Genomic DNA, 265,430 nt, shown 5'->3' with positions numbered 1-265,430 from the left:
TATTAGAATAGAGCCATGCCCATTCCTCTGTATGTCAAGCAACTTTCAGGCTATAGCAGTGAATGCAAGTAGTTAAAACAGCTTCCTTTATTCTCTTGAACTGAGCTTGCAATTAAATCGAGGTTAGGAAACACAAAAGTAGCCTGTGCTAGACTGCAACTCAAAATATTACCAAGACTTGGACTCTTTTTCTTTAAAGCTCACCAGGCTTTAGCACCCTGTAAGATTATTGTAAAATCTTTAAGGAAATAATTGCATGAACTGTCAAACAGTGGGTATTAAACTGTTTACTCTATCTCTCTTTTTTATAGAGAGGATTTCATATTTATATATGCAAATTTATGTAAATATGCATGTATATGTAAATATATGTATATATAATTTTTAAAATTATGGCAAGGAAGCCATCTTGTTATCTTGCTAGGCTCTTGGGGCACAGATGGCTGGATTGTGTACATCACAATGGCTGAAGCACATAGTTCAGTCATGTTATTTATTTATACGATAGTTAAAAAAATGTATGCAACAAATTAAGCTTTAGAGATGTTTGGAAGTAACTTTAGTTCTGGAGTGATGCTTCTCCCCATTGTTAAAAAAATTATTCTTACACTTGTTAAAACTATAAGGAAAGCCTTACTGAGGGCGATTGCTGCAGGTGTCAAGACTATTGCAGTAGGGGAGAAAGATTAGACTCAACTACAGATACAACAAAGACAGCTGGAGATGTAAGCTGAAAAGCAGAGTGAGAGGGGTCAGTGGATAGAAAATTATTAAGAGGGGACATCAAGGGTGGGATTGATTCTTGCTAAACTAATTTCACAGGATTCTTGCAGAGGAGGCCAGTGTGGTCGTACATCCAAGGAGAGGGATGAGGAATTTGATTAGATATCAAGGGTGGTCAGATAGAAAGGGTGGGAGGGCCTCTCCAAACTGACCTAGCAGGATTCTTACTAAAACTGGACTTGGCTGGCCAAAGACAGGGCCCAGGCAGGCAGCGTACCTGAGAGGAGGACTCACAGATGCCTAAAATTTGGTCAAACAGAGTCTTTGTCGCTATCTATTCTCCCCTGTTTTCCTTTATTCCTTAACTTAGTCAGCCTTCGTGAAATATCTAGATTTTCCTCCCATGTCAAGAATCTTCAAATAATTCTCAAGTCCTCCTTCTCCTTCTTTGCCTTTCCCTTCCCTCCCTGTTTTCCCCCATGCCTTTAACAATCGTGAAGTCTGATGATTCCTACTGCCAAATCTCTCTCATCTTCCCATTGCTCTTTGCTGCCATTTCCATTGCATTAATTTAGGCTTTAATCCTTAAGACACAATCTTATCCAGACTGGTTTTCTGGGCTATAACTGACCTCCAGCCCAGAGCCATTCTCTTCTATTCTTTCTAAAGTACAAATCCAATCCTGTGTTGTCCCTGATTAAAAAGTCTTTGCTCTCACTTCATCTCCACAGAATAAAATGTAGGGCATGGTTGGCTGCCACCCCGCCACCCTTCCAGCCTTAACTTCATCACAGGCCCCTTGCTCTTTACCCTTTTTTCTGTTAACTAGTAAGGTTTGGCTTATAATACCTGTTCAAAGACTGTCTAGTCTCTCTATTTTTCAAGCAAAACTTAACGTTGTAGCCAAAATAAATGTAGACATGTTGCTGGGAAGTATTTCTCCAAATCACTCCAATGAGGGATATGCCAGGAAATAATTCTAGAACAGTAGGTACTGTGGTAGGCAGAATAATGGTCTCTTAAAAAATGCTTATGCCCTTAACCTGTGAATATGTTATGTTCCCCAAACACAATAAACTTCTCCAAATACCTTGTGCCTTTTTGTACTTCAGTGCCTTTGTTTATGCCTCCTTCAAAACCAGAAACGCCTACAAAACCTAAACATACTATTACCATACAATCCAGCAATCTCATTCCTTGGTATTTATCCAAAGGTGTTCAAAACTTATATCCACAGAAAGACCACACACAAAGGATTATCGGGCTTATGGCAGTTTTATCCATTATTGTCAAAACTTAGCAACTGCCAAGATGTCTGTCCTTCAATAGGTAAATGAACAAGTAACTGTGATACACCCAAACAATGGAATATTAGTCAGTGATAAAAAGAAGTGAGCTTCAAGCCATGGAAAGATGTGGAGGAACCTGCTTATTACTAAGTGAAAGAAGCTGATCTGAAAAGACTACATACTGTATGATTCCAACCATGACATCCTGGAAAAGGCAAAACTATGGAGGCAGTAAAAAGACCTCCATGGTTGCTAAGGGTTAGGATTGGAGGGGAAAAGGAGTGAATAAGCAGAGCCCAAAGGATTTTTAGAACAATGAACATACTCTCTATGATGCTATGATGGTGATCACATGTTATCATACATTTGTCCAAACCCACAGAACGTGCAACACCAACAGTGAACCCAAACTATGGACTTGGGGTTATTACGATGTGTCAATGTAGATTCATTAATTGTAACAAATGTACCACTCTGGCAGATGTGGATAATGGGAAAGGCCATGCATATATAGGGAAGAGGGGATAAGGGAAATCTCTGTATCCTCCAGTCAATTTTTCTGTGAATCTAAAACTTCCCTAAAAAAATTAAGTCTTCAAAAATTTCAAAAGAAAAGCCAGAAAAGGCTTATCTTACTGCTTCATAGAGTAGATCATTCCTTCCATTTGTGCTTGCTTCTCCTAGAGCCCTTGGCTGCCCAGCACTGTATTCATTCATTTATATGCCTATGAGTTTCCTGTAGGCGGGAAGTATAACAAATGGATTTATATCTGTATCCTCTGGATCTAGCATAGATACCTAGCAAATAGTAGACTTTCTAAAATTCTGTATTATTGAGGTGCCTAGGTGCTCTGTAGGTTAAGCCTTTGCCTTCAGCTCCAGTCATGATCCCGGGGTCCTGATCGAGCCCTGAACTGGGCTCTTTGCTCAGTGGGGAGGCTGCTTCTCTCTTTCCCTCTGCCTGACTCTCTGCCTACTTGTGATCTCTGTCAAATAAATAAGTAAAATCTTAAAAATAAATAAATAAAATAAAATCCTGTATTATTGAATTGATTTTTAATTTTAATCAACTTACTAGCTAAAAATTTTTGAAAATCAGTGATTCTTTTTTTGTTGGAAAAACTTTTAAAAGAGAATTTCAATTACTTTTTTTTCATTTTTTAAAATTTAATTTCTTTTCAGTGTAACAGAATTCATTTTGTTTATGCACCACACCTAGTGCTCCATGCAATATGTGCCCTCCATAATACCCACCACCAGGCTCCCCCAACCTCCCGCCTCCCCCTTCAAAACCCTCAGATTGTTTTTCAGCTTCCATAGTCTCTCATGGTTCACCTCCCCTTCCAATTTCCCTCAACTCCCTTTTCCTCTCCATCTCCCCATGTCCTCCATGTTATTTCTTATGCTCCACAAATAAGTGAAACCATATCATAATTGACTCTCTCTACTTGACTTATTTCACTCAGCATAATCTCTTTCAATTACTTTTCAAAAATGTTTGTTTAAAAATTTTATTTGAATTTAAATTACTTTCAAACAAAATCAATTCAGTTATGTGCAAAATAGGAGATTATCTTGTGTTTTTAATAGGAGACTACTAATATTTAATAGGCTTCAGGAAAACCTCATACTTGGAATAACACAAAATACAGTAATTGTGCAACCCCATTTTCCTTTGCTGCTAGATAAAATAGACAGCTGCATTGCTCCTGTATCATCGATTGCCTGTTTTCATTCTACTTATAAGATTTACTGATTGTCTATCTTAGATCTTTCCCTCCTGTAAACCCATAGTCAAACTTTTTTCTATTAACTAGTAAGGTTTGGTTCATAATACCTTTTCAAAGAATGTCTAGTTTCTTTACTGTTCAAACAAAACTTAATACTGTAGCCAAAATAAATGTAGACATATTGCTGTGAGGTATTTCTCCAAATCACCTCAGAAGAATAGGTACTGTGTAGTCAGAATAATGGCTTCTTAAAGAATCCTCATGGCCTTAACCTGTGAGTATATTATGTTACATGCCAGAAGCGATATGAAGAGGATACAGATTTTAAGAAAAGGATATTATCTCGGATTATCCCAATCTAATCACACATTCCCCTGAAAGTGGAAAACTTTCTCAGGTTGAAAGCAGTAGAGATTTGGCAAAAGAAAAATTGGAGAGATTCATGGGTCGTAGGAGTGGCAGGAAGAAGTGGGGACAATTTAACAAGGAGTACAGATGGCCTTAAGGAGCTAAGAGATGTTCTTGGCTGGCAGCCAATGAGGAACCAGGACCTCAGCCCTCTAGCTGCAAGGCACTGAATTATGCTAAAAGCTAAATTACCTTAAAAAAAAAAAAAAAAAGATCTTATTTGTTTGAGAGAGTGTGGTGGGGAAGTGGCCAAAAGAGAGGGAGAGGGAAAAGCAGGCTCCCTGCTGAGGGCAGAGCCCCATGGCAATCCCAGGACCCCAAGACCATGATTTGAGCTAAAACCAAGAGCTGGACACTCAATCACTCAATTGCTCAATGAACTGAACCCCCCAGGTGCCCTGTAAAAACTAAATTACCTTTAAAAGTGTGTTCTCCTCCAGAGCCACCAGATAGATGCTGACATCCTGGTTTTCACCACATGAGACCTGGAGCAGAGGTAACAGCTAACCCTATAGACCTGGACTTCTGATCTACAGATTGTGACGTAATAAATTTGAATTGTTTTACGTCACTAAATGTGTGGTATTTTGCTTCAGCAACAGTAGGAATTAATACAATTGCCTTTCTATTGTTTGAATTCACAAAAGCAACCTCAACTCCCAGAGAAGTCACAATTGACTTCTCTGTTTTGATTCTTAGCATATAGGCCTTAGCAAGGAGGCATTTAGTAGGTACTCAGTAATATTGGATGGGTGCATCTTGAGTAAATTAGATTCACTGCCTCAATTATTTACGGCATGTTTGGTAAAAGCTTGAAGAACCTTCACAGAACTCATGGAGTAAGTTTCGGTAATTATACTACTAATGTGGAAAGAATTCTAATAGAGATATGCACCCGGTATTAGAAGAGCTCAGGGCAGAGAAACCTAGCCCAGCCTGTGGGGTTAGGAAAGGCTCACTTGGGGAGAAGACGTCTGAGCCGAGTCTTAAGAGATTTGTTAGCAAGGCAGATGGTAGTAGTGAGTGGTAAAGGTGTGGAGACAAGGGAGAGGGTTCACAGAGAGCAGACATGGTGGTCAAAGGTGATAAAATAAGAATCCACATAGTCATTGAGTGCTCACCAGGGCTCGTGAAGGGACCTGCCCTCTGTTCCCTGTTGCTGGTCCTGGAAACGGGATGCAACCGTTAGGTGAGCACGGAGACCAAACTTGGCCTTGGTCATCTAGGCAATCAGAATCATTGTCAGATGTTAGCAAAAGAGTAATACGGTCAAATTAAAGTTTTGGCTTCGTGTGTGTGTGTGTGTGTGTGTGTGTGTGTGTTTTGAGAGGGGGCGTGGGGGGGTGGAGAGAGAGAGAGAGAATCTCAAGCACACTCCCAGGCTCGATCTCATGACTCTGAGATCAAGACCCTGAGATAGTCACCTGAGCCAAAATCAAGAGTCAGATGTTCCACTGACTGAGCCACCCAGGTGCCCCTGGTCAAATTTAAGTTTGAAGTAGATTCATTTTGGTATTGTGAGAAGGCAAAATGTGAAGAAGATGAGGAGCCCTGTTACCTTGTGTTGTTTTCCTGTTTAATCTATTAATGAAATCATCCTTTCTTCACCCCGCCTCCCAAATTGCCTTGAAGAATTTGCCTATCTATGTATGCAGTGAAGACCTCTTTATCAAGCTTGAACCAGTTTATCCAACCTCTTGCTGGGACGTTCCCAGAGTAGCTAAATCAGCCGTATGAAGTAATTTCCTGAGTGAAGAAAGATAGTAGTATTCAGAGACAAGTTGTATCACAGATTTTAGCATGAAAGTAATAACACAAAATTAAAATCTTAAGGACATATATAATTACAATTTTAAAAAAGATTTATTTATTTATTTTAGAGAGAGAGAAAAAGAACATGAGGATGAGTGAGAGGGGTAGAGGGAAAAGAAAGAATCTTAAGCAGACTCTCTGCTGAGTGCATAACCGGACACAGGACTCGATCCCATGACAATAAGACCATGACCCGAGCCAATGTCAAGAGCCTGACGCTCCATCAACTGAGTCACCCACTCATCTCCATAATTATTATAATTTTTTTAAAGATTTTATTTATTTATTTGGCAGAGATCACAAGTAGGCAGAGAGGCAGGCAGAGAGAGAGGGGAAGCAGGCTCCCCGCTAAGCATGGAGCCCACTGTGGGGCTTGATCCCAGGACCCTGGGATCATGACATGAGCTGAAGGCAGAGACTTTAACCTACTGAGCCACCCAGGCACCCCATATAATTATTTTTTTTAATAATTACATTTTTAAACTTGGTTTTGAACATAGGTTACATTTGACCTTTTACCTAATGCTTTTGTAGATTATTCCCTGTGTTAATACTTATTTGTAGGATAGTGGGTTTTACTGCCAATGTTTTGTAGCCAAGTATCAGTATTTGTGTTCTGCAATTCAGTATTAATGTAGGGTTGGAGTGCTAGCCTTACCGTTGAATGGTTGTGAAACTTTGAGCAAATAACCTGTGCAAACTTCCCTTTCTCATCAGTAAAAAGTTCTTGGAATCCCAGTTCAGTCATCTAAAGGCACTGTGATCTGTGGCCAGGGGCTGAGGTACTTTGACTGGACAGCATGGTCAGGCACCCTCAAACTCAACAGTGCCCTAGGGTGTCGGATCTTTCAAGACAACGGCAGCCCTCACAGAACCACAGAATTTGTCTGGGAGAAAAGTTTATCCCAGAAGCAGAGGAATACAGGGAAGAAAAGGAAAGAGCTGGGGTCACACAGCAGGCGCAGAAGCTCTGGTTGGAAGGTTGAATGAGTCAGTACCCAGATGGGAGAGAGCATATAGTTCTTTTCCTTCAGTATTCTTTAGGGTCTCTGAAATTTTGTCAGGGAGGTTGGTCAGGGACTGATACTGTCCAGGAAGTACAGTACTTGCGGTAAGCAAGGACTTTGAAGTCAGGTAGCCTTAGCTCATTCCAGTTCTAACTTAGTTCTAACCTACTTGAACAAATTACCTTTTTGTAAATCTTTTGGTAAATATTTATTTATTTATTTTTGACGTGGGAGATGGGAGTTGCAGAGAGAAGGTCTTAAGCAGACTCCCCACTGAGCATGGAGCCTGAAGTAGAGCCCAATCCCACAGCCCCAAGATCAAGATCTGAGCTGAAAACAAGAGTTAGAAGCTCAACCAACTGATCTACCCAGCTGTCCCAAATTACCCACCTTTAAGTCTTAATCCCAATGCTTGAAAAATGCTTTCTTCTGTTTACAAGGAACTTTTCAAGGGTGCTTGAGTCCAGTGTGAGATAGCATGTCAGTTTTCAAAAGGCATCAATACTTGCTTGTATCATATTATAAAATCCTTTTAAGTATGGACTTCAGAGATATATGAACTTTATTGTTTTGTATCTCATGACATCTCTATTTCTTTCTTTTTTCTTAGGTTTTATTTATTTATTTGACAGACAGAGATCACAAGTAGGCAGAGAGGCACACAGGGAGAGAGGAGGAAGCAGGCTCCCCACCAAACAGAGAGCCCGATGCGGGGCCTGATCCCAGGACTCTGGGATCATGACCTGAGCCAAAGGCAGAGGCTTTAACCCACTGAGCCACCCAGGTGCCCCTATTTCTTTATTTTTTAAAAAGATTTTCTTTATTTATTAGAGAGAGAGAGGGAGAGGGAAAGAGAGAGAAAGAGCACAAGCAGGAGGAGGGACAGTAGGACAAGCAGACTCCCCACTAAGTATGGAGCGGATGCAGGGCTCAATCCCAGGACCCCTGAGATCATGACCTGAGCTGAAGGTAGATGCTTAACGGACTGAACCACCCAGATGCCCCTTTCATGATCTCTTTAAATCTTACTTATCTCATTTAAAAAAAGTGGGTCAAATAATACTGATCTTATTGGGTTTTACAGAGGTATAAATGACATAATACATGTGAAATACCTAGTATCTTAAAAAAAAATTTATTGTACACTTTTTATGACCTGATCATTGTGTATTTTTGAATATACATTGGTCAGTAAATGAGATGTGGTTCCCAGCCCGTGTGAACTGAGCAATTCAGTAGTATGCATGTAAAATTTACTAAGTAAATTTTGTTAATATTATTAGCATATTAATACCAAATTAATGAGGCTGAAAAGGAGTGTATAGAATTCTAGATATTATCTGAAACAAGAGGCAGCCTGAACCAACGTAGTAGAATGCTTAATTCCATTCAGTAAAAATGACATTTATGAGGGGTGTGTGGGTGGCTCAGTCAGATAAGCATCCAACTCTTGAGTTCAGCTTAAGTCATGATCTCAGGGTTGGGAGAGTGAGCCCCACCTTGGGTTCCACACTGAGCATGGAGCTTCCTTTAGATTCTCTCTTTCCTTCTTCCTCTGCCCCTCCCCCTATTTGCATGTGCACCCATAGGCACAGGGGTGTGCACTCTCTCTCTCAAAAAAAATTTTTTTTAAATGACTTTTGTGAGTACTGACTATTTGCAAAAAAGGGAGATAGGTGCAATTCTTGCCTTCAAAATGTTTGTAAACTTATAGAAGAGGCAGATCTCTGAATTTGCTGCAAAACAAGGAAGAATGAAATATGTTATATAACAAAAGAACTGACAAAATTATGTGACAGTTCAGAGGAGGCAGTGACTGATTCCAGAAAGGTGATAGGGATAGGGCCATCAGGTTTAGCAAAATAAATATTGCAGGTGACATACTTATACCAAAAAAAAAAAAATTGTTGTCTATCTGAAACTCAAATTTAACTACGAATTCTATATTTTAGAGAATGTGTTGAAGGCCAAAGGTTTAGGTGATGAGATAGAAAATAAAGTTCCAAATGTTATAAAAAGCTAAATCATGAGCAACCTTAAATGGCTAGCCTAGGAATTTGCTCCTTTTGATGATGGTTATTTATACTGGGATATAATTCTGGTGAAATAGAAATGTAACATTTCATTCCATTTTTGAGTATTTAGGTTAGGAATATAATGTGACTGGAATAACCAAAAACCCCATAGAGAGGGCCAGGTAGGAGGGCCGCTCTGGAAAGAGGTCCCAAGTGTTTACTGGGGAAGAATGGGACCTGAACAGAAGCTGAGAGTGACTTCAGATTAAACAAACAAACAAGCAAACCAATTGTTAATTAATTCAGATTAAATAATCAATGAAAATCTTCTTCTCAAGGTGTTTTCAGCTCGAACAGCTTGAGAAGGAATAGTCCTGTCGAAAAGAAATGGGAAATGAGTTCTCTCCAGGAATATTACCAAAGGCTTAGCCATGTGAGTCACAGTCTTAAGAGTGGGCAAAGCAAGCTCCTATGCAAATTGAAGTAGTCAGAAACCCCGATGCACCTTCCAAGTCCCCAAAGATCAGGAAGTGAAACAATTCAAGGGAATCACAATGCGTGAGTCAAGAGAGCATGGCATCTCAACAAGGAAGCCCCAATGCTAGAGCTTCCTGATTTTTTTCAGCCGAAAATGTACAAGGCTGGGAATTTGGCAGCATGGGAGAAGGAGGGGCCTCGAAAGCTAACGTGCCAACCACCACAAATCGAATTAATGATTTTAAGTTAATTAAACTATAGGAAAAAAAATTCCTCAACTGAAGTAAAATGGTACTCAAAATGTGAAGTATAATATGGAAAGAGATGGGGTGGTGGGCGGGCTATCCCAACAATTACCTGATGGAAACCATATAAGGATATTGGGGTTAGAGAAGGTTTGGAGGAAAGGGAACTCTTGTGAATCGCTGATGGGAATTTAAACTGGTGCAGTCACTGTGGGAAACTGTATGGAGTTTCCCCTAAATTAAAAATATAACTACTATTTGATCTAACAATTCCATTTCTGTATATTTACCCAAAAAAGACAAAAACACTACTAAATGATGTATATACCCATGTTCATTGCAGCATTCATCATTTACTATGGTCAGGATAAGGAAGTAAGTGGCCATCTGTAGATGACTAGATAAAGCAAATGTGGTTATTTGCATACAATGAAATTTTGCCATTTGCAGCAACATGGCTCAACCCTGGGGCCATTACACTAAGTGAAATAAGGCTGAGAAAGACAAATACTGTATCATCTCACTTACATTTGGAAGCTTAAAACGAAACCAAAAACAACCCAGCAAAAATAGTCCCTAGATAGTAAGAAGAGATCCACGGTTGCCAGAGGCGAGGGGTGGAGGACAGGGGAAATCGGTGAAGGGAGTCAAAAGGTACAAACTTCCAGTTACAAAATAAATTAGGTCATGGGGATGTAATGTACAGCGTGACAAGTATAGTTAATAATACTGCATTGCATATTCGAAAGTTGCTAAGGCAGTAGATTTTAAAATTATAAAGATTATAAAATTTAAGATTATAAAATAATTTTATAACAAAAAGAGAAAAGAGAGAAAGCAATCCATTCAATCTTGGAAAAGGGGAATTTATAGTGTAATGGCTACCTCTGGAGAACAATTAAAAACAAAGGAATAATGTCAGTTCTCAGATCATCTCATTCTATCTGCAAAGAGATTCTTGAGGTGAGGGCTTGGTGTTCAGTACCGGCAAACTCCAGCCCGAACTCTATCTCCGTCCGATAAAGAAAAATTTGGTTTTCCAGTTGGGGTGGATAGAGTCTCATGGCTGCTGTTGGTTGGAATAAACAGAGATTGAATCTCACAGAGAAGGTTGAGTTGTGAGATAGAGCTAGATTCAAAACAGTTTTTTTCATTCAGTTTTTTTTTTCTTCTTATGTAAAATATTCCCTAAGTGCTTAAGTGAGCATTCTCACACAAAGGACAAAAAATCCTAAAGTTAGGATACGTATATTCAGTGTTTTAAAAGACGTCTATGTTATAATCTTAGGGGATTAAAATTCTTTAAATATTACCTTCCCCCACCAGAACTGTTAGAATAAGGCATTAACCTCGGTGATTATCCTAAATTGGTTTTCAGAAGCCAAAGTCAATCTGACCTGCTCAGGAACAGGTCCCAAGCAGATGCTGCTGGAGATGACCCCATCTGACCCACTCTTCCCCCTCCATGGAAGATGTCACTGGAGAAGCCATCAGTGGGTAGTCTCTGCTCCTAGAATGACGTGCTGGGAGTCGCTAAGCATTCTACAGCTGTTAAATTGCCACCGTGAGACATCCTTAGGAAAGTGGCAACAAAATCTGCAACTGCTAATTCCCTAACCAGTTTATAATCCTAAATCATTCACCAAGACCTTGAAGTGGCAGCTAGGATGCCCGGTTTGACCCAGAACACCCAGAGGTGAATCCCACCCAGATACTGGAGGCAGCACCCGGGTCTTGGACCTCTCTCAACTCTGGGCATCTGTATTCTTGGTCCCTCTCCTCATGACTCTCTGTGTGTTTGTGTGTGTGGCTCCTACCATTCTGTCACATTCTCTTCCAGATGGAACATAACTTTCTTCTACCGAGACATGGGGTTTAAAACTAGAAGGGTGGAGACAGACCATCCCACATCCCTCCCCTCCATTTCACAGATAAGAGATGGAGGCCCAGGTGGGCCATTCTGTCCCTCTCCCTTATTCCTCCTGAGGAAGGTGACCCAAGCCAGCATTTCTGACCATCTTTAGGTGCCAAGCAAACTGAAGATCATCAAACCCATACACTTAATTTTTTAAAGTTATGTTCTAGGGTAGCTATTGTCTCAAATAATGAAACCAAAAGGGGCATACAAAGGTCTTGGATGGTTGACAGTCATACACGCTAGTCTTCAAACATGTATAAATGTGTACTTTGTGCAGGCAGAGTGTTCTCTACATTTGATAAAAGGATGAATGATTTGAAGTACAGCAAGAAAGACTGAGATTAGACATTAAGAACGAGCTCTAGGGGGCACCTGGGTGACTCAGTGTGTTAAAGCCTCTGCCTTTGGCTTGGGTCATGGTCCCAGGGTCCTGGGATCGAGCGTGGCATCAGGCTCTCTGCTCAGCAGGGAGCCTGCTTCCTCCTCTCTCTCTGCCTGCCTCTCTGCCTACTTGTGATCTCTGTCTGTTAAATAAATAATAAAATCTTAAAAAAAAAAAAAAAAAGAACGCGCTCTAATGAGGGCAGAGAGATAGTTACGCTGGCTCTCCTTTCACATGCTCAACATTGACTCATACAACACCGTGCTCCATCCCTTGGATTTGTTTTTGTTCCAGGTCTTTGTGCATTGTGTCCTTTGCACCTGTGGATCTGTCTGCCTGGAGTGCTTTTCCCTCTTCTACACATCAGACTGCTTCTTATGTTCAATTCTCAGCACTGATGCTACCTCTTTAAGAAAGCTGTGCATGACTGCCACAGCGATAGGCAAATTCTCGGGGACTATCTAACATCCTGTTTGAATTCTTTGCATGTGACTTCCCATCAGATCTTTTTATTCCTTAATTGGGCATCATGGGTTTATTGTCTTCCAGGATACTCTGCCTCCAGCACCACAGTATACTCAGCTAGCTTTGGCCCTTTAGATCGAACACGCCATCCTGACAGGTGTTTCAAAGTCTTGGTCAATGATTGTTAACAGGCATGAGAATTCAGATTTGCTGATTTATTTACCATTTCCCTAAAGATGTGTTTCACCAGACCCTAACTAGATGGTTTATGGTTACTTCCCAGTGCCCAGAACAGTGTCTTGTATATTACACATTGAATGAATTCAACATTTGTGGAATGTATAAATGACATGATCTTCTAAGAGTGGCTAGAAAGAATCCTCCTTTTGAAGATAATTGTTTAATCATCTTGACTTCATTTTTACAAGATTTCCATTTATCCAAGATTTTGCTGGAATTGACCTAAAAGGGGCTCTTTTGAATCCACGTAGATCATTTCACAGGAGAAGAAACTGAGGCCAGAGAGACAGCTGAGTTGAGCCCACACAGATACCCTAACCCAGAGACCCCATTTCCTGACCTTTCTTGACCTACTCTGCCGCCCTGCTGACCATCACCAAGGCCAGTACAACTGGAGTTTCCCATATATTCCAAGGGTCTTGTCTCTTTTGAGGTGACGGTGTCACTGAACACTTTGGAAGCACCCTAGAACATGAAGATATTCAATCGAGAATGAGGAAACATTTTGTTCAATATAAACTTGTTCCATAATCTTCTTTCTAACTTCAGATCTCCAGATGCTTTGTATGAATCATCTCTTGTGTCTTAGGGTGCCAATCTGATTCCACTGGAGAAAAAGCCAGTTACCTCTTCAGAGGTTATTAATACTCTGGTTCAATTTTTTTTTCCCTCTGCTTTATTCTGCTTTTTTATGAAACAAAGATATCATTTCCTCAGAGCACAGAAAAGGAACTGGAGGTTGTACCACCAAAGAATGAGATACAATACAGGTCAAGAGGTTAAACTCAACTGATTTCTGACATGATAATTATCTGAGTGTCCCAACATCTAGAGGTCGTTTCAGTTAGGATGTGGTTAACAATCCATTTGAATAATATGTCAAGGAGGACTTGGTAAAAATTCACAGAAAGAAATTTCTTCAGGTATAATAAGGCCCAGAAGCTGCACGAAGATATGCACACATGTTTGTCACTGTAATGCTTTAAAAATGAGTCTTCCAAGGGCAATGCTTCTCAGATGTTATTGTGCTTATGAATCACCTGGAGATCTTGGTAAGAGGCAGTTTCTATTCAACAGGTCTGGGGTGGGACTTGAGACTCCGCTTTTTTAACTGGCACCCAGGTGATGCACTGGCTGCTGGTCCACGGGCCACATTTCATGTAGGAAGACTCTATACTGCATTGTCCAATGTGGTAGCCATCTGCCACATGTGGTTATTTTAATTAAATTAAATTAAACTTAGACGTTCACTTCCTCAGTCACATTTCAAGTGCTTAATGACGGAAAGTTCTATTGCACAGATACACTAAAGAAAGCACAACTTATTAAATAATGCCTAGTCCCGTGATCTCACCTCCTCTCTTTCCTAGATAGCTTCCAGCTTTTAGGGGAAGAATAGCAAGCATTGGTTGGATAAGCGGGTATGAGTGACCAGGGAGAAGGGTGCTTAAGGAATCCAAGGAATAAAGGTATTTCAAAAAAGGTGTGGTCAACAGGGCCAAATGTTGCCAAGAGGACAGGTAAGCTAAGGTTCAAAAATAGTGCATTGATGATGAAGTTGCAGGGAGTGTAAGAGAGCACTGGTTGGTGGAATACAGGATCAGAGGAGGGTTTGTTATTATTATTATTTTTTAGATTTATTTAATTAAGAGAGTGAGCATGAGCAGGAGGGGCAGTGGAAGAGGGAGAGAGAGACTCTCCAGCCAATTCCGCACTGAGCATGGAGCCCGATGCAGGGCTGGATGTCACAACTCTGAAATCATGACATCAAGAGTGGGATGCCTCAGCCACTGAGTCACCCAGGCATGCCCAGGTGAGGGCTTTTAAAGATGAAGACTCTGCTTACTTCAGATTGATAGAATTTGAAAATTCCTATCTTGGGCCACAAAGGACTGGCCATGGAGATATATCAGTTTTGGATTTTCAAGTCAAAATCGCTCTTGTGTTGACCTGGTTCGTGCTTTAACTATTCCAAGAACTCAAATAGATGCCATTAGCCATCAAAGATTTCAGAATCTCCAAGTCTGCGGAGCGCATCTCGAGCCTTCCTGGAGACCTCATGTTTCCTTCTAGCTAAGTAAAAAAATAGTGATTTTTGTCTATTTTTCAATGACTACAGAACCTATCTCTCCTCACTCTTTTGCAGGCTCTAGTTAGAATGAGGAGCAATTTCACAAATCACTTTTTACTCAAAATTTCACCAGACCCTTAGCAAAAAACTTTTCTTAAGGAGAAGCCAAGCCCTAAGGGATTCTGCTGATCAAAATCTGACACCTTGTTCAGAGTGTGAAAAGCTGTTTTATTAGATGCCCATGCCAACCTCTTTCTCAAGGAAAGAAAACTTCTTGATATTACAGTAATTACCCTGTTATTAGTACATTTTAAAAAGAGCACAAAAGCTTATAGAAGTCGGTGGTGGGCAAAGCTGAGTACATTTTGCCTATGGTACATACAGGACAAAAGCCCATTCGAGAAGGCTGGGTTGTTACCACAGCAGAGCACAGACAAGGCTTAATTTCCCTGGGGCCGGGCAATACTTCCAGTACTGCCTTCTGGATGGCTCGGCATTGCTAACAGACTACTGTGTTACTGCATTATGTGGAGGCGAGGGGAGTGGGCATGGTCCTTGAATTGGACACCTGGGGCAAGCTAGACAACCGGGATTTAGACTCAGATTGGCAGCATGCAATTCTGGGCAAGCAACAGAATCGTTGATTCCCTTTATTTTTAAAATGGGCAGCATGTAATTTTTTTCCCTTTCCTAAAAAGGTTTTTTTGTTTGTTTGCTTTTTGTTTTTTGAGAGGAGCACAATGCAAAACTGACACCTCCATCAAAAGCACCTTGAGTTCTGAAGATAGGCGTGCACACTCCCAGCATCTTCTAAGTTTACAGCTTGTATTTTTCTTTTAAGGAATAAAAACTGTCTGAGTTTCTTATGATTAACCAATTGATTTCAGTCATGTGGACATGGGCTCAATGGGGACTTAGGGATCGTCTTCATTAATGTCGGTTTAGTTATGGGCCCTGGGGAGAAAGTTTGAGCCCCGAAAGGTGAAGCTGAGGGAATGCACTCCACCCTAGGGGCTTGCCTCATGGGGGCGGCTGGGCAGGCCAAGGGCATGCTCCAAGGAAGTGACAGATTCTGACAGGTTCAACCTGCTGTGAAGGTCAAAGAGGCAGAAGGAATTCCAGGTGGTGGCTGTGACCCTAATCCAAATAGCCAGAGGCAGCGAAGCCCATATCATGTTGGTTCATGAATGGGCCCAGTGAGAAGGAGGCAGAGAGTAAGGCCAAGCTTTCAACTTCAACCCACATCAGAGTCACCGGGACAGGTTATTAACAGGGTGCTTCAGGCTCCTGTGAGACGAAGCACCCACACCTTCAGCCAGCCGTTGGGTTATCCTGGTACAATCGTTCAGAGGATGATTCACCCTATCGTTTCACCCTAAGGGTGGTGAAAGCAGGCCTTATCCTTTCAGGTATTGGTAGCCCACAGAAGGGCTAGAGACTCCCTTAGGGTCATATTGCTAGAAAGGAAGCTAATGTTCTCAAGAAGAAACTGTACCAGCTCACATTCTCAGGGAGCGACCACAGACAGGCAGGTAGGAAATGTCTAACTCAGGGGGTAGTCAAGCATGTTTACCGCATACACATTGACAAAGCTTCCTGTCACACTTCCTGCCCTGATTATGGTATGAGAGATATGATCTTAAAGGCAGGGCTTATCCAATTCCGGGATGTGGGGATACGGCACATCTAGACTAGTTTCACTATGTGTCAGTAGCCCTGGCCCCCATGTCCAGGTGTGGGCACGAATGTCTGATTAGAGTGCTAGGTCATGTGACCGAGCCCTGGCTATCAGTGCATGGAGGGAGAGGGTCTGGCCACTTATCTATTACAGTGGGAGCCTGGCCCAGCTTCCCATCAAAGGTCTATTATCAGGAAATTCCATTACTTCTGAGTAATTTAAGTTATATACAAAACATAGAACTCAGAGTTAAACAATCCTATCGGAGGAATTAGTTGCTTCTCCTTCAGAGGCAGTGAGGTGTTGTAGAAAGAGCATGAATTTAGGATGAACTTAGGTGTTGGATATCATACATGGATACACGTGCACGGACACACACACACGCACACACACACACTGGGGAACAAGAGTTGTTCAGCTACAACTGGTCCTCCCTGACCTTATGGAATCTCAAGAGTCAGTTAGAGGTAGAGAAAAGAAATTTTAAAAATCAATTAGACTTTCAAGATCTGAAATAAAGAAAAAGGCACAGTATTTCTCTAGATGCTGAAATGATATCTTCCTTGTTTCTCTGTAAATGGATTTATCTGGCCCCTAAAATCTGTTCTGGCCAGGAAATAATTAGCCATTTAATTTTCCTTTCTTATCCCCAAGTTCTACCCCAAACTGGAACTGTGGTGAGCTCAAAGGTTTTAGACACAAAATCAGATCCCCATGCTTCTCTGGTTTGCATTCCTACCCATCCAGGGCCAAACACAGATGGGGATTGAGTCTCAGCTCTAACACAGAGGCGAGGCTCAGTGTCCTCAGGTTCCCCTCACTTGTCAACAAAAGAGGCCATACTAGATCTGTGTTGCCTAGCCTATATCATACTGCAGAGCAGTAGGATATCGCCATTCTCTGCAGCCCTTAGTATACCCTCGGCTTCAGAATGATGGGATATTAACAACTAACTCTGGGGAGGTAAGACAGATGTGGGTGGGGCCTTACTGCTAGCGGGTGAGCACACGCGGCCTGGTCAGGAAATGATGTAAAACAAGATGATGTTTAGGCAGAGTGACCTACTTTACTCCCTAGAGAGATTGAAGAAGAGCTACTCCACCTTCCTTATTTCTCCCAAGAAGGAGAAATAGCCTTTGTTCTCAACTGTTGGGTTGGTACCATGACTGCCCCTCTCCCTGGGGAACTTCTTCGTACCATGGTCTTGCTCATTTATCCCCCAGTGCCCCAGCTGGAGCCTTTCCCTCTAGGATTCCTCCTTTTATTTCCCTTGAACATTGTCCTCTGCTGTCAGACATGTGAGGTCTACCCGATTCTCCCCCAGATGGAACTGTGGGGTTGCAGGGGTGATTTCTCAATTCAGGGTCAAGCATCTTCAAGACAATCAGATCCTTTCACCTCAAAGAGTAACCACCTCTTAGCACAGCCCCTATCTCTGTCCTGCACCTGGACCTATGTCCCTACAGCCCTCCTTCTCTCATCCTGGCTTGAGATCATCCAAGTCCTATCTGTCCTGCCACATCCCTTCCATGGCACCCACAGCGCAAGGGAGAGGCAAACCTGGAAAGACCCAAGTAGGACGGAACCAGACAGGGAGACAGGTCAAGGCAATAAAACTATGATTTTCCATGCACCTCAGTACTCAGCAAAAGCAGACTAGAGCAGCAGGTTGGCATGAGTGGCATGGGGCCCACTCAGGCTAAAATGGGCTTAAAACTACATAAGAAGTAATGTATTAATTATGGGAGGTAAAGTGCTCCAAATTGCAAAGACTTGCATATATATATATATGTATATTGTTTGAATGCTGCAAACAATACGATAATGGTTTTTAATCCTCAGTTGTGATGTGGGAATGCCAGCTATGATATATATATGGCGCCCACATCACAGCTGGCATTCCCACATCACAACTGAGGATTAAAAACCATTATCGTATTGTTTGCAGCATTCAGACTATGATGACAAAGCCCCTCATACTCACATGGTTGGAAATACTGATTTTATTCTGGAGTCCCACACCAGGTCATTTAAAGAATCTCAAGAGTCACTTATAATTTCTGTATTAAGTCAGTCCTCCTCCGTGCATGCCTGCTGCTGCCACCTGTCCCGAGAGCACAGAACCAGCTGTCCCCATCACGGCTGACCTCTACCACTGCTGATTTCTGGAAGCACGGACAGGTGCCGGGCTCGGCAGGTATGCTGTGCTGGCTGAGATCCATCGCGTGATAAACCTCCTGGACCAGACAGCTCCAAGGCCGGGCTCTTCGAGGCTGAGATATCACCATGGTAACCAAGGGCCCGGCTTCCTTGGAAATAGGGCTCTCTAGCGATCCTGTTTCTGGTGCTGTCCAGTGCTGTTTACAGCTGCTGATTCTGCAATGTTTCCCTTGGCTCTCTAATATACACCCTGTCAGGTGTCACGCAGCAAAAAACATGGTAGACAAAGACAACTACCTCCAGCCTTTAGATGCCAGCTCTCTGAGTTTGTACACAGGCATCATCTTCCCATAAAAAGAAACAGTAACAGGGGCACCTGGGTAGCTCAATGGTTTAAAGCCTCTGCCTACAGCTCAGGTCATGGTCACAGGGTCCTGGGATCAAGCCCCACATTGGGCTCTCTGCTCAGCAGGGAGCCTGTTTCCCTTCCTCTCTCTCTGCCTGCCTTTCTGCCTACTTGTGATCTCTGTCAAATAAATAAATAAAATCTTAAAAAAAAAAGAAAAAGTAACAGTAACAGAAACGGGGTCTGCCTCTGGAGAGGGGTGCAGTCCAAGCCTTGAATCATGTCTCGATTCAGTACTCCTCGGACAATCTTTTGGCTCTGGTGTGACAGCCAGATCACCCCCAGCTGTCCGGATCACCCTGGACAATGCGTTTGCTCTTTGGGTTTCCTGTTGGCCTTTTATGATAGCTGGTTTCATTGGTGACCACTCTTTGGAGTGAATGTGTTCACTCCAAATGTGTTCACTCCTTGAATGTGTTTTCTTTAACAGCTTCAATCCTCAAAGAGATATTTGTGTTCCATTTACCTTCCTCCCCGAAAGCTCTTTGGCTGCTAGGGAAAAAAAAAGTTTAAATTGATGTATGAGGGATACCTTTCACCTATCTTCACAGATCAGAATTTTGAAGTTCTGGGCCTTGGCTGAACCACAGAAGTGTGACACATTTCTTTCGGAACAGTGAGTACTTGACCTACATCACTAGAAGGGGTCACTGAGAGCACAAGGGTCTGTATCAGTAAGCACAGATGACTACAGTCCTCCATCCCACAAAAATAAAAAATCTGGTTCTCCTAAGCCCTAGGGAGAATGCTACTCTGGAAATGTGAGGTTTTCCACATGTGTTTAGGTTCTCCCTAGCATGATGCTTACTCTGTGTGCTCCCACAGACTCCCTCGGACATGATGAGGGAGCAGAAGACTAGCCAAGGACAAGGCAGAGACTGGCACCCTACACCCCCATCCCCCTGACATGCGTGACATTCCTCAGGCCCTCTGGCTGCCCTAATGGTTACTTTACAGAGATCTCTGTCCTGGAGGACAGGAGTGTCCCTCAGTTTACAGATGTTCTAGTGATTTACAATCACCTGACTTCCAGAAGAGTCCCAGCTGACTTCATATTGGTCCCTCATTAGGAAAAAACAAACAAACAAAAAACCCCACAGCTTGGCTTGACAATAACCAGGCCTCTAGTGTCCTGATAGTCTTTTTTTTTTAATTTAATTTTTTATTTTTTATAAACATATATTTTTATCCTCAGGGGTACAGGTCTGTGAATCGCCAGGTTTACACACTTCACAGCACTCACCAAAGCACATACCCTCCCCAATGTCCATAACCCTACCCCCCTTCTCCCAACTCTGATAGTCTTCTTTACCATATGTCAGCCCTTCTGAACACCTCCTTTGTCCGCATCTCCCCAACTCCTGAGTATATAATTAGCCAGTCCTCAGGATCATGGGGCAGCAGGTCTTCCTGCCCACGGGTCCTGTTCGCCTGCTTTAATAAACCACCATTTTGCACTAAAGATGTCTCAAAAATTCCTTCTTGGTCATAGGCTCCAGACCTCACTTGGCGTTTTAAAACTTCATCAAACAGGAGAGCAAAGTGTCAAGTTATAGCTATAGCAGAAGAAATGTCTCCCACCCTGCAGGCTCCCTGAGCTTTCCCAACACATTTCACTGGCTCTCAACCACCGAAGACTTTTGCGTGCCAACTTTGGTTTCATTATTTGAGAAAATAGCTATGCTAGAACATAAATTTTAAAAATTAAGTGCATGGGTTTGATGATCTTCAGTTTGCTTGGCACCTAAAGATGGTCAGAAATGCTGGCTTGGGTCACTTTCCTCAGGGGGGAAAAGGGAGAGGGACAGAATGGCCCACTCAAGCCTCTGTCTCTTGTCTGTGAAATGGAGGGGAGGGATGTAGGATGGTCTGTCTCACCCTTTTGATTTTAAATCCCACGTCTCCTCGGAAGAAAGTTATGTTGCATCCTGGACAGAACGAGACAGAAGGAGCCACCCACACGAACACACAGAGAGACATGAGTAAAGGGACCAAGAAGACAGGTGCCCAGAGTTGGGACAGGTCCAAGTCCCGGGTGCTGCCTTCAGTATCCGGGTGGGCTTCGCCTCTGGGTGTTCTGGGTCAAACGGGGCATCCTAGCTGGCACTTCAAGGTCTTGGTGAATGATTTAGGATTATAAACTGGTTAGGGAATTAGCAGTTGCAGATTTTGTTGCCACTCTCCTAAGGATGTCTCACAGTGGCAATTTAACACTATAGAATGCTAAGTGACTCCCAGCACATCCTTCCAGGAGTAGAGACTACCCACTGATGGCCTTCTCCAGTGACATCTTCCATGGAGGAGAAGAGTGGGTCAGAGGGTGTCATCTCCAGCAGCATCTGCTTCAGACCTGCTCCTGAGCAGATTGACTTTGGTGCTTCTGAAAACCAACTTAGGATAATCACCAAAGTTAATGCCTTATTCTAATGGTTATTTGGGGGCAAAGAACTACATCTGAAGAAGAATTTTAACTTTCTAGGGCTTTTAAATGTACTTTTAAGGTTCATAACCAAAATAAGATTCTAGATATCTTAGAAAAGATGGGCATTGAAGCCCTGGATTGTTAATGGGTCTCCCAGAAATGATCTCAAGTTCACCACAGTACCTTGTGGTGTAGTGGACATGAGGGCTTGAAATGAGGTTATGTTCGTCAACCTTATCTACTCCCCAACTGGCCCTACTGCCTGTGGTAACTTTTTAAACTCTCTGAATAGTGGTGGCTTCATTGGTTAATGAAGACAGCTGTTTGTACTCTTCTGGACTTGGTGATTTCTAAGCTCTCCTATTATGGTGTTGTTATATATTTTTTTGAAAATCTGGGCACCACCGAAGGAAAATGAGCTGAATTCTTATTGGGAAAAATATGGACTGCACAGTGCTGAAAATACAATATACACACATTTTAGTACCTTGCAATCCTTACATTATCCATGTGAGCAATACATTTTTGTGCTGGCCATAGTCCCAAATTACACCTGAATTTATTTTTTTGTGCAACTCTTGGTCACACCTCCCTCATTTCTTGGTTAGTCCTTTGTAGACAAAAAACTCCTAAATATAGCATGGTTTCTATGGGAACATGCTTTATTCTGTGGATTCTAGGAACACATTTTATCTGAAAAACGAGGTCTGCCAGATCGAACCAAGTTTAGAAATTAGAGTTTGTAATTTTGAAGGAGAGAAATTTTAAAACTGGTTGGTTCCATGTGAAACTTTTCCAGCTGAGTTGAGTTGGTATAAATTTACTTTTGAAAATAAGAGTTAGAAATCTCATCTTCTACTGAAAGATTTTTTTTTTGTTGTTGTTCTAAATAATTAAACATATGGTTCCATTACTTTAGATTCTTTTGTCTTTTATCTCTGGCCACAAGCGCTGTTGGATGACCATGTAGCAGATAGCATGGGTGGGGACAACATTCACTTTTCCAAAGTCAGTGAGAATTTTATCAGTTACCTAAATGTAGGCAGACAGGAACTTGCTATACAGGTGATTGAGTTTTTATCCTTTTGAATTCCTGTAGCTGAACAGTAATGTGATTCGGGGCTGGATTTGCCAGCCACTGGAAGTCATGTTGGTCTCTTGCATCTTCATATGTCCTAAACCCAATGCTTCCTTAAAAATATGTTTTGAGATTTTAGCACAGCTAAAGATGACTATGAAGGTCAAAAGTGAGGTTGATGTGAGGAAAGGAAATGCTTTCGAGAAAAATGACATGAACCCTCTTGTGGAAATTACAGCACAGAGGTTTGGGCTTCAAAAGAACCATATCTCTGAATACAGTTGCTGAGGGAAGGGAGTCTGTGAAAACTGAAATACAGAGCTATATTTTGAGCACACTGTTGAAGATATGAATGTGTCTGATAGAGTGCTCCTCTAGGTCATTCTTATTTATTTATTTATTTGACAGAGAGAGAGAAGACATTGAGAGAGAGCACACAAGAGTGGGAGTGGAGGGAGAAGCAGGCTCCCACCTGGCAGGAAGCCGGACGCAGGGCTCCATCCCAGGACCCTGGGATCACGACCTGAGCTAAAGGCCGAGGCTTAACGACTGAGCTACCCAGGCACCCCTCCTCTAGGTTATTCTTATATTCTTCATGTAAAACATGTGGGCTAAAACATACAAGTATGATAAGAGGCAGCTTTTGAAAAAAAGAAAACCATGGAAGTTTTTCAGGTTACTAAGGAAAATTTCTGCAATAATGACAGTAAAAATGAAAGTCTTGATGTATAAGAATGCTCTTTTATATGTTTAACCACGAGCTGTGGAGACCAACATCCGTTTGTGGCCCTTAGGAGGTTTATCTGGGTCCTCCATCTTGACTGTTCAACTTCGGAAGCCTTCAGTCTGAAGTGCGTTCGTCATTCATAGCTCACCCCAAGATTTCTCTTGACGCTTGTCATTGCTGGAGTCTTGATTCCAGCCACAAGTTCTTGTTGCCTGCCCTGATGTGGATGACCCATAAATAAGCAGCGGGCCCTGAGTCTTCCAGCAGAACCAAATCCTAAGAGGAAAAAAGATCGCGTAAGTAGTCTGGGGAGTCGTTTGTTTCTGCCTAGAAAACAAGCAGAGAAATACCTAGAAATTACAGGCTATTGAAGGATAATGTTTGGTGTGGAGGTGGGGGCTGTGGCCTTAAGTCTTAAAGCGGGGGGGCGGGGGGCTAGAAACAGTAGAACATAGTCCCCATGCATTTAAATATTTTTAGGACAATACTGAGAAGTGGGATTTTGCTTTTGTGAAATATCCTTGTGTATGTTTCGGAAGGAGAAGAGGCATTGGTACTTTGATGCCCTATTCTGTGTCAGGGAATCTGTTAGGTTCTTTACAGAAAAGAACCATGTAACTTCTTACAAAATATGTGTTCTCATTCCTATATTTATAGCTAAAGAGACAGCTTTAGAGCTTAGCATTTGTCCCACAATTAGGCTGCTGGTGAGTGGAAGGGTACATTGTTTCCAAATGTCATAAAGGTGTGTGCATTGAAACTGTGCAACTGACAAATAATTTAGATTTTCATTGCTTTAAAATAATTTGAAATTTGAATCTTGTCTTCTTAGACTTGGGGATTACCAAAATTTTAAACTAAATTGGTATCATATTTGTTCATAAGTTATATGAAACTCTTCTGTTTCACACAAAAATCACATAAGCATTATAGAATTTATTTTATTAAAATTTTTTTTAAAGATTCTATTTATTTATTTGGGAAAGAGAGAGGGAGCAAGAGAGAGCATGAGTGGGCAGAGGGAGAGAGTGAGGTAGAAGCAGACTCCCCACTGAGCAGGGATCCCAATGCAGGGCTTGATCCTAGGACCCCCGAAGCATGACCTGAGCCAAAGGCAGACACCCAGCCACTGAGTCATGCATGTGCCCCAGCATTATATATTTTAAATATGTACTTTGTGAAAGTGCATATTCTAGTACATAAAATTTGATAATCACATTTTTTTTAAAAGATTTTATTTATTCATCAGAGAGAGAGAGGGAGAGAGAGCGGGCACAGGCAGACAGAATGGCAGGCAGAGTCAGAGGGAGAAGCAGGCTCCCCGCCGAGCAAGGAGCCCGATGTGGGACTCGATCCCAGGACGCTGGGATCATGACCTGAGCCGAAGGCAGCCGCTTAACCAACTGAGCCACCCAGGCGTCCCGATAATCACATTTTTGAGTTGTAATAAAATCTTATTTAAATATGCCAGGTCCAATATAATGTTTCACAAACAAAAAAATTAGTTATTCCCTCTGAGGAGATGCTGGAGTAGCAGAGGAAAAATTCCAAAATATCTTAGACATTTGCTGTGGAATAGCTTCTCCCTCAGATACCAACGTTCAAACTGCTTCTGGCCAGGTTGGTGGTAGATAACATGAGAAAAAGGGACAGATTCTTCCGGACAGGGATGACTGACCTGTTGATGTCTGAGTCCCACACTGTCCAATCAAAGGTTTGAAAAAGTTTTTTATTTTTTATTGTCGGATATTCATAAATATCCGACATTCATAATATTCGTAAATACTTACTGGTGCCATAAGAGTTTTATGTGACTAAGTGTATATCTGCCTAGGTATATAAAGTAAGGAGAAAAGGGGTAAATGTCTTTTTGTTTCTGATGTTTCACGTTAAGTATCATAACTTTTTTTTTTTAAAGTTTTATTTATTTATCTGACAGAGAGAGATCACAAGCAGATGGAGAGGCAGGCAGAGAGGGAGATAGAGGGAAGCAGGCTCCCTGCTGAGCAGAGAGCCCGATGCGGGACTCGATCCCAGGATCCCGAGATCATGACCTGAGCCGAAGGCAGCGGCTTAACCCACTGAGCCACCCAGGCGCCCTAAGTATCATAACTTTTACATGGCTTTTCTTGCTGTTGTTACCGAGCTATTTCAAGTGCACGAGCTCATTTAACTTTCCAATAACTGCTTCATGTAGACAGTAGGACCTCTCGCATTTCATAGCTCGAGCTCCGTGGAGCCAGGTGACTCACACACACTCCCACAGAGACCCAGTGACAGATCTGGCACTCGTTTGCAGGACGGCAGATTGCTACGCAGTCACTGCTCCTTACACATCCAGCCTGAAAAACTTACATGAAACTTAAACATGGGCACCTGAGTGGCTCAGTCGATTAAGCATGTACCTTCAGCTCAGGTCATGATCCAAGGGTCCTGCGGTTGAGCCCTGCATTGGGCTCCCTGCTCGTAGGGAGACTGCTTCTCCCTCTCCTGACTCTCTCTTGCTCTCTCTCTCAAATAAATAAATAAAATCTTAAAAAAAAAACAAACAAAAACAAAAAACAAAACTAAACAGAACTCACCCACCCACCAACCCCAACTTTCCACGGAAATGTAAAGTACTAGTCTAAGATTCAGTGTTAGCAAGAAGAAGAGTGCAGGATATAGTGTGGGCTGCTCCCTGCTCAGAAGCTATTCATAGGAAATATTATATATTTATTTAAAGTAGGCTCTATGCCCATCATGAGTCTTAAGCTCACGTTGCCAAGGATGAGAGTCACATGCTCTGTGGACTGAACCAACCGGGTACCCCTAGTAGAAAACATTTTAAAATGTCTGATGCATCTTCTTACAATAATTGCACACAATTTATATGATCTTCTCTATGTTATCTCAAATTAGATTTCTAACAATAGAAAAAATGACCTTTGTAGATCTGAGATGAGTGTGACCTGCGTGTATGCTGACTCTGCCTTTATTTAAAATTTTATTTTATTCATCATGAATTTTTCGCATTAATTTTAATCTTTTTAAAAAATTGCATTAAAATACCATTGATTTTGATTACTGAGTTTTTGGCCTTTCCTTAAATTTTATGCTACAGCCTAACATGTCCCATGCTAATTTCAGCCCTGGCATGTGAGCTTAATAGAATGACTGGGTCTACAGTTATGAATTTTATACTCAAACGGACTTATTTCTGTGATTTTGCTTCACTTTTTTTTCTTTAATGTTTGGGTAGTTAAGGGGAGTCCCTGACAATATTTATTGGGTCTACAGCTTGAGGTTTATAAACAGTTGGCTAGGATTGTAAAACTCAATATTATTAAAGTTAGTTGCTGTATAGTTTCCATATATCTGTTATAATTTTGTGAAACTTTTGATTTAGGAGTTTACGGTCTTCTAAGCATTTTGTGGTGATACATGGAGCCCAACAATATGACCACCCTGCCAAACGCCTCAAACACAGAGCAAGGCCACTGCAAGGGACACTGCAGGATGATTCTGATAACAGTCTACAGCATGGTTTTGCTTGGAGGTACCACGGGGACAGTACTGATGTCACGTATGATGTGCAAAAGGAAGAGCCAATCCATGATTGCCATGATCATTCTCAATATCATAGTGCTACACTCAGTCCTCCTGGTCAGCCTCCCGTTCCGCCTCAGCTATTATATCTTAGGGGTCTGGGAGTTCGGATCCTTTCTCTGCCGACTGGTCAGCAGCATAATATACGGTCATATGTACTTCACCTTTGTTTTCTATGTGGTCATTGTCATACTCCGATTGCTCATCTATTTTAAGAAACTCCAAATGCAAAAGTTGCAAAAATACCACATGGTAGTATTAAGCATTGTTATTTGGACCACAGGCAGCCTTGTTTTTTGGCCAATATTACTTTTACAATATGGCATACATCCAAGCTACTCAGAAAAACCACGGTGCTTTGAGTTCTACAAAGATCTCAACCGGGGGGATCTCATTATCTTGAACTACTCCATGATTGTCATTATGATCTCAACAGTTGTTATACTCTTTCTGATAGAGATGGGCGTCATTGTTCAACTGATAAAAGCTCTCTGGCCTGACATGTGGGCACATCAAGACTATAGAGCTCAAATCAAGAGCTTCTTCTTCCTCCTAGTAATAGTGGTCTGTTTTATACCCCACCACGTATTCCGGGTACATTTTATTCAAAATTACTCAGAGATAGACAATTCTGAGTTAGTTCTTTATAATGAAATTTTTGTTGCTTTGACTACGGTCTGTTGCCTGGATATGGTGTGTTTCATAGGGGGGGTTATCCATTAAATACTCCTTGTCCCTCACTTTGTAATTGTTTTTTTTTTTTACCATTGTGACAACACAGTTTCAAATGAACGACTGCTACCATGATTTCAAAATTTTTCAAATTCTCAGCTCTTGATTGTCACCGGAATTATTTTTCCATGAAAAGGTAATGAAGACCAATTGTCCCCCTCTTCTTGGGTGATCTGTTTTCCGTGAACTGTATATTCACTTGCCATAGCACTACCCAAGTTGACCCTAAACGTCCTTTCCAGACTCAACTCAAACTCTTTTTCATGCAGTATTTACTCCTGCTGAGCACAACCACGGGCCTTTCCTACTCAACAGTCCAGCCTGTTCTCTTTGCCTTTGCTATTGCTGGGCTTTGATCTTAAAATGTTCTTTCCCTCCTTTTCCAAACTATCTCTTCTTTAAGGTCTAGAGAATTTGAAGACATGGACTCTAGAGGCTTAACTTATTCAACTTATGCTCAACCTGAGCCTCTTGAAAATGACCTAAGTGCCTCTTGAAAATGACCAGTAGTCAGCGAAGATATGGCAGCTGGCCGTAGTATTTGGAGGAAAGAACTAAGTTTAGTAGTCAATAGACTTGACTATTGGAAGGAAACACTTCCAGGATTGCTGGAGCATTAATATGGTTTGATTCTGACTAAGACTTTGTAGGTACTCAGGAAATAGAGAATGCCTCCCAGATCGACGTTTCTAGACATGGATCCATTAAGCAGGAAAAGAAATTGGAAAAGGTGGAAAACAGCTGGTCTTAGTCAAAGCGTGCTATACTAGACTACATTAGACTCTATTAGAGCCCAAACTTTTGAGAGTGTGGAACTGTTTTTAAGCTTATCCAAGGCACCCTATCTGAACAAGTAATATTACATAATGAAAATCAACTCTGGTATCAGTTAAATGCAGTAGAAATAACCAAGACAAGGAACCTGGATTGAGATAAATAGAATCCAAGTTGGTTGTCTTGGTTATTTCTGATAATAGAATGTATCAAATTATTTTTGATCAATAGAATCGTAGTTGTTTGTCCTGGTTATTTTTATTGTGTTAGTTGATACTTACCTGACATAGAAATTGACATGCCCTTATTCTTTGCTTATAATAATGCTACCTTTGATATTAAATTTTAATGAATCAAATAACCAAACCCTTACTGGCTAACAAGACAGCATAGTTAATACAAAAGAATTTGAGAATCATCCACACATGTGGATTCAAAGGCTTTTGATAACTATGGAATCATGGATGAAGTATTTATAATCTCTGAGCCCCAGTATCCTATGTTACAGGGTTTGGGTAAAGGTAAAACAAGATAGAAGCATGTGTTAAGTTGTGTTACAGTGCCAGGCATGTGATCCTCAGGATAACATTACTTATTTTCCAAATCCAGTGACACATTTTACAAATAATTTTAAAATAGACTCAAAATGTTGATTCATGTAAAAATAGACTTTAGAGGCTCAGATGCTATTCATCAATGCTAACCTCATGCTTTATGTAATTAAATAGATGCTTAATGGATCCTTATTCTTATTTTTGCCTATAAAAACTTATTATTATTCTATTATTCTATAATTATTGATAACACTTAAAATACTATAGAAGAACCATTTTATAAACCTGCTTATAAAACAGGAACATGCTAAATAGCACTGCACTTCAATTACATGTAATCACTTTTTAAGGGGATATGATATGTCCTGAGTAACTTCAAGATTGTGATTGATTGTGTAACTTAAGGATGTAGTCATTGCTTGCTTATCACTTTGTTGGGTTCCATGATTTCCTTTTAATATTGTGGGCAGCGGAGCTAAGAAAGCCTCTGGTGAGCTCTGCCTGATATTCCTGCCCCTGTGCAATCTCCCCTTTTACTTATGACTTCTTATGAATGAAATAGGGCAGAACAATGAGGTATCATTTCCAGTGTTAGGTTATAAAAGGACTATGGCTTCCATCTAGGGCATCCTTTCTCTCCTTTGTGCTGTGTCTCGGATTGCTTCACCCTGGAGGAAACCATCTGCCATGTCATGGGGCAGCACAAGTGGCAAAGAGTCAATACCTTCTAAGAACCACGTGAGTGAGCTTGGCAGTGGATCTCCTGAGACCTGCCAGTAGACATGCAGCTCAGAAGCAAATCCCCTCTCATTTGAGTCTTGAGGTGATGGCAGCCCTGGCTGGCATTGAGTGCAGCCTCACTGAGAGACCCTGAACCTGAACCACTCGGCTAATCTACTCCTAGATTCCTACCGTGAAACAATGAGACAATGAATGCTGTCTTCACCTAGTAAGTTTCAGAATAATGTATTACACAGCAATAGGTAACAAATACAGTAAGCGAGTTATTTACACCTGTGGAATGCTGCCACATAAGGTACTTGTGTCTGAGATTTACATCCACTTGTTAGTTCCTGCCTGTTCCAGGTGTTCATGATAACAAGAAATATCATTGCCTGTTTTTTGAGTCAATATGAACTGGTTCTGATATTGTATAAGGTTTGCTTCTACCCCTAAAGAATAGATGATATTACATGGAAGTACATTGGAATGGTTTTAGGGTGAAGACTGCAAAGGGGACAGCTGGGGAGTGGGTAGGAATTTCTCTTTGTTAGTCATACTGATGTATGGATTACGGGCGCTCTGAGTGTGGTTCCTAGATCCCCACCTGCAGGAGCACTATCTGGGACCTTATTAAAAATGCAAATTCTTGAGCTCTCCCTGTGACCTACTCATTCAGAAATTGTGGAGGTGGAACCCAGTGATTATGAGTTTTAACGAGCCCTCTAGGTGATTCTGATGTGAGCTAAAGTGTAAGAATCTCTGCCTTAGATACACTTGATAGATTAAAAATGGACACAAATTCTTTGGCACGGATCCCACTGCGAGATGGAATCTCTTTCCCTTCCCCTTCCCTGGGAGTGGAATTTGTGACTGCACCAACCAACAGAACAGAGGAGAAAGGACCCTGCCATTTCCAGAAGTGGGCCTTAAGAAACTGGAAACCTTCATTTCCCCTCCCTTGGAATCCTTGCTCTTAGAGCCTGAACTGTCATGGAAGAAGTTTGACTTCCCTGCTGAGGAGAACACATGGAGATGTCTGCGATGGACGGCTGGAGATGAAGGGGAGATGAGCTCAGAGAAGCCCAGCCTTCCACCCAAAGCACCAGGCATGGGAATGAAACTGCTGGGGCTCACCAGACCACCCCGCTGCCGTGGGGCTGCCGCCACGTGATCCCAGTCCCCTTCAGCTGGTGCGGAGAAATTGCCCACTCAGTCTTGCCTGAATTCCTGATCCACACAACTGAGAGATACAATGAAATGATTGTGTTAACCATATTAAAAAATGAAAAAGAAACAGGTGAAGTTGAATTGAATATGATTTATGTGACCCATTCTATCCCAAATATTATCATTTAAAGAAACAATCAATATAAAAATTATTAATGAGTTTTTTTTCATTCTTCTATTCCTATTAAGCTCTTCAGAATCTGGTGTGTATTTGAGGCTTGTTCTGAGCAGCTGCATTTCAGTGGTCACACATGGCTCGTGGTCAATATATTGGACAGCACAGATCGGCATCACCCAGAGATCATTTGGAGATGTACCTGAGGATCCTTTTCTTACAGGAGACCGGCCTTGTGTCTCTCTGAAATTCACTTTCCTCCCATGTGAAACAGGAATAATGCAACCTACTTCAGAATATAAAAATTAAATGGTATTGTAAGAGTGCAGATAGCAGTGCACAGCAAGTACAAATTGTCTGTCTGTTTCTCCATATAGACACTATTGGTTCTGTTTCTGCAGAGAACCCTAATGCCTGTGTGAAGCAAGATATCCTGCTATCACTAGCTTTTGTTTATAGGAAAATGTCATGTATGTTTGTATTAAGCAACTTAGGATTGCTCCAGCTCACAGATTTAAGGGCCTGGAAGGAAGCCTTCCTCTTGCAAATCCACACACAGGACCATTAGTGCAGCCACCACATGGGTCTGCCCTGTCCTTCCTCTCTTACTCATGCTCCTAGTTGGCAAAATCTTCTCTCCACAAAGTGGTACAAGATCTCCAGTGTCCATACCCAGATTCTCCTGTTCTTCCAGTGTTTACAGCCATCAAAACACAAGAACTCTGCTGGGCTCCAAGTCCATGGCTGGACAGAATGAATGGTCTCCAGTTCTACCTAGGTCCAGAGTCCCTAAAACTGTCTTTCATCCTTCTGTTACCTCTGGCTTTCATTCCATGTCTGGAATTTTTTAAGTCTCTGGATAAACATCCCTATCTGTCCCTGATCTTTTCCCAACCCTATATGGAGTTCTCTGCCTGGCCCTGCTCTGAGCACCAGGAATCCGGCCCTGATGCACGGTACTTTGGGTTTTCTTGTTCCTGGGCTCCTGGTTGGATCTGACCACTGGGAGTTACCTGCAGGAGAGTTGGTCCAGAGGGAGGAATGAGGGTGAGGCCTGATTCTCTGCTCCTTTCCCACGTTGTTATCATACATCTAGCAGGGCCTGTAGCTCCAGGCTTCAGCTTCTACTTCATGGCCCTGCTCTCCCTGCATTCCATGGAGAATTCCAAGGTCTTTTCTTCCCTTTGTCCCTCCAGGCCTGGACTTGATGCTGCAATCTCTGTTTACATCAGTATCCCTTGTTGGCTCCCTCATTTCTGCTCACAGAAACCTACCTTCATTAATGCCTTTTTTTCAGTTTCTCCATCTGAGTTGCGTTCTGCTTCCTGCAGAGAGGTGGCTGATTCCTTAAGAACTCAAATCCGTTCCTGAAGGTGGAGTGGAAAGGGGAATTCCCATTTTCTGCATTTGCCTCGGTTTCCCCAATTCAAACGTCCTCTTCCCGTCTCACGAAAGGAAAGATTTCACAAATATCAACAAATTCAAATAAATAACGAGGTGGGGTGCGGAGGCAGAGACGCTGACAGAAATATTATCAGGGTAAAAGAGTAAACGTGGCCTTGGATGCATCCATAGGGAGGACTTGCCACCTCTTCCCCATTTCCCTGTGAGAAGGTCAGAGGCTTTAGCTTCAGGCAAGACAACTTCACGCCACAGCACCGAAGAATCCAGCAAGAAGTTCTGATGTGACTCTTATTGCCCTCCATTCTGGATTTTGAAGAGAACTGAAAACAAAACCAAACCAACAACAACAAAAAATAATTTTATAAATGCACACGTGTCTTGAAACTGCCTTTTGAGTTTCTGGGTTTCCACTTAATTTTCCGCTGGACTATTTCAGGTGGAAATGTCAAGTAGATTGCAGGAGGAAAAAAATGGTACCCCCTTAAGAAGAAATGATGCAGGGCTATACTTTGAGGTCAATATCATGCACCTGTGCCAGGGGGATGATTTTTTTTTTTAACTTTGTTGCATTTGATTTAGGGCACTAGCATCTATTCATTATAACAGTGATAGGGATTTTTGTGGAAAGGTATAGGTTTTAGATAGATAATGCCCACACAGCAGTACTAAATGGAATATTTTAGAGTTTTATCTCTACATGACAATAGATAACAATTATTAAGTACTCCCCTGCTGGAGACTGTTCTAAGCCTTACATCTACTTTAAATCATTGAATCCTCAGAAAGTGATTAAATAGGTTCTGTTATTATCTCCAGGGAAGACACTAGACTATGAAGAGGATAAGAAACTTGCCCAAGGTCACAAAGACCCCCACTACCCAATTCTGCCTCCTCACAGGGATTTCACAAAAAATATGTGTGCTGGGGGGCAGTCAGAAAAGCCTTCATATAATAAGCATTATATATTCACAAATTACTGATCACACAGAGCAAGGGTGATCCTGCTATTATGACTCAAGGACTTTTGCCCTGTAACTTATTACCTGGGGGGTCACTCATTCTGTGGATCTTAATAATCCTGACTTAACAGTCAATAGTGGTGAGACTCATTAGATTTCTCCTTCCACTGTGTCATCCTAGAATCCCTGAACTCATGATCTTCCCTCCAGATCTAATAGTTCTTTTTTCCACCCTCATGTGAAAAACATCATTCACTCAGCCAAATCTGAAGCTTCAGAGTTTTCTGTGGATTCTCCTCCTTGAAAGAGTGCCTTCTTGGGGCACCTGGGTGGCTCAGTGGGTTAAGCCGCTGCCTTCGGCTCAGGTCATGATCTCAGGGTCCTAAGATCGAGTCCCGCATCGGGCTCTCTGCTGGGCAGGGAGCCTGCTTCTCTCTCTTTCTGCCTGCCTCTCCATCTGCTTGTGATTTCTCTCTGTCAAATAAATAAATAAAAAAAAAATCTTTAAAAAGAAAAAAAAAAGAGTGCCTTCTTAAGTTCTATTGACACTAAGCCCAAGATATCCCAAGCGAGTCTCTTTTGCCCTAGGCATGTTCTCTGCCTTCTTGTAGCATGTTCTCTGCCTTCTTGTAGGGCTAACCCCATCCTCCCCTATTGCTATAATAGCTTTCTATCTTATTATCTCTCATTTCACTACCCCAAACACATTTAATCCAATAGTCACACTGATGTCACAGCGGATTTTTTTTTTTTTAAGAATCAAAATCTTTTAATGTCATCCATCTGTTGTAAATCTTCCCATTTTAAACGTTGATAAGTTTCCCACTGTTTTCCCATAAAGCCCACACCCTTGATCAAGCTGTGAGATCTTCTGTACACTTCGTAAATGAGGCTTGAGCTCCTCCTGTGGCAGAGATTTTGGCATTATAATGAAGTAAAAGTAGTTGTGTGGCATCCTAGAAATCACTCTACCTTCATTGGGTGCTGGCCTGAGTCAGGAGTTCAGCTCAAACCGGTCTGAGCGGGCTGGGTAGGCTGGAGGTCTCAGTTGTTATCTCTGGAAGGGATTTTGCTTTCCATTTGGCTGCGTTAAGAGCTAAGCTGGAAAGAAGAGCTCAGGGAACAATGTGGGACAAAGGTCAGTGAGAGCACGCAAGTATGCAGTAAAGGTCAGGTCCGGGGAGCTGGGCAAGGTTGACTGGATAAAAATACAGCTTATGGATATAGACTTTTGAATGCTAACAGTTTTAAACCACAGGGAATCTCCAAGATACTTGTGTTGAGTCCCCAGTGTTGGATCCCCCAATAATGGGTCTGTGATTAAAGGAGTGAGACTGATACAAAGTGAAGGTCAAGCAAAGCTTTATTTCTCACCAAAGCATCAAGAATCAAACTGACCGGCCGGGGCTACGCCTCTTACAGAGAGCGCGACCCCTCCCTGCTTCACAGACTAACTTTTTTTTTTTTTTTATATTTTATTTATTTATTTGACAGAGAGAGAGATCACAAGTAGGCAGAGAGGCAGGCAGAGAGAGAGAGAGGAGGAAGCAGGCTCCCTGCTGAGCAGAGAGCCCGATGCGGGACTCGATCCCAGGACCCTGAGATCATGACCTGAGCCGAAGGCAGCGGCTTAACCCACTGAGCCACCCAGGCGCCCCACAAAGACTAACTTTTATAGAGCAAAGGCCATGTGCTTGGGCCTGGCCACACACAGGTGGCAAATGAGATTATAACACCGCCGAGAAAGGGGCACAGTCATGCTAGGTCACACATAGGTGACCAACTGAATTACAATTTACCCTATAGTACACATTTGAACTAGCCTATCACCTTGGTGAGAATTGGCCCCCCAAAAGGCTGGGCCCACACTCCTTGGTAGCTAGGGAGACAGTATGCACGCTTTACTGTTTGGACGTCTCCACCTGGCCTGACTCTTCCCCGCATTCGGGCTGTTATCTCCACCTGACCTGACCTACCCTTGTATTTGGGCTTCGTTACCTGGGACTGGTTTCGCAGACTTGGTTTTAAATAAGTTCCCCTGGGCGGGGGGGGGGGGGGGGGGGAGGGGGGCAGGCTCAATTTACGTTTTACTGCCTAAACGACAAAATGGCTCTTCAACCAAGGTGGGGCCGCTCTGGCTAAATAGGCCCTTATATTTGTAATAAAAATAATTAAAGTCACTAAAAGCATAAGATATTTTAATAACTTCGTAAAAGAGAGGAAAACAGGATACAGAAACATGGTCGTATTTCTTTTGCTCATGCTGGAAGGAGTGCCAGACCTCTCATCTGAGCCTCATTCCCTTCTGTGCCCTCCCATCTCTTCAAGTTTTATTTCTCTATTTCTTCAATCTTTGCTCTCCTGACTTTGAAAAATCACCCTTTCAATACAGTGTAGCCAACTCTCTTCCACTTTATTGAAAGGTAGTTAAAACCAGCCCACAGTCTTTGGCAACGTCCCTTCTCTTCATCTTTAGGTTTCTGGAAAGAGCTGTTGATTCTCTTTGCCTCCACTTTCTGTCTTGACATTCTCTCTTCCAGCAACTTTCCCCAGAAGACTCCACTGAAAACATTCTCATGACATCAACATTGACTTCTTTGCTGTTTAGTCGACATAAGCAACATTTAATTTGACCTTTGTTTGTTTTATTTGACCACTTTGCAGCATTTGGCAATATTGACAATTGCTGGCTTTCCATCATCTCATCCTTTGATTTCTGTGACATCACCTGCTTTTGGTTCTTTTCCCATTTTGGCTATTCCTTCTCAGTTTCCTTCATTAGCTTCAATTTCTCTGTTCCTAAATGTTGACGTTCCTAGTGCACCCTCTTGGGGCCTCACTTTCTCAAATGCCATACTTTCCTGGGCCATTCAACTCTACTCTTCTGTCCTTTAAATATGCCAGTTATCTGAAAATCTCTATCTCCTGCCCAGTTATTCTGCAGATATCTTGATTTTCTATCTAGTGGTCTCCAATGTGTTATGCACACCTTCCCTGAGGTGTGCAAAATACTCTGTAAGCTTCCAAGAAGTGATATTGCTGATTGTGTTTCTTTTCTAATCTGAGAAATGAGGATATTATGCTTTGTTATTATTTATATATTCATTATCAGCAGTGTCCTTGTTATGGAACTTGGACTGGATCCTGGCAGAAGAACCAAGTGGCACTTGGAGACCTTGGAGGATGGGAGGTTTATTTAACACCGGTGGGCTCAGAGGAGAATGATTTCCAAAGGTCTGAGCCCCAAGCACAAGCACAAGCAGGGAGGGTAAATTATACCTTTCTACTTCTGTGTACTTGGCACGAGCAGGAAATGTGGTAGGAAAGAAGAACCCGGAAGGGCTTTGAGACAGGGACTGTAATTCCCTTGCTGGTTTGGTCTGCCATCTTAGGGTACAGTTTTCCCCTTATCATCCTCATTGGCTTCTTTGTCCTCTCATTTCAGTGTTGTACAGTATATGCTTTGTCTCTAGGTTTCAACCACCCACCTATATGCAAAGGCACTGGATCTCAAGTTCCGTTCAGTGTTTCTTATAGGGAGCCGGTCACACATGGGCACGTTCCAGCTCTGTGTGGCCATTGATTCCCCTCTCACCTTTCACCTTTAACTCCTGAGTTTTAGCAAATCCTAAATCCAATTAGTATTCCTGAATGATGATGACAGGCTCGCATGTCCACTCTAAAACCACTCATGGACCCATAGTTGCAGAATATCATTTATACTTACTACATATACTCTGTAGTGTTGGCCAAGAAGTCACTACGATGCTCCAAGAAGCTTGGGAAACAGCATGTCATCAATCCAGACCAGCTGAGATTAGTCCATTCTATACGTGTCACATTACACCCAAGCTGTTAATTTTATTAAAATAATAATAAAAAATCATGATCATAAAATAGGAGAATCTTTGCAATAAAGAGTACCTATGAAAATATTTTTCCCACATAGACTTTCAGTGGTTATCTCACGGGAAATCTAATTTTTATTTTGCAAAAAGAAAGTGTTTCAAATTTGAGGACATGTGCTCATCAGTATTTTGCTATCTAACATATATTTTAAAGCATAATCAACATTATCTGTTTGTTCATGATTACAATGCTATTTTAGAACAGTCAGAAAATTACTGCTTTTTGAAACAACTCATGGTAAGGAGATAAAACTGTATGAAAACCGGTATTTAGGCATATTTTTGTATTTAACATGATTTTAATGGTGAACATGGCCAAGCATTTATTCATGTTTGGAATCTGGCAAGTCGTGAATGAATTGCATGTATGAATCGGCTATGAATGCTAGACCCCGGCAAAAATCAGTGAAAACATTCTGTAAAAATCTATTGGCTTTGCGGAATTTGCAACAGAATATTGTATGCTTTATAATTATTCGTTACTTGTCACACATTGTTCTTATTTATGCCAGTAAAATTTATCATGATTCGTAGTAATTTCCAAGAGAGCTAGTTGTTAACATCTACCAGCACACCAGTGATTATGTCTGTTGTCATAGGAGAGCTTCTGTCAACCTGCAGGTGGCAAACGCACCCGTAGCATAGGGGGCTGTCCGGCACTGAGCAGAGAGGTACAGGGGCTCCGGGCAGCGGACTCCCCCACCCCTCCCACCCCTGCCACCCACCCCCCATCCCCTATCCCTCCCAGCCCCATCCCCCAACCCTCCCTCACCTACCCCTCCCCCTCCTCGTGCAGCAGGACTCAAGCTCTTAGTGGTCCTAGACTTGCGCCCTGGGGGAGCTTCGAGGCACCGCCCCCACGGGGGAGGGCCAGGCTCGTGGCGTGGGTGGGGTGGCCGTGGACGTTGGCCTCTCCTCCTGATGTCCGTTCCAGTGTCCTTTTTCTGCCTCTTTCCCGGGACCAGCGTGGACCGACGTCCAGACCGTTAGATTTTTACCTGCTCTGCGCCCAGGTACTCGGACCTCTTGGATCCGTGCTCACAAAGGCCGCAGGCCTCATCCAGGGGCTGGTTTGGATTCCCGGGGGCCTCTTCCCTCTCGTTCTTGTAGACGTCGGGGTGTAGCTTGGAGGAGCACCTGTTGTATGTTAAGCTTGTTGGAGAATCCAGCACCTTTACCCGGGATGGATTTGGTTTTGTCGTCCCGAATAACTCCTTTATTTTGTGCTAGTCCCGCTGTCACGTGCGCGGGCCGCCACACTGAGCGCCCCCGAACCCCCGGAGTGGGCCGTTAGGGCCTCACTGACTTAACTCTGCGGATCGTTCTGATGTGCTTGCTCAAGACCACCCTAGCGTCTTGTTCTACTCATGAAACCTCCGTGGAGAGGGACCCGAGGAGAATCCACGGGCTGGTCACAGACAACACGTGCAAATGAAAATAGACAGAACACCCCGTGAAACTTGAGGAAAAGAAAACTTTGTAAGGAACTGTACCTTGCAACTTTCTTACCTTGCTTACCTTACATTCTTACCTCTTACTGGGAAAGGAAGATAACAGGGCAGAGCCCCCTGAGGAATCCCTCGGCGACCTGGGCTCCTCTCTCCCTAGAAATGGGGACAGTGTATATTCTGATACCTTCAAAAGAAAATTTCTGTGGGGCATTAAGATGCTGCTTGAATGCGTAGGGAATAACATCATTTAAATTTCCTCTTAAACGTTTTCTACCTGTCTTCCCTTTTTCCCATGACAGGGGATAAATGGCGGGCAAAAAGCGAGAGGTCCAGTTACAGGTGAGCATGACCTAGCAACAGTCTTTACTAGGGGCGTTGGTGCTTGAAGATCCCTTGACAGCGGTCTCCTTTTTGTAGGCAGTCGTCAATACTCAAAGCCTGTGGGATGAGATGTTGCAGAACAAAGGCCTAACAGGTACTGGGGTTCTCCTGGTTGTCCGGCCATTTGGGAACCTCAAGCCTACCCTGCCCCCAAATCTATTGGCTTTGTGGAATTTGCACCTCCCCACTGAGAGTGTAGAAACCTGCTTCATCTGCCGCGTGCAGCGTTGGGATGAGCTGCTATTCCAGATTCTTTGACTCTGTTTTTTCATAAATATTATCATCTTCTAGTGATCGACGTTTACCAAGCCTGGTGTGGACCTTGCAAAGCAATGCAAACTTTATTCAGAAAATTGAAAAATGAGCTGAATGAAGACGAACTTCTGCATTTTGCTGTAGTAAGGATTTCATTTCCAGTAAACGGTTATTTTCCTGATACTTCCAAGTATTTAAATATTGTCTTTAAGGATTGTCTTATTTTAAACAACCTGCCAACTCTTCAAACATGGACAATATTTACTTGGCAGTTTTACTGTATGTCTAGTTCTACCAGATCTGAGAACCATCACGATTTTTATCCTGTCTCCCACCGTGTTGAGGTTGTTTACTATGATTGCGAACATCAGAAAGTATACATATGGATGCCTGTCTGTTGATCTGTTTTTTTTTTTGTTTTGTTTTGTTTTTTCAGCTTGACTGTTTGTTCAGTGTATGTCTTTTAGAATCTGGGCTATAAATGCCGTTTACTGGATAGCATTGGGAGGGTCTCTGGGCACTTAACCCAGTTACCAGTTTTCCAGTGGTAGTGATTTTCCCTTCCCTTGTCACCAAGATGTGACGAGGGATTAAAATGTTACGGCTAAACTTACTGGGCTTCGTTGTATTGATTATTCAATTTGTCCACATCAGTTTACCACCTGCTTAGAGCTTTGATATCTGATACAGTGGCCACTAGATGAAAACGGCTTTTGAGCACTTGAGATGTGGCTGGTGCCACTGAGGAACTGAATTTTTAACTTTAATTTATTTAAATTTAAATTTAAAAACTGATAACCAATTCAGGAATTATAAAACTTTTTAAGTTGTTTGGGACAACTTGGTATGTGCATCTACTTTTTTGGACTATACTTTTTTTTTTTTTAAAGATTTTATTTATTTATTTGACAGACAGAGATCACAAGTAGGCAGAGAAACAGGCAGAGAGAGAGGGAGGGGGAAGCAGGCTCCCTGCTGAGCAGAGAGCCCTACTCAGGGCTTGATCCCAGAACCCTGAGATCATGCCCTGAGCTGAAGGCAGAGGCTTAACCCACCGAGCCACCCAGGTGCCCTTACATTCTTTATAGGACTACTTTTCCTTAGTTCATGGTTACGTTAAGCAGCCTAAGGCTTAGAAAACTCACCTCATTGTTTTTTCTCTGCAAGAGAAAAGGTGGTTATATACAGTTGTTAAATCTTTTTTTTTCTTTTTTAAAGATTTTATGTATTTGTCAGAGAGAGAGAGTGAGTGCACAGGCAGGGGAAGCAGCAGGCAGAGGGAGAAGCAGGTTCCCTGTGGAGCAAAGAGCCTATGTAGCATTCAGTTCCGGGGCTCTGGGATCAGGACCTGAGCTGAAGACAGTCACTTAACCTACTAAGCCACCCAGGCGTCCCTACAATTGTTTAATCTTTTTATCCAGAGGTTGACTTTGTCTTCTGAAGTAAGAGTGTTTCAGTTTTTGAAAGGGCGACCATCTGTAACAGCCTGCTTCATTCTGAGCCACCGGAATGGATCTGGAATATGATTTGAGACTTGATCCTTGGCAGGGAGGATAAATGGAGTTCAGAGGACACAGAATGGGGCCTAATGGAGATTGCCAGATCCAGTAGACACAGGGTTGGTACAGAAGTTGAGAAACCATATCAGGAGGCTCTAACAGTTGGCAAATGGATTGAGAATCAAGGTAGAAAATTCTTTTGAGTCCTGGCAGCTGGCATAAGGGCACTTCGTCTGGGAGTGGCAGGAGTGCAAGTTCATGGGCTAGGAGCCATGGGAAAACACCAGTGTCTAAAAGGGAAATGAGGTCAGTGGGGAGAAACCAACAAAAAGGTAGGCTCCCTGCACCCCTGTCAAGCTACCTGGAAGGGAACATGGGCATAGGAAGGTAAGGCAAGCAGTCCTTAGAGACTGAGGTGTAACTTGATGCTGTGTTCCCTAGTGCTTTAGAGGCATTAAATCCCTCTTTGTAAACCTGGATAACATGTGCAGGCCAGGCACTGCTGTGGTGCTGGAGGGTGGGTGTGGAAGGGGAATTAGAGCGCATGATGTGTGGATACCCTACTCAGCTCACCTCAGAGCTGTGTGACGATGTAGGTCTTAACGTTGCTCTCTCCCAGCCCAGTGACTTCCAACTGTCCTCGCAGTAGTACCCCAGGGGGACAGAATTCCTCAGTCGACTCCACAAGGAATCTTTTCTGTTACTATAGCCATCCCCCTGGGAAGTGCTAGTAAGTTCTTCCCAAAATCTGTTCATATTACTCTCCATAATACTAGCATCTGTTGAATTTAAGAACAAAGAATTTTGTGCCTGCCTGAATGGTTTCTCTGGTCATGTTTGACTGCACTCAACAATAGCACATTCGTATAAATTGATGCTGTTTTTTTGCTGTGGCCTGCCCGTAAAGGATGATAAAAATGCATTTAATCTCAAAACCTCCATTGGGAGCAGCCTATGAGGTTGAAATCACCCTAGGCCAAGTGGCCAGTACAATTTTTTTGTTGTTACGTGCCCTTTTTAAAAGACTTGGAGACTTGTTTTTTTTTTTTTAAAGATTTTATTTATTTATTTGACAGAGATCACAAGTAGGCAGAGAGGAAGGCAGAAAAAGAGAGAAAGAAAAGCAGGCTTCCCACTGAGCAAAGAGCCCGATGCGGGGCTCGATCCCAGGACCCTGGAATCATGACCTGAGCTGAAGGCAGAGGCAGAGGCTTTAACCCACTGAGCCACCCAGGCACCCCCTTGAAGACTTGAATTAACATTGTACCGATACATATAAAATTTCAGTGAATATTCTTTATTGAAGTTCTTGTATAATATTATTAAGTGCTCTAATTGTTAATAATTTACTATAATATAAACATTGTAATGATTATGCCTACACTACTTTTAAATATATACTTTAACTTATGTCCTTAAATATTATAGATTAGTACCTTTCCCCTCCTTTCTTTTTTTCCCCTAAACTATGGAAGCTTGAAAAAAAAAAGAAAAAAAAAAGGCATCCAATGGCTTTTAGAATCCAATGTGCATAAAAAAGAGAGAGAGAGATTATAACACAGCTCCTCTGGCTGACAGGGCTGAAAGACCTTCTCTTGGCTTCCTTACAGTGGTTACCTCCAGAAAACCCAGTTTGAAAACAATTGCCTTAGGTTGCAAAATCTGTCTCTTAGAGAAGACCCTACCAAGTAATCTCTTTCTGACAGCTGGCCCAAAGGATGCTATATTAATGTTGAGGAATACACTATTATTAAGTATATAATTTTTTATAATAAGTGTAGGACAACTTGATATTTGTTTTTTTTCCCCAAGTTCTTATTTAAATTCTAGTTAGTTGGGGGTCCTGTGTGGCTCAGTCAATTGTCACTATCTCAGGGTCCTAGGATCGAGCCCCGCATTGGGCTCTCCACTCAGCAGGGAGTCTGCTTCTCCCTCTCTCTCAAATAAATAATATCTTAAAAAAAAAGAAAAGAAATTTTAGTTAGTTAACCTAAGTGTAATATATAGTTTCAGGTGTAGGATTTACTGATTCATCACCTTTCTAGCTCATCCCCCTGCCATGAACCCTCCAGCAACCCTCAGTTTGTTCTCTATAGTTGAGTCTGTTTTATGGTTTGCCTCTCTCTCCTTTTCCCTCCTATGTTCATTTGTTTTATTTCTTAAATTCCACATACAAGTGAAATCATATGGTATTTGTCTTTCTCTGGCTGACTTCCTTTGCTTAGCATGATACTGTCTTGCCGTGGGGTGCCTGGGTGGCTCAGTTTGTTAAGCACCTGATTCTTGATTTCACAGGTCATGATCTCAGGGTCATGAGATCCAGCCAGATTTGGACTCTGCTCTCAGTGGGGGTTTGCTTGAAATTCTCTCTCTCCTTTGTCCCCTCTCCCCTTCATTGCTCTCTCTCTCTCTGTCTGTCAAATAAATAAATAAATCTTAAAAAAATACTCTCTACTTCCAGCCATGATGTTGTACATGGCAAGATTTCACTTTTTTTAAGAAAAGACTTTTAGAGAAAGAGCACAAACAAGGGGGGGTAGGAGGGGGCAGAGGGAGAAGGAGTAGAAGACCCCGCATGAGCAAGGAGCCCAATGCAGGGCTTGATCCCAGGACTCTGGGATCATGACCTGAACCAAAGGTCAGATGCTTAACCAACTGAGCCATCCAGGCACCCCAGGATTTCATTTTTTTATGGCCTAGTAATATTCCATTGTGTATAACTTCTTTATCCATTTATTGGTTGATGGACATTTGGCTCTTTCCAGAATTTGGCTATTGTTGATAATGCTGCTGTAAACTTTGGGGTGCATGCATACCTTCAGATCAGTATTTTTGTATCCTTTGGGTGAGTACCTATTAGTACATTGCTAAATTGTAGGGGAATTTAATTCTAGTTTTAAGTTCTTAGGAACCTCCGTGCTGTTTTCCAGAGTGGCTTCCCAATCTGCATTCCCACCAACAGTGTAAGAAGGTTCTTTTTCTCCACATCCTCATCAACATCTGTTTTTTTCTATGTTGTCAATTTCAGCCATTCATGAGGTGATAGCTCATTGTGGTTTTGATTTTTATTTCCCTGATGATGGTGATGTTGAGCTTCTTTTCATGTGTCTGTTGGCCCATTTGTAGGTTTTCTTTGGAGAAACATCAGTTCATGTCTTCTGTGCATGTCTTTACCACATTATATATTTTTTTAAATGTTGAGTTTGACAAGTTCTTTATAGATTTTGGATACTAGCCCTTTAACAGATATGTCAATTGTAAATATCTTCTCCCATTTCGTAGGTTACCTTTTAGTTTTGATGATTGTTTCCTTTGCTATACATAAGCTTTTTTTCTTGATGTAGTCCCAATATTTCATTTTTGCTTTTGTTTCTCTTGTCCCTGGAGATGTATAAGAAGATGCTATAGCCAATGTCAAAGAGGTCGCTGCCTGTGTTCTTCTCTGTGATTTTGATGATTTCCTGTCTTTCATCCATTTTGAATTTATTTTTGTGTATGATGTAAGAAAGTGGTCCAGTCTCATTCTTTTGTGTGCTGCTGTCCAGTTCTCCCAACACCATTTGTCTTTTTTCCTTCAGATATTCTTTCCTACTTTGTTGAAGATTATTTGACCATGGAGTTGTGGGTCAGTTTCTGGGTTTTCTATTCTGTTCCATTGATCTATTTGTTTGTTTTTGTGCATGTACCATACTGTCTTGATCACTACAGCTTTGAAAGTAAAGTCTGGAATTGTGATGCCTCCAGCTTTGCTTTTCTTTTTCAAGCTTGCTGTGGTTGTCTGGGGTCTTTTGTTGTGATTCCATACAAATTTTAGGATTGTTTATTTTAGCTGTGTGAAGAATGCTGGTGATATTTCATTGAAATTGCATTAAATGTATAGATTGCTTTGGGTGGTATAGACATTTTAATAATATTTGTTTTTCCAATCCACGGGCATGGGATGTTGTTCCATTTCTTTGTGTCACCTTTAATTTCTTTCATAAGTGTTCTGTAGTTTTCAGAGTAGTATCTTTTACCTCTTTGGTTAGGTTTATTCCTAGGTATGTTATGTTTTTTGGTGCAATTAAAATAGGATCGATTCCTTGATTTCACTTTTCTGGTGCTTCATTTTTGGTGTATAGAAATGCAACAGATTTTTGTACGTTGGCTTTGTATTCTGCGACTTAACTGAATTTGTGCATCAGTTCTAGCAATTTTTTGGTGGTGTCTTTGGGGCTTTTTACTAAGAGTATCATGTCATCTGTGAATTATGAAAGTGACTTATTTCTTGCCAATTTGGATGACTTTTATTTCTTTTTTTGTCTGATTGCAAAGTTAGGACTTCCAATGCCATGTTAAATAACAGTGGTGAGAGTGGACATCCCTGTGTTGTTCTTGACCTAGAGGAAAAGCTTTCAGGTTTTCCCCGTTGAGGATATTAGCTGTGGGGTTGTTTTGTTAACGGCTTTCATGATTTTTAAGAAGATTTTATTTATTTATTTGAGAGAGAGAGTGAGAGAGCAAGAAAGAACAGGGAGCCCACTGTGAGGCTCAGTCCCAGGACCCGAGAATCATGACTTGAGCAAAAGGCAGGTGATTAACCAGCTGAGCCACCCAGGTACCCCAGTGTCATAGAGAAAAATCATAAATTTTAATAGGCCTTTTTTCCTACTTTGTTGAGTTTTTTTTTTTTTTTAAATCAAGAATCAAATGGTTTGCCAGGTGCTTTTTCTTTCTTTTTTTTTTTTTTAAATTTATTTATTTTCAGAAAAACAGTATTCATTATTTTTTCACCACACCCAGTGCTCCATGCAATCTGTGCCCTCTATAATACCCACCACCTGGTACCCCAACCTCCCACACCCCCACCACTTCAAACCCCTCAGATTGTTTTTCAGAGTCCATAGTCTCTCATGATTCACCTCCCCTTCCAATTTCCCCCAACTCCCTTCTCCTCTCTCACACCCCTTGACCTCCATGATATTTGTTATGCTCCACAAAGAAGTGAAACCATATGATAATTGACTCTCTCTGCTTGACTTATTTCACTCAGCATAATCTCTTCCAGTCCCGTCCATGTTGCTAAAAAAGTTGGGTATTCATCCTTTCTGATGGAGGCATAATATTCCATAGTGAATGTGGACCACATCTTCCTTATCCATTTGTCCGTTGAAAGGCATCTTGCTTCTTTCCATAGTTTGGCGACCGTGGCCATTGCTGCTATAAACATTGGGGTACAGATGGCCCTTCTTTTCATGACATCTGTATCTTTGGGGTAAATACCAAGGAGTGCAATTGCAGGGTCATAGGGAAGTTCTATTTTTAATTTCTTGCGGAATCTCCACACTGTTCTCCAAAAGAGAACTGCACCAACTTGCATTCCCACCAACAGTGTAAGAGGGTTCCCCTTTCTCCACATACCCTCCAACACATGTTGTTTCCTGTTTTGTTAATTTTGGCCATTCTAACTGGTGTAAGGTGATATCTCAATGTGGTTTTAATTTGAATCTCCCTGAGGGCTAATGATGATGAGCATTTTTTCATGTGTCTGATAGCCATTTGTATTTCTTGATTGGAGGAGTGTCTGTTCATATCTTCTGCCCATTTTTTGATGTGTTTGTCTGTTTCGTGTGGGTTGAGTTTGAGGAGTTCATTATAGATCCTGGATATCAACCTTTTGTCTGTACTGTCATTTGCAAATATCTTCTCCCATTCCGTGGGTTGCCTCTTTGTTTTTTTGACTGTTTCCTTTGCTGTGCAGAAGCTTTTAATTTTGATGAAGTCCCAAAAGTTTAGTTTAGCTTTAGTTTCCTTTGCCTTTGGAGACGAATCTTGAAAGAAGTTGCTGTGGCTGATATCGAAGAGATTACTGCCTATGTTCTCCTCTAGGATTCTGATGGATTCCTATCTCACGTTGAGGTCTTTTATCCATTTTGAGTTGATCTTTGTGTACGGTGTAAGAGAATGGTTGAGTTTCGTTCTTCTACATATAGCTGTCCAGTTTTCCCAGCACCATTTATTGAAGAGACTGTCTTTTTTCCACTGTATATTTTTTCCTGTTTTGTCGAAGGTTAATTGACCATAGAGTTGAGGGTCCATATCAGGGCTCTCTACTCTGTTCCACTGGTCTATGTGTCTGTTTTTATGCCAGTACCATGCTGTCTTGGTGATCACAGCTTTGTAATAAAGTTTGAAATCAGGTAAGGTGATGCCTCCAGCTTTATTTTTGTTTTTCAACATTTCCTTAGCGATTCGGGGTCTCTTCTGATTCCATACAAATTTTAGGATTATTTGCTCCAGCTCTTTGAAGAATGCTGGTGGAATTTTGATCGGAATGGCATTAAAAGTATAGATTGTTCTAGGCAGTATAGACATTTTAACAATGTTTATTCTTCTGATCCAAGAGCATGGAATGGTCTTCCATCTTTTTGTGTCTTCTTCAATTTCTTTCATGAGTGTTCTGTAGTTCCTTGAGTACAGATCCTTTACCTCTTTGGTTAGGTTTATTCCCAGGTATCTTATGGTTCTTGGTGCTATAGCAAATGGAATCGATTCTCTAATTTCCCTTTCTGTATTTTCATTGTTAGTGTATAAGAAAGCCACTGATTTCTGCACATTGACTTTGTATCCTGCCACGTTGCTGAATTGCTGTATGAGTTCTAGTAGTTTGGGGGTGGAGTTTTTGGGTTTTCCATATAAAGAATCATGTCATCTGCAAAGAGAGAGAGTTTGACTTCTTCATTACCAGTTTGGATACCTTTTATTTCTCTTTGTTGTCTGATTGCTGTTGCTAGGACTTCTTTTTTTTTTTTTTTCTTTTTTTTTTTCCAATTTATTTATTTTCAGAAAAACAGTATTCATTATTTTTTCACCACACCCAGTGCTCCATGCAAGCCGTGCCCTCTATAATACCCACCACCTGGTACCCCAACCTCCCACCCCCCCGCCTTCTAATACTATGTTGAACAAGAGTACAACTATGTTGTACTATGTGAAAGTGGGCATCCTTGTCTTGTTCCTGATCTCAATGGGAAGGCTGCAAGCTTTTTCTCATTGAGGATGATATTTGCTGTGGGTCTTTCATAGATAGATTTGATGAGGTTCAGGAATGTTCCCTCTATCCCTATACTTTGAAGTGTTTTAATCTTCATCTATTGAGAGAATCTTATGGTTCTTTTCCTTTATTTTATTAAAGAAACATGGTATATCATGTTGATTGATTTGTGAATATTGAACCATCCTTGCAACCCAGGAATAAATCCCATTTGATCATGGTATTCTTTTCAAGTGCTATTAGATTCAATTTGCTAAGATTTTGTTCAGATTTTTTGCATACATGTTCATAAGGGATATTGGCCTGAGTTCCCCTTTTTAGTGGGGTCTTTGTCTGGTTTTGGAATCATGGTAATGGTGGCCTCAAAGAATGATTTTGGAAGCTTTCCTTTCACTTCTGTTTTTTGGAATAGTTTGGGAAGAATAGTATTAACTCTTCTTTAAATGTTTGGTAGAATACCCCCCCTGTGAAGATGTCTGGCTCTGAACTTTTGTTTGTTGGGAGATTTTTGATTACTGATTCAATTTCTTTGCTGTTTATGGGTCTGGTCTGTTCAAGTTTTCTATTTCTTCCTGTTTTAGTTTTGATAGTTTGTATGTTTCTAGGAATTTATTCATTTCTTTCAGGTTGCCCAATTTTTTGGCATATAATTTTTCATAATATTCTCTTATTGTTTGTATTTCTGTGGTGGGGGTTGTGATTTCTCCTCTTTCATAATTTTGTTTATTTGAGTCCTTTCTCTTTTATTTTTTGGTGAATCTGGCTGGGGTTTATCAATTTTATTAATTTTTTCAAAGAACTAGCTCCAGGTTTCGTTGATCTATCCTACTGGTCCTTTGTTTGTTTCTATATCATTTATTTCTGCTCTATTCTTTATTATTTCCTTTCTTCTGCTGACTATCGGCTTCATTTCTTACTCTTTTTCTTGCTTCTTTAGGTGTAAAGTTGGGTTGTGTATTTGAGATTTTTCTTGCTTCGTGAGGTAGTCTGTAGTGCTATATATTTCCTTTTAATAACCTCTTTTGCTACATCCCAAAGGTTTTGGACCATCACATTTTCATTTTCATTTGCTTCCATGTATTTTTTAATTTCTTCTTTAATTTCGTGGGTAAGCAATTCATTTTATAGTAGGATGATCTTAAACCTGCATGTATTTGTCATCTTTCCAAATTTTTTCTTGGGCTTGACTTCTAGTTTCATAGTGTTGTGGTCAGAAAATATGTATTGTATGATCTCAGTCATTTTGCACTTGCTGAGGCCTGATTTGTGACCTGGTATATGATCCGTTCAGGAGAATGTCCCATGTGCATAAGAAAGAAATGTGTATTCTGCTGTTTTAGGATGAAACGTTTTGAATATATCTGTGAAGTCCATCTGGTCCAGTGTGTCATTCAAAGCCCTTGTTTTCTTGTTGATCTTCTGCTTAGATGATCTATCTATTGCTGTGAGCGGGGTGTTAAAGTCCCCTACTGTTAATTGTATTATTATCAATGTGTTTCTTTACTTTGGTTATTAACTGATTGGTAGAATTGGCTGCTCCCAAATTAGAAGCATGAATATTTATAATTGTTAGATCTTACTGTTGGATAGACCCCTTTATTATACTATAGTGTCTACTCCTTTATTATGCTATAGTGTCCTTCTTCATTTCTTATTACAGTCTTTGGTTTAAAATCTAATTTCTCTGATAGAAGTATTGCTACTCTGGCTTTCTTTTGACTTCCATTAGCATGACAGATATTTCTCCTTCTCCTCACTTTATATCTGCAGGTGTCTTTAGGTCTAAAATGAGTCTCTTGTTTTTTATCCATTCTAACACCCTATTGTTTTTGATTGGAATATTGAATTCATTTTCATTCAGGGTAATTATTAATAGATATGAATTTAGTGTCATTTTATTATTTTTTTGTCCTTGTTTCTGGAGATTTCCTGTATTCCTTTCTAGTCTTTGTTGCTTTTGGTCTTTCTTCCCTACTCAAAGAGTCCCCTTTAATATTTTTTGCAGGACTGATTTAGCAATCATGAACTCCTTTTGTTTTCATTTGTATGGGAAACTCTCCTTCTATTCTGATTGATAATCTTGCTGGATAGTACATTCTTGGCTGCAGATTTTTCTCATTCAGTACATTGTGTATATCATGCCACTTTATTTTGGCCTGACAAATTTCTGTGGATAGGTCTGCTGTTAACTTTTTTTTTGTCTTCCCTTATAAGTTAGGGACTTCTTTTGTCTTGTTGCTTTTATGATTTTTTTCTTTTTTTTTTTTTTTTTTTTTTAAAGATTTTATTTATTTATTTGAGAGAGACAGTGAGAGAGAGCATGAGCGAGGAGAAGGTCAGAGAGCGAAGCAGACTCCCCATGGAGCTGGGAGCCTGATGTGGGACTCGATCCCGGGACTCCAGGATCACGCCCTGAGCCGAAGGCAGTCGTCCAACCAACTGCGCCACCCAGGCGTCCCTATGATTTTTTTCTTAATATTTTGCAGATCGAAATACAATATGTCTGGCATTGGCCTATTTTTATTGATTTTGATGGGAATTCTCTGTGCCTCCTGGGTCAGTAAGTCTGTATCCATCCCCAGATTATGGATGTTTTCAGCTATTATTCCTCAAATAAACCTTCTGCTCCCTTCTGTCTTCTTCTGGGACTCCTTTGGTATGAATGTTATTATTTTTCATGGCGTCACGGGATCATGCTTCCACGATCCAAGATTTTTCTTTCCCTCTTTTGATCAGCTTCATTATTCTCCATAATTCTATCCTCTGTACCATTTATTCATTCCTCTGCTTCTTCTATCCTTGTGGTCATTATATCCAGTCAGTTTTGAATTTCAGTTCTTGGGTTTGTCATTTTGGGCTGATAGGTTTTAAGCTCTCTTATCTCTGTGGTAAGGGACTCCCTGATAGGTTCTGTGCTTTTCTGAAGGCCAGCTAGTATCCTTATGATTGTTGCTTTAAATTGTGGGTCAGGCATATTGCTTATACCTGTTTCAATTAGATCCCTAGCTGTGACCTTTTCTTTTTCTTTCTTTTGGGATAAATTCCTCTGTCTTGACATTTTGTCTAGGTTTCTGCCTTTGGTGTGTTAGAAAAGCTCATTTTGTTTCCAGCCCCTACAAGTAATGGCTTTATGAAGAAGGGGTCCATACAGTGTTCAGGACTGGTGCAGTGGGGAGTGTTTGGATCTTGGTCAGAGTGTGGTGAGTTTTAACTAGGTGTGCTATGGTCTGCTTGTTAAGAGACCTGAGGCTCCACTGGAACTGAAGCTTTGCAGAATCTGTGGTCAGTAGTTGTGTGTGTGTGTGTGTGTGTGTGTATTGGGGGGGTTGTGCTAGTCTTCTGGGGGAGGGACCTGCTGCCCTTGTTCTCAGGTGCACTTGCTCAAGAAAGCAGTAGCAGCAGAATGTAGGGGGTAGGGCTGGGTGTAAGCAATTTAGGCAGCCAGTGTTAGCACAGCTGTTTACTGATGATGGGTTATGCTGAGAGACAGGGAAACTAGCCAGCTCCTTTGTCCCTGAGGAGGAGAGTTCATGCTTACTGCTGTCAGGGTAGCCCTCCCAGAAGAGAAATAATTTCCACCATGTGTCCTGGGTGTTTTTCAAATCACTGCTTACACTGTGTCTGGGTTGCTTGCCCGCTTGGACCAGTGCAGTGCACTTTGGGTTCTATCCCAGCCAGGCTGGCTGCGGTGTTTTTTTTTGTTTTTAATTTATTTATTTTCAGAAAAACAGTATTCATTATTTTTTCACCACACCCAGTGCTCCATGCAAGCCGTGCCCTCTAAAATACCCACCACCTGGTACCCCAACCTCGCACCCCCCCGCCACTTCAAACCCCTCAGATTGTTTTTCAGAGTCCACAAGTTTTAAAACTCCAAACTTTAGGGTCATGGTGTGGTGGGGACCTGCACTGGTCTTCTGGGGGAGGGTCTTGCCACATTGGATTGATGGTTTGACCCAGAAGGGCTCACAAGCTTGGGGCCTGGGGCAAAGCACACAGAAGAGCCAGTGTCCACATTAGCTGCCCTCAGCAGATGTCTCTGCACCATGTTGATGGGCGGGGGAGGGAAATGGTGCCTGCTGGTTCTTTTGGCCCAGGATAGGCAATGCCCAGGATAGGCAATACTCCAAGAAGGGGTATCTGTCTCTCCTGGTATGTCTCAGGTGATCCGTAAATCATGCTTTGGGTCCCAGGGTGACCTGCCTCCCTTCTCTACAGGAAAACTGCAGCGTCCTCGGGCTCTATTCCAACCACAGCACGGACCTCTAAAACTCTAGTCTTTGAGCCCTCCTGGTTGTAAAACTCAAAAAAATCAGCCTTTCTCATTTCCCAGCCAGTGGTTTTGGGGAAGTGTTCTACCTATGTGACCCCCTGTGTGCTCCTCTGTCTTTTTCTCTCCTCTGTCCAAGACCAAGACCCTTTGCAGCACCTGCTATCATTTTTTCCCCCAGATCACATCTCTGCACCTCCTACTTTCTGCAGTGTAGCCTCTCTTTCTCTTTAGTTGTGCAGTTTGTTCTGTCAGTCCTCAGCTGGATTTCGTGGGTATGGAGGATGACTTGATATTTATCGGCTGTGTTCAAGGGGTGAGGCAAACCTAGGGACTGCCTACTACCTACCATCTTAGCTCCCACCAGGACAATTTGAAATTTGTGAGAAAAATTTAAGAAAATTGCAAACATTAAAAAAAAAAGGCCTTAAAATTTGACAGACAGTTCATTCAAGATGCATGCAAGATAAGCTCCTTTTTTATTTTATTTTTTTTCCTTTGGAGCTTACTTTCTCTCAAATTTTTATAGAAGTATGGCCCCATGACTAATGCAGAAGGAAGGTGGCATGCAAAGGGGAATATGAAACATCATAGATCTGATCACAAGAGGTGAGATGGGGGGCGCCTTGCCTGGGTGGCTCAGTTGGCTAAGTGTCCAGCTCTTGATCTCAGCTCAGGTCTTGATCTCAGGGTTGTGAGTTCAAGCCCCATGTTGGGCTCCATGCTCAGCACGGAGCCTACTTAAAGAAAAAACGAAGTGAGAGGCCCATATGATGGTGGTAATACTGATACTGAAAGGGACAATGGAGTTCCCAAGAGAAGGGCAGTTAAAGTTCCATGTGGAGCAGGAGAGGATATACAGCAGGAGGGAGCAAGACAGTTCTTGGAGAAGGGAAACTTGATCTGGGTTGGAAAAGGAAGGACAAGAGCAGATAAGGAGGGGGGAAAGTGTGGAAAACCAGAAGTAGCTAAGTTTAGTTCCAGGTTTGGGTACCGCAAAGGTGAACAGTAAGAAGTAAGTTTGAGGCCAAATGATGCATGGCCTGAATCTCCAGTGTATGCAATTATAACATATTCAGAAAATGGTGTAGTAAACATAAAAATAAAAATTTTATGTGATCTGCATTTTTTCAGCATAGTGTATCTAGTGACTTGGATATAGTTTCCTCTATTATTATATGAAATTTTTATACTTTTTTCAGGCAGAAGCTGACAACATTGTGACTTTGCAGCCATTTAGAGATAAATGTGAACCTGTTTTTCTCTTCAGTGTTGTAAGTATAATATTTATCACCTCAAATATGTGATCAGATTCTAATTTACAGTTAAATAGCAAGTAGCATTGTAAAATTACCATGGAACTATTTTCTGATTGTAGTAATCATAGATTTCTTTGCCTTATCTTTGCTTGTCTGTTTTTTAAAATTTAATTTCTTTTCAGTGTAATGGAATTCATTTTTTTTGGTACCACACCCAGTGCTCCATACAATACGTGCCCTCCTTAATACCCACCACCTGGCTCCCCCAACCTCCCACACCCCCGCCCCTTCAAAACCCTCAGATTGTTTTTCAGAGTCCATAGACTCTCATAGTTCATTTCCACCTTCCAATTTCCCTCAACTCCCTTCTCCTCTCCATCTCCCCATGTCCTCTGTGTTATTTGTTATGCTGCACAAATAAGTGAAACCATAAGATAATTGTCTATTAATATATTTCATAACTTGTTCTCTAGGAGCATGCAGTGGGTTGAGGAGGTTAGACAATCATGCACTGAACTGATCAGAGAAAATAAAAATGAAATGGTATTTAGCTTTTCTGAGGAAATAATCAGAGATTTGTGTGATGAGTTGTTATTTACGGGAGTAAAAAATTGGAAATTTCTTTACTACTCAGTAGCAGAGAATTGGTTCTAAGTATTCATGCATGCTAATACAAGGACATAGCTGTCTGATTACTATTAGTAATATATGTTCCTCCTGTCTCCGCATGTACAAATGTGTAGAAAGAAGAGAGAAAGAGCAATTCCCAGATTATCAGTAGTAGCTTTCTGTATATGGGGAAAGGATATAGAAGTTAAGTTTTTTTCTTGGTACTTTTTTTATATTTTTCCCAAATTCTGTGATGAATACACAACCTTCATAATCAGGAAGACATAACAAGTGCTATTTCCAGAAGGAGAGTATTTACAGTTCAAAGCTATGTGAGTGTAGCTGCTCTATAGAGCTAGAGAGTTGGGTATAGTAAGGAAAGGCTTCCCAGACAGGGCTTGGGCTCTTCTTTTACTATTGGATACTTGGATTATTATTTTTTTGTATTGGAAATCATTATTTTATTTTATTTAAAAAATTTTTTAAGATTTATTTATCTCTTTGTCGGAGAGAGAGAGAACACAAGTAGGGGGAGCATCAGGGAGCCCAAGGTGAGACTCAGTCCCAGGACCCCAAGATCATGACCCTAGCCATAGGCAGATGCTTAACTGACTGAGCCTCCCAGGCATCCCCAGAAATCATTATTTTAAAAACACTTCTTGGATAGAACGTTTTGCTTCTATGGAATAATGATTTTGCAACAATTTCAAGGAATTGAATTACTGGGTTCATTGAGTTTTGAAAATTGCATTTCAGATTTTGCTCTAAGTTGGACATGTAGAATTTGGTGATTTAGGTGAGGGGTCATCCAGCTCTTTTGATAAAGGGCCAGATAGTATTTTCAACTTTGGCAAAATATAGTCTCTGTGCTGGGTCATTGTTTTCTCACCCTTGGCCTAGACATAGTGTAGGGAACCAGAGTGAGTAACATGCAAAAGTAGGCTTGGTGGGCTAATATTAGGAACAGTGAGGAGACTAGTAGCCTTTAGGAGTGTGGGACAGGAAGAGAGATGGGGCAGGGGGACTGTCATGTAGAGTCTGGAGCTCTGGGACCACCACCCTGCCCACTTGGGGGGAGCTCTGATCAGGAGACCATACCCACCCTCCTTAACAGGCCCATCCAGTCCGCATTGTCTTATCGGCAGTCCGTGCCTGGACTGTAAGTCCTCCCTCCCTTTCAGCCCTGTATAGCTAGCTCATCCTTCTCATGCTCAGAATATTTTTTTTCTGGCCAGTTCTCCCAGTTCTCTACCACCTTGCAAAGCCTTTCACTGTGTTACTTCTGTAATTGAGATGAGCGATTAGCACACTTTCTAAGATCTTTCATTATGGCTTTTAGCCTTTACTCCATTTCGTTGACTTTGGTTAAGTGTCCTTACTTAGAATATACTTCTTTGGAGCCCAGAGTAATGACTGTTTACTCAGATTGTGTGTCTCAAGGCCAGGAGTAGAATTATATTCCCTTTATTTCTTCTTCTTCAATAACTTTTCCCCCCGCTAATTAGAGGTCTTTTCCTTGCTAACTTAGCTATTTAGCTAAACCTCCTTCTCTCCCCCACCTCATCCCTATCATTTACTGGTCTTTAGATCAGTCCTATCGATGACTGAGGACTTTGGCATGAGGACTCAAACCCCTTTGAAAAACCCTGTCCTGCCATCCTCCCGGGGACCCTGGCAACCCACCCACATCCTGGCCTCTCAATCCTGACCTCTGCTGCCAATGAACATTTCTCCAGGGCAGCTTTCAGCCAGTTGCTCACGCAGTCATGCTCCATATCCACAGTCATTCATCTAAGAATCTCCGTCTGTGCCCACAAAGCCACCAGCAAGCCCATTGCTTGTTTACATGGATATTCCCACAGTGGCTCTTCGTATTGCTCAGCTCACATAGCTGACGACAAATTCATCCAGCAAGTTTCAGCAGGAAGGGCTTTTTCAAGGGATATTAGAAAGTCTCCAAAACTGTTGGAAGGTTCCTTCTGGTGGGAAATGGTAAGTAGATTGCAGTATTTATTAAAACCTTTCTCAACTGGATCCTTCTCATTGCCCTTTGAAGGTGATGATCTATTTCCAGTTAAAAAAATAATGCTTAAAAATTTTTTTTAATTTATTTCTTTTCAGTGTTCCAGAACTCATTGTTCATGCACCACACCCAATGATCCACGCAATATGTGCCCTCCTTAATACCCACCACCAGGCTCACCCAACCTCCCACACCCCTCCCCTCCAAAACCCTCTGTTTGTTTCTCAAAGTCTCTTGTGGTTCGTCTCCTCCTCCAATGTACCCCAACTGACTTCTCTACATTTCCCATGTCCTCCATGTTATTCCTAAGGAATAATGCTTTTTTTGGATGACTCTCTCCAAGTACCACCAGCTCTCTCCTTTGTCTCACAGCTAAATTTCACAGAAGAGTTTGAATATTTATTTTTACTCCATTTTTTCCACATCCCATTAATGCCTCAACCCATTCCATCTGCCTTCTGTCCAATTTTTCAAGCAGATTTGCTGTTGCTAGTGTACCCAATTACCAGCCTATTATTACATAAATGGCCACTTTTAGGCCCATCATACTATTCCTCTCAAGTGTATTGCATGTGGTGGCCATGCCCTAGGAGGGTGTGAAACATTGGTTACTTTTGACTTTGTTACTTGGTGTCCCTTTTGCCTACCAAGGTGTTATTCCCCTCCATCTCCTTTGCAGGTTTACCTTTCTTTATCCAGCCCTTAAATATTTATCTTATCATGCTATACATGCTCCCTAGAAAATTTCTTCCACACAGTTTCAGTTGTCACCACCTACATATCAAGAACTCTAAGTTTATCTCTTCAGCTAATTCCTATACTTTGAGCTCCAGACTTCTATATCCAACTGATGCTTTGACTTCCCCTCTGTTGTCTGAAGGGCCCTTCATAAAGGATTGGTCCAATACCAGACCCTCCCCACTCGGCCCTGCCAGGAAATGTGGTCTTCTAGGTGTCACCACATTGGGTGATTAATATCTTAATTTATCCACTTTCTTGACAGAAACAGAAAACTCAGCCTAGTGACATCTTTGTACATCACACCCAATCCACTCCAGACCTCAACTTGTCAATTTCACCACCCAAGTCTTTCTCATACTCATCTGTGTCTTTCCATTCTTTCTGTCTCCATCACCAGTGCCACAGACTGAGCAACCATCTCTCACCATCATCTCTAGAATAACCCCTAATGTGTATACAAGTATCTTCTCCCCTCTAACTCTTTCTAAACATGGTAGGTGAAATGATCATTATTTATTTTTTAAAAAGTATTTTTATTTATTTATTTGAGAGAATGAGAGAGGGAGCATGAAAAGGGGAAGGGTCAGAGGGAAAAGCAGACTCCCCGTGGAGCGGCGAGCCCGACGTGGAACTCCATCTCGGGATTCCAAGATCATGACCTGAGCCCAAGGCAGTTGCTTAACTAACTGAGCCATTCAGGTGCCCTGAAATGATCTTTGACAATTAACAGTTCAAATTGTGGTCACTGGCTCTGTTTAAACATGCTTAAGGCTTCCCACTGCACTTAGGTTAAAAGCTGTGTGATTCCGAGACCCACAAGCCTCTGCATGGTCTGGATCCCTCTCGCAATTAGGCTTCACCTCATACCATGCATCCCCTCACTTTCTTGGCTGATCTTCTCATTTGCCATATTCCCTTCTGGCCTCAGGACTGTTGCATCTCTATTCCTTTTGCCTGGAATGTTCTTTCTTCTCCATTTTGCCTTGTTATCCCTTACCCATCCTATATGTTTTAACTGAAGAATCCCTTCTTGGTATTGATAAGCAACTTTGCTGATCTCCTTGACCAGGACACATTCTTGTAGATGCTCTCAGTGCTTTGTACTTGGTGGTACTTGTCAAGGTTGTTATATTACATATGTTTATCTGTGTTTTTTTTTTTTTGTTCTTTTTGGTAATTTAATTACACCACATACCAGGATTGCTGTTCCATACCATCATGCCTGGAACAGTGCCAGTAAAAAGGTTTTTGTGAATATGTGTTGAAAGATGGACAAAAGGGGCCATAGTGTAAAAAATAATTAGGGAAGGTAATATTGGGTGGCCTGTACAGAACCATCAAACATAATGCAGGGATGCTTTGCCTTTGGTTGTAGGAGAACAGATATTGTGGAGGGAGAATCCAAAGAGCTGGGTTTTTCAAATCAAGACTCTATTTCCCATCACTAAGACTTTATTTTTAAATGGCTAATTAGCTAATAGCTAATTCTAATAGCTAGAAAGGATTGGTGGGGTGTGGGGCCGGGTGGGATGACTTCATCAAGTTGAATACCAGACTTTTCCTAAAAATGGAAGTTTCCTTCATGCTTTCTTTTCCTGTATAGAATGGCAAAATTATTGCAAAGATCCATGGTGCAAATGCACCACTTGTTAATCAAAAAATTGTTAACTTGGTCGAAGAGGAGAAGAAAATTGCAGCAGGTGAAATGATTCGACCTCAGGTAATACTTCACAGTTTTATTCTTTAAAAAGTGCATTACATATTTTTTGTTGTATTTTCCCAAGTTTTATAACCATCTAGGTGTCTGAATGATACAGACTTTCTGGGAGGTATTTTGGAAATATGAATCAAAAGCCTTAAAAAACTCCTGTATCCTTTGACTGAACAATAACACTCCAATAATTTTCCTAACAAAGATAATAAGACAAATATAGAAAAGAGCCCTTATATCACAGTAGTCTGTTATTAAAATTTTGGTATCAGTCTAAATGTTGAGCCACCCCCAGGTGCCATGGTGTCTCAGTTGGTTAAGCATCTGTTTTCAGTTCAGGTCATGATCTCAGAGATTTGGAATCAGCCAGAGAGCCTGCTTCTCCCTCTCCCTTTGCCCCTCTTCCCTGCTCGCGTGCTCGCTCTCTCTTGCTCTCTCTCAAATAAAACAATAAATGTCCAGCATTGCTGAGCAAGTTCCATAAGATGTCTATAATTTTTGTCGTAAATTATACAAATCCATGCAGTGGAATATTATTTAGTGTGTTCTGGCTCAGGACTTACTGTTATGGAAAGAGGACCACGATCGATTGACAAATGAAAACAAGACATCACTTTGCTAGGACACTTAGAATAAGACACTGGGTGTGGTGAAAAAATAATGAATACTGTTTTTCTGAAAATAAATAAATTGAAAAAATTAAAAAAAAAGAAATTAGAGAAGGGAAGGAAATGGAGGAAGAGATAGCAACGTAGAAGTCCTATGCGAATTAGAGTCCCAGGAGAGAGGGGTGTCTTCTGTGTTTCCTATGGTGATAAACAAAAATGGAGGTAAGGGTCCTAACCAAATTAGACCTCAGATTCCAATATATCAAATATAAGAGATTATTATTACTTGAGTATGTTTAAAAAAATTTAAGAACATGACTTAGGGAATGAAATTAAAGAGGATACAGGGGAAGAATGTACAGTGGTTGCAAGGACAATTTCCTGTAATTTTCTTTGCTTCAATTTTTGTTGCTTTTCCAATGTCTGTAAGATAATTTCACATTCTTCATCAAGATAACCCAAACCCTTCATACATAAGTCCTTGTCCTTCCTTTCCAACATTATCTCTCCCCCCTCCCCTTTATTTTCCTCTTTCCAGTCATAGAAGAATATGCTTGTTCTGTCCTTTAGGTCTCTGCATTAACTGTCTTCTTTCTGGAACCCCCTCTCCACCCATGCCCCCAAGTTGGAAGCACATCAAGCAGACCTGATGTGACTGCTCAAATGTTACCTTCTTTATGAGGTCATTTTCCCAAGAGGTGTTGTTCCAGCACACTCTCTGCTTTAGGTTCCCACAGACCCTTGAGAATCGCCCTATCATAGCAATTGCATTGTTTTGTCATCATCTATTTTGGTAAATCTTCCCAACATATTTTGAATTCTTTAAAGACTGAAATTGTGCATCATTTATGTTATGTTTCCAGTTCAAAGACATTGCCTGGCACATAGTAGACGACTAATCTTTAAATAAGTTGGATGAATGGATCAGTTTCCAGGGACTGGAGGACTAATTTGAATCTGGATAGTAAAGAATAGAATGCTATTTTCATCTAAATGTGGCTCAGAACTTTTTTCTTTATTTCCCTAGCTTTTCTGAGGTATAACTGAAAAATAAAATTATAAGATATTTCAAGAAAAAAAAAGAAAAAAAATCCTGTGTGGGAAGTTTATCATTTATGTAATGGAAGGTAAACTATTTAAAAATTAAGAAAGAAGCTACAAAGCATGTGGAGGTATGAACATAATAGTATTAGAAAGGAAGCCACAGAGGAAAGTGATCAGAAATACAGGCAGATAAGGAAGAGCTACCGGTGTTGGGGAAATGAACACGCCTGAGCTCGTGTATATGCTCATATGCACACACAATACATCCATGCATGCCAAACCGACCACAAGAGCAAAAAGGGAAAGTATGAACTTAAAAAGTGGAAAGTAGAGACAAGAAAAATAGAAAGAAGAAGGTACAGGTTCAAGGTTGTATTAAGTATTTGCTATAAAAAGTTTCAGTTTAAGGAAAGGATTAAAAAAATTGATAAACAGACTTAGGAATTTTGGGTTAGCTCTTTGCATAAGAAATGTATACCATTTTCTCATATCATATACATAAATTACAGAGTTGGATATGAAGAAACAAGCATGAAAGTATTAGAAGAAAGTACTGGTGAACGTTTGTATTGCCGTAGATTGAGGAAGGCATTGTAACCATAACACAAGAGATATCAAAAAAGGAAAAATTGATAGATTTGATATTTAAGACCTTGAAGTGCACCCTAAAATGTAAGAGGAAAACAGCAAACTGGGAAAAATTCTTGTACTCTATGTCAATGTGCTAATACCCATACCATGCACAAAGTGAGTGAGTTGAGTGTTAAGAAAAAAATGAACTTTTGGGGAATTTACACTTATAATAGTGATTTTTCATATCCAAAGACATTTTACTTTGCTTTTCAGGTTTTCTTATTTGTCAGGGAATCTTCTCCCTTCCCTTTTCTTTGTCTGTGTCTCCCTCTCACTGCTGCACCCCTCACCCCATTCCCACTTGTTTGTGAAAACTGTAATAACTAGGAATTACTGAGGAGCTGCTGCTTGCCAAGATTTTAAAAGAGATATCCTCATTTAATTTAGACAGAAATCTTTCCTTCGTAGTTATATTGAGATATAACTGACAAATAACATTGTATTAATTGAAAGTATATGACATAATGATTTAATATCTGTCTATACTGTGAAATGATTACTGAGTTTAACATGTGTCACCTTCCCTAGTAAACAGTTTTTTTTTTTGTTGTTGTTGTGATGAAGACTTTCAAGATCTACTCCCTTAGCAACTTTCAAGTATACCATACAGTATTATTAGGTATAGTCACCATGCTGTGTGTTATACTGTCAGAACTTACTTACCTTATAACTAGAGGTTTATACCTTTGGGCACCTTCACCCAGCTCCTCCACTTCCCACCCTCTACCTCTGGTAACTGCCATTCTGTTCTTTGTGTTTATGAGTTTAGGGTTTTGTTTTTTTTTTAGATTTTACATATTAGTGAGATCGTATAGTACTTGTCTTTCTCTGTCTGACTGGTCTCATTTAGCATAGTGCTCTCTAGGTCCGTAAATAGTAGGATTTCCTCCTTTGTTATGTCTGAGTAATATTTCATTGCATACATATGCCACGTTGTCTTTATCCATTCATCCATTGATGGACATTTACGTTTTCTGCATATTTTGGCTATTGTGAATAATCCTACAGGGAACATGGGTATGCACATAACTTTTTTTTTTTTTTTTTGAGAGAAAGAAACAGGAGAGGGGCAGAGGGAGAGAGAGAATCCCAAGCAGTCTCCAACCACAACTGCCTGGAGCTCGTGTGGGGCTCTATCCCACGACCCTGAGATCATTACCTGAGCTGAAATCAAGAGCAGGACGCCCAGCAACTGAGCCATCTGGACACACACACACATAACTCTTTGAGATAGTGATTTCATAGTTGATCATAGTAGTCTCTTAAGATCCTTTGTATTTCATGTGGTATCTTTTTAAAAGTCTCCTCTTGCATATCTTTTTCTTTTAATTAATTAATTAATTTTAAAGATTTTATTTTTTTGACAGAGATCGCAATTAGGCAGAGAGACAGAAGGGAGAGAGGGGGAAGCGGGCTCCCTGCCGAGCAGAGAGTCTGATGCAGTGCTCTATCCCAGGACTCTGAGATCATGACCTGAGCCAAAGGCAGGGGCTTAACCTACTGAGACACCCAGGCACCCCTGCCTCTTGCATTTCTAATTTTATTTATTTGAGTCCTCTTTTTTTCTTCACAGTCTAGCTAAATGATATTTTATTTAAAAAAAAAACAGATTTCAGTTTCATCGAGTTTTCTATTATCTATGTAGTATCCATTTTATTTATTTCTCCTCTGAATTCTGTTATTACTTTCATCTATTAACTTTGACTCCATTAGGTCTCGTTTTTTAGCTTCTTAAAATGAAAAGTTAGGTTGCATATTTGAAATATATATTTTTTCTTAATGTAAGCATTTATCACTATAAACTTCCTTCTAGAACTCTTGTTGCACTTTGACAGCTTTGGTATGTAGTATTTCCATTTTCATTTGTCTCAGGTACTTTCAGATTTCTCTTTTGATTTCTTCTTTGACCCATTGGTTGTTCAGCAGCCTGTTTAATCTTCACAGATTTGTGAATTTTCCAGGTTTCTTCTTATAGTTGGTTTCTAGTTTCATACTGTTGTGGTGGAAAACGATGCTTGATATGGCCTAACATGTGGTCTGTCCTGGAGAATGTTCCATGTGCACTTGAGAAGAATGTGTCTTCTGCTGCTTTTGGTTGGAATGTTTTGTAAATGTTAAGTCCACCTGGTCTAACATATAGCTTAAATCCATTGTTTTCTTATTGATTTTTCTGTATGGGTGGTTTATCCAAATGTAACTGGTTGCACTGAACCCAACAACTGAACCCCTCTGATGGCCGCTGTAGTCAGGCTGTAAGGGATGTGTCCTTTGGGAGCACCCACAAAGGCTGGGGTAGGTTGCCAGATGTGTGCTCAAGCCATCTTCACATGGGCATCACCCACCTTCTGCAGGGCAAGAGGGAAGATGCCAAGATCATGCCTGGTACCTGTCTTCCTCCCTGGTCGGAGAGGATCTGTGTTCATTTATGAGCTTGCCTCTCAGCCTACAGCTTTTAAGAGTTTCAAATAGGCTTCTTTCAGAGAAAACTGGGCGTCAGTGAGCTGTCTGTGCACCGAGTCCTGATGGGATAGCCGCAGCCTGTCCTTATCAGCCTGTTAAGAACTGTTTTGTTTACTGTCGCCTTTTGGGACTCATGGACACAAACTGTATTTGGCTTTCAGAGGTAGGGATTTGGGGGACCTAGCTCTCAAATGGAAGTCTTGAAATTTGGCCCATAATAGGGTGAGTCTAAACCCAACTGTGTGTCACTGTGGTGTTGGTGAAGTTGATGGTGAAGTTGTGTCTGAAACCCTTCTACTCTCCTACCCGTTTCAATATGGGTCCCCCCGCCCCCCATTTGCCTGACATGTTGGAGTTTCTTAGCCTTTCTCTGGATTTCTTTCAGGGGAAAATTTTTTTTATATAGAGCTGTAGATTTGGTGTGTTTATGGGAGGAAGTTAAGTTCAGCCTTTTATATTACCATCTTGAATGGGAATCTCAAGAAATCTTATGAGAGATGGGGCACCTGGGGGCTCAGTTGTTAAGCATCTGCCTGTGGCTCAGGTCATGAACCCAGGGTCCAGGGATCAAGCTCCGCACTGAGCCCTGTATCTGGCTGCCCACTCGGTGGGAGGCCTGCTTCTCCCTGTCCATTCCCCTTGCTTGTGTTCCCTCTCTTGCTGTTTCTCTCTGTCAAATAAATAAATAAAATCTTTAAAAACCCCCAAATCTTATGAGATAGTTACAAATAATAAGACAGGGATTTAAAAATGTTAAGTCATTTTCCCAAAAACAGACAGCTGGTAGGTGTTGAAACTAGAATTTGATATCAGACAGAGTAACTCCTAAATATATACACTTTTTTAATTGGCATACATGTTTTATTCATAATACCCTCATCAATTTAATCTCTGCATCATCTTTTTTTATTCCTAAGATAATTTATTTGTGCCTACTTCTCTTTTTCTTTTAAAAATTTTTAATTTTTAAATTTTTTATAAGCATATATTTTTATCCCCAGGGGTACATGTCTGTGAATCGCCAGGTTTACACACTTCACAGCACTCACCAAAGCACATACCCTCCCCAATGTCCATAACCCCACCCCCCTTCTCCCAAGCCTCCTCTCCCCAGCAACCCTCAGTTTGTTTTGTGAGATTAAGAGTCACTTATGGTTTGTCTCCCTCCCTATCCCATCTTGTTTCATGGATTCTTCTCCTACCCACTTAAGCCCCCATGTTGCATCACCACTTCCTCATACAGGGAGATCATATGATAGTTGTCTTTCTCTGCTTGACTTATTTCACTAAGTATGATACGCTCAGTTCCATCCACGTTGTCGCAAATGGCAAGATTTCATTTCTTTTGATGGCTGCATAGTATGCCATTGTGTATATATACCACTTCTTTATCCATTCATCTGTTGGTGGACATCTAGGTTCTTTCGATAGTTTGGCTATTGTGGACATTGCTGCTATAAACATCCGGGTGCACGTCCCCCTTTGGATCACTACGTTTGTATCTTTAGGGTAAATACCCAGTAGTGCAATTGCTGGGTCATAGGGCAGTTCTATTTTCAACATTTTGAGGAACCTCCATGCTGTTTTCCAGAGTGGTTGCACCAGCTTGCATTCTCACCAACAGTGTAGGAGGGTTCCCCTTTCTCCACATCCTCGCCAGCATCTGTCATTTCCTGACTTGTTGATTTTAGCCATTCTGACTGGTGTGAGGTGATATCTCCTTGAGGTTTTGATTTGTATTTCCCTGATGCCGAGTGATATGGAGCACTTTTTCATGTGTCTGTTGGCCATCTGGATGTCTTCTTTGCAGAAACGTCTGTTCATGTCCTCTGCCCATTTCTTGATTGGATTATTTGTTCTTTGGGTGTTGAGTTTGTTAAGTTCTTTATAGATTTTGGACACTAGTCCTTTATCTGATATGTCGTTTGCAAATATCTTCTCTCATTCTGTCAGTTGTCTTTTGGTTTTTGTTAACTATTTCCTTTGCTGTGCAAAAGATTTTGATCCTGATAAAATCCCAATAGTTCATTTTTGCCCTTGTTTCCCTTGCCTTTGGCGATGTTCCTAGGAAGATGTTGCTGTGGCTGAGGTCGAAGAGGTTGCTGCCTGTGTTCTCCTCAAGGATTTTGATGGATTCCTTTCTCACATTGAGGTCCTTTATCCATTTTGAGTCTATTTTTGTTTGTGGTGTAAGGAAATGGTCCAATTTCGTTTTTCTGCATGTGGCTGTCCAATTATCCCAACACCACTTTTTAAAAAAGGTTTTATTTATTTATTTGACAGAGAGAGATCACAAGTAGGCAGAGAGGCAGGCAGAGAGAGAGAGAGGAGGAAGCAGGCTCCCTGCTGAGCAGAGAGCCCGATGCGGTACTCGATCCCAGGACCCTGAGATCATGACCTGAGCCGAAGGCAGCGGCTTAACCCACTGAGCACCCAGGCGCCCCTATCCCAACACCATTTATTGAAGAGGCTGTCTTTTTTCCATTGAACATTCTTTCCTGCTTTGTCAAAGATTAGTTGACCATAGAGTTGAGGGTCTGTTTCTGGGCTCTCTATTCTGTTCCATTGATCTATGTGTCTGTTTTTGTGCCAGTACCATGCTGTTTTGATGATGACAGCTTTGTAATAGAGCTTGAAGTACGGAATTGTGATGCCACCAACTTTGGCTTTCTTTTTCAATATTCATTTGGCTATTTGAGGTCTTTTCTGGTTCCATATGAATTTTAGAATTATTTGTTCCATTTCTTTGAAAAAGATGGATGGTACTTTGATAGGAATTGCATTAAATGTGTAGATTGCTTTAGGTAGCATAGACATTTTCACAATATTTAGTCTTCCAATCCAGGAGCATGGAACATTTTTCCATTTCTTTGTGTCTTCCTCAATTTCTTTCATGAGTACTTTATAGTTTTCTGAGTATAGATTCTTACCCTCTTTGGTTAGATTTATTCCTAGGTATCTTACAGTTTGGGGTGCAATTGTAAATGGGATTGACTCCTTAATTTCTCTTTCTTCTGTCTTGTTGTTGGTGTAGAGAAATGCAACTGATTTCTGTGCATTGATTTTATATCCTGACACTTTACTGAATTCCTGTACAAGTTCTAGCAGTTTTGGAGTGGAGTCTTTTGGGTTTTCCACATATAGTATCATATCATCTATGAAGAGTGATAGTTTGACTACTTCTTTGCCGATTTGGATGCCTTTAATTTCCTTTTGTTGTCTGATTGCTGAGGCTAGAACTTCTAGTACTATGTTGAATAACAGTGGTGATAATGGACATCCCTGCTGTGTTCCTGACCTTAGCGGAAAAGCTTTCAGTTTTTCTCCATTGAGAATGATATTTGCGATGGGTTTTTCATAGATGGCTTTGATGATATTGAGGTATGTGCCCTCTATCCCTACACTTTGAAGAGTTTTGATCAGGAAGGGATGCTGTACTTTGTCAAATGCTTTTTCAGCATCTATTGAGAGTATCATATGGTTCTTGTTCTTTCTTTTATTGATGTGTTGTATCACATTGATTGATTTGCGGGATGTTGAACCAACCTTGCAGCCCTGGAATAAATCCTCACTTGGTCGTAGTGAATAATCCTTTTAATGTACTGTTGAATCCTATTGGCTAGTATTTTGGTGAGAATTTTCGCATCTGTGTTCATCCAGGATATTGGTCTCTAGCTCTCTATTTTGATGGGATCCCTGTCTGGTTTTGGGATCAAGGTGATGCTGGCCTCATAAAATGAGTTTGGAAGTTTTCCTTCCATTTCTATTTTTGGAACAGTTTCAGGAGACTAGGAATTAGTTCTTCTTTAAATGTTTGGTAGAATTCCCCCGGGAAGCCGTCAGGCCCTGGGCTTTTGTTTGTTTGGAGATTTTTAATGACTGTTTCAATCTCCTTACTCATTATGGGTCTGTTCAGGCTTTCTATTTTTTCCTGATTCAGTTGTGGTAGTTTATATGTTTCTAGGAATGCATCCATTTCTTCCAGATTGTCAAATTTGTTGGCATAGAGTTGCTCATAGTATGTTCTTATAATAGTTTGTATTTCTTTGGTGTTAGTTGTGATCTCTCCTCTTTCATTCATGATTTTATTTATTTGGGTCCTTTCTCTTTTCTTTTTGATAAGTCTGGCCAGGGGTTTATCAGTTTTATTAATTCTTTCAAAGAACCAGCTCCTAGTTTCGTTGATTTGTTCTATTGTTTTTTTGGTTTCTATTTCATTGATTTCTGCTTTGATCTTTATGATTTCTCTCTCCTGCTGGGCTTAGGGTTTCTTTCTTGTTCTTTATCCAGCTCCTTTAGGTATAGGGTTAGGTTGTGTACCTGAGACCTTTCTTGTTTCTTGAGAAAGGCTTGTACCGCTATGTATTTTCCTCTCAGGACTGCCTTTGTTGTGTCCCACAGATTTTAACCGTTGTATTTTCATTATCATTTGTTTCCATGATTTTTTTCAATTTTTCTTTAATTTCCTGGTTGACCCATTCATTCTTTAGAAAGATGCTGTTTAGTCTCCATGTTTTGGGGTTCTTTCCAAACTTCCTTTTGTGATTGAGTTCTAGCTTCAGAGCATTGTGGTCTGAAAATATGCAGGGAATGATTCCAATCTTTTGATACTAGTTGAGTCCTGATTTAGGACCGAGGATGTGATCTATTCTGGAGAATGTTCCATGTGCACTAGAGAAGAATGTGTAGTCTGTTGCTTTGGGATGAAATGTTCTGAATATATCTGTGATGTCCATCTCATACAGTGTGTCATTTAAGGCCTTTATTTCCTTGTTGATCTTTTACTTGGGTGATCTGTCCATTACAGTGAGGGGAGTGTTAAAGTCCCCTACTATTATTGTATTATTGTTGATGTGTTTCTTTGATTTTGTTATTAATTGGTTTATTATAGTTGGCTGCTCCCACGTTGGGGGCATAGACATTTAAAATTGTTAGATCTTCTTGTTGGGCAGACCCTTTGAGTATGATATAGTGTCCTTCCTCATCACTTATTATAGTCTTTGGCTTAACATCTAATTGATCTGATCTAAGGATTGCCACTTCTGCTTTCTTCTGATGTCCATTAGCATGGTAAATTCTTTTCCAGCCCCTCACTTTAAATCTGGAGGTGTCTTCAGGCTTAAAATGAGTTTTTTGTAGGCAACATATAGATGGGTTTTGTTTTTTTATCCATTCTGATACCCTGTGTCTTTTGATTGGGGCATTTAGCCCATTAACATTCAGGGTAACTATTGAGAGATATGAATTTAGTGCCATTGTATTGCCTGTAAGGTGACTGTTACTGTATATTGTCTCTGTTCCTTTCTGATCTACCACTTGTAGGCTCTCTCTTTGCTTAGAGGACCCCTTTCAATATTTCCTGTAGAGCTGGTTTGGTGTTTGCAAATTCTTTCAGTTTTTGTTTGTCCTGGAAGCTTTTAATCTCTCCTATTTTCAATGATAGCCTAGCTGGATATAGTATTCTTGGCTGCATGTTTTTCTCATTTAGTGCTCTGAATATGTCATGCCAGCTCTTTCTGGCCTGCCAGGTCTCTGTGGATAAGTCTGCTGCCAACTTAATATTTTTACCATTGTATGTTACAGACTTCTTTTCCCGGGCTGCTTTCAGGATTTTCTCTTTGTCACTAAGACTTGTAAATTTTACTATTAGGTGACGGGGTAGGGGCCTATTCTTATTGATTTTGAGGGGTGTTCTCTGAACCTCCTGAATTTTGATGCTTGTTCTCTTTGCCATATTGGGGAAATTCTCCCCAATAATTCTCTCCAGTATACCTTCTGCTCCCCTCTCTCTTTCTTCTTCTTCTGGAATCCCAATTATTCTAATGTTGTTTCATCTTATGGTGTCACTTATCTCTCGAATTCTCCCCTCATGGTCCAGTAGTTGTTTGTCCCTCTTTTGCTCAGATTCTTTATTCTCTGTCAATTGGTCTTTTATATCACTAATTCTTTCTTCAGCCTCATTTATCCTAGCAGTGAGTGCCTCCATTTTTGATTGCACCTCATTAATAGCTTTTTTGATTTCAACTTGGTTAGATTTTAGTTCTTTTATTTCTCCAGAAAGGGCTTTTATATCTCCTGTGAGGGTTTCTCTAATATCTTCCATGCCTTTTTCGAGCCTGGCTAGAACCTTGAGAATTGTCATTCTGAACTCTAGATCTGACATATTACCAACGTCTGTATTGATTAGGTCCCTAGCCTTCGGTACTGCCTCTTGTTGTTTTTTTTTTTTTGGTGAATGTTTCTGCCTTGTCATTTTGTCCAGCTAAGAGTATATGAAGGAGCAACTAAAATACTAAAAGGGTGGCAACAACCCCAGGGAAATATGCTTTAACCAAATCAGAAGAGATCCCAAATAGTGAGGGGGGAGAAAGGGGATAAAAAGAAGTTCAGAAAGAAAGGAAAAAGAAAAAAAAAAGAAAAGAATTAAAAAAAGAAAACGAATAAAGATAAGTATAAAATATTTATATATATATATATTAGATAAACTAGTTAAAAAAACATTAAAAAAGAAAAGGGTAAAAGTTAAAAAAATTTAGCAGAAGAAGAGAAAAAAAATGAAAAAGAAAATAATTAAAAATTAACGGCAGAACTGAAACAATTCATGGAAACCAATGAGAATGAAGACACTTCGGTCCAAAACCTATGGGATACAGCAAAGGCGGTCCTAAGGGGAAAATATATAGCCATCCAAGCCTTGCTCAAAAAAATGGAAAAATCCAGAACACACCAGCTGTCTCTACACCTTAAAGATCTGGAGAATCAACAACAAATCAAACCAACCCCACACATAAGAAGGGAAATCATCAAGATTAGAGCTGAGATCAATGAGGGAGAAACCAGAGATACAGTAGAACGTATCAATGAAACTAGAAGCTGGTTTTTAGAAAGAATCAATAAGATCGATAAGCCACTGGCCACACTAATCCGAAAGAAAAGAGAGAAATCCCAAATTCATAAAATTATGAATGAAAAGGGAGAGATCACAACTAACGCCAGGAAGTAGAAACAATCATCAGAAGTTATTACGAACAGTTATATGCCAATAAGCTTAGCAACCTAGATGATATGGATGTATTCCTGGAAAAATATAAACTACCAACATTGAACCAGGAAGAAATCGACAACCTGAATAGACCGATATCTAATAACGAGATTGAATCAGTGATCAAAAACCTCCCAAAAAACAAGAGCCCAGGACCTGACGGATTCCCTGGGGAATTCTACCAAACCTTGCAAGAAGAAATAACACCTATTCTCCTGAAGCTGTTTCAAAAAATTGAAGCAGAAGGAAAACTTCCAGACTCTTTCTATGAAGCCAGCATTACCCTGATCCCCAAAGCAGGCAAGGACCATACCAAAAAGGAGAATTTCAGACCAATATCACTGATGAATATGGATGCTAAGATTCTCAACAAGATCCTAGCCAACAGGATCCAACAACACATTAAAAAGATTATCCACCATGATCAGGTGGGATTCATCCCAGGGCTACAAGGATGGTTCAACATTCGTAAATCAATCAATGTGATACAACAAATTAATATGAGAAGAGAGAAGAACCACATGGTCCTCTCAATTGATGCAGAAAAAGCATTTGACAAAATCCAACATCCGTTCCTGATTAAAACGCTTCAAAGTATAGGGATAGAGGGAACATTCCTGAACCTCATCAAATCTATCTATGAAAGACCCACAGCAAATATCATCCTCAATGGGAAAAAGCTTGCAGCCTTCCCGTTGAGATCAGGAACAAGACAAGGATGCCCACTTTCACCACTCTTGTTCAACATAGTATTAGAAGTCCTAGCAACAGCAATCAGACAACAGAGAGAAATAAAAGGTATCCAAATAGGCAATGAAGAAGTCAAACTCTCTCTCTTCGCAGATGACATGATTCTTTATATGGAAAACCCAAAAGACTCCACCCCCAAACTACTAGAACTCATACAGCAATTCAGCAGCGTGGCAGGATACAAAGTCAATGTGCAGAAATCAGTGGCTTTCTTGTACACTAACAATGAAAATACAGAAAGGGAAATTAGAGAATCGATTCCATTTACTATAGCACCAAGAACCATAAGATACCTGGGAATAAACCTAACTAAAGAGGTAAAGGATCTATACTTGAGGAACTATAGAACACTCATGAAAGAAACTGAAGAAGACACAAAAAGATGGAAGACCATTCCATGCTCTTGGATCGGAAGAATAAACATTGTTAAAATGTCTCTACTGCCTAGAGCAATCTATACTTTTAATGCCATTCCGATCAAAATTCCACCGGCATTCTTCAAAGAGCTGGAGCAAATAATCCTAAAATTTGTATGGAATCAGAAGAGACTCCGAATCGCTAAGGAAATGTTGAAAAACAAAAATAAAGCTGGCGGCATCACCTTACCTGATTTCAAGCTTTATTACAAAGCTGTGATCACCAAGACAGCATGGTACTGGCATAAAAACAGACACATAGACCAGTGGAACAGAGTAGAGAGCCCTGATATGGACCCTCAACTCTATGGTCAATTAATCTTCGACAAAACAGGAAAAAATATACAGTGGAAAAAAGAGAGTCTCTTCAATAAATGGTGCTGGGAAAACTGGACAGCTATATGTAGAAGAATGAAACTCGACCATTCTCTTACACCGTACACAAAGATCAACTCAAAATGGATAAAAGACCTCAACGTGAGACAGGAATCTATCAGAATCTTAGAGGAGAACATAGGCAGTAATCTCTTCGATATCAGCCACAGCAACTTCTTTCAAGATTCGTCTCCAAAGGCAAAGGAAACAAAAGCGAAAATAAACTTCTGGGACTTCATCAAAATCAAAAGCTTCTGCACAGCAAAGGAAACAGTCAAAAAAACAAAGAGGCAACCCACGGAATGGGAGAAGATATTTGCAAATGACAGTACAGACAAAAGGTTGATATCCAGGATCTATAATGAACTCCTCAAACTCAACCCACACGAAACAGACAAACACATCAAAAAATGGGCAGAAGATATGAACAGACACTCCTCCAATCAAGAAATACAAATGGCTATCAGACACATGAAAAAATGCTCATCATCATTAGCCCTCAGGGAGATTCAAATTAAAACCACATTGAGATATCACCTTACAGCAGTTAGAATGGCCAAAATTAACAAAACAGGAAACAACATGTGTTGGAGAGGATGTGGAGAAAGGGGAACCCTCTTACACTGTTGGTGGGAATGCAAGTTGGTGCAGCCTCTTTGGAGAACAGTGTGGAGATTCCTCAAGAAATTAAAAATAGAGCTTCCCTACGACCCTGCAATTGCACTCCTGGGTATTTACCCCAAAGATACAGATGTCGTGAAAAGAAGGGCCATCTGTACCCCAATGTTTATAGCAGCAATGGCCACAGTCGCCAAACTATGGAAAGAACCAAGATGCCCTTCAACGGATGAATGGATAAGGAAGATGTGGTCCATATACACTATGGAGTATTATGCCTCCATCAGAAAGGACGAATATCCAACTTTTGTAGCAACATGGACGGGACTGGAAGAGATTATGCTGAGTGAAATCAGTCAAGCAGAAAGAGTCAATTATCATATGCTTTCACTCATTTGTGGAGCATAACCAATAGCATGGAGGACAAGGGGCGTTAGAGAGTAGTAGGGAATTTGGGTAAATTGGAAGGGGAGGTGAACCATGAGAGACTATGGACTCTGAAAATCAGTCTGAGGGGTTTGAAGTGGCGGGGGGGTGGGAGGTTGGGGTACCAGGTGGTGGGTATTATAGAGGGCACAGCTTGCATGGAGCACTGGGTGTGGTGAAAAAATAATGAATACTGTTTTTCTGAAAATAAATAAATTGGGAAAAAAAAATTAACTGCAAGACTAAAGAATCACAGGGAGAATGCCATGAGTTCTGTGCTTTGCTTTCTCCTCCTCTGGAATTCTGCTGCTCTCTTTGGTATTGAAACTGCACTCCTTGGTAGGTGAACTTGGTCTTGGCTGGATTTCTTGTTGATCTCATGGCGGAGGGGCTTGTTGTAGTGATTCTCAAGTGTCAGAATTGCACCGCCCTTACCAGGGCCGGGCTGAGTAATCCGCTCGGGTTTGCTTTCAGGAGCTTTTGTTCCCTGAGCGCTTTCCGTAGAGTTCCAGAGGATGGGAATACAAATGGCGGCCTCCTGGTCTCCAGCCTGGAGGAGCGGAGAGCCTGGGGCCCCACTGCTCAGTGCGCTCTCGGAGAACAGCGCCCAGTAACTCCTGTCTGCCTGACCTTCGGCTGTGCTCCGAGCTCACCGAGCCTGCAACTGGTTCAAGGTAACTCGGAGCTGGGAGCTCACTGTCGGCTCTGTCTCTGTAGCTGGCTTCCCTGTTCCAATACCCGCAAGCTCTGCGACACTCAGACACCCCCGATCCTTCTGTGACCCTGCGGGACCTGAGGCCATGCTGACCTTGTGTGGGCTCTCCTGGTTTAACCTCTGGAGCCATGTCCCTCAGCGGAAAAGACTTTTAAAAGTCCTGATTTTGTGCTCCGTTGCTCCGCCGCTTCCCGGGAGCCCCGGGGTCTATCTTCCCGTCGCTTTGGATTCACTTCTTCGCCAGTCCTACCTTTCAGAAAGTGGTTGTTTTTCTGTTTCTAGAATTGCTGTTCTTCTTCTCTTCGAGCTGCCGATGGATTTGCAGGTGTTTTCAATCTTTAGATAAGCTCTCTAGCTGATCTCCTGCTACCTGAAGTAGTCTCAGCCTGCTACCTCTCCGCCATCTTGACTCCGCCTCCCTAAATATGTACTCTTAATTGCTATAGTCTATGTACCTTTCTCTGTGTATACTCTGTTCACTGGTTATGTTGTTGTTCTGATTGTTCTTACAGAATGATATCCTGTTTTAATTAATAACAATTGAATGTAAGAAATATATTAATATGTTTATTTTATATTATTCCACTTTGTTGAATGCTTCTGCTGTTTAACTTTCTTATTTAATTGACTGGTCTTGCACAGCCCTGTCTGATAGTAAAAAAAAATGCAACTCATGTTGTGAGTCACATACATAATTTAAAATATTCTACTAATCACATTAAAAGCAACAAAGAAAAAAGGAAATTATTATTATTTTTTTCTTTTCAAATATTTATTTAAATTCTAGTTAGTTAACATATAATGTAATATTGATTTCAGGAGTAGAATTCAATGATTCATCATTTACATACAACACGCAGGGCACATCACGACAAGTGCCCTTCTTAATGCCCATCACCCATCTAGCCCATCCCCCACACACCTCCCTCCATCAACCCTGTTTGTTTTCTATCGTTGAGAGTCTCTTATGGCTTGCTTTCCCTCTCTCCCTTTTTTAGAAAAAAAGTGAAATTAATTTTTTAATCCTATATATTAAAAAGATTCCCATTTAAATGTGTACTCAATATAAAAAATAAGGTATGCTGGAATCACTTTTTCTTTCTTTCTTTTTTTTTAAGATTTTTATTTATTTATTTGACAGATCACAAGTAAGCAGAGAGGCAGGCAGAGAGAGAGGGGGAAGCAGGTTCCCCACTGAGCAGAGACCCCAATGCGGGGCTCGATCCCAGGACCCTGGGATCATGACCTGAGCCGAAGGCAGAGGCTTTAACCCACTGAGCCACCAAGGTGCCCCTGCAATCAGTTTTTCATACTAAATCTTCGGAATGTACTGTGGAGCTATCGCTTATGGCACTTCTTAATTTGGACTAAGTTCATTTTCAAGTGCTGAAATGGCCTTATGTGGTTAGTGGCGACTCTATCGGACAGCACATGTCAAGAAAATATAAAGTCAGATCAATTTGAAGTTATAGCTGGTGTAATTATCTTATTCCTGATTATAATAAGAAGGAGAGCTTCCAGTATAGTCCTTTGTATACATTTGGAGGTCTTTACTTCATTGAGACTCTGAAATTATGCATTCTCTTGCCAAAAAATGTATATATGTAAATATATAAACCTTTCAGATAGTTAAAACAGAATCACAGAAGCACTTTAAGGGTTTCTCAAGAAATTAAGGAACTCCCATCCCTATCCTTCCCAGTGTTTTACTTTATAGTAGAAAATTGGTTATTGTTTTGAGCAAGACAGTTTTTTAAAAGTTAAGGAGGTATTTTTCTGTTTCCAGTTTACTAAGGGAAATGGTCAGGATCGGATCTTGAAACTCATCGTATGCCCTTTTGATCTTTAACATGATAATTATGTATCTGTTGCTTTCTTTCTATTTATTTATTTATTTGAGAGAGAGAGCATGCAGGGGAGGGGCAAAGAAGAGGGAGAGAGAGAATTTCAAGCAGACTCCCCACTGAGCATTGAGCCCAATACGGGCTTGATCCCATGACCCTGAGATCATGACATGAGCCAAAACCCAGAGTTGGATGCTCAGCGAACTGAGCCACCCAGGAGCCTCTAACTTATTGCTTTGTTATTACTCTCTGCTTCTTTCTTATTTTATTCCTTGTGCTCTTTCTAAGTTTTAAGGTTTTTGTTTTTTTTTTTAAGATTTTATTTATTTATTTGACAAATGGAGATCACAAGTAAGCAGAGAGGCAGGCAGAAAGAGAGAGGGAAGCAGGCTCCCTGCTGAGCAGAGAGCCCAATGCAGGGCTCAATCCCAGGACCCTGGGATCATGACCTGGGCCGAAGGCAGAGGCCTTAATCCACTGAGCCACCCAGGCGCTCCTAGGTTTTTGGTTTTTAATCAGTTTCCATATGTATTATTTCTGATTATTTATTATTATCTCTTACCATCCTAATCATTTTAAACATTCCTTTTTTTTTAATTTCAGTGGAAAGATGGGGAAAAGTAGTGTTAGATATATGTGGGCACATTTCCACTTTTCCCTTTATCCCTTGGATTATAAATATTTATTAGAACAAAATTTCTAAAAACTCTTTTCCTATCATATTAAAATGTAACTTCTATTTGCATTTCTCTTCCACAGTATCATGAAATTCTGTTTGTAGACCCAGATGAAGATGATGGTGGGGAAGCACCCAGTGAAAGTGTTGGTAAGTAAAGTTCCTGCAGGGTAGCGGCAAAGGATTTGCACCCAGGAATATCCAGTAGAGCACTAGTTGTAGGACCAGAAAAGCTGGTGACTGCAATGTTATTGTTATGGTACTGTCAGGATAATACTAGACTCTGTTATTAACAAGCAAACCTTTTGCTCCCCTTGCCTTCCCTTTGGTCTCTGTGCCTGCAGCCTTCAGAGGTTACCCAGGACCAGGGATTCCTGTCTCCTGTGACTAATGAGAAAGCAGCCTCCTCTTATTTCATCCTTCATCTTCTAAAAACTTGTGAAAATAATTTCTTCCTCAATGACCCACATGCCAGTTTACTTTACAGTTAAAAACTTTTCTCCTGGATTGTCTGCGTAGATGTGTGAGTGTGTATTCATACTTCGGAGGGAGCAGAGAAGGTGTCCTCAGTGGGCTGTCATGCACTAAAAGCTCATCTTAAGAATGTGTAGATAGGGACGCCTGGGTGCCTTAGTGGGTTAAGCCTCTGCCTTCAGCTCAGGCCATGATCTCAGGGTCCTGAGATGGAGCCCCGCTTGGGGCTCTCTGCTTGGCAGGAAGCCAGCTTTCCCCTCTTTCTCCACCTGCCTTTCTTCTTACTTGTTCTCTCTCTCTCTCTGTGTCAAACAAACAAATAAATAAATCTTTAAAAAAAAAGAATGCTTAGATAAATGTAGATAAATCTGTAGATGGTGAAATCCATCAGTCTGTTAAGTTTGCTTGTGTTGAAACTCCACTCATCAGTGATACTATGATTTTAATGCATGTGAATTATATTAAAATAACTAGTGCCCACCTAACTCTTTTTTTTTTTTTTTTTTGCCTTGGGACCACCAATTTTTGTGAATGTTTCTCCTGCATGCAAATACAGGAACTGCACTTTGATTCTAAGGAGAACCTTTGGTAGTTGGAGTGCCATAATAACAACAAAGCTGTCAATGAAAAAAACCTCACTGGACATTAATAATTTACATTTCTAATTGCCAAATCCTTCATTTATGCCAAGACTTTATGCCAAGAAAATGAAATTCTCTTTTTTTTCCGCAGATCAACTCTACTATATTGCTATTATCAAACCTGACGCTGTGATTGGTAGAAAATCTCAAGAGATTAAACAAAAAGTAAGTGATATTTCCCCACAATACTTTAAATTAATTGCAACATAACAACGTCTGGACTGTCAGTTTGGAGACAAACTTATCATTTAGGGTGAAATGGAACATAACAAATTTCTGGTGCTAGGTACCTCCCAAGGCTTGGAATGTTTTGTCTTGACAAAAGTCAGACCTACTCAAGTATCTTCATTTAAAGAACTCTGCTTTACCAGCGTCTAATATAAATGATAAAAATTACAGTTCTTATATTGGATTATAACAAGTGTTCTTCCTGCTTAGTTATTAATGATGGAAACTTGTTATAAGTTTACACTGGCTTGTTTTGTTTTCTGTATGTTGTGACAAACGTATGGTCCTTTTTAAATACGTGGTAGAGTAAGGAAGCATTTAATGTTTTGGTTTGCTTTAGAGCTAAAATAAATTTTTGTAAGAGGAAAACTGAATTCTACTCCAAAGATCCGCAGACTTTTCCTAGAAAGGGCCAGAGAGTAACTGTTTTCAGATTTATGGGGCCTGTGATCTCTGTCACCACTGCTGAACTGTCATCACATTGAGAAAGCAATGTAGGTAGTACGTAAATGAATGGGTGTGGCCACGCTCCAATAAATTTTATTTCCAAAGGCAGGTGGTGGGCCAGATGTTGACTGCAAGCTGTACTTTGCTGACTCTTTAACAATGACTTTGTGTTGACACAGCAACAGTAAATTGAAATTTGGAAAGATTGTTGTCTGGAGAATAGAGAAGTTCACCTAGGGAGCTACCAGGAGGGGTTGGCCATCCCTTGATGAAATTCCCATCATGCACTCCTTCTTTAGCTACAGCAGCACGATCACTGATTAACCTATGAGAAAGTTGTTGGTTCATGGTCATGGGTTGTATGGTCTCTACTTTTTGTGCATTGATTTAATAATATCACTTTCTAAGGATAGCCCTTTTCTTCCAGATTTTGGTGTGTATGTGTGGGGGCATCAAACTGCACCCCCACCCCCTATGGATTACTTATACTTTATAAACTTTAAAAAAGTAGTATCACATAACCATGGTTTACTGTTCCTTATTCGAGTACATTTTGATTAGCTAGGACAATAAAGCTTTTCAAAGTTATATAGTTCTTTCAGTTGGGGCAATTCTATTAAGCATAAGTTCATCTGCAACTGCCCCTCAGAACAATATATTACTTAAAATATAACCCATGGGAAACTTTACTAGTTACCAAGCACATTTAGATATGGCCATAAGAAAAACACATACTGGCAACAGGCCTCTGGGGGAGAGGACGATACAGGGCCTTGAAGCTGAGCAGCTGGGAATACCCGCCCACTCAGGGCGGACTCTGCCTGCTACAATTTTCTGTTATCTCCCTTTTCCTCCCGGAGAGCACCACTGGCTAATTAGATAAGTCCTTTAAATGTGCTTGTTCCACTATAAACTTTATACTGCTTGTAGAGACATATTTTGCCCTCCTTCTTGTTTATCTACAAGGCCTATGACCAATGTTTGGCTTTCTTCAGCTCTTCTGTGGGTTACTGACTGTTTCTATCTAATAAAAGTGAGACTGAGGAGTTGTTCGGGGCAACAGTCTTCTACTGTTGTCCCCTGCTCCCTTTCTCTTGCAGCTGACTTGTTTGTGCCTCATTCTTCTCCCTTGCGTCAACAGAAGGTGACATTCATCTTAATATTTTTGTTTTGACATAGAAAATAACATTTCAGAGATGTCAATTATGAGTATCTTCTGAATATCTCACCTCTCTGGAATACGACAATGGGCTAACAGCCAAGACAAAAAAATGAGAATATTTTGAATTGAAAAAAATCAACACACTGCATATTTAAATTACAGTAAAGGAAAGCTTATCAAGTTTAAATATTGATTGTTTGGGTTTTACTTTCTGTTGTCAGATACTAAGTAGTATAAAAACACATGATTTGAGTATTTGGAATTTTTTTTTAAATTTTTTATTTCTTTTCAGCATAACAGTATTCATTGTTTTGTACCACACCCAGTGCTCCATGCAATCCGTGCCCTCCCTAATACCCACCACCTGGTTTCCCCAACCTTCCACCCCCACCCCCCCGCCGCTTCAAACCCCTCAGATTTTGTTTTTCAGAGTCCATAGTCTCTCATGGTTCACCTCCCTTTCCAATTTACCCAAATTCCCTTCTCCTCTCTAACGCCCCTTGTCCTCCATGCTATTTGTTTTGCTCCACAAATAAGTGAAATTATATGATAATTGACTCTCTCTGCTTGACTTATTTCACTCAGCATAATCTCTTCCAGTCTTGTCCATGTTGCTACAAAAGTTGGGTATTCATCCTTTCTGATGGAGGCATAACACTCCATAGTGTATATGGACCACATCTTCAAATTAGACTGTCAGGAGAGGGTTCAGAAGGATGTACGTTGTGCTCTGCCATATCAGAAGACTAATGGAAACCAGTACAGTGTTTAGTTTCATAACAGAAGCAGGAGGCACCTGGTGCTGGATATGCCCATCAAACTGTAATTACTGAGTTGCTTTGAACCTGGATTATACTTCCATTACATTATTTAGTACCTCAGTAGACTTGGCTTATTTGCTTCAAACTTCTCCTTGTTACATTTTATTGTACTTGACACGCAAACTGGATTTGTCTTTAAGTTTTTTGTTTTTTTAAGACAGAACATAGCTAAATCTTAAATTCTGGCCTTTCCCATAGTTTGGATAGTGTTTTTTTTTTGCGATAAAGTGTAAAATATACTAGATTATGAGCAACAGCCTCAACAAAGGAAAGCCTTTTAAGAACTAATGTTAAAAAAAAAAGAACTAATGTTAAGCCAGTTTTGAAGGTTGATGGTTAAAAAGCACTTATAAACATGTGTCTTTGTGACTGATTTAGAAAGTATGGTATCTTCCCTTGGAATTTACTTAGTTCTTTCATGTTTTGGGGCAAGTCCCTTAATGGAAATACTGCAGAGTCTCTGGTTTGAGCTTTGAAAACTTATAGACCAGGAGGCATGACGATGACCTTCTTCGTTTACGTAGTTTTGAGCCTCTTCAGACCTAGTGCCCAATGGGTCGTGCTGAAGTCATTACCTGAAATGTGTTCAAATCTGGGTGGTTTGTTAAACACAGGGAAGAAATGTCCTTGCCTTGTCTTACATGTGCTCCCTGCTGTGCCTGGATCCGGCTCTCTCTGTGAAGATCATCAAGGCAGGCTTTGTCATAGAAATGGAGGATAAGAGATTGCTCACTGAACAGCAAGTGAGGGACTTCTATCATCGGATAGCAGACCAGGTAAGGAAATTAGACACAAACGAAGAGAAGCTGCTGTGTTTTCAAGCGCAGCCGCAGAGCAAGAGCGAATGGTCTGACTGGTCTTTGTTGGAGTGAAGCCCTGTTCGGCTTACGGACTCTCAGATTCCCTGCATCAGCTTCTGGAAGTGAACATCCAGGCCTCTCCTATAGATTTTTATCCCCGGCTGAAAGCTCCTTCTCATAACCCTCACAAGGCAAAAAGGATGAAGGGCCTTCATCCTTGCATTACCTAAAGGCCCATGTCCCAAGTTCTGTTCTTTTCTGCCTCAGGGAGCATAAGAAAGGAGTGCTTTATATTGGAAAGGGCAGCGGTTTGGGGGTCAGAAGACAGAGTTTCTGAAAATCTCCTGCCCAGTCTGGTAGCCATCAGTTACGCATGGCCATTTGAATTTGAATTCACTAAAATCAAATCAAGTAAAACAAGATTGAGAGTTTTTGGTTGCACTGGCCATGTTTCAGGGGCTCAGTAGCTGCACGTGGCTACATGTGTTGGAGAGCCCAGAGGAGCACATTTTTCATCAGAGAAAGTTCTAGTGAACAGCACTGTGTCAGCTGGCTGTGAGACTCAGGCGGCCTCTGTTGGCCCCAGGAAAAGGTCGGACCCTCTGGCTCAGCATCATGTGGGAACTTTTGAGTCAATCCACTTTCAAAGCCCTCTCCTCAACTTCCATGGTCCTGAACTCTGGGATTGGGCTTCTCAGTTCGGTGTTTTAACAGACCTGTCCAAACCTGACAGAAGATTTGGAAGCATCCTGAAGATTAAGAATGGTTATTAGACCATCCGTAAGGTCAGTCCCCGTGAGCTCTGAATTTCCATTCTTCCAATGTGCGACTGTTCACTGGGGGCTGATAGAGCGAACATTCCCTTGCTTCGTGGTTGGGAAGGGGACGATGTTGCTTGGGTTGGGGAATGGCTGCCTTTTTAGTCTTCTTTCTCAGAAGCCTGAAGTAAGCAGTTTATCTTCTTATTTTGTAGCCTGACTTTGAAGAGTTTGTCCTTTTTATGACCAGCGGTCTGAGCCATATTCTAGTTGTATCTCAAGGAAATGAAGAACAGCCCACCCTGGGAGAAACTGGGCCCAATCCCAAGACCGAAGATGAAGAAATAAATGAAGATCACCCTGCTGTGGTCATACCTCCAGGGATGAAGAAGAAGAGGGACAGGTAGCTCAAGACTAGGAAACCTACCAGTAGACATGGGGTTAGTAGGTAATGAAGAGTAATATCCAAATGTCCCAAAATCTAAGAACGCACTTTTGAAAAATATTTTATTTACTAAAGAGAGAAAGAGAGATCACAGAGGGAGGAGGAGAAGCAGCCTCCCACTGAGCAGGGAGCCGGATGCGGGATTCGATCCCAGGCTGCTGGGATCATGACCTGAGCTGAAAGCAGACCCTTAACCAACTGAGCGCCCCCCTCAGGCACTCCCAAGAACACACATTTTTATGTTAGATGCACAAGTGTTTCTTCCTGTTGATCTAAAAAACCATACATACAGCAAAGCTGAGATTTCCCTGAAAATTTATGTCAAGAGGATTAGAAAGGGAAAAATGTGTCCTATTTGTCTTTCTAAAGATGGACACACCAGTCTGGCCTCCCAGCCTGGGGCCCTCCAGTAGATTGAGACCATGTGTCATTCCTGCCAGGTCTCTCTCCTCTCCCATCTCCCCACATTGACTCCCACCTGCCTTGTGTCCTACTAATGACATTGGAGGTACGCTCTCCCCTTTTTTACTTAAGGCAGTTAATGGTTATAAATTGCTAAGAACCAAATGGTTGCATATTTTCACTAATGGGCTTTTAAATATTTGAAAATGAATGTAAGGACTAGACATAGTGCTGGTTTCATGCACTGCCATTGTGTCTTTTATTCCTCGGAAGACTCAGAAAGTCCAGTTTACCACAGAAGTCATCAGGGCTATGCCTGAAATGAAGGTGGATGAGTAGGAACCTGAGAGGAGCGGAGTCTTGAGAGTCCATCATGTGTCTCTTCCCGATGAACGGTGCATCTTCACTGGGTTTTCTGTCAGGCATCACCAGAACTTTCCTTGTGGTCTTATTAATGTGTGTAGTGGCTTTTCTTGAGTAGCTATATCTGCTGGTTCCTACTGGTGTCATATGTTTTAGGTAGCAGAGTGACCCTACAGTCATTGGTTCCAGGTTGTAAGTGGGATTGAAGGCCTTATACGTCAACTGCCAACACAGGGCTTCGTGAACAGTAGTACTTCTTTTTACAATCTTAAGGGGGAATGATAGTCAGTGGTCAGAGGGAAGGTTTAGGTGGGGAGCGTCACACTCAAAAAGGTACCAGACTTCATACCGGAACTTTTGAGCTCTCAAAAATATGTTCTGTGAAGCATTCATTGAGGCAGCTCACGTAAGAGAAGTCAGCATCCCGCTGGTGCCGATGTTCAGTGAGTCTTCATCACATCCGCCCTTGAAAAGCAGTTGTCTCTGGTTGTTGAATACCGACATAATAACATGAACAGTTAGGCCATTGGCAGGGTGGGTGTGGAGTGAGATGTGTTAATATTGCTTTGGAAAAGTCTGCAGTATTTTTTTTCTGAACTTAGAATTAGAGGCTCCATTTCCCTTTGGCCCATGTTTTTCCTGAGCAGTGGCCCCAGGCAGGCAGCATGGAGCAGTGGGGAGTGTGTTTGTCTGGGAGTCTGTTTGTACAGCTCGTGTTCTGGAAGCAGAGTGTAACATGTGTCAAGCACTCCTACTGTCCTCTATTAAGTAAGCTCAGAACCCAAAGGATCAAGGACAAGAATTCTCACGAGTGATTTACATATCTGTTCACTTTCTTTCTTTGTTGCTACCCCTCCACTATCTCAGAGCCTCCTCACTTTCCTCCCTGGGTGGTGGTAGGGCTGGTCCGTGAGGAGAAAGGAAATTAAAAGCAGGGCAATTAGAGTGGGAGGGGTAGGTGGCTCCTTCTGTGAACAGGAGCAGAGCTCCCCTTCTTGGTCAGGGTGGTCGTCCCCGCAGAGAAAAACTCACATGTGAGCCCACAAGGTCTGGGAAAACTTTCTGTACATCAGCAGTAGCCCACGGGACTCAGTGGCTGGCCGGCAGGAGGACCCAGGGAGACGGGGCACAGGCAGCCATAGTTTTCATCCGGATCCCAAATTTGTCCATGATGACTTTTGATCCCAGTCTGTTATCTGTTTGCTTGTTTGTCTCCTTATCAGGCTGTGTATTAAGAACTCAGAGGTCAGTCTTTTTTCTTTGCTTTCCAGTGATTCTACAGAAGAGGAAGGTGTGGTTCTACTAGCTATTTGTTGGGAGTCAGAAAAGTGGTTACTAGAAATCTTCACTCACTCACTCATTCAGTCATTCATTCTTTATGCATCCTTCTGTTTACTTAATATTTATTAAATCCTACTATGTGCCAAGTCCTGGGGATACAAAGATGGGAGGAAATGAAATGATCTCTAAAGTTCCTTTCAGCTCCGAATCTTTGTGACTTAGTGAAGATGTCAGTGCCTACCCCCTATAATTTATTGTGTTTCTTTCTCCATACAAAGTGTATATTCTATTCTTGGTAACCAATTTATCTCTATACATGTCATAACTGTAGAGAGCAAGTTTTTCTTTTATAAAACTCTCATTTAGATTGACGATAATAGATACAATTCCTAAAATAATCTTTAAAAGTATTTCTGGGTTCAGAGCAGTCTGAATTGTATACCTTTACTTTCTACTCCCATCTCCAGAAATTTCTTGCCTTTCTAGCATCAAAGAGAACCTGTGTTCATAAGCATCTGGCCCTAGGTGAGACCTGGAGTTCTGTTGGTTCAGAACTAAGGAGAAGGGGAGGGCAGTGTGGTGCTTTCTCCACTGACTGGGAAGTGTCTGAGCTCTATCACTGGGGATAAGAACCTGGGGATAACCAACAAACAGACTTGTAATTCCTCAAGGCCACATCGATACTGGACTACACTGGGCCATCCTGAACTACCCCCTACTGAAAGCCCAAGATGGAGCTGAGCAGAATTACAATAATTGCCTGCCTTTGAGGACCAGCTCTATAAGGGCTCTTACCATTTGTTCCCACAGGGGAGTGACACCCTGCTTGCTTGTAGCCTAGAGGCCATTTTTGTCTTTCAGCTATAGGGTTTCCAATGCCTCATATACCAAAACCCAGATGTCAGCCCCAATAAACCAACCAAAGCAAATGGCTGTCCACCTGAGGGAGCCTAGCAGCCAGAGAAAGGAAGATCTACACAAAAATCAAACATAAGCCCAGTGAGAAAGAACTGCTAGGGCTGGAAAAATCTTTAAGTAAAATAATAGTACTAGTACTACTGCTGCTACTACTAATAACATAAAACTAATAGTATATGACTACTACTAATAATAATGCTTGAGATGGAAGTGCTACATACATATAAAAAGAGACTTTCAAATTTGAAACATAAAATAGTGATTTGAACTCTAAATTCAGTGGAGAATTAGACAGAGTGATAGTCGTTTGAGACTTGATTTTAATGACTTGGAAAATCAAATGAAAGAAATAGCTTAAAATACAGAAAAGAGACAGACTTCATGAGAGCAAGAGAAAGCAATGTGGAGAATATACTGGGAAAAACCCATGTGCTAGTAAGAGAAATTCCATACAGAGAAGAAAGAATAGATGAACAAGCTATAATTTGACAAAGAATAGGGGGAAAAATTCCCTGAAATGAAGAAATAAATGCATCTGCCAATTGAAAGGGCTTATGGTCACTCAGCCTGGACTGATGCATGAAAACAGACAGAGGGATATCCTGGGAAAAAGCACTGAATGCCATTTCCAGAGAGAAAGAACAGGCAGTGATGTGCTCAGTGTGTCTGAAACCCCAAGCAGGTAGTTTTCTTAACACCCCTCTCCTCTATATGATAATATTATTTTTAGGGCTAATTATTGAACAAGGAAAATAGTGATGGCCAGGAAAGAAAACATAAATGTTGAAAATTGTCCTTTGTGAAACATATAAGCAAAAAAAGAAAAAAAAAAGAGAATATTCTAATACCAAAAATGAAACAAATAATAGGCCAATACTGTTTACTTCTTAGAAAGGAAAAAAGCATTCACACTTATATACGTATCAGTCTATCACAATAATAAGGTGCAAATTTTGTCTGTAAGCCTTAAATTTTGAAGATTTGTCAATGGCTTTCTCAAAATTGATCTTTGCTATATATTCATGTTAAATAGAGATGCATAGAATTACTGTTTCACAATAAACTCCAGAAATTGCATTCTGCCAATAGCTTTGTTGTTTTAGTATTGATTCTTACATGCGGAGTATAAGCTAGAGTACACTGTTTATTAAAGATAAGGAATAAAATATGCCAACTTGAAGCCTACACATATATTATTAAAATTTAACGCTAACCACAGGAATTATTTAGACAAAATTTTTTTCAAGGAGGAGTAAATTTATCACTAAAGTTGTTTAGAATCACTGGTGATGCTAAAAAACAGCCCAATTTTTAGTTTAAAATTGGGTTAACATTTGTTAGAGGCAGTGCATCCCCCAGTGACTTGCACTTGGTTCCCTTCCACCAACTGCATAGTTGGCAGCAACTGAGAACAAGTTTCTTACAAGGAAAAATTCTTCCACTGGCATGGGACTTGTCATCAGACCACTAAGAGAAACAGCATACATCCTGCATCCTAATGAAGCCTCCTAATGAATCCTCTACCTGGAGAGGCAAAGGAAGATATGCTCAAGGACATGCTTAGGAATATATGGCCTGAAAAATATTTGAAAGAAGACTTGACCAAACAAAAAATGAAAAGAGACACTTCAGCATGAGGGAGAAGAGGGAAGGGAAATGGTTCTTCTCAGAGTGGAGAGAAGAGAGCTGAAATGAAGAAGTGACACAGGATTTTAAAGTTCTTTTTCAAGTTTAGAGAAGTGGGGATGGGTAGGATGATAGAGCTGAGAAATAGTGTGCCAGAACATTAAGAAATATTTGGAACACATGTTTTTGGTTACAGAAACTGCTAAAAGATGGTGAACATCGGTGCCACAGATAAGTATAATAGAACTTGTACGTTAACAAGGGGAACACATGGAATGGATAGCAACTTGCTCAGACAGCAAAATAAGGGAAAGAAAAAAAGAAAAAAGCACAATTTAAAATAAATAGTGTATATATAAAGTCATATGGAAGGAGGGTAGTTAAGTATATGGCTATTATACTAAATATGAAAAGGTTAATTATCCCATTAAATACAGAGTGGTCTATAAGTGGTCTATTAAGGTTAAGGTTAAAAAAAGGTACATCAAAAAACATCATACTAACAATGGATCATCAATGGGTACTAAAACCATTGCATGAAAAATATATACAGTTTCAAATAGTGTTCTCACAGATTTCTTTTTATTTACAAGGTGGACACTTTAGCTTTCCAGAGGAGCAGAGAGGAAGATACCACTCTAACCACATTAATACCGTCAACAATGGGAAAAACTTAAATTGTGTACATCATATTGTGGTGTATGAAGGATACAACATCACTTATATAATACTCCTGCCAAAGATTTTATACCCTGTTATTAATAGGAAACTACCGGTCTGTCTAATTGTTTGAAACCATCCTAAATGAGGAAAACTCTGCAAAACAGCTAAGCTGGACTTTACAAAATGTCAGTATCATGGAAGATGAAAAGGCTGAGGCCTTGACAGAGATTCAAGGAGACTAGGGAGCTAGGACAATTACAGGCAATGTATGGTCCAGGATTAGGAAGTATTACTATTGGGGCGCCTGGGTGGCTCAGTGGGTTAAGCCGCTGCCTTCGGCTCAGGTCATGATCTCAGGGTCCCGGGATCGAGTCCCACATCGGGCTCTCTGCTCAGCGGGGAGCCTGCTTCCCCTCCCCCTCTCTCTTTGCCTGCCTCTCTGCCTGCTTGTGATCTGTCTCTGTCAAATAAATAAATAAAATCTTAAAAAAAAAAAAAGGAAGTATTACTATTGATGGGACATGCTGTCAGGTTGGTGAAATTTGAATATGAACTATTTATGTGATAATAGTTTTGTATCAATGTGAACTTTCCTGAAATATTTAGGAGGGTGAATGTTTAAAATATCTGCAGCCTGTTCTTAAATGGTTCAGTCAACTTACACACAACACACACACACACAGGACAGGAGAGGGAGTGAGAGGGACAGAGAAAAGAAATGTGGCAAAATGTTAACAGTTGGTGAACCTAGAGTTCATTATCCTTGTCTTGCAACCTTCCTGTCAATGGAATTATTTTCAAAATAAAAAGTTTCAAAAACTGCACTCATCTATATTCTGTTCAGAAGAAACACACAAAAGAAATAAAATAAAAATAAAGGGATGGCCAAAAAAAAAAAAAAAAACAGGCAAAATAAAGTACTAGAATTGAAAACACCAAAAGTACTAAATGGGGCTGCCTGAGTGGTGCAGTTGGTTGAGCATCTGACTCTTGGCTTCAGCTCAGGTCGTGATCTCAGGGTCATGGGATCGAGCCCCATGTAGGGCTTCATGCTCAGTGTGGAGTGTGCTTGAGATCCTCTTCCTCTGCCCTTGCTTCCCTTGCCTTTGGCAATGTTCCTAGGAAGAAGTTGCTGCGGCTGAGGTCGAGGAGGTTGCTGTCTGTGTTCTCCTCAAGGATTTTGATGGATTCCTTGAGAGAGAGAATCTTAAACAGGCTCCATATCCAGCCCAGAGCCTGAGGCAGGGCTCTATCTCATAACTCTGAGCTCATGATCTGAGCCAAAATCAAGAGTCAGGTGCTTAGCCAATTGAGCCCACCCAGTGCCCCAAGAAAAACATTTGAATCTGCATTTTATGTTGGTCTTCTTTATCCTCCCATGAAGTCAAGCATACATGATTTCATGTAATTGATTTTTGGATTGGTTCAACAAAAAGTTAGATATGTATTGTCTGATTTGACAGAAAAATACAACTTATCTTTCTATGACATTCAGTTTTTGTTTATTAAATCACAAAATATTTGTGAACTTATCACCAGTTTTAACTTTTTGGCATGGTTATTAAGCTTTACCTTACAGTAATCTTAAATTATATTTTGGATTTCCACAGCTTACAAGAATATCTGGAAAGACAACATATATCTCAGTTTTGTGATGTTGAAGAGACTGTAACTAATGTTAACCATTTCATTGATGTGTTCTTCCCTGATTTTAAAAACATGAAAAATCTCAAATTAGAAAAGATCCTGGCATTACTTCGGCCAGCTCTCTTTCAAGAAAAGAAAGGTAAGAAATAAATATAAATACACCCTAGTATAATTATATTAAAAGATACTATTTTAAAATTTAACATTGAAGAAAAACACCTGTTTCTTCATGTATGAAATTCAGAAGATTAAAATGAGGGGTGCCTGGCTCACTCAGTCAGTGGAGCATGTGACTATTGGTCTTAGGGTCATGAGTTTAAACCCCAGTTTGGGAGCAGAGCTTACTTAAAAAAAATGAGCACATAAAGTTCCTGGCATCTAAAGGGTGCTAGTTATTTTTAACCTTTTCCCTAGTTACTTTTAATCTTTCTGCTATGTTCACATAGCAGACATACAGACCATAAGTTCACATTATAGATGGTATATGGAAATACAATTGATATGTGTATATTGACCTTATATTCTTTGACTTGCTGAGCTCAGTTCTAGAAGCTTTGCTGTAGTTCCTTGGGAATTTCTATGCAGACCAAGGTTTCTCAATTTCATACCTACTTACATTTGGGGCTAGATAATTTTTTGTTGAAAGAGGTTATATCTGGGGCACTTGGGTGACTCAGTCAGTTAGGTGACCTACTCTTGATTTTGGCTCAGGTCATGACCTTAGGGTTTTGATACTGAGCCCTGCCTTGGGATCTGTGCTGGGCGTGGAGCCTGCTTAAGGTTCTCTCTCTCCTTCTCTTGCTGCCCCTACCCCCTCTAAAAAAAAGAGGCAGTGTCCTGTTGCATTGTAAAATGTTTGTAACATTCTCGGCCTTTATTCATGACGTCTTCCACACCCCCAGTGTGATGACCAAAAATATCTCCAGACATTGTCAGTTGCTTCCTTGCAAGACAGAATGTCAGGCTGAGAGCCGGTGATGTGAGCAGTAAGTATCACCTTCAAATTGAGAGAGTTTTTCCTCTTTCTTTTGAATTGGTATGCCTTTTATTTCTTCTGCTTGCCTCATTGAACAGGCTAGAACATCCTCTATGATGCTGACAACGAGAAGTGATGAGCTTGCTTTGTTCTTGACTTTATAGCAAAAGAATTCAGTCTTTTCCCATTGAATACAATATTAGCTCTATAGACCTTTATTTAAATTTTTAAAAATCTGATCTATCTTTAGGTTGGGGAGTTTTTTTTTAAAATCATAAATAGGAATTGTATTTTCTCAACTTTTTTTTCTGTATCTAAAGATAACGATAATGTTTTACTTTCTTGAGTTTGGTAATATAGCAGTTGCTTTGATTTTTTAATATTGGACCAGTCTTACTTCCTCCAGATAAGTCACATTTGGTTTTATATTGTTCTTTTTACATATATCTGGGTTTGATTTTTTACTGTTTTGTTGCCTTTTGTGTCTATATTCATGAGAAATATTTGTTCTTTTCTTTTCATATCTTTATCTGGTTTTGGTGTCAGGGTAATGTAGGCCTCATCAAATGAGATGAGAAGTAGGTACTCCTATTTCTCTGAAGAAAGAGTGTGTCCATATTCCATCTTTCTTAAATGTTTATTAGAATCTACCAGTGAAACTATCTCGGCTTAGAGTTTTCTTCTTTGGAATGTTTTAGTTTTGTATTTTTTGCCTTCTTAAATCTTCTAAAATATGGATATATTTTTTAAGTGAATAGACCATATTTTAGAACAGTTTTACAGAAAAATTAAGGAGGATAGTGGTTTCCATATGTCTGTCCCCTCCACAATAGTTTCTCCTATTACCATATTATGGCGATATACTTTTATAATTAATGAACCAATATTAAAATGTTATTAACTAAAGTTCATAGTTTATAGCAATGTTGGCTCTTTGTTTTGTACATTTTATGGGTTTTAACAAATGCATAATGTTGTGCATCCCCTTTACAGTATCATACAGAATAGAATCACTGCCCTAAAAATCCCCTGTGCTTCCCCTGTTCATCCCTCTTTTCCTTCTTCCTAACTCTTGGCAATCACTGATCTTTTTGCTGTCTCTATAATTTGCTTTTTCTAGAATGTCATATAGTTGGAATCATAGAGTATGCAGCTTTCAGACTAATTTCTTTCACTTAATTATTATCAATTGATAATATTTTAAGCATTTAAGGTTTCTCCCTGTCTTTTGTTGATATTTTCTTGATGGCTCATTTTCTTTTATCACTGAATAATTTTCCCATTATATGAATGCACTTAGGCATGTCTGGTTACCTATTGAAAGGTATCTTGGTGGCTTATAGTTATTAGCTACTATGAATAAAGATGCTATCGGCATTCATATGCTATGTGTGTGTGTGTGTGTACATGTTTTCAACTCAATTGGCTAAATACCTAGGAGCATGATTACCAGATCTTATGGTTAAACCATGTTTAGCTTTGTAAGAAACTGCCAAAATGCCTTTCAAAGTGGTTGTATCATTTCCCATTCCAAACAGCAATGAATGAAAATTCCTGTTGCTCCACATTCTTTTTTTTTCCCAATTTATTTAGTTTCAGAAAAACAGTATTCATTATTTTTTCACCACACCCAGTGCTCCATGCAAGCCATGCCCTCTATAATACCCACCACCTGGTACCCCAACCTCCCACCCCCCCGCCACTTCAAACCCCTCAGACTGTAAGATTTTATTTATTTATTTGACAGAGAGAGAGATCACAAGTAGGCAGAGAGGCAGGCAGAAAGAGAGGAGGAAGCAGGCTCCCTGCTGAGCAGAGAGCCCAATGCAGGGCTCAATCCCAGGACCCTGGGATCATGACCTGAGCCTAAGGCAGAGGCTTAACCCACTGAGCCACCCAGGCGTCCCTGTTGCTCCACATTCTTGTCAACATTTGGTATTTTAGATATATTTTCCTGTTCTAATAGGTATATAATGTTATCTCATTGTTTTAATTTACAAGTCCTTAATGACATGATGCTGAGCATTATTTCATATGCTAACTTGCCATCTGTACATCTTCTTTGGTGAGGTGTGTTTTCAGTTCTTACACCCATCTCTCCTTTTTTTTTTTTTTTTTTTTTAAGATTTTTTGTTTATTTGACGAAGAGCAAGAGAGGACAAGCGGGGGAGCAGCAGGCAGAGGGAGAGGGAGAAGCAGGCTCTCTGAAGCAGGCTCTCTGCTCAGGGCTCAATTCCAGGACCCTAGGATCAAGACCCGAGCTAAAGGCAGATGCTTAACTCAGTGAGCCACCCAGTCTCCCCTTTTTGCCCATATCTTAATTGAGTTGTATGTCCACTTATTGTTGAGTTATAAGAGTTCTTTGTAAATGTTGAATATAATTCTTTATGTACATACAATAATATATAATCCTTTATATAAATATAATATAAAATATTTATACAAATAGTTTTCCAGATTTTGGGCTCTGCTTTTTTTTTTAGCAGTATTTTTCACATCAAAGTTTTCATTTATTTATCTATTTTAAAGATTTTATTTATTTGACAGAGACACAGCAAGAGCGAGCACACAAGCAGGGAGAGTGGGAGAGGGAGAATCAGGCTTCCTGCTGAGGAGGGAGCCAATGTAGGGCTCCAGCCTAGACCCTGGGCTTATGACTTGAGCCCAACGCAGATGCTTAATTGACTGAGCCATCCAGGTGTCCCAGAAAAGTTTTTATTTTTAATATAGTCCAATTTACCAGTTTTTTGTTTCAGATTCTTCTTTTAGTGTTGTACCTAAAAAATAATTTCCAAACCCAAGGTCACCTAGATTCTCTCCTTTGTTAATTTCTAGAAAGTTAATGATTTTGTGTTTTAAATTTAGGCCCATAATCCAATTGGGCTAATTTTTGTGAAAGGTGTAAGGTCTGTCTAGAGTTTTTTTTTTTTTTTTTTTTTTAGTTTCCTGGATGTTAGTGTCTGTTTTTCACTAGTTCCACGCTGTCTTGAGTACTATATCTTTATATAGTAAGGTAGTATCCATCCTCCAACATGGTTCTTCTCCTTCAATATTGAGTTGATTATTTTGGGTCTTTTGCCTTTCTGTAGAAACTTTAGAATCAGTAGAACTGACATATTAACAATATTGAGCCTTCCTATCCATGAATAATGAATAATGCCTATGTCTACATTTATTTAGATCTCTGATCCCTTTCACCAGTTTTGTAATTTTATCTATCTATCTATTTATCTATCTATCATCTTAGCTTCTATTTAAATTCCAGTTAGTCTGGGCACCTGGGTGACTCAGTGGTTTAGGCCTCTGCCTTCGGCTTGGGTCGTGATCCCAGGGTCCTGGGATCGAGCCCCGCATCAGGCTCTCTGCTCAGCGGGAAACCTGCTCCACCTCCCTCCTCTGTCTGCCACTCTGCCTACTTGTACTCTCTGTCTGTCAAATAAATAAATAAAATCTTAAAAGAAAATTCCAGTTAGTTAACATACAGTGTAATATCAGTTTCAGGTATACAATATAGTGAATATACAATATAGTGAATCAACACTTCCATACAACACCTGGTGCTCATCAGCACTTGCACACTCCTTAATCTCCATCACCCATTGGACCCATCCTCCTATTCCCCATACCTCTGGTAACCATCAGTCTGTTCTCTACAATTAAGAGCTTGTTTCTTGGTTTGCCTCTCTTTCCCCCACCATGTACATCTGTTTTGTTTCTTAAATTCTGCATATGAGTGAGATCATATGGTATTTGTCTTTCTCTGACTGACTGTTCCTTATTTAGACCCTATACAGATTTTGTTGGATTTCTACTGATATAGTTCATTTTTTGTGTGCTCATGTAAATGGTGTTGTTTTAAATTTCAAATTTGTGTCCATTGCTGGTATAGAGGAAAATAATTGACTTCTGTATATTAATTTTAACCTGAAACTTTGCTACAGTGGTCTCTTATTGTTTTCAGGAGTTTCATTGTTATTTTTTTTTGGAATTTGCCCCATAGATATTGATGTCACTAGAAAACAAAGACAGTTTTATTTTCTCCTTCCAAATCTATATACTCTTTTATTTCCTTTTATCATGTTATTTCACTAGCTCGGTTTTCCAGGATGATGTCACATGTCAAACTGCCTTCTTTCCAGTCTTGGAGACAAGCATCTAGTTTCTCTCCATTAAGTATGATGTTAGCAATAGGATTTTTGTACATGTTCTTTAATAAATTGAGGAACCCTCTATTCCTAGTTTGCTGAGAGTTTTAATCATGAATTGTTGTTGAAGGGGCACCTGGGTGACTCAGTTGGTTAAGTGTCTGCCTTCTATTCAGGTCATAATCCCAGGGTCCTGGAATTGAGCCTCATGCTGGGTTCCTTGCTCAGCCCGAAGTCTGAGTTTCTCCCTCTCCCTCTTCTTCTCCCCCTGTTTGTGCTCTCTCTCTGTTAAATAAATAAGTAAGTAAGTAAATAAATAAATAAAATATTAAAAAAAAAGAATGGTTGTTAGCGTTGTCCTATGCTTTTTCTGTATCTATGATAGAATCGTATGATTTTTCTTCTTTAGCATATTAATATGCAAGTTATGTTCATTGGTTTTCAAAATCTGAACCAGTCTTGTATGCCTGGAAAAAATTCTGCTTTGCTGTAGTGTATACTTTTTTTTAATACATTATTATATTTGATAGATAATATTTTATTGAGATTTTTTTCCCCATAGTTCATGAGACTTATCTTATGTGATGGCTAGTATGTGTTTCTACTCCCCACCCTTTTCCAGGACTCATAAGAATACTTGAAGTATGCAGCAGACACATTCTAGCTAATCCATTTGCTAGTACTCTTACTACCAAGTCACTAGAAAAGAACATCCCACCAACAAGAAGTAATAACCATTAAATCCATAGATGGTATATGAGAATTAAAATTGCCTGTCTTCAGTATGAGTTGGTAGGTGGCTGTTGCCTCATTCATGCTGGGTACAGATATCAGATGAGTTTGCATCTGGGGCCTAACTGGCCTCTATCGGATATTATCTCAGGCAGTTCTCCTGGCTCTTTCATGTGCCCGGAAGCCTCAAAAGAGTGGCTCACCTCCAAACAACTCTGTCATGTAAGGCAAATCCTCAGACCAGAGCTTCCTTGGAAATCAGACCCTTGCACCTTTTATTCATTGTTTTTATCTCCTCTGGGACTGGTGTAGTCATCTTCTCTCAGTTTGCATCTAGCTTGTCAGAATCATTTCCATTGTTGCTTAAAGTCTCTCGTTTCCAATGAGCACAGAATATCTTTTCAAAAATCCATTCTGACAATCTTTATCTTCTAATTGCTATGTTTACACCATTTACATTAAATGTCATTTTAGTACATTCTGTTTTCTCTTTCCTGCTATCTTTTGGAATTTAAATACTCTTTAAGTGTACCATTTTAATTTACCCATTGGCTTCTTAAATATATGTATTTTGTCCGTTTCTTTTAGTGGCTGTACTTTGGGATAAAATATATGATGTGCATAACTTTAAAACCATTTAGAGTTAATATTTTGCCACTTCCCCATACAGCCCCACATATCCTTTTCCCCTTTGCCCTATGCAGTGTAGTCACTGGTCTATTAAATCTACATGTATTGAGTACTCCTGCAGACTATACTGTAATTTTTTGCTTTTCAACAGTGATGAATTTTTAAAAAAAACTTAAGAGGAGGAAAACATTTTATTATATTCACCCGGATTTACTATTCACCCAGATTTATTTACTGTTCTATTCCTTTCTGGAGTTCCAAGTTTCCCTCTGATACCATTTCCCTTCCACCCAAAGAACTTTTGTACTTTTTTAAGAGCAGGTCTGCCAGCAACAAAGTCAGTTTGTTTTCTTTCATCAAAGGATGTCCTTATTTTCATTCCTGAAGGATATTTGTACTGATACAGAATTCTGGTTTGCCAGGTTTATTCCTTTAACACTTTAAAAATGTTGGGCCACTACCTTCTGGCTTTATTGGTACCTAATGAAAAATCCAGCATCATTCAAAGCGTTTTTTTACCTGATATGTAATGTACATTTTTATTTGTTTATTTATTTGGGGGGTTGCTTTCAAGATGTTTTTCTTATCTTTGGTTTTTAGCAAATTTATTATTATTTGTATAAGTACACTTAAAAAAAAAGATTTACTTATTTATTTGAGAGAGAGCAAGATAAAGCATGAGTGAGAGGGGCAGAGGAAGAGGGAGAGAAAATCTCAAGCAGACTCCACATTGAGTGTGGAGCCCAAAGTGGGACATGATCCCAGGATCCCAAGATCACAACCCAAGTGGAAACCAGGAGTGGAATGCTCAGCCAGCTGCGCCACCGACGTGTCCCTGAGTATACTTTTCTTTGAGCTTATCTTTGATTTTGGGGTTCCTTAAACTTCTTGAATCTATAAATTTATATTTTTCACCAAATTTGAGAAATTTTCCACCATTATTTCTTTAAGTTATTTTTTCTGTGACAACTCTTTCTCTAGTCCATCTGGGATCTCAAAGGTATAAGTATTAGATATTTGACATTGTCTCAGAGGTTCCTGAGGCTTTGGATACTTCTAAATTTGTTTTCTATGTGTAATTCTAATTGGATCATTTCGGTTGTGTTAGTTTTAAAACTGAATTCTGTGACTTCCTTGTTGGCATTCAGCCCATCCAGTGAATATTTTATTTTGGTTATGTAATGTTTTTTCAGTTTTACACACCTTGTATGTGTATGATTCCTGTGTAATAGAAGTTGGAAATAACATCATAAGTCATAGTTTGGTATGTGAAGAATATTATTCACCTTAAAATCTAATAAGCTATTTTTGAAAACTTCTAAATTTCAAATAAGGATGAAATGCATAATAGTACATTCTGTATGGTATGCATAGCCAGTAATCTATCAATTTACCACTTGTTATGTGGCTTTTTATTTAGAGGATGTTTTGAAGATTATTGAAGATGAAGGCTTTAAAATACTGTTGCAAAGGCAAATTGTATTATCAAAGGAGGAAGCACAAACACTGTGCAAGGAATATGAAAATGAAGATTATTTTGGAAAGCTTATAGAAAAAATGACCAGGTAAAGTAGATTTTCAGGTTTAGAAGGCACAGTCTGATTTAGTTTTTAATCATTTAGGTCTTCTTTTGAAGACCTAATGCCGTGTGGTAACTGCCATGGTCAAGTTGCCACACTTCTCAGTTCTGTAAACATGCGCTGAATCTACTTCTTGGCCAGTCTCACTCCTATCTTAATTCTCTGTTCAACTGTCCATCTTCTCTCATCCTCCTGGGACATTACTGGAGCAATGGAAAGGCCTGGGTGAGTTCCTGGGGTCCACTGAGTTGAATGCCAGAAATCCAAGTCGTGTAACATTAGATCCAAGTGGAGAACATATGGACTCTCAAGGGTTTTGGTAATGCTGAAGATCACTAGTCCCAGGGGAAGACTGAGGGGCTAGAAATCTGTCAGGTTTTTTAGAAGAGTAAGTGAAATAGCTGTGACAGAAATCTAGCAAGGGTGTATAAATCAGCAGGAATCTGGGAATAAAATAGGAACTGATTTATCAGAATAAAGGCCCTTCTCTTCCTTTCCTTAAACTACTTCCATCCTTTTATAAGGTGTTTAAAACACTCAAGAATACACCAATGGAAATTCATCTTAGACTTGATAAAAGGATTATCTTGACATGTTTTTGTCTATTTAACAAAACTACTTGTATTATCTATATATAATTAGCTACTGAGCCATACTTTTGGTCTTTTTTTTTGTTTTTTCTGACAGCGGTCCATCTCTAGCCCTTGTTTTAGTAAGAGATCATGGTTTACAACACTGGAAAGAGTTAATTGGACCAAGTAGTGTTCAAAAAGCCAAAGAATCTGTTCCAGAGAGGTAGGATTCATATCATGGGTCCCAAACTTTTTTCATGGGAGATGTTTTAATTTCTTTTTGGATGTGGGTACAGGAACCACAGCTCTAGTCTGAGGACGGCTCTCAGGAGGAGGAGGTCCTTTCCTTCCACACATGCTTTTCCCCCAATAATCATGTCCAACAGCACCACAGAGGGGCAGCTTGTAGTTCTCTCTATTGAGCAAAGGTAACTTCTGGTGATACCTTTGCTGTGCAAATCCTGCACCCCTAGCAATCACAGGCTCCAGGGGTCTTGGGCTACAAGGTTCTTCAAGTCAGACATACGAGAACCATCAAGGGTCAAGTGGGAAGGTCAGATTGGATAAGGCAAAAAGGAAATCTGGGAATGCATCCGCAAAAGCAATGAGGTAAGAATGGGGTCGCAGGATAGAAAGCCAAGTTACCAGTGAAGTCAGTTTATGATCAGGAAAGCACCTTATTCACTATGGCTGGATTCTGTGGGTTGGCAGTTCAGGACTATGCGTAAAGGGCAGAAAATGAAATAAGCGGAGAGTATATCCTCTACTGAAATTTATGTGGATGAAGAGACGGTGGGTGGGGGGGGAAGGGCTACTGAAAAAAACATCAAGGAACAACTGATTTAGGAGATTTTATGTATTCATCTATTGTAGAGGAAGCAGAACCAGGATAAACTGCCTAGCCCAGGGGCCCATGGGTGGCTCAGCTGGTTAAGCGTCTGGCTCTTGGTTTCTGTTCAGGTCCTGATCTCAGGCTCATGGGATCGAGCCCTACACAGCGCTCTGGCTCAGGGGGGATTCTGCCTGAGATTCTCTGTTTCCCTCTCCCTCTAACCCTCCTCCTACTCACACACTTTCTAAATACCTAAAATCTTGGAAAAAAAGAATATGCCCTAATGCAACATGTCCAGTATCAGCCTCACTCCTGCCCCTTTACACGTGGCCGTCCTGTGGGCGCTCCAAGACTCTTAGCTCTCCACTCATCCTGATGGAGGGCTCCTTTGCAGTGTCTCAGTGTTTGTCATTTGGGTTCGTTGGTATAGCGTCAGGTGCCATCTCTAGTGCTTGGTAATATTTAGTGATGAAGGAAGGGATAGGAGTATTTACTGACAACTTAATATGCACCATGTATTTCAAATGCATCATCTGATTACATCCTCAAAATCTCCTTCCAAAGCAGTTTTATTATCTTATTCTGACATAGCTAAAGCACAGAGAAGTTAATTTCCCAGTGCAGTAAGCATCCTACAGTCTGTGCTTTTCCCCTGTACCAGGGTACAGTTCCTTCTTTCGAGTTATCTGTCGATAGTTACATCATAATTATTTCACTGTTTATATTCTTCCTAATGGCTGTGAAGCTACCTTGTGAGGAAGGAGTACGCGCCAAGCCACTCTGTAATTATTGCTTCTACACAGTGTCCAGATCAGGAATGACCTGTTTCATAACTTTTGGACAATTTATACAGTGTTCTGTTGTCTTAGATTATACTACATTATGTTACACTCTAACAGTGCTTACCTTGACTTCTTTTTCAAAGTTTATGCGCACGATTTGCAATGGAAGGTTTGCCCATCAACCAGTTGTATGGAAGTGATTCATTAGAAGCGGCCGAGAGGGAAATACAGTATTTCTTTCCTCCTCAAAGCACTTTAGCACTGCTTAAACCTCATTTAACACAGGAACAAAGAGGTAAATATTTAGAAATAAAAATTAATGTGTACGTTTCCTTCAGATTTTGTGAAAACTTTCAAACTATGGAAAAGCTAGAAGAATAATTCAACAAATGTCCATATCAGTCTAGATTTAACAATGAACTTTTGTCATATTTGTTCTCTCGCCCTACTTCCCTCTTCCTTCTCTCTGTCTCTCTTATAATCAAAATGAAATTGAATTTTGTTGAAGTCCTTTTCAGAGCTGATGGAGATGACAATGGTTTTCTCCATTGGTATTTTAGTAGGAAAAATCATGTTCAGTTGGTTGGACGACTCCTTCGGCTCAGGTCGTGGTCCTGGAGTCCCGGGATCGAGTCCCGCATCGGGCTCCCAGCTCCATGGGGAGTCTGCTTCGCTCTCTGACCTTCTCCTCGCTCATGCTCTCTCTCACTGTCTCTCTCTCTCAAATAAATAAATAAAATCTTTAAAAAAAATCATGTTCATGATATTTCTAATATCAAGCCGTTCTTCCATTCTTTTATAAACTTCACTTAGTCCTGAGGTATTTATTTATTTTATTTTATTTTTTTTCAGCGTTCCAAAATTCATTGTTTGTGCACCATACCCAGCACTCCATGCAGTATGTGCCCTCCTTAATACCCACCACCAGGCTCACCCAGCCCACCACAACCCTCCCCTCCAAAACCCTCAGTTTGTTTCTCAGAGTCCACAATCTCTCATGATTTGTCTCTCCCTCCAATTTCCCCTTTCCCCCAACTCCCTTCTCTCTCAATCTCCCCATGTCCTCCATGTTATTCCTTATGCTCCACAAATAAGTGAAACCATATGATAATTGACTCTCTGCTTGACTTATTTCACTCAGTATAATCTCCTCCAGTCCCGTCCATGCTGATACTAAAGTTGGGTATTCATCCTTTCTGATGGAGGCATAATACTCCATAGTGTATATGGACCACATCTTCCTTATCCTGAGGTATTTTTTAAATGTGCTTTTAGATTCTATTTGCTTGTATTTTATTTAGGATTTTTCGCATTGGGACAGTGAGATTGGTCTGTTCTTTTCATTTTTTGTGCACGGTTTAGATAACAGTGTAATATTTCATAAAAAAATGTGCATGTCTCATTTGCGGTACTCTGGAGGAGTTTAAGAAGCAGTGGGATTGGTATTTGAAGATTTGGTAGAGTTTTCCTGTGAAAACATCTGGGCCTGTTGCCTTTTTTTTGTGGGATAATTTTTTGACCACTTCTCTGTGGAGAAAGTCTTCTATGGAAATTGATCTATTAAAAACCTTTTACCTCCACTGTGGTTAATTAGAGTTAATTTTGCTAAGTTGTATTTTCCTAGGAAATTATACATTTTGTCTGTATAGAGTTCATGGTCTCTTATTATCATGTTTAATTTCTTCATTCAGTGGTTATTTCTACCCTGCTATTTCTTCATTTGTTGTCTTTCAAACAAACAGAATTTGATTTATTAGTTTTATTTTCTGTTTTCAAACTTATTGCTTTCGTTTGTTTTTTAAAAGTTTTGCCTTTGAGTCTCTAATAGTTTTTAAAGTGTTCTTCTTCTAGCTTTTAATTTTTAAAATTATTTATTTATTTATTTATTTTATTTTATTTATTTTTTATTTTTTTTTTCTCCCAATTTATTTATTTTCAGAAAAATAGTATTCATTATTTTTTCACCACACCCAGCGCTCCATGCAAGCTGTGCCCTCTATAATACCCACCACCTGGTACCCCAACCTCCCACCCCCCCCGCTACTTCAAACCCCTCAGACTGTTTTTCAGAGTCCATAGTCTCTCATGGTTCACCTCCCCTTCCAATTTACCAAAATTCCCTACTCCTCTCTAATGCCCCTTGTCCTCATTGCTATTGGTTATGCTCCACAAATGAGTGAAACCATATGATAATTGACTCTCTCTGCTTGACTGATTTCACTCAGCATAATCTCTTCCAGTCCCGTCCATGTTGCTACAAAAGTTGGATATTCGTCCTTTCTGATGGAGGCATAATACTCCATAGTGTATATGGACCTCATCTTCCTTATCCATTCATCCGTTGAAGGGCATCTTGGTTCTTTCCATAGTTTGGCGACTGTGGCCATTGCTGTTATAAACATTGGGGTACAGATGGCCCTTCTTTTCACGACATCTGTATCTTTGGGGTAAATACCCAGGAGTGCAATTGCAGGGTCGTAGGGAAGCTCTATTTTTAATTTCTTGAGGAATCTCCACACTGTTCTCCAAAGAGGCTGCACCAACTTGCATTCCCACCAACAGTGTAAGAGGGTTCCCCTTTCTCCACATCCTCTCCAACACATGTTGTTTCCTGTTTTGTTAATTTTGGCCATTCTAACTGCTGTAAGGTGATATCTCAATGTGGTTTTAATTTGAATCTCCCTGAGGGCTAATGATGATGAGCATTTTTTCATGTGTCTGATAGCCATTTGTATTTCTTGATTGGAGGAGTGTCTGTTCATATCTTCTGCCCATTTTTTGATGTGTTTGTCTGTTTCGTGTGGGTTGAGTTTGAGGAGTTCATTATAGATCCTGGATATCAACCTTTTGTCTGTACTGTCATTTGCAAATATCTTCTCCCATTCCGTGGGTTGCCTCTTTGTTTTTTTGACTGTTTCCTTTGCTGTGCAGAAGCTTTTGATTTTGATGAAGTCCCAGAAGTTTATTTTCGCTTTTGTTTCCTTTGCCTTTGGAGACGAATCTTGAAAGAAGTTGCTGTGGCTGATATCGAAGAGATTACTGCCTATGTTCTCCTCTAAGATTCTGATAGATTCCTGTCTCACGTTGAGGTCTTTTATCCATTTTGAGTTGATCTTTGTGTACGGTGTAAGAGAATGGTCGAGTTTCATTCTTCTACATATAGCTGTCCAGTTTTCCCAGCACCATTTATTGAAGAGACTCTCTTTTTTCCACTGTATATTTTTTCCTGTTTTGTCGAAGATTAATTGACCATAGAGTTGAGGGTCCATATCAGGGCTCTCTACTCTGTTCCACTGGTCTATGTGTCTGTTTTTATGCCAGTACCATGCTGTCTTGGTGATCACAGCTTTGTAATAAAGCTTGAAATCAGGTAAGGTGATGCCGCCAGCTTTATTTTTGTTTTTCAACATTTCCTTAGCGATTCGGGGTCTCTTCTGATTCCATACAAATTTTAGGATTATTTGCTCCAGCTCTTTGAAGAATGCCGGTGGAATTTTGATCGGAATGGCATTAAAAGTATAGATTGCTCTAGGCAGTAGAGACATTTTAACAATGTTTATTCTTCCGATCCAAGAGCATGGAATGGTCTTCCATCTTTTTGTGTCTTCTTCAATTTCTTTCATGAGTGTTCTATAGTTCCTCAAGTATAGATCCTTTACCTCTTTAGTTAGGTTTATTCCCAGGTATCTTATGGTTCTTGGTGCTATAGTAAATGGAATCGATTCTCTAATTTCCCTTTCTGTATTTTCATTGTTAGTGTATAAGAAAGCCACTGATTTCTGCACATTGACTTTGTATCCTGCCACGCTGCTGAATTGCTGTATGAGTTCTAGTAGTTTGGGGGTGGAGTCTTTTGGGTTTTCCATATAAAGAATCATGTCATCTGCGAAGAGAGAGAGTTTGACTTCTTCATTACCAATTTGGATACCTTTTATTTCTCTCTGTTGTCTGATTGCTGTTGCTAGGACTTCTAATACTATGTTGAATAAGAGTGGTGAAAGTGGGCATCCTTGTCTTGTTCCTGATCCCAACGGGAAGGCTGCAAGCTTTTTCCCATTGAGGATGATATTTGCTGTGGGTCTTTCATAGATAGATTTGATGAGGTTCAGGAATGTTCCCTCTATCCCTATACTTTGAAGCGTTTTAATCAGGAACGGATGTTGGATTTTGTCAAATGCTTTTTCTGCATCAATTGAGAGGACCATGTGGTTCTTCTCTCTTCTCATATTAATTTGTTGTATCACATTGATTGATTTACGAATGTTGAACCATCCTTGTAGCCCTGGGATGAATCCCACCTGATCATGGTGGATAATCTTTTTAATGTGTTGTTGGATCCTGTTGGCTAGGATCTTGTTGAGAATCTTAGCATCCATATTCATCAGTGATATTGGTCTGAAATTCTCCTTTTTGGTATGGTCCTTGCCTGCTTTGGGGATCAGGGTAATGCTGGCTTCATAGAAAGAGTCTGGAAGTTTTCCTTCTGCTTCAATTTTTTGAAACAGCTTCAGGAGAATAGGTGTTATTTCTTCTTGCAAGGTTTGGTAGAATTCCCCAGGGAATCCGTCAGGTCCTGGGCTCTTGTTTTTTGGGAGGTTTTTAATCACTGATTCAATCTCGTTATTAGATATCGGTCTATTCAGGTTGTCGATTTCTTCCTGGTTCAATTTTGGTAGTTTATATTATTCCAGGAATGCATCCATTTCATCTAGGTTGCTAAGCTTATTGGCATATAACTGTTCGTAATAACTTCTGATGATTGTTTCTACTTCCTTGGTGTTAGTTGTGATCTCTCCCTTTTCATTCATAATTTTATGAATTTGGGATTTCTCTCTTTTCTTTTGGATTAGTGTAGCCAGTGGCTTATCGATCTTATTGATTCTTTCAAAAAACCAGCTTCTAGTTTCATTGATACGTTCTACTGTATCTCTGGTTTCTCCCTCATTGATCTCAGCTCTAATCTTGATGATTTCCCTTCTTATGTGTGGAGTTGGTTTGAAGTGTTGTTGATCCTCCAGTTCTTTAAGGTGTAGAGACAGCTGGTGTGTTCTGGATTTTTCCATTTTTTTGAGCAAGGCTTGGATGGCTATATATTTTCCCCTTAGGACCGCCTTTGCTGTATCCCATAGGTTTTGGACCGAAGTGTCTTAATTCTCATCGGTTTCCATGAATTGTTTCAGTTCTTCTTTGATCTCCTGGTTGATCCAAGCATTCTTGAGCAAGGTGGTCTTTAGCTTCCAGGTGTTTGAGTTCCTTTGGAACTTTTCCTTGTGATTGAGCTCCAGTTTCAAAGCATTGTGATCTGACAATATGCAGGGAATAATCTCAGTCTTTTGGTATCGGCTGAGTCCTGATTTGTGACCCAGTATGTGGTCTATTCTGGAGAAGGTTCCGTGTGCACTTGAGAAGAATGAGTATTCTGCTGTTTTAGGGTGGAATGTTCTGTATATATCTATGAGGTCCATCTGGTCCAATGTGTCATTCAATGCTCTTGTTTCTTTATTGATTTTCTGCTTCGATGATCTGTCTAATTCTGAAAGAGGTGTGTTAAGATCACCTACGATTAGTGTATTCATATCAATATGACTCTTTATCTTGATTAACAGTTTTCTTAAGTAATTGGCTGCTCCCATATTGGGAGCATAGATATTTACAATTGTTAGATCATCTTGGTGGATAGTCCCTTTAAGGATTATGTAGTGTCCTTCTGTATCTCTGAGTACAGTCTTTAGTTTGAAGTCTAATTTATCTGATATGAGAATCGCTACCCCAGCCTTCTTTTGAGTCCCATTGGCATGAAAGATGCTTCTCCATCCCTTTACTTTCAGTCTGCGTGTATCTTTAGGTTCAAAATGGGTCTCTTGTAGACAGCATATGGATGGGTCCTGTCGTTTTATCCAATCTGCAACCCTGTGCCTTTTTATGGGTGCATTTAGGCCATTCACATTGAGAGTGATTATTGATAGATACGTTTTTATTGACATCGAGTTACCTTTGAAGTCTTTCTTTCTGTAGACTGTCTCTATATTTCTGTTCAATGCTATTCTTTGGATTTTTCCTCTTTTATAGCACCCCTCTTAATATTTCCTGCAGTATTGGCTTGGTGGTTGCATAGTCTTTTAAGCCTTGCCGGTCTTGGAAACTCTTTATCTCTCCATCCATTTTGAATGTCAGTCTTGCTGGATAAAGTATTCTTGGCTGCATGTTCTTCTCATTTAGTGCCCTGAATATATCTTGCCAGCCTCTTCTGGCTTGCCAGGTCTCTGTGGACAGGTCTGACGTTATTCTGATGGGCTTCCCTCTGTAAGTAAGGAGCCTCTTTGCCCTGGCAGCTTTCAAGAGATTATACCTACAATTATAATTCCTCAATTTGACTATCAGGTGTCGTGATGTTTTTTTGGAGTGTATAATCTTGGGTGGAGACCGTTCAGCCTCTAGTACATGAACGCTGGTTTCATTCGCAAGATTCGGAAAGTTTTCATGAAGGACTTGTTCCACGACATCTTCTAGACTTCTTTCTTTCTCCTCCCCTTCAGGAATTCCAATAATTCTGACGTTGGAACGCTTCATGGCATCACTTATTTCCCTAATTCTGCTTTCGTGGGATCTAAGCTGTTTGTTCCAGGCTTCCTCCTGATCTTTTCTCTCTATCTGTTTGTCTTCCAGATCACTAATTCTATCTTCTGTCTCAGTTACCCTAGCTTTGAGAGAGTTTAGATTGGATTGGAACTCATTGAGAGCATTGTGGACCTCCTCCCTGGTAGCTTTAAGCTCCGCCCTAACATTGTGAACATCCTGTCTGGTCGCTTTCAGTTCGGCCCTAATCAATTCTGTTTGGTCATCCATGGCTTTCTCCAACCTAGCTATTGCCTGGATAATTGTTAGCCTGAATTCTCTTTCCGACATATTGTCTATGTTGATAGCCGTTAGCTCTATTGCAGAAGGTCCATCTTCTGTATTTTTCTTCTGTTGGGCATTCCTCCTCCTAGTCATTTTGGTGGGAGAAGACTGAACAGATGTAGCTGGATGTATTTACTCTGGTGCAGTCAAGGTGCACCCTGGAACACTTCCTGATCTCCGTCTCAGAGAGAAGCCTCAGTCTGGGTGCAGAAGCTGAATAAATTCCCCCTTGGCCGCTGGCAGTGCAGGTTCCAAGTTGCAGACCCTGGGGGCGCAGGATCTTTTGCTCGCCCCCAAAGCCAAGGCAGTGGCGGCTGTCTGGGAGCTCCTGACTGCCAGAGAGGTTCCAAGCAGCGATCGCACACTGAGATTTTGCCGCCGGCCGGGGCTGGGAGTGCCCGGCTTGCGCGCACCTCTTTTCAGAGGCGGCTGTGGGTCGGGCGCGCGTCTGGGGCACTGAGAACGGGGCGCTGGTCCGTAAGCCGCAGGCTGGGCTTTTGCGCGCCTCTGTCCGGGGAAGAGTTTCGCGGGCGCGAGGCTTAGACTTTGAAACAATGGCCCGGGTCAAGAAGCGCCCCAGGGCCTTAGAAACCCAGGAGAGCTGGAGCGACGTGCGCGCGCATCTCAAGCTTTGTGGTAGGGCGAGTGCGCGTTCCGCAGACCGGCCCGGCTCCCATCCCCTCACAGGAGCCGGAACTCAGGCGCTCTGGGGCGCGCTGGCGGCTTAGGGACCAGGAGCCGGTTTCTCCGCCGCACTCTCTCTGCCTCTGTGCCAGGGAGGCCGTCTGGGACCGGGGACTTAAGCCCCTGTCCCTAGCTGCCCCGATTCCCACTATTTCCCCCAGCAATCCTTTGCTCTTTTGGAGTGCTTTCAACCAGTCTCCAAGTTAATGCTGGTCCCCAGACGCAGGGCGCTCTTGCTCGTATCGGGGTATTACTTTCGCACTGGTCGCCTCTGGTGGCTCCCTCCCCTTTTGTTTATCTTCCGATATCAGTCCGCTGTTCCCATTCCGCTTTACCTGCTCACTGGCGTCTTCTGCCCCTGTAGAGATCCAGACGTGTATAATTCTGATCTCAGGCTGATTTCATGGGTGATCAGAGTTCTTTGGTAGGTAATCAGCTCACTTTGGGGTACCAGCTGAAAGGACGCCTCTTCCTAGTACCCCGCCATCTTGTCCCCCCTTATTTATTTATTTTTAAGAATTTATTTATTTATTTGACAGAGAGAGAGATCCCAAGTAGGCAGAGAGGCAGGCAGAGAGAGAGGGGAAAGCAGGCTCTCCGCTGAGCAGAGAGCCCGATGAGGGACTAGATCCCAGGACCCTGAGATCATGACCTGAGCTGAAGACAGAGGCTTAACCCACTGAGCCACCCAGGCACCCTTCTTCTAGCTTTTTAAATTGGATATTTTATTCATTTATTTCCATTATTTTTGTCAATATAAATTTTTGATTACTGCTTTAATTTCCTCTGATTACCCCATAGATTTTAATGCATAGTGTTTTCATTAACATCATCATCATTGTTATTTTTAGAAATTCTGCACTGTGCTTACAATGTTGTTTCTCTATTTGTCTGCTTAGTGATCATATCTTTTTTTTTAAATTAAAAGTTTATTTATTAAAAAAAAGTTTATTTATTTATTTTTTTAACTTTTTTTTCCCAATTTATTTATTTTCAGAAAAACAGTATTCATTATTTTTTCACCATGAAACAAGATGGGAAAGGGTTGGTGATCATATCTTATTTTTACTGTACTGAACACAAAGGTTGGCCTTTCTGGAAATCATATCTGACCTTCCTGGAGAGTTAATAGTTTACTTGCCTGTAGTTCTGGGAGCCTTTTGCATTGTTCTTTATAATAATGACAACCTTTTCAAGCTGTGTTTCTAGGCCAGGCCCTCTAAGCAGACAAGATCTGGAAGAAATGGTTAATGTTCCCTTCATATTTGTTCCCACAGCGCCTCTCATAGGGCGCATCCTGTCTGCCCCCTTTGCAGAAGTCCAGCCTTCTTCAGGCTTTCTATGGGCTATACTCAAGGTTGATCTATAGAGACCAGCAGGGCAGCACAGCACTTATAAGTGCTTTTGACCTGGACCAAAGAAAAGACTGTTTTACCAGAAAGCTCCTAATCCCTCATTTGATTCCCTGAATGTAGCCTTTAACGTTTAGGCTGTTGTGAGATTTTGACAAGATTTACTTTAATTCCCTCAAATAGTGCCTTTCTACGTCAGGGAGCAGTGTTCAGATGGGCTTCAATCTATATGCCCTTCAATCTATATCTAGCAAAGACTTCCTTGACATTTGCTGCGTGGATGTGAAAACACGTCTTCACTTTCAGCCCAGAAGCACACCCCTCGCAACCTCCTTATAGTCAATGAGACATTTCCAGTGGGTTCTGGAAAGGTGCATCTCAGAGACTGATCATCTGTGTTAATGTATTCACGTTGCTCTGAATGTTGATCTGATGCTTTTCAGTTCAATTTAGTTTAGCAGAGTTTTAGCTTTTTAAGCCACAGTAGGCAAGTAAAACGATTACTTTCCTTAGTTATTTCAGTCTATTTGAATATGGAACAAAAGTGGAGGCACTCTGCTAGGTTACCAAATATCTGCTTTCCCTAGAGGAGATCCTGAAACTTGTTAGAGAGGCTGGATTTGAAATAACACAGATGAAGGAAATGCTCCTAACTGAAGAAGAAGCAGAAAAAATTTATTCAAAAATAAAAGGAAAAGACTTTTATCAAGATGTAGTAGAAATGTTAACTGAGTAAGTTTCTGATACAGTTCTTTGCATTATATAAGTAGCAAGTATTCATTATAGAAACTGAAAAATTCAAAATGTAATTTTAAAAATTCCATTCATTAAGAGACACCCTATTAATATTTGGGGTTCATTTCTTTCCTATTTCCTTCCTTTCCTACCACCTTCTTTCCTTCCTTCCTTCATTTCCTTAGGTCTTTACATTAGATACAGAGGTGATTTGGGTTCTAATCTCTGCTTTTAAATCCCTGATCTGTCAACATATTTAATCTGTGCCTCAGTTGCCTCATCTTTAAAATGGAGATAATAATAGTATCTATCTATTTGTTTGTTGTGAGGGGTATATAATTGATACATTAAACATACTTGGAATAGTGCCTAGCATATATTTCTAGAATTAAACTATAGCACTCTTCTAGCACAACAACCTGTTAGAAAGGGGAGAAATGGAAAAACAGAAAGCACAAAAACACACTGATAAGAACAGGGAATAAAGACAAAGCGTGGTACTCTGTCCTTAGCTGTATATGCAATCTCTATAGGTATAAATAGCCCAGATCATCTGAAAGCATTCTTATTTACAGGGGTCCATCTTTGGTCATGGTTCTGACCAGATGGAATGCTGTTTCAGAGTGGAGACGATTGATGGGTCCCGTAGAACCAGAGGAGGCAAAAATACTGTCCCCAGACTCTATCCGAGCCAGGTTTGGAAGAAGTATTTTGAAAAATGCTGTCCACGGGTCATCTAATACCTACGAAGCAATGGAGAGCATTAACAGAATTTTTGCAGACTTTGTTCCTGAGACTCCTGAGAGAAACTTAAGTACAGTACCTTTTTAATTATTGTTTTCTTTTCTTTGCTTATTACTGTGACTGTGCCCAGGACAAGACTGTCCCAGAAAGACCAGAACTTTCCCCATATCCATGAATCAAACTTTATTTCTTGCCAAAGCAAGAAGCAAAGCTGTTCCAAAGCAAGCTTGAAGCTATATAATATGTATATGAATTGAGTTTACTTAGCTGTTGATAGAAAGTTTGGAAACTTTTCTGTCCTGGGCAATGTGGGAGACAACATGAGCGAGGTGGCTTTTCCCATTAAACCTACTTCTTTATTTTCAAAGAGCACGTTCACAAATGTATAGTTGTGTGGCTCCGACAGCTGACTGGAATATGACTGAGGAGCCTCTTCTCAAGGTTGTCCCTACCCTGAGCCAAACTGAGAATCAGCACCCAGCGCATAAGGAGAAAATATTAAGTGGAGAAACCCCTCCACGTCCACCCAGGTTCCTAGGGGAGAGAAGTATATGTTGTTCCCTTAATATTGTCATTGAGGCTGTGATGTCTGCCAGTATAAGAACATTATAGCGAAATATCAAGTCATAAAATAAAAATAAACTTGGCACTGCTCATTCCATAAGTGTCACTCAAGTATAGACAAAGGCATAAGTACACAACCCATAAACATTTATGTTGGGAGACTATGAATTGTGTGGCTGCTTGGACTGCAAATTCTTGGTTAACACAAAAGTGGCTGAATGGAGGTTGTTGCCTTCAGAAAAGTGCAAATTGAATGTGGAGGCAAAACTCAAAGAAACAACATCTAATTATAATCAATATAAGATAGTACATTATTAAACATGCCAGTGATACATGACTAGTGGAAATGGAGGTGAGTGGAACTACATTCTGTTTATAGCATCATTTAGCAATATGGTATAGATATATGCTAACATCACAGAGACACCCCCCCCCCGTTTTTGGTGAGGAGAGCATTATGAATAATATGGGGGATTTCACATTAGTGTGTAATTAAGTGCTGAATTGATAGGTATATGTTTGATGGTTAGGCACTGGAGAAGGTAAGGAATGAAATCGATCTTGGAAAGTAGGGAGAATTTTCAAAATCAGAGGTAAGGAAGCAAGAAAGAGAAGTCAGTTTAAAAGCTTTTAAACCTTCACATACATATATGCTTGATGCTTATCTGTAATTATATATATATTGCTGATTTCTTACTATGGCTATAGTACTGTATCTACTATACTCCACCATATCACTTTAAGGAATTGTTGGTCTGTTTCAGACACTCAGGAATCATTTGTTCAGCTCTTGCTGTGTGCTGAACATTGTTGCAATACTGAATATACACAGTCCTTATCCTAAAGCTTTAGAACTCTAAAAGTAGGATATAGAAAATTAACATGTGTTCTAGGGCTTTTAGGGGTAAGCACGGAGTGCTTTGACCTGATGCATATAGGAGGAGGAGAAAGAAAAGGAGAGGCACGCTATCCAGGCTGAAGGCATTACAATAAAATGAAAGATTACAGCAACCTTAACTAATAATAGAAACGGTGAGTTGGTCGTAAGTGGAATGATGAGAGGATTCTTAGAAAGCTACCTTACAGAACTGATGACTGACAACTAAGTGAGTGGGAAGAGATAAAAATTCCTGGCTTGAGTGACTGAGGAAATGACCGAACCATTACCAGACAAGACACCCAGAAGGGAGAAGTAGGTTGGAAGGAAATGCTATGAGTTCTGTTCTAGTCATGTTAGGAAGAAGGCATCTGAACTGAGATCAAGTGAGTTTTATCTTAGGAATACCAGGTAGCTCAGCATATGAATATCAAGGAAGGTAATACCCACACTAATAGAATGAAGGAAAAATATATTATCTCAATTGATACAGAAAAAGCATTAGACAACCTCCAGCACCCTTTCATGATAAAAACACTTGATAAGTTAGGACTATAAAGAACTTCCTCATCATGATAAAGGCCATATGTGTAATACCCAGAGCTAACTTCATACTACAATGGTGAAAGGCTGAAAGCTTTCCTTTTAAGATCAGGATCTCTGCTTTTGCCACTTCTGTTTAACATTGTTAATGTTGGAAGGTCTAGCCAAAGCAATTAGGGAAGAAAAAGAAACAAAAGCATCCAAACTGGCATATGATTAGCAGGTGGCATGATCTTTTATTTAATAAATCCTGAAGAATCACATACACATACAAAAAAAATTGTTGGAGCTAATTCTGTACAGGCACAGGATACAAAATCAACACACAAAAATCACTCGTGTTTCTATACACTAGCAAAGAAAAATTTCCAAAAGGAAATTAAGCAATTCAATTTACCATAGCATCAAAAATAATAAATACTTAGGAATAAATTTAGTCAGGGTACAAGTGCAAGAATTTTATACTGAAAGATGAAACAATGTTAAAAGAAACTAAAGAAGACATATATAAGTGGAAACACACCCTGTGTTCATAACTTGGAAAACTGAACATAGTGAAGATTACAGTGCTACCTAAAGTGATCTACAAATTCATTGCAAGCCCTAAAAAAAAATCCCATTATTGTTTTTTACAGAGATTGAAAGACCCATCCTAAAATTCACATGAAATTTCAAAGGACTCAGAAGAACCAAGACAATCTTGAAAAACAACAAAATTGGAGCACTCCCACTTCCTGATTTTAAAGTTTATTACAAAGTGGCAATAGTCAAAACAGTGTGGTTGTGGCATAAGGATAGACTGATGGAAAAGAATTGAGAACGTATAAGTAAATCTTCACATTTATGATTAGTTGATGTTCAATCAGGGTACCAAGATCATTTAGTAAAAAGAATAAATTTAATAAATTTATTAATTTAATAAATAGTATGGAAAGACTAGATATCTACATTTAAAATAATGAGGTTGGAATATCACCTTACACTATATACAAAAATTAATTCACAATGGATCAAAGACCTACACTGAAGAGCTAAAACTATAAAACTCTTAGAAGAAAACATAGGGGAAAATCTGAGGGACATTGGATTAGGCAGTAGTTGCTTAAATGCTATGCCAAAGGAACGGGCAACAAAAGAAAAAGGAGATAACTTCGTTTTAATAAAAAATAAAAACTGTATCAAAGGAAACTATTGAGAGAGTGAGAACACAACCCTCAGAATGGAAGAAAATATTTGTAAATTTGGTAAATTCGGTATAAGGATTTAATATCAGAAATGGATAAAGGGCTAGAATAGACCTTTCTTCAAAGAATATCAACAAATGGCTAACAAATGCAAGAAAAGGTTCTCAACACAATTAGTCATTAGAGAAATGTAAATCAAAACCACAATGAGATATCACCTCACAGATAGCTAGGATGGCTACAATAAACAGGGGAATATAAAAAGTGTTGGTAAGGATGTGGCGAAATTGCTACCTTTATGCATTATGGTAGGGATATAAAATGGGGGAGCTACTGTGGATGACAGTGTCACACTTCCTCTAAAGATTAAACATAGAATTACATCTGACCCAGCAATTCTACTCCTAGGTATATATCCAAGAAAATTGAAAACAGGAATACAAACACTTACTTGTACACCAGTGTTTGATAGCAGCATAATCCACAATAGGTGGAAACAACCCAAGTGTCCTTCAATGGAAGGATAGATAAACAAAATATGGTGTATACCTACAGTGGGATGTTATTTAGACGTAAAAACAAAGTATTGACAACATGGTACAACATGGGTGAACCTTGAAAACATCACATTACGTGAAATAAGCCAGACACAAAAGGACAAATATCATATGATTCCACTTCTAAGAGATACCTTGGATAGACAAATTCATAGGGACAGAAATTTGACTAGAACTTAATAGATAGTTTCCTTTTAGAGTGATGAAAAGTTTTGGAAAAAGATTGTAATGGTTGTAGACCATGTGAACATGAGTAAGACCACTGATTTGTACACTTGAAAATAGTTAAAATGGTAAGCTTTATGTTATATATAGTTTACCACAATAAAAATATTTTTAAAATAAAATAAAGAATAGTTTCTCAGGAAAGCACAGAGCTCTCTCACAGTAGAGTTCTCCAAAAGCTCTCCTAAAACTATAGGCATGTCTGATAGTACATTTATTTTTTAGATTGAGTATAGAGCATTGCTTATTTTTTTTCTTCAAGTTTTTATTTAAATTCCAGTTAGCATACACTGTGATACTGGTTTCAGGAGTAGAATTTAGTGATTCATCACTTACATACACCATCCGGTGCTCATCACGAGTATCCTCCTTAATCCCCATCACCCATCCAGCCCATCTCCGCCCCCCGCCACCTCCTGTCTAGCAACTCTAGGTTTGTTCTTTATAGTTAAGAGTCTGTTTTATGGGGACACCTGGGTGTCTCAGTTGTTGAGTGTCTGCCTTCGGCTCAGGTCATGATCCCAGAGTTCTGGGATCGAGCACTGCATCGGGCAGTCTGTTTTATGGTTTGCCTCTTTCTCTTCCTCCCATGTTCATTTGTTTTGTTTTTTAAATTCCACATACGAGTGAAATCATATGGTATTTGTTTTTCTCTGACTTATTTCACTTAGCATAATACTCTCTAGCTCCATCCAAGTCATTGCAAATGGCAAGATCTCATTCTTTTTTATGGCTGAGTAATATTCCATCATGTATGTATAACACATCGTCTTTATCCATTCATCAGTTGATGGACACTTGGGCCCTTGCTATAATTTGGCTTTTTTGAAACACATTTCAAAAAAAATGCATGCAATTCAAACAGTAAAATCCATAAATGAAAGTAAGCTTTTACTAAAGTTTCTTGAAAAGATACGGAAATAAAGGAGGTTTTTTTTTTTTCAAACAAAATATAACACAACATCAAGAAATTCCTAAAACTCTTCTGTCCTCAGAGTCCCCTTGGACCCCGCAGCTCCTTCCCCAGTCATTCCGCCACAACTCCGCCTCTAGCCTCTCCATCATCTTCCGTGAAGTGTTGCACTCTGAGTCCTGTGTCTCTTTCTCAGTTCCCTCCAATTCTATTCTCCACCTTTGGCTTGACTAGCAATTCTGAATCCTTGAGAGGATTGAGTAGGAAGCTGTGGTTACTTAGAGTTAATATTTTTAACCGTGTCAAAAGAATTTGTTCATTAACTTATTGGGTTGTAAATCCTTGCTGATTACTTAACTTCCTGAACCAGGCAGTATTATCTGTAAAGAAAAGAGACCATCTCTCAAGCTTGGTGATTCTACCGTATGTCAGGGATTTGTGTGCAAAATGGAAACTCATAACTGCTTTAAAATTAGCTTTGTAATGTATCTTATCAACTGTATTCTTTTCTTAGAACTTTGAGAAGATAATGTGTGTAAGTTCACACTGGCATATAACCATGCGGCACAGCTTTCCAGGAGGAATAAAAGGAAGATATTCTTTGGAGGAAAACTCGGTGTTACCTCAAGTTAAAAACTAACCTCAAGGTGAAAAACATGGCTGTGCATAATAAATAATAATAATAATAATAATATAATAAAATAATTAAAAATGTGACCTTCAAACAAATCTTAATGTTTCTTTTTACCCCATCTTTCAGAGAGGATTTAGGGTGGCTTATTGATTGATTGAAAAGATTGAACAAAATAATTGCAGAAGAACATGGATTGTGTGGAAGAAGAGTGTAGAATGGGGCCAGGGAAGCCAGGAGGGGAGTTATATACAAAATGCATAGAAAGCCCTAATGTGTATTTAGAGGTTGGCCAAAAATGTGACTCTAACCGTTTCAGCAATAACCTCTGAAAAGGTGTCCTATTGATTTACAGAATTTGAAGTCTAACTCGAGGACAAGTGCAGGCTATGTACCCGCTATCCTGACACTAAGACAATACAAATCTCTCCAGGGATGAAGTTGATAATAAGCCAAAGTTTCCACTGGCTTTGGCATGTTCCCCTCTCAGGATATAATCTGAGGATGTTTACTACAGTGAAGCCTTTCAGCTTTTAGCCAGAGTTCTGTGTAATTCCCAGCACGTTGGCTATGACACCTCCTCTTCATCCCACACAAGAGAACATACTGGAATGCACACGAGTGAGAATGATGTTCTTTTTAAGAAAGATAGATTTATTTATTTATTTATTTATTTATTTATTTATTTGACAGACAGAGATCATAAGTAGGCAGAGAGGCAGGCAGAGAGAGAGAGGAGGAAGCAGGCTCCCTGCTTGGCAGAGAGCCCAGTGTGGGGCTCGATCCCAGGACCCTGAGATCATGACCTGAGCCGAAGGCAGAGGCTTTAACCCACTAAGCCACCCAGGTGCCCCCAGAATGATGTTCTTGTATGATTAACTTCCCATCCTAATTTCTAAACTCTAATGTTAAGGTACTCACGAAATTTGATTATCTTATTGTGATATGAACACTGAACGCCAAGCTCCATCCTCTTGACAATTTTTAAGGGTACAAGGCTTTATTGTTGACTCTAGGCACAATATTGCATAGCAGATCGCTAGAGCATATTCATCTCACTTAATTTATATTCATCTCACTTAACATATTCACTTAACTGAAACTTTATGTCTATTGATGAATACTGTCCCCTCTCCCACTCCCCAGCCCCTGGTAACCACCATTCCTGTCTTTGATTTTATGAATATGACTATTTTATTTTTATTTTATTTTTTTGAAGATTTTATTTATTTAACAGAGAGAGAGTGAGATCACAAGTAGGCAGAGACGCAGGCAGAGAGAGAGGGGGAAGCAGGCTCATCGCCGAGCAGAGAGCCTGATGTGGGGCTTGATCCCAGGACCCTGATATCATAACCTGAGCTGAAGGCAGAGGCTTAACCCACTGAGCCACTGAGGCGCCCCTCCCTAAAATTTTTTTTAAAAGATTTATTATTTCAGAGCATGTGCATGAGAGCATGGAATTAGAGGGAGGGCCAGAGGGAGAGGGAGAGAGAGAGAATCCACAAGCAGACGCCCCGTTGAACACAGAGTCTGACACGGGGCTCGATTCTAGGACTCCGAGATCATGATCTGTGCTGAAACCAAAGAGTCTTTTGCTTAACCAACTGAGCCACCCAGCGCCCCTACAGCTTGACTTTGCACTCTGTTATTGCTTTCTTTACTGTGCAGCACCTTTTTAGTTTGATTTAGTCTGCTTGTTTGTTTTTTTTTTTTTTTGCCTGTGTCATTAACATTATATCTATGAAATCACTGCCCAGACCAATGTCATGAAAATCTCATGATGAACCCCCCCCTTTTTTTGTTTGTTTGTTTTTTAGTTTTTCTTTTCTTTTCTTTTTTTTTTTTCTGGGAGTTTTACATGTTTGTGTCTTATGTTGAAGACTTTGTTTTTGAACAGGCTGGACCTGGGCAGGGTGTGGCTCGCAGGTGCCCTTACTGGTACCTCAGCCTGTACTCTCCACCATGCACACATGGGGCTGGGGACCTGGGATCCCTGGATACTGAGAGTCACATGGCACGTGCTGTGCAGTTTGCTCCCTGACGCCTAGTCTCAGATACCCACGCCCTCCAGGCCTGTGTGATCAGGGCCTCTCCCCATGCTCCCCCCGCCCACCGCCCTTAGCGTCTGCCTGGGGCAAGTGGTTCCCCCCACCATACCCTTGATGTAGAGGCCGGGTAGATTGGTTAGGGCCAATCCCCATGTAGCACCAACTGCTTTTACCAGATGCTTCTCTGCAAACCTGGACATTCTCATCTTCTCTCCCTGCACTGGGAAGAAGGGGAAGCTACGGTTTCTGCCATCTCAAGCTGCCATGTCTGCCCTCGTCTGGTTGTTGGGCTGTGGTTGATTCATCCAAGCTCTGAGACCCAGGTTTGTTCTCTAAGATCCCTGTCAGGAAAGTTGGGGCACTGGACATGCAAAGCTACTCCTGGGAGAAGCCAGGCATTAGAAGGGTTCTTTCTGCTTGTATGGTGCTATGCTGGGGACAGGGACTTGGGTCACAGCATGTCCCAAATCTCCCTTTGGCTTCACTGAGGCTGGCTTTCATGGTCACCTAGAGTGGGAGCTTTTCACTTAGTTTCTGGATTTCTTGCAAAGGAGTCTTGTCCATGAACTCTTGTTGAGTTGGTGAGTTTGCAGAGGGAGGGCCCAGGGCTTCTTACTCACCATCTTGCTGACATTACCTCTTGATTATTTAGTCTTGCTCACCTCAGAACTCTAGTGTTCCAACATTATGTCTGAGAAGCACCTACAAATTATCAGGAGAGATAGTTCTTAATTTTTCTTCAGAATGCATTAAAAAAACACTAGGGTAAATCAATTAACTGGTTATTGTGCAGAAGACTAAATATAGTAAAAATCTTTACTTTCTTCACATTCCTCACTCCTTCAGATCAAATACTATTATCTACTGCTTTATATGTCTGGTTGTATTTGGGTATTTGTAATAGTATTATGTCAGTGGCACACTGGACCCCTCAGAAATGGTGCAGAACTTCTGAAGCATGAGGAGAAGGGAGTTGAGGGAAATTGGAAGGGGAGGTGAACTGTGAGAGACTATGGACTCTGAAAAACAACTTGAGGGTTTTGAAGGGGCAGGGGGTGGGAGGTTGGGGGAACCAGGTGGTGGGTATTAAGGAGGGCACATATTGTGTGGAGTACTGGGTGTGGTGCAAAAACAATGAATACTGTTACACTGAAAAGAAATTAAAAACAAACACCCAAACTCTCTTGAAATTAATAACACATTTCACCAGCAGATGGCATGTTTCACTCAGTTGTCCATATACGTGTACCTATCTGTATCAAGATTTTATAAGCAAGACTAGGGAAAGTCTATTTCCTTAGGATTATAGAATTAGTTTTGAGCTAAATCACCAGAAATCTGATAACCAATGTCCAAAGAGATATATTGAATTAAATCTTAATTTGTGTTGGTGTTGGTCTCGAGATTAAAGTTAGTAGGTGGAACATGGAAGCATGGGGCAGGGCATGGGAGCCAGGGTTGGCAGGACCAGTGAAAGTCTTCTCACTCCTGGGGAAGAAGGTTACAGAAGAGGCTAGCACCTTGTCAGGGCCCCAGCTAAGTGGGTTGGTCTTGAATCTCAGCTGGATTTGCAGCAGAAAACACATGTCTTGAGCCACTGTGGCCAAAGCAACCGAAGACTACAAAATGGGATTATGAATTCCAAAGAGGTTGTCCATAAACAACCTCTTTCCTTTAGGACTGCATCACTCGTCCATCTTGAAGCCAGTTTTTTTGTTCGCCCCATTTAGTCCCTGTAGCCACCTTCCAAGTCCTGAAGCATTCTTGGTTGTAGCCCAATACTTTCCAGCATCCCCTCCATGGATCCTGTTCTCTGTAAATAGATGCCCTGAAGAAAATGGACAGATTTCCTTAAATACGCTTTGCCCTATACTATGGCTCTCTTCCTGGACTCTCTTGTTGCCCTTTCTGCTTCTGGAGTGGATGCGCCGACACTGATTCTTGCCTGAATTGTGTTTCTACTTGCTCATCCCTTGGAAACTACTTTGGATGACCTCCAAAGTCAGTTTCTTAATCCTTTTAATAAAGGGAGAAAGTTGACTAAGCAATTGTCCATGTGATTTTCAGCTGCTGAAATATTCCAAAGACATAATAAATATTTGATATTATTTGAAGACTAAAAATGTTAATGATCTTTAAAATGCATCACTTTGATTCAATGATAGCATTTTAGATATCCCTCGATACATGACGGAATGTTATTCATAATACCATTTTTTGCTTCATCCCAAAGTTTTTTACGCCACATTATGTTATTCATGTTATTTCAACTTTGTTACACTTACAGTCAGCCCTCTGGTTATGAGTCTTCCCTGTTAGCTAAATTTAATTGCTAATAAAGTATGCTCTTTTTCCCTTTCATAGTACATCACTCACATGATCCAAATTCGTCATTATAAAGTGGTTCTCATCTAGATATTGCGGCTACATATTTTAGGATTATCCAGTCATAAAATTGATCTCTTAAAAATATTGAGCTAGATATGCCTATGCTTACGCTGTGTAGACCTTTAAAGGCAAAATTACACATTATGGACTTGATTCCTGCCACGAATGGCCTCATTAACTACCTCATCATTGCCATTCCTTACTCTCAAGTACAAAGAGACCTCTCTTGGGTAGAAGGGTAAATACCGTAAGACTGTAGTTATGATCGGTGCATTTTCTCTTCAATAAATTTGAAATAAGACAGAAAAGACATCAAGAAGACATGAAGACGTTAAAGTTTTGGGGTTTCACAGGTTCAAATAGTTTGGAGATGACAATTACAGAAGTTGACAGACATTTGCTGCTTGACACCAACCACAGGAACCGTGACTAACCAGGTCTCCAGACGCTACAGACTGAAATGCATTGTGAGCATTGCGCCAAGCCAAGGCTGCCATGGGCTGCTCCCCTTTCGTGACTGAGTATGGTAGGACAGGAAGGCGGAGCTGACCCTGGAAGATGAGGGACTGGCTTGTCTCAACACTTCCCCCACAGCCTGGCCCAATTCTCCTTAAGACATGAAGGAAGTCTGAAGTGTTTTCCCGGAACCTTCCTTCCCTCACACTGTCCACCCTGCCGGCCCTGTTTACCTCCCTTCGGTTCTCTCTCACAGGCAGTTCCTCAAACGGAATCCTTCCACAGTTAAGTCCATTTTGGTCTTGCTCATCAGTTAAGCCCCAAAGTTGACAATGAGCTAAAGTTTTTGGTTGGCATGTCTGTCCCTGTGACATAATATATCTTCCAGCGTAAGATGCTGTACAAAAAAATATTTTTCCCATTAGGAACTATGATCAATATTGGCATATATCATGCTATGACCAGAAGAGCTAATTTGTTCTCTTATTGCTCTTTCTGTGGTGGATAACATGAGGCTTCCCTCTAACAGCCTGGGTTTATGTTACTGACAACGCAGAAGAGCCCTTTGATCTGTTAAGTTAAAACTGAGTAACTTTGGGACCCCAGATCTTCCTCTGACTACACATGAGGCATCAGACAATCCCTGGTATAGGTTTCTCCTGCAGGCTAGAGTATGACTTCTAAGGTACCATTCAATTTTTGTGTTCCACAATTCTGAGTAACCACTTCTGTTTTTTGAGTCAGTGCTAACAGCAGGTAGAGACTTGTGATAAAAAAAAAGTACCCTTATTTTTTTAATTCAGGGACTGCTTCCACCAAACAGACGTACCCTACAGCTAGTTCAAGAAAAAGGGTTTTATATTAAGTTTGCAATAGATAATTCTGTAAGCATCCAAGGACAGGAACCAAAGGTCTATTCACACTGCATTGGTTTCTTCATTTTCTTTTCCTTCCTTCCTTCCTTCCTTCCTTCCTTCCTTCCTTTCTCTTACTTTCTCTTTCTTTCTTTGAGCAGGATCAGGGTGGCAGAGGGGCAGAGGGAGAAGGGAGAAGAAGACTCCTTGCTGAGCAGGGAGCCCAACATGGGGCTCAATGTGGGGCTTGATCCCAGGACCCCGAGATCATGACCTGAGCCGAAGGCAGACGCTTAACCAACTGAACAACCTGGCACTCGTACACTACATTGGTTCCCAACTAGAAAGGAAGAAACTAAGGTTGACCTATTTATCCAAGTTCTCATGTGTCTAAAAAAGAAGGCTGGACTGAGGGGAAATCTATTGGTATGTTTGCTACACCCTGATTCTTTGGTGTCTCTAGCTGACCAGTTATATTAGTAAATTTGATTCATTAAAAAATTGAGGAGGTTGCACAGGCTTTCCCCAGAAGTCTCTATCTTATCTATCATCTGTCTGTCCTCTCTACCCTCTTTGAGGGGCTTCATCACTTAGCCCCCAGCTTCTGAGCGTTTGCAGTGTTGAGAGTGTTGTCAGGGGTGGTTCAAAGAGGAAGAGCAGAGCTTTGCCCAAGGCGACATCCAGTTCCCAGCTAAAATTTATACAGAAATACTGACAGGGCGAAACGGTCTTAGGATTTGGAAAGCCAGCATTTTCACCCATTTATGGCCCCACACCCTGATGGATAATTGACACTATAATCAAGAACTTTCCTTGGTGGGCATATCCCTTGGCCCAGCAATGCTATTTAAACTGACTTACCCCGAAGAACTAATTAAGGCTGTGCACAGATATGAGTTATCAAGACATCGATTCAGTTATTCAGTACGTTTAGTTAAGAAACATCCTGAATCCCTAATAACATCGGGGTTTGTCGAGTAATGCACACCATAGAAAACAACAGAGCCGTTATAAATGGGGTGGCATCAGTTTTATTGACACGAGAACTAGTCTGAATAAGAGGCTGAGTGGAGAAGGAAGGTTAATCAACAGTAAGCATAATAAGCTCTTGGGTTTTTTTTCCCTTCCTCAAATCATTATATAAATGCATAGGAAGCATGTGGAAAATTGTAAACCAAAATACAGTAATTACTTCTGCATAGCCATGCACAGGATTAGCTAGGATTTTAATTCCACTATTTGTACTTTATGCATTTATTAAATACTTTATAGAAAATACATGTTTACCATCTTATTGAAAGACCGATACAATTATTGAAAAAAAATGCCTGCATTTGTCCTTAATTATGAGATTTGCTGATCCAAATATTGTGAAATAAGTTATTTTTTCTCACTAAATAACCCAACTCTCAAACAAGTCTCATTTCAATGTCTCAACTTTCCTTTCCATATATTTTTATTTAACTCCTCTCACATGTATTTCGATAGAGAAAATATTCAAGGGAGAGAAGGAAATTTTTGGTTCTCACACAAAGGCCACCATCATCCTTGACATGTTACTCTCAGTGTGAGCTGCTGTTCATTTTTGACTTTCTCAAAATAAATAAACCGAGTGGCCTGGTTCGTCTTTTGTCGATTAAGCAAGTGGATATATGTGCGTGGTTACATATTATCTAACGTATAAACGTGCTTAGTTAAGAATTGTGTAAGGTGTTAATGTTCCTCTTGAAGTACTACATTTCATCTAATATTCAGTACGTGATTTTAGTTAAATATTTAAAGTAAACAGTGTTTAAATATGTAGTCCTCTTCAAACTCTTAATCCCTTCAGTATTGTACTTAAAGTGTTGACTTTTGCTTACATATGTGTTTTGTCTCCACTTCCGTGAAAAGTTCCATTTCCGATTCCCCTCCCTGGAGAATCCCTACAATGCTGAGGAGGTAGGCTAGGCTGCCAATGCCTCATAATGGCCTCAGGTGGGTTTCTTTGGTGTGGTGCTATGCAGAACCTTCTCCAGCTTTCCTTACGGGCCAGTGAAGTTTGACCTTTAATGGAGCAGCAACTTACACTAGTTCACTGTTGGTACCCTTGTGTGGGTCCCTCTCCTGGACTCCTTTAACTCCACCACCCTGCAGTGGTGACAACGGAGAGGGCAGCCCATGCCTGCATTCTTATTAACCCCATTTCTCCACTTTCTCCTGGGTTTACGCAACCCCCTCTATTCTGTGTCCCGATGGCTACAGAGATGAGAGGAGATTGTGTGTCTAATGATCTTGTGTGAGCACGACTTGTCACTTCACGCCTTCTGTGGGAAGCAGGGACATTGGGAAAGCTAAAGGAGATATTATACTTCAGCTTTCAGATTGTTCCTCCACTTCCTCGAATGGAGAAGTGACTATAGTTGCCTTTCCGAGCACAGAGCTGGTGTGTGACTGGGGTACCAGCGTCGGCTGAGAACCAGGGGCTTTGAAGTCCTGGTCCCCAACCTCCCGCCCCACCCCTGCCCCCGCATTGGGCCCATGGCACCTTCGCAAGCACCGGTTATCTGCAGACAGAAAATTTTCTCAGGCTTGGCATCAAGGTATGTCCTGGGAGATGACGTGAGCACCACGTCCACGGATGTGAAATTCTCTGGGGGTTGAGTTACTGGTACATGAATCATAATAGGAGAAATGAACTCTTGTTTCTGGTGCTACATAAGCATTGCTAATGAGAAGCATCATGAAAGTGAATTCAGCACCTTTCCACCCATGGCATGGCAGCCGGGAAATAAGAATCCAGATGCACTGTGCCTGCCTTTCCCTTTTATTGCCTTAGTTATCATTATTATTTTTTTAGTTTCCAAAGTTTCTGGCTAAAAATGAGCTAAAAGGGTTCTTTGTAAAATAAAATAAAATAAAATAAAATTTTCCACATTCTGCTTTTCTAAGTTATTCAAAAATTCCCTTTCATCACAATGAAATGAAATTCTTCCTCAAACAGCAAACACATAAGGCTCCTTGGGACATTCATTGTTTCCACTTTCCTCCTTAGAATCATTGTATTTCCAATCCCATCTTAAAATATCACGAACCATCTAACAACACAAGTCAAACCGAAACAAAACATATTGTTAAAAAAAAAAGGGTGTTTTGTTTGTAATATGGCATTTATTTTCCAATGCACATATTAGGTCAAATGTAAGAACCAAAGCGTCTTTCCCACACACAGAGATCTCCCAGGGTAGGCACTGCGAAGGTCACTCCACATGCCACGAGCGGCTTTGTCCACCCGCGTTCAGCTTTCATATACCTTCCGCACCAAAGGACATACCTACCACTACGGTTTGTGGTGGCTTGAAAAGAAAAATGGAAGCAGATCATTAAGAAAAATGCCGCAAGATGTGTCTATGGGGAGCGCTGTAGTTGTTAAGGCAAGGGGAGCGGGCCCTCCCCCAGGCTGGGCGGCACCTGGCCTCATCCTGGGAGGCAGTTCCAGAAAGCAGCAGGCTCACACTCTTTTTGGGTTTGTTCTCTTTTGGGCACTCCTAGCTTTAATGGTCTTCTTGGGGGTGGCTGGCTTGGGGGCGGGCGGCTTTCCCTTTGGTTTCGGCGTGTTGCTACGACTGGTCCGCCCGGCTGTTCGCTTCTTGTCCTGAACAGTCCTGCGCTGTTCCTGCAGCCTCTCTTCCCACTGCTGGGAAACAAGGTGCAAACGTGACCATCATGTACACCTCACCGTGTAATGCTGCTGAATGGACGACAGAACTGATGCCACTGTTTTCCCTGTAATAGCTGCGTCATGACAACAGAGATCGAGATCGCCACCCCGCCTTGCCGAGCACTTAGCGTACACCAGAGGATCTGAAAAGCACTCAGGATGGGATAAAGTCCTGATACCCATTCATTTTACGGAAACTCCCGACAGCCCTGCTAGGTGGACACCATGGTCATGACCAGGAAACAGGCGCGCAGAGCTCCTTTGCAGCAGCCACACAGCGACAAATACCAGAGCTCGGATTCAAATTCACCAGTCTGACCGCAGGGCCCACGTCCCCAGGCTGTGCTACTTTTGCCCCATCACCCTGCAATGCGACATTCCTGCCCAGCAAGGCCTTCTAAAGAGGCTGGGACATGGCTGAGAGCAGAAGTCTATCCAGCCCCACCCGGAAAGCCAGGGGGTCTCCTAGCGCATTTATGGGTGGGCTCACCTTATTCTCCTCCACCCAAAGGAGGACAGAAGCCCGTCCCACCTCTAGTCATCCACTCAAGCGTTAGCCACCCGGACCCGATGAGAAATGAGACTTTCTGGAGAGTTGTTTCCTTACAGAGAAGGACTTTCTGCTTTTAATATAAAGAAATACTATTCATTTAAACAGCAGCATGGAAGAAAACCTGAAAAAGTGAGTCCACTTGAATAGACAATGCCTTTTATTATAACCTAATGCCCCTGCTTTGTTAGAGTATATTTCATTCAGCAAGAGTTGGAGCAAGACTGCAGGCTGGGTATCATCTGAGGCACTAGAAATGCAGCGAAAGGAGAGACACGGTCCCCACCCTCCCAGGGCACAATTCTAGTCTGTTCTGGAATAATCAGCTCATCACGTCTGCTGTTATGTGTGCTTCAAATTCTCACGGAAGCATATTACAATATTTGCTGCAAAAATGAACGGCCCAAACAGCTAGGATTCCCGAAAGCTTGCTTTCCCCTCAGGTCCTTATGGTGGACGTGCTTTCTACATTGATGCTTCTACTCTACTGTAGTCTTGGAAACTGGATCATGCTAGAATTTTCTGTCCAGTAAGGAAGGCTAAGTGCCCTTCTGAGCAGCTCCTGAGTTTTTCGCTCAGATGTGACCGTCATGTTATTCCGAAATGCACGGAGTGGGAGAGGCTGTATTCAAACTACCTTCTCCATAAGCCGGTATTAATGTAGCCTTTTCCCTTGCAAACTGAGAGGCCACAGGCTATTCTAACACCTTTTGTGAACCTGAAAACACAAATTCTCCTAGATATATCTAAACGTATTTTCAGGACAGGGGAGACTTTAACCATTTCTAACCAATGACCTGATTTCTTTAGCTCTGGTGTGATCTCATACCTTTGGGCAAAAAAATTATTTTAACACCTTTAATTGAATTACCAATATTTCAATTAATTAATTAATGTTACCACTAAAATCATGGATTTGGATAAAAAATGATTACAATTTGTAGATAATTGATTTTGACAAACGTCATTATAAATATCTTAAATACAAGGAAAGATTATGCTTTGTACAGAGACGGCATGAATTTTAGAATTGTGTATTCACACCCTTACATGTCTATGCCTGTTTTAAGCCCTGTGGTTGTTAATTCTGGTCAAGTACCTTACTGATTTTGCTAAAATAGTTAAATGAAATACCACAAAGAAAATGAAAACAAACAAACAAACACCTAATTTAATCTGGAAATAACCAGTCGATCAGTATTGAATGCAACCAAATCCCTCTGAAGCTGAAGAGAGGTTCCTGCTAAAACTTCAAAGTCAGAATAGCTGGGCTCTTTACTTATTCAAAAGATAAATAGTGCTGCTATTGCAGGCTCCCCTGAGAGCCTGGAGATGGAAGAATGTGAAGAATCCTCCAGCTTAGAGAATTTCTTCACATGCCCTTAACCCCATATCCTTAGTGTTGCCATTTATACTTACTATGGATCTTTTACTGAGTTGATCTCTCCATTTTTCAACTAAACAGTTTTCAAGAAGCATCATCCTGAGAAAAAGAAATTGATCTTGAGCAATTCTGATTATGAAAGGAAAAAGTTGAAAAATACAAAAAACTGTAAGAAACCAAAATTCTTTATAACCCTTAACTCTACAATCCACATAACCACCATTCATATTTTACTAGCATTTCCTTTTTTATTCTTTCTTGTACTTATATTTGAATCACACTGTATATTTAGGTCAGACTGTACATTTTTTTACCATTCTATTTACACATTTTCTCACATAATTAGAAAAATTTAAAAATACAGCTTTAATAACTATAAAATATTTCAACAATGATATGCATAATACACTTGGGCCTTTCTCTGCTATTGAACCTCCATTTGCTTAGCTACTATTGCCAGCGTTGTGTTGAATGTCCTTATGTATATATGTGTGTGCGTGTGTGTGTGCATGTATGTGTGCACTGACTTATTATTGCCTTAAGCCAGATTTCTGAAAGTAGAATTATTGGGTCAAAGACTATGTCTTTTTCCAAAGCTTTCCATGCACAGCGCCAAACTGTTTTCAGAATGGTTGAACTTTCATTCCCCAAATTTTTTATTTGGATTGCAGAATTAAAGAGGTAAATGTATTTACTAATTGTATTTCTTCTGGAACTTGTCCGTATAGATTTATGTACACATTTTTTATATATTGTAGCCTTAATGTGTCAAATATGAACTCTTTATAGAGGAAGGTTACTATTCCTTTGTCATAATTATTGCAAGTATTTTTTTTTTTTGCAAGTATTTTTCTTAATATTTATTGTCCTTTTTGGGTGATTTGTATGTCCATGATATTATGTCATCAAAATTATGTATTGACATTCTCCCCTTGTAATTTCTTCTAATTAATTTCATGTTTGCAAAGTACTTTGTCATTCAGATTTCACATATCTATTCACCTAATTTTATCCTCTATTGTTACATTTTAAAAAATATCTCTTTAATCCATTTGAAATTTATTTTATAGTACAGCTTAAAGTGAAAATAGGTACTAGTTTTCCAAATAAAAATACTTGCAACATTTACTAAATAATATATTCATGTCCAATTGATTTACCTTATCTCCTTCATAAGTTATTTCGTGCATTAGAATCTGTTTCAAGTCTGCTTCCTCTGTGTTATTTACCTATATATGTACTCCTGCCCCACGCGGCTTTAGCAAGTGTAGCTTTGTACCAGTTTTCTGTTTCTCCTAAGGCAGGTCTCCTTTCAAAAGGTATTTTCAATCATCTCCTTTACACGCCCTTGCCCATTTTGTTCTTCCAAATGATCATCAGCATCATTTGTGAAGACATAAGTCCCAGTCATGCAAAAATATTTTTACTGGTATTTTCATCAGAATTACATTAAGTCTACAAGCAAATAGAAAGGATGACGGGAAAGCGGTTATTTAATTCATTTATAATCCATTCATCTGTCTCAGTAGGATTTAATGACAAGCAATCCGGAGCGTTCCCAGAACGGCATCTCATCCTGCACAGATACGAACATCTGGGCAAGAGATGAGCCCAGAAACATTCAGTCAACCCTCATTCACTCAGCTTCTTTAGAGAGACAAGCTATCAAGCCAAGAACAGCTTTAAAGCCAAGAACACAAGGTGGCACAGGCGGTGTGAGGAGGGTACCCAAGTACTGATAAGGAACAGATTGAGGAAGTAGTCAAGTGAGTCAGTTTCAAAAGGGGTTTTGGAGAGATAGTCCATAGCTGTATCCAGAGGAAACCGATGAGCATTAATGACAGGGAATCGAAGGGAAGACAGGTTCTATAAAAAAGGAGTCACTTTGTTGGAGATATAGCCTGCAGCAGGTTATGGCATCCTTCCTGGAACCTGGTCTGCAGAGTTCGATTTTTCCATTACAAGGAATGTGATATAAAAAGATGTGAAGGAAAGAGAGGTAGGGAGGCACACTCCCAGCTAGAGATAAGTGTATATGTGTGTGTGAGTGTGACTGTGTATGTGTAATGGTTTATCAAACAAATACCGTACATTTATATTGCATATAAGGAAAACATGGACCTGTCATCTCAAATGGCCAATGTTACTAGAGCTGTAAGTTATTAAAGAGCTCTTAAGAAATATTCATGATTTATCACACTAAGATTGATTCAAGGTTTGAGAAGAACTGTTTTAACTCATAGCAATTTTTCTGCTAAATTTTTGAAGTTGCTTAATGAATTCCAAAATTGATTTTTAAGGATTCCCTTCAAATACTCCTATTTCTATTTTTTTCCTTAATGCCACGAGGAAGTCAATGATATTTAGGATATGCGATATGGCAACAGTGGCATCTATTAAAATTATTTATTTATTTATTTATTTGGTTGTCTTTTTAAAAAAAGAACTATGGGTGCCCCCCCCACTTTTTTTTTTTTTTTAATAAACCATCCCTGCTAAACGAGATTCATGCTTCTAGAAGAAGTGTGCAGTTGCTTCTGCCCCTTCGTGCCTACCTGGAACGCCACTCGTAACACATGATGAGAACGTCTTGGTGGGGCAGGATGTGAGGACACTGGCAGGAAGAATTGGTGATGAGCGGGACCTGCGTTCGCGGGATGGGGGACGAGGACTTAAAGATCTCTTTCACGTCCACCACGGTGGTCACTTCGTTACAGCCGCTCCTCTGCACAGCTTTTATCTTGGCGTGAATGACTGCAATTTAAGAAAAGTGAGAGCAGCGTTTGATGGCGCCTTTGGAGACAAAGAAGGATATGTCTTCGCGCCAACTCCTGAGCCTCTCTTAAAGAATCCCTCCTGTAATTATGGTCATGTCCAAGCTGCCCAGACGCAGGCAAGGAGCCCACACAATCACACTGTCTGCATTGTCTTTCAAGTCCCGGATGCCGCGGTGAGACGCAAGAGCGTGGGGACCAGCGGGCTCCATCTGGGCTGTGCCTCCGGCTGGGTGACTGCTCGGATCGGGCGGCAGCTAGGACGTGAATAGAGACTCTCATGCATTGTTCCCAGGCTTAAAATCTTATGGTTAGTCTCCTTTGTTTGTATGTTTGTTGGCTCAAGTCATATTTGGAAATTCATGTCAGGAACGTGAATAAAATTCTCACAGAAACGAGTATTTGTTGATCCTCTGCCTTGTGAGGACCTGAAGTGAAGATCATGTGTTTGCGAGTTCAGAAGCCGCTTTTTCAAAGACGTATTATGAGAGGGAGAGAGAGAGAGGGAGAGGGGGAGAGAGAGAGAGAGAGAGAGAGAGCATGAAGGGGGAGTGACAGAGAGGAGAGAGAATCTCAGGCAGACTGCCCGCTGAGCCCAAGGTCATGAGATCATGACCGAGCAGAAATCAAGAGTCTGATGCTCAACCCACTGAGCCACCCAGGCGCCCCTCAGAAGCCACTTGAAAGTTTGTTTGGTGCAACCATCCGTCTGATGCTGGAACTTCCTCTCTTCCAAAGGAAGTTATTAAAGTCATAACATTTCTGAACTGGAAGGAGTCTCTGAAGATCACCGCTCTCAATCCTTTAATTGTGCCGACTGTCAAAGCCAGGTCTGTGGTGAGCAGAAGTCTAACTCTTATTACAGATGGCTGTTAACATCACTGTCCCTGATACAACTTTAAATTCTGTCTCTTTTGGTTCCTTGCTATGACTGCCTTCCACGGAATTGTAATCAGCCTAGCATGGATCTGTCTTGGATTCCGTCCTAGAAAGCTGGTTTATGAAGAAGCCAAAGGACTTAAATAGAAAACGGTTTCATCATCAAAGTAGTTCAGGGAGAACAGCAAGACAGTGAAACTAGGGTTAGTAAGGAGGGCTTGTTAGTGTCAGACGAGGGACAAAGTAGATTAGATTAAGACAAAACCTACAAAGAACAGTTTTAAACAACAATAATGGAAGCTACTGGAAAAGATAGTTGTTTTTTGTTTGTTTGTTTGTTTGTCCGGTTGAGTTACCCACATTGGCTGTGTATAATCTTAAATCTTACAATTCAAATAAGAGGTTTTTTTCAGACTTTCATATGGCCATGCTCTTCCTACTTACACATGTGATATATCGCATAAAGTTCAGGATTTAAAATTTCAGTCTGAATTACAGAAAACAAAGTTAACAAATAAAATGACACTTTTGCCAAAACAGTTCCTGTTCTTTCAGCAGAAGTAATTTAAGAGACGCAAAGGAACATAAAGGAGTCCAAACAGATATTTTAAAAGAACCTATTTGGGGGGAGACTGGTTGGCTCAGTTGTTAAGTATCTGCCTTCGGCTCAGGTCATGATCCCAGGATCCTCGGATCAAGTCCCGCATTGGGCTCCCTGCTCGGTGGGAGGCCTGTTTCTCCCTCTCCCTCTCCCACTCCCCCTGCTTGTGTTCTCTTGTTCTCTGTCAAATAAATAAATAAATAAGATCTTTCAAAAAAAGAAGGTATTTTTAACTAAGTTTACTTTCAAATGGTAATAGAATTAAATTTACTTAAAAAAATTAAAAATAGCCTGATTCATCAAACAATGTGCTGACCATTCTTTCCAGTAAGAGGACTATTTTTTAACATCTTAATTTTATTTTATTTTTTTCAGTGTTCCAAGATTTATGCACCACACCCAGTGCTCCATGTAATCCGTGCCCTCCTTAATACCCACCACCAGGCTCACCCATCCTCCACCCTCTCCCTTCCAAAACCCTCAGTTTGTTTCTCAGAGTCAATAGTCTCTCATCCTTCATATCCCCCTCCATCTTCCCCAATCACCTTTCCTTTCCTTCTCCTAATGTCCTCCATGTTATTCCTTATGCTCCACAAGTAAGTGAAACCATATGATAATTGACTTTCTCTGCTTGACTTATTTCACTCAGCATTATCTTCTCCAGTCCCATCCACGTTGATGCAAAAGTTGGGTATTCATCTTTTCTGATGGCTGCATAATATTCCATTGTATATATGGACCATATGAGAAGAGGATATTTAAACTATGTCAATACTTGTACATATTTTCTCGCAATGCCTTTAAGATGTTAAATACTTACAGGTGTTTATAAGTAAAAAGAAACATGGGTGGGTCTTAGTTCTTGGGCCCCTGGGCCTGAGATAATGCAACCCATGGATCATGCACCCATCCTTCAGGAAACCTCAGGAAGAGAACAGGTCAGGTGGGCTGGCCTGGCTGACTGGCCCATCTCCCCAAGACAAGTAGGAACTCGATGGCAAATTTGCACTCTGACCCACATCACTGTTCTCCCTGGGTAAGCTACTTTGGTTTTCCTTAGTTTACCCAGAAAAGCAAGGCACTTGACAGTTGTCTTTGTGCCATGGAGAACCCACGGAACCACTTGGTCATCATCTTTGTGGCTGGCGTTGTAACGTGCCAAGTCCCCAAGTGAAGGCTGCGTCGGTGACTTACCGTAGCTGTAGTTTTTGCTCAGATATGTCGCCAGAGTGGGCTTCACCTTCTTGCACTTGCACCGGTCTGAAGGAGATGAAAGAGAGACAAGAAGTTGGAAAAAGTGTCCCAAAAACCACTCTGGGGAGGAGACAAAGAGGGAACCTCAAGGAGAAAGAACTCACCAGGGCTTAGGCGTTTACAGTCCACATCCAGAGGCCTTTCCTGAACCATCATGTCTGGTGTGATGTCTATCCACTTAGCATCTGAAACACACACAGAGCCGCACGGGTGTGGTCAGTCACTTAGCCTGTTCACCCAGCTGGAATAAAGAACCATCTGGGAGACACACACTAGCATAGCATCACAAAAGAATAATACTACATTGTAAAAGGGGCATGTGATTTTCAAATCTCTCTTTCATACAGCCAAGTCCATTTGACTTGGCTGATACACACAGCTAACTTCCCTTCCAAATCCATTTTAAAATGTTGGTTTTTCCAAGTTGACAGTTGACTCTAATCAAAATATCCAGAATATTTCCAAATCACCACCTCTCCTTTTGCAGTGCAGAAACAGTCCACAGCTAAATAAACCCCCCGAAAAGCATAACCTTCTATCATTTACATAATGTAAGCAATAAATTTTTTTTCCTGAAGCTTTGAACTACACAGGAGTTTCTATTTTCTCTTCACTTTACTTCTCCTTCATGTGTTGGGCAATACTCTGAGCTAGAACCTCAGAAACTACACTAAGGCAACACCATAATCTCTTTAAATGTGCAGGAACCTGGGTCAGGGATAAAGGCATGGAAAATATTCTTAGATTTCATTTCAAGAAATGGATTTAAACTTGCTCCTTCATCCTAGAAAAGCAGTAAAATTTAAAAAAGAAAAAAAAGGAAGCAAAAGTTGATATCCAGTTAACTAAGAGGTCACAGGCATTGACCATGAAACAGACATCACAATTTTTCAGAACGACTAAATTTACAAAAGGCACTCCTGGTGGGGAGTGATGACCGGTACCGAATTTTTCCTCAAGAGTTTTCAAGAGCTAACACTAACTGGAGAATTCCCGTGGGACCGTTTGCAGGACTCAAGGATACACGCCAAGTGCTTAACTCCGGCCCAGACCCATCCTATGCCCCACCTATACGCGTGTTTGCTGCCGCTGTTCTCTCACTGTCAATGACAATGCCCTCCATGGTTCTCTCTACAAACACTCCTCACCCCGCACACACACACATAGTCTATGGACGTGGTATGCTTCAGTTCCCGAAATTCCCCTAGGGAAACCAGACTTTACCCCAAAGTCAGGTCACCAGCCCTTCCCACCTCCTCCAACCCTCGGGAGTGGGACGGGGGACTGACTGCCCAGCCACTGACATCCCGAGAAGCGGGCGCCAGGTTCTCAGGCAGCAAGAATGCCCCTCGCCCCCTCGGTCCTTCCCCTGCCTCACCCTCGGGGAGGTCGGTGACGATGGCTTCCGGCGAGATGCACACGCCGCGATCGTAGACGGGCAGCTCGTCGCAGGCCAGGCTCTCGGGCCAGCTGTGGTTGTACATCTTCATGAGGGGCTCGCAGTCGTCGCGCGCGCTCTGGCACACCGACTTGCACGGCTTGATGGGGTCGTGCAGGAACTCCAGCGTGCAGATGGGCGCGTACATGGCGCAGAGGAAGAAGCGCAGCACCGAGCTACAGTTCACGTCCACCAGCTCCTCGTACTGCTCGATGGCTAGGATGGCGTTCTCCTGCGTGCTGTGGTGCAGGTGGTTGGGCATCCGCGTGATGTTCCAGGGCATGTGCCGGCACATGGGGATGCGCACCGCCTCGCAGGGCGCGCCGCGCACGCCGAGCGTCAGGCGCAGCCCCAGGCACAGCGCCGCCAGGACGGAGAGCAGCATGGCACTGCCCCGGCGCGCCGCCGCCCCGACAGGCACAAGGGGCCCCTGGCTTGCTGGCCCCCTAGTCTGTCGCCCTCCCTTCCACGGGAAGGAAGTCCTTCGGGGGTACGGGAGAGGCTCTCCGCCCGCGCTGCCGTCGGTAGCGGTGCGGGGCCGCGGGGGCTGGCCGGGGGTATCCGGCGTCCGGCGCACCGAGCTCGAGCAGCGCCAGCCCTCAGCCTGCGGGGCGCGGACCCGCCCGGGCAGCTCCAGTCCCGGACCCGGCAGCTCCGAGCGCAGCCGGCCTCGGCCATTGCGGGACCCTATTTATCCCGACACTTCCCCTGACGTGGGCCCGGAACGCTCCCTTGGCAGCGGCGGGCGCGGCGCGGGCTCCCCCTCGGCCGCCCCACCCCCCAGGCCTCTCTTTGCCGGAGCGGTGACATCATCTCCTCCGGGCCGCAGCCGCGGGCTGGAATCCTGCATTTCCCCAAAGTCCCTCCTTTTTAGTCTGGCCAGTCCTTTTACTTCGCACCAAGAGACAGTCTCTGGCAGTCGTTTTGGACACCGGATCCAGGAGGGTGCAGGAGAGGATTTCAGGAGAGAGGAAGACGCTATCTGGGTCAAAGCTGAACTTTGCTCTCTCTCTGCCACATAGGTTCCCCAAGTACAGAGTTGGAGGGAAATGGGAACTCGTGCGGCCCTTTAATTCTGAACATGCTTACTGTCCCCAGTAGGGGGCAAGAGAGGCGCGGAGCGGCGAGACTACTGTGTGGCGCTGGACCGACACGTTACATAAACACATCCTCCCCCGCGCCCCCCACCAGTTGCACAGTTGGGTTTTGTTATTGTTGTGACTAGAAGACATGAATTTGGGCTCAGGCTTTTCCAGAATGGCATTTGGTCTGTACCTGCTCCAGGAACAGAACTATCTGAAGGTGCAATAATAGCATCTTCTAGTTGAGGAATGTTTTCCATCCGCCAACATTCCTCTTCCTTTTTCTCACTCCCTATTCCTCTCTCCAGTCTGAATGCAACCCAGGAGAAAACACAGAGCGCCGGACTGCACAATCTGAAAGACTTTTTTTCCCTTTTCATGCCAAGTGATTTCCAACCCAGCAGCCTGGAATTTGATTTTTTTTTTTTAAGATTTTATTTATTTGTCAGAGAAAGAGAGTGCAAGGAGCACAAGTAGGGGGAGCAGCAGGCAGTGGGAGAAGCAGGCTTCCTGCTGATCAGGGAGCCAGGTGTGGGACTGGATCCCAGGACCCTGGGATCATGACCTGAGCTGAAGGCAGATGCTTAACAGAATGAGCCATTCAGGTGTCCCTAGAATCTTAATTTTTTTTAAAAAGATTATTTATTTATTTATTTGACAGACAGAGATCACAAGTAGGCAGAGAGGCAGGCAGAGAGAGAGGGGGAAGCAGGCTCCCCGCTGAGCAGAGAGCCCGGTGTGGGGCTCGATCTCAGGACCCTGGGATCATGACCTGAGCCAAAGGCAGAGGCTTTAATCCACTGAGCCATCCAGGCGCCCCTAGAATCTTAATTTTTGATGTGCTTGAAACATCTGGTGTGCATCTGGTGTGCTTGAATGTTAATCTTTAAAAACATAGTTCAGGGCATCTGGGTGGCTCAGTGGGTTAAAGCCTTTACCTTTGGCTCAGGTCATGATCTCAGGATTCTGGGATCGAGCCCCCCATCGGGCTCTCTGCTCCCTCACCCCCTGCCGTGCCCCACCCCTGCCTGCCTCTCTGCTACTTGTGATCTCTGTCAAGTAAATAAAGAAACTCTTTATTTAAAAAAAAAACCAGCATAGTTTAGGGGCTCCTGGGTGGTTGAGTCAGTTAAGTGGCTGCCTTTGGTTCAGGTCATGCTCTGGGGTTTCTGGGTTGGAGTGCTGCATTAGGGTCCTTGTTCAGTCACGAGTCTCCTTTTCCCTCTGCTGCTCCCCCTGCTTATGTTCTCTCTCTTTCAAATAAATAAATAAAATCTTTTAAAAATTTATTTGAAAGAGAGATCACAAGCAGACAGAGAGGCAGGCAGAGAGAGAGAGGGAGAAGCAGGCTCCCTGCTGAGCAGAGAGCCCGATACAGGGCTTGATCCCAGGATCCTGAGATCATGATGTGAGCCAAAGGCAGAGGTCCAACCCAAAGAGCCACCCAGGCACCCCTAAATAAAATCTTTTAAAAAAACATTAAAACATAGTTCAATTAGAAATCTGAACATATGGCAGATAGATTTTTTCTTTTTGTTTTTATTATTATTATTATTTTGCCTCCAAAGCTTAGACTCACAATGTTAGTTTAGTTTTAACTCTGACCAGAACTAAGAATTAAAATAGCCCAAGGAACAAAAAATATAGCTGGCATTTTATTGAGCATTTACAATGGGCTGGGCATGGTGCTAAGCTCTTTAAAGGCACTTATTTTATCTTATTTTTTTTTTTATAGGAAACATGTTAAGAGGACAAATGACACAAATAAATTTCAGGATTCATCCAACGAGTCGGGTTCTATTTAGGGGAAGCCCAGAGCAGCCAAACATAGCCATGCCAACCTAGAGAGATATTTCCAGTTTCAGACATGTCTCGAGCTCCCAGGACGCCAAACCAGGTCAATAAAATATCATGCACAGGGGATAACCCAGATGACATCCTCAGCCATTTCCAGCAGTCAAACCCAATGAGTCTAAACCCCCTGGCTTAGTGAAAAATATTTGCAACCCCAATTTTTACAGGGGAAGAAAATACAGTTTTGAGAAACAGCAGAACCTGGCTCCTTTTTCCTCTGAGTTGTTTGAAGAGGCAGACTTGGAAAGGGTTGTCCATGGTGCAGCCAGCTGGAGTCTGCTGTGTCTGCCCAGCAAGTACCAAGTCACAACGCTGTGGGCATTGCCCTGATGTTCCCCAGGGCATGTCCTTTAAGAAGGGGTGAGGAGAATGTAAGAGGCTCTCTGTGAAGACTTTTGACCCCCTCCGAGAGGGTCCCTGGGAGCCAGTCTTTAGTGGTTCTACTTGGGATGTGGCAGCAGTGAAGGAATCATCAGCAGGTTCTATCAACTGACCTCTGTCTTCAGGCCCTGCCTTAGCACTCAGTCTGTTACCCTGTACTTGACATTGATTTGCCCTGCCAGGTTTCTCAACCTCTGTGCTCTCAACCCTGGGGCCAGATAATTTTTTATTGGCTCCTGTGCATTATGGGAAGTTTAGTAGCATCTCTGACCTCCTCTTACTAGATGCTGGTGGCAGCTTAATCCCCACCCATTATGACAATCAAAAATGTCTCCAGATATTGCCAAGGGTCTCCCCTGCTGTTCTCCCCTGTGGCTTCAGTTACCACCTAGATGCCGATGGCTTCCCAAACCAGCCCTCTAGCCCTGCTGCTTTCTGGAAGTGCTTCTCCAACTCTCCCTGGGGTGTTCCCATCTGTGTATCCCACAGGCATCTCCGAGTCAACCAGTCCTAAACTGATTTGTCTTCTTTCCTCATTCAGGACTGAGCTCCCACTGGCCGAACCCAAAAGCTCTTCCTCCGTCTGTACAGTCCCCATCTCTGCTCCGCCCTCTCCTGCTGCCACCGTCTCAGTGCAGATGTCACTGTCCCTCATCTGGATAATAACAGCATCTCCCTCCTCCTTCTCCCTGTCCATTCTCCACACTCACATGTGAGAAATCTTCGTAAGGCTTACGCCTGATGGTGCCCCTCCCTGGCTTTCAAGGCCCTGAGTCATCTGGCTCCAGATGACTCTCCTTAAAAGTGCTATCCTACTGATCCATATACACTATGGAGTATTATGGCTCCATCAGAAAGGACGAATATCCAACTTTTGTAGCAACATGGACGGGACTGGAAGAGATTATGCTGAGTGAAATCAGTCAAGCAGAGAGAGTCAATTATCATATGGTTTCACTCACTTGTGGAGCATAACCAATAGCATGGAGGACAAGGGGCGTTAGAGAGGAGTAGGGAATTTGGGTAAATTGGAAGGGGAGGTGAACCATGAGAGACTATGGACTCTGAAAAACAGTCTGAGGGGTTTGAAGTGGCGGGGGGGTGGGAGGTTGGGGTACCAGGTGGTGGGTATGATAGAGGGCACAGCTTGCATGGAGCACTGGGTGTGGTGAAAAAATAATGAATACTGTTTTTCTGAAAATAAATAAATTGGAAAAAAAAAGTGCTATCCTACTTTCCCTTGTCCCCATGTCCTTCATCCAGGCATGTTCTCTCCCCCTTTCACCTGGCCTGCTTCCTCATTCATGAAACACATCAACTGAAAAGATGCTATACATTTGGAAAGCAGGAGTCCTTTTTGTTTTTAAGTAGCTTCTTTTTTCTTGATTCTATATGGTACATTCTCATATTACAAAACATAAACCATAAACCCAATTAGTTTACCTACCTCTAGGGTTGCAGTGTTGTCAGGTGATGGGTGAGGGTAATACCGTCACTTCAAGTGTGGCCTCAAGTGTGTCACTTCAAGTATGTCCCTGAGTCCTATGCCCAACGTCAAGGGCTTGTCCTCTAGTCCCCTGGCTCTGTACTAAGATTGGGGGCTTGAAAATGGTCATGATGAATGATTGATATCATTTCTTCAGGAAGGGACCCTTCTTTCAATTTCTAATTTGGAGGAAGAGGGTGTCTGTTTTGACAAACGGGCAAGCTGTGGGGGCACAGCAAGTGGCATGGCCTTCCGGACCTTGAACGTGAATTGGTCTCCTAGCATTTGGTCGCCTGCTGCACGCTTCCCTTAGTGGAGAAACATACTCTTCACCGTCCAGCTTCCCCCTCCCCCCGTTTAAAACGCGGATGCCCTTCAGGATGCTAGTGGCACCGCTGCCACTGCATTTCCTGTTGGCAGCAGAGAGCAAGTGAAAACAGAAGCCGCAGCGGGCAACGGCCCAGCTCCCGCGATTCACCAGAGCCTTCCCAGGCCCCAGTCCCGGCTCCTGCACCTCGCGCGCCCTCGTCCCGACCGCCGTGGAGGCGGCGGCGGGAGGCAGCCGGCTCGCCGGGACCGCACTCCCGCACCCCGCGGAAGGCTGCGCGGCGCCCGCGCGGTTCAGCGCCCCCTGCGGTCGGCGCGGGCTCTCGGCGGGGCGGCGGGCGCTGCGGTCGGCGATGTCAGGGCGCACTTCGCTCGGCGTGGCCCGGGAGGCCCTGGGTGCCTGGCTGCTGGGCGGCCTCTGCTTCTGGGCGTTGGGCGGCCTCTGCGGCCTGGGGGCGGCGGCGCCGGGGGCGGGGGCCGGGGGCGCCCCGGGGACCCCGCGCCCGTGCCAGGCGCCGCAGCAGTGGGAGGGCCGCCAAGTTCTGTACCGGCAGAGCAGCGGGCGCAACAGCCGCGCCCTGCTCTCCTACGACGGGCTCAACCAGCGCGTGCGGGTGCTGGACGAGCGGAAGGCGCTGATCCCCTGCAAGAGGTACGCGGGTCGCGGGTTGGGTGGGAGGCCGGGCCGGCCTGGCGGGGGCGAGGTCGCCGGGGCAGCGTGGGGCCGCCCGCAATTCAACCGCTGTCGGCGCTTCCCCGTTACCGAGGAGAAACGTCGCGGGGAGGGTGGCCGGGGGCAGCCCGGTCGGGGGCTGCGTGGAGGGCTGGGCCCACTGCACGCTGCGGGGCGGGGGCGGGTGAAGAAGGAACCCGGCAGGGGCGGAACCGCATCCCGGGGCCCAGGTTCGCCAGGGCCCGCACGCTGCTGAGTCAGGTCCTCGGCGCTGGGAGCCCCCATCATCCGTGGGCATCTCATCTACACCATCTCATCTCTTCCAGGAGCCATTTGCGCGGAGGCACCCAGAATGTATATATTTTAAGAATTCTTGTTGCATTTTTAAAGGAATAGGACAACACTGCGAAAGGTGTGGGGAATCAAGGAAAATATCGCCCACAAACTCATCACCCTATTATAACTATTGGCATTTTGGTCTACTTCCTTAAAGTTTTTAAAGCAAGTGTTGCATACAGTGATCAAAAAACATCATCTTTGTTTATATACCCCATCTCTTACGCGTTCTTAATCGCCATCTTATTGGTTGACCCCCAACCTATTTTTAATAGCTGCACAACTGATGCCATTTTCTTAAACCACTTGTCTCACAATTCACCTTTTCACATCTGCTGCGAGAAAGGATGACCTCTTTCTGAGACCTGGTTTCTATTTCGGGATCACCACCTGTCAGCTGCATTGCTTTCATGTGGACATTCCTATGTGTGCTCCTCTGGGGGTTATGCCTCCCTCTCTGGGTGACATTTGTGTGATTGGGACGTGCCCTGTGATGTCCATGGTTTAAGGGTCTGGTGAGCAGTAAGATCAGGGGCAAATTTTGATGTCATTTCACCTAAAAGCGTTTGTTGGAGCGTTAGGCATCTTGAAGAAAGTACGGAAAGGGCAGAACCTTTCAAAGCAGTGTCTTTGAGAATGGGAGCTAATGCATTTCCGAGAGTAAAATGTGAGTGCGGAGGAGGGCCGGAGCAGCCAAGTCATCATGGTGGCCTGGGAGGCTCTCTAAGGCCTCTAAAGAGCATTATGGTTCCGCCTCAAAGGACAGAGTAAGAACAGTAAACAACAACCTATGTTTGAGCACTTACTATATACTGGGCATAGTGCTGAGGAATTTCCACGTATTACATGAAAATTTCACAACAGCATGACAGTGGAGGTTTTATGATCTCTGTTTCATAGAGAATCTGAAGTCCGGGGATATTCAACATTTTTTTTTTTCCAGACCACACAGCTGGGACTTGAAGCTGGGTGGCTTCTGACACCTGTGCAGTTAACCATACTCTCACGCATTCATCATGCATTTTTTTCACGGCAAGCACTTTGTGTAAACAGAGCAGGTCTTGGGCCGCAGGGAGGTCACAGTCTGAGGGTGGAGTCACATGAAGGAAAATTCCCACCCAGCGAGATGAAGGGTATGCTGAGTGTGACAAGAACACTTCACATGGGCAGCTAACCCAGGCTTCCTGGAGGCTCTGAAGCAGGAGCTAGTCCCCAAGCCTTGCACCAGTGACTAGGGAGGGAAGGCTGCTCAGGGGGGATGTGGACCTATCGCAGGACATCCTGGAGCACACAGGGCTGGGTGTATTCCAAGACCTGCAGACTAGTCACTGTTAGGACTGAAGCATAGAGGACATGGAGAGGTCTGGCTCCACTGAAGGATTTTCAAACAGTGAAAGGTTATGAATGGATTTGGTTGCGAATGAACGGTATGGTTGCAAATAAACGAGACCAAGAGACATGACCTGGGAGATGTGTGGAGATCCAGGAGAAGGATGGGTAGTGACCATGGTCATGGTGAGAAGTGGACTGGGTTAGTGCATACATCGAAGACATTGATGGTGGAGGTGAGGCGAGGGAAGGGTCAAGGAGAGGCCCCCATTTTTGGCTTCTGGTGGCATGGAATGGATAGTGACGTGGTTCACTGAGATAGAGTTGGTTTTTTTGCACTTCTGATTGTGGGTAAACTGCTAATCTTTCTGTGCACTGGTGTGAAGGCTGGTGCCATGGGGGTGGATTGATGACCAGTCATGTTGCAGGTGGACTGCAATGGTTCTGAGCCCACTGCTGAAGTGGAGGAGTGTGGCCAGGAGAAGCGCAAGGGTCCATCCCCCAGAGGTCCTATTTTCACAGTGTAAGAGGTGAAGTGTTAGAGACGGACAAATCCGAGTCTGAGTGCAGAATCCTAGTGTGGGTCATGGGGTAAATTGCTGAAGCTTTCTGAGCCTCAGTTTCCTCATTTACAACATGAGAATGCTAATAGTGTGTGATGGGTTGGATGGCGGTGGGGATTCAGTGAGTTCAAGTATATAAAGCACGTAATGCAGAGTCTGACCCCTCGAATGTGCTCAGTGAATGGCTGCAGTTGTCCCCATGGCTACCACCATCCTCACCATCTTGGTGAACTTACTGTGGCCCAGAGACTCGCTGCCAGCCAGCCCGGGGCTCAGAAACTAGACCGGGCAGGGCAATCGGGGCCCTGCCTTTGGGAGCTGACTCGGAGGAAGCAGGCTTAACAGCGAAAGTGTGTATTTCAGCGAGTCCTGGGGCTGGCATGGCGGCCAGGATTCTCAGATCCACAAGACCAGATCATCCTTTCCCTGTCGGCTAAACGATGCAGGCAGCCAAATTATAATCAGGAGGTGGTGAGCAAAGAGTTGGAGCAAAGTCACTGAATCCAGTGATTGCTTGCTCGAGGCCAGGCAGTATGCTCAAAGTTGAGCTTTCCATCATGAGTAAGACAGGCCAGCCCAGGGGAATGGGGTGAGGTGAGATTCCGTAATGCGCTCATTTTTCACCAGAAAGATGGCTTGTTGCTGGTTCTATGTTACCACAACCCTGTGGGTCCAGACTCCTTCCATTCTGCACAGGGGCTTGGTGAGTAGGTTCAAGCTGTCTTAGCAACCCTTCTTCATCTATGACTCTGCGATCGATTCGTATAGTCCTTATATGTGTGCATTATGTCTTTGGTGGGGTCACAGCCAAGTCTTGCTGGCCTAGAACTTTTTTGTCACCATGTGATTGGTGATTTCTCATTTCTTTGTCCTGACCTATCCAGTGTTGATTTCACAGTTCAGATTCTAGAAGGCAGTTTTATTCCCCTTCTTCTCAGTTTCTTGGCAAGATGCTGTCTCACAGTCCCATCTCTGGCCCTCACTCGGAGGGAGAAAAGAATGTTTAGTGCATAAATGCATTCTTAAGCTCTTTAAATGTAGATTTGCTGGAACTAACGTGGAAACTTTTTCAGGTATCATCAGTCTGGCCAAAAAACCAGATGTTATTTGAAGAAAATAAGGATGGGTTGTCTTTTCATATTTATTAGTAAGTTGAGAAGTAAGTTTTAGAATTGGATCAACTTCTTACGATTTTTATTTTGCATCCAGATTGTTATGGAAAATCCCACTGATAGTTACTGTGGAATGACTAGGACTTTCCAGGCTCTCTTTTCTCTGAGATGATGGAAAAGATTAAACAACTTTACAAGCTTCAGATAAGACAGCCTTAGCAGAGAATGGGGAATATTAGTAATTGATACTATTTTGTTTTCTGGTTCCAACTATCTTTCCTGACTCCTTGACTAAACTCACAAGTATTACATTTGGAAGACTGAGGAAAAGCAAAAAGATTATTTTGTTCCTGCGAACATGTTGAACTTTGTGGGAGAAACAATACTGAATGAATTTTGAGAGGCCACCAGTAACTTATTGCTCCCACATACAAAATGGTGGCTTGGGGGTTGGAATTAATGGTGCTGCTGACATAGAGAATGTGCATGGGGACATTAGGGATAATATCTTAGAAGACTGATCAATTCCCAGTCCTACATGTTTGGGGATTTTGGATGGTAAACGGTGAAAAGAAAAAAATGGGCTTTAAATGGCGTGACAGGTGGTTTCTCAGTTCAAATTCTGACCAGATCTTGTCTGTCTCAGTTTTCCGTGGGCATTCTATTTCTTGGAGAACAGAATATCATTTCTATTCTGTATTTTTGGAGAAAGCCACCTAGCGTAATGGCAAGAGCACAGACATGCAGTGAGTGAGTCATCGGACTTCACACATGGCTTCTAGTCCCGGCTTCACCACAGCAAGATCCTAACTTCTCAGCCTTTCCGGTTTTTATCTTTGGACTTAATTTTAATGGTCTACCCTGTTTATACTAAATAGCCTTTAAGCCTTCTTCCTTAAAGATGAAATGATACCACTGACACGTTCATTGTTTCTCGTGTTTCTACCATGCGGTAATGAACTTAACATGGGTTCTACGTTTTTTTTTTTCTCAGCATGTCCCTTTGTGTAGATAAAATCAAAATGCTTTTTCTGCCTTCTCCTTTCATCTAAACTTCTGCTCCTGGGCAGAGAAATGAGGGGCCACCCTTAAGCTCTCTGCCTGCAGACTCAGAAGGCTCTGGTCTGTGCAGAGGTGGGGTGGCGGTTAATATTCCAGGGCTTGGATAGCATTGCTTACAGAGTTCCTGCACATATCTGCTGTGGAAGATTAATTCCAATGGCTGTTATCACACTAGGCAACTTCAGCCATCATTGTGTTTGAAGAGCAGGATAAGGGTGTTTTCTCCTCCCAATGTAGAGTTTTATTTTGTTGTGAAGCTATCAGACTCTTACAGAAAGTCAGGACCCAGCCATCGCCCACCCCATCGCCCCCCTCCGAATCACTGGAGGGTGAGTTGCCAACTTGATATCCCCACCACCCCCAGAGATGTGGGCGTGCATTTCTTGCAAAGAGGGCTATTCCCTGGCACGAGAGCAACAGGGCCACAGAAACCCGGAAATTAACAACATGGATTCATTTCTACCCTCTGAAACTTGGGTCTCTTTCAAGTTCTGCCAGTTGTTCATTTATGTTCTCTATAGCGAAAGGACACAGTTTACATTCAAGCACTGCATTTACGTGTCCTGACTTCTGTGTTTTTCTGGCTGAAATGGTTCCTCCCTCTTCCTTGCATTCGGATACTTTGGACGATTACAAACCAGTGATTTGGTAGAATGTGCCTTGATCTGGGTTTGTTTAACATCTCCTCACAATGAGATTCTGGTTATTCACCTGCGGTAGGAATACCACGGAGGTAGTACCTTGTTCCTGCTGCATTGCAGGAATCAATACCCGGCATCACCTGGGTAACTGGTTTTTTTGGTGTGAAGTGACACTTTTTAACTTTTTAATGAATGCGTATTTTTTAGGGAGGTGTTTTATTTTATTTTTTTTTCCCTTAGAGAGGGAGGGAGAGAATCTTAAGCAGGCTCCATGCCTAGTGGGTAGTCTGACTTGGGGCTCAACCCCAGGACCCTGAGATCATGACCTGAGCTGAAATCAAGAGTCAGGTGCTCAACTGACTGAGCTACCCAGGTGGCTCCCCTGTAGGGAGATATTTTATTTTTTATTATTTTTGGAAGATTTTATTTTTCTTTATTGGACAGCAATAGAGAGAGTGAGAGAAATCACAAGCACAGGGAGCAGCAGAGGGAGAGGGAGAAGCAGACTCCCCAATGAGCAGGGAGCCTGGTACAGGGCTCGATCCCAGGACCCCAAGTTCATGACCTGAGCCGAAGGTGAACACTTAACCGGCTGAGGCACCCAGGCTCCCTGGTAGAGAGATCTTTTAAAACCATATACACATCCCAGTTTTCATGATACTCAGTTTATTCATTTATTTATATCAGCAAGGACTCAAGGATTCTCACTGTATTGCATTTGTTCTCACTGTTTTTTTTGATGTTCACACTGTCCCAGATCTGGCCAGTGGGTCCTCTTAAAGTTGGCTCTTAGGTTCTTTAAACACGTATCTCTTATTCTCTGAGCACTTCTTTGCTTTTTGCCACAGTAAGATGTTCCAAAATCATCTGTACTCTCTCTGCTAGGGTCTCAGAATGAACCATTTCTGAACCTGGAGCTGGTAAAAGTAACCTGGTTACTTTTACTGGAGAATAATATTTGGAAGCCAAGATCTCTGCTCTAGTTGTGCTCATGGCTACTAGGGGTGTGGCTCCCAGACCCTCTCAGTGGACAAACAAGGGTATGACATAGGTTTGAACACACACACACACACACACACACACACACACACACACAGTTACTTACTCATACGCATACACACAAATTTACGTGTGCATACATTGCTAAGCTTCTAATTCTGATCCATATGCATATTTACACTAGAAACTCCAATCCCATTCCACCCGCACAGGGTTCATTTTTGGAGGTCTCTTCTCAGAGAAAACTGGCTCCATTATTGGTTGCTGTAGATAACCAGATCTGCATCGCTGGGATGTGCCCTCCCTACATGGGTGGCCCCCTCTCCCCACTTGGGCTCCGTGCCCTGGGCTAATAAACCAAGCAGATGCCTACCTTGCGTGGCCCTATCTAGTGATTTTAGATTACACTGTTGAGTGAGAGGAAAGGGCAGGTCAGGTTATTATTTTTTTTTTTGTATGTTTTTCTTCTTTTGGATTTCTCAGGGTTATATTGTTGTAAATAGTCAGAATCCATCTATGTGGCTGGGGGAGGTAAATTAGTATAAACTGCTCAACAAATTGATTATTTATTCATTTATAAGATTTTATTTATTTATTTGAGAGAGTGTGCACACACAAGAGATCACAGGCAAGGGGAAGAGGGAGAAGCAGACTCCCCGCTGAGCAGGGAGCATGATGTGGGGCTCATCCTGGGACCCCGAGTTCATGACCTGAGCCAAAAGCAGATGCTTAACCCACCGAGCCACCCAGGCGCCCCTCCACAAATTTATTTAATCACAACCCTGTTTTGTGTGGACTGGGCTTACATTTTCAGAAATCACAACTTTCAGAATTTTAGGAGAATATCTCCTTTTTGCCTTTACTCCCTCCCCTTGATCTCTGATGGCTAGAGCCAGCATTTTCTTTTATTATTAGCTCAGGAAGTCTGACTGCTGGTGGCCTTTTGATCCCCGAAAGTGAATCATGCTGATTTGCAAAATTGAGTTTTTCTTCAAGAAAGAGATTTTCTTGGAAGCCCGTAAAGTTTGCTTTGAGTCTTCATTCGGTGGGTCTGTTGACCCTGGATTTCACAGGGTTGATGCTGGGATGGCGAGGAGAAGCAGGCGGTGGGGAGGCTGAGTGCCAAGGAAGACAAGCCCCCCGGAGTAATAGGGCTGGTGGGGTGTAAGACTAACTTATAACTAGAAGCCAGAGGTGGTCGCCAAACTGCTCTGAAAACATCTTTACTTCTCTCTGTCAACCTTGAGCTGTTTCTCCCCGATTTTGCCCTCGAAGATGGCGGTCAGGGGCAGAGTGCCCAAAGATCTGAAAATATTCCACCAATTAGTGGTTTGTTTTTCCTGGAATAAATGTGATAGTGTTATATTTCCCTGATTCCAGTAAAACTCTTCTATTTTCCCTTTCATAATTTCTTTTATTTTACTCATCTTTAAAGAAAAAATTCCTCCCTTGATCCCACCAGCTGAAACCCCATTCTTCCCATCGACTTAGAGCAAATCTCAGGCGAAGTCCAGTCTTCGAAGCCCACCCTCTCTCGAACCCTCTCCAGTCAATCCTTGAGTATCACAACTCCGCTGGGCCTGCTCTGCTCAAGAACGATATGCTTCCCATCGTAACTGAACAATCCTTTATCACTCCTCATTTTCCTGGGCTCACTTCCTCCAATTTGGTATCTTCACAGACCACATTCTTCTGGTGTCCCTCCTTCCGTCCCACTCCCTTTGCTTCTCAGTCCCCTTTGCTCTTCCCACTCCTCCTCTTCTTCTTCTTTTCTTTCTTTTTTTTAAAGATTTTATTTATTTATCTGACAGAGATCACAAGTAGGCACAGAGGCAGGCAGGGAGAGAGGAGGAAGCAGGCTCCCTGCTGAACAGAGAGCCCGACATGGGGTCGATCCCAGGACCCTGGGATCATGACCTGAGCTGAAGGCAGAGGCTTTAACCCGCTGAGCCACGCAGGCGCCCCATTTCCCACTCTTCTTGCGACCGTCAGTGGTAGAACGTCCCAGGGCTCGGGCTGGCCATGCCTTTACTGTTCTGTTGCACCCCTCACTTGGTGCCCTCAGCTCAGTCATGGCTTTACCCAAAACTAATGCCTGCCCTGCAAATGCACAAACAAACCAACAAACGTTCTTCTTGCAGGTTTCTGAGGTTCACTTAATAGCAATTCCAGTTGCTCAGGATCAACCCTTAGAGTCATCCTTGAGTTCTTCTCCCACGTGCCACGGGTAGTCCATAAGTGAACCCTGTCGACTCTCATTCTGATATAGACCCAGCATCTGACCCCATATTCATTGTCATCGTGAAGACCCAAACCCTCATCGTTCTTGCTTGGGCCTCTTGTGCTAACCTCCTAACGGGTTTTCCTCCTTCCCTCCCTACCCCTTTGGTCTGTTCTCAACATAGCAGCTTGAATGATTCTGCTAGAAATATATCTGTCACTCTTCTACTCAAAACCCTCCAGTGCCTTTCTGTCTGTCAGAGTGACTCTCCTTACCAGGGCCCAGCCGCCCTGATGGATCTGCTGCCATCTCGCCCCCATATCTTGTCTCTGAGCATGCAGCAGCCCCTCGTCGCCAGCCCCCTCCTGTACCCAGCTCAGCAAGCTTTCCCCTGTTGGCATTTGGGTTGTTGTTTCCTGTGCATAGAAAGCCTTCTCCCTAAAAAGCTGCACAGCCCCCTCCCAAATTAGACTGTCTCTCCAGCCGGGATTCTCATACACCACACCACACTGCTTAATGTCTTCAAAACACCGACCACAATCGGACATACTATTTAGTGCCTTTTTTTTTTTAAAGATTATTTATTATTTATTTGTCAGAGAGAGCAGGAGCACAGAGAGCTGCAGGCAGAACAGGCAGAGGGAGAAACAGGCTCCTTGCTGAGCAAGAAGCCCCATGTGGGACTCAATCCCAGGACCCTGGGATCATGACCTGAGCTGATGGCAGACACCCAATGGACTGAGCCACCCAGGCGTCCCTATTTAGCGCTTTTTAAACCCGTCCCTTCATCTTCTCTGCCTCGCCTTGCCTGAAGCAAGATTCCACCATGAGGAATTTTTATCTGGTTGTTGCTGTTATCTCCAACACCACAGATATAGATTTTTTTTGAATAGTTGAAGAGGAAATGAATAATAATGGTGACCTCTACTCATTGTAGAAGGATACCCAATGACAGGTATGCACAGAGAAAGAAAGTAAAAATTATCTGTCACTGCTCCACCATTATGGCTACTCGTAATGTCTTCTGAATATCCTAGGTGATTTTTTAAAAAAGATTTTTTTATTCCTCTGAGAGAGAGACAGTGAGGTGGGGAAGAGCAGAGGGGCAGGGAGACTCTCCGCTGAGCATGGAGCCTGACACAGGGCTCGATCCCACGACCCTGAGATCATGACCCGAGCCGAAACCAAGGGTCGGATGCTCAGCCTCTGCTCCACTGCAGGTGCCCCTGTCCTAGGTGATTCTGAGATGCACAGCATGAATACTGAAGCATACACTGTTCCACAATGGGCTTTTGTTCACTTAACAATATACCGTGCAAGCTTATCCATACTGACTAGTCCTGCTATCATCTTCCAGCTCCCAGCTTCTCCTTATTCAGGTCTCAGCTCCCCATCCCCTCAGAGGGGCCTTCTGTGACCCTCCCTACCAGCCACTCCCCACCACATCTTGTTCTCTTTTCCTCCGGACACGATCCCTGGGTAACATCGTCTGGTCAGTGAGTGTGTCTGGTTTTTATTGTCTGTCTCGCCTCCATGAGGGAGAGAATATTACCGGTTTGATTTATCACCCAAGCCCCAGCACCTAGAAGTGCTTGGTACATCACAAGACTCAATAAATATGAGCTGAGTGTATAAATACCATTTTCATGGCTTTTGGACTACTAGCATTGTAGATGTTCGTGGTGGAAAATCTACATAACACAGAAGAGCAACATAAAGAGAGTAAAATTGTCTCATTGTCTTGCTATATGGGACTAAGAACTCTGATGTATGTACCTAGGTACATATGGATTTCCTTCCCTATTCCTGTGTATTTCCTGTGATTTTAAAATTAAAATGGAAACATGCGCTGCATTTTTTTAATTTAACTAAATATTGTGTGCACTTCTCATGCCACGAAGTAACCATTAACAGAACCATTTCTCGTGACTTGTGGTGTTCTAGCTAATGAGTAGAACATAGCTTCTTTAAGCGGTCCCTTATTATGGGATAGTCATATTCATTTCCTGTCTGCTTCCCACTAGTATAGACTACTACACCCATAGCCTTGTATTTGTGTGCAATTAGATGCATACCGCTTTTTAACATATTTTGGATACATTGCTATATAAGAAAATGATAGAAGAGGGATTTGCACATTTTTAGGTTGTGACAACTTTGCCTTTTGGGAAGGTTGCTCCAAAGGCAGACATTTCAGCTGGCAGAATGTGATTGTTTGTGTTTCCCACACTCACACCTATATGGAGTCTAATGATTTCTGGTCATTTCTGATACGATAAAGAAGAAATGGTAGGGCAAAATGGCGTGCCTGCGGTGATGTCACACCCCCTTGTGATTCTCGCTCTGTTGTGACTGTCTCTAATCCTCCCCAGGTAAGTCCCCTATGGGCCATTGGTTTAGTAAATATCAAGTTCAGTAAATATTTTTCTGACCTATTTTGTAAAAAATTTCTTCTAATAAGGATGGGTACTAAATAGTCTTTTACAAGTCTGCTTGTTTTGACTCAATAACATTTTATTGAAGATTTGTTTTTAATCCATAGCCACAATTTAGCTTGTTCTTTAGTTTTTATTTTTCTGCTTTCCATATTTTAATGTAGAAAATATTTGTAAAATTATAAAAGAATTGGCAGGTCTTCAATATGTCTCTATCCTCTCCAGCCTTGAGGCTGGAAGAAATTAATTCCCAAAACCATTAGTACCTAACTCCTTTTGAAGAAGAAACTCTTTGATCTCTTTTTAAGGTCAAAGATCTAAGATCTCACTAGGCCACCATAAGGATATTTTCCTCTGGCTATTGATCCACTTAACTTTCTGCTTCATTCTGTGTTAGTTGGCTTATTTATATTTTCCTAGAAGATCTTCCATTTCATCAGGATTATATTTATCATCATAATAAGTTTGTACATGATATTCTCTGAACCCTGGAACAACTTCAGAACTTATCTACTGATATCCTTTTTTTATTCCAATTTTCTTTTTCCTCATGATTACATTTTTAACAATCAGTCTGTGAATTTATGGAATGTTTTATAGTTTATTAAGTGTTTATATTCTACATTATGTATCTTCTTTACCAAGAATGGTTTCTGATATGATATGGCTCTGCCTACCCATATTATGAAAAGCTTTAGGCAGGCTTATAGTGGCGATCCCCTAAGAAGGCATACCATGACCTCCAGAAATGGACCCCCCAGGTTTCTTTCATCCACAAGCTACTCCCCTGCTCTTCCCTCATCAAACACTATCTTCAGTGTTTCCCTTGCTCCTCAGTCCCAGTTTTAGAAAATTTCCCCCAGTATGGTACTGGAAGTTTCCTGACCACTAATGTTTCCTTCAGAAGCAGTGCCTCTTTGAACAGAGAGGCCATGTGAAGAATCAGACCCCCAACAGGGTGCCTCAGTGGCCCTCAGAACCTCCAAAAACTGGAGAAGCTCTTGGACAGATGGCCCCTAAACAGAAGGCAGCTGCCTTTGGACAAAAAGGCTGTGATGCTCCTTCATGGAAGGAGCCTTTAGTTGTGGCTAAAGTTAGACAGACTGGGAAGGTTCCAGAGTGTGAGTTGTGCCAATGAGTGAGAGCCATCAGTCTGCCCCAGAAGAGGCACCAAGTAACTCCTCCAAGCTCCCCAAGAGGCACCAAGTAACTCCTCCAAGCTCCCCTGAGTCTGTTTAGTCTTTTGGAACAAATACCAGAGACTAGGTAGCTGGTAAGCAACAGTTCATTGCTCATAGTTCTGGAAGTTGGAAGTCTGACATCAGGTGCCTGCATGGTTGGGGAGGGCTCTCTTCTGGTCATAGACTTCTCATTGTATCTTCACATGGAGAGGCCAGCTAGCCCTCCAGGGCCTCTTGAATAAGGACACTAATCCCGTTCACAAAGGCTCCATCCTCATGACCTATCACCTCCCAGAGACCCCACTCGTAATGCCTTCACCTTAGGCATTAGTTTTTCAACACACGAATATGGTAGTTTTGGGGGAGGGCCACAGTCTCTCAGATCATAGCTTCCGAAGACCCTGGTGTTGTGGAGCATCTGAGAAATCGCCAAGGAAGGTGTTGTCAGATGGGAAAATGGTGGTACACAGCTGGGGGGCATATTAGGTCCTTGTTCTAACACAGCATTATCAGCTGCAGGTGAGCTGTAACTTAGGAGGAATGGATGAGGCACCATGAACCACCAGACTAGTTGGTGTGGGATCCAGGTTCAGCCATGATGAATGCAAGGCCTTCTGAATTTGCTTGAAAATACTTGGAGGGAGGACTATGGTAAGCTGGACCATCTGCACTGATTTCCGAAGCTTCTATAACACATGCCCCCCGGCCCCCGCCAAGTCCCTTACTGAGGTACAGCTTATATTCTCTGGAATTGTAAGTCCTCCTTCCCAGACAGGGTCATCAAGAAGCTGATGATCCAGGATGTCAAGTTGAGAAAGGCAGATCATTCCTCTGAGGAAGATCCCGGGCCACCATGGGGTTACTGAGTTGGCTGAGGGAACAGTGTCTCCTCAGGAATTCCAGGGACAAGTCTTGGCAGAGGGGCCCTGGGAGATGTGGGGAGGCAGTGGCAGCAAATGTGGAGAAAGCACAAGATGATGAAGCTCTCATTCCAGAAGGGAACAGGGCAGTAGGCAGTTTTACCAGCTTGCCCTCTGGGGAGCAGAGGTCCTGGGGAGAGAATGGACCCCAGATTTAATATCCACTGAAATGTCACATCACGTGCTGTGTTCTGATGTGATTTATGTGTTTCCTCTGGATGTGGGAGTCCCCCCTTGCTCTGAATCAAGCCCTCTCCCTGTCCCCTTTGTCACACACTGTATTTTGGATGGCGATCCCCCTCCCCAATCAGGCTCCAGCCTCTCATATTCATGTGTTGAAAAACTAATGCCCAAGGTGAAGGCATTACAAGTGGGGTCTCTGGGAGGTGATTAGGTCATGAGGATGGAGGCTTTGTGAACGGGATTAGTGTCCTTATTAAAGAGGCCCTGGAGAGCTAGCTGGCCTCTTCCACCATGTGAAGATACAATGAGAAGTCTATGACCAGAAGAGAGCCGTTCTCAACCATGCGGGCACCCTGCTGTCAGACTTCCAACTTCCAGAACTGTGAGCAATGAACTGTTGCTTACCTAGGTTGCCCCTGGGACCTCCGGAGAGTATCCCTTGTGATGTTTCCGTTCTCTTAAGGAGTGAGGGGATGAAGCTTGGGAATCCATTTTTCTGTCACCAGAACACAGTTTCCTCTAGAAAAAGACAAGCATTTATTTAGGTTCCACTCATTAAGTTGAAAAGAATTTAAAGTGCTTGGGAGATTTCTTCTGTTCCTTCTTTCACGATACTGAGTCAAGCCTCTATAAGGTCATCTGCTTCATGTGTTAAACACAGAGGAAGTTCTACTGTGTGAGTGTTTGCACAAACTTCTAAGTAGCATTGCCACAAAAGAAACATAAATGTTTTGCCCCTTCTACTGTTTGCTGCAGTATCTTTCATACTGATAGTCTTATCTATCTGAAACCTCTATTTTGATTCATTCTCAGTCAGCTAGAAAATGTATTCAATTAATTTTCTTCAGAGAGGGTATGGCTGTGGTGGTACAGTTCCAGAGATTTTGATAAAGATTTTATTCACTTATTTATTAGAGAGAGAAGGAGTGTGCATGTAGGAGCACAAGTGGGGTTGGGGGGTGCAGTGCAGAGCCAGAGGGAGACCAGCAGACTCCTGGCTGAGCAGGGAGCCCGATGTGGGGCTCAATCCCAGGACCCTGGGATCATGACCTGGGCTGAAGGCAGACGCTTCATCGACTGAGCCACCCTCGAGTTACCTAGCCATCCCTAGAGTTACCTAGAGTTCTGGAATCGTAACTTTTAATCCGCTGCTTCTGTTTCTTATTTGTTTTTTGTTTGTTTTCCATATCGAGAGCATTCTGTGCTACCTCTGCTGCGTTTTCTACTTTGATAATTGTGTGTTTCATTAGAGAGCTATCTTTGTAACCATGCGTTATTCTGTTTCCTAAATTCAGTATTTTCTCAAACCCCATTGAAAGTAAAAAATAAGATTTCTATTTTAGACTTATTAATTGTTAGCTGCAAGGGCATCTGTGTTTATATTTACACACAGTGGCAACTGATCTGTTTCTCCTGAGAAGCGGGGTACTGGCTGGACGGATCTGACTAACCTCGCACCCTCCCAGACTCCTTACCTCCCCGTGATAGGTAGTTCTAGAAACCACTGCATACCAGGGCAACATGGGTATCCTGGTACTAATAAAGCTCTTCTTTTTGGTGGTGAGAAGAAGACATCTTGAACTGTTGTCTCATTAGGCGTTTTTTATTATCTTCCATCAGATGAAAGAGTATCTGTCTGCACGTTGCCAGTTTTCATCGTGAAACGTTCTTGGAAAAAAGAAATCTCTTCAGTTTCTTGAGCAGCCTTTTCCCCTTTTGAACTAGAATCCAAGTGGTAGAAGCCCATCACCTTACAACTCCTTAAATTGCACACGTAATTATTCTTTGATTTTACTTTTCCTAGGGCTGTGTTCTCAAGTAACTTAATTTTCCTTTTGTTATATGTGGTTGTGTCAGCCTGCACAATGAGTTTCTGTCTGACACAACAATTTTGAAATAGTGTTTTGCTTTTAAGTCTCATAATTACCGTCGGGTGTAACTCAATCTTGGTGCGGGCTAGAATGGCAAGCGGCTACCGCTCGGTTCTTCCTGCTAAGAGTAAGATTGCTGGCTTACATCGCTGATCTGTTATATCCCATCAGAAACAAATCCAAAGTTTGTCCAATTTCTTCCCTAAAAGCCAGAGTCCTTTTAGTGATCACAAAATTATATTTGTCTACTCCCTTTTCTGCAATTTAAGATGTCCTGGATGCCAAGCAGTTATAGGTGGTTGGGAAGAATCACTCCTTCCCCTTGTCGAAGGATGGGAAGGAGCATGGTGTTGGTAAATTAGAGCGAGTTTGGGAGGAGATCCCACCTGGAGTCCAATCCTGGCACATTATGTACAACGTAGTTATGCTCTCAGTCTCATAGTTTCTCCTCTGTTTAAAAAAGGAAGGAAGGAGGGCGCCTGGGTGGCTCAGTGGGTTAAAGCCTCTGCCTTCGGCTCGGCTCATGACCTCAGGGTCCTGGGATGGAGCCCCACATCGGGCTCTCCACGCAGTGGGGAGCCTGCTTCCTCCTCTCTCGCTGCCTGACTCTCTGCCTACTTGTGATCTCTGTCTGTCAAATTAAAAGCAAGCAAGCAAGCAAGCAAGCAAGCTAGCTAATAATGAGTCAGGCAGTGGAATTTGCCAGTCGGTAGCCCCTGCCTCAGACTGTTTCTTTTTTTTCCCCCTGGACTGCTTTGGTTCAAGACAGAAAAACAGTTTCCTCCCGGCTACACAGGCAGTAGCTGTTCGGGTTTATCTTCACCTGGGCCAGGCTCTGATATTGTGGGTTCTGGGCTTAGCCAAGTCCTTGGGCCCTGCTCATTCTGGAATGGAAGGCTCTGAGAGAGTTGTTAAAAAGCATCCGCTAGATCAGAGCTATAAAGCAGTGGATTTCCCTTATTTAGGGTGCTTTCAGCTGTGCATGTCAGAAAATCTGACTAACAGAGGCCAAAACTATAAGGATGTTTGTCTCAGAAAGCCTCAGAATGCTGGTGATGCGTGTTCCTAGGTCTGACTCAACAGTATCATCAAGGCCCCTGCCATCATCTCCTCTGCCATTCTCAGAGAAAGTTGGCTCACAGTTGCAAATGGCAGGCTGACTCGTTGCCTCATGGTCTCCAAGTGGCCGTCCCGGACTCCAAGCATTACTTCCTTGTGTTCAAAGATAGGAAATGAAGGATGGAGAGCGGGACAGGGAGTCTGTTTTTTGGAAAGAGGAGAAATCTCCAGCAGATCTCCTCTTCCAACAGACTTCCTTTTAGATCTCCAAGGCCAGAACCAGCTATACCCCCACCACTAAGGGAAACAAAGGAAGTGAGTCAATGAGAATACTTCTCAGCCTGTGTGTTGAGAGGCAGGCAAGAGAGAAAGGGAGATATGCCTGTGGGTCTGCTCTGGAGGGGTCCACTATAGGACCCAGGACCATTCTCTCCTTCATCCTTCCATCCTGCTGGATGAACCAGCCCTTCTTTGGTACATCACCGATCGTATCTTCTGTGCGCAGGTGAAATGCATAGTTTCCTCCTCAGACATTAACTGGTGATTGTAAATGTAACCACTGGCAGGCTTGCCTACAAAGCTACAATCCCTTATATTTGTATAACAACTTTATATCTGCTGATTCAAATCATCTTCATAATAATGCTTGGAGCTTCAAAATTCTACTCTCTCTTTACATATGAGAAATAGGGAGATGCTTAACTGGCTGAGCCATCCAGGCACTCTGGCTTCTGATTAAAAAAAAAAAAAAAGAAACTTTAAAATTCACATTTGGGGGACAGTTGAATATGGACCAGATATTAGGTGGTAGCATTAGGGAATGAATTTTCTTTTTTTAAAAGATTTTATTTATTTATTTATTTGACAGAGAGAGATCACAAGTAGGCAGAGAGGCAGGCAGAGAGAGAGGAGGAAGCAGGCTCCCTGCTGAGCAGAGAGCCCGATGTGGGGCTCGATCCCAGGACCCTGGGATCATGACCTGAGCTGAAGGCAGAGGCTTAACCCACTGAGCCACCCAGACACCCCAGGAATGAATTTTCATTTCTTAAGTGTGATAATGGTAGTGTGGTGGGGAGGCAAAAAGTATTTTTTTTTCAATTATTTAGAAACTAGATAAAGCAAATATAGCAAAATGTCAACATTATGGAATTTAACTGGTAGGTACAAAGGTGATTTTTGGGGCAGTCCTTTAATTTCTGCATTTTAAAAATATTTCATAGTAAATTAAGAAAAACTGATTCCATAAATCTGTATTTTTTTTTACCTAGAAGGATATGAAGGCCAAATTGTTGAATTTAAAACAATAGGTTATAAAACATAATTCACTCATTTTTGTAAAGCGTGTTTAGTGCACATAATGAAAAATATGATATTTGCACAGTATGTTCATAGCAGCGTTACTCAAAATAGCCAAAAGGTGGCAACAACCCAGGGTCTATACAGAGATGAAGAGATAAGCAAAATGTGGCCTCTACATTCAGTGAAATATTAGCCTTTCAAAGAAAGGAAATTCTGACATACACTGCAGCATGGATGAGCCTTGAGGACATGATGCTGAGTGAAATAAGCCAGTAGGACAACTATTGTATGATTCCCCTTATTTATAGAGGCATCTAGAGAGTCAAGTTCACAGGGGGAGAAAGTAGAATGGTGGTTACCAGGAGCTGGGGCAGGGAGAAATGGGGAGCTGCTTAGTGGGCAGAGTTTCAGTTTTGCAAAATGAAAATTCTGGAGATTTTTTGTACAGCAATACACATATACTTAACGCTATTGAACTACACACTTGAACATGGTTAAGATGGCAAATTTTATGTTACGTGTGTTTTGCCACAATTTAAAGAAATTTAAATTAAAATATCCATATATGTTTAGACACAGATACACAGAGTTGTTACTTCTGTAAGTGTGAGTTTCTGGGCAATTTTTACTCATTTTCCATTTCTGTACTGTTGGATTTTTTTTTCCTGTTGAACATGAGTCAGCTGTACAAAGCCCAGAAGATATAAAACTTCTACAGGTTTTCAGTGTTTGAGAAAACATGAGGATCATGGAGCCTAATTTTCAAGACAGTGGATTTTCAGGAACAACAGAGATGATCAGTGCAGCCTGAACATTTTGTCCAAAGCAACTGGAATCCTTGGTCCCGTGAGGAGCGAGGCAAAATGGAGGCACTGGGCACATCTGCACTGAGGCTGGTGTGGAGAGCTCAGCCTGCTGACCCTTTGGCCAGGCCTGGCCGGCCTGACCTTGCTCGCAGCTGAGGCCTGGCAGGGCCCTCCCGGGAGCTGTGCTTTGCTTGGGGTCTGGCCAGTGAGGAGGAGTTTGCCGGCTGTTGTTGACCCGGGCCTGACCTGCCCGCCTCGTCCTCCAGGCCCTTTCCAGCACCTCACCTTGCCTGCACCCCAGGGGTGTGATTTGTGACTCCTGTCCTCCCAGCTTCCTCCATGTCGGAGCCAGGCTTTGATCTCGCTTCCCAGGATCGAGTTTCGGTTGAAGACGGTCAGTCCAGTCCTTCGGGTCTACGGGTTATTACCCGCACAGCATCCCAGGCAGATGATTCATTTCAACCCTGGCTGATCTCTGCGTTTTGACCTAATGACTCTATCAGGCTTCACAGCCTGTATCCTCTTGGCAATGGAGAAACTTACCTCTTAACTAGGAATTACGCTCACATCAACACCTAAGTCACAACAGCATCCTCAAAACATTCTGTGTCCCAAAACTCCGTACAGAGCGGCACGAGCATGGATATCCATATGGGATTTCGAAAAACAACCAAACAGTTATATGATTGTATTTGGTTTCCCATTAAATGAATATTTTCTGTTTTACTTAAGGCACTGTCAACATAACCTCAATATCAGATGATGGCCTCTTGCGAAAAAATTAAATATTTTGGAAACAGCCAAGTACTGAGTACACTGGAACAAACACCTGTGTTCAGACCACCCAGAATGGATAAGTGGTAACAGTTTGTGATGGTTCTTTCAAGTCTAGCATTCTCACTTTAAAATTAAACTTTCCCTCTGTGGATGGGCAGAGCTGGCCCCGGGACAGTAGTGAAGCTGGCAGTGTTCCTCTCCACCCCATACCCTCCCTGGCTGTGGGCTGACCGGGCAACCGTGGCCCTGGGATCCGCGCAGGGCCATGCGCTGTCTCTCCTTGGACAGCTGTGCCGGCGTCTGTCCTCCGGGGCTCTAGGTGGAACAGCAGAGTCCTCCGATTAGAAATGAACCCTGCTTCTGAGTCACACAGAAAGTTCCAGGCAGAAAAAAAGAGAGTTTATTACAAGAAAAGAAACATCATAACTCTGCAGGGGGATCTCCAGAAACTGGGCCTCTGGAGAAGAAAGGCGTCCAGCAAATGCTCTGCTGTTGGAGTCCCAGCTTGCCAGTGCTTCTCCTGGCTTCCTTCTTGACTCGCGCTCGGTTCATGTGTCGGAAACTGCTTCCCCCAGACTCTGGGTTTACAGGGGACATGTCCAGCTGCATAAAGAGACTGCCTCGCAGACCCCTGGGGATTGGGAAGGCATGAGAGGATGGTGCTGATAGTGAGAATAAAAAAAGGGCCCCCTCCCAGGACACACGGTGTTTTGGGGGGCCCTCTGTCCCTGAATGGCTTATGGAAATGTATTTGTGTACAGAGTCCCATATTTGTGAATGGACAGCCCTCTAACATTGAGAGTAATATGTCTGTACTCCGTGCATGAATGTTAGACTGTTCTGTGCGGGACTTCACCAGGCACCAGGCAAGAGCGACAGTCCACCCAGCTCCTGCAAAGGGCCGCTGTTCGGTGGGAACCCTGCGTGCGTGTTTTTATCAGAAGCTGGAGGTTGGCTCCACTTTCCTGGGAGAGCGTCGCAGCAAGAGAACACTTCCTCTTCTGTCTGCAGTCACTCCCACTTCTAGAAGGCGTGGGTTTGACCCTCGTAAGCCATTTCAAGCATTTGCTGGGGTGAAGCAGGATGGATAATGTATCTAAATATATAAAGTGAGGTCATGTTCACATTTCCATACTGGATCGTAGAAAGCGGAAGCGTAACCCTGATAGTGGTACAATTTTGACCATGTAGACAACGATAGCTTGTAATAGTTTTTCTGAAGAAAATACTTTCTAAGCTCGGACTTGGGATGGCAAACGTTTGCCCTGGAGGCAGATGGAGGCTGTAGGGTGGAGACCGTCTCACATCTTTTTTTCGGGGGAAGCCCTCCCCCACCCTCCCCCACCCTCCCCCACCCTCCCCCACCCTTCCCAACCCTCAGCTCTTCTGCCCTCCAGGGTTGTGAATTTCACTGTGTGAGGTCAGAGCCACAACCTCACTCTGCTGGACCAGCAGCTGTGGCCTGAGTTTTGGATTGACAAACACAGGGAAGCCCAACTTGTTGGCTTCCCCCGACACCAAGCTGGCTTAGCCTTATGATCCACACAGGGCTGGGGACAACGTGGTGTGCAGGGCGATGGGGAGGGCATCTGCAGACTCCCCGCCCAGCCTGGGAGTCCGTCTGACTGGCTGCACACATGGGCTGTCCACGTGGGCAGGAGAGGCGGGGCCTGGAGCAAACTGTGCGGGAAACCAGTGACTCTGGGGTCCCCTCAACTTCTGTCTGCATCCAGTCTCCTCCAGGTATGGGAGGGGCCCTCATTTTCCCACAGCTATGCCTTACCGGAACCCATGACTCGTGACTGAGAGTCGAGACAATGGGGTATAGGTGTGGGCTGACCTTAGCAGCTTCCGGGTGTGCTACCTTCAGTGGACCCCAAGGACTCCTGACTTAGTGCTCCAAGAAGAACTCGGCCCAGCCAAGGATCAAATCCTCCTGGGTCCTTGTGGCTAAAAGGTCACAGTTCAGCCATTAACCCAGGGCTTCCCCATTTCCCCCATGTTTGTAAGCCTAAGCATAGGATCTGGCGGGTAATAGGTACTCTGTGATTCAGTATTCAATTTCGAGCTCTGAATTTTAATGATTTCATATTTAGGTTGTCAATGTGTCGAGTGCTCATAAATAAGTAAGTGATTGCCTCGCAGGCAGAACTGTTTTTTTCTACTGGTTCTAAGAGTAATTTGTATTGAAGGGCCTTTGGACTGAATGCTGATAAGAGGCATGATGACTGTAACACAGGGTCCTGATCCGTTCTCTCTGTATCTGTCTTTCAGATTATTTGAATATATTTTGCTCTATAAGGATAGAATGATGTTTCAGATTGAACAAGCCACCAAGCAGTGCTCGAAGATCAGCCTGACGGAGCCCTGGGACCCTCTAGACATTCCTCAGAATGCCACGTTTGAGGACGAGTACTCCATAGGGGGGCCCCAGGAGCAGATCACTGTCCAGGAGTGGTCTGACAGAAAGTCCGCTAGATCGTGTAAGCCTTCATGAAATAGCCAAGTGCTGCATCTCAGGAAGCAGGATGGGGAAAAGTTTAAGTCCATTAAGGAAGGGTAGTTAGGGCAATTTGTAAGTTTAAGTAAATTGTTTAATGTTCCCCACACCTGCTTTGAAGTCATTCCTCGCCCCCATCTGTGTACTCTGCTGCTTGTTTAGCTCCAGATTCTAAGCATCATATTTGAAACACCTCAGCCTTCTAGCACTGCCTATGCCTTTCTGCCCCCTTGGCTGTTACGGGCTTATCCTCGGCCCTGACACTGAGTGGTCCTGAGGTCTGTGACACGGAAGACATCATTTGAGGTCTACTTTAGAATCCTCATGTCACTTTCTAAAGTCACAGAGACCAGATCTACTCCTATTATTCCAAGTGTCTGCTTTTGTTTATAGCCATGAAGCTCTTCTCCGCAGTGCTTTCGTACACCTACCCCCAAACGGTTGCAAGAACACAGGCTTTATGGTATTTGTGGGAAATAGTACAAAACAGTGTGCAAAGAGTACCCCCCATTTAGCATAGAGTTTTTTTTGTTGTTTTTTTAAGATTTTATTTATTTATTTGACAGAGAGAGACACAGTGAGAGAGGGAACACAAGCAGAGAAAGAGGGAGAAGCAGGCTTCCCACCGAGCAGAGAGCCTGATTCAGGGCTCGATCCCAGGACCCTGGGATCATGACCTGAGCCAAAAGCAGATGCTTAATGACTGAGCCACTCAGGTGTTCCCTAGCATAGAGTTATTACATGACCTGACGATTCCACTTCTGGGTGTATTCCCAGAAGAGTGAAAGCAAGGACTCAGAAGGATGAGTGGGTACCCTTGTTTCTAGCAGCATCAATCTTTATAGCCAGATGGTAGAAACAACCCAAGTGTCCTTCGGGAGATAAATGAATGCCCCAAATGTGGTGTACACAAACAATGAAATATTATTCAGCCACAGGTAATATGGGCCGAAACTTTAGGACATGATGCCAAGTGAAGTAAGCCAGCCACTAAAGGACAACTACTATGTAATTCCACTTCTCTGAAGTCCCTAGAGCGGTCCCATTTGTAGAGACAGAAAGTGATGGGGGTTGCCAGGGGCTGGGGGGAGGGGGAGTGAGTGTTAGAGGGCACCGAGTTTCCACTGGAGAAGACGACAAAGTTCCAGAGATGGATGGTGGCCATGGTTTTGCGTGTACATACTTAATGCCACTGAACTGTCCTTAAAAATAGTTAAAAGGGTGAATTGTGTGTGTATTTTACTACAAGAGAAGAAACACAGGCATTTTGCCTATCTTCTATGTTAAAAAAAGTCCACTTCCCTTCCTCTGACAGATGAAACCTGGATCGGCATTTATACCGCCAAGGATTGTTATCCTGTCCAGGAAACCTTCACCAAAAATTACAGTGTGATATTGTCCACGCGGTTTTTCGACATACAACTGGGCATTAAAGACCCCTCGGTGTTCATCCCACCGAGCACCTGCCAGACGGCCTGGGCTGAGAGGATGAGCGAGGACTGCTCCTGGTAAGCCCCTGAGCGCCCAGCAGCTCCAGAGGGATTGGAGGCATTTGAGAAGCGAGAACCTTCACTGGAGAGAAATACCGTAATTGCAGGAAGAGAAACATCGGTCTGGGGTTTTCTGTACATATGATTTTGACTCCTCAAGCTATGTTTATAGAGCGCTGGTGCAGCCCGTGGGGGAGATGTGTTTTCCATGCTTGCAGGTGGATCTGGGCATGGGGGCAGACGTGGGCGAGGGGCGCTAGAGAATGGAAAAGAAATGTCCTTCCCTTGGCAGGGAAGAGGGTTTCATTACTGGTGTGACCGAGAATTACTGGATTGCTGCCACGTGCCATGAGATAATAAAATGCAGAACCGGTTTGGTTCCTTTCATGAGAAAGTTTTCCATTCTCTATAGATAGTGGCCCCAATATTGCCGGCACCAGGTGGCCACGGCTCCCCCTGCCCAGCCTCCCGCCCCTTTTGCCCCTGCAAAGTAGTTCCTTAAAATCCCTTCCAGACTTAAGAGCTTTATGGTATGACCCGATTGATGTAAATTTTGGGAGGAAATGAAAGGTTCCAATACAAAATAATTATTCCTCAAAGAGACATTTTAAATAAGAGGGCTTGGAAATCCTAATGTCTCTACCTGGGTATGTGTGAGCCGTGTATGTGTCCTTTTCTCTATGCAAGACTGTTGCTGTACGTGCCGAATCATCCCATATTTGTCGGGGAACCTAGAAAGACAGTATTCTAAAAATAGCACTGCACTAGGAGTCGGGAGATTATTGTCTTCAGAATCCAGGACTGGAATTCCTCGGTACTTGATCGCCTTCGATGCACTAACTTCACGATGCTTTCCCTCACCCAAGCCTTCTGGGACAGTCTGGCAAGCTGTCTATGAGACTTCTACTCATCCTTCCCAGGTCAGCTCACACTTGACCTGCAGAGAGCGGCTCCCAGGCCCGGGTTGGGTGCACTCTGTAGCTTGAGCTTGCTGTTCTCATCAGATGTATTAGGGTGTGTGCTAATTCCCTGCTTACTGGATGCTGTCGCCCACAAGCCTGGCCATGAGCAACCTGAGTACGGGTACCACGTTCTGTTTACTTGTATATGTCCAGCCCCAAGGAAGTGCCTGGCACACACTCAGTGCCCTAACCGTTTGTAGAGTGAGAATGCCAGTCTCTCCGGTCGTTAGTTGCCTCATCTATCCAAGGGTTGGGTTTGCTGGTCTCTAGGGAGACTCTTAGGAATAAAATTTATTATTCTAGATTCTTCTACTGTTTTGTTTCATCTGGCTATAATCTGTTACTAGGAGAAATGTATGACATCTATATCGCGTGGAAAACAATCTGTATGACTCACAGTTTATCTCAATAAACACGTTTGATTGCATTTCAGAATGTTCTTTGATATATTTACTTTTGTCATATAGATGGATAATCTTGGTTTTTCTGGAGTTAAAGCTCCTCTCTGATTAATAAATGCTTCATATGATCTAAGCCAAGTTCATTATCCTCTCTGAAAGGCTTGGTCTTCTGCTCAAAGCCCAGTTGCCTGGGTTGGAAGCCACAGAGGCGTTCTTAGCCCATTTCTCTCCTTCAGTCCCGACAGGCCATCAGTGTCCTGAGTCTGGTCAGAGTAGCCCCTGTCCATCCCCTCAGCCACCCTCCAGGTCCAGGCTCTTAACATCGCCGGTCTTTGCAAGATCTTCAGAGCCTCTGCCTTGCCCTGGTCTTTTCTCCTCGAGGCCATGCTCTGCTCAGTCAGTCCCAAGCCGGCGCTGAGCTCCCGTGATCCCCAGGGCCCATGCCTGTTCTCGGAGTCTCAGAGCAGAGGGAAGGCCAGGCAGGGCTGGTATCAAGAATGCACATGTGGGGACTTTTGCAGCTGGCTTTGAGGTGGTCCAGCCGGATTAAGCCACCTTTTTGACAGCATTTGGCTGTGTCCTATGTCTCCGCCCACGGGATGGCCCTCCACCCTTTCTGAACCGCACAGGTCCCCTCAGCTCTGGATCTCGGTCTTTGCCTGCCTGAGTACACATCCCTTCTTGCAGGAGAAGGAAAGGAACCCCTTTTACTTTATTCAGGGACATAGGAAGTGGGCACCCTTTCAGTTCTCTGTTGGACTATTTTAGCAGTTAAGCCATTTCACAGATAGGAATAATAAGTCCTCTCACAGACAGATTTTGCATCCAGTGGGATGTAGCCTCCGTTGGCGCCCTGTTCCTATTGGTCCCCATTGTGTCAAAGTGAGGGGGGGCTCCTCAGCGCAGTGCCCACGGCCCTTCTGATCAGGCCTCCCTCACTTCCCATCGTCTCTGCCCATGCTGCTCTCTCTTGCCCAACTGTCACAGAGCCTGACGAATGAGGCCCAGGTTACTTCTGGGTGGCAGGAGGCCTTCCTTAGTCACCAATCAGATGTCAAAACCCTCTAAGGGACAATATAGTCAAAAAGAAGAGGGCCCCCATGAATGCGTAGGAGCACCCAACGTCCCCTCATCTGCAAACACGGCATTTCTGATGAACCCAGCGAGGATGGGTACTGCTTTGGGCCCACCCTGCCTCCTGTGTCTCTGACCTTTATGTCACGTTGGAGCCACTTCTACCTCTCCCAAGACAAAGGCCAGGACCCACACAAGTGCTGGGGTGTTCTCTACCCTTTGGCTTCAACTCTGAGGGCCCAGGCCCCATCAGCGCCCTCCCTCCCACCTCACTGGCCCATGCGGAGTCCAAGGGGCCCAGCCATTCTGCCCCCGGTTGCTGTCTTATCAGGGTCACTTACTTGCAGGAAGTTTTGCTATTTGAGATAATGCTGCACTTCCTAAAATTGGAACATGTTTTAAAATTATTTAAATGTTTTAAGAAGGCCAAAGAGTTTAGTTATCTGAGGAGATTGCTCACAAAGTACTCTGGATCTCCCACCAGGTGAAAATCCGCACCGTTGGAAAACTCATTTCTCACCTCTTACTGGATTTCGTTTACAGGTTCCATCCTGTCAGTGTCTCCTCTGTGATTTTAAATCACTTTGCCTGTGTATTCACTTGTAACACAAAGGGCGTTTTTCAATTTTCCCCAGTATGAAGATCTTCCTCTATCTGAGGAAAGTACTTTAAATGTTGAAATGGAGCCCTTGCTTTTCTCATTGAGTTAAAAAGACTTCAGCAAGGATCTTCCTCAGCCAAAGGCTTGTGACTAAAGGTCTTGGAGGTAAACCCCTCTTTCAAAGAGAAACTTAGCTTTACATATAAATATTCTAGCATCAGTAATATTTTCCACTAAGAACTATGCAAGGATAATAACAATTGAAATACATTTTTATTTGTTTTAAAGCAGAATTATTAGCTCAGCTACATGTGAAGAAAAAGTTTTGGGCCTACAATTTCTTTTTTTTTCTTTTTTTTTTTTTTTTTGAGGGAAAGCAACGCTTACTTTTATGATATCCCAATTTAAAAATTCACATTGTTTCCATTAGAGTAAAACTTCATGAATATTTACAATATCTATTTCATGCTTAAAGGTAGAAAACACAATATAGCCTTAGCAAACAAAGAGTGGGTTATAATTACTCTACAACTTAGGGATAATTTGCAGTGAATACAACATACACAGTATTTAGGTAATCTGAGCATAGATGTGTGTACCAGACTGCCGCTGGACTCTCTTTTTCCCAGTGGCAAACTGGCATACTCTATATTTATTTTAACATATGTTTGTTCAAATCACATAGCTAAGTGTTCTTATCCTTCCTTAGGACCATTCTTACTGCAAAACAGGCATTCTTCTTACTAAAATGTGACTGCCATCATTGTAATTTTCAGTTGAGCTCTAGAGTTTCAATAAAGAAAACTATCAAAAAACAACTAATAACTCAAAGGGTGATCTTGTGAAATGGTTTTTCAAAAGCGAAATACTTCATCTGGTAATCTTTCAGTCTGGTCGATACATTTTCTCAACCTGGAGAAAGGCTGGGAATATAATGGTATTAGTTTTCAACCAAAAGGATGCACCGACCTATTGAAAACTATTGAAAGGTTTCCAGTTAACTAAATACACAAATCTATTTGATTAGCAGTATAGTTTTGGGCTAGACATATGGGCAGTTATATATGTCATAGAAATGCAGGATATCTTGCTTTTGTCCCACTCCTTAAGGTAGGAATGGTACCTTTGCTGTGCAGTCCTGGCGTATTTGTCTTATCGTATGGAATAAGAAAAGCCAAGCTTCTCATCAAATTCCATTGTAATATGCAGAATTTCAGGAAAAACCAAGTAAAAACAAAATTAACAACTTTTGATGAGAAAAAGACTAAGATAAAAGCTATTTCTGAAACATTCTGTGATTGTCCTGGTTAATGGGTATGTGTGATCAACGGTTCCAATTCTGTCTCTTTTTAGCAAGGCTCTTTGTTTTGGCAGAACCTTTTGATCCTAACATGTTAAATTACCCTTTCTTACGAGCTCCAGCCTCTTTGTGGGCTTGAGGATAGTCATAAAGTGAACACAATAGATGGATCCATCTTGTACAAACCTGGGAAACTTTAGTGACCTATGGTGTATTTTAGCACCATGAAATAACTAAAAGTGATGTCTCAAGCCCAATAAAGCTGTATGCTTTTATGAAGTTTCTTTTTGGTTAAACTTCCCTTCACTTACAGGCTCCCATAATTTCCTCTCAAATCAGCAGATACACACAAGCTCTTATCACCCACTCACATTACATGAAAAGCAAAGACTTCCGGTGCTGCAAAGGCTTCCAGTGGATCCCAGTATTCCTGAGAGCTTGACATGAAGGACATTGCTTAGATCCTCATGTGTCCTCCGTAATACCATCAAATATCATGATTACAGAAATCCTATATATTCTAGCTCACAATTTGTATGTCCCAAATAGCAAAGAGAACTGAAGAATAAGCATAAGTTGAGGAGGAGAAAAGGGAAGAAAGAAGAAGAGAGGAGAGGAAGAGGAGGAAAAAGAGGTTATGTCATTGGTTTATCATGCTAAATTCTCTATTCAAACTTTTTGATGTGTATTTAATAAACATGGGAATAGCTTGAGCAATAAATGGAGCAGCACCTGAGTGATTTTCAGTTCAGACATCTCTCCTCTAAGTTCCCTCAATATAGAGCATTTCCAAATGACTGTTCTTCCTTAAACCAGGACCCACTGGCCATTACTATCTGAGATTCAGAATGGTTCCCACGCCTATGGATCTACGCACCTCGTAATAGTTGTTGCCATTTAATGGAGAAGGAAAATAGCCTGAAGGAGAAAATCTGCTGGTTTGGGGAATACTGCTTTTCAATTCAATAAATATAAAATGCTTTTTATTTTTTCTACTAAGAACAACTAAAGTTTAGTACTCTGGTGTGTTCAAATGTGTAGTAATTGAAACTTGTGGGAGAGTTTCCAGTTTAACTTTTCTGGAAATATATTATTATGCAGATAGTTCTTGGATAACAATGGGGTTCCACGTGATTTTGACAAGTCATTCTTACTTTTGACAACTCACTATCTTACTCTTCCTTTAGCCCCTTAACTTCCCAGTTCAGGCATGAGAAGTTTGTATTTCCTGTGTCAAGGATTGGGCAGAAGGGGAAACAATTCAGATAATTCATACGGTTTGGATAACGCAGGAATAATAGCGTTTATTATGGTATTTGCAGTGGATGCTTCTGGAATGGGGATAAAGTTTTTCCCAGACTCTTGCTATGGATAATCATTCAGTATAAGCAGTCTGTTAAAAATAAGTTTGTTAATAAATTTTCCATTTACATGAATCCCATATGTCTCTGGAAGACAATAGTAAGACACAAATGGGCTAAACTTAGTTACCTCCTGATTTGGAAATAAGCTTAAGCTCTGTGACTGAAAGAATAGGACCAATGAATAGATGAATGAGCTCTTCAGAGACTTAAGCCACAGAAAAAGAGGTCTATATGTTCAGGGCTGAAAAAAATCATAAAGTTAAATTACAGCAAGATTTCCACTGCAATGCAGTCCCAACAAGGTGCTGTCCGAATGGGGTTGATACCCTGGAATGTTATCATTTTGTCTAAAGACTAAGTGTTTTAGCAGAGAGAAGTTAGTTTAGATGGAGTTTAGTTAAGAAATCTAAGACCAAGGATTTGACAGTGTTCATCTAACCATGTCCAGGAAAGAAAATAACAGGATCTAGCAGATATGTGGAGAATGTTGGGGGCAAATATGAGATTAAAGTCCTGTGTTGTTACCTTGGCCAAGATACAGGAATACCCAGATTGTACTTCCCCCTGTCAAGGATCAATGGAGCAGTGAGCTCAGAAAACAGAGCCAAGCAAATCATCACCAATATTGAGCTGGGGCTTTAACCTCCAAGTACCTCTGTAGAACTCTGGTGAATTAAGCTGGACTAACTGGAGGAAGTGGAAGCCAAAGAAGCTGCTGCCCAGAGTTAACTAAGTTATTAGGTCTGTCTATTCTACTGCAAATCCCAGCTCAGGTAGACCTTACCTTTTCCAGCTGAGCAAAAAGGCACAGACAACAGACCAACTGGCACCAGCAGAAAGGAGCAAGGACACAGAAAGAGAGTATTGGTCTCAGGGCCTAATGCCACCTTTTGTAGACCTTGGCAAGTCAGAACCATAAACAACCTGTATGAAGAACATCTACAACCAAGAGAAAGATTTGGCCAGCTCTATGGGTCAAGCAGCATTTAATAAACTTGGTGGCCTAGAATATTTTTATAGATTTGGTGGATTCCTTCCTAATTAGAAATTTACTTCTTAAGAACTGGGTCATCATAGGTGAATGTTCTCAGTGGCCATTTTTAAAAAAAATATTTTATTTATTTATTTGACAGACAGAAATCACAAGTAGGCAGAGAGGCAGGCAGAGAGAGAGAGAGAGGAGGAAGCAGGCTTCCCGCTGAGCAGAGAGCCCGATGCGGGGCTCGATTCCAGGACCCTGGGATCATGACCTGAACCGAAGGCAGAGGCTTTAACCCTCTGAGCCACCCAGGCACCCCCTCAGTGGCCAATTTAAGTATGCCACTCACCAGAAGGGTAAAAACACCACTGTACAATAATGCATTGTTGTTCTGGATTACATACCAGTCTCTTAGCAAAGTTGCAGAGTGCATGAGAAAGACTATGTGGTTAATGAATACTGTTTTTCTGAAAATAAATAAATTGAAAAAAAAAAAAGAAAGAAAGACTATGTGGTGTAATAGAAAGGACAAGAGTTTGAAATTGTACAGGCTTGAATTCAAAAGCTGATTAGGTCACTCATTATCTTGGAGAGGTTATTAGAACTGCCCTGAGCCTCAGTTTTCTCTTACTTCTTTAAAGGATTTTGTAGGATTAAATGAAATCCCATTTATAAAGTGTGTAGCAGATAGCTTTGCAAGTAAGAGGCATCCAAAATGTTAGATACTTCCTATCTTTGATGTCTTCCGCCTGAGAGTCTGACCAGTCCTCCATGGGCCAACAAAATCAAACTTTTGTAACCATGAAATTCTAAGGATTAGATCTAGGTTACGGTAACCCATGAAGGTGGTGCCCTCTGTGGGCTCATTGGCCCATTAATTGGCCTGCTCTCTGAGATGTGTGTCTGTTCTCCATTGTTTCATACCCACAGTCAGAACTGTGTGCCTACTCCTAGTCATACTCAGATACCATTAAGGATAAGATAACCTTAGTTCATAAAATGACAGTGACTTTCTTTTAATAAATATGGTTCCCACAGTTCTTACCATTTTGCATACAGTGCACTGAAGATAGAGAAAATAAAAATAATATCAACCTCAATCTTAGAGAACACTAACTAGCACTTACTTTTTGTCAGGGTCTCTACTGAGAATTTTATGCTGATTATCTCATTTAATCTTTACAAAAACCTTTAAGCTAGATATTATTGTTATTATTATTACCTTAAGCTAGATATTATTATTGTTGTTATTATTATTATTATTATTCTCATCTCATAAATGAGAAGACTGAGATTGACATCAAATGCCTTTGACTTGGGAAGATAATTGATAACAATTTTCAACCCTTATTTATCTACTGTGTGCTATTAACATGGTACTTATAGGAGTCACATTTATTAAATGAAGAGAAGGCAAATATAAATACATTAAAGCACAATTCTCTATAGCCAATTCTGAACATGGGATGAATATACAACTATGTCAATATCACCTTTGTTTGATTGCCAGCATTGCCTGTGGACTTCTGGGTCATGGTAGCACCTTCTTACCTTTTCCCCAATTTCATGATCAAATGTCCATGTAAACAAACAGAAAGATATAAAGTTATAATAGTACTGGAAACAAGAATTATCCATCAGGAGTTTGCCAAAGGTGTGCAAGATTTATCGCTAACTAGCCATCAGAGGTGTTAGCTGAGAAAGGGTTACGGCCATTTCACTTCTCAGGCTTTGAAGAACTATAGCACAAGCATGAATAAGGTAGAAGAATGTTCCCACCCATGATTACCACTTCTGCCAAAGGTCTGGCCTCATCAGTCAGAAAGCCGCAGGTGTCTCCCCTACTGGGAAAGAACTATTTCCTGAGCTCTATCACCTGTCCACATTAACTAAGCATTCATTAATCAAGCATTTCTGAGACCCTTCATTAATTAAGTGCATCTAAGAGCTTCATTATTTAAGCATTACTGAGACCCTTCTGCATCTGAGGCTCCCTTCTAGGCACTGGGATATAGTCAAGGACAAGACAGGCACTGTTCTACCTCTGGGAGCTTCATTCTGGTGGTGGCGGGTGGACAGGCAACAGATGGGGTACACAAAAAGCCAGAGAGTGACAAGAACTACACAGAGAATGAAAAGAGGGTGATGGAGCAGAGTGAATAAATAGCTACTTCAGGTGGAGATGGTCAGGACAGGCCTCCCTGATGAGATGCCCTTCAACTAGACATTTCAATGTCAAGAGGCAGCAGGTCAGGCAAAGATTCGGTGGTCTGTATGCAATGGGTTCATCTTGTTTGAGGAAATGTGCAGGCCCAAGTGGACAGAGTTTGTGGGCAAGAGCTTCGAACAGTGATTCTAGATGAGGATGAAGAGACAGGCAAGGGCAAGATCCTAGATGCTGGTAGGGGTTGGGGCAGAGCAAGGAGTGTGGAATTTATTCCAAGCACAGTGGAAAGCTGATGGACGGTTTTCAGCGAGGACTTGCAAAACCTGACCTGTATTTTGGAAAGATCCCTCTGTCTGCTGTGGAAACAGATCATAGAGGAGTGGGAGAGAAAGCAAGAACAGGGGAGACTCTGAGCTCGCCCAGGTGGACAGATGGTGGCGGGTTGCATGAGTGTGGCCACAGTGGGCTGGGAAGAAGGGAGCACAGTAAGGATGTGTTTAAAAAAGTAGAGTCAGCAGAATGGGTCGATGGATTAAATGTGGAAGGTGAGCAGAAAGAAGAAATCAAGGAAATTCTGGTCAAGTGTCAGTCATGATTAAATGTACTTCAGATTCAGAGAAGAAGATAATGAAAGCAAGAGAAAATCTTCCCTCGATCTAGTGCCTGGAAGAGTGAGGTGTGTGTGTGTGTGTGTGTAGAACTATGGGAAATTTTGATTAGTTACGAATAATGTGTATAAATGCACATCTGTCTGTGATACTGCGTAATAAGATATCAAATTGAATTTTTCTTCTTTGCATGGAATTGTGCTGAGGACAAAGTTAAGAGAGCTAACAGCAGTCGAAGCCAGACACCTCCTTCTTTTACCAATGGAGAATTGGTCCAATGTTTGTTTCTTCCCAAAACTCATGTTGGTACCCTCACTTCCAAAGTGATGACATTAGGAGGTTGCCTTTGGGACATTAGGTGAATGGGATTAGTGATCTTATAAAAAGGCCCAGGAGAGCTTCCTTGGGCCCCACACCTCCACTGTGTGAGAATACAGTAAGAAGAGGGCTGTTCATGACCCAGGAAGTGGGGCTCACCAGACACTCCAACTGCTGTGTGGACTATGGGGAAAGCCTTGCTCTTGGATTTTCCAGACTCCAGTAATGTGAGAAATGAATTTCTGTTATTTATAGGTCACTCAGGCTGCTCTATTTTCTAATAGCAGCCTGAATGGACTAGGATGTGGCCCTCCCAGCACCTTGTGCATATGTCTCCTCCTTGTCTTGTAAGATGAGGATCGTTAAGAGACAAGTATCGTGGGGCAGGTAGAGCTTCTGAAGGAAGGCTTGGCCTTCTCCAGACCTGGGCACTTGACGTGCATTTCTCCCCTTGGCCTCTAGCTGCTCAGTGGAACATCTATTTTGATAGAAAAAATGTTGTTGGTAAATACTTTAAAAATCAACAATTTTAAAAATGTTAGACAATCACAAGTAAAATGAAAGTAAAGATTATATTCACACTAGCATCAGAAAATCAAAGACTCCTGAAATGAACCCTTAGAAGAAATTCATGGAATCTATGCTCTAAAAAAACAGATATGCAAACCTCATAATTGTATAGCAGTATATAATGCTTTTCTAATCACTTTTGAATTTACATACTAGCCTATAGAGATACGTTTTTCCACTTAATATAGAGATTCTAATTCAATTCCAATCTCCAAAAGTTTTCCTTTTCAATTTGGCAAAATAATCTTAAAGTTTATCTGGTAAAATAAGCAACTGGGATTAGAGAAGGAAAGAAAGCACAAGTGTGGACCTTCCCTATGAGATGCCAGTTATAAAATGAGGTGTTAAATAAAAAGTTGGACAGACTCTAGAATTCACAGACAGATCATTGAGTACAATAATCTTGAAACAGACACATAAATTTGAGATTTCGTAACGAAGCATCATAAGACCATGTAAGGGATATGGTTTCTTACCAAAAAACTATGGGGAAAAACATGTATTTCTTTTAGAAACAAAATTGACTTACAGCTTTGTGCATACCGTGTACTGAAATAAATTGTAGTGCTTTAAAAAGATGGATGTAAAAATCACATGAGGCCAATTGAGAGGTTTTTTTTTTAGGCTACCAAGACAAAATTGTAAGAAAACATATTTTGGGGCACCTGGGTGGCTCCTCTGCCTTCGGCTCAGGTCATTATCTCAGGGTACTGGGATCAAGTCCGGCATTGGGTGCTATGCTTGTCAGGGAGCCTGCTTCCCCCTCTCTCTGCCTGCCTCTCTGCCTATTTGTGATCTATCTCTCTGTCAAATAAATAAATAAAATCTTAAAAAAAAAAGAAAACATATCTTGGATTGAACAATTCAAGCAAGCAAAAATGCATTGAAAGAAAGCACACAAAGAGAAACAGAACTGACTATATACAGTTGTGTGTATAAAAAATACAAAATCATATAAGTGATATACATAATATATGTAATAGGCATGTACTATCACACATATCATACACACATATATAAAAACAAAGAAAATGAAAGGTAATTGACAGATGGAAGAAAATATTTTACAATGTACTTCCTATATAATACATTTTATAAACCAATTAAAAATATTTATAGCTTATTAGAAAAATAAGTGAAGGACACAAATAAATAATTTATAAAGGAAGAAAGAAAAATGACTATTAAGCATTTTGTACTGTCCAACTTCAGTAATAAGCAAAGGCATGTAAGTTAAACAACAATATCATGACATTTTCAACTACTTTGATATTAAAAGGTCTATAATCCTCAGTGATATAGAAGGTTGATGATGAGGTAAGTACTCTGCTATGAAGCTGCTGACCTGTACTTTCATCCATTTCGGAAAGAGTCTTGGTGATGTGAAGTCAACAGTCTTAGAAGATTTCTTACCATGTCATCTGCCCACTCCCATCTTCAAATTATTGAGATGAGCATTTAACATCACCAGATTTAAACTTACAAATCCTTGAACTCTGGCTGTGTGCTGTAGAACTTTTAAGTTTTTAAAAAAGATTATTTATATATTTATTTGAGAGAGAGAGAGAGAGAGAGAGCACGAGCAGGGGGAGTGGGAGACGGATGAGGGAGAGGCAGACTTGCCACTGAGCTGGGAGCCTTATGTGGGGCTCCACCTCGAGATCATGACCCAAGCTAAAGGCGGATGCTTAACTGAGCCACCTAGGCACCCTGAACTTTTAAGTTTTAATGAATGACTTGATCATTTCTTGGAGTAGGCTCCACATTATTATTATTTTTTAAAAATTTTTTATTTTGTTTATTTATTTTTTAAAAAAAGACTTTATTTATTTCTTTGACAGACAGAGATCACAGGTAGTCAGAAAGGCAGGCAGAGAGAGAGGAAGGGAAGCAGGCTCCCTGCTAAGCAGAGAGTCTGATGCGGGGCTCGATGCAGGGCTCGATCTCAGGACCCTGGGATCACAACCTGAGCTGAAGGCAGAGGCTTTAACCCACTGAGCCACCCAGGCACCCCTTACTTTTTTTTTTTCTTTTTAAAGAAAACACTGGCACTCCTTTGATTAACCTTTGACAGTTGGGGCAATCATCTATCCATCAGTTTTCTATCTGTTATCAAAATTTGTTAATTCAACCTGATGGGTTATTAAAATCTTGGACTCTTCCCTTTCCTGGCCATGGGATCTTTAGATCCTCTTTTCTTCAAAGTGCACATATTCAGGCAAAAACACCACATGTCCTCTATAGGCTTTTGGCTAAGTTGGGCTGGGAGAATAAAGTAAAAGTCCTAGAGCAGTTGTTCTCAAATTGCAGCATTAATTTAAATCACTAGAAAGAGTTGATGGAACAGATATCTGGTTCCCACTCTCATGTTCCTGATTTGACAGAACTGGAGTTGGGCCTGAGAATTTGCACTTCTAAGGTCCACATGATTCTGATACTGTCGGAAAACTACTGGCCTAGAGGAATTATTCCTCTAGGAATTTTTCCTCATGGGAGCAAAAAAAAAAAAGTAGCTATTTGACAGTTAAAAGAAATTAAAAGACAGTCAAAAAAATTATGGTGAAAGAGCCATACACTGAAAACTACAAGATATTGATGATAGAAACTGAAGACACAAATAAATGGAAGGATATTCCACACTTACGGACTGGAAGAACTAATTTTGTTTAAGTGTCCGTAGTACACAAAGCAATCTATGGATTCAATACAATCCCTATCAAAATTTTAATAGCACCTTTTATAGAAATAGGAAAAAAAGCCATAGAAGACCCCAATAAACAAATTCTGAGAAAAAAGACCAAAGCTGAGGCATCACACTTCCTGATTTCAAGCTACATTACAAAGCTATAGTAATCAAAACACTGTGGTGTTGGCATAAAAATAGGCACATTGATTGATGGAACAGTATAGCCCAGAAATAAGCCCAGACACATTTGGTTAATTAACGTGACAAAAGAGTAGAGAATATACACTGCAGAAAGGACAGTCTCTTCAATAAACAGTTGGGAAAACTGAACAGCCACACGCAAAAGAATGAAACTGGACCACTTTTTTTTTTTAACACCAAGCACAAAAATTAACTCAAAATGGACTACAGACCTGAAACCATAAAACTCCTAGAAGAAAATATAGGTGGTAAACTCTTCAGTGTTGGTCTTGGGAATGATTTTTTGGATATGTCACCAAAAGCAAAGGCAACAAAAGCAAACAACAGCAACAAAAAGTGAAACTTATGTCAAAGTACAGAGCTTCTGCAGAGCAAAGGGAACCATGCATCAAATAAAAAGGAAACCTACTGAATGGGAGGAAATATTTGCAAACCAAATATCTGATAAGAGGTCAATATCTGAAATATATAAAGAATTCCTATAATTCAGTAGTAAAAACAAAGAATCTAACTAAAAAATGGGTAAAGGTTTTGATTTGTATTTCCCTGATGCCGAGTGATATGGAGCACTTTTTCATGTGTCTGTTGGCCATCTGGATGTCTTCTTTGCAGAAACATCTGTTCATGTCCTCTGCCCATTTCTTGATTGGATTATTTGTTCTTTGGGTGTTGAGTTTGTTAAGTTCTTTATAGATTTTGGACACTGAGATATCACCTCACACCAGTCAGAATGGCTAAAATCAACAAGTCAGGAAATGACAGATGCTGGCGAGGATGCGGAGAAAGGGGAACCCTCCTACACTGTTGGTGGGAATGCAAGCTGGTGCAACCACTCTGGAAAACAGCATGGAGGTTGCTCAAAATGTTGAAAATAGAACTGCCCTATGACCCAGCAATTGCACTACTGGGTATTTACCCTAAAGATACAAACTTAGTGATCCAAAGGGGCACGTGCACCCGAATGTTTATAGCAGCAATGTCCACAATAGCCAAACTATGGAAAGAACCTAGATGTCCATCAACAGATGAATGGATCAAGAAGAAGTGGTATATATACACAATGGAATACTATGCAGCCATCAAAAGAAACGAAATCTTGCCATTTGCGACAACATGGATGGAACTAGAGCGTATCATGCTTAGCGAAATAAGTCAAGTGGAGAAAGACAACTATCATATGATCTCCCTGATATGAGGAAGTGGTGATGCAACATGGGGGCTTAAGTGGGTAGGAGAAGAATCCATGAAACAAGACGGGATAGGGAGGGAGACAAACCATAAGTGACTCTTAATCTCACGAAACAAACTGTGGGTTGCTGGGGGGAGGGGGGTTGGGAGAAGGGGGTTAGGGTTATGGACATTGGGGAGGGTATGTGCTTTTGGGTAAATTGGAAGGGAAGGTGAACCATGAGAGACTATGGACTCTGAAAAACAATCTGAGGGGTTTGAAGTGGCGGGGGGGTTGGAGGTTGGGGTACCAGGTGGTGGGTATTATAGAGGGCACGGCTTGCATGGAGCACTGGGTGTGATGAAAAAATAATGAATACTGTTTTTCTGAAAATAAATAAATTGGAAAAAAAATGGGTAAACGATCTAAATAGACATTTTCCCAAAAAATATATGCAGTGGTCAACAGGCATATGAAAAGGTACTCAATCACCAGAGAAATACAAATCAAAACCACGTTGAGATATTACTTCATACCTATTAGAATGATTATTATTAAATAGGAAAAAAAAAGTGTTGGCAAGGATGTGGACAAAAGGGAACAGTTGTGCACCATTAGTGGGAATGTAAATTGGTACAGTCACTATAGAAAACAGTATGTGGGGTGGGGGGGGCTGGGTGGCACAGTCGGTTGAGCATCTGACTCTTGGTTTTGGCTTAGATCTGATCTCAGGGTCTTGGACCAAGCCTGCGTAGGGCTCTGCACTCAGTGGTGTCTGCTTAGGTTTCTCTTTCCCTCACCTGCAGGCCTTCCCTCTGCTCATTCAATCTCTCTCTCTTTTTCTCTCAAATAAATAAATCTTAAGAAAAAGAAAGAAAGGAAGAAAGAAAGAAAGAAAGAAAGAAAATAAATGATATGGAGGTTCCTCAAAAAATTAATCACAGAACTACCACATTACCAGCAATTCTACTTTTTGGTTATTATCCAAAGGAAATAAAATACTAATTTGAAAAGATACATGCACCCCCATGTTCATCACAGCACTGGTTACACTAGCTAAGATATAGAAGCAACTTAAGTGTCCATCTATGCATGAGTGGATAAAGATGTGGTACAACAGAATATTATTCAGCCATAAAAAAGAAGAAACTCTTGTCATTTGTGAGAATGACAATTTTCACATGGGTGAACCTTGAGCTCAGTGAAATAAGTGAAATAAGTCAGCTAATGAAAGACAAATACCATAAAATCTCACCCATATGTGGAATCCCCCCACCTAATACCTCTTAACTCATATACAAAGAAAAGATTTATGGTTTTCAGAGGTGGGGCCTGGAGGGGTGAAATGTGTAGAGGGGTCGGAAGGTATAAGCTACTAATTATAAAGTAAATAAGTCATGGATATAACACAGCATGGTGACTATAGTTAATAACACCGTGTTTTATATTTAAAAGTTGTTAACAGTAAATTTCAGAAGTTCTCCTAACAAGAAAAAAATTTGTTACTATGGCAATGGACGTTAACTAGACTTATTGTGGTGACCACTTTGTAATCATTAAGTTGTATGCCTGAAATGAATACAATGTTATATGTCAATTATATCTCAATTAAAAAAAAGAAATTATGATGGAAGGCTTTCCATCACATTTCAGCCAGTGTCTGAGGGACATTTTGGTAATACCAAAAATTTTCATCCTAATCCCTTAGGCAGACTCTGATAGTTACTTACTACTGTTTATTTGAGAGAGAGAGAGAAAGAAAGAGAACAAATGGGAGTGGTAGGGGAGGGGGATGGACAGAAGGAGAGGGAGAGACTCGCAAGGAGATGCCTCTCTGAGAATGGAGCCCGACGTGGGCTCCATGGTCTCAGGACCCCAAGATCACCACCTGAGCCAAAACCAAGAGTTGGACACTTGGCCAATTGAGCCACCCAGTACTTGCTACTTTTAATGTGAGCCCAGTTCATGGACTCCCTGTTGACTTCATTTTCCTCAAGTGCAATCCCTGTTTTAAATTTTTCTTAAATTCTCTGTAGTTCTTTGCAAAAGTAAAAGATCAATATATATTTGCTTATTGAACTAAAATCATAAAACAGCAAACTCTGTGAAGAAAGAGCCTGTAGAAAGTTCTGGGCCCATAACCACAGCTACAATTTAGGATTTAGTGCTTTGCCACATCAAGGAATGTCGCTGAATCCCCATCTTTCCATTATTCCAGTTGTCGCTGAGGATAAGCTGAATAAACTTTGAGGTTGAAGATTTTAATAACTGTAAAACTCCTTTAAAATTCTCTGGGTGTGCTTTACTTCAGGATGCCAATAATAATGGTAGATAATCACGGGACAGAGATGGCATTATTCAGTTCATCCCTGTCCTTAATGAAGTTGCGGGGAAATGGGAGGGGGTGTGAGAGACATAAATAATAGAATTAGCTTTTACTGGAAAACAATTTTTTAAAAACCAACAGTTCTCATATATCTGCCTTGGAGGTTTTCTTTCTTTTTTTTTTTTTAAGGGAAGATGATTTCTTGGAATGAGATTTTGTGGTTGGGTATTGAATGTTGTCTTTTAAAAAAATGTATTTATTTATGTTGATGTATTTACTTTCACCCCAGAGACCTTGGGCAGTACCTTCTTTTGCCCTGATGAAGCTGAGACTTTGCTACTCTTTCTGGTTATAATAATAGTAATGGCTAACTTGTTTATAGCACTTACTAATCACTAGACACTGTCCTAAGTATTTTACAAGGAATAATTCATTTAACTCATAACAGTCCTATAAGATGGATATTCTTATTAACTATCCACAGCAGGAGCAAGGGGCTAGTTCAAGGCCACAGAGCTAGGAAGTGATGCAGCTGGGGTTTGTAGAGGTCAGGATCTCACTACCATGTAGATCTTCAGGCCTAAAGCAATCAGTTTGGACTACAATGAGGGATGGGGAACATGTACACTTCTAAGTCAAACTACCCATGTGAAATTCTGGTCCAATCTATAGACCTCTCGGGGCCACATTTTCTATGAAATGAAAATGAAATTCTATGAATAAATGAATTTCATTCATTCTATGAATGAAAATGAAAATGAGAATGCTACTAATTATTTGACCGGTTTAACAGAGTAAAAGGTAATGCATGGGCAAACGACTCTAACAGTTCCATGAGCACAGCGGGTTCTCAGCACACATGAGATTCTGTTTTTTATGAAAAGAAATCTTCAGAACAAGGAGAATCTGCTTTCTCTGGTCCCCATATATCTCTGGCTTCTATTCCCGTCCTCAGAGGCCTGTGCTAGAGATGATAATATCATACATGTGACCTTAACTCTCAGGCCCACGGCACTGCACTTCCGTGACGTTTAGAAGAGCTGTCACTCTCAACCACACATATTTTGACTAAGTCTCTAAGATTGCACCTGAAGAAGACAAGAGGGAAGCTCGCACCCAAACTGAATTTTCTAGAGTTTTTCTATGGCAAGCGATAATATGGCAAGGATAATAATTTTAAGTATTACCTCCCACAGGCCTCAATGAAACAAAATAAAAAACCATTTAAGCTTTTTTAAAAGCTGCAAAATAAAGAAGAGTTATGGCATAAAGATTCAGGTGCATTCAAGCGGCGAGTCTCCACCATCCCACAGTCCCAGACAAGATAAGACTTGGTGAACTCCAAGCCGACGTGGGAGGCATGGGCTTCCCTGGGCTACTGGCTCGCAGGTCACCACTGAAGGCCTCATTCCCTGGCCTCTGCCAGGTGCCCCTCCCTGACATGTTGCCTGTGGACAGCCCGCCCTTGACCCAGACCTTGTCTGTGAGCGTGGTAGAAGGAAAGGGCTCGCTCTCTGACCAATAGGACACACCTGTTGGAAACTTAAGTCTGATCGAGGGGGGCTGTGGGCCCCACAGCATGGCTGCACTTGCCCCTGAGGAGTAGTGCCCTGGAGACAGGTGAAAAAAAAGCATCAGGTTTGGAATAGTGAGTCTGCCAGTAACACAGGCCTCCACCAGGTCTGGCCTGTACTACTGTTGTAAGAGCTGATGCTGTGTGGGGCACTATTCTGAGGGTTGCATGGAAGTAGTCATTTATTGTCCGCAATGGGACTTATTATCTCTTGTGTTGAAGCAACTGAGACTCCGATTAACTGACTTGCTAGATTCCCACAGCCGGTAGCCCTCTCTCCAGTAGTCTCTCTTCTGTTGCCCATCTGTCATGGCTTCACACAGTTCCTGGTTTCTGGAGGAAACCAGAGACATCTCTGTCACACAGCCACTGTCAGGAAACTTCAGGATCTAGCTCCTAAATACCCCTTCAGGGTTTACTTTTTTGCCCTTTCCATTCCACACTCAGGATGTGATGAATTGTGTTTGGGTCTTCAAATGTATTATATTTTCTGTTGCCTCAGGACATTTGCATGTGTTTCTTCTGCCTGGAACCACCTTTCTCTATTATGTGAGGGTAATCACTACTCAGAATTTGGGGTAAACTTTGATCTATTTTTCTACCTGACTAGAGGTGGGTATTTACCACCACTATTTGCTATGCAGTACACTCATTTTTGCTTAAAACACATTTTACTTTATTGTATTGACTGATGTCACTTAGTGCCTGCATCTATATTTAAGGCTCGATGTGGTCAGAATTTGTCCACAGAGCATGGAGACAGATATTGAGTGGGTGATCAATAAGATTTTGATGAATGAGAGATTGACTTGATCTGCTGTCTCATGAATACTACTGTCCCATCTCTAAAAATCCCAAAATTCCTATTGGTAATGATCATCAGTATGACTTAATTAATTCTTTGTTGTCTCTATCTTTGCCTAGCAAGAGCAAAAATCCTTCGATACCAAAATCCTTAGTTCGAAAGAAGTTGTAATGGCAAAGAGTGAAAGGAAAGCATTGGCCTTTCTTTACTTTTTTTTTTTTTTTTAAAGCTTTCTCCTGTTTCCCTCGAAGCCACTGACACATGTATAACCCTGGTCTCTGTAACCTCATAACCCCGGAAACCACACATCATGTGCTTTGGATCTCACATATCACTCGCACTCAGAGGCAGGGTAAGGATGGAAAAAGAATTGGTTTCAGGGTAAAACAAACTCGGGCCATATTCCCAGCACAGCCACTCTCTAGATGTGTGAATTCCTGCCTGATGTTCAGTTTCTGGGGTTCTTCATTTCCTCCTGTCCGAAATGAAGACACTAACGTCTACTTCATCAAGGGGTTATGAGGATTCGATGGAGAAACAGATGCCAAGTGCCCGGCTAAGGCCACGCATGTAACAAACAGTCCCTGATGCCCATATTTCACGCTGTCTTCTTTCTTTGTCCTTATCCCAGTGGGCCTGGGAGCGGGAATGTTATAGCATGTGTGTGGGAATGATTAACCTGGGCTTTTTCTGGGTCTGTGAATGCCGTGAAACTACATGCAGAGTTGTGTAAGACAGGGAGCTGCATCAGTTTCCTGAGTACCACAAACCTGGTGAATTAAACAACAGAAATTTATTGCCTCATAGTTCTGGGAGTGAGAAGTACCAAATCAAGGTGTCGACAGGATTGGTTCTCACTGAGGCCTGTGAGGGAGAAACTCTTCCAAGCCTCTCTCCCAGATTCTGGTGTCTCTAGGACTTATAGATGGTGCTGTTGCTGTGTCTTCACATTGTTTCTCTCCATATGTGCCTCTGGGTCCAGATTTCCCCTTTATATATGGACATGAGTTATCTTAGATTAGGGCCCAGCATAATGTCCTCAGCTTAAACTTGATCATCTGCAAAGGCCCTATTTCCAAATACAATCACATTCACAGGCCCTGGGGGTTAGAACTCAATATATCTTTTTGGAGGAGGCACAATTCAATATTTAGCAATATCCGCGGCCTTAACTGGGTTCTTAAGTCCACAGCCCTTTAGAGATTAAGAACTAGTGGCTAGAAAATCTGCTTCATGGCTTATCTTGTATCAACCTAACCACCACGTAAAGTATAAGTATAACCTATAAATAGGCTTGACATGTGCCAGGGTGTACTAAATCGTGTACTTAGTACTAAATCGTGGATAAACATCATGATGATTTGGATGGGGTTACTTAGGCATACATTAATGGCAGAGATTATATATAAAGTCTCTTTCCCCACCAGACTTGATTATGATTGGCAACAACTACTGTTTGGTTGGAATGCTGATGGCTGTACTAAGAATTCCTTCTTTGAGTCTCACACTCAAAAAGTTTATAATCCAGTGGGTGAAATAGTTTTACCAAATAACACAAATGAATGTATGATTATAAATTGAGATTAGTTTATGATACAAAGAAATATGATTTTATTATAGCATATAATGAAGGAATTTGGCTTGGCCTGGATGGGTCAGGGAAGGCTTCATGGAGGAAATGGTGCATTATCTGAATTGTAAAGACCAGGGAAAGTGCACTTTAGAGGAAAAGTATTCCAGGCAGAGGAAGAGTATTCCAGGCAGAGGAACAGCATGTACAAAGGCCCTGTGTACAAGGTACCTTAGAGGAATTAAAGCCTGAAAAGGCTGGAACAGAGAGATGGAGGTAGGAAAATGAAGGAATAGTGTGAGATGAGACTAATAGGCACTTGGGCATCGTGAGGAGTCTGGGAACTTATCCTGGGAGAAGGAGGAAACCATAGAAAGGCTTCTTCATCTTACTCAACCTGTATGTTAAATTGTATTCTTAGCCCCCTATGACTTGTAATTTCTTGAAACTTTTAGCCTTGTTTCTTTAAAGATACTAGTCTATTCTGGTACATTCCTATTACTCTGGTTAGCCTTTCAGTATCATTTTTCCCTGCCTGCTCCTGAAATGTTGCTTTCCACTCTCTCCCTGAGTGATCTGCTGTTGAATGCTTTCCACTACCCTCTTCTGCAGGTGCTTTCAAAACATTTCCCTAAACGGAAGTTGCCCTTCCCAACTGCTTACAAAAGAAATACTGCACAATTTTGGTCATGTGGATATCAATATGGTCTGTTTGAGAACTATGTATGCTCACTTATTTTTTGAGGATGTTACCAAATCCACATCATTTGGACTATTAACACGGATTTGTCACAGGGCAAAGGGGTATGAGTTACCTTTAGGGAGGCTTGAACAGTGACCAGTGGGGTGCTCTCAGTAAGGCCTCTCCAGTCTCAGTGGAAAGAGTTGATGGGAGGTTTTCCCTTGTGCTCTCTCCTGGCATATGAAACACATGCTTTGAGTTTGCTGAGGTTTCTGCTCATCTTTCCTGAGGGACCCTGACTCAGGGTTACAATCACCCTCTGCTTACGTCCATGTGGGCATGGAGCATCACCCTCACTGAGCTGGTGTGGGAGGAAGCCAGCAGACTGATGCACTTGAAGGTCACTGTGGCAAGGTCTACGTGAGTACTGGAAGCTAAGACTGATAGGAAGTCTTGCTGGATCTGCTGCTCAGGGAGTGATGCTCCTAGGATGCCTACTGTGGAAGGAAACAGGAGGAATACGGGAAGAAAGGGAGAGAGGGACGGAAGAAAGCAGGGAGGCAGGAAAAGATTCAAACTAGTATTTACTGAGCATTGCACAATCCCCTTCCACACATACACTTTCTTTGATCCTCACAAACAGTCTAGAAAGGTAGGTATTTCTTATCTTAATGTATTACAGACTCAGAACTATAAAATGGGTCTCTTGAAGTAAAGAACAAATAACCTGTCAGTTGAGTTGGGAATCAATCATGTTTCTTTCTTTTGTAGTTGATGTGCTTTCAACTGTACCACAAAGCCTAGGTCATGGATTTGGTGGATTAGCAAGAAGGCTGAGTCATACTGGTTTCTGTCACTCCCCTGAGGATTCAGCCACACCATCGGGTTCTCTGGGCTCTTTCCTCAAGACACTTTGTCCTGAACCTATACATTTAAGTTGAACCAATTCAACCACAAACACAAACCACATGGCTGACAGCAAGTACCCGCAAGCTAGGGACCCGGCGGTTTAATGGAGACAATCACCTCTGTCCCATCTCTGGAATCTGTCTTACTTTGTGCAGTCCCTCTTGATTTCCGTCAAGTTTTTCCTCCTGATTTGGCTCAGTTCACAATTTTTGACCCTTGGGCTTGTTTTTTTACTGGCTGTAGCCTAGTACTAATTAAGGATTTGCTTCCTGGGCCACTCTCTGGCCATATTAGACTTATTTAGGTCCTATCTGAAGGCATAATTCTCATATTATCTGTCTGGGCTGATACTCCACATGCTTCAGCGCTGAATCCCTTAAAGGCAGGAAAGAGCTTACAGAGAACCACAAAGGGAAGATCTTCGAAGGACCTGAGGCTCTTCCAGCAGTAGCCTCCTTAAATAAACTGTACCTGTCCCATAGCAAGAATGTTAAGGAATTTGAAGGGAAGTTCATCTAGCAAAAGCTATCTGCTTTAGACATCATTAGTGGAATACATTGGGCACATACTCACTTGCCAGTATAAAGGATGAATTCCTTTTTACTCAACTCAGTCATTCTAGTCTTTGGAACTCCAAAAGGATTTTTGCAAACCCCCATCAACATTCACTCCCCAGCAGTGAGTTCCTGTGTTGGGTAATCCCAGTGTATGTGTCTCTGGGTTTTTTTTGTTTTGTTTTGTTTTGTTTTTTGTTTTTCCCTTCCATGCTCAGCATTTTGCCTCCATTCCCTGTGCACTGTGAATTCCCAGAAGGGTTCCATTCTTGTAGTCACCTCCAGCCATGACTTGCAGATGCTGCTGAACTATTCTCTGCCTTTCACTTGCTGTTACTCCTTCTTATCCATGTTTTGGCACTGATTGAGACATGGATCCAACCTTTTCCCCTCATTTCTTTTCTTTTTTTTATTTTTCTTTTGGTGGTAACACAAATTTATTATTCTGCCCTTCTGTCCTCAAGTCTCTGCTCCTTCAAGAAGCTCTAAGGGTCATTCTGTGTCCTTGCCTCTTCCAGTTTGGAGAACTCTCAGTGCTTTTGCTGGCTCATGGCCCCTTCCGCCATCTTCAAAACCAGCAGTGGCAGATGGAGTCCTTCTTACATGGCATTTCTCTGACTCTTGTTCTTCTGCATCCCCAAGGGTACTTGTGGTCACACTGGACCTGCCCAGATAACCCAGGAGGATCCCCCATCTCAAGGTCATCTGGTTAACAACCTTACTTCCTCTGTCATGGAATGTAATAGATTCAAAACGTTCCTGGGATTAGGACTCGTTGGGAGAAATGGATCTACTCCATCTGTAGGACATTTGGCACTGGCCTTCTTTGCCACCCTCCCAGTCACCCTCCTTTGCTTCCTACCTCTGCCTTGTGCATTGCAGGAGCTTTGCCACAGGCCTCCCTGGATCTATTCTCCCCTTTTGTAATATAGAATTACTTTTCTAAACCATAGACCCTCCCCTGTCCCTTCTAGGCTGAGCCCTGGTCAGCCTTGCTGAGCCCTTTGAAGACTGACATAACCTAAAATGGCCATTTTTAAAACATTTATTTATTTATTTATTATAACTTCTTTTTAAAAATTAATTAAAAAAATTTTTTATAAACATATAATGTATTTTTATCCCCAGGGGTACAGGTCCGTGAATCGCCAGGTTTACACACTTCACAGCACTCACCATAGCACATACCCTCCACAATGTCCGTAACACCACTACCCTTTCCCGACACCCCCCCCCCAGCAGCCTCAGTTTGTTTTATGAGGTTAAGAATCTCTTATGATTTGTCTCCCTCCTGAACCCATCTTCTTTCATTTATTCCTTTCCTACCCCCCAAACCTCCCACGTTGCATCTCCACTTCCTTATATCAAGGAGATCATATGATAGTTGTCTTTCTCCAATTGACTTATTTCGCTAAGCATGATACCCTCTAGTTCCATCCATGTCATCACAAATGGCAAGATTTCATTTCTTTTGATGGCTGCATAGTATTCCATTGTGTGTGTGTGTGTGTGTGTGTGTGTGTGTGTGTGTGTATACCACATCTTCTTTATCCATTCATCTGTTGACGGACATCTAGGTTCTTTCCATAGTTTGGCTATTGTCCCCTCATTTCCACAAATTATTCAAGCTCTTTATTGCAATTTTAGGCAGATAGAAGGAATATAGAGAGCCTAAGATTGAAGATGAAAACCAAGGGTCTCTTGGAAACTTCCCCGCAATGCTTGGCCCTCTCCTTCTGCCACTGTCTCTCCTTCCGTTTCTCCTCACCCTCTTCCTGGAACCTTGTCCTCTTCTAATTGAGAGTGGTTGAGCGACCAGACAGGATGTTCACAATGTTAGAGCTTTCTCTTAATTTACTTCCTTTTTCTTCTAACCAGTGCTCTCAGTGACTATCTCAGCTGCTATCCCAAGTGGCCTGTTAAGGTATTTTGCTAAATTAAGGCAGCTGTTTCCCTAAGGCCCAGCCACTAAGACGATAGTTGTCTTTGACAGAATGTAAACACAGAACCACTCTGGTTACTAGAGGAGTCGCATACCCGTATGGGTGTAAACGGAACTCGACCCAACGGCAACGCTCTTTCTCCCTGCTCTGCAGGTGTTTTCACCTTTTTTTAAAAAAAGAGAGATACTCTGGTCAGAGCACTCATGTCTCATCTCTTCCCAAGAAGCATATTGAAGTTACTCCATATCTTCTTCCAAGTCTCATGGCAAGGAGCAGTGTGGGAACAAACGCACAGCCTGGGGATGCCCCTGGCCAACTCCCAGATGCTCCCTGCACAGAAGTCTAACATCTTCTGGGCTTTGGGGACGAAAAAGAAAATGCCCTAGGGTGCCTGGGTGGCTCAGTGGGTTAAAGCCTCTGCCTTCGGCTCAGCTCATGATCCCAGGGTCCTGGGATCGAGCTGGCATTGGGTTCTTTGCTCAGCAGGGAACCTGCTTCCCCCTCTCTCTGCCTGCCTCTCTGCCTACTTGTGATCTCTCTATCAAATAAATAAATAAAATCTTTGGAAGAAAATGCCCTAGCTGTCATCCTGGACCTTGAAATTTGTGCAGGGGAGTTTATGAATTCCTTTGCCTGACAAAGCAAAACCAAATCAAGCAGTTATCAAGATTTTTTTTTTTTTAAATTCTCCACATCAACATTCAAGCCACTCTGTGTCTCTAGAAATTCAGTGGAACCCGGTCGGAGGGAATCATGAACTTGGAGCCTGGAAGGAGGAAAATCAATGGATGTTTTATTGTGGTCAATCTAAGTAATTAAGGAAGCTTTAATAGAATTACATGTGACTTCAACCACTCACTGAAACACTCATGTCTTTCAGTGTTTAAGTTTCTCAAAATTTTTTTCCCTTGAGTATTCTAAGAAATGGGATCATTATGACTGAGGGGATGTGAGAAAGACAGAAAGAGAGAAGGAAATAGGGGACACAGTTGAGAGAGAGACAAAGAGTTGATTTGAGTAATTCTTTTGATGAAAATGTTATTCCTGAGGCATCTGGGTGACTCAGTTTGTTGAACATGTGACTCTTGATTTCAGCTCAGGTTATGACCTCAGGGTTATGAGATCAAGTCCCATTCCAGGCTCCACACCCAGAACAGAGTCTGCTTTAGGTTCTCTCCCTCCCTCTCCCTCTGCCCCTCTTCCTGCTCGCACTCTCTCTAAATAAATAAATAAAATCTTAAAAAAAAATCACATTATGTAAAATAATCAGTATCACCAGATAAAAATGTGACATTTAAGGAAAACATTCAATCCCTCAGTAATGAAAAACAGCTATTGTATTCAAGATGAAATACTGTATCATAAAGCAGCTTGGTATATCTTACTCAGATCATTTGATTAATAACAGAAGCAGCTTTTCTGGTTAAAATCTCAGGAAAAAAGTATGAAGGAGTGCCTAGAAACAAAAATCAATATTTGCTGTCCATTCAAGGCCCGTGCACATATGTTTTTTACTTTTTGTGGGAAAGGGGAAAAATGATTCTGGATGTCGCTACTTCCCGTTGCCATGACAACGCTCCCTCAAAGTTCTCACAGTGTAGTAATATTATTTTAAAGACCCATTGATCAAATACTGTTTTATCTAAAACTGAACTAGAAAGTTTTTTAAGGAGGAAAAAGCCAACTGGTGGTTTTATCCTCATCATTTTCTTTTCCTCCTTTCCCCCTTCCTTTCTTCAAAACTACCAATCAGCATAAGTACAAAAGAACCACGATTTAACCACAGGGTTTGATTCAAGGAAGGCAGAAATTTCAGTTCATAAGCCCCAAAGTAATGAAGCCAGTGATTCAGTTAAGAAAAGGAAAGTAACATTCTCAGGGAGAAAATGTGACCTTCTAATACAGGAGCTGATTTTTGTCCAAGCTTCCCTGAAACCTTGACAGGGATCAAGAGGAATGATTTCCTGGGTAGCTCCGTGAAGGGCTGTTGCTAGGTGCTTTCTGGTTCCCCGCCATGGAGTAGTGTCTGGCATCACAGCCAAAATGAGGCCCATGGCTGCTTTGGAAACGTTTGAGCAGAGCCCTGTTTGAGCTGAGCCCCTCTCCACTCAAGCCACATCTGTCTCTGACTATCATGTGTCATGTGTGGGGCTCTCTCTTAGGCTTTGTCTTACACACATGTTAGGACAGATATGAAGCAGTATTAGGATGTCTGAAACCAAGGGATACAGAGGGCTGAGTCTCACAGAAGCAAATTACTAAATTTTCATTTCTGAATAATGTTGCAGCAATAATTTCAGCAGCAAGTACTATTTCTGGAGCTTTTACGTTGACTCAGATATCGTGCCAAAAGCCTACACCCATCATTATATTAAGATGATCATCATTCTAGAAGGAGTACTACTGTTATCACATTCTGTTATGCAGGTGAGAACCTGAGGCTTACCCAGGTAAATTCGTGTACTCAAGTTCATGAGGGTATACTCATGGCAGAGCCATGGTATGAAGCCTGGCCACCTGCATAAAAAGCTTGTGTCTTTAAATGCTATGTGATATGACATATTTATTAAAGAGACATATTTTAAAAAATCAGATATGAATATGTAAATTTGTGTTCCATAACATTGAAAATTTTGCCTGTTGTGCTTTGAGTTGTGCTCGGGTTTAGGACCAACCACCAGCACTGGCCGTCAGGGATGGCTCTCAGCCATGTTTTCAGTACCATTTGCAGTCATTCCTGCAACCTTTGCTACAACCATCCTCAAATGCACATCTTCCTGGAATATAATTTATGTTGTTGTTAAAAGTCTGTCATCTGCCTTAAATGTCCCTCTTCTCCTTCTCCAGCAGCCCCAATCCTGCGGACTCCTTAGGGTCTTGCTCAATAGTCCCCTTTGCCCAGTAACTGGGAAATGGCAGGATGTTGAAGGATGGTTATTGAATTACATCGTGAACCTAGCATGTGTTTTGGGAGAACTGATACTGGTTTGGGTGAAGTTACACTGGTTTAAGGAGTCCTTGTCTTTGCCAAGTGAGGGCAGACAGTTCTAATTTTCAACATCCACTATAATTCTCTAAGAACAGAAGAGGATTTCTCTCTGGGACAGGGAGAGTGAGGGCTGCAAATGCAACAGGAGTCAGTTTCTTTTTATCCAAGAGAGAAGACTGAAGTGTGAGGGAGGCCAGCGTGTCCTTCCATATAAAGGGGAAAAGTAGTTTCTCCAAAGGGTCCTGGGTCTTTATGAAATTGCTGATGCTCTGCTCTCTTTTTGCAGTTTAACTTTATCAGAATGGCCTCATAGCTGGTACATTGGGGTTTCTTGGCCTTTTGTAAGAAAAAGTAATAAGCATATATATGCATTTGCTTTTTTTTTTTTCAGTCGCTGTTGTTGGTTATCACACTAGGTACCTTTTGTGAAGTAATAAACAATCCTTAAATTCCAGGACTTGGACAAAAAAAAAATTACTTGTCTCCTGCATTTACACATCATCTTGACAGCTCTGATTGTCAGTCTTAGGCTGAAAGAGCAGTCCTTATCTGGGACAAATTACCCTTGTGGCAGATGGAAAGGAGCAAGAAAGTGGTGAGAACAATCAGTAGCTCTTCAAACTTCTGCTTGAGAGTGGGGTATGAGTGTGTGGGGTATGTCCCACACACTCACCTACCACACTCACATGGCTGAGCCAATGGTGGTGGAGCATGAATGCTTAGCCCTCTTCTTGTAGCTTCCCATAAAATTGCAAAGGGTAGGGATATATGCTCTTGAAAGAAGAGTGAGTGAGTAGTTAATGGTTATACAGTCTGCCAAAGCTGCTTAGATATGACTTATAAGGTGTGTGATGTCTAGTGCTAATTGTGATGTCCCTTTAAAATTCACATGTTGAAGTCCGAACTCCCAGTACCTATGGATATGACTGTATTTCAAGACAGGTCTTTCAGTAAGTAATTAAGTAATTAAGGTTAAATGAGTTCATTGAAGTGGGCCCTAAATTCATATTATGTCCTTAGAAGAAGAGGAGATTAGCACACAGACATACAGAAGGAAGACCATGTGAAGACAGCGAGAAGGTGGCCATCTATAAGCTAAGGAGAGAGGCCTCAGGATGAAACCAATCTGCTGACACCTTGATTTTGGACATCTAGCCTCTAGAATTGTAAAAGAATGAACTTTCTGTTGTTTAAGCCACCCAGACTGTGGCACTTTGTTGTAACATCAGTAGAAAACACTGATGAACATATTAGCATATTTAATGACATTGATATTTCCTGTTTTTATTTTATTCAACTAACACCTATAATAATAGTATCTAATAAATATTAAGTATTTACCATGTATTAAGGATAGCATCAGGCATTTTACATATATTATCTGTTTTAGTCTTTCAAAACAATTCTGTGATATAGATACTAATATTATCCACACTTTGTATATGAAAACACATTATCAATATGGGTGGGAGGGTTTTAGAAACTTGCACAAGTCTGTCCCCAAGTGGAGAGCTATGATCTCATTCTATGTCATCTGACAGATGAAACAGAACCAGCTTCCTACTACTACCATCATGGGACATTAGGACATTAGGACGTTTCATAGCATTATTAATCTCAATAAAGTTAAGGGATTATAAAAATGTGAGTGAGCCACAATGTGTGTCTTGAGGAGTTCACATTCCAGTTAACAAAACAAGAGAAGAAAATAACTATAATCCTAGGGAGGATAAGATAAATGTTATGTGAAAGGTCCTGTCCAGAATTGTTATTTATCACTTGGATGAAGAAATTGATGGCACGATAATAAATGTTGCTGATGATGTAGCTGGAAGGGGCAGAAGATTCCTTGGATAATAGACTTGAAATTTTAAAAAGAGATAAAATAAAACCATTGTGTCAGAGTGGAATGATTGGCCAAATCTAAAGAAATGATGTACAATGAATAAATAAAATGAACTTCTAAGTCCAAAAAACAGCTGGATCAGAACAAAAAAAGTGAATGTAGACTGTTATGCATGCAAAGGGCATTTTAGCTTTACTAGCCAGCTGTGTCACTCATTGTAGACTAAAACATTGAACAGACATTAACAGAGAGCCTCCTCTGTGTTTGGAGCCAGAGATGGAAGGATGAGCAAGTGGAACTTAACACTCTCAGGGTGTCCTCCATCCAGTGGAGATAGGAACATAAGTATATCATTATAGAAGAATGAGGGGTTTGAAGTGGTGGGGGGGTGGGAGGTTGGGGTACCAGGTGGTGGGTATTATAGAGGGCACAGCTTGCATGGAGCACTGGGTGTGGTGAAAAAATAATGAATACTGTTTTTCTGAAAATAAATAAATTGGAAAAAAAAAGAAGAATCTGATAAGATGCTTTTAAATGAGTCTTAATACAGAAAAGAGAGTAAATAACTTTCAAAGTGTCAGTGGACAAAGGTTGAGATGACATTTGAAGTTGCGATGGGGAGAGTTCATGACAATCCAAGAGGAAGGACCAGTAAATAAAAATTCAACAGTATGAAAAAGCTGGGGCCCCTGGGTGACTCAGTCGTTAAGTATCTTCCTTCGGCTCAGGTCATGATCCCAGGGTCCAGAGATCGAGACCCTGGATCAGTGTTTGGCTCCCTGCTCAGTGTTTGGCTCCCTGCTCAGTGGGAGGCCTGCTTCTCCTTCTCCCACTCCCCCTGCTTGTGTTTCCTCTCTCACTGTGTCTCTCTCTGTCAAATAAATAAATAAAATCTTAAAAAAATATGAAAAAGTTCAGGTTGGAAAGCTTAAGTACAGGTTTAATCACGGACTAAGACATATGATGATGCTGAAAAACTGGGCTGGGAATGGATTTTGAAAGATGGTGCTGTCAATAATACAAAGTTTGACCTCTCTGGTATGTTATGGCAGGGTGATATAAATTTCTAGAGTAGTAACATCACATTTGATTTTTTGGAAGGGAGTGGTGTAACTCATACAGAAAAAAGATGAGAGAATAGAATGGTTTCGGTGACATCAGTTAAGAGGTGGTTGTAATTCTCCAAATAAGGAAAGTTGAAGCCTGTCCTAAGCATGTTCTACTAATATTCATACTAATGTAATGGGAGTGGGTTGTTCCCCCATCTTGGCTTGAAATAAACTTTTGAGCTATTTTTCCTACCCAGAATCACCCAAGTTCAGGTACTGATTCCTTATATACCACCATAGTTCATTCAGATGTCCAGGTTTCCACATTTTTTTAAGGAGCCTTAGAAAGTTCTAGACTATTAAAAAATGAAATGCATCAGAGTTAAAATAGGCTCCTATTTTAAGGATATAGGATGGGTGACACTCCTATTAGGAGATACACAGGCCAGAGAGTGAGGTGCAAACAGCTTTCAGTGGAAGACCTTCATATCAGCCATGCTCCCAGGCCGGATGACATGCAGTGCTCTGTTGAATGATGATGGATGGCTCTCAGCATTGGCTTGGCTCCATTACCAATTCATTACCTTGAATTGGTCATAATGGTCTTTCTTCCAGTAGAGGGTGAGTTCTTCTAAATATGATCTCTGCTCTTCTCTCTGTGATCTCTCCAGGTTGTTTAGAAGGTCAACATGACCTCCAACTTTGTCAGGTTCTCAATTTTCCTATCTATTCCATGAGAAACTGCAGTCCTAATTTATTATTTATAAGTTAATTTTATAACTTAATCTTTTAAATCTTTGTGGTTTTGGTTTTCAAAAATTATTCCCTTAAAAAGCTTGGTCCTTAAAAATCAAGAGCTTTCGAAACTATCATCTTGAAAAAAATTTCACTGTTTCTCTTTATGTTGAAACAAAACTCTCCTTAAACTCCCCTCTTCTTATTTCCCTTAAACTAAAGGGTATCTCTGACAGGTTGCATCCCTATATAGGAACATTCTGGATCAGGCAAGTACTGAAAAGAAAAACATATTAATTTTTTTCAAAATAAAATTTTATTAAAATAATTGTTTTTAAATCTAGCTAAAATGTATGATATTGTAGAAAAAGAAATTTCCCAAAATTGACCCAAGAAGAAACACAAATTAGAATAGGCAAATAACCATAGAAAAAAAAATTGAAAAAGATGTCAAAGAGCTAAGTACTAAACTATCTTAAACACACCAAGTTTTATGTGAGATGCCTTCAAGGATCTTATATAAATCCTATAATTAAAAAAAATGTTTTGAAGGATTGGTTTTCCAAATGTCTAGGTGCAAGAATCATTTGGGGAGTTTAGTAAACATATAGAATCCTGTTTTCCCATCCTCATCTTCTCTGAAATTTTGATGCAGTAGTTACAGGAGAGGACCCAGGAATCTGAATTTTAAACAAACAGGTGCTTGGAGACCCATGCTATCCTTTGAGAAACCCATTTAAAGTTATGGTCTTTCATATGAACTAAGCGTGAAAAATCCAATGGGATAAGGAAAAAAAATTACCACTTCTATACATTTTTTTTCCCTAATCAAAGAAACATTTTATAGTATTTGTTTCCCTGATTGACCTGGCATCTTCTCTGAGTTTGTAGATCAGGTTGCCAAATTACATACATGGCACAACAGAGAAAGGTCCTTGGAGAAAAATGCGGGTGCCACCTGGCCCCCTTAACTGTCACATATGCCCTTACGTACTGCATTGCAATTGTTGTGGTTACATTATATACATTATATATGTCAGTAAATGAAACCCTAAAAGCTGACAAGTGGCATGATTATGTTCCTGAGTAGAAACCACAGATGGAGGAGAACATTCCTAAGAAGATAATAAGAATTCACCAATGTATTATAAGACAAAAATAAAAAAATGATCTAATCAGATATGAAAAAATCAGCCCAAATAATGTTAAATGATAAAAAAAATGTTACTGGTGAGTAGGAGTCTACACGTGGTATGGACAACATATGGACAACAAATCTTATTTCCAAGTGTACATTGTACCTTGTGTGTTAACTAATGAAAGGATGAGATCATCAGGATACAGGACATTTAAAATCTAAGCATCTAGAATATTACTAATAATTTCAGGTATATATATAAATTACAGATAAATGAAAATACATGTATTACCATTGTAGTCTAATCCCATTTTTCTTTTTTGGCTGATAAATGCATATCATCAAAAATGTTAGAGCTCTTCTTCAATCAGGGCTATTCTAACTGTGGTCCATGGGCAGAGAGCAGTCATGAGCTCTGTGCTACAGGTTCATGATAAATACGGCAATTGAGAGTCAGTGTCCAGAATCTTTAATAGTAATTTGACAGAGTAATTTTATGTCTGTTAAATCTAACAATGTATAAATTAACTTGCATTTTGATTTTTTTATTTTACTTTTCTTATAATTCCCTTTTATTTTGCTTTAATAAAAGCAGAAGTGCACGAGTAGTGGCCTTGTTCTCTGCCTTCTTCCTCCTCATCACAGAGGCCGCTCTGTTCTTGTCAGCTTCCAATCTGCAGTCCACCTGAGACTGAGGACCATGCCTTCAATTAAATTGCAGTGTTCCAATGGAGAGATATTTGGAGTTGATGTTGAAATTGCCAAACAGTCTGTGAACTATCAAGACCATGTTGGAAGATTTGGGAATGGATGATGAAGGAGATAATGACCCAGTTCCTCTACCAAATGTTAAGGCAGCAATATTTAAAAAGGTCATTCAGTGGTGCACCCACCACAAGCATGATCCCCCTCCTCCCACGGATGATGAGAACAAAGAAAAGTGGACAGATGATATCCCTGTTTGGGACCAAGAATTCCTGAAAGTTGACCAAGGAATACTTTTTGAACTTATTCTGGCTGCGAACTACTTAGACATCAAAGGTTTGCTTGATGTTACATGCAAGACTGTTGTCAATATGATCAAGGGGAAATCTGAGGAGATCTGCAAGAGCTTTAATATCAAAATTGATTTTACTGAAGAAGAGGAAGTCCAGGTATGTAAAGAGAACCAGTGGTGTGAAGAGAAGTGAAATGTCATGCCTGACACTAACACTGTAAGGATTGTTCCAAATACTAGTTGCACTGCTCTGTTTATGATGGTTAATATTAGACACACAGTAGACAAATGGCAGCAGCAAATCAGTTGGTTAAGCAGAATATTGTCCTCCTTGCATGTATAGTTTGAGTACAGATTCCAAACTTATGGATGAGTTTCTTCTAGTATGATCAAGTTTTTTTTTTCTTTGCTCTAAATAAATCTGAACTGTGGGTGCTCCATAAAAGGTGGCATTTTGGGCTTTCCCTCTCTTTGTAAAGTGATTTCTGCCTGGTTTATTGTCTAGTTAACTTTAGTTTAATGATCTTTTAAAAGTTGGCATTGTAAATAAAACAAGTTGAAAAAAAAAGCAGAAGTGCATGATGGATTAGAAACTAGGGAAAATAAAGGATTTTAACCACAAATCATTTGAAAACCACTGTTATAGAGTATAGAAAAACATGTCTAGTATAGTGTAGAAAAATAGTAGGGAAAAACTATCCTAACATTTTTTAACATTAGCATTGTCCTGATACTAAAACCTAACAAATATCTTACAGAAAGAAATATACAGTGGAATATGATGCAGCTATAAAAAGGATGAGATTGTGTCATTTGTGACAACATGGATGGATTTAGAGGGTATAATACTGGATGAAATAAGTCATACTGAGAGAGACAAATACCATATGACTTCACTCATATGTGGAATCAGAAAAAATGAATAAACATAAAGCAGAATCAGATCTATAAATACAGAGAACAAACTGATGATTGCCAGAGGCGGGGGGTGGAGGGATGGGCAAAATGGATGAAGGAGATTGGAAGATATAGGCTTCCAGTTATGGAATGAAATAGTCACGGGAATAAAAGATGCAGAATAGGGAACATAGTCAATGATATTGTAATAGCATTTTATGGTGACAGTTGGTAGCTAAAATTATGTATATTTCTCAAATCACTATGCTATACACCTGAAACTAATGTAACATTGTGGGCCAACTACACTCAAGGAAAAAATTTTAAAAAGAAATACACAAATTAATCTCAATTATAAGTAAAATATTAGCAAATCAATCTAGACTCAAATTAAAATGCTAATATACCATGACCAAGTAAATTTTTTCTCTTTATGTTTTGAATTATAAAGATGGTTCAATATTATAAAATTCATTAAGATATATTGTTATACCAATTGTTATATTAATAAATACATGAAAATTATTTTATTAACAAAGCAGGTTATTAAACATTAATGAGTACAATTTTTCATAATTACATATCTAAATATATTTACTTATATGAACAAGTAGAAAACATCTGGGATATTATGGGACCTTATAAATCAAAATGTGTATGGGGGTTATTTTTGTTTTGTTTTGTTTTGGTTCACATTTCTTCTCTTTCCCCTCTTCTCAGATTTACTGAGATATAGTTGACATACAACAATGTATACAACATGATGAGTTGATATACACATATTGTGAAATTATTACCACAGTAAGGTGTCAACACATCTATCACTTCACAGTTACCTTTTCTGTGTGTGCATATAGTGAGAACATATAAGATCTACTCTTTTAATAACTTTCACACTATGGTTAATTATAGTCACCATGTTACAAATTAGATCCATAGAACTTATTCATCTTATAACTGGGAATTTTGCACCTCTTGATCAAAATCTCCCCATTTCCTCTAATCCCAGGCCTTCAAAATTGCCAATCAACTCTTCTTTCTATGAGTTTGGCTTTTTTAGATTCCACGTGTAAGTGAGATTACATAGTATTTATTTTTCCCCATCTGACTTATTTTATGTGACCATGATCCCCTCAAAGTTCATCCTTGTCACAAATGGCAGAATTTTTTATTTTTTATGGCCAAATAATATTCGTGTGTGTGTGTGTGTGTGTGTGTGTGTTCACATCTTCTTTATACATTCATTTATTGATGTGCATTTAGGTTGCTTTCATGTCTTGGCTATTATGAAGAATGCTGCAATAAACATGGGAGTACAGCTTCTGTTTGACAAAAAGATTTCATTTCCTTCAGATATATACCCAAAAGTGGGAATGTGAGATCATATGTAGTTCTATTTTTAATTTTTTGAAGAACATTTCTATAGTGGCTCTACTAATTTACATTCTCATAGCAATGCAAAAGGGTTCCCTAGTTTATCTTCACTACATTTGTTATCTCTTGTCTTTTTGATAAATTGCCATTCTAAAGATATGATACCTCATTATAGTTTTGATTTGCATTTACCTGATGATGAATTATGTTGAGCATCTTTTTATGTACTTGTTGGGAATTTGTATGTCTTCTTTGGAAAGCTATCTATTCAGAACTCTTGCTCACTTTTAATTTTTAATTGGATTATTATTATTATTCTTATACTGCTGAGTTGTATGAGTTGTATGAATTCTTTATATATTTTGGATATTAATCTCTTGTCAGATACATGGTTTGCAAGTATTTTCTCCCGTTCTGTAAGTTGTCTTTCTGTTTTGTTATTGGTTTCCTTGTTGTGCAGAACCTTTTAATTTGATATAGTCCTACTTTCTATTTTTGCTTTGTTGCTGTGCAGTTGATGTCATATCCAAAAATCATTGCAAAGACCAATGTCAGAGTTTTTCCTTGTTTTCTTCTAGGAACTATATACTTTTCAAGTTCGTTAACTTCATTTGAAGTTATTTTTTTGTGAGTGGTATAAGATAACCAATTTCATTTTCTTGCATGTGAATATCCAGTTTTTTCAACACTTTATTAAAGAGGCTATCTTTTCCCTATGGTATACTCATGACCTCTTGGCTGTAATTCAATTGGCCATACATGCATGGGTTTATTTCTGGGTTATCTATTCTGTTCATCAATCTATGTGTCTGTTTTTATATCCATACCAAACAGTTTTGATTACTCTAATGCCAAAATAATATGCTTTATAATACAGTTTAAAATCTAAAAGTGTGATGCTTTCATCTTGGTTCTTCCTTCTCAAGATGCTTTGGAGTTCCATAGACATTTCAGGGTTGTTTTTTTTCCTTTTTCTGTGGAAAAATGACACTGGGAATTTGGTAAGAATTGCATTGAGTCTAGATGTCTTTGAATAGTTTGGGTATATTTACAATATTAATTCTTCTTCTTCTTCTTTTTTTTTTAATTTAAATTTTTTATTTTTTATAAACATATATTTTTATCCCCAGGGGTACAGGTCTGTGAATCGCCAGGTTTACACACTTCACAGCACTCACCAAAGCACATACCCTCCCCAATGTCCATAACCCCACCCCCCTTCTCCCAACCCCCCTCCCCCCAGCAACCTTCAATTTGTTTTGTGAGATTAAGAGTCACTTATGGTTTGTCTCCCTCCCAGTCCCATCTTGTTTCATTTATTCTTCTCCTACCCATTTAAACCCCCATGTTGCATCACCACTTCCATATCAGGGAGATCATATGGTAGTTGTCTTTCTCCACTTATTTCGCTAAGCATGATACGCTCTAGTTCCATCCATGTTGTCGCAAATGGCAAGATTTCATTTCTTTTGATGGCTGCATAGTATTCCATTATATATATATACCACATCTTCTTTATCCATTCATCTGTTGATGGACATCTAGGTTCTTTCCATAGTTTGGCTATTGTGGACATTGCTGCTATAAACATTTGGGTGCACGTGCCCCTTTGGATCACTACGTTTGTATCTTTAGGGTAAATACCCAGTAGTGCAATTGCTGGGTCATAGGGCACAATATTAATTCTTCTGATCCATGATTGTGGTATATCTTCCCATTTGTTTGTGTCTTCTTCAATTTCTACTACTAAGTCTTATAGTTTTCAGTATACAGATCTTTCATCTCCTTGGTTAAATTTATTCCTAAGTATTTTATTTTTTTTTTGATAATATTGTGAATGAGATTGCTTTCTTATTTCTTAATGAGATATTTCACTGATAGTGTATAGAAATGCATCTGATTTATATGTATTGATTTTGAATCCTACAACTTTACTAAATTTGTTTATTAGTTCTAACAGTTGTTTTGGTGGAATCTAAGATTTTATATATATAAGATCATGTCATCTGCAACCAGAGACAATTTTAGTTCTTCCTTTATGGTTAAGATGCCTTTTATTTATTTATTTTTTCTTGTCTAATTTTTCTGGCTAGAAGATTCAGAAACATTATATAAAAAATGTTGACAGTGTTTGTTTCTGTTTTGATTCACGTTTTTGATAGCTATTTTCTAAACTTTCTGAAATAAACATAATTTTATGTAATAAGTAAAAAATAGTAATTATAAACATATAACTTTGCACGTGTATGTTATTAAAGTTCCTATAAAACATGTAAAGAATTAATGTTACTCACTTGGAAGCCTATGCATTTCCACCAACTTGATTTATGTATGTATGTATGTATATATATGTATGCATTCATTCACTCATTCATTCATTCATTCATTTTTCTCTCATGTTTTCTATCTTTATTCTTTAATACAGAATTTTGGGAGAAACTCTAAGATTGATTTTTCTTAGAGTCACTCTACTACTATCTCCATTTTCTTAGAAAAGAGAAAGTATAAATCCAGATTTAGTTTTTAGAAAAAAACACTACTGTCCTTGAGATTAATCTGGTCTTATACATAAATTTTCTTCCTTAATATTTCAGGGAATGGATGGGAGATAGAGGCCTACTTGGGTTTTAAGGGGTCTGTTACAAATTCCTGAGTTCCAGCCCCTTTTCTGCCATTGGAGTCCTTGGAACACTCCAGTATCATTTTAATAAATCTCACTTTCCACTTGTTACTTCTTCTTCTTCTTTTTTTTTTTAAAGATTTTATTTATTTATTTATTTATTTGACAGACAGAGATCACAAGTAGGCAGAGAGGCAGGCAGAGAGAAATGGGGAAACAGGCTTCCTGCTGAGTAGAAAGCCTGACGCTAGGGCTCGATCCCAGGACCCTGAGATCATGACCTGAGCCTAAAGCAGAGGCTTACCCACTGCACCACCCAGGTGCCCCTCACTTGTTATTTCTTAATTAAAAAGGTTTAGTCAAAGTTTCCTACAACCATTATCTTGTTCCATAGCCTCATGCTTTGTTTTATTTTTAAAAAAGATTTTATTTATTTATTTATTTGATGAGAGAGACAAAGAGAGAGGGAACACAAGCGGGGGAACAGCGGGAGAGGGAGAAGCAGGATTCCTGTTGAGCAGGGAGCCTGATGCAGGCCTCAATCCCAAGTATCATGACCTGAGCTGAAGGCAATCACTTAACGATTGAGCCACCCAGGAGCCCTCATGCTTTGTTTTATATATTTTAGAATGATTTTATATTTACAGAAACGTGGCAAAAAAAGACCAGAATCCTCATATAGTGAGCCTCCAGTTTCCTCTTTTGTTAATATCTTACGTTACTAGGGAACATTTGTCACACATAGTGAGCTATTACTGATACATTATTACTAACTAAAACCCATATTCCAGTCATATTTCTGTATTTTTTAGCTAATATTTTCTTCTGTTCTAGATTCCATCTAGGATGCCACATTACATTTAGTCATCCTGTCTCCTTATGCGCCTCAAGGCAGTTTCTCAAAGTTTCCTAGTCCTTGAAAGTTTTCAGGAGTACTGGCCAGTTGTTTCATAGAATGTCCCTGAAATTGGGATTGTCTAATGTCTTCTTCTTAGTTAGACTGGGGGTTTGAAATTTTGGGAAGACCGCATTAAACTGCCATTCCTACAACATTATATCAAAGGTACATACTATCAACATAACTTAGCACTGACGGTGATGTCAGCTTGTTTTAGTAGTAATTTGCTCAATGGCTCATTTGAGTTTCATTTTCAGGAATGAGTAGTTTGTAGTTGACAAAAAAAGGGGAAACCACTTTAGTGTCTCTTGAATCGCTATTTTCAATGTATTCACATAATAAGGACTAACTTTTGTTCTCTGAAAATCACAGTTTTTTTACATCCCTAAATACATAAGTAGCCCTGCTTATGTGCCAGGTAAAGGAATCTAGCTGTGCCAGTCTTTTTCCTTTGAAATTTTCTTCCTCCTACCAGCTCCCTGGTCACTTGCTGGTGATATCACTATGAATATAAAAGAGGGAATCTTTGCCATTAAAGGGCATACATATATCCATATGTACATATATATAATAAATATCAGACTGCAAAAAAAAAGGATAAACAGTAAGAGGATAGAGGGTATACTAATTAATCTTCACACACCCTTGTTTCTAGATCTTCTCATACCTGGATACTTCTGCTGCTCTTTTTCACTGGTCATGAAAAGCTAACTCCCCTGTTCTTTAGGGATGTATCATTGAGTTCCAGTATGGCTGGGCAAGAAAATAGAGCCCATGTCCTGTAGTGTGGCACTTCATCTAAATATAAAAGTGAGTAGAGATGAGGAACTGATGGGGGCAATTACAGATTACTATCAGCTCTAGGGGCTCAAGAAATTTGGAAATGGTGTGGCATAGTCTAGGAGATAGGTGACATCTCAAGAACAAAGGAGATGACATCTAAGGAGATGTACAAGGTTTCTTTCTTTCTTTCTTCTTCTTCTTCTTCTTTTTTTTTTTTTAAAGATTTTACTTATTCATTTGAGAGAGGAGAGAGTGAGAGAGAGCATGAGAGCTGAGAAGGTCAGAGGGAGAAACAGACTCCCCATGGAGCTGGGAGCCCGATGCGGGACTTGATTCCGGGACTCTGAGATCATGACCTGAGCTGAAGGCAGTCGCTTAACCAACTGAGCCACCCAGGTGCCTGACACATACAAGGTTTATGTTCAGAATAGAAGGCTTTCTACAGAGGTGCCATTTAAGTTGAAGTCTCACTGAATTGAGAGAGGAAGTCTTTCAAATAATTGAGTGATGAGTATTCCAGACTGAGGAAACCATAAGTGTGAAAGAAAGTTTGAAGAACAATAAGAAATCTAGTGTAGTTGTATCAAGTGACTGAGGGGGTAGTGGCAGGTGATAAGGTTGAAGAAAGATGCACAGAACCTCTTGGGCTATTTTAGAGACTTAAAATAAGTATGAGGGGTTTGAAGTGGTGGGGGGGTGGGAGGTTGGGGTACCAGGTGGTGGGTATTATAGAGGGCACAGCTTGCATGGAGCACTGGGTGTGGTGAAAAAATAATGAATACTGTTTTTCTGAAAATAAATAAATAGGGAAAAAAATAAGTATGGTTGGGGGGCACCTGGGTAGCTTAGTTGAGCATCTGACTCTTGATTTCAACTCTGGTCATGATCTCAGGGTTGTAAGATTGAGCTGCATGTCAGACTGTGCGCTTAGTTGAGAGTCTGCTTGTCCCTCTTGCTCTGCTCATCTCTTTACCCTCTCTGATAATGGATAAAATAAATGGATAAAATCTTTTAAAAAATATGGGTGAGATGAGAAGCATTTCAAAACTTTCAAATTTGCCATTTGGGAGTGATAAACTATGATTTGAATTTTAAAAAGATGATAGATATCTATGTGGGAAATAGACTGTCAAAGACAGAGATGAAGATCCAGAGACCTAAGTCACTCCTAGAATAGATGAATCATGATGGAGAGTTGCACCACGGTTACAAGTGGTTAGAGGGCCTGATGGGTCAGATTTGGAAAATTTATTAAAGGTGGAGCTTATAGGATTTGTTGGTAGATTGGAGAGAAATTATGAAGTTAAGGATGACTATGATTTTGGCTTGAACAACTAGAAAACTGGAGTTGATATTTATTGAAATGAGGAAGACTATGGGAAGGATTTGGGTCAGAAGTGAGAGTTCTATTTTGGACGTGTTGGGGTGCATTTAGCATATCAAATAGTATTTGAATTGTAGTTGAATGGAGTCATTAGGGAAGAAGATAAAATGGGATTTGATACTGTATCTGCCATCTAAAGCCAATTGGATGGGATAAGATATTTTAGGGAACAAGTATAAATAGATGATCCCTGAGCCATGGGCACTGAAACATTGTGAGGATGGAAATGTGGCCAGCTTCATGGGCACACAACCTGTGTAGTCACACAAGACATTACGCTTAAAAGGGCCCTGTGTTTGGTTTAATGCTCTGTTCTCACTGTCTTGAAATTCTTAATAATTAAAAAATATTTTATTAATTTACTTGAGAGAGAGAGAGAATGAGAGAGTGCATGAGAGGTGAGAAGGTCAGAAGGAGAAGCAGACTCCACGTGGAGCTGGAAGCCCAATATGAAACTCAGTCCCAGGACTCTGGGGATCACGGGCAGCCTCTTAACCAACTGAGCCACCCAGGCACCCAATTCTTAAAATTTTTAAACAAGGACTCAGCATTTCCTTTTGTATTGCACCCTGAAAATCATGTGGCAAGTCCTGTTTGGGAACATGAGGATTCAGCAAGGTCAAAAGCTAATGAAGTAGACTGAAAACCAAGCAAGTATGTTAGTAGTTTCATAAAAGCCAAGTAAAGAATTTGTATGGAGATGAACAGAGTGATCAGCAGTCTCAAAATCTGCTGCGAGGTCAAGTTATTTTTGGCCTGAACAGTGATCACTGGATTTAGTAACTTGGGTGTGATTTTTGGTCAGGTTGATTTGTGCTGTAGAAAGAAAAAGAGAAGAGAGTAAGAACAAACACTGAGCATAGATAACTCTGGAAAACACCTCTGTGAGTGGAAAAGCTTCAAACCGAACAGGAGCCTAGATAGGTATGGGATCAAGTCAAGGCTTTTCTAAAATGGAGATGTAGCATATATTTTCTCTTGGCAATGAGCCACTAAAGAAGGGGAGAAGTGATAGGACAGGAGAGGAAATAATTACAGGAGGAAAGTCCTTGAGGAGGAGAGGGGAATGGGATCCACTGCAAAGTGGAGGGTCCTAGGAGCAGATGGAAGTCAAACTGCCTGGGAAGGATGCCTGTGCCTGATGCATTTTGGACAAAAATCCATTCTGACTGTTCCTGTATAAGACTCAAAGATTTCATCTGAGAGTAGAAAGCAGAGGGGGGGGGGAAGAGAGTGTGAAATCATCTTCTGTGAAGGGGCTGGAACTGATGGGCAACCCAAGGCCACTAAAGGGCTATGTGAAAATACATACCGATGGTACGGTATGACAAACTGTAGATGTTGAGTATCTCTGGTGATTTTTTTTTTAATTTTCTGGTTCATGAATAAGCTTATATTACTTCCATTAACAGACTTCTAAAACTGTAGGGAGGAGTGAAAAGCAAGACATACAAACTACAAGACAGGTGCTTATGATTTATGAGAGGTGAGTGGGGAATCAGAAAGAGCCTGGAGACATCATATTCTGGAAAAGTATTTGTTTCAGAAAGTACTGTCCATGCAACAGATGAAGAGCAGTTCCATTTTCTGTGGAAATCAGGAACAAGACAAAATACCTTTCCCCCTTTTTCAGGACTCAAGATTTACTCTGTTTCTAGGCCTGAACCACCTATTGTGTTTCTAGTTGAGTTTGGGGGGGGTTTCATGGTTTAAATCTTCCCTGGGTCTTGATTACCAGGTTGGCTGCCATCCTTGATTTTTTCAGGGCCACACATCCCAGTCCAGGTCTGAAGAAATAGGTGTTATAGTGAAAGACCGAGGGGGGCTCCACTGGGGACTACCAGACAGCTCTTACATCAGAAATATGTTAAAGTTTGCTTGTTAAAAGGGTTATAAGTGTCTCTTAGAAGTTGAGCTCCTTGATGTCTGCTTTCAGAGCATCCTTATTCACTCAGTACTTGTTTTATTAACAGCTTTGGCTGCTATTTTTTAAAATTTCAAATCAAGATCTTCGTTCCAAAAAGGCATTTCGGAGATAATACATTGTTAGGAAGAGATTGTTACTAATTCCAAAATATTTTCACCCTGTTAGACCTTGTATTATTGGCTCTTATGTGCTTTAATTTTGACCCATGATAGATGGGATGGTGAGTAGGGAATTTCAGGGCAACATTTTAAATTGAGTTCCTCTGAGCAATTTACCCTCATCTTTCTGTTGAAATCTTTATTGGGATCATAAATCTCATTTCTCAGAACAAGATGTGAGAATTAGATCCTGGTTCCTAAAACACCCCACGGACCTCAGCTGTGTGCGCGCAGAGGCGGTAACTCTGCATGGGGTTGTGAGGTAGGGTGTGTGTTTGGAACCCTAAGGGTGGTGAACTGAAGACTGCAGAGCCAAGGGCAGTTGTGGAAGCCAAGTCTACAGCTTAAAATCAGGGAAGGGGTGGGGTGAGTGTTTCTCCTGTGGCAGAAATAATATTTAACTTAACAATATGCATTTGGATTATATCACTCTTACTTCATGAATAAACTCCTTGATGAGTTTCTTTTATCATTAAATTCCTTCATGATCAATTTCTTACATAAGAAACCTTCTTGATAGATTTGTCTATTATTTGTATTCATACATGAAAGTAAATTCTTAAAAGGGTAGCACAGTTACTTAATATTAGGTTATATATACTGTTATTGAGAACAAAGACAAATTGATGGAGAGTACTGTCTGAGCACTGGATCTAATTTGAAATATGTAACTTTAAAACATGGATTATGTTAATGGAACTATCTACAAATCAATTGAAAAGAAGTATTTGCATTTCTTTTCCTGAAAGAATGTCTATGACTTCCTATCTTAGATGGGTTGAAATGGGACATAAGAGTTGTGGGTGAAAAGTGCAGGATATGCTCAGAAGCAGATTTTTAGGATCTTATGAGGAAAGGTTCAAAGAACAGCAACTGGGATCAGCAACTAGAAGTTGAGCTAAAGATAGGGAGTTTTCCTGAAGGAATCTAAATCCTCATTGCCTAGAAGTGTTGGCAGTCAGGCAAGCTTAAATTGGTGGCTTTGAGAAAATCAGTAAGTCTCATTTATCAACATTTGTTCAATGAAAATAGCACCTACTTTATAAGTTGGTGGGGTCTTAAGTAAGAAAATATTACACACACACACACCCTGGATATAACATAAGTTCAAAACATTGAAGTTTATTTAAGATCATGTTCTTGAGAGATGTCCTCTATGACAAAAGGCTCCTCAAAATTAGCCCTTTAGAATTAGAAGACAACCCCAACTGCAGGGACAAGATGGGGGGAGCCCAAATAACCAGGATCTGTGGGCCTATCCTCTCTCTCTTTTTGGGGGGGTATAACTGAAATTCTGTTATGATTGAAGGACCTTCTCTCCATATCTGCTTTCTTAGGTGCTTTGGGACACCAGCAGATTTTTTTCAACACCTATAAAATAAAAGACCATACTTACCTCCTCTTTCTCACAGTGAACACAGAGGACTGACCTTGTTTTTTTTTTTTTAGGGTGGTGGTGGTGATCCTTATGTAAGGATGAGACTATGTATGTAAATTATGGAAAACTCTGCTAGTTTGGGCAGAGAGTAACTGTAGACCCTGCATGGCTGGTCAGGGAGTCAGTCACTGGCTCAACTCCAGCCATCTAGGAGGTTGGAGGTTGAGGAGGATCACGGGGTGATCTGATAGAGAACTGTACAAGGGGAGAGAGGAGGATCCAGTCAACTTCTTCCAGACTCATTGCAGTCCCCTAAAGCATTAATGACATTTTTCTTAATACTTATACAGGGAAAATTTTAGTTCACTGACCTTACAAATAATTATGGTTCATTGGAAAGCTTTTGTTCATGGAAACTGGGCAGCACTTCCAAACACTTCAATGATGTTTATTATCTTAATAACACCTGTCCTTTACCCTGCCTGCATACTCCAAAAAAAAAAAAAAGTTAACTGAAAGAGAGCATGATTCATTTTATATCCTGATGTTTTCTTATGACCACAGCTGTGGCCACTTCAGTGTCCAGCAAAGAATTTCTTTGGCGAGTGATTTTGGGAGGGGTGGAAAGTGGAATGGAAGCAGTCTCTGGAAAATCTTTAACACTGGGGCGTATTCTCTCCCTATTTGACTCCAAGGAATTCCCACTCATGGAATCTGGCCTATCATAAAGACATTCTCTCTTCTGTACTTGATTCAACTTAATAAATTATGTCAACCATCTATGGCAAATGACGTCTGTTCTCCACACTACAGAACAATAGCTTTCCTAGTTAAACCTCTGGAAGGGCATGAATCTATCAGTTCCAGTTCCCTCTTGCCGGGCAGTCTTCTCTGTCAGCTGGCTGGATCCTCTTGCTCATAGCTCCTCCCCTAGAACAAATTCTTCTTTTTTTCTGACCCCTAGAACACCCTGACACGCATTCCTCCTCTAACTGCCTTTGTTGGCCTCAATTCTGAAATAACATCTCCTTAAGATACAGAAAAGTGACACTTGTCATCAAAAAGGCAAATCCTCAGTGAGAATAACTAGCCTTAAAAAAAGGGGTGGGAGGTTGGGGTACCAGGTGGTGGGTATTATAGAGGGCACAGCTTGCATGGAGCACTGGGTGTGGTGAAAAAATAATGAATACTGTTTTTCTGAAAATAAATAAATTGGGAAAAAAAAAAAAAAAAAAGTCATGCCTAAGCCAGCCAGATTTAGAAAATGCAGAAACTCTTCCAATCCTTTTTAAAGGGAGGCTTTAGAAAATAAATTTGTTCCATGAAATAAATGGTAATGGGTACATGAAGTGGTATGAGAATGAAAAGTATTTCCTTTATTTGTATCAACAATAGTTTGAGTGCCTGTTCTCCCCAACCACATCACAAATTGTTAAATTTTGGTGCACTGTCACAGCTGATAGTTCACATATTTGAATCTTTCCTAAATAATCATACTGTTTCTGAAGGTTACAACTCTTCTTTCTAAACCAAATCTCTCCCGGAGTCTGTCTCCACACAAAGGTTCTCTTACCAAAATTTTCTTCTTCCAATAACTTGGTCCTCATTTTTGCTCCCTGCAAAGCACACCCACCGTGTCTCCAACCTTGTTCTTCACAACCACTCAATCATAGTCATTTTACTTCATTTCATGTCTACCATTTTGTTTCTCTTCTCACTGCCACCATCCTGGCTCAGATATACAAGTGGTCCCTCTTATGCATGGTAATGAACAACCATAAAAATGACTGCATGAACAAAAACTGGGCAAAGCAACCTTCCTAATAATCAAAGGGGGGGTGGGGATTACAATTATTCTGGGATTTTTTTTTAAATTTTTTAAATTTAATTTTATTTTTTCAGTGTTCCAAGATTCATTGTTTATGCACCACACCCAGTGCTCCATGTAATACGTGCCCTCCTTAATACCCACCACCAGGCTCACCTATCCCCCCATCCCCCTATCCCTTCCAAAACCCTCAGTTTTTTTCTCAGAGACCACAGTCTTTCATGCTTCATCTCCGTCTCCCATTTCCCTCAACTCACTTTTCCTTTCCTTCTCCCAACATCCTCCATGTTATTCCTTATGCTCCACAAGTAAGTGAAACTGTATGATAATTGACTCTCTCTGCTTGACTTATTTCACGCAGCATAATTTCCTCCAGTCCCATCCATGTTGATACAAAAGTTGGGTGTTCATCCTTTCTGATGGAGGTGTAATGTTCCATTGTATATATGGACCACATCTTCTTTATCCATTTGTCCATTGAAGGGCATCTTTCCACAGTTTGGCAATTGTAGCTATTGCTGCTATGAACATTGGGGTACATATGGCCCTTGTTTTCACTACATCTGTATCTTTGGGGTAAATACCCAGTAGTGCAACTGGCGGGTCATCGGGTAGTTCTAGTTTTAATTTTTTGAGGAATCTCCACATTGTTTTCCGGAGTGCTGCACCAACTTGCATTCCCACCAAGAATGTAGGAGGGCTCCCCTTTTCCACATCCTCTCCAACACTTCTTGTTTACTGTCTTGTTAATTTTGGCCATTCTAACTGGCAGAAAATCACGTCAGAAAGCGGGCAGTAGACATGAACAGACACTTCTCCAAAGGGACTTTTTTTTGGACAACACAATTAAAACTCTTTTTGCTGTAGGTTATAAACATACAGGGGAATTTAAAGGTAGTAAAAACAATATTTACTTAGAACACTGTAATTTATTTATGTTTTCAGTGTACTATAATTCAAAACATTAGAAATACTTAGCAGTAAAGTTTTTTTTTTTTCTTTTCTGTGTAGAAATCTTACTGAGTAGTGTGAACAGTATTTGTCCTCTGTTCTCATTGTATTGCATACCGCATGGAGCAAGCATCATCGTTAAGCCTTGGTGAGCTGTCATATTATGTAAATTTAGGTTGACTAAATCTAAATTTGGCTTTTGGCTTCAGGAAATACCTCCAAGAGTTTCTTCAATGCAAGATTTTTTGTATTTAGTTCTTGTTTTTCCCAATGGGCTTTCTTCTGGGACATCTTCATCCTCATTGTGTCATTAAGTTTGCCTTTACTGAGTTTCTCTGGTTGCACATTTGGGAGTCTTTCAAACAGAACAGTGTCAACATTCCCACTGAGAGTGAGTTCTTCCATATCTCCATTTATGTTCAATTTGAATTTCACTTGTAGTTTTATCAATTGTCTCTTTGACTTCCTCTCCTAGCCAATTTCCTTTTTTGGTTATCTATTTTTTTCAAACATTATATATATTTATCCCTGGAAGACAAGGAGGCAACACAACTGCATACTTTGCTATCAGTGTGAATATAATAATTATTATTACATATTAACGCCTGGGTGGCTCAGTTGGTTAAGCAGCTGCCTTCGGCTCAGGTCATGATCCCAGTGTCCTGGGATCGAGTCCCACATCCGGCTCCTTGCTCGGCGGGGAGCCTGTTTCTCCCTCTGCCTCTGCCTCTGCCTGCCACTCTGTCTGCCTGTGCTCGCTCTCTCCCTCTCTCTCTCTCTGATAAATAAATAAAATCTTAAAAAAAAACAAAAAAAACCATATTAATAATAAATTTGTGGTGGCCAGTCATGGATTGACTTTGCTAGAAATAATGTGATTGGTCATGGTCACAATGTGAATTTGTTATGATGTAGTGATTTTTGTATTGACAATGTAACAAAGAAGTTTCTAGTTATGAGTTACAGAGTGGTAACTGGAATCTGAACTGTGGTATTGGGAGACTGGCATCGTTTAACTAAACTGGTAATGGAAATCTGCCCATTTGGATCTGTGCAAAGCAAGATGGCCTGATTATTACAAGGGCAATTTTCTTCCTTCTCTTTTTACCTTTAGTGTTTTCAATCTACCTGCCATTCACTGGTCCAGAGTTTCTGCCAGGATAACTATTGCCCTATTCATCATATGGCCACTAAAGGACCTCACAGACTCTTACATGTAGTTTTTACCCTGACATAGGTATTATGTACATTTCCCTGGTTGGCCTAAGCACCTGTACTTACATTCTGAGATTGCATAGCTCTAAAAGCCTCAGGGATAACAGGTGTTCTTGAACCTGCTGCTGGATTAATGAATTGAGGCTGCTTTGTTGCTGTTGTTCCTGATGATTCCTTAGGAAGTGATTTAGAAGCCTCTGGTCCTTCGATATCCCTGGATTTTCTGAGCATCTTATTTGAGTGATATCCCCAGTAGGCTGGATCTGAAGAGCTGTCTCGTTGGTTTTTAGGCCTTCTGCACAAGACTTGCTCTCCAAATACCCACAAGACTGTGAGAGTGTCTGCTGAACTCCCACTTAATAAACACGTGGTTAGACTTCTCAAACTTGTTGCTTTGTAATCAATAGCAACAGAGCCACTTCTGCCTGATGTTCTATCTGCCATCTCCTAAATCAGAGTATGGGGAGAGTAATTTTGCCTCACTTCCTCCAGGGTACCTTTATGTACTGCTATAGTGAGATACAAATGTCTCCTTCTTGATGGTCTCTTTTTTGTTTCCTAGGAAATAGGACAATTTCCCTGAATTTTCCTTTATATATACCATAAAACATCCTCTGAGAATGAGAGGTGAATAGGAAGAAGCTTTCTGTTTTTTTATTCTGAACCCCCCAAGAAATATTTGTAGAGTCAAGCTGGGAAGAACTTTGTGTCTATCTCAGTCAATAGAGTATAACAGAGGTGATGACACATGCTGTCTGAGGCTAGGTAATAAGAATGCCTTGAACTTATGCTTTGCCTTCTAACAATGCTTATTCTTAAAGCCCAGTTTTTGTGAGGAATCCCAAATTAGTCCACATGCAGAGGCCATGCATAGGTAATTTGGCCTGTAGCCCAGCCAATAAGCAACATCAACTCTCAGACATTTGTGTGATAATGTATCCAGATGATTTCCATACTCAGCTGTTAATTTACCCCAATCTTTGGGTCTTCCCAGCTAATGCCCCAGACGTCCTATACCAAACATAAGCAGTCTTCCTGTGTCTGACCTAAATTACTGACTGAAAAAATCTGTGAATACAATTGTTATTTTTAATAAAATTATATGCCATTGAGGTTAGGGTGGTTTGTAATAGTAACTGGAACAGAAATGTTTGGCTCTATATGACATTTAAAATCATCTGAATGGTGAGATAAGTGAATATGCCTTATCTCTACTTTCTAACATTTCCACAACGTACATCAGTTATGAGTGTGGCCAATAGGGACATAATGAAGTGACTGATTAGGTGTTGATAGAAAAGGGAGGGGTCTGGCATGCTGCCCAGATTTCATGTCCTTGGATGCCAGCAAGATGAGACTGTTATGTATTGTTTCCCTTATCTCATCTATATAAAGGACATTATTTCTTGTTAAAGAATTTCTTTAGAAATAGTCCCAAAATTGTAATAAAACATGATCTGATAATTTTCCATCCTTACCAAATACTCCTAAGATGTAGAAGTCTCCTCATCCTTTGCAGCAAAATCATTGATCAGAGGAGAGGCCCATCTGAATTCTATACACCCCGCTCAATGGTCCAATTATGGACCACCTTTCATTTTCCAACTCATCTTCTGATTTTGTGATTGAATTGATACACATGAAGATTTAGGATTTTTGTGACAAAAATCAAGTGAGTCAACCTGATAACTGTGGTCCTCAGAAGGACACAAAGCCATCTGAATAAGTAAGGATCAATTTGACTACTAATTCACCAAAGTCAAAACATTAGCATAAAGGAATAATCTAATTGCTGGCATAAGTGCATGTGGCAAGAGTTGCTTGTTTAAAGTAATGGAATTCATGGATTCTTCTCCTACCCACTTAAGCCCCCATCCATGAAACAAGATGGGATAGGGAGGGAGACAAACCATAAGTGACTCTTAATCTCACGAAACAAACTGTGGGTTGCTGGGGGGAGGGGGGTTGGGAGAAGGGGGGTAGGGTTATGGACATTGGGGAGGGTATGTGCTTTTGGGTAAATTGGAAGGGGAGGTGAACCGTGAGAGACTATGGACTCTGAAAAACAAGTGAGGGGTTTGAAGTGGCGGGGGGGGTGGGAGGTTGGGGTACCAGGTGGTGGGTATTATAGAGGGCACGGCTTGCATGGAGCACTGGGTGTGGTGAAAAAATGAATACTGTTTTTCTGAAAATAAATAAATTGGAAAAAAAATAAAAAAAAAGATTAAAGTAATGGAATTCAGTAAATCATTGCAACTAGAGGACTAGATGGTTCTAAGTACTTCATTTATCCCTAGTAAGTGGATATAACTTACTCTTCCATCTCCTGGGGAGAAACAAAAGCATTTTCCATCTCTAGAGTAGAGTAAACTGGGTTAGGAGAAGACCCCACAGCATCAGCAGCAAACAAATTCTATGGGCAAGTTTCTCAACCATTAGAACTTTAAAATTATATTCTGGTGGTACAGTTTAGAAAAAATAAAGAAGCAAGGTTTTACCTGTATGATACATTAGAGGCCACATGGTTTCTTTCCATATTCTTGTAATCTTAAGGGAGATAGTTTCTGAACATCTAAAAAATTCTATCTTGACCATTTGGGCATAAAATAGGTGGAGATTGAAGGGAGGAATGACAAGGCCCTTGGAGGAATAAAAAATGAAAATAACCAAAATTACGTCTTTGTTACATGAGTGGCCAAAACCAGAAAGCTTCATGCAAGGTTTTTTTTTTTTTTTTTTTTTTTTGTTGTTGTTGTTATTGTTGTTGTTGTTTTTGTTTTGTTTTGTTTTTGTCTTGGCAGCAAGTATTGCCCTTACACCATTGAATGTCATTTTAATCATATGGTATCAATAACAAATGAATCTTGGCCAGAATGTTAAGGTCTGTTCTTACAGACATTAGATATGAATTCTCCTTTTCACAAATCTCAAAAGCATGTTCATTCTGAATGGTGGCCAGTTTTTTGACCTTTCTGCTGACCTGAAAGGGTTATGCAGCAAGGGTAAGACACAAATTAGTGCTTGGAACATCCCTCAGAATGGCCAAAATATTTTCTTTATGACTGTAAAGCAATTTTCAAATCACATTGTTTTCTATTGCAGTTTTTTAGACTAGTTAGTACTACATTATATCCCAGTATAATGACTTTCAATTTTTGTCTCAGACTTGGGTTAGACTCTTTCAAGATGACCTAAACACTCTACCAATTGATAGCATTATGTTGAGCCTATGAATTAGATTTTATCCCAGAGGCCAGCCGTGGGAACCTGTATCTATTATTTACACCATTTTTATTGGTCTTTGTGGGCAGCATGGTTGAGACATAAAAGCTTTAAGTTGGTAGTAAGAATGGAGAAAAGAAAATAATGAGAGAGCTTAATGTCATTCTGAATGTGGGCTGAGGATGAAAAGGAAAAAAAGTTGACTAAGTCTTCTGGTTAACTGGGCCAGTAAAAAGATACATGAGGTAACCCAGATGATTTGGTTTTGGGTAATCTCTTGCTAAACTAAAAACTAAACTAAAAATAATAAAATTATAAATAGCTAATATATAATTATTGAGAATATATCATTGACATGCTTTAGCCAGGTCTTATATTTAAGAACATACTTCATATAGTAAAACTGTTGTCAAATAATGTTGCAATTTAAACAATCCCCTGCAAAACAGAGACATTATATTGTATAAGGGGTGTACATTCCAGAGTTATTTCCTGCTGGATCTCAAAACTAAAGCATCCTCAAATTAGGTCACTCACCAAGCATTCTAAAATTCAGAGCCAGTGAATCCTCACTTTCAGGTTTTATAAAGGCGCCTTTGTTTACTTAGTAACCCCAAGTGCAGGAAATTCTCCTGTTACTACTAAAGACAAACCACTTATTATTATATTTATTTATTTAATTATATATATATTTAATTTATTTATATTGAAAATAATGTATTAAAGTAAGACTAAACATTTTTAAACTTATGTTGATTTAATGCATTGAATAAAAGCTTGCTTTAAACATCATAGTGAATTGCTAAGGGCATTCCCATTGGTAAGAAAAAAGAGTATGACTACTTTCACTCATATTTGATATTGTTCTGGTTTTATTCTCAAAGTAATATGACAAGAAAAATAAGGTATATAGTAGAATTAAACAAATTATTTGCTGTTGATGTGATTCAGAATGTGAAAAAATGCAACAAGTTAAGGAAACAGATAAAAAGAAAAGACAAAACTCAGTTTTAAGACTTTGGCGAGGGGCACCTGGGTGGCTCAGTGGGTTAAAGCCTCTGCCTTCAGCTCTGGTCTGGATCCCAGGGTGTTGGGATCGAGCCCCGCATCAGGCTTTCTGCTCAGCAGAGACCCTGCTTCCTCTTCTCTCTCTGCTTACTTGTGATCTCTGTCTGTCAAATAAATAAAATCTTTAATATAAAAAAAAAGACTTTGGGGAAGATGGTAGAGTAGAAGAGTCCTAAGCTCGCCTCATCCCATGGACATACCAAATAATAGCCATGGCAATGCAATTATCTCAGAAAACAACCTAAAGACTGGCAGGACAGACTTTCTACAGTCAATCAAGGAGAGGTCACATGGAAAAGGGCAGATGGGGTAGAGACTCAGTTGGGAGCCATATTCCTGGACAGACTAACAACAGACAGGAGGGACACCAGAAGCATGGAGAAGGGAGGAGAGCAGACCCCATCCAAGGCACCCCTGGTATGGGGGACCTACACTGAGAAGACCCATAATATTTGGCTTTGGAAATCACTGGGACTTAACTTCACAAGTTTTTACAATCATCAGAGCCTAACTCCAAGTGCTTTTAAAAAGTGGGCTAGCTCTGGGAGTCCTGAAGGGCAATAAAAAACTGAATTTCACTCTTTAAGAGACAGTAACAAGTAACCCTGCTAGGATATAGTATAAAAGCAGCAGTTTGAAAAGTGTCTGGGGTATACATGGGTTTATTTACTAACTGCAGAACATTCACTGGATTGGCAGGGATCTCTAAGAGACTTCTCCAATAACAAAAGAGCTGCTGGGTGCCATTTCTCCTCCCCTACCTCCCACCCCCAGGCTAGACATTTGGATACTTGTGGGAACCAGCAGTGACACTACCCACTAATCTTGCTAACATCATACATTCTGCTCTGGCATTCTTCTGTGGATCTGCCCCATTCAACTTGCCCCACTCAGGAGGCATTCCTCCATAGTATCTCCTGCCTTGGTGAGGGGGGAACATAACCACACACACCAGTGCAACTTCAACTGCAGCCAATGGACCGTGGACAGGCATCTGGTCTGACTGCCAGCCCCAGTTACCAACAGAAATCTCTCAGGGGATAGCACAGGGAAAGAGCTCTGCAGTTTGGGGTCACTCCAGTCCCAGTGGTCAGACAGTGGGCAAGCATCTGTTCTGACTGCTGGCCCTGGATATCAACAAAAGTCTTTTAGGGGACAAGACAGGGAGAACACCTCATAGATCCATGATACTACAGCCCCAACAGATGGACTGGAGCCAGACACCTGGTTTGACTGCAGGCCTTGCTCATGATTGAAAGCCTCTCAGGGGACAATGTAGGGAGAATGCCCTGAAGTATGGTGTGACTTCAGCCCTGGCAGATGGCTTGAGGGCAGGCATATGGTCTGACTGGTGACACCACAACAACTACAAACCCATGGCAGTCCAAGACTGGCTCATGACCAGCACAGGGACCAAACCTGCCCAGTGTGCCTACTACAGTAAAGTGGGCCATTGTAATAGATTGGACTGAAGGCAAATGTGGCTTGGCAATGACAATATGGCACATACAACTCACATAGGAGACACCCCTAAAGCACCTATATGGTGAACAGGGGACATTATGCTACACAGAATGCACCACAGAAGCTTTTCTTCATAAAGCGACTACTCTCAAGATCAGGAGACATAGCTGACTTTTCTAACACGTGGATATAAACACAGAGAATTAGACAAAATAAAGAAACAGAGGGATATGTCTCAAATGAAAGAATTGGACAAAACCATAGCAAAAGAGCTAAATGAAATGGAGATAAGTAATATGCCTAGTAACGAATAAGTAATATGCCTGGTAAAGATCTTCACTGGACTTGAGAAAAGAGTGGAGGATCTCAGTGTGACCTTCAAAAAAGAGATAGAAAATGTGAAAAAGAACTAGTCAGAATGAATAACTCAATGACTGAAATTAAAAATACACTAGAGGGGAGAAAAAATAGAGGGAATCAATAGAAGATTAGAGAGGTGGAAGAATGGATTAGTGAGCTGGAAGGCAGTAATGAAAAGCAACCATATTCAAGAGCAAAAGAAAAAAGAATAATAAAAAATGAGAATAGGTTAAGGGAACTCAACAACAACATTAAGTATAATAATATTCTCTTTATAGGGAACCCAGAATGAGAAGAGAAAGACAAGGGGACAGAAAATTTCTTTGAAGAAACAATAGCTGAATATTTTCCTAGACTGGGAACAGAAACAGACATATAGATCCAGGAAAGACAGAAAGCCCCTAACAAAATCAACCCATGGATGTCCACATTAAAACAACTAATAAGTGAAATAGCAAAAATGTAGTAGTAAAAAGAGAATTTTAAAAGCATCAAGAGAGAAGAAAATAGTTACATAAAAGGAAAACCCTATAAGGCTCTCAGTTGATTTTTCAGCAGAAACATTGCAGACCAGAAGTAAGTGGAATGATATATTCGAAGTACTAAAGGAAAAAATCTGTAACCCAAAATACTCTACTTAGCATAATTATTCAGAATAGAATTAGAGATAAAGAGTTTTCAGACAAGCAAAAGTTAAAGGAGTTCACTAACACTAAACTAGCCTTTTAAAAAATGTTTAAGAGACTCTATGGTCAATTAATCTTTGACAAAACAGGAAAAAATATACAGTGGAAAAAAGTCTCTTCAATAAATGGTGCTGGGAAAACTGGACAGCTATATGTAGAAGAATGAAACTCGACCATTCTCTTACACCGTACACAAAGATCAACTCAAAGTGGATAAAAGACCTCAACGTGAGACAGGAATCCATCAGAATCTTAGAGGAGAACATAGGCAGTAATCTCTTCGATATCAGCCACAGCAACTTCTTTCAAGATACGTCTCCAAAGGCAAAGGAAACAAAAGCGAAAATAAACTTCTGGGACTTCATCAAAATCAAAAGCTTCTGCACAGCAAAGGAAACAGTCAAAAAAACAAAGAGGCAACCCACGGAATGGGAGAAGATATTTTCAAATGACAGTACAGACAAAAGGTTGATATCCAGGATCTATAATGAACTCCTCAAACTCAACCCACACGAAACAGACAAACACATCAAAAAATGGGCAGAAGATATGAACAGACACTTCTCCAATCAAGACATACAAATGGCTATCAGACACATGAAAAAATGCTCATCATCATTAGCCCTCAGGGAGATTCAAATTAAAACCACATTGAGATATCACCTTACACCAGTTAGAATGGCCAAAATTAACAAAACAGGAAACAACATGTGTTGGAGAGGATGTGGAGAAAGGGGAACCCTCTTACACTGTTGGTGGGATTGCAAGTTGGTGCAGCCTCTTTGGAGAACAGTGTGGAGATTCCTCAAGAAATTAAAAATAGAGCTTCCCTACGACCCTGCAATTGCACTCCTGGGTATTTACCCCAAAGATACAGATGTCGTGAAAAGAAGGGCCATCTGTACCCCAATGTTTATAGCAGCAATGGCCACAGTCGCCAAACTATGGAAAGAACCAAGATGCCCTTCAACGGATGAATGGATAAGGAAGATGTGGTCCGTATACACTATGGAGTATTATGCCTCCATCAGAAAGGATGAATACCCAACTTTTGTAGCAACATGGACGGGACTGGAAGAGATTATGCTGAGTGAAATCAGTCAAGCAGAGAGAGTCAATTATCATATGGTTTCACTTATTTGTGGAGCATAACAAATAGCATGGAGGACAAGGGGTGTTAGAGAGGAGTAGGGAATTTGGGTAAATTGGAAGGGGAGGTGAACCATGAGAGACTATGGACTCTGAAAAACAGTCTGAGGGGTTTGAAGTGGCGGGGGGGTGGGAGGTTGGGGTACCAGGTGGTGGGTATTATAGAGGGCACGGCTTGCATGGAGCACTGGGTGTGGTGAAAAAATAATGAATACTGTTTTTCTGAAAGTAAATAAATTGGAAAAAAAATAAAGTATTGCATGGAAAAAAAAATGTTTAAGAGAATTCTTTTGAGTGGAAAGAAAAGGCCATAATCAGGAGTAAGAAAACTATGAAAGAAAAAATTTCACAGGCAAGTGCAAACATAATAAAATGGGAAATGAATCGCTTATAAAACCAGTATGGACATTACAGCACAAAGCAATAAAATCAATTCTATCTATAAAAATCAGTCAAGTAATTCACAAAATAAAAGGATGTAAAGTATGACATCATATACATAAAACATGGTTGGGGATTAAAAATTTAGTGCTTTTAAAATGCGTTCAAACTTAATTGGCCATCAACTTAATGTAGACTACAATATGCATAAGATGTTATATATGAACCTAGTGTAACCATAAATCAAAAATCATTAATACATACACAGAAAATAAAAAGAAAAGAAGAGAAGAGAATCCAAGTATATACAGTTTTTTTTTTGCTTTGTTTTGATTCTATAATATAAGAGGTTTGGCAAGTTGACAATGAGGAAATATCACTCATAATGTAAGTGGTACTGTAGTTGGTACAACATCTTGGAAGAATGTTTGGCAGTGTCTACACTTTAAATTGTTCTTGATTTTTAACCTAGCAATTCCACCTGTAGTACTTTTTTCCTACATAATAGACACATAAAAATATAAAGATATATTGAAAGATGTTTACTGTCATATGATGTGTAATAATAAAAATTGGAAACTAACTTGCATTTGTTATAATTCATTTCAGTTATAAGTGGCAGAAAAACAAATGTAGCTCAAATGAGATGGGTATTCATTTCTTTCTCATGTAAAAGCCTGAGTAGACAGACCAGGGTAAGTCTAGCACTTGGTCATATCAGGGACCAGATTCCTTATATTTTGTGGCTCTAAACCTCAAGATACAAGATGGCGACATGAGGTTATATGCAGCAGGATGGAGGAAGGGAGGTAGAAAAGTGGAGGGTATAGTTATTCTGTCTCCTAGAAAAGGTCCTAAAATCTGCTCTTTAATGCTCACCTATACTATATTATCCAGTACTTAATCACATGGCTATGTTCAGCTGGAAGAGAGACTGGACAATACAGTCTTTATTCTGAGAAGTCATTACCTAGCTAAAAATGTGGAGGGAAAGGGAGAATGCAAAGAAAGGAGAATGGATTTAAGGAAATAACTAGCAGTCTCTGCCACATGACCGAATGACCAACAAGAGGGAAATACGGTATAAAATATTATACAGTTAAATACTATAACAATGACAAAATAACTATACTATACAAAATACTATACTATACAAATTACTATACAAAATACAAAAAAACTATACTATACAAAATACTATAACAATGACAAAATAAGGCATTTCTATGTAGCTTGGCACACAGGTTTGGCATAGACGGTTGTTATAGAATTACATTATTTAACAATTCCAGAACACATGTGTGAGAAATGCCAGCATATATTCACCAAAAGACATGTTAAACTGTTCATTTCAGCATTATTTAAGATAATCTGGAATTGAAAAATGCCACAAATAAGTGTGGCATATTTACCTAATGAAATGCTATAGGTGATGGGAATGAACAATGCTACCATATGCAAAAATGCGAATGGTCCTTAAAACATTATGTTAAGCAAAAGAAGCCAGTTCCAAAACATGTAATGTATACTTTATTTTTTTAGATTATTTATTTATTTGAAAGAGAGAGACAGAGATAGTGACAGAGAACATGATAAGGGAGGAGAGAGAGAAGCAGGCTCTCCACTGAGTGGGGAACCCGAGGTGAAGCTCAAACCCAGGAAGCTGGGTTCATGACCCAAGACAAAGGCAGATGCTTAACCAACTGAGCTACATAGGTGCCCCTCTATTTCTTTTTTTTTTTCCAATTTACTTATTTTCAGAAAAACAGTATTCATTATTTTTTCACCACACCCAGTGCTCCATGTAAGCCGTGCCCTCTATAATACCCACCACCTGGTACCCCAACCTCCCACCTCCCCGCCACTTCAAACCCCTCAGACTGTTTTTCAGAGTCCATAGTCTCTCATGGTTCACCTCCCCTTCCAATTTACCCAAATTCCCTTCTCCTCTCTAACACCCCTTGTCCTCCATGCTATTTGTTATGCTCCACAAATAAGTGAAACCATATGATAATTGACTCTCTCTGCTTGACTGATTTCACTCAGCATAATCTCTTCCAGTCTCGTCCATGTTGCTACAAAAGTTGGGTATTCATCCTTTCTGATGGAGGCATAATACTCCATAGTGTATATGGACCACATCTTCCTTATCCATTCATCCGTTGAAGGGCATCTTGGTTCTTTCCATAGTTTGGCGACTGTGGCCATTGCTGCTATAAACATTGGGGTACAGATGGCCCTTCTTTTCACGACATCTGTATCTTTGGGGTAAATACCCAGGAGTGCAATTGCAGGGTCGTAGGGAAGCTCTATTTTTAATTTCTTGAGGAATCTCCACACTGTTCTCCAAAGAGGCTGCACCAACTTGCATTCCCATCGACAGTGTAAGAGGGTTCCCCTTTCTCCACATCCCTATATTTCACTTTAGGTAAGTTCAAAATCAGACAAAGTTAACTTACAGAATTAGAAATAAGTATAAAGTTACCTTTGAAAGATTGTAGTGACAAGAAAGAAGCATTAGGAAGACTTCTGAAGTGCTGGTTATATTCTATTTCTTGAACTGAGTGCTGGTTATTTGAGGATAGTCACTTTCTGAAAATTCACCAAGTTGCCCAATCATTTCTAGAAATTTTAGTATGCATGTAACATGTCAGTAAGATTTTTAAAAATCATATGTATATTTGCACATATATAGAAAATCTAGAACTGTATGAGCCATATTAAATTAGGAGTTGACAAAGTTTTTCTTTAAATAGCCAGACAGTAAATATTTTAGACTATGTCATACAGCATCTTTCACAACTACTTAGTTTCACCTTTGTACTGCAAAAGCAGCACTAGAAAACACTGAATTGAATAGGTATGACTGTGTTCCAGTAAAGCTTGTTTACAAAAACAGGTTACAGGCTGTAGTTTGCCATTTCCTGTACTAAACTCTTCATAGTGGTTAACTCTGGGGCAAAGATTGAGGAGAAGGATGCTTTTTACTCCTTACATGTTTCTATAATGTCTAATAATTTATAATTAGCATTTTAATTAAAGCATCCACTTTTCCCCTGATTTTATTTATTTATTATTGTTATGTTAGTCACCATACAGTACATTAGTTTTTGATGTAGTGTTCTTGATTCATTGTTTGTGTACCACACCCAGTGCTCTATACAATCTGTGCCCTCCTTAATATCCATCACCAGGCTCACCCATTCCCCTAGCCCCCCTTTCTAAAACCCTCTGTTTCTTGGAGTCCACAGTCTCCAGTCTCATGGTTTGTCTCCCACTCTGAATTCCTCCCCTCCTTCATTTTTCCCTTCCTTCCCCCAATGTCCTCTATGCTATTCTTTATGTTCCACAAATAAGTGAAACCATTTGATAATTGACTTTTTCTGCTTGACTTATTTCACTTAGCATAATCTCCTCCGGTCCCATCCTTATTGATGCAAAAGCTGTGTATTCATACATTTTGATGGCTGAATAATATTCCTTTGTGTATATGGACCACATCTTCTTTATCCATTCTCTGTTGAAGGATATCTTGGCTCTTTCCACATTTTGGCTATTGTGGACATTGCTGCTATGAACATTGGGGTGCATATGGCCATTCTTTTCACTACATCTCTATCTTTGGGATAAATACCCAGTAGTGCAATTGCTGGATCATAGGGTAGCTCTATTTTTAATTTTTTGAGGAATCTCTATACTGTTTTCCAGAGTGGCTACACCAACTTGCATTCCCACCAACAGTGTAAGAGGGTTCCCCTTTCTCCACAACCTTTCCAACATTTGTTGTTTCTTGCCTTCTCAATTTTCACCATTCTAACTGGTGTAAGGTGGTATCTCAGTGTGATTTTGATTTGAATTTCCCTGACAGCTAATGATGATGAACATTTTTTCAAGTGTCTATTAGCCATTTGTATGTCTTCTTTGGAGAAGTGTCTGTTCATGTCTTCTGCCCATTTTTTGACTTGAATATTTGTTTTTTGGGTGTTGAGTTTGAGAAGTTCTTTGTAGATCTTGGATATCAGCCCTTTGTCTGTAGTGTCATTTTAAAGCATCCACTTTTATTAAAAGCTCATTCTTACCAATGTTTTCCTGAAACAAAGAAACAAAAAAACTGGATTTAAGTGCAACCTGTAGACATCTTAGGGTAGCAATATAAATCTGATGGAAGTCAGGCAGCAAATTATTCAGCATATTATCTTCTACTTTAAGTTTCTACAAGATTATGCAAAATTTTGTTGGCAATTATCAAGAGAGGATTGCATCTGTTCATAATAAAAAAAATCTATTCACCAAAATTCTTTATCTATACTTGTAGTTTTCCACTTAATCACACATAGTAGCCATGACATGGCCATAGTGTCAACTTTCCATTTTAAAATAAGAAAATCACTGCTTTTACTCTGCATACAGAGCACACATTTTGATCAAGGTAGAAGCATGCCAGTATCATCAATGTGCATATTCAAAAGAACACTATGATTTACAGGCTAGAGAAATTTTCACAAATAAGCTCACATTTGCTTTTGAACTTTGTTAAGATAAATTTCAACTATTTTGACTTGGTAATAGGAAAAAAATGTAAGCCAGAGCTCATGGGGTCTAAGGATTTAAAATCCACTTGCAGACCCAAAATATACACAGACAATAGGTAATTAACCTTAGACTGTCTGTGTCTCCTATTTTGGCAGGTATATTCCATTTTTTTATTAAAAAAAAAACAAGAAAAAAATATTGTGATTCAGTGTAGAGGAGATCAACTTTTCAAAGAAGCATAATGGATAAGATTTGAGGAAACACAAAGGAAAACCAAATTCTCCATGCTGGGGGAAGAGAGGGGAAACAGAGAACAAAGTTCCAGACAAGCATGACTTCCTCAAAGGACAGCAAAACCAGTTTGCTTTGGGGGAAAGCCAGTTTAAAGAATATAGGCATTCTTTAGAGTTCAGTGAGAAGCCAGTGGGAGTTGAGAGCAAGGAATTAATGAGTTTTTAAGAAGATTAATTTTGAGACTATGTGTACAGCTCATGACCTTCTCCCTCACTCCCTTCCAAACATCCAGCCCTATAATTGTGAAAGTTCAGGCCAGGATCTTAATGCTGGACCAGAAGCCTAGAGGCTCCAATCAGGGTACTATCAGTACAAATGGCTAGAAAGGGAAGGTAGTTTACTTTACTTTCCATGTATGAATAACCAATGCTTTTTGCAAAACTGTTATTGGAAAAAGAAGTGTCCATGATAATGCTGTTCTTTGTTAGTTGGTTTATTTGTTTTGATATAAGCTTTTTCATCTCTACGATTTCTACTAACATCTCCGACAAAAGTTTATTGAAGCTCAAATCTTAAGAAATCCTAACAGGTCAGATCTCTAGCAAGAGCATTTCTTAAGTATGATGGGTTTTTTGTTTGTTTGTTTTGTTTTCTGGTTTTTTTTTTTTTTTTGTAGCCATTCATTCTTTTACCCCCATTAAACCTAAACTGTGTCCAGACTTTTTGACCTTGTGAAGAATGTCAGAAATAGGAATTATCTTACTGAGGATTTTCTCCTCCTCCCCAAGAAGCTTGTTTCGTGTTTTTTTTTCCTGACGTTTTCAGGAATAGTTGCCCTCTGAGAGTAGATGGTTACTCCAGTTACCACATTGATACTCTGCTCTGAACTACTTAAGATGCCTATAATACCTAGCATCTTGAATGAGGAAAGACCTAGGTTAAGACATTTTGGGGAGGAAGATGGAAAGAATCTAAGAGGGTCCTGTGTTATCTCACTAATACAGAGAGGCCTTTCTCCTTCGATTAGAGGTGTAAATATGAGGTTCAAAATATGGAAGAGAATGGAGTCAGAGCATGGCAACAATAAACTTCAGGAAAGAGGCAGGACAGCCTCTGCAGTGGGAAACCATATTAAAATGAAATGCCTTGGACAAACAAAAAAAGCCTGATAGGCTCAGGATGGCAGGAGTGAAGGGAACTGGGTGTAATGGCATCTTCTAGCCTCCACCCCCCCTGCCCAGGGATATACTGGTTTTCAAATCTTGGGGGGAAAAATGTTTTATTTTCAAGGGGGAAGCCTTTTGGAAAGATGAGATGGTGGGAATAAATCCAAATTGGTTTACTCTCTGGAGGCCATGGCTAAACCATCTATTTCAGCCAGCTTCCAGCTTCACATGGCCACATAATTATAGCATTAGGTGATGGATCATAGTTTTATGAGATCTCGGCTTCTACCATGACCCTCACTAACCATTCATCCTCTGGAGCTCCTGCCATTTCTATGTTATTCCCCAGGCTTGAGGGCTATTGTTCACTAGAAACATATCTTCCCTTTGAAGTTAGGACTGTTTGCATGATATCTATATATTTTTCCCCATATGTTTACTATTAACTTACCTATATATTTGAAGTTTCTTATAGACAGCATATAGTATTGAGTCACTTATTTTTATCCACTTTGACAATCTCTGTCTTTTAATTTGTGTGCATAGACCATTGACATTTAATATTGTGGTGATATTTTTGCCATTTTATTGTTTATTTTCTATTTGTTATCTTTTTATTACGTTTCCTCCTTTCTATTTCTTTAGGGTTATGGGAATTTTTTGGTGTTAAATTCTACTTATTATAAATTCTACTATGTCTCTTTGTATATAATGTTTTTATTGGCTATTTAAGGGTTATAATATACATACTTAACTTTTCACAGTCTACTTAAAATCAGTATTTTATCATATTAAGTAGAAGGTAGAAAAAATACAATAATATGTGTTTTACTCTCCTCTCTTTGCATTGTAGTTGTAGTTTGTATTATATCTAAATATATTGAAAATTCCATCAGACATATCACTTACAATGGCTCAACATGCAGTTTTTTTACTTTATGACAGTGTGGAAGTAGTATGTATTCAGTAGAAACCGTACTTACCATTTTGAATTTTGATCTTTTTACAGCTAGTGATATGTGATACAATACTCTCTCATAATTCTGAGTAGTGATAGCAAGTCATATCTCTGTCAGCTATACAATCACAAGGGTAAACAACCAATAAATATACAACCATTCCATTGCCATAAACCATTGTTTTTCACTTTCAGTATAATATTCAATAAATTACATACATATCCAATAGTTTATAAATTATATACATTGTGTTAGATGATTTTACCCAACTATAGACTAATGTAAGTGTTCTGAATATGTGCAGGGCAAGCTAAGCTAAGCAATGATGTTTAGTAAGTTAGTGGATTAAATGCATTTTTGACTTATGATATTTTCAACTTATGGGTTTATCAGGCTGTAACTCCATCTTAAGTTGAGAGAGATGTATATTATAATTTTTGCTCTCAACCATCAAACATATTTGAATGAACTCAAGAGGAGAGAAATAATTAGAATTACCCAGATACGAACTGCTGCTCTTTTTTGTTTCTGTTGCTCTTCTTTCATTCCTGTAGCTCCAAGTTTCCTTCTGGTATTATTTTATTTCTATCTGAAGAACTTCCTGTTTAAGTGCAGGTTTGCTAGAAAATAGTTCTTTTAGTTTTCTCTCAGCAGAAAATGTCTTACTTCATTTCCATTCCTGGAAGATAATTTTGCTGCATGTAGATTTCTGGATTGACAATTCTTTTCTTTCAGCACTTAAGAATTGTTGGGCCAGCTTTTTTGTGTTTGTGTGTGTGTGGTTTCTCCATGGTTTTTGATGAGAAATCCAATTATTAAAATTACTGTTACTCTGTATATGATGCACTGTTTATCCCTGCCTATTTTCAAGACATTTTTTTCTGGCTTTAATTTACAAAAACTTGGTTATGTTGTACCTGGGTGTGGATTTTTTTGTTTGTTCGTTTATCCTGTTTGTAGTTTCTCAGCTTCTTAAATCTCTACATTTACGTCTTTCACCAAATATGGAAAATTTTCTTCAAATACATTATCTTCAGATGCTTTTTTTGTACTGCATCTTCTCCTCTCTTTCTGTTTCTTCAGTGACATGAATGTTAGAACTTTTGGAATCAACATTCATATCCTTGAGGCTCTGAAAAATTTTTCTTCTCATTTTTTTCTTTGTTGATCAATCTGGAGAATTTTTTTGTTTTATCTTCAAGTTCATGATCCCTTTCCTCTGTCACCTCCATTTGACTACTGAGTTCATCCAGTGAATTTAAAAAATTTTATTATATATTTTGTTCTAAATTTCCATTTAGTTTTTCTTTTATTTTCTATGTATTTTCTGACATTTTCTACCTTTCCATTCATTTTATGAGTATTTGCCCTTATAATATATGCATTATTTTTTTTCCAGAACATTTTTATAATATATGCATTAAAGTCTCTGTTAGATAGTTCCAACACCTGTGTCATCTCAGTGCTGGCATCTGTTGTTGTCTTTTCCCATGTGAGTTAAGATCTTCTTGTTTCTTTACATGCTGAATGATTTTGGATTGTAATATCATGAACATTTTGAAAATTATATTATGAAACTCTGAGTCTTGCTTAAGTTCTATTGAGAATGTTTCTATTTTATTAGGCAGTTGATCAGTTGGATTCATGTTGCAAGATACAAGTAGTCTCCTGTGGGGGGTGGTATCAATGTCAGTTCCATTTTTGAAGCCTTTGCAAAGCTATTTAGATCTGTCTCAAATGTGTGCCACCCAGTGGCCAGTCTGGGACACGGGCAGGGGCCTAGGTCTTTCAGTTCTTAACTGAACAACTGTTGGTAGGCTATTTAGATCAGATTCATGTGTGTGCAGGGTGGAGTGAACCCAGGAGTTCATAAATTTACAGGGGTCACTTATCCAAGCTCCTCCACCTCCATGACTTATCTGTTACATTTTGGTTTACTGTGCCTTCCTTTTTCAGTCCTCTAGACAGAAATCTAGGGTTTTAATCCTCCCTGTTCTGCTGCACACATTCCATAGCTATACCTTTATTTTAGCAAAGAGGTAGGAGGACAGGAAAAAAAAAAAACAACAACAATGGGAATTCACCCCACTCTCTTGAAGCTATGGGTCTTTTCATTTGAGAGTTAACATCCTCTTCCCTCAGAATTTAAGGAACTTGCAGGTGTGGCTGTCCTTACTGCCGATGCCATGGAGATGGGATGTGAGAGAACTCGAAAATTGGTCCTGCTCCTTTTGAGCTCTCAGACATCCATTTCTCATGTTTTAGACTAGAACTGGGGGACTTTTCCTGTAGCTCTATCTGTGTCAACATCTACTTCTGGGTTTCAGGCTGTCTTGAGTCCAGACTGGGGGATCCTGGAAAACAAAAAAATTGTAAACTCACAACTGGTTTTGTAGTGTTTCAAATTCTGGTCTTCCCCTTCTGCCTGCTATTTTCTACCTTCAGAATCTTCAAATAGCTGCTCCAGACATTCTGTACAAGTTTTATGGGTGCATTCAGTTGGAGAGATAGGGTGGAATGTACTTTCTCTTAGTCTAATATTTTTTAATAACATGGTACAGCATAAAAACAAGAATGAAGTGAACAGTGTTGTATGCCAAAGTTAGTTGCAAGTAAAAAATTGACATTTTAGTTCTAGAAGCTAAAACTATTTTAATGTTTTGCCTTCTGCATGGTAAGTAGTGACAAGAGACAGATCTGGATTTCCTAGTTCCTCAAGGTAGTGGAATTCCCTATAAAACCCAGCACTCATTACTTAGGCTAACTAAATTAACTTACCTCCTTAGGCTTCCTGAGCAGTTTTGTCTTGCTTTGGATTTGCTCTGTGCTGGCCCCTTTCACATACGAAAAATCATTTGATAGTCACAAATCCCAGATTAGGTGGTGGGAATCATCTTCAGATTAAGTGACTTGCTTATTAAGTGAAAAATGCTGCCAGATGGATTGAAGGAGGGGATGAGATTGACCTACTCAGTGGAAATATGGGAACTAACAGAAGTAGGAAGATAACTAAGCCTTTTTCTCACCCATTGAATTAAATGGGATTCACTTACTGGCATTTATTTTTTATAATAATGGGCAGTCCATATGCTACAAGCAGTATAAATGGATAGGAAACTAACTACCTCTACTAGGTCAGAGTGCACTGACCTTGCTCACCACCTCCAACTATCTGCAGAAATCTGCTACAGGTTTCAGAGCTCCTTCATGGCATCCAGAATGGTGAATGATAGTAGAATACAGAAATTGCTACAAAAACTTATGCTTGGGAAATCCATACCTTCACACATGTTCACAGAGTAGAGCATGAAAGTTTATCTCATTGGTGGAATCTTGAACAAATTCAATACCTGTTGGCAAGCGAGTCTCAGAAGTGTAACTCCCTCCCAGGGTTCCTGGCCCTGGCCATACAAGAAGAGAACTAAAGGGTTATGAAGAGTATTGAGTACCAGCAGTTAATAAAACTAGTAGTGCTTAATTCTAGGATGCAGCATTCTGTTGTTGGTGTTAAATTAAAATATCTTCTGGAGGAATGTTAATAGTGAAAATGAGATGGAGTGATATCACTTCAATTAGAACAGTATAAAATAACTTTTAGAAACAGTGGATATCATATTACTAAATTTATATGTACATTGAATTTTAAAAGGGACTATAGCAACATGAAACATAATTTGTGTCTCTATAGATCAAAGTAAACTAAGCAATGGACAAACATGTATAAAAATTTTATTTGGTGCAAATAGGTTCCTAGACTTTAACTTCAACAAACTATAAACAGCTTGACATTGTCTATTATATATTGACTTAATTGATCTTGGCAGTTTGTTTATTCAATAGGATCTTTACAGTAAAATTGCCTTCTGGAGTCATTTCATACTGTTTGCCCTAGCCACTTTACAGCAAGTGTTGAATGATCATTTTCCACTCTGCAATACTAAAAGCCTAGGTGAACCATACCATGAGCAAAGAGCATTAACTTTGTACCCAAGTTAAAAACAAAACAAAACAAAAAAACCTTCAGGATACAATATATCAACCAAGACAATATAAATAAATGTGAACTATAAAAAATTTCTTAAGTTAGTATATCATATTTCATTTTTTTTAAAAAAGGTCTTATTTATTTGACAGAGAGAGATCAGAGTGCTGTGAGTTGTGAATCACAAACCTGTAACCCTGAAACAAATAATACATTATATGTTAATTTTAAAAAGGTGAGGGAAAAAAACTAAGAAAGAGGAAGTACATGATCCAGGAGACTGGGAATCCAAGAAAGGAAGTAGGCAGAAAGAATTTCCGGGATGTGAATGAAGAGCAGGCCCAGGACAATAGCTGCCCAGTTGGGTTTTTATTAAATATCCCCAGTGGAATTCCAAATAGACTCTTAGAAAAGTTTTAGATTTACGGAAAAATTGAGAAGAGAATAAGAATATTTCCATATGTTCTATGCCAAGTGTTCCCTATTATTAACAACTTGCATTAGCATGGTACATTTGTTATAATCAATGGACCACAACTGACACATTGTTATTTTATTTATTTATTTATTTTTAAAGATTTTATTTATTTATTTGACAGAGAGAGATCACAGTAGACAGAGAGGCAGGCAGAGAGAGAGGGGGAAGCAGGCTCCCTGCTGAGCAGAGAGCCCGATGCGGGACTCGATCCCAGGACCCTGAGATCATGACCTGAGCCGAAGGCAGTGGCTTAACCCACTGAGCCACCCAGGTGCCCCCTGACACATTGTTATTAAGCAATGTCTATACTTTATTGATATTTCCTTAGCTTATACTAAGTGTTCTTTTTCTGTTCTAGGATACCATTCAGGATAGCACTTACATTAGTTGTCATGTCTTTTAGCTGTGGTAGTTTTTCAGACTTTTCTTGTTCTTGATGATCTTGACAGTTATGAGGCATAATGGGCAGGTATTTCATACGACACCCATTATTGGAATTTGTCTGATGTTTTTCTCATAATAAGACTGAGAAAATGGGTTACCAAAATGAAGACATTAGAGGTAAATTTCCATTTTTATCACCTCATATCAAAGGCACTTATGTTGATGTTGACCTGATCATCTGGCTGAGGTAGCATTTGTCATGTTTCTCCACTGTAAAGTTACTACTTTCCCTCTTCTCACACTGCCCTCTTGGGATGAAAATCACTATGCACAGCTCAGATCTAAGAAGTTAGAAGATATACTCTCCCTCCTTGAAGGTGGATTATCTTCATGTATTATTGAAATTCTTCTGCATGGGAGATTTGTTTTTTTCTCCCACATTTATTAGTTTATTTGATCATGTATATGTATCAGTTTGGGTTCATGGATATTTATTTTATACTTTGGATTATAACAGAATACTACTCTATTAACCTTGTTGCTCAAGTTCTTCTAGCTTTGGCTATTAGGAGCCCTTTCAGTTGACTCTCATGCACCTTTGGCATACCTCTGTCAATACGTGTGTGTGTGTGTGTGTGTGTGTGTGTGTAGGTTTCAACATTTCCTTAATTTCTGCCTCCAAAAATGGTTCAGGCACATCATGTTTATATTCTCTTCTAGCCAAATATCCAGTCATTTTTCTAAGGAACCCTGGTTCCTTTTTTGGGGGAGTGGTATTAGAAAACAAGTTATGGGCACTAGGTGTGCTTGTTGCTAATGGGTTATCATTTATTTTGGGGCATTGGGCAGTAGCAAAGAAATATATGTATGTATACTAACCTGTGTATATAAACATATCTGTAAGTGTTTTATATGTAACTATTTGCATTTGTAGTAAGTCAAACATGAGCTCATTCTGAGGTCTCCAGCTCTGCTCCATTACCACATGGATCATTCAGGCCTCTTCTAGTAGCAAAAAATCTGGCTCCCACCGTCTACCACCAATTTCCTCAACTATGTAATTCCAGGACATGTGGGTAGCAGTATCAGAATTGTTAACTCATAATCCAGTGGGAAAAACTTCATCAACTGGAATACGTAACACAAAGTTGTGTGCCTTTAGTCTTATGGACTCCTCTTGCTACCAAAGTTACTTATATTAGCACCTTTCTCCTCCATCCCTGCAGTGAGATTGATTCATATATTTTAACACAGTCAGATGCTCTTGTCACAGTCTGAATTCCTTGCATCCCCAAAACTTCTAAGTGATTTTTTAAAAATATTGTATATATTAATGTTCACTCTTTGTGTTTTAAAGGTCCATGGATTTTCACAAAACCATAGTCATGTGTCTACTTTACAGTATCACACAGAACAGTTCCTTGCCCTAAAAATCTCATGTGCCTCCCCATCCTAGAACCCTTGTCAAATACTGATTATTTTAATGTCTGTACAGTTTTGCCTTTTCCAGAATGTAGTTGGATCATACAGTCTCCCTTTGTGTGGTTTGGTAGCTCACTTTTGTTGTTGTTGTTTGCTTGTTTGTTTTTTGTTTTGTTTTTGTATTGTTTTGTTTTTTGCCAAATACTATTTCATTGTACAGACTTACCAGTTTATTCACCCATTCACCTATTGAAGGGCATCTTTCAGTTTGGGGCAATTATGAAGAGACTACTATAAACATAGGCATACAGGTTTTGTGTGGGCATAAGTCTTCAATTCAACTAGGTAAAACCTAGGAAAATATCTAGGTTATAAATATCTGGATTATAAGACTATACTTGGCATTATATGAAAATGCCATACTGTCTTCCAAACAGTCTTTCCATTTCCAATAGTAAAGAATGAGAATTCCTTGTGCCCTGCATTCTCACCAGTATTGTTAGTGTTTGCTATTGTCAGGGTTTTTTTTTTTTAATTTTTAGCTCCTAATGGGGTGTAGTATTATTTCATCATTACCTTAATTTGGAATTCTCTAATCACATATAATATTGAACACCTTTTCAAAAGCATTTGTCATCTGTATGTCTTCTCTGGTGAGGTGTTAATTCAGATACTTTGCCCATTTCTCAATTGTGTTGTTAGTTTTTTTATTGTTGAATTTTAAGAGTTCTTTATATATTTTGGAAACAAGTCCTTTATCAGATACGTGTTTTACAATATTTTCTCCCAGTTTGTGGCTTGTCTTTTTTAATTTTATTTCTTTTCAGAGTAACAGTATTCATTGTTTTTTGCACCACACCCAGTGCTCCATGCAATACGTGCCCTCCTTAATGCCCACCACCTGGTTCCCCCAACCTCCCACCCCCCGCCCCTTCAAAACCCTCAGGTTGTTTTTCAGAGTCCATAGTCTCTCATGGTTCAACTCCCCTTCCAATTTCCCTCAACTCCCTTCTCCTCTCCATCTCCCCTTGTCCTCCATGCTATTTGTTCTGCTCCACAAATAAGTGAAACCATATGATAATTGACTCTCTCTGCTTGACTTATTTCACTCAGCGCAATCTCTTTCAGTCCTGTCCATGTTGCTCAAAAGTTGGGTATTCGTCCTTTCTGATGGAGGCATAACACTCCATAGTGTACATGGACCACAAAGAACCATAAGATACCTGGGAATAAACCTAACCAAAGAGGTAAAGGATCTGTACTCGAGGAACTACAGAACACTCATGAAAGAAACTGAAGAAGACACAAAAGGATGGAAGACCATGCCATGCTCCTGGATTAATTAAATTAAATTAATTAATTTATTATTAAGAATAAACATAGTTAAAATGTCTATACTGCCTAGAGCAATCTATACTTTTAATGCCATTCCAATCAAAATTCCACCGGTATTTTTCAAAGAGCTGGAGCAAATAATCCTAAAATTTGCATGGAATCAGAAGAGACCCTGAATCGCTAAGGAAATGTTGAGAAACAAAAAATAAAAGTGAGGGTATCACGTTACCGGATTTCAAGCTTTACTACAAAGCTGTGATCACCAAGACAGCATGGTACTGGCATAAAAACAGATACATAGGCCAGTGGAACAGAGTAGAGAGCCCAGATATGGACCCTCAACTCTATGGTCAAATAATCTTCGACAAAACAGGAAAAAATATACAGTGGAAAAAAGACACTCTCTTCAATAAATGGTGCTGGGAAACCTGGAAAGCTCTATGTAGAAGAATGAAACTCGGCCATTCTCTTACACCGTACACAAAGATAAACTCAAAATGGATAAATGACCTCAATGTGTGACAGAAATCCATCAGAACCCTAGAGGAGAACACAGGAAGTAACCTCTTTGATATCAGCCACAGCAACTTCTTTCAAGATATGTCTCCAAAGGCAAAGAAAACACAAGCGAAAATGAACTTTTGGGGCTTCATCAAGATCAAAAGCTTCTGCACAGCAAAGGAAACAGTCAACAAAACAAAGAGGCAACCCACAGAACGGGAGAAGATATTTGCAAATGACAGTACAGACAAAAGGTTGATATCCAGGATCTATAAAGAACTCCTCAAACTCAACACACACAAAACAGACAATCATATCAATAAATGGGCAGAAGACATGAACAGACACTTCTCCAATGAAGACATACAAATGTCTATCAGACACATGAAAAAATGTTCATCATCACTAGCCATCAGGGAGATTCAAATTAGAACCACATTGAGATACCACCTTACACCAGTTAGAATGGCCAAAATTAGCAAAACAGGAAACAACATGTGATGGAGAGCATGTGGAGAAAGGCGAACCCTCTACACACTGTTGGTGGGAATGCAAGTTGGTGCTGGCACTTTGGAGAACTGTGTGGACATTTCTCGAGAAATTAAAAATAGAGCTTCCCTATGACCCTGCAATTGCACTACTGGGTATTTACCCCAAAGATACAGATGTAGTGAAAAGAAAGGCCATATGTACCCCAATAATTATAGCAGCAATGGCCACGGTCGCCAAACTGTGAAAGAACCAAGATGCCCTTCAATGGAAAAAAGGATAGGAAGATGTGGCTTGTCTTTTAATTCTCTCTTCAAAGTGTCTTTCACAGAGAAGTTTTAAATTTTCAAAAAAAAATACTTTTATTTATTTATTTATTTGTCAGAGAATTTGGTGGGGAGGGGGCTAGAGCGAAAAAGCACCACCAGGGGAGCAGGAGGCAAAGTGAGAAGCAGGCTCCTCTCTGAGCAGGGAGCGTGATGTGGCACTCAATCCCAGGACCCCAGTATAACGACCTGAGCCAAAGAAAGACACTTAACTGAGTGAGCTACTCAGGCATCCCAGAAGTTACAAATTTTAATAAAGACAACATTTTATTTCATGGATTGTGGTTTGTATTCTATCTACAAACTTATCATGAAACTCAAGGTCTCTGAGGTTTTCTTTTAAAATTTTATATTATTGTGATTTATATTTGTTATCTACATTTTTAATTGACATTTTGTGAAGTATCTATGTCTAGATTTATTTACTTTTATATATAATTATTCATTGTTTCAGCACATTTTGTTGAAAACATTATCCTTTCTCTGTTGAATTACCTTTGTCCTTTTATGAAGGATCAGTTGACTTGATCTATGTGAGTCTACTCTGAGTTCTTTACATTTTGCTGCTCATTTATGTGTCTATTGTTTTATCAGTACAATCTGATCCAAGTAAGCTTTGTAATAAGTCTTGATTTTGGGTAGTGTCAGTTCTCTGACTTTGTTCTTTGGCTATTATGGGTCTTTTATATTTTCTATATAAACTTTAGAATAAGTTTGTTAATATACACAAAATAGCTTGATGAGATTTTTATTGTGATTAAAATAAATATATAGACTAAACTGGAAAGAATTGAATCTGAATAATATTGAGTCTTCCAGTCCACAAATATTTTTACATTTATTTTGATCTTTGATTTCTTTCAGTAGAGTTTTATAATTTTCAGCATAGAGATCTTGTTCACATTTTCTTAGTTTTATATCTAAGTGTTTAGTTTTGGGGTGCTATTATTTTTTAATAATTTTTTATTTTATCAACATATAATAATGTATTATTAGCCCCAGGGGTACAGGTCTATGAATCACTAGGTTTACACACTTCACTGCATTCACCATAGCACATACCTTCCCCAATGTCCATAACCCCACCACCCTCTCCCTCCCTCCTCCCCCCTGCAACCCTCAGTTTTTTTTTGTGAGATTAAGAGTCTCTTATGTTTTATCTCCCTCCTTATCCCATCTCGTTTCATTTATTCTTCTCCTACCCCCCACACCCCCCACATTGCCTCTCAACTTCCTCATATCAGGGAGATCATATGATAATTGTTTTTCTCTGACTTATTTTGCCAAGCACAATATCCTCTAGTTCCATCCACATTGTCACAAATGGCAAGATTTCATTTCTTTTGATAGCTGCATAGTATTCCATTGTATATATGTACCACATCTTCTTTACCCACTAATCTGTTGATGGACATCTAGGTTCTTTCCATAGTTTGGCTATTGTGGACATTACTGCTATAAACATTCAGGTGCACGTGCCCCTTCAGTTCACTGCATTTGTATCTTTAGGGTAAATACCCAGTAGAGTGATTGCTGGGTCATAAGGTAATTCTATTTTCAACTTTTTGAGGAACCTCCATGCTGCTTTCCAGAGTGCATGCAACAGCTTGCATTCCCACCAAGAGTGTAGGAGGGTTCTTGGGGTGCTATTATAAATGGTATTGTTTTTAATTTCAAATTCTAATTGTTCATTGCTCAGATATAAGAAAACAATTGACTCTTGCATATTAACTTGTATCCCGCAAACTTGCTATAACCAGCTCTTAGTTCTGGGCTTTTTTTTTCTTTCTTTCTTTCTTTTTAAATTTTCTACAGAGACAATCATGTCATCTGTGAGCAAAGATAGTTTTATTTCTTCCTTCTCAATAGGTATACTTTTCTTTATTTCTTTGTGATATTGAGCTACCTAAGACTTCCAGTACTACATTGAAGTGGTAAGAGAGAACTTGTTTTTATCTCATTCCTGATTAGGATAAAAGCATCTAATTTCTCACTTTTAAGTATAATATTAACTGTACGATTTTGTTTGTTTTTGGTAATTCGGCTCAGGTCATGATCTCAGGGTCCTGGGATCGAGTCCCGCATTGGGCTCTCTGCTCAGCAGGGAGCTTGCTTCCTCCTCTCTCTCTCTCTGCCTGTCTCTCTGCCTACTTGTGATCTCTCTCTGTCAAATAAATAAATAAAATCTTTAAAAAAAAATCACATTGGCAATGTTCCTGTCTATTCCTAGTTTGCCGAGAGGTTTTTGTTTTTGTTCTGTTTTTCATTCATTGCCTTTTTTCCCCCCTGAATGAATGCATGTTGAATTTGGTCAAATGCTTTTTCTTCATCTATGAATATATTATATGATTCTCCTTATCAAATCTTGATCATGCAAAATTTGGGGACATCCTGGAATTAAACCTCATGGAAGTGTGGGGGAAGCCACTAAGATTGGACTGCCAGCATTTTTTTTTAAATTCTCAAGCTAGTCCACACTCAGCCTCCAGCAGTTTATTAAAATCAACATTTTGATCTTGTTATTAATTTTTTTAAGATTTTATTTATTTATTTGAGAGAGAGACAGTGAGAGAGAGCATGAGCGAGGAGAAGGCCAGAGAGCGAAGCAGACTCCCCATGGAGCTGGGAGCCTGATGCGGGACTCGATCCCGGGACTCCAGGATAACATACAGCTGCAGAAACTTCTGTTCCTAGAGAGTTGGTTTCAGCTGTGATTCTTTATATTCACCTGTCTCTCAAGATTCTTTCTCAGAGTGGCAGTCTGTGATCTTAGTTCTCTGGTGAGTCTAATAAAAGTCACTTGAGTTTGTTCAGATTTTTAAATTATTATTATTTATTTATTTGACAGAGAGAAATCACAAGTAGATGGAGAGGCAGGCAGAGAGAGAGAGGGAAGCAGGTTCCCTGCTGAGCAGAGAGCCCAATGTGGGACTCGATCCCAGGACCCTGAGATCATGACCTGAGCAGAAGGCAGCGGCTTAACCCACTGAGCCACCCAGGCGCCCCCTGTTCAGATTTTTTTTAATAATGTCATCACTGGTGAATCCTATCAAACATTTAAAGATTAATTCCAATCCTTCTCAAACTCTTCCAAAAAAATAGAAAACTATGGTTCAATATTTGTAAGTCAATTTGAAACACCACATTAACAAAATGAAGTATATTATCATCTCAATAAGTGCAAAGAAAAGCATTTGACAAAATCAACAGCCATTTATTAAAAAAAAAACTCTCAACAAACTCGGTATTGAATGAACATACCTCAACATAATAAAAGCTGTTTATGACAGCCCAAAACTAATCTCATACTCAACAGGGAAAAGGTCAAAATTTTTCTTCTAAAATCCAGAACAAGACAAGGATGTTCACTCTCACCAATTTTATTCAATATAGAACCGGAAGTCCTAACTGGAATGATTAGGTGAGAAAAATAAAAGATATCCAAATTGGAAAGGAAGAGGTAAAACTCTCATTATTTGCATATGACATGGTTTTATATTAAGGAAACCTAAAGACTCCACAAAAGAACTGTTAGAACTAAAAAACAATTTCAGTAAAGTTGCAGGATACAAAATCAATGTTCCATAATTAGCCATGTTTCTATACACCAATTACTACTGGAAAGAGAAATTTAAAAAAATTATAATTACATTAAAAAGAATGAAATCCCTAGGAATGATTTTAACCAAAAAAATGAAAGACTTGTACACTGAGAACAATAAGACATTGATAAAAGATATTAAAGAAGACACAAATAGATGGAAAGAAATTCTGTGTTTATGGATAGGAGGAGTTAGTATTGTTAAAATGTCCATATTGTCCAAAGTAATCTATAGATTCAGTGCATTCTTATCAAAATTCCCATGGCATTTTTCACAGAAATAAAAAAAATCCTAAAATTTGTATAAAACCATAAGAGACACCAAATAGCCAAAGCTATCTTGAGAAAGAGGAACAAAGGTAGGGACATCACATTTAAAACTATACTACAAAGCTATAGTAATCAAAACAGCATGGTTTTGGCATAAAAATAAACATATAGGTCAATAGAACAGAATAGAGTCCAGAAATAAATGTATATAGATATGGTCAATTAATTTATGACAAAGGAGCCAAGACTATAAAATGGGGAAAGGGTAATCTCTTCAACAAATGGTGCTGAGAAACCTGAACAGCCACAAGCAAAAGAGTGAAACTGGACCATGATTTTACACCTACACAAAAATCAACTTAAAATGGATTTAATGCATGAACATGAGACATAAGCCCATAAAACTCCTGGAAGGAAGTATAAGAAACTCCTTGACATTAGTCTTGGCAATGATTTTTTGAGCTTAACACCAAAAGCAATAATGAACAAGTGAAACTACATTAAACTAAAAAGCTTCTGCACTGCAAAAGAAACCATCAACAAGGAGTCAAGATGGCGGAGAAGTAGCAGGTTGAGGCTACATCAGGTAGCAAGAGATCAGCTAGATAGCTTATCTAAAGATTGCAAATGCCTACAAATCCAATGGGAGATTGAAAAGAGGAGGAAGAACAGCAATTCTAGAAACAGAAAATCAACCACTTTCTAAAAGATAGGTCTGGCGGAGAAGTGAATCGAAAGGGAAGGGAAGATAGACCCCGGGGGGAGGGGCCGGCTCCTGGCAAGCGGCAGAGCAATGGAGCACAAAATCGGGACTTTTAAAAGTCTGTTCTGCTGAAGGACATTGCTCCAGAGGCTAAACCGGGGTGAAGCCCACACGGAGTCAGCCTGGACCTAGGTCCTGCAGGGTCACAGAAGGATCGGGGGTGTTTGAGTGTCACAGAGCTTGCATGTATTAGAACGGGGAAGCTGGCTGCAGAGACAGAGCCAAGGAGTGAGCTCTTAGCTCGGGGTTACCTTGAACTGGTTGCAGGCTGGGTGAGCTCGGAGTGAGGTCGGAGGCCAGGGAGACGGGAGTTATTGGGCGCTATGCTCTGAGGGCACACTGAGGAGTGGGGCCCTGAGCTCTTGGCTCCTCTGGGCCGGAGACCAAGAGGCTGCCATTTTCATTCCTGTCCTCTGGAACTCTACTGAAAGTGTTCGGGGAACAAAAGCTCCCGAAGGCGAACCAGAGCGGATTACTCAACCCGGCCCATGGTAATGGCAGTGCAATTCCGCCTGGGGCAAAGACACTTGAGAATCACTACAACAGGCCCCTCCCCCAGAAGATCAACAAGAAATCCAGCCAGGACCAAGTTCACATACCAAGGAGTACAGGTTCAATACCAAGGAAAGCAGCAGAATTCCAGAGAAGGAGAAAGCAAAGCACTGAACTCATGGATTTTTCCCCATGATTCATTATTCTTGCAGTTAATTTAACTTTTTTTTCCAATTTTTTTCTTCCGCTAATTTTTTTAACTTTTACCCTTTTCTTTTTTAACGTTTTTTAACTAGTTTATCTAATATATATATATATATATATATATATATATATATATATCTTTTTTATATTTTTTCTTTATTCGTTTTCTTTTTTAATTTTTTTTTTACCTGAACCACTTTTTATCCCCTTTATTGCCCCCACAATTTGGGGTCTCTTCTGATTTGGTTAAAGCATATTTTCCTGGGGTCTTTGCCACCCTTTTAGTATTTTACTTGCTCCTTCATATACTCTTAGCTGGACAAAATGACAAGGCAGAAAAATTCACCACAAAAACAAAAACAAACAAGAGGCAGTACTGAAGGCTAGGGACCTAATCAATACAGACATTGGTAATATGTCAGATATAGAGTTCAGAATGACAATTCTCAAGGTTCTATCCAGGCTCGAAAAAGGCATGGAAGATATTAGAGAAACCCTCTTGGGAGATATAAAAGCCCTTTCTGGAGAAATAAAAGAACTAAAATCTAACCAAGTTGAAATCAAAAAAGCTATTAATGAGGTGCAATCAAAAATGGAGGTTCTCACTGCTAGGATAAATGAGGCAGAAGAATTAGTGATATAGAAGACCAAATGACAGAGAATAAAGAAGCTGAGCAAAAGAGGGACAAACAGCTACTGGATCATGAGGGGAGAATTTGAGAGGTAAGTGACACGATAAGACAAAACAACATTAGATTTCTTCCTGGTTCAATTTTGGTAGTTTATATTTTTCCAGGAATGCATCCATTTCATCTAGGTTGCTAAGCTTATTGGCATATAACTGTTCGTAATAACTTCTGATGATTGTTTCTACTTTCTTGGCGTTAGTTGTGATCTCTCCCTTTTCAATCATAATTTTATGAATTTGGGATTTCTCTCTTTTCTTTCGGATTAGTGTAGCCAGTGGCTTATCGATCTTATTGATTCTTTCAAAAAACCAGCTTCTAGTTTCATTGATACGTTCTACTGTATCTCTGGTTTCTCCCTCATTGATCTCAGCTCTAATCTTGATGATTTCCCTTCTTATGTGTGGAGTTGGTTTGATTTGTTGTTGATCCTCCAGTTCTTTAAGGTGTAAAGACAGCTGGTGTGTTCTGGATTTTTCAATTTTTTTGAGCAAGGCTTGGATGGCTATATATTTTCCCCTTAGGACCGCCTTTGCTGTATCCCATAGGTTTTGGACCGAAGTGTCTTCATTCTCATTGGATTCCATGAAATGTTTCAGTTCTTCTTTGATCTCCTGGTTGATCCAAGCATTCTTAAGCAAGGTGGTCTTTAGCTTCCAGGTGTTTGAGTTCCTTCGGAACTTTTCCTTGTGATTGAGCTCCAGATTCAAAGCATTGTGATCTGAGAATATGCAGGGAATAATCTCAGTCTTTTGGTATCGGTTGAGTCCTGATTTGTGACCCAGTATGTGGTCTATTCTGGAGAAGGTTCCATGTGCACTTGAGAAAAATGAGTATTCTGCTGTTTTAGGGTGGAATGTTCTGTATATATCTATGAGGTCCATCTGGTCCAATGTGTCATTCAATGCTCTTGTTTCTTTATTGATTTTCTGCTTTGATGATCTGTCTAATTCTGAAAGATGCGTGTTAAGATCTCCTACAATTAGTGTATTCATATCAATATGACTCTTTATCTTGATTAACAGCTTTCTTAAGTAATTGGCTGCTCCCATATTGGGAGCATAGATATTTACAATCGACAACCTGAATAGACCGATATCTAATAACGAGATTGAATCAGTGATCAAAAACCTCCCAAAAAACAAGAGCCCAGGACCTGACGGATTCCCTGGGGAATTCTACCAAACCTTCAAAGAAGAAATAGCACCTATTCTCCTGAAGCTGTTTCAAAAAATTGAAGCAGAAGGAAAACTTCCAGACTCTTTCTATGAAGCCAGCATTACCCTGATCCCCAAACCAGGCAAGGGCCCTACCAAAAAGGAGAATTTCAGACCAATATCACTGATGAATATGGATGCTAAGATTATCAACAAGATCCTAACCAACAGGATCCAACAGCACATTAAAAAGATTATTCACCATGATCAGGTGGGATTCATCCCTGAGCTACAAGGATGGTTCAACATTCGCAAATCAATCAATGTGATACAACAAATTAATATGAGAAGAGAGAAGAACCACATGGTCCTCTCAATTGATGCAGAAAAAGCATTTGACAAAATCCAACATCCGTTCCTGATTAAAACGCTTCAAAGTATAGGGATAGAGGGAACATTCCTGAACCTCATCAAATCTATCTATGAAAGACCCACAGCAAATATCATCCTCAATGGGAAAAAGCATGCAGCCTTCCCATTGAGATCAGAAACAAGACAAGGATGCCCACTTTCACCACTCTTGTTCAACATAGTATTAGAAATCCTAGCAACAGCATTCAGACAACAGAGAGAAATAAAAGGTATCCAAATTGGTAATGAAGAAGTCAAACTCTCTCTCTTCGCAGATGACATGATTCTTTATATGGAAAACCCAAAAGACTCCACTCCCAAACTACTAGAACTCATACAGCAATTCAGCAACATGGCAGGATACAAAGTCAATGTGCAGAAATCAGTGGCTTTCTTATACACTAACAATGAAAATACAGAAAGGGAAATTAGAGAATCGATTCCATTTACTATAGCACCAAGAACCATAAGATACCTTGGAATAAACCTAACTAAAGAGGTAAAAGATCTGTACTTGAGGAACTATAGAACACTCATGAAAGAAATTGAAGAAGACACAAAAAGATGGAAGACCATTCCATGCTCTTGGATCGGAAGAATAAACATTGTTAAAATGTCTATACTGCCTAGAACAATCTATACTTTTAATGCCATTCCGATCAAAATTCCACTGGCATTCTTCAAAGAGCTGGAGCAAATAATCCTAAAATTTGTATGGAATCAGAAGAGACCCTGAATCGCTAAGGAAATGTTGAAAAACAAAAATAAAGCTGGCAGCATCACCTTACCTGATTTCAAGCTTTATTACAAAGCTGTGATCACCAAGACAGCATGGTACTGGCATAAAAACAGACACATAGACCAGTGGAACAGAGTAGAGAGCCCTGATATGGACCCTCAACTCTATGGTCAATTAATCTTTGACAAAACAGGAAAAAATATACAGTGGAAAAAAGACAGTCTCTTCAATAAATGGTGCTGGGAAAACTGGACAGCTATATGTAGAAGAATGAAACTCAACCATTCTCTTACACCGTACACAAAGATCAACTCAAAATGGATAAAAGACCTCAACGTGAGACAGGAATCCATCAGAATCTTAAAGGAGAACATAGGGAGTAATCTCTTTGATATCAGCCACAGCAACTTCTTTCAAGATACGTCTCCAAAGGCAAAGGAATCAAAAGCAAAAATAAACTTCTGGGACTTCATCAAAATCAAAAGCTTCTGCACAGCAAAGGAAACAGTCAAAAAAACAAAGAGGCAACCCACGGAATGGGAGAAGATATTTTCAAATGACAGTACAGACAAAAGGTTGATATCCAGGATCTATAATGAACTCCTCAAACTCAACCCACACGAAACAGACAAACACATCAAAAAATGGGCAGAAGATATGAACAGACACTTCTCCAATCAAGACATACAAATGGCTATCAGACACATGAAAAAATGCTCATCATCATTAGCCCTCAGGGAGATTGAAATTAAAACCACATTGAGATATCACCTTACACCAGTTAGAATGGCCAAAATTAACAAAACAGGAAGCAACATGTGTTGGAGAGGATGTGGAGAAAGGGGAACCCTCTTACACTGTTGGTGGGAATGCAAGTTGGTGCAGCCTCTTTGGAGAACAGTGTGGAGATTCCTCAAGAAATTAAAAATAGAGCTTCCCTACGACCCTGCAATTGCACTCCTGGGTATTTACCCCAAAGATACAGATGTTGTGAAAAGAAGGCCCATCTGTACCCCAATGTTTATAGCAGCAATGGCCACGGTCGCCAAACTATGGAAAGAACCACGATGCCCTTCAACGGATGAATGGATAAGGAAGATGTGGTCCTTATACACTATGGAGTATTATGCCTCCATCAGAAAGGATGAATACCCAACTTTTGTAGCAACATGGACGGGACTGGAAGAGATTATGCTGAGTGAAATCAGTCAAGCAGAGAGAGTCAATTATCATATGGTTTCACTTATTTGTGGAGCATAACAAATAGCATGGAGGACAAGGGGCGTTAGAGAGGAGTAGGGAATTTGGGTAAAATGGAAGGGGAGGTGAACCATGAGAGACTATGGACTCTGAAAAACAGTCTGAGGGGTTTGAAGTGGCGGGGGGGTGGGAGGTTGGGGTACCAGGTGGTGGGTATTATAGAGGGCATGGCTTGCATGGAGCACTGGGTGTGGTGAAAAAATACTGAATACTGTTTTTCTGAAAATAAATAAATTGGAAAAAAAATAAAACAACACCATTAGAATAATTGGGATCCCAGAAGAAGCAGAAAGAGAGAGGGGAGCAGAAGGTTTATTGGAGAGAATTATTGTAAAGAATTTCTCTAATATGGCAAAGGGAACAAGCATCAAAATCCAGGAGGTACAGAGAACCCCCCTCAAAATCAGCAAGAATAGGTCCACACCCTGTCACCTAATAGTAAAATTTAGAAGTCTTAGTGACAAAGAGAAAATCCTGAAAGCAGCCCAGGAAAAGAAGTCTGTAACATACAATGGTAAAAATATTAGATTGGCAGCAGGCTTATCCACAGAGACCTGGCAGGCCAGAAAGAACTGGCATGATATATTCAGAGCACTTAATGAGAAAAACATGCAGCCAAGAATACTACATCCAGGTAGGCTACCATTGAAAATAGAAGGAGAGATAAAAAGTTCCAGGACAAACAAAAACTGAAAGAACTTGCAAACACCAAACCATCTCTACAGGAAATATTGAAAGGGGTCCTCTAAGCAAAGAGAGACCCTAAAAGTAGTAGATCATAAAGGAACAGAGACAATATATAATAACAGTCACCTCACAGGCAATACAATGGCACCAAATTAATATCTCTCAATAGTTACCCTGAATGTTAATGGGCTAAATGCCCCAATCAAAAGACACAGAGTATCAGAATGGATAAAAAAACACAAACCCCATCTATATGTTGCCTACAAGAAACCCATTTTAGACCCAAAGACACCTCCAGATTTAAACTGAGGGGGTGGAAAACAGTTTACCATGCTAATGGACATCAGAAGAAAGCAGGGGTGGCAATCTTTATATCAGATCAATTAGATTTTAAGCCAAAGAGTATAATAAGAAATGAGGAAGGACACTATATCATAATCAAAGGGTCTGTCCAACAAGAAGATCTAACAATCTTAAATATCTATGCCCCTAACGTGGGAGCAGCCAACTATATATACCAATTAATAACAAAATCAAAGAAACACTGAACAATAATACAATGATAGAAGGGGACTTTAACACTCCCCTCACTGAAATGGACAGATCATCCAAGCAAAAGATCAACAAGGAAATAAAGGCCTTAAATGACACCCTGGACCAGATGGACATCACAGATATATTCAGAAAATTTCATCCCAAAGTAACAGAATACACATTCTTCTCTAGTGCACACGGAACATTCTCCACAATAGATCACATCCTGGGTCCTAAATGAGGTCTCAGCTGGTATCAAAAGATTGGGATCATTCCCTGCATATTTTCAGACCACAATGCTCTGAAGCTAGAACTCAACCACAAGAGGAAATTTGGAAAGAACCCAAATACATGGAGACTAAACAGCATCCTTTTAAGAATGTAGGGGTCAACCAGGAAATTAAAGAAGAATTGAAAAATATTCATGGAAACAAATGATAATGAAAACACAACATTTCAAAATCTGTGGGACACAACAAAGGCAGTCCTGAGAGGAAAATATATATAATGGTACAAGCCTTTCTCAAGAAACAAGAAAGGTCTCAAGTACACAACCTAACCCTACACCTAAAGGAGCTGGAGAAAGAACAAGAAAGAAACCCTAAGCCCAGCAGCAGAGAGAAATCATAAAGATCAGAGCAGAAATCAATGAAATAGAAACCAAAAAAACAATAGAACAAATCAACGAAACTAGGAGCTGGTTCTTTGAAAGAATTTATAAGATTAATAAACCCCTGGCCAGACTTATCAAAAAGAAAAGAGAAAGGACCCAAATAAATAAAACCATGAATGAAAGAGGGGAGATCACAACTAACACCAAAGAAATACAAACAATTATAAGACCATACTATGAGCAACTCTACACAAACAAATTTGACAATCTGGAAGAAATGGATGCATTTCTAGAGACATATAAACTACCACAACTGAACCAGGAAGAAATAGAAAACCTGAACAGACTCATAACCAGTAAGGAGATTGAAACAGTCATCAAAAATATCCAAACAAACAAAAGCCCAGGGCCAGACAGCTTCCCAGGGGAATTCTACCAAATGTTTAAAGAAGAACTAATTCCTATTCTCCTGAAACTGTCCAAAAAAATAGAAAGGGAAGGAAAACTTCCGAACTCATTTTATGAGGCCAGCATCACCTTCATCGCAAAATCAGTCAAGGATCCCATCAAAAAAGATATTTACAGACCAATATCCTTGATGAACACAGATGCGAAAATTCTCACCAAAATACTAGCCAATAGGATTCAACAGTACATTAAAAGGATTATTCACCACGACCAAGTGGGATTTATTCCAGGGCTGCAACATTGGTTCAACATCCACAAATCAATCAATGTGATACAATACATTAACAAAAGAAAGAACAAGATCCATATGATACTCTCAATAGATTCTGAAAAAGCATTTGACAAAGTACAGCACCCCTTCCTGATCAAAACTCTTCAAAGTGTAGGGATAGGGGGCACATACCTCAATATTATCAAAGGCATCTATGAAAAACCCACCGCAAATATCATTCTCAATGGAGAAAAACTGAAAGCTTTTCTGCTAAGGTCAGGAACATGGCAGGGATGTCCATTATCACCACTGCTATTCAACATAGTACTAGAAGTCCTAGCCTCAGCAATCAGACAACAAAAAGAAATTAAAGGCATCCAAATCAGCAAAGAATAAGTCAAACTATCACTCTTCACAGATGATATGATACTATATGTGGAAAACCCAAAAGACTCCACTCCAAAACTGCTAGAACTTGTACAGGAATTTAGTAAAGTGTCAGGATATAAAATCAATGCACAGAAATCAGTTGCATTTCTCTACACCAACAACAAGGCAGAAGAAAGAGAAATTAAGGAGTCAATCCCATTTACAATTGCACCCAAAACTATAAGATACCTAGGAATAAACCTAAGCAAAAGAGGCTAAGAATCTATACTCAGAAAACTATAAAGTACTCATGAAAGAAATTGAGGAAGACACAAAGAAATGGAAAAATGTTCCATGCTCCTGGATTGGAAGAACAAATATTATGAAAATGTCTATGCTACCCAAAGAAATCTACACATTTAATGCAATTCCTATAAAAATACCATCCATTTTTTTCAAGGAAATGGAACAAATAACCCTAAAATTTATATGGAACTAGTAAAGACCTCGAACAGCCAAAGGAATATTGAAAAAGAAAGCCAAAGTTGGTGGCATCACAATTCCGACTTCAAGCTCTATTACAAAGCTGTTATAATCAAGACAGCATGGTACTGGCATGGTACCGTCTATTTGACAAATAGATCAATGGAACAGAATAGAGAGCCCAGACATAGACCCTCAAGTCTATGGTCAACTAATCCTCAACAAAGCAGGAAAGAATGTCCAATGGAAAAAAGACAGCCTCTTCAATAAATGGTGTTGGGAAAATTGGACAGCCACATGCAGAAAAATGAAATTGGAGTATTTCTTTACACCACACATGAAAATAGACTCAAAATGGATGAAGGACCTCAATGTGAGAAAGGAATCCATCAAAATCCTTGAGGAGAACACAGGCAGCAACCTCTTCGACCTCAGCCACAGCAACATCTTCCTAGGAACATTGCCAAAGGCAAGAGAAGCCTTGAACTATTGGGATTTCATCAAGATCAAAAGCTTTTGCACAGCAAAGGAAACAGTTAAAAAAAACCAAAAGACAACTGAAAGACTGGGAGAAGATATTTGCAAATGACATAGCAAATAAAGGGCTAGTGTCCAAAATCTATAAAGAGCTTAGCAAACTCAACACCCAAAGGACAAATAATCCAATCAAGAAATGGGCAGAGGGCATGAACAGACATTTCTGCAAATAAGACATCCAGATGGCCAACAGACACATGAAAAAGTGCTCCTCATCACTTGGCATCAGGGAAATACAAATCAAAACCCCAATGAGATATCACCTCACACCAGTCAGAATGGCCAAAATTAACAACTCAGGAAATGACAGATGCTGGCGAGGATGTGGAGAAAGGGGAACCCTCCTAAACTGTTGGTGGGAATGCAAGCTGGTGCAGCCTCTCTGGAAAACAGCTTGGAGGTTCCTCAAAATGTTGAAAATAGAAATACCCTATGACCCAGCAATTGTACTACTAGGTATTTATCCTAAAGGTACAAACGTAGTGATCTGAAGGGGCACATGCACCCAAATATTTATAGCAGCAATGTCTACAATAGCCAAACTATGGAAAGAACCTAGATGTCCATCAACAGATGAATGGATAAAGATGAAGTGGTATATATACACAATGGAATACTATGTAGCCATCAAAAGAAATAAAATCTTGCCATTTGCGATGATGTGGATGGAACTAGAGCGTATCATGCTTAGCGAAATAAGTCAATTGGAGAAAGACAACTATCATATGATCTCCCTGATATGTGGAAGTGGAGTGCAACATTGGGGGTTAAGGGGGTCGGAGAAGAATGAATGAAACCAGATGGGATCGGAAGGGAGACAAACCATAAGTGACTCTTAATCTCACAAAACAAACTGAGGGTTCCTGGGGGGAGGGGTGTTGGGAGAAGGGGGTGGGGTTATGGACATGGGGGGGGTATGTGCTATGGTGAGTGCTGTGAAGTGTGTAAACCTGGAAATTCACAGACCTGTACCCCTGAGGATAAAAATATGTTATATGTTTATAAAATATTTTAAAAAAAGAAACCATCAACAAGATAAAAAGCATACTACCAAATGGGAGAAAACATCTGTAGACCATATATCTGATTAGAAGTTAAAATCCAATATATGTAAGAACTCATATAACATAAATAGTGAAACAAATAATCCAATTAAGAAACGGGGAGAGGAACTGAATAGACATTTTTTTCCAGAGAAGATGTACAAATGGCCAACAGGTACATAAAAATGTGCTCAACATCATTAATCATTAGGGAAATGCAAATCAAAACCATAATGAGACATCAGCTTACTCTTGGTAAAATGGCTATCATTAAAAAGAAAAGATGAGGTAACAAGTGTTGGCAAGGATAGAGAGAAAAGGGAACTCTTGTACACTGTTGGTGAGAATGCAATTTGGTATAGCCTCTAAGGAAAGCAGTGTGGATGTTCCTCAAAAAATTGGAAATAAAACTACAGTACAGTTTTGTAACCACTTCTGGGTATACTTTTAAAAGAAGTAAAAACAAGTTATTGAAAATATATACCATATTTACTTCAGCTTTACTTACAGTAGCTAAGATGTGGAAACAACCTTAGTGTCTGTCAACAGATGAGTAGGTAAAAAGACATGCTATATACAATGGAATATTATTCAGCCATGAAAAGAAGGATATCTTGTCATTTGCAACAACATGGATGGACCTTGAGGGCATTATTCCAAGTGAAATAAGCCAGACATAGAAAGATAAATATTGCATGATATCAATTATATGTGGAGTCTTTTTTTTAAAAAAAAGATTTTATGTATGTATGCATGTATATATGTATGTATTTAGAATGCACAAGGTGGGAGATGAGCATAGCGAGAGGGAGAGAGAGAATCTCAAGCAGACTCCCAATTGAATGCAGAGCCTTAGACGGGGCTTGATCTCAGGAGCCTAAAATCATGACCTGATCTGAAATCAAGAGTCTGATACTGAACTGACTGCATGAACCAGGTATCCCATATGTGGAGTCTTTAAAAAAAAAGAAGATAAATGTATGAGGTGATGGATGTATTAATTACCTAGGTGAGGGAAATATTTCCATAATGTATATATATATGTCACCATGATGCACACTTTAAATATCTTATAATTTTATAATACCTCAATAAAGCTGAAATTTTAAAAAGAGAAAAGAGGACAGTGGGAGTTGGAGAGGAAAAGTGAACTGGGGGAAATTGGATGGGGAGATGAACTATGAGAGACTGTGGACTCTGAGAAACAAACTGAGGGTTTTGGAGGGAAGGGGGTGAGAGGTTGGGTGAGCCTGGTGGTGGGTATTAAGGAGGGCACATATTGCATGGAGCACTGGGTGTGATGCATAAACAATGAATCTTGGAACTCTTTGAAAAAATATAAATCAAATTGAAAAAATTAAGGAAAAAGAGAAAATGATCAAATATGCAGTGATAATGCTTCTTAGAAGTATTAAGGAAGAGGTCCAAAAAGCTAGTGTAAAGAATTCATTACTCAGAGTTGTAAAGGAATTCTTTTTTTTTTTTTTTTAGATTTTATTTATTTATTTGTCAGAGGGAGAGGGAGAGAGAGTGAGCACAGGCAGACAGAATGGCAGGCAGAGGCAGAGGGAGAAGCAGGCTCCCTGCTAAGCAAGGAGCCCGATGTGGGACTCGATCCCAGGACACTGGGATCATGACCTGAGCCCAAGGCAGCTGCTTAACCAACTGAGCCACCCAGGCGTCCCATAAAGGAATTCTTTTAGCAGCCACAATAGCGTGGTGTATCAGTCCTTTGTCTTCATTTCTAAGACCCTACTATGAATAGAGAGAGACTTCACAGTCCCTCATGCATGGCCATGAATTTTCCCATTTGGAGCTGACCAGAGCTGATAATCATGATCTAGAGATAATTGTGATGTTTCCTGGGCTGTAGAGCAGTGAAAATTACACCGTTGCTAATGAGCAGTCAGGAAAAGACCAGAGAACCAAGAAACATGTGTTTTCTCAGGCTCAAACCACTGGAGAATCCTCCTAAGGCTATAATGTGGTGATCATTCTAAACACCCCAATACGCCAAAAGTGGGTAGGGATACATAATTCACATTTATTGATAAGGCTCTTGGAAATCTAAAGTCATGATAATCTTATTTAGCCCATTCCAATGTTAAGCTTTCTTCCTGCCATACCTCCTTTATCTAAAATGTTGCTCTATTGTCCACTCATTTCCTTCCCTACCTTTGTGTTACCTAGAGTCTAATATATTTTATCTTAATGTTAATGATGTAAGGAAAGTTTAAAAAACTAAAGTAAATCTGCAGACATTGTTGCTTTACTCAAATAAAAATCCCATACAGCCTTAGGCACCTCCATCATCTGGTGTTCCATCCATTTTTCCTAAGATCTTAATGTATGTCATACATTGATCCCTGACTATCTGAGTAAAGGCTCTTCAGTCTGAGGTAACACTTGAAATTTGCTTGCTCATTTTACAGATTCTACAGCTTCTTGCAAAAAACTAACTCTGGAAGTTTGATAAGAGAAAATTTAAAGAATCCCAAATACAATTCTGCTATGTTCTTCTTCTTTTTTTTAAATCATATCTAGGTAAATGCTTTTTTGGCCTATCTGTAATAGAGAAGGTAGAATATTTTCCAACAAAGATGACATTATTTCAAAACTCCATATTTCTTTTTTTTTCCAATTTATTTATTTTCAGAAAAACAGTGTTCATTATTTTTTCACCACACCCAGTGCTCCATGCAAGCCGTGCCCTCTATAATACCCACCACCTGGTACCCCAACCTCCCACCCCCCCGCCACTTCAAACCCCTCAGACTGTTTTTCAGAGTCCATAGTCTCTCATGGTTCACCTCCCCTTCCAATTTACCCAAATTCCCTATTTCAAATCTTCCATGTTCTCTTCCAAAATACCACTAAATCACTTGTTTACACACATCTCTTCTTTTGGAAAGAAAGTTATGGTATGGGGCAGGCTTTTAGGTGACTATTGAATTTTTTTCCTCAGTGTTTGATGTTTCACTGGTAGTCGACCTCAGTATTCACAATGCTATATCAGTGTCTCAAGTTATGTTTGGAAAAGAAATTGTCCAAATCCTCCACTTCATCTCCACCTCATGCAGCTGGTGGTGTCATGGAAATTCTCTTCCAGGTAAACATGAAGAAACCCTAAGGCAATAATACTTGCCCATCAGTTGGAGTAATTACCTGGCCTTTACCAATTGTAGACCTTTGGGTGTTGAGAGGAATCATTCGACAGGTTCTTTTTAAAATAGGCAATGATCCTTTAAAGGATGAAACCCCATTTCATAACATGTAATTTTGTAAACCACTCTGTTTAGAAAACTGGGCTCCCTCTGGTTTCCCAGCGTCGGTAGCTTCGCTTGACGCATGAGGTTGGGGCTGCGTCGGTCATGCCACTTTAGATTACTGGATCTCACAGGATGCTACAAGGCAGACACACCCCGGGCTGACTCACTGAGTGGGAAGTTTAAAAAGATGGTTTTCCTGAGCCATCAATTAGATAAACCACATTTTCCAGGAGAAAAAAACAGCATCTTGAAAAGTTCTTTACAAACAAAGCTCTCTTGCTCGTAATGCTTTTGGTCATGTTTTCTTGTGAAGGGAAGTATGACTTTAACCTTAATTGCACTTACAAATTAGCAAGTAAGATATAATGCCACCCTTTCCCCCTTTCCTTCCTTCCTTCCTTCCTTTTTTTTTTCCCTCAGAAGGAGACACTTTCTTGATTTTAGCTCTGGTAAAATTAGAGCATTCTTCCTCTTTGCCTTTCCCCTCAAAGCTGTGGTTTTGACCAACCACGTGGTGAATAAGTTATAGGTGCAGGCCTGAGTTCTGCTTCTTCTGTCCTGGTTACTCACTCTTTTTATATGTTTTCTTTCTATCTTTTTATTGCAACATTCTTGAAAAGGCACAAGGAGAAAGCATTTATAGATTGTGCCTTTTTGAAAATGGTAATTTGGATTTAAGATATATGTCAGGAAGAATTAAGAACCAAATAGTGATTTGAACCTCCTTGTCTCCTGTTTTTCCAGTGCTGATTGCATTTGTGGAAAGTTCTGGGTAAGAGTTTTCAGTTGTACTATACGATTCTGAAGGACATAGAACAGACATACTGTGGTTTTTATCTCCTGGTGTACAATGAACTTAATGCACATTGAGTGACATATTCAAAAGCAGACATTTATCATGTAAAAGAATAAGAGAAAAACCATTCACTCAAATATTTTGCACAATACAGGACATAGGAAGCATTGTCCTATTGGACATAAGTGGACAATACCTTGCAGTGGGTGCTTACCTGAAGGGAAGGATGACCCATGGACATGTCATGGATGGAACAAAGGCTGAACAGACTTTGGATACTGATTTTGCTCCTCTCCTGCAAATTTTTAAAGTGTTTCATAGGCATCCATCCCACCTGCCTCCATTTTTCTCTCTCTCCCAGCTCTTTCATGCAGTTGTAGGACCCTATTTTAGAAGTCAGTGTTGAACACTGTTTTTGATGAATGTTTCATCACAACCATACGGGTAATAGATGGATTGGGGGAAATTTATGAACAAGGAAAAGTAAAGGGAAAAAAAAAGTCACATTAATACCACAATGCACCTGAGACTCCAAGGAGTAACATCATGTTAACATCATGTTTTGCGGGCGGTGGGGGAATGAACCATGAGACCCTGTGGACTCCAAGAAACAAACTGAGGGTTTTAGAGGAGAGAGCAGTCAGGGGATAGGTGAACCTGGTGGTGGGTTTTAAGGAGGGCACATATTGCATGGAACACTGGGTGTTGTGCATAAACAATGAAGCTTTGAACACTACATCAAAAGATAATGATGCATTTTATAGTGACTAACATAACACAATAAAAAATACTATAAAAACATTAACAAATCACGTTTTCAGAAATTGCTGGGTTCCCTCAGGCTTTTGGATCAGCATCCATAATTGGTTAAGACACCCACTAAGAGGTAACAGGTAGATTTTTAAAAAGTAACTAAGGCAATTTAGCAATAAATGGCAACATTATTGGGTCTGGACCCCAAAATAAAGTAGATAGACCTATTATTTAATGTTATGTCAAAGAAATAGGGAGCCCTGATGAGGGATCTAGCTAGGACCTTAAATAGCTAAGACTTCTGATGGGTAACTTCTCTTGCTAGTTAGTTAGTTAATGGTTAACTTTTCTTTCTAAAGTGTTTCAGTTCTGGGTCCTAACCTATATTGAGCTGTCAAATTGTCATTTTTTTTTCCCACAACTGAATTTTGAAGTGTCCTTGAAAAACACTACTGAGTAATAAAAAGGGAAGAATGAAACAACTGACTGTGCATTCCTTTCTTGGGAGTTCTCTATACAGACCCTCAACTCTGCTCACCCTGCCATCCCAAATCGCAACTCCATCCACTTGTGCTCCTGGAAATCTACATAATCAAGACAACTTGGCCCATTTATTTATTTATTTATTTATTTATTTTTTAAAGATTTTATTTATTTATTTGAGAGAGAGAGACAGTGAGAGAGAGCATGAGCGAGGAGAAGGTCAGAGAGCGAAGCAGACTCCCCATGGAGCTGGGAGCCTGATGTGGGACTCGATCCCAGGACTCCAGGATCACGCCCTGAGCTGAAGGCAGTCGTCCAACCAACTGAGCCACCCAGGCGTCCCAACTTGGCCCATTTAAAGTGTATTGTCCAACTGCAACGTGATCCTGGATACTTTTGGAAATGATGCTCTACTCCCAACTTAACATTCCTCTTTAACCTTCCTACTTGCCTGTCATCACTGTCACTTTGTCTTTCAGAATGTAGTTATAACATGACTTCCTTATTTGTTCTGGGTAAATTGATATAGATAACATATATTAAGGACTTATTATGTTCTAGTAGCTATCATCACGACAATGCTTGAGATAGGAACCATTATTATCTGCATTTTACAGATGTGGAAGCTAGTTCTGAAGTGTCAGCTGGAAGTGGCAGAGTTGGCTTACTAACCATGGATGTCCCTCTCTAGGATCTCAAGCTCTAAAGCGCCTATAAAATATACATATCTTTCTTTATTCTCTTTTTTTTTCTTATTTTAAAATTTATTTTTAGCGTAACAGTATTCATTGTTTTTGCACCACACCCAGTGCTCCATGCTTCAAAGTATAGGGAACATTCCTGAACTTCATGAAATCTATCTATGAAAGACCCACAGCAAATATCCTCAATGAGAAAAAGCTTGCAGCCTTCCCATTGAGATCAGGAACACAACAAGGATGCCCACTCTGACCACTCTTGTTCAACATAGTATTAGAAGTCCTAGCAATAGCAATCGGACAACAAAGATAAAAGGTATCCAAATTGGCAATGAAGAAGTCAAACTCTCTCTCTTCGCAGATGACATGATTCTTTATATGGAAAACCCAAAAGACTCCACTCCCAAACTACTAGAACTCATATAGCAATTCAGTAATGTGGCAGGATACAAAGTCAATGTACAGAAATCAGTGGCTTTCTTATACACTAACAATGAAAATACAGAAAGGGAAATAAGAGAATTGATTCCATTTACTATAGCACTAAGAACCATAAGATACCTGGGAATAAAACTAACCAAAGAGGTAAAGGATCTGTACTCGAGGAACAACAGAACACTCATGAAAGAAAGTGAAGAAGACACAAAAAGATGGAAGACCATTCCGTGCTCTTGGATTGGAAGAATAAACATAGTTAAAATGTCTATACTGCCTAGAGAAATCTATACTTTTAATGCCATTCCGATCAAAATTCCACCAGTATTTTTCAAAGAGCTGGAGCAAATAATCCAAAAATTTGTATGGAATCTTTATTTTCTTTTGATTAAAAAATAAATGTACCATCTCTGAGCCCTGTATATACTTATATTTTTATTATATATTTGTTATCAGAATCCTGTTCTCTGAAATTCATAGTAATTATATTTGTCTTTCTCTGTGAAATGATTTTTTTTTTAAGTAGGCTCCATGCTGAGGGTGGAGCTCAATGCAAGGCTTGAACTCATGACCCTGAGATCAAGACATGAGCTGAAATTAAGAGTTAGACACTTAACAGATCACCCAGGTGCTCCCTGTCAAGTAATTTCTGATAAGATGCTAGGAGTTCTGCTATAAACAGAAATATTCAGTAATCTCTAACCACTGTTGGTAGAAATTCAATAAGTATATTCTCACTCATAGATAATGATGTTGGTGTAATTTGGTAAAGTAGAAGTACTATAATTCACCTGCCATTGAATTAGTGTTTCAGAAAAATACCAATTTTCCTTGAGTAAATATGATTCAAAGTCAATAAAATTTTTCCCACAAAGAAAACATTAGACCCAGACAACTTTACAGAATAGTTCTACCACATATTCAAGAGAAAAATAATTGCAGTCTTTCACAAAACTCTTCCAAGAGAATAGAGAAAGAGAAAATACATCCCATCTCATTTTGGGATGAGAATTTTGATGTTCAAGCCTGACCAGAACAGTCAAGTCATAAAATTACATAACAACTACACTTTGAACAAAAATGCAAAATATTAATAATTAAATAAAATATTAGCAATTTGTGTATAGTAAGATATAAGAAGTTAAAACATCATCAGTAAGGAAAGTTTATCTTTAGGTTGCAATGTTGATTTAATAATAAATCAGTTAATATAATTTGTCAAATTGTTAAAGAGAGAAAGATTATTATCTTAATAGATGCAGAAAAAGCATTTAAGAATTCAATATCCATAAATACCCAAGTGTGAGAGCTGGAACCATAAAACTTCTAAGAGAAAACATAGACTGACATTACAGATGAAGGGCTGATACCCAATATCAACAAAAAACTTCTCAAACTCAACACTCAAAAAACAAATAACCCAGTCAAAAAATGGGCAGAAGACATGGACAGACACTTCTCCAAAGAAGACCTACAAATGGCTAACAGATACATGAAAAAATTATCAACATCACTAGCTATCAGGGAAATACAAGTCAAAACCACAATGAGATACCATCTTGCACGACTCAGAATGACAAAAATTAACAAGGCAAGAAACAACAAATATTGGTGAGGATGTGGAGAAAGGGGAATCGTCCTACCCTGTTGGTAGGAATGCAAGCGGATACAGCCACTCTGGAAGACAGTATGGGAGTTCCTCAGGATGTTAAGAATAAAGCTACCCTATGATCCAGCAATTGCACTACTAGGTATTTATCCCAAAGATATACATGTAGTGAAAAGAAGGGGCACATGCATCCCAATGCTCATAGCAGCAATGTCCACAATAGCCAAACTATGCAAGGAGTTGAGATGCCCTTCGACAGACGATAGGATAAAGAAGAGGTAGTTCATATATACAGAGGAATATTACTCAGCAATCAGAAAGGATGAATATCCACTATTTTTACCGACATGGATGGAACTGGAGGGGATTATGTTAAATGAAGTAAGTCAAGCAGAGAAAGACAATTATCATACAGTTTCACTCATATGTGGAACAAAAGCAATAGCACAGAGGACCATATGGGAAGGGAGGGAAATCTGAAGGGGGAGAAATCAGAGAGGGAGATGAACCATGAGAGACTATGGACCCTGGGAAACAATCTGAGGGTTTCAGAGGGGAGAAGGATACGGGAAGAGGCTAACAGGGTGATGCGTATTGAGGAAGGCACATGCTGTGATGAACACTGGGTGTTATACCTAACTACTGAATCGTTCAACACTACATCAAAAACTAATGATGTACTATACAGTGGCTAACTGAACATAATAAAAAAAATAGTTGTAAACAACGAATCTCGGAACACTACATCAAAAACTAATGATGTACTGTATGGTTACTAACATAACATAATTTTTAAAAAACCCCACCTTCTAAAAACAGAGTGAAAAAAAATAGGCAGTGACCTCTTGGACCTTACCTTTAGCAACATATTTATGGATAAGTCTTTTTATGCAAAGGAAATAAAACTCCTGGACTACACCAAAGTAATAAACTTTTGCACAACAAAGGAAACTATCAATGAAACAGAAAGGAAACCTAGTGAATGGAAGAAGATATTTCTAACTGATATATCTGATAAGAGATTAATACCAAAATATTTAAGAACTTACACAGGGTGCCTGGGTGGCTCAGTGGTTTAAAACCTCTGCCTTCAGCTCAGGTCATGATCCCATGGTCCTGGGATCTAGCCCTGAGCCCTGCATCGGGCTCTCTGCTCAGCAGGGAGCCTGCTTCCTCCTCTCTCTGCCTGCCTCTCTGCCCACTTGTGATCGCTGTCTGTCAAATAAATAAATAAAATTAAAAAAAAAAGAACTTACACAACTTAACATAAAAAAAATACCCAGTCTGGTTAAAAGATTGACAGAGGGCCTAAATAGACATTTTTTTCAAATAAGACATACAGAATACCAAAAGATGCTCAGCATCACTAGTCATCGGGGAAATGCAAATCAATTGAGATGACCATGTGAGCTTTTTTCATTTGTTCTATTAAAGTAATGTTACTACATGAATTTTTTTTTAATGTTGAACGGCCATTACTTTCCTGGAATGAATCTCACTTAGTCATGATGTAAAAAACAAAACAAAACAAAACAAAACAAAACACAATGAGATATGAGATATCACCTCACATCAGTCAGAATGGCAAGTACCAAAAAGACAAGAAATAACAAATATTGGTGAGGATCTAGACAAAAGGAAACCCTTGTACACTGTTGGTGGGAATGGAAATTGGTGCAACCACACTGGAAAACAGTTTAAAATTTCCTCAAAAAATTAAAAATAGATAAAGAGAGGAAATAAATGTTGGCAGTAAAAAATATTAAAAATAGAAATACCATATGGTCCAGTAATTCCACTACTATTTACCCCCTCAAAATGAAACACTAATTTGAAAAGATATATGCACTCTATGTTTATTGCTGTGTTATTTATAATAGCCAAGGTATTGAAGCAACCCAAGTGTCCAGTCCACTTATAAATGAATAAAGAATATGTGATATATATAATATTTAATAGAATATTAATCAGCTATAAAAATGAGATTTTGCCATTTGTGACAACATGGGTAGAACTAGAGGGTGTTATGCTAAGTGAAATAAGTCATACAGAGAAAGATGAATGCCATATGATCTCACTTATATGTGGAATGTAGAAAACAAAACAAATGAACAAACAAACAAAATCCAAATAGACTCTTAAATGAAGAGGAGAAACTGGCAGTTTCCAGAGGGAAGCTGAGAAAAACAGAATAAATGGGATTAAGAGATATATACTTCCAGTCAAAAATAGGTAAGTAACAGAGATAAAAAAAAATACAGCATTGGGAAAATAGTCAATAATATTGTAATAACTTTGTATTGTGACAGATGACTACATTTATTGTGGTGAGCACTAAGTAATGTATAGAATCACTGAATTGATATGTTGTACATCTGAAACTAATATAATATTGTATGTTAATTATAGTTTGATAAAAATATTCATTATGCATACATAATTTTAAAATATTTTTATAGCTAAAAGATAGCTATAGATGCAGTGGACTTCCAATAAAATTCACGAAAATGAAAAAAAAAATTCACGAAAATGGTTGTAGATGGCACGGTGGGGCTGCAGGGCCTAGTCAGCATGTATCAGCAGGAGGTGGTAGAAAACACATGGAACTGGACCCTGAAGGTGCTAGATCAAGAGAGACAGATCATAAAATTGGATAAGAGAGAGTTTTTTTGATTTGGGAGCATATTTCTACCTTACACAACTTAATCCTTTAACAAGGATTCTAGGAGACAATGTTAATACACAGCTAGGATAATTCCTGGATGCCTAGAACTAGCAACAGCACCCGCCAAGTGAAGGAGATATGCCAGAATTGCTATAGCAGAAAGTGGAGGAAGAGGTAAAAAATTCACAGAAGTAGGGGCGCCTGAGTGGCTCAGTGGGTTGAGCCGCTGCCTTCGGCTCGGGTCGTGATCTCAGGGTCCTGTGATCGAGTCCCGCATTGGGCTCTCTGCTCAGCGGGGAGACTGCTCTCTCTCTCTCTGCCTGCCTCTCTGTCTACTTGTGATCTCTGTCTGTCAAATAAACAAATAAAATCTTAAAAAAAAAATTCACAGAAGTAGACACTCAAAGTGGATGTAATACAAAGACCCAAAATCCTACCAGCTGACTATTCTACAGGAGGGCCTGGAGAACACTCAGTTTATTAGAACAATAAATAATGTGCTAATGAGCCAGACACCAGCATCATGGAGAAACTCTTTCTCTTTAAGCTTGAAAATGCCACGACAGACCTGGGCTCACTGGTAACAGTGGGGATGATCCCAAAATACCAGAGGCTGGGAGGTGTGGCTTAACCATCAGAATGGAGGTGGGCACAGTTATCACAAACAATGGTAGGTTTATAGTGGCAGTCAGGAGGGGACATGGAGATATTTAACAGAATGCAATCTCCATTGTAGTGCCCAAGAGATGGGCACTACTCTGAACCAAATACATCGGGCTTAACTAGAGGCTGGGTGACTAGAAGCTAGGATCCTCACCATCTCAGCTCTCAGTACTCAATTTTCTAGTCTTGACTCAAAGGATGTAAAGGCCATTTTCCAGTGGGGGAAGGGGAAAGTCCAAACATATAGAGGAATATTGGGCACAGGGACTTAATTGACCTGAAGTGGTAAGTGGTTCTCCTTTTGGGATGAGGGCATATAAAAGTGAAGTAATAAAAGGAGTCCTGACCCAGGTCCAGCTCACAGAGTGTCCACTGAGCCTATGAATTCGGTCAGTGGTCATTTTGCTCAGTCCTAAATTTGTAATGGAAACAGTATACTTGGTAGTTGGCATAACCTTCACATTTATTTTTTGATTTGTAGAAGGCCAAGTTGAAACCTCTGAATGTTCTCTCCTTTCTCCCACCAAAATAGCAAGTTATAAAAAATATTGTGTCTTAGAGTTGAGGGCGGATGCCAGACATGAGTGCTACCCTTAAAGTCCTAAAGTGTGCAGAGTTGTTGGTCTCTGCCATACACTCATTTTTTTAAAGATTTGTTTATTTATTTTATGGGGAAGGGACAGAGGGGGAGAGAAAAAAATCCCAAGTAGACTCCCTGCTGAGCATGGTGTCCCACATGGGGCTAATCTTACAACCCTGAGATCATGGCCTGAGCAGAAATCAAGAGTTGGTCACTTAACTGACTGAGCCTGCCAGGCACTCCTGCCATACACTCGTTTTATTCACTTTTGTGGTCCTTAAAAAACTAGATGGATCCTGGTGGATGATAGTCGTCTACTGCAAACTCAACCAAGGAGTACTTACTCCCACTCACAGGTGCTGTGTCAGATGAGATATCTTTGCGAGGGCAGATTAACACAGCCTTAAATATATGGTGTTTTTTTAAAAAAATTATTTCATTTATTTATCTTTTAAAGATTTTATTTATTTATTTGAAAGTGCGAGAAAGAGCACAAGCAGGGGGAGTGGCAGAGAGAGAGAGAGAAGCAGTCTCCCCACTGAGCAGGGAGCCAAACACAGGGCTCCATCCCAAGACCCTGGCATCATGACCTGAACCAAAGGCAGCTGCTTAACCAACTGAGCCACCAGAAGTCCCTGTGCATGGTATTTTATTTTTCTTTTCTAAAATTTTTAATTTTTACTAACATATAATGTATTATTTGTGCATGGTATTTTAAATTCACATGATAACACCTATCAGTGAGCATTCCCAATATAAAAAATGCTAATGACCAACAGATGAATGGTGTAAACAATGGACCTTGTAAGCCTCTGCCATTGGTCACCTCAGTGCTAGCACAATGGGCTCAAGAATGAAGTAGTTTGTGGTGGCAGGAATGGAGGCTGTGCATGGATCCAACACCAAGTACTCCTACTCATCCAGGCTGGGCAAGTGCTACTGCTGCTACCAGATGTTCAATTCCAGCAACAGAGAGCTCTCCTGAACCCCCTGATTCATGGAGAGCATACCATGGAGAACAAGCAGCCACCTGGGGACAAATTGGTTGAAATGGATCTGTTGTGGCTTGAGTTGTGGTTCCCAAATATATATGTTGAGTTTCTAACATGTGGTATCTGTAGACATGTCCTTCTTTGGAAATATATTCCTTGAGGGTGTAATTAAGATGTAAGCAAAGATGAGGTGGAGTAGAGGGGTCCTTGAACCAATATGACTGGTATCCTTATAAGAAGAGACAAAGAGACACAGAGGCAGACACAGAGAAGAGAACACATATGAAGACATAGACACACAGGGGTAAGCTAGCCATGTGATGACAGAGGCAGAGATTAGGAAGTATGTAGCTGTGAACTAAAGAATGTGAAGAACTGCCAACAACCACAAGAAGATAGGAGAGGGAGCCATGGCTCTACATACCTTGATTATAGGGTTGTAGCCTGCAGAATTGTGAGAGAATAATTTTCTGTTGTTTTAAGTGATCCAGTTCATGATAATTTGTTATGGTAGCCCTAGAAAACTAACACAGGACCACTTTCACCCTTGGCAGGGGCAGCACTTTATCTCGTCTAGGGTTGATATATATTATGGGTATAGTCTACCTTTCCTGCCTTTGCAAGACTTTGGCCAGCACAGCTGAAGGCTCAAAGAGACTGACCAACACAGAACAAAGAATACTACAAATACTGTCTTGGATGAAGGGCTTGATTTTACAGCAGTAGACAGTGTCCATGGGATCTGTGAGTCCTATCACAAAATACACTCTCCAGAATATACTGGCCTAGTAGAGAAACTGAATGGCCTTTTGAAAGTACAGCTGAGGCATGAACTTGAAGTTGATACCTACAAATGATGGAATGCCATCTTCCAGAATATATTTCTGTGAGTTGTAGGTCTAGAGTTTCTGTTTCTCAGATGAGGAGTTAACCATTACAAAACAAACAGCTGGAGTTCAATTCAACTTTCAACTATGGCTACTGCTCAGTTCCTGAAGACTTCTTGTGTCACGAGAATAGCAGACAAGAAAAAAAAGAAAAATCAACTTTAATCATATTCAGGAGGAGGTAGGGCTGCTGTTATACAGGCAAGAAAGAACAAGTTTGCACTTAGGTAAACCACTCTATCATCTTTTGCAACTCCCTTACCCAGTTTTGACAGTAGATGGACAAGTACAGGAGCCTTGTCCTAAGAAGGCCTTGATGATCAGAGTCTCAGATATTTATGTATAAGGGGCTGGGTGATGCTTTTTCTGTCTGAGTCATGTTTTCTGTCTGAGTGATGCTTTCTAAACTAGCAGAGGTGCTAGCAGAAGAGGAGAGGAATCTAGAAAAATGTGGGGAAAGGGAATTACCAGTTTCAGCTTCAGGTAACTTCAGTGGTTGAGTAATTAGCACAGTTGATAGTCAATTTCATCAGTCTTCCTTTTGTGAATTCCCTCAGAAAAGAGGACAAGCAGAATCCTGAAAGGGCTCAGCTGTAATGGATGTTGTAGTATACTCCCTAGAACCATGAAGGCGCTTATTTTCCACGCTGCTGGAGTATAGGCCACTGACAGTTTATAATTGGCTCTCTCTGTAAGAATTGCTTTTGGCTGAAGGGAACTGCCTTACCCAATGTTATATTCCCTTTGCATAAGTAGTCTACACACATTTTGTATATGTGGGCATTAAAAGGCCTGGTTTCTTTACTTCAATTTGGGACATGTCTGAAGGATACCCCCAGCTCCAGGGGAAGGATACCCCCAGCTCCAGGGCTCCCCATGATACCCACTGGGGCCTCTAACAAGCTGAACCACTTCCACAGTCTTGTCTTGCTCTTTCTCATGTATAGACTACAAGGCATAAGCTCCTGCACATGAATCCCCATCTCAGTCTATTTCCCAAGAAAACCCAGGAAGGCCAAGACAAGATTTATTATGAAGGAAAGATATTCCATGCTCAGAGACTGGGAGAACAAATATTGTTAAAATGTCCATACTATCCAAAGCAATCGATAGATTTAAAGCAATCCCTATCAAAATACCAATAGCATTTTCACAGAACTAGAAAACATAATCCTAAAATTTGTATGGAACCACAGAAGACCCTGAATAGCCAAAATAATCTTAGAACAAAACTGGAGGTATCACAATCTCAGATTTCAAGATATATTACAAAGCTGTAGTAATCAAAACAGTATGGTACTGGCACAAAAACAGACACATAGAACAACAGAACAGAATTGAGAGTCTAGAAATAAACCCACGATTATATGGTCAATCTATGACAATGGAGGCAAGAATAAACACCATGAAAAAGACAGTCTCTTCAATAAATGGTGCTGGGAAAACTGGACAGCTACATGTAAAAGAATGAAACTGGACCACTTTCTTACACCACACACAAAAATTAATTCAGATTGGATTAAGGACCTCAACATGAGACCTAAAATCATAAAAATTCTAGAAGAGATCACAGGCAATAATATCTCTGATAGTTGCCATAACAACATTCTTCTAGACATATATTTAGAGGCAAGGGAAATAAAAGACAAAACAAAGAAACAAACAAAACCTATTGGAACTACATCAAAATAAAAAGCTTCTGAATAGCAAAGGAAGCAATCAGCAAAACAAAAAGACAACCTACTGCATGGGAGAAGATACTTGTAAATGATATATCCATTAAGGGGTTATTATCCAAAATATATAATGAACTGATACAACTCAACACCAAAAGAACCCAAACAATCCACTTAAATATGGACAGAAGACATGAACAGACATTTCTCCAAAGAAGACATACAGATCACACAATAGACACATAAACATAAAACATAAAAAGATGTTCAACATCACTAATCATCAGGAAAATGAAAATCAAAACCACAGTGAGGTATCATCCACACCTGTAAGAATGGCTAAAATAAAAAACACAAGAAACAAGTGTTGGTGAGTATGTGGAGAAAAAAGAACCCTTGTGACTGTTGGTGGGAATGCAAACAGGTACAGTCCCTGTGGAGGACAGTATGGGGTTTCCAAAAATGTTAAAAATAAAATTACCATATGATCCAGTAATTCCACTAGT

General features: G+C 40.6%; 4 protein-coding genes and 1 pseudogene across 4 annotated transcripts; 4 read left to right on the top strand and 1 right to left on the bottom strand.

Moving 5' to 3' along the window:
- Positions 1-23,388: 23,388 nt before the first annotated feature.
- Positions 23,389-27,565, top strand: LOC122904013 (probable G-protein coupled receptor 141). The gene is made up of 2 exons (XM_044244515.1): positions 23,389-23,549; positions 26,642-27,565. The coding sequence occupies exon 2, from the start codon at positions 26,677-26,679 to the stop codon at positions 27,562-27,564; it is 888 nt and encodes a 295-aa protein (XP_044100450.1). The 5' UTR covers positions 23,389-23,549; positions 26,642-26,676; the 3' UTR covers position 27,565.
- Positions 27,566-38,994: 11,429 nt separating this feature from the next.
- NME8 (NME/NM23 family member 8) lies at positions 38,995-112,067 on the top strand. The gene is made up of 16 exons (XM_044245783.1): positions 38,995-39,027; positions 39,106-39,163; positions 39,361-39,467; positions 53,329-53,400; positions 58,362-58,478; positions 76,160-76,226; positions 77,283-77,356; positions 80,533-80,625; positions 81,623-81,810; positions 88,716-88,891; positions 96,656-96,800; positions 97,503-97,610; positions 99,145-99,296; positions 108,525-108,669; positions 109,248-109,486; positions 112,036-112,067. The coding sequence occupies exons 1-16, from the start codon at positions 38,995-38,997 to the stop codon at positions 112,065-112,067; spliced, it is 1,806 nt and encodes a 601-aa protein (XP_044101718.1).
- Positions 112,068-121,671: 9,604 nt separating this feature from the next.
- SFRP4 (secreted frizzled related protein 4) lies at positions 121,672-133,645 on the bottom strand. The gene is made up of 6 exons (XM_044245782.1): positions 133,177-133,645; positions 131,903-131,983; positions 131,739-131,804; positions 128,846-129,044; positions 126,326-126,389; positions 121,672-124,332 (listed from the first exon to the last, which is right to left on the bottom strand). Exons 1-6 carry the CDS (start codon positions 133,619-133,621, stop codon positions 124,147-124,149), a joined length of 1,041 nt encoding a protein of 346 aa, XP_044101717.1. The 5' UTR covers positions 133,622-133,645; the 3' UTR covers positions 121,672-124,146.
- Positions 133,646-138,026: 4,381 nt separating this feature from the next.
- Positions 138,027-163,212, top strand: EPDR1 (ependymin related 1). The gene is made up of 4 exons (XM_044247007.1): positions 138,027-138,080; positions 138,480-139,018; positions 160,108-160,316; positions 161,649-163,212. Exons 1-4 carry the CDS (start codon positions 138,027-138,029, stop codon positions 161,843-161,845), a joined length of 999 nt encoding a protein of 332 aa, XP_044102942.1. The 3' UTR covers positions 161,846-163,212.
- Positions 163,213-195,041: 31,829 nt separating this feature from the next.
- LOC122904012 lies at positions 195,042-195,553 on the top strand (annotated as a pseudogene).
- Positions 195,554-265,430: the final 69,877 nt, after the last annotated feature.

The sequence above is a fragment of the Neovison vison genome, chromosome 4 (assembly GCF_020171115.1).
Source record: "Neovison vison isolate M4711 chromosome 4, ASM_NN_V1, whole genome shotgun sequence".
In the NCBI taxonomy this organism is placed as follows: Eukaryota; Metazoa; Chordata; class Mammalia; order Carnivora; family Mustelidae; genus Neogale; species Neogale vison.
The sequence above is the reverse complement of the archived record's forward strand: the minus strand, read 5'-3'. Positions and strand labels throughout refer to the sequence as shown.

Coding starts and splice junctions, on each gene's coding strand:
- SFRP4 (XM_044245782.1), bottom strand. CDS start 133,621: ATGCTGCTCTCCGTCCTGGCGGCGCTGTGCCTGGGGCTGCGCCTGACG. Junction 126,390..128,845: donor TGTTACGAGTGGCGTTCCAG/GTAGGCACGAAG, acceptor TCTTTTTCTCAG/GATGATGCTTCTTGAAAACT. Junction 124,333..126,325: donor AACTCAGTAAAAGATCCATA/GTAAGTATAAAT, acceptor CTTGTTTCCCAG/CAGTGGGAAGAGAGGCTGCA.
- LOC122904013 (XM_044244515.1), top strand. CDS start 26,677: ATGGAGCCCAACAATATGACCACCCTGCCAAACGCCTCAAACACAGAG.
- EPDR1 (XM_044247007.1), top strand. CDS start 138,027: ATGGGTGAGGGTAATACCGTCACTTCAAGTGTGGCCTCAAGTGTGTCA. Junction 138,081..138,479: donor CCTCAAGTGTGTCACTTCAA/GTATGTCCCTGA, acceptor AAGTGAAAACAG/AAGCCGCAGCGGGCAACGGC. Junction 139,019..160,107: donor GCGCTGATCCCCTGCAAGAG/GTACGCGGGTCG, acceptor TCTGTCTTTCAG/ATTATTTGAATATATTTTGC.
- NME8 (XM_044245783.1), top strand. CDS start 38,995: ATGGCGGGCAAAAAGCGAGAGGTCCAGTTACAG. Junction 80,626..81,622: donor ATCATCGGATAGCAGACCAG/GTAAGGAAATTA, acceptor CTTATTTTGTAG/CCTGACTTTGAAGAGTTTGT. Junction 81,811..88,715: donor ATGAAGAAGAAGAGGGACAG/GTAGCTCAAGAC, acceptor GGATTTCCACAG/CTTACAAGAATATCTGGAAA.